This window comes from Opisthocomus hoazin, chromosome 5 (assembly GCF_030867145.1).
Source record: "Opisthocomus hoazin isolate bOpiHoa1 chromosome 5, bOpiHoa1.hap1, whole genome shotgun sequence".
Classification (NCBI taxonomy): Eukaryota; Metazoa; Chordata; class Aves; order Opisthocomiformes; family Opisthocomidae; genus Opisthocomus; species Opisthocomus hoazin.
Genome location: NC_134418.1, coordinates 58201899 through 58459408, shown reverse-complemented (window position 1 = coordinate 58459408; position 257510 = coordinate 58201899). Strand labels below are relative to the sequence as shown.

At 51.7% G+C, this 257510-nt stretch overlaps 1 protein-coding gene across 4 annotated transcripts; it reads right to left on the bottom strand.

Annotated features, from left to right (window-relative positions):
* Positions 1-58105: 58105 nt before the first annotated feature.
* Positions 58106-176309, bottom strand: LOC104337252 (radial spoke head protein 4 homolog A-like). Of its 4 annotated transcripts, XM_075421420.1 has the most exons (10): positions 176220-176309; positions 174358-174544; positions 170303-170491; positions 168815-168942; positions 167988-168105; positions 63685-63913; positions 61301-62053; positions 59977-60130; positions 59032-59149; positions 58106-58388 (listed from the first exon to the last, which is right to left on the bottom strand). In XM_075421420.1, the coding sequence occupies exons 6-10, from the start codon at positions 63892-63894 to the stop codon at positions 58151-58153; spliced, it is 1473 nt and encodes a 490-aa protein (XP_075277535.1). In that variant the 5' UTR covers positions 63895-63913; positions 167988-168105; positions 168815-168942; positions 170303-170491; positions 174358-174544; positions 176220-176309; the 3' UTR covers positions 58106-58150. The 4 variants fall into 4 exon arrangements, with proteins under 4 accessions (XP_075277535.1, XP_075277534.1, XP_075277536.1 ...); XM_075421419.1 differs by lacking the exon at positions 176220-176309 and having other exon boundaries at positions 174358-174884; XM_075421421.1 differs by lacking the exons at positions 63685-63913; positions 174358-174544.
* Between the last annotated feature and the right edge of the window lie 81201 nt (positions 176310-257510).

Below are 257510 nucleotides of genomic sequence, written 5' to 3'. Positions count from 1 at the left end.
ATCCAGAGTATATAACGGCCACCAATGATTACAATACTCAAATAACTGTTTCCGAGTTAAAGGGTCCCCCCCCAGTTCTTTCCAGTGCTTTAAAATACATCTCAAAGGCGTGCCCCTTGGGATGGGTCTTTTACTCGGAAAGGTGCCCATCCTTCAAATGACCAGTGGTAGTGATTGTGCACTATATCACAAACACTAATCAGAGGGACCCCAACCCTTGTTGGAGCTCCCTTTTGGGATCCCAGCCCCCTGCTGAGATCCTGGAGACTTCAACCCCCTGTTGAAGACCTCCCCCTTGGGCCCCGCTCCACCGGCTTTCACCGAGCAGAGACTTTCCACAAAGGTACCTTTTAGCCCAACTCTACGAGGTTTTCACCACGATTTACGAGCAGGCGTATATTACACTTAAAGAATGCCTTAATTAAACTCCAGGGGACTTACTTGGAATCCTTCGGTCCGGGGATCAGAGGTTCTCCTCGAGAATCCCTCGATGCCGGCTGGAGGTCCCGTGATCCCGCGGATCCGTCGGTTTTCACAAGCAGAGTCCCATCTGGGTCGCCAGAAACTGTCACCGAAAATCCGGGAATAGACCTTGTAACACCAATGTAGTGTTAAAAGGCAGGCATTCTTTATTGCGACGTCGGATGCACGGGGGATAATTCCGCCGAACGTGCATACCCCATACCCTTTCCGTGCAGTTTATATAGATCAAAATATACATATTCATCTGATTACATAAGCCCTTTCTTTCATAGTCAAATCAGTCCATTTTCATACACTCCTCCCACCCGCACTTGCGCAGTGCCTCCTAGTGGTGGTCGTCGGGGGTCCTAAGATGAAGGCTTATCCTCTTCATCACAGTTTCTGCGCAAACTCAGTCCTCTTCTGGCTCTTGTCCCTGCGGCACGGGTCATCTTGACCAGTTCTAGGCACCTGCTGGTTTTAATTAAAACTAACTTCTTTGGGGAGAGCTGTATGACTTTTTGCTTCAATTAATTCACACAATAGATAGGTACCACAAATACACCTGCAATCATTTGGTAACGCTATTTCTATTAAAAATCCCTCTTTACCATTATTGTTTAACATTAATGATTACCTAGGGACTAAACCCTCTGTTCCCAGACCTAATGTCCAGATGGGTAGGGCTGTACAAGGGACATAGCAGCATTGTTCGTGCTTTATGATTAACTAATTCCATCACCGTGGTTACATTGGGACCCCCCGTCACTCCCGAAATGCAAATGGACTCTGACCTTTTGAACTCTGATGGCATTAAAGTACACTGTGCACCAGTGTCCACTAGAGCTTTATACTCTTGTGGATCTGACGTGCCAGGCCACCGAATCCACACCGTCCAATAAATGCGGTTGTCCCTTTCCTCCACCTGGCTGGAGGCAGGGCCCCTCTAATCCTCGTCAGAGAATTTGCTGCTCACCTGCTGTAAAAATGACTTGGAGGTCCCCTCCAGAGGATCGGAATCAAGGTCAAACTGTCTACCTGGTCTGGAGAGCTGGCTTCTGGAAACTGGAGCGGCATTTTTCCTAACAGAATCCCCTTTGGCGATTGTTTTACCTTGCAACTCACGTACTCGTGGCCTCTAGACTTGAGGTGGGTTTTCCATCCCACTTCCTCATGTCCTCTCCGTGGTCACGCAGGTAAAACCACAGGGTGCCCCGGGGTGTATAGCCTCTGTATTCCCTCTCCTGAGCAGAGAAACACTTGCCCCTAATAGCTGAGACACTGGCCCGTACAGGTGGGGAGTAGGACCTATTCCTGTCTAGTCGCTTGACCAGTTTCTCCACAGCTGAGACAAGGGAGGAAGAGAGACTTTCCTCATATTGCCGGAGTCTGACAGCCACCTCGTCCACTGTTGGTGCCTCTTTACCTTTCCAGTCTACTATTGCCAGTGAGTTGGCATATGAGGATGGTGCGCTCCGCACAAACTTCCTCCACATGGATTGTGAGCACTGGAGTTCATCTGGGTCTGTGGGTACCTGCTCATCGTCTGTGTCACAGTAAACCAGCTCCCACACAGCTAATTCCCTCAAGTACTGAATACCTCTTTCCATATTGGTCCACTTGCCAGGATAGCATACAAAATCGTCACTGAAGGGGTACCTCTCCCTCACGCCTGACAGAAGTCTCCTCCAGAGGCTGAGGATTTGTTCCTTTTTCCCAATGGCCTTGTCAATGCCCCCATCCCTGGCCAGGGATCCCAGCTGCTTGGCTTCCTTGCCCTCTAATTCTAAGCTGCTGGCCCCGTTATCCCAGCACCGCAGCAGCCAGGTGGCAATGTGCTCGCCAGGGTGGCGGCTGAAATCTTTCCGCATGTCCCGCAGCTCGCCCAGGGACAGGGACCGGGTGATGATCTCTATCTCCCGCGATGACCCTGGCTCATCGTCATCCCTCCCGGAGCGATCTGCTCTCTTTGCGTCTTTAGTTTTACAGGGGCGACTGCTACCGGCACAGGTTGGTCATTGGGCTCAGTCACTGTGCCTGTGGCTGGAGCTGGGGCTGGAGCAGCTGCCGTGCCCGCTGGGGAAATCGAGGCAGACCCTGCAGCTGTGGCTGCAGCAGCCGTGGTGCCGGTCGGGGGGGCTGGGACTGCCTGCTGGGCTGGAGGGGCTGCAGGGCTGGCTGGGGGGGCAGCGCCAGCCGCAGCGCCTGCCGCTTCGTTTCCCCCCTTTTCCCCCTTAAGGCACTGAACAGTGTTGAACAGGGCTCGGTAGGCGTGGGCCAGACCCCAGCATGTTGCTGTGATCTGTGTCTCTCTGGAGTTCCCAGGGTGGCAGCACACTTTTTGCAGATACTTTACTAGTTTGTCCGGATCCTGTACTTCCTCAGGGGTGAGTTTAAAAAACACCGGAGGTGCCCACTGCCCTAGGTACTTGCCCATGCTGTCCCACACACCCAGCCACTCACAGCTATCCAGCCCCGGGGCAGGTCACTGCACCATGTTCTTAACGACTTGCTTAACCCTAAACAAAAACCAAAACCCATTCAGGAGGCAGAACAAAAGGAGAGTGCTGCCCTGAGCATCCCACGGGTACTCGAAATTATCAAAAGCCGTTAGGACTGGCCTGAAGGAGAGAGGGGGAGCGAAAGAGTGGGGGAAGGTATCCCCTTCGGTTTTCCCCACAGACTGGGTTTGATTATTCACAAATTCTAAGACATAGGATCCGAGGTACGGAAATGACTGCAGAGCCGCATGCAAATACAAGCCTAATTTCATGCACATTGATGTTATCATGCCATAAGTCGATATTGTACAGTACAGCAAAATTACCATCCTGATCTTTTTCCCAGCGATGATGAACAGCACGGCATTGAATACATACTGCAAATAAGGATTCAAAAACCACAGCCATCTGATCAAAGACAGAAACATTTTTACCGGCGACTATTTAACACAGAAAAATGCGTATAACAAAATATAACAAAACGTAATTAAACAGTTTTAACACCCGCTGCTCAGCCCTGCCGTTATGTGTGCCCCACGTCTGGGCGCAAAATTAAATGTCTTGGTTTTGGCTGCCGCCGGCAACAAAAGGGCCACGCGGCCGCCCCTCCCCCCGCCGGCGTGCGGAGGAGAATGGAAAGAAAGAGGCAGAAACTGGTGGGTCGGGATAAGGGCAGTTTAACAGAACAGCAAACAGAGGGAAACAGCAACAACAACGATACAAATAAGGAGAAAACACAACAACGAACCGTACGACTCAGACAGCCACTCTCCCGAAAAGCACTGGCGCCGCGCCCCCCCAAGCCGCGAGAGAGTTCCCGCCGCGCCACCCCCCCCACCGGAACCCAGCGTGACGTCACATGGTATGGAATACCGGGCTCTGTTTGGCCAGGTGGGGTCAGCCCCCACCCCCCGGCTGTGACCCTTCCTGGAGTCCGGTGAAAATTAACCCTGTCCTGGCCAAACCCAGGACAGTCAGAAATACAGTCATACAGTTCTCTACCCTACTTTAATGAGAGTATCTTGCATAAACCTCGGGTGGTAATGGTGTCATTTTTCTTTTCTTTCATAAAGAGCTAGCACCACCTGCTGTAATTTAGCCCACCTCCCCCTGCTGAAAGGCCAAGACAAAGCCAAAAAAAAAGAAATCATTCTCTAGCATCTTAACACGCCCATATTCCCAGCACAGGATCGGACTAAGTGTCAGGCCCAGCTCAAGGGAAAGACAAAGACATGCAGGAGGAGGAGAACCTGGCCCTGACGGTAGGACCTGTCTGATCTGGGATTGTTGTGGAACCCACAGCCTCAGCACATTACCGCTTCCCTTTTCACTGGGGCTTCCGGTACAGAAATGACAAATGCTGTTCTCTTAGTCATCACTTGCTCCAGCCACCAAGTCACAGATCCTAGGAAAGCTACAGAGATAAGGAGGCACCAAGAGAGCAACAAGACCGGAGCAAAACACCCTGAAGGACATGACATACGTGATCCTGGAACTGAGTTTGCGCAGAAACAAGTGTCAATCAGCGAACAGCCTGATGAAGAGGATGGCCCTTCATCTTGGGACCCCCGAAGACCACCCAAAGATGCTAACAGACATGCGTGAAAGATATTTACATATGCTAATTAGTTCCTAGAAATAGAATGAATATTTACATGTGTGATTGTATTTAACCTGAAGCAACAGGGTGTCTGGTGCGCACGTTTGGAGGAGAAATGCCCCGTGTGCCCGGCGCCGCAATAAAGAATACCTGCTTAACAGTATACATTGTACTGTTAGGTTTTTTCCTACCGGATCTTCGAATCATGGGGGAACCTGCTTTGGCAGGGTGGTTGGAGCAGATGATCCCCAGAGGGCCCTTCCAACCCCTACCACTCTCTCACTCTGAAAACAGAAACCTGTGCTCTTTGGCAGTAAAGGACCAAGTCGTTTCTCCAGTGCTCTCGCCTCACTGTTGTTGACCACATTGGTGTGGAGAATGCCTGCGCGTTTGCTCAACAAACTTTTGGTCCTAAAGCCGGAACACGCTTTGGGGAGCGGAAACTTGTGAAATACACTGCTACAGAAATGTAAAGTACAAGAGCAGCTCCACCGTTTCTCACAGCGTGGAACTGGTGTCCCCCAGCACAGCTGACGTGGAACAGCTACTGCAGGCTGTTCCTCAAGCCATGCCTTACTCTTGCCCAAAGCAGGCAGGTGCCTAGCACAGCACATAAGGAGACTGCTACTAAAGCAAGAAGCGCAGGCTTTCTTCCCCACTGAGCCAGAGCCCTGACAGCAGGGGAACTCCCAAGCCACTCTAAACGGTACAGCGCCCACGCTCAGCTCTCACTGGCACTTGCTGGCATCCTTCCTCTTCCTCCTCGGAAGGAAAGGACAATTCCCAGCAGCACTGCTGAGAAGCAAAGCTACCAGGTACTGCCTGGGCTGAACTGTGCTCTTGCTCCAGGCAGAGATCTTCTGCCTCCGAGGCTTTTCCTGCAGACAGCAGAGGTAGAAAACAATGTCAACCAGAAGCAGTCGGTGATTGCACTACGTCCACCCTTCTCCCTCAGCAACGAGGTAGGTTCGGAAGCCAGTTGTCCTCGGAAGGTTTTCTCGCAATGTATTTTCTTGAACATACCATCGCCTCTACTCCTGTCCCCTTGTACCAAGCTTCTGTAGACCTCCGCAATTTTCTAAGTCTCGGCCATGACCCCACCCCTCACAGACCATACTTACTGGCCCCCTGGCTTCCCTTCCAGAAAGGTCTCCCGGGAGGCTCTGCTACTCTTCACACAGCTTCAACCACAGCTGCAGCATTCAGTGGCCACATCTACCCCAGCCACCCTCCCTGCCTGGACAACGGCTGCAGCACACTCGAGGCAAAGGGCAGAGCCCAGCTCTGCACCACCAGCGCTTTGCCGGGACACAGCAGAGCACACACAGCCCCAGCACCTCCTCAGACAATCTTGCGCACAATCCGCTCCGATTCTGGGAGCACGCAGCGGCGGGTGCCGTCTCCTCCTGGCTGTCACGCACACGGGGAAAGCGCGGACCCCTCCAAGGGCGATCCAAAGCTCTTTCCCCACCAGGAGACTAAAAGACCTCGCAGCAGCACTTGACGGAGGGCTGGGGAAAAGCAGGCCGCCTTGCCTCACGCCCTCGAGGGCCTTCTTCCTCTCTCTGCGTCGCTCCAGTCAACGCAGCACGCAGCAGCACATGCAACCGTCACAAATGCATTTGCCAGGTGGCACAAGGGGGCTGCGGATGCAGCTCGGTCCGCACAAGGCTCGGCTGAATCCACTTCTTCTTCTTCCCCCTCAAAAAGACTCTTTAAACACAAAAGCACTTGCACCCACAGCCCCCGAGAGCCGCTCGTAGGGGCTAGGGACACCCCAGCCCCCCTTAACCCTCTCCCTCCCCAACACGACCTGGGCAGCCTGCTGGGGCGGGACGGAACACAGGGAGCCCCAACGTTCCTTCCTGGACACGTCCCAGAGTCCTTTGCACCCAACGGCCACCACAGAACATGGCGCAGCCACCACTGCGGCTCCCACCCTGCGGCCCCCGCGCCCCTCCTGTGCCCCGGATCCTGCACACTTTTGTGCTCCCCAAAACCTGCTACCCGCCAGGTAGGCACCCACCCCAATCCCTGCAGTTCGCGCACGCTCTCGGGGCCAAGAGCGGAGTTGACTGCCGGCCGTTGTTCCCACCTCTCCTGCAGCCTCAGCCAACTTCTGCCAACTGCCCGCGCAGCAGCAGCCCTTCCCTGCAGCCTGGCCACCCCTGCTCTGGAGGGCTCCCCCGGCATGGGGGACACCCCGGGACGCCCAGCCACCACCACCAGGTACGGCAGCCCTGTCTGCTCGGGCACCCTGACACCTTCGCCACCTCCACCATCCCCAGACCCCGGCCACCTTCAGCACACCCAGACCCCAGGCACTCCCACCACCCCCATCCCCACCGCACTCTTCGTACGGGGCTTCAGCAAGACCGGGCGAGCGTCCCTGCCCTCGCCTGCCTGATGCGCGCCCAGGAAATCCCATTTCCAGACAATTTCACAAGCACTTGGGGCCATCTCTCCCGTTTCACCTCCCAGCAGGGACTCTCTTCCCCAATTCCCAACCCTGTCCCACCAGCACAGCAGCTCACCCCGCGAGGACCGCCCCGGCCACCACCTCCCCACGTGCCTGGCGCAGAGCCGGGGGATGTCCGCGATGGGGGATGGCTCGGCGGGTGCCCATGGAGGGTCCCCCAGGCCCACCGACACTTGCTCTCGCCCACACAGGGCTGCAGATGGATCCGTCTGGCTGCTGCTTCAACCCCCGCCTCTTCCACACGGAGTGGGCCAGCACCCACCTGCCTCCACCGCCCACCCCCACGCTCGCCCACCGCATCGCTTCTCTGCCGGCTGCTGCCTTGTGGGGCCCCAGGGGCTGTGGGATCCCCCCGGCCTGGCCAGCCCCTGGGACCCCGCAGGGCCAACCACCACACCTCGCGCCCTCCAGAAATCAGAGGACACCGGTGGCCCCAGCTCCCCCGGCGCTGCGGACATGCAGCCCCAGCTACCAGCATGTCCAGGGGAAGCCTGTGCAGATGCACACCTCTGGCGTGGCCACCCTTGTGGGGGCAACCCCAGAAACCCACATCTGCCCAGGCAGCGACGTCCCCCCCAGCCCCTCTCCTGCCCCCTGCTCCGTTGGGGACATGCCCAGTGACCTCTCAGTGTCTCTGGAAGAGGCCCTCAGGATCTTTGACTGCTCCCTGGACACTGAGCGGCTGAGCCAGGATGGTCCCGACAGCGGCCCCATGCCCGCGGACCCCACTGACACCGGCGCTGCCGTCCCCCCCTGCCCCTTGACCTCACTTGTGCTGCCCCAGGAGCTGCTCACCCCCGACTACACCGTCCCCGAGATCGCCTACGCCATCCTGGGCCTCGACCAGTTCGTCATGGGGCTGCAGCCCCACGAGCCCTGGGGGGATGCGGCCATGGATCTGCCCCCATCCCAGCCTGCCATGGCACAGCAGCGGGGCAGGAAGCGGGGGAGCAGCCCCTCGACAGAGCCACCCAGCAAGTGTCGGGCACTGGCAGGGAGCACAGGCTTGCCGGGGGGAGATTAGACCCACTGCAGGAATGGGGGGGGGAAGTGGGGAGGGAGGGGGAAGGAGGAGGGGGAGTGTGTGGGGGGGTGGGGTTAGAATAGCTTCATAGCACATTTTCTCTTGTTTATTTTTCCCATTAAAAGTTCTTTCTCCAGAACGGCTCCGTGCCTCTGTGGGAGGGCGAGGGAGCACAGGGGGCACCAGGAAACGGCACCAGAGAGGTGCAAAAGGTGCTGAGCCCCAGACTGGAGCCGGTGAGCCCCAGAGGGCACCAAGACCACCCGAGGGCCCATGAACATCCAGCGGGGCAGGCAGTGCTGGGGGGTCTCCCCTGTCCCCTTCCCCAGCGGAAGCAGCCCTTTGGCGGGGCAGCCAGCACGCACGCATCCTCGCGGGACTCACGGGCACGGCCCCAAGCACAAAGCAGCACGCAGCCCCTGGCACAAGGACAGACCCTGGGGGCTGGTGGGGGGACGGACAAACACGACAACAAGGGCTCCAACGCCTTCGTCTTCAACACAACCACTGTCCCCTCTGGCTGGGACCGGGCTCCGTGCAAAGCCCTTCAAAGCCTCAGAACAACCAAGCCCTTCCTCGGCTCCCACCGCGCTCAGCTCCGGAGCCCGGCTTTGCAAAACAACCCCAAATCACACCAGCATGCCAAGGGATTTCTAATGGAAACACCAGTAGTAATGCATTCCTGAAAGGACCTGTGCTTTGGTGCAAAAGACAGATCCTTAGATGGGTTAGCTGTCTGCCAGACATTTGGGGGCTCGGTCTGACTTTGATCTTGAGATTTTGCCGTTTAGCAGGCCAGCACAACTGTGTGATCAACTAAATGCACTCCACAACAAAACGTGCAGAATTAACTGACCTGTGTTTTCGGCTTTGTCAGAAATACAGTCATACATACAGTTCTCTACCCTACTTTAATGAGAGTATCTTGCATAAACCTCGGGTGGTAATGGTGTCATTTTTCTTTTCTTTCATAAAGAGCTAGCACCACCTGCTGTAATTTAGCCCACCTCCCCCTGCTGAAAGGCCAAGACAAAGCCAAAAAAAAAGAAATCATTCTCTAGCATCTTAACACACCCATATTCCCAGCACAGGATCGGACTAAGTGTCAGGCCCAGCTCAAGGGAAAGACAAAGACATGCAGGAGGAGGAGAACCTGGCCCTGACGGTAGGACCTGTCTGATCTGGGATTGTTGTGGAACCCACAGCCTCAGCACATTACCGCTTCCCTTTTCACTGGGGCTTCCGGTACAGAAATGACAAATGCTGTTCTCTTAGTCATCACTTGCTCCAGCCACCAAGTCACAGATCCTAGGAAAGCTACAGAGATAAGGAGGCACCAAGAGAGCAACAAGACCGGAGCAAAACACCCTGAAGGACATGATATACGTGATCCTGGAACTGAGTTTGCGCAGAAACAAGTGTCAATCAGCGAACAGCCTGATGAAGAGGATGGCCCTTCATCTTGGGACCCCCGAAGACCACCCAAAGATGCTAACAGACATGCGTGAAAGATATTTACATATGCTAATTAGTTCCTAGAAATAGAATGAATATTTACATGTGTGATTGTATTTAACCTGAAGCAACAGGGTGTCTGGTGCGCACGTTTGGAGGAGAAATGCCCCGTGTGCCCGGCGCCGCAATAAAGAATACCTGCTTAACAGTATACATTGTACTGTTAGGTTTTTTCCTACCGGATCTTCGAATCATGGGGGAACCTGCTTTGGCAGGGTGGTTGGAGCAGATGATCCCCAGAGGGCCCTTCCAACCCCTACCACTCTCTCACTCTGAAAACAGAAACCTGTGCTCTTTGGCAGTAAAGGACCAAGTCGTTTCTCCAGTGCTCTCGCCTCACTGTTGTTGACCACATTGGTGTGGAGAATGCCTGCGCGTTTGCTCAACAAACTTTTGGTCCTAAAGCCGGAACACGCTTTGGGGAGCAGAAACTTGTGAAATACACTGCTACAGAAATGTAAAGTACAAGAGCAGCTCCACCGTTTCTCACAGCGTGGAACTGGTGTCCCCCAGCACAGCTGACGTGGAACAGCTACTGCAGGCTGTTCCTCAAGCCATGCCTTACTCTTGCCCAAAGCAGGCAGGTGCCTAGCACAGCACATAAGGAGACTGCTACTAAAGCAAGAAGCGCAGGCTTTCTTCCCCACTGAGCCAGAGCCCTGACAGCAGGGGAACTCCCAAGCCACTCTGAACGGTACAGCGCCCACGCTCAGCTCTCACTGGCACTTGCTGGCATCCTTCCTCTTCCTCCTCGGAAGGAAAGGACAATTCCCAGCAGCACTGCTGAGAAGCAAAGCTACCAGGTACTGCCTGGGCTGAACTGTGCTCTTGCTCCAGGCAGAGATCTTCTGCCTCCGAGGCTTTTCCTGCAGACAGCAGAGGTAGAAAACAATGTCAACCAGAAGCAGTCGGTGATTGCACTACGTCCACCCTTCTCCCTCAGCAACGAGGTAGGTTCGGAAGCCAGTTGTCCTCGGAAGGTTTTCTCGCAATGTATTTTCTTGAACATACCATCGCCTCTACTCCTGTCCCCTTGTACCAAGCTTCTGTAGACCTCCGCAATTTTCTAAGTCTCGGCCATGACCCCACCCCTCACAGACCATACTTACTGGCCCCCTGGCTTCCCTTCCAGAAAGGTCTCCCGGGAGGCTCTGCTACTCTTCACACAGCTTCAACCACAGCTGCAGCATTCAGTGGCCACATCTACCCCAGCCACCCTCCCTGCCTGGACAACGGCTGCAGCACACTCGAGGCAAAGGGCAGAGCCCAGCTCTGCACCACCAGCGCTTTGCCGGGACACAGCAGAGCACACACAGCCCCAGCACCTCCTCAGACAATCTTGCGCACAATCCGCTCCGATTCTGGGAGCACGCAGCGGCGGGTGCCGTCTCCTCCTGGCTGTCACGCACACGGGGAAAGCGCGGACCCCTCCAAGGGCGATCCAAAGCTCTTTCCCCACCAGGAGACTAAAAGACCTCGCAGCAGCACTTGACGGAGGGCTGGGGAAAAGCAGGCCGCCTTGCCTCACGCCCTCGAGGGCCTTCTTCCTCTCTCTGCGTCGCTCCAGTCAACGCAGCACGCAGCAGCACATGCAACCGTCACAAATGCATTTGCCAGGTGGCACAAGGGGGCTGCGGATGCAGCTCGGTCCGCACAAGGCTCGGCTGAATCCACTTCTTCTTCTTCCCCCTCAAAAAGACTCTTTAAACACAAAAGCACTTGCACCCACAGCCCCCGAGAGCCGCTCGTAGGGGCTAGGGACACCCCAGCCCCCCTTAACCCTCTCCCTCCCCAACACGACCTGGGCAGCCTGCTGGGGCGGGACGGAACACAGGGAGCCCCAACGTTCCTTCCTGGACACGTCCCAGAGTCCTTTGCACCCAACGGCCACCACAGAACATGGCGCAGCCACCACTGCGGCTCCCACCCTGCGGCCCCCGCGCCCCTCCTGTGCCCCGGATCCTGCACACTTCTGTGCTCCCCAAAACCTGCTACCCCCCAGGTAGGCACCCACCCCAATCCCTGCAGTTCGCGCACGCTCTCGGGGCCAAGAGCGGAGTTGACTGCCGGCCATTGCTCCCACCTCTCCTGCAGCCTCAGCCAACTTCTGCCAACTGCCCGCGCAGCAGCAGCCCTTCCCTGCAGCCTGGCCACCCCTGCTCTGGAGGGCTCCCCCGGCATGGGGGACACCCCGGGACGCCCAGCCACCACCACCAGGTACGGCAGCCCTGTCTGCTCGGGCACCCTGACACCTTCGCCACCTCCACCATCCCCAGACCCCGGCCACCTTCAGCACACCCAGACCCCAGGCACTCCCACCACCCCCATCCCCACCGCACTCTTCGTACGGGGCTTCACTTCAGCAAGACCGGGCGAGCGTCCCTGCCCTCGCCTGCCTGATGCGCGCCCAGGAAATCCCATTTCCAGACAATTTCACAAGCACTTGGGGCCATCTCTCCCGTTTCACCTCCCAGCAGGGACTCTCTTCCCCAATTCCCAACCCTGTCCCACCAGCACAGCAGCTCACCCCGCGAGGACCGCCCCGGCCACCACCTCCCCACGTGCCTGGCGCAGAGCCGGGGGATGTCCGCGATGGGGGATGGCTCGGCGGGTGCCCATGGAGGGTCCCCCAGGCCCACCGACACTTGCTCTCGCCCACACAGGGCTGCAGATGGATCCGTCTGGCTGCTGCTTCAACCCCCGCCTCTTCCACACGGAGTGGGCCAGCACCCACCTGCCTCCACCGCCCACCCCCACGCTCGCCCACCGCATCGCTTCTCTGCCGGCTGCTGCCTTGTGGGGCCCCAGGGGCTGTGGGATCCCCCCGGCCTGGCCAGCCCCTGGGACCCCGCAGGGCCAACCACCACACCTCGCGCCCTCCAGAAATCAGAGGACACCGGTGGCCCCAGCTCCCCCGGCGCTGCGGACATCCAGCCCCAGCTACCAGCATGTCCAGGGGAAGCCTGTGCAGATGCACACCTCTGGCGTGGCCACCCTTGTGGGGGCAACCCCAGAAACCCACATCTGCCCAGGCAGCGACGTCCCCCCCAGCCCCTCTCCTGCCCCCTGCTCCGTTGGGGACATGCCCAGTGACCTCTCAGTGTCTCTGGAAGAGGCCCTCAGGATCTTTGACTGCTCCCTGGACACTGAGCGGCTGAGCCAGGATGGTCCCGACAGCGGCCCCATGCCCGCGGACCCCACTGACACCGGCGCTGCCGTCCCCCGCTGCCCCTTGACCTCACTTGCGCTGCCCCAGGAGCTGCTCACCCCCGACTACACCGTCCCCGAGATCGCCTACGCCATCCTGGGCCTCGACCAGTTCGTCATGGGGCTGCAGCCCCACGAGCCCTGGGGGGATGCGGCCATGGATCTGCCCCCATCCCAGCCTGCCATGGCACAGCAGCGGGGCAGGAAGCGGGGGAGCAGCCCCTCGACAGAGCCACCCAGCAAGTGTCGGGCACTGGCAGGGAGCACAGGCTTGCCGGGGGGAGATTAGACCCACTGCAGGAATGGGGGGGGGAAGTGGGGGGGGAGGGGGAAGGAGGAGGGGGAGTGTGTAGGGGGGGGGGTTTAGAATAGCTTCATAGCACATTTTCTCTTGTTTATTTTTCCCATTAAAAGTTCTTTCTCCAGAACGGCTCCGTGCCTCTGTGGGAGGGCGAGGGAGCACAGGGGGCACCAGGAAACGGCACCAGAGAGGTGCAAAAGGTGCTGAGCCCCAGACTGGAGCCGGTGAGCCCCAGAGGGCACCAAGACCACCCGAGGGCCCATGAACATCCAGCGGGGCAGGCAGTGCCGGGGGGGACTCCCCTGTCCCCTTCCCCAGCGGAAGCAGCCCTTTGGCGGGGCAGCCAGCACGCACGCATCCTCGCGGGACTCACGGGCACGGCCCCAAGCACAAAGCAGCACGCAGCCCCTGGCACAAGGACAGACCCTGGGGGTCGGTGGGGGGACGGACAAACACGACAACAAGGGCTTCAACGCCTTCGTCTTCAACACAACCACTGTCCCCTCTGGCTGGGACCGGGCTCCGTGCAAAGCCCTTCAAAGCCTCAGAACAACCAAGCCCTTCCTCGGCTCCCACCGCGCTCAGCTCCGGAGCCCGGCTTTGCAAAACAACCCCAAATCACACCAGCATGCCAAGGGATTTCTAATGGAAACACCAGTAGTAATGCATTCCTGAAAGGACCTGTGCTTTGGTGCAAAAGACAGATCCTTAGATGGGTTAGCTGTCTGCCAGACATTTGGGGGCTCGGTCTGACTTTGATCTTGAGATTTTGCCGTTTAGCAGGCCAGCACAACTGTGTGATCAACTAAATGCACTCCACAACAAAACGTGCAGAATTAACTGACCTGTGTTTTCGGCTTTGTCAGAAATACAGTCATACATACAGTTCTCTACCCTACTTTAATGAGAGTATCTTGCATAAACCTTGGGTGGTAATGGTGTCATTTTTCTTTTCTTTCATAAAGAGCTAGCACCACCTGCTGTAATTTAGCCCACCTCCCCCTGCTGAAAGGCCAAGACAAAGCCAAAAAAAAAGAAATCATTCTCTAGCATCTTAACACGCCCATATTCCCAGCACAGGATCGGACTAAGTGTCAGGCCCAGCTCAAGGGAAAGACAAAGACATGCAGGAGGAGGAGAACCTGGCCCTGACGGTAGGACCTGTCTGATCTGGGATTGTTGTGGAACCCACAGCCTCAGCACATTACCGCTTCCCTTTTCACTGGGGCTTCCGGTACAGAAATGACAAATGCTGTTCTCTTAGTCATCACTTGCTCCAGCCACCAAGTCACAGATCCTAGGAAAGCTACAGAGATAAGGAGGCACCAAGAGAGCAACAAGACCGGAGCAAAACACCCTGAAGGACATGACATACGTGATCCTGGAACTGAGTTTGCGCAGAAACAAGTGTCAATCAGCGAACAGCCTGATGAAGAGGATGGCCCTTCATCTTGGGACCCCCGAAGACCACCCAAAGATGCTAACAGACATGCGTGAAAGATATTTACATATGCTAATTAGTTCCTAGAAATAGAATGAATATTTACATGTGTGATTGTATTTAACCTGAAGCAACAGGGTGTCTGGTGCGCACGTTTGGAGGAGAAATGCCCCGTGTGCCCGGCGCCGCAATAAAGAATACCTGCTTAACAGTATACATTGTACTGTTAGGTTTTTTCCTACCGGATCTTCGAATCATGGGGGAACCTGCTTTGGCAGGGTGGTTGGAGCAGATGATCCCCAGAGGGCCCTTCCAACCCCTACCACTCTCTCACTCTGAAAACAGAAACCTGTGCTCTTTGGCAGTAAAGGACCAAGTCGTTTCTCCAGTGCTCTCGCCTCACTGTTGTTGACCACATTGGTGTGGAGAATGCCTGCGCGTTTGCTCAACAAACTTTTGGTCCTAAAGCCGGAACACGCTTTGGGGAGCAGAAACTTGTGAAATACACTGCTACAGAAATGTAAAGTACAAGAGCAGCTCCACCGTTTCTCACAGCGTGGAACTGGTGTCCCCCAGCACAGCTGACGTGGAACAGCTACTGCAGGCTGTTCCTCAAGCCATGCCTTACTCTTGCCCAAAGCAGGCAGGTGCCTAGCACAGCACATAAGGAGACTGCTACTAAAGCAAGAAGCGCAGGCTTTCTTCCCCACTGAGCCAGAGCCCTGACAGCAGGGGAACTCCCAAGCCACTCTGAACGGTACAGCGCCCACGCTCAGCTCTCACTGGCACTTGCTGGCATCCTTCCTCTTCCTCCTCGGAAGGAAAGGACAATTCCCAGCAGCACTGCTGAGAAGCAAAGCTACCAGGTACTGCCTGGGCTGAACTGTGCTCTTGCTCCAGGCAGAGATCTTCTGCCTCCGAGGCTTTTCCTGCAGACAGCAGAGGTAGAAAACAATGTCAACCAGAAGCAGTCGGTGATTGCACTACGTCCACCCTTCTCCCTCAGCAACGAGGTAGGTTCGGAAGCCAGTTGTCCTCGGAAGGTTTTCTCGCAATGTATTTTCTTGAACATACCATCACCTCTACTCCTGTCCCCTTGTACCAAGCTTCTGTAGACCTCCGCAATTTTCTAAGTCTCGGCCATGACCCCACCCCTCACAGACCATACTTACTGGCCCCCTGGCTTCCCTTCCAGAAAGGTCTCCCGGGAGGCTCTGCTACTCTTCACACAGCTTCAACCACAGCTGCAGCATTCAGTGGCCACATCTACCCCAGCCACCCTCCCTGCCTGGACAACGGCTGCAGCACACTCGAGGCAAAGGGCAGAGCCCAGCTCTGCACCACCAGCGCTTTGCCGGGACACAGCAGAGCACACACAGCCCCAGCACCTCCTCAGACAATCTTGCGCACAATCCGCTCCGATTCTGGGAGCACGCAGCGGCGGGTGCCGTCTCCTCCTGGCTGTCACGCACACGGGGAAAGCGCGGACCCCTCCAAGGGCGATCCAAAGCTCTTTCCCCACCAGGAGACTAAAAGACCTCGCAGCAGCACTTGACGGAGGGCTGGGGAAAAGCAGGCCGCCTTGCCTCACGCCCTCGAGGGCCTTCTTCCTCTCTCTGCGTCGCTCCAGTCAACGCAGCACGCAGCAGCACATGCAACCGTCACAAATGCATTTGCCAGGTGGCACAAGGGGGCTGCGGATGCAGCTCGGTCCGCACAAGGCTCGGCTGAATCCACTTCTTCTTCTTCCCCCTCAAAAAGACTCTTTAAACACAAAAGCACTTGCACCCACAGCCCCCGAGAGCCGCTCGTAGGGGCTAGGGACACCCCAGCCCCCCTTAACCCTCTCCCTCCCCAACACGACCTGGGCAGCCTGCTGGGGCGGGACGGAACACAGGGAGCCCCAACGTTCCTTCCTGGACACGTCCCAGAGTCCTTTGCACCCAACGGCCACCACAGAACATGGCGCAGCCACCACTGCGGCTCCCACCCTGCGGCCCCCGCACCCCTCCTGTGCCCCGGATCCTGCACACTTTTGTGCTCCCCAAAACCTGCTACCCCCCAGGTAGGCACCCACCCCAATCCCTGCAGTTCGCGCACGCTCTCGGGGCCAAGAGCGGAGCTGACTGCCGGCCGTTGCTCCCACCTCTCCTGCAGCCTCAGCCAACTTCTGCCAACTGCCCGCGCAGCAGCAGCCCTTCCCTGCAGCCTGGCCACCCCTGCTCTGGAGGGCTCCCCCGGCATGGGGGACACCCCGGGACGCCCAGCCACCACCACCAGGTACGGCAGCCCTGTCTGCTCGGGCACCCTGACACCTTCGCCACCTCCACCATCCCCAGACCCCGGCCACCTTCAGCACACCCAGACCCCAGGCACTCCCACCACCCCCATCCCCACCGCACTCTTCGTACGGGGCTTCAGCAAGACCGGGCGAGCGTCCCTGCCCTCGCCTGCCTGATGCGCGCCCAGGAAATCCCATTTCCAGACAATTTCACAAGCACTTGGGGCCATCTCTCCCGTTTCACCTCCCAGCAGGGACTCTCTTCCCCAATTCCCAACCCTGTCCCACCAGCACAGCAGCTCACCCTGCGAGGACCGCCCCGGCCACCACCTCCCCACGTGCCTGGCGCAGAGCCGGGGGATGTCCGCGATGGGGGATGGCTCGGCGGGTGCCCATGGAGGGTCCCCCAGGCCCACCGACACTTGCTCTCGCCCACACAGGGCTGCAGATGGATCCGTCTGGCTGCTGCTTCAACCCCCGCCTCTTCCACACGGAGTGGGCCAGCACCCACCTGCCTCCACCGCCCACCCCCACGCTCGCCCACCGCATCGCTTCTCTGCCGGCTGCTGCCTTGTGGGGCCCCAGGGGCTGTGGGATCCCCCCGGCCTGGCCAGCCCCTGGGACCCCGCAGGGCCAACCACCACACCTCGCGCCCTCCAGAAATCAGAGGACACCGGTGGCCCCAGCTCCCCCGGCGCTGCGGACATCCAGCCCCAGCTACCAGCATGTCCAGGGGAAGCCTGTGCAGATGCACACCTCTGGCGTGGCCACCCTTGTGGGGGCAACCCCAGAAACCCACATCTGCCCAGGCAGCGACGTCCCCCCCAGCCCCTCTCCTGCCCCCTGCTCCGTTGGGGACATGCCCAGTGACCTCTCAGTGTCTCTGGAAGAGGCCCTCAGGATCTTTGACTGCTCCCTGGACACTGAGCGGCTGAGCCAGGATGGTCCCGACAGCGGCCCCATGCCCGCGGACCCCACTGACACCGGCGCTGCCGTCCCCCCCTGCCCCTTGACCTCACTTGCGCTGCCCCAGGAGCTGCTCACCCCCGACTACACCGTCCCCGAGATCGCCTACGCCATCCTGGGCCTCGACCAGTTCGTCATGGGGCTGCAGCCCCACGAGCCCTGGGGGGATGCGGCCATGGATCTGCCCCCATCCCAGCCTGCCATGGCACAGCAGCGGGGCAGGAAGCGGGGGAGCAGCCCCTCGACAGAGCCACCCAGCAAGTGTCGGGCACTGGCAGGGAGCACAGGCTTGCCGGGGGGAGATTAGACCCACTGCAGGAATGGGGGGGGGAAGTGGGGAGGGAGGGGGAAGGAGGAGGGGGAGTGTGTGGGGGGGTGGGGTTAGAATAGCTTCATAGCACATTTTCTCTTGTTTATTTTTCCCATTAAAAGTTCTTTCTCCAGAACGGCTCCGTGCCTCTGTGGGAGGGCGAGGGAGCACAGGGGGCACCAGGAAACGGCACCAGAGAGGTGCAAAAGGTGCTGAGCCCCAGACTGGAGCCGGTGAGCCCCAGAGGGCACCAAGACCACCCGAGGGCCCATGAACATCCAGCGGGGCAGGCAGTGCTGGGGGGTCTCCCCTGTCCCCTTCCCCAGCGGAAGCAGCCCTTTGGCGGGGCAGCCAGCACGCACGCATCCTCGCGGGACTCACGGGCACGGCCCCAAGCACAAAGCAGCACGCAGCCCCTGGCACAAGGACAGACCCTGGGGGCTGGTGGGGGGACGGACAAACACGACAACAAGGGCTCCAACGCCTTCGTCTTCAACACAACCACTGTCCCCTCTGGCTGGGACCGGGCTCCGTGCAAAGCCCTTCAAAGCCTCAGAACAACCAAGCCCTTCCTCGGCTCCCACCGCGCTCAGCTCCGGAGCCCGGCTTTGCAAAACAACCCCAAATCACACCAGCATGCCAAGGGATTTCTAATGGAAACACCAGTAGTAATGCATTCCTGAAAGGACCTGTGCTTTGGTGCAAAAGACAGATCCTTAGATGGGTTAGCTGTCTGCCAGACATTTGGGGGCTCGGTCTGACTTTGATCTTGAGATTTTGCCGTTTAGCAGGCCAGCACAACTGTGTGATCAACTAAATGCACTCCACAACAAAACGTGCAGAATTAACTGACCTGTGTTTTCGGCTTTGTCAGAAATACAGTCATACATACAGTTCTCTACCCTACTTTATTGAGAGTATCTTGCATAAACCTCGGGTGGTAATGGTGTCATTTTTCTTTTCTTTCATAAAGAGCTAGCACCACCTGCTGTAATTTAGCCCACCTCCCCCTGCTGAAAGGCCAAGACAAAGCCAAAAAAAAAGAAATCATTCTCTAGCATCTTAACACGCCCATATTCCCAGCACAGGATCGGACTAAGTGTCAGGCCCAGCTCAAGGGAAAGACAAAGACATGCAGGAGGAGGAGAACCTGGCCCTGACGGTAGGACCTGTCTGATCTGGGATTGTTGTGGAACCCACAGCCTCAGCACATTACCGCTTCCCTTTTCACTGGGGCTTCCGGTACAGAAATGACAAATGCTGTTCTCTTAGTCATCACTTGCTCCAGCCACCAAGTCACAGATCCTAGGAAAGCTACAGAGATAAGGAGGCACCAAGAGAGCAACAAGACCGGAGCAAAACACCCTGAAGGACATGACATACGTGATCCTGGAACTGAGTTTGCGCAGAAACAAGTGTCAATCAGCGAACAGCCTGATGAAGAGGATGGCCCTTCATCTTGGGACCCCCGAAGACCACCCAAAGATGCTAACAGACATGCGTGAAAGATATTTACATATGCTAATTAGTTCCTAGAAATAGAATGAATATTTACATGTGTGATTGTATTTAACCTGAAGCAACAGGGTGTCTGGTGCGCACGTTTGGAGGAGAAATGCCCCGTGTGCCCGGCGCCGCAATAAAGAATACCTGCTTAACAGTATACATTGTACTGTTAGGTTTTTTCCTACCGGATCTTCGAATCATGGGGGAACCTGCTTTGGCAGGGTGGTTGGAGCAGATGATCCCCAGAGGGCCCTTCCAACCCCTACCACTCTCTCACTCTGAAAACAGAAACCTGTGCTCTTTGGCAGTAAAGGACCAAGTCGTTTCTCCAGTGCTCTCGCCTCACTGTTGTTGACCACATTGGTGTGGAGAATGCCTGCGCGTTTGCTCAACAAACTTTTGGTCCTAAAGCCGGAACACGCTTTGGGGAGCGGAAACTTGTGAAATACACTGCTACAGAAATGTAAAGTACAAGAGCAGCTCCACCGTTTCTCACAGCGTGGAACTGGTGTCCCCCAGCACAGCTGACGTGGAACAGCTACTGCAGGCTGTTCCTCAAGCCATGCCTTACTCTTGCCCAAAGCAGGCAGGTGCCTAGCACAGCACATAAGGAGACTGCTACTAAAGCAAGAAGCGCAGGCTTTCTTCCCCACTGAGCCAGAGCCCTGACAGCAGGGGAACTCCCAAGCCACTCTGAACGGTACAGCGCCCACGCTCAGCTCTCACTGGCACTTGCTGGCATCCTTCCTCTTCCTCCTCGGAAGGAAAGGACAATTCCCAGCAGCACTGCTGAGAAGCAAAGCTACCAGGTACTGCCTGGGCTGAACTGTGCTCTTGCTCCAGGCAGAGATCTTCTGCCTCCGAGGCTTTTCCTGCAGACAGCAGAGGTAGAAAACAATGTCAACCAGAAGCAGTCGGTGATTGCACTACGTCCACCCTTCTCCCTCAGCAACGAGGTAGGTTCGGAAGCCAGTTGTCCTCGGAAGGTTTTCTCGCAATGTATTTTCTTGAACATACCATCACCTCTACTCCTGTCCCCTTGTACCAAGCTTCTGTAGACCTCCGCAATTTTCTAAGTCTCGGCCATGACCCCACCCCTCACAGACCATACTTACTGGCCCCCTGGCTTCCCTTCCAGAAAGGTCTCCCGGGAGGCTCTGCTACTCTTCACACAGCTTCAACCACAGCTGCAGCATTCAGTGGCCACATCTACCCCAGCCACCCTCCCTGCCTGGACAACGGCTGCAGCACACTCGAGGCAAAGGGCAGAGCCCAGCTCTGCACCACCAGCGCTTTGCCGGGACACAGCAGAGCACACACAGCCCCAGCACCTCCTCAGACAATCTTGCGCACAATCCGCTCCGATTCTGGGAGCACGCAGCGGCGGGTGCCGTCTCCTCCTGGCTGTCACGCACACGGGGAAAGCGCGGACCCCTCCAAGGGCGATCCAAAGCTGTTTCCCCACCAGGAGACTAAAAGACCTCGCAGCAGCACTTGACGGAGGGCTGGGGAAAAGCAGGCCGCCTTGCCTCACGCCCTCGAGGGCCTTCTTCCTCTCTCTGCGTCGCTCCAGTCAACGCAGCACGCAGCAGCACATGCAGCCGTCACAAATGCATTTGCCAGGTGGCACAAGGGGGCTGCGGATGCAGCTCGGTCCGCACAAGGCTCGGCTGAATCCACTTCTTCTTCTTCCCCCTCAAAAAGACTCTTTAAACACAAAAGCACTTGCACCCACAGCCCCCGAGAGCCGCTCGTAGGGGCTAGGGACACCCCAGCCCCCCTTAACCCTCTCCCTCCCCAACACGACCTGGGCAGCCTGCTGGGGCGGGACGGAACACAGGGAGCCCCAACGTTCCTTCCTGGACACGTCCCAGAGTCCTTTGCACCCAACGGCCACCACAGAACATGGCGCAGCCACCACTGCGGCTCCCACCCTGCGGCCCCCGCGCCCCTCCTGTGCCCCGGATCCTGCACACTTTTGTGCTCCCCAAAACCTGCTACCCCCCAGGTAGGCACCCACCCCAGTCCCTGCAGTTCGCGCACGCTCTCGGGGCCAAGAGCGGAGCTGACTGCCGGCCATTGCTCCCACCTCTCCTGCAGCCTCAGCCAACTTCTGCCAACTGCCCGCGCAGCAGCAGCCCTTCCCTGCAGCCTGGCCACCCCTGCTCTGGAGGGCTCCCCCGGCATGGGGGACACCCCGGGACGCCCAGCCACCACCACCAGGTACGGCAGCCCTGTCTGCTCGGGCACCCTGACACCTTCGCCACCTCCACCATCCCCAGACCCCGGCCACCTTCAGCACACCCAGACCCCAGGCACTCCCACCACCCCCATCCCCACCGCACTCTTCGTACGGGGCTTCAGAAAGACCGGGCGAGCGTCCCTGCCCTCGCCTGCCTGATGTGCGCCCAGGAAATCCCATTTCCAGACAATTTCACAAGCACTTGGGGCCATCTCTCCCGTTTCACCTCCCAGCAGGGACTCTCTTCCCCAATTCCCAACCCTGTCCCACCAGCACAGCAGCTCACCCCGCGAGGACCGCCCCGGCCACCACCTCCCCACGTGCCTGGCGCAGAGCCGGGGGATGTCCGCGATGGGGGATGGCTCGGCGGGTGCCCATGGAGGGTCCCCCAGGCCCACCGACACTTGCTCTCGCCCACACAGGGCTGCAGATGGATCCGTCTGGCTGCTGCTTCAACCCCCGCCTCTTCCACACGGAGTGGGCCAGCACCCACCTGCCTCCACCGCCCACCCCCACGCTCGCCCACCGCATCGCTTCTCTGCCGGCTGCTGCCTTGTGGGGCCCCAGGGGCTGTGGGATCCCCCCGGCCTGGCCAGCCCCTGGGACCCCGCAGGGCCAACCACCACACCTCGCGCCCTCCAGAAATCAGAGGACACCGGTGGCCCCAGCTCCCCCGGCGCTGCGGACAGCCAGCCCCAGCTACCAGCATGTCCAGGGGAAGCCTGTGCAGATGCACACCTCTGGCGTGGCCACCCTTGTGGGGGCAACCCCAGAAACCCACATCTGCCCAGGCAGCGACGTCCCCCCCAGCCCCTCTCCTGCCCCCTGCTCCGTTGGGGACATGCCCAGTGACCTCTCAGTGTCTCTGGAAGAGGCCCTCAGGATCTTTGACTGCTCCCTGGACACTGAGCGGCTGAGCCAGGATGGTCCCGACAGCGGCCCCATGCCCGCGGACCCCACTGACACCGGCGCTGCCGTCCCCCCCTGCCCCTTGACCTCACTTGTGCTGCCCCAGGAGCTGCTCACCCCCGACTACACCGTCCCCGAGATCGCCTACGCCATCCTGGGCCTCGACCAGTTCGTCATGGGGCTGCAGCCCCACGAGCCCTGGGGGGATGCGGCCATGGATCTGCCCCCATCCCAGCCTGCCATGGCACAGCAGCGGGGCAGGAAGCGGGGGAGCAGCCCCTCGACAGAGCCACCCAGCAAGTGTCGGGCACTGGCAGGGAGCACAGGCTTGCCGGGGGGAGATTAGACCCACTGCAGGAATGGGGGGGGGAAGTGGGGAGGGAGGGGGAAGGAGGAGGGGGAGTGTGTGGGGGGGTGGGGTTAGAATAGCTTCATAGCACATTTTCTCTTGTTTATTTTTCCCATTAAAAGTTCTTTCTCCAGAACGGCTCCGTGCCTCTGTGGGAGGGCGAGGGAGCACAGGGGGCACCAGGAAACGGCACCAGAGAGGTGCAAAAGGTGCTGAGCCCCAGACTGGAGCCGGTGAGCCCCAGAGGGCACCAAGACCACCCGAGGGCCCATGAACATCCAGCGGGGCAGGCAGTGCTGGGGGGTCTCCCCTGTCCCCTTCCCCAGCGGAAGCAGCCCTTTGGCGGGGCAGCCAGCACGCACGCATCCTCGCGGGACTCACGGGCACGGCCCCAAGCACAAAGCAGCACGCAGCCCCTGGCACAAGGACAGACCCTGGGGGCTGGTGGGGGGACGGACAAACACGACAACAAGGGCTCCAACGCCTTCGTCTTCAACACAACCACTGTCCCCTCTGGCTGGGACCGGGCTCCGTGCAAAGCCCTTCAAAGCCTCAGAACAACCAAGCCCTTCCTCGGCTCCCACCGCGCTCAGCTCCGGAGCCCGGCTTTGCAAAACAACCCCAAATCACACCAACATGCCAAGGGATTTCTAATGGAAACACCAGTAGTAATGCATTCCTGAAAGGACCTGTGCTTTGGTGCAAAAGACAGATCCTTAGATGGGTTAGCTGTCTGCCAGACATTTGGGGGCTCGGTCTGACTTTGATCTTGAGATTTTGCCGTTTAGCAGGCCAGCACAACTGTGTGATCAACTAAATGCACTCCACAACAAAACGTGCAGAATTAACTGACCTGTGTTTTCGGCTTTGTCAGAAATACAGTCATACATACAGTTCTCTACCCTACTTTATTGAGAGTATCTTGCATAAACCTCGGGTGGTAATGGTGTCATTTTTCTTTTCTTTCATAAAGAGCTAGCACCACCTGCTGTAATTTAGCCCACCTCCCCCTGCTGAAAGGCCAAGACAAAGCCAAAAAAAAAGAAATCATTCTCTAGCATCTTAACACGCCCATATTCCCAGCACAGGATCGGACTAAGTGTCAGGCCCAGCTCAAGGGAAAGACAAAGACATGCAGGAGGAGGAGAACCTGGCCCTGACGGTAGGACCTGTCTGATCTGGGATTGTTGTGGAACCCACAGCCTCAGCACATTACCGCTTCCCTTTTCACTGGGGCTTCCGGTACAGAAATGACAAATGCTGTTCTCTTAGTCATCACTTGCTCCAGCCACCAAGTCACAGATCCTAGGAAAGCTACAGAGATAAGGAGGCACCAAGAGAGCAACAAGACCGGAGCAAAACACCCTGAAGGACATGATATACGTGATCCTGGAACTGAGTTTGCGCAGAAACAAGTGTCAATCAGCGAACAGCCTGATGAAGAGGATGGCCCTTCATCTTGGGACCCCCGAAGACCACCCAAAGATGCTAACAGACATGCGTGAAAGATATTTACATATGCTAATTAGTTCCTAGAAATAGAATGAATATTTACATGTGTGATTGTATTTAACCTGAAGCAACAGGGTGTCTGGTGCGCACGTTTGGAGGAGAAATGCCCCGTGTGCCCGGCGCCGCAATAAAGAATACCTGCTTAACAGTATACATTGTACTGTTAGGTTTTTTCCTACCGGATCTTCGAATCATGGGGGAACCTGCTTTGGCAGGGTGGTTGGAGCAGATGATCCCCAGAGGGCCCTTCCAACCCCTACCACTCTCTCACTCTGAAAACAGAAACCTGTGCTCTTTGGCAGTAAAGGACCAAGTCATTTCTCCAGTGCTCTCGCCTCACTGTTGTTGACCACATTGGTGTGGAGAATGCCTGCGCGTTTGCTCAACAAACTTTTGGTCCTAAAGCCGGAACACGCTTTGGGGAGCAGAAACTTGTGAAATACACTGCTACAGAAATGTAAAGTACAAGAGCAGCTCCACCGTTTCTCACAGCGTGGAACTGGTGTCCCCCAGCACAGCTGACGTGGAACAGCTACTGCAGGCTGTTCCTCAAGCCATGCCTTACTCTTGCCCAAAGCAGGCAGGTGCCTAGCACAGCACATAAGGAGACTGCTACTAAAGCAAGAAGCGCAGGCTTTCTTCCCCACTGAGCCAGAGCCCTGACAGCAGGGGAACTCCCAAGCCACTCTGAACGGTACAGCGCCCACGCTCAGCTCTCACTGGCACTTGCTGGCATCCTTCCTCTTCCTCCTCGGAAGGAAAGGACAATTCCCAGCAGCACTGCTGAGAAGCAAAGCTACCAGGTACTGCCTGGGCTGAACTGTGCTCTTGCTCCAGGCAGAGATCTTCTGCCTCCGAGGCTTTTCCTGCAGACAGCAGAGGTAGAAAACAATGTCAACCAGAAGCAGTCGGTGATTGCACTACGTCCACCCTTCTCCCTCAGCAACGAGGTAGGTTCGGAAGCCAGTTGTCCTCGGAAGGTTTTCTCGCAATGTATTTTCTTGAACATACCATCACCTCTACTCCTGTCCCCTTGTACCAAGCTTCTGTAGACCTCCGCAATTTTCTAAGTCTCGGCCATGACCCCACCCCTCACAGACCATACTTACTGGCCCCCTGGCTTCCCTTCCAGAAAGGTCTCCCGGGAGGCTCTGCTACTCTTCACACAGCTTCAACCACAGCTGCAGCATTCAGTGGCCACATCTACCCCAGCCACCCTCCCTGCCTGGACAACGGCTGCAGCACACTCGAGGCAAAGGGCAGAGCCCAGCTCTGCACCACCAGCGCTTTGCCGGGACACAGCAGAGCACACACAGCCCCAGCACCTCCTCAGACAATCTTGCGCACAATCCGCTCCGATTCTGGGAGCACGCAGCGGCGGGTGCCGTCTCCTCCTGGCTGTCACGCACACGGGGAAAGCGCGGACCCCTCCAAGGGCGATCCAAAGCTCTTTCCCCACCAGGAGACTAAAAGACCTCGCAGCAGCACTTGACGGAGGGCTGGGGAAAAGCAGGCCGCCTTGCCTCACGCCCTCGAGGGCCTTCTTCCTCTCTCTGCGTCGCTCCAGTCAACGCAGCACGCAGCAGCACATGCAACCGTCACAAATGCATTTGCCAGGTGGCACAAGGGGGCTGCGGATGCAGCTCGGTCCGCACAAGGCTCGGCTGAATCCACTTCTTCTTCTTCCCCCTCAAAAAGACTCTTTAAACACAAAAGCACTTGCACCCACAGCCCCCGAGAGCCGCTCGTAGGGGCTAGGGACACCCCAGCCCCCCTTAACCCTCTCCCTCCCCAACACGACCTGGGCAGCCTGCTGGGGCGGGACGGAACACAGGGAGCCCCAACGTTCCTTCCTGGACACGTCCCAGAGTCCTTTGCACCCAACGGCCACCACAGAACATGGCGCAGCCACCACTGCGGCTCCCACCCTGCGGCCCCCGCGCCCCTCCTGTGCCCCGGATCCTGCACACTTTTGTGCTCCCCAAAACCTGCTACCCCCCAGGTAGGCACCCACCCCAATCCCTGCAGTTCGCGCACGCTCTCGGGGCCAAGAGCGGAGCTGACTGCCGGCCGTTGCTCCCACCTCTCCTGCAGCCTCAGCCAACTTCTGCCAACTGCCCGCGCAGCAGCAGCCCTTCCCTGCAGCCTGGCCACCCCTGCTCTGGAGGGCTCCCCCGGCATGGGGGACACCCCGGGACGCCCAGCCACCACCACCAGGTACGGCAGCCCTGTCTGCTCGGGCACCCTGACACCTTCGCCACCTCCACCATCCCCAGACCCCGGCCACCTTCAGCACACCCAGACCCCAGGCACTCCCACCACCCCCATCCCCACCGCACTCTTCGTATGGGGCTTCAGCAAGACCGGGCGAGCGTCCCTGCCCTCGCCTGCCTGATGCGCGCCCAGGAAATCCCATTTCCAGACAATTTCACAAGCACTTGGGGCCATCTCTCCCGTTTCACCTCCCAGCAGGGACTCTCTTCCCCAATTCCCAACCCTGTCCCACCAGCACAGCAGCTCACCCCGCGAGGACCGCCCCGGCCACCACCTCCCCACGTGCCTGGCGCAGAGCCGGGGGATGTCCGCGATGGGGGATGGCTCGGCGGGTGCCCATGGAGGGTCCCCCAGGCCCACCGACACTTGCTCTCGCCCACACAGGGCTGCAGATGGATCCGTCTGGCTGCTGCTTCAACCCCCGCCTCTTCCACACGGAGTGGGCCAGCACCCACCTGCCTCCACCGCCCACCCCCACGCTCGCCCACCGCATCGCTTCTCTGCCGGCTGCTGCCTTGTGGGGCCCCAGGGGCTGTGGGATCCCCCCGGCCTGGCCAGCCCCTGGGACCCCGCAGGGCCAACCACCACACCTCGCGCCCTCCAGAAATCAGAGGACACCGGTGGCCCCAGCTCCCCCGGCGCTGCGGACATCCAGCCCCAGCTACCAGCATGTCCAGGGGAAGCCTGTGCAGATGCACACCTCTGGCGTGGCCACCCTTGTGGGGGCAACCCCAGAAACCCACATCTGCCCAGGCAGCGACGTCCCCCCCAGCCCCTCTCCTGCCCCCTGCTCCATTGGGGACATGCCCAGTGACCTCTCAGTGTCTCTGGAAGAGGCCCTCAGGATCTTTGACTGCTCCCTGGACACTGAGCGGCTGAGCCAGGATGGTCCCGACAGCGGCCCCATGCCCGCGGACCCCACTGACACCGGCGCTGCCGTCCCCCCCTGCCCCTTGACCTCACTTGTGCTGCCCCAGGAGCTGCTCACCCCCGACTACACCGTCCCCGAGATCGCCTACGCCATCCTGGGCCTCGACCAGTTCGTCATGGGGCTGCAGCCCCACGAGCCCTGGGGGGATGCGGCCATGGATCTGCCCCCATCCCAGCCTGCCATGGCACAGCAGCGGGGCAGGAAGCGGGGGAGCAGCCCCTCGACAGAGCCACCCAGCAAGTGTCGGGCACTGGCAGGGAGCACAGGCTTGCCGGGGGGAGATTAGACCCACTGCAGGAATGGGGGGGGGAAGTGGGGAGGGAGGGGGAAGGAGGAGGGGGAGTGTGTGGGGGGGTGGGGTTAGAATAGCTTCATAGCACATTTTCTCTTGTTTATTTTTCCCATTAAAAGTTCTTTCTCCAGAACGGCTCCGTGCCTCTGTGGGAGGGCGAGGGAGCACAGGGGGCACCAGGAAACGGCACCAGAGAGGTGCAAAAGGTGCTGAGCCCCAGACTGGAGCCGGTGAGCCCCAGAGGGCACCAAGACCACCCGAGGGCCCATGAACATCCAGCGGGGCAGGCAGTGCTGGGGGGTCTCCCCTGTCCCCTTCCCCAGCGGAAGCAGCCCTTTGGCGGGGCAGCCAGCACGCACGCATCCTCGCGGGACTCACGGGCACGGCCCCAAGCACAAAGCAGCACGCAGCCCCTGGCACAAGGACAGACCCTGGGGGCTGGTGGGGGGACGGACAAACACGACAACAAGGGCTCCAACGCCTTCGTCTTCAACACAACCACTGTCCCCTCTGGCTGGGACCGGGCTCCGTGCAAAGCCCTTCAAAGCCTCAGAACAACGAAGCCCTTCCTCGGCTCCCACCGCGCTCAGCTCCGGAGCCCGGCTTTGCAAAACAACCCCAAATCACACCAGCATGCCAAGGGATTTCTAATGGAAACACCAGTAGTAATGCATTCCTGAAAGGACCTGTGCTTTGGTGCAAAAGACAGATCCTTAGATGGGTTAGCTGTCTGCCAGACATTTGGGGGCTCGGTCTGACTTTGATCTTGAGATTTTGCCGTTTAGCAGGCCAGCACAACTGTGTGATCAACTAAATGCACTCCACAACAAAACGTGCAGAATTAACTGACCTGTGTTTTCGGCTTTGTCAGAAATACAGTCATACATACAGTTCTCTACCCTACTTTATTGAGAGTATCTTGCATAAACCTCGGGTGGTAATGGTGTCATTTTTCTTTTCTTTCATAAAGAGCTAGCACCACCTGCTGTAATTTAGCCCACCTCCCCCTGCTGAAAGGCCAAGACAAAGCCAAAAAAAAAGAAATCATTCTCTAGCATCTTAACACACCCATATTCCCAGCACAGGATCGGACTAAGTGTCAGGCCCAGCTCAAGGGAAAGACAAAGACATGCAGGAGGAGGAGAACCTGGCCCTGACGGTAGGACCTGTCTGATCTGGGATTGTTGTGGAACCCACAGCCTCAGCACATTATCGCTTCCCTTTTCACTGGGGCTTCCGGTACAGAAATGACAAATGCTGTTCTCTTAGTCATCACTTGCTCCAGCCACCAAGTCACAGATCCTAGGAAAGCTACAGAGATAAGGAGGCACCAAGAGAGCAACAAGACCGGAGCAAAACACCCTGAAGGACATGACATACGTGATCCTGGAACTGAGTTTGCGCAGAAACAAGTGTCAATCAGCGAACAGCCTGATGAAGAGGATGGCCCTTCATCTTGGGACCCCCGAAGACCACCCAAAGATGCTAACAGACATGCGTGAAAGATATTTACATATGCTAATTAGTTCCTAGAAATAGAATGAATATTTACATGTGTGATTGTATTTAACCTGAAGCAACAGGGTGTCTGGTGCGCACGTTTGGAGGAGAAATGCCCCGTGTGCCCGGCGCCGCAATAAAGAATACCTGCTTAACAGTATACATTGTACTGTTAGGTTTTTTCCTACCGGATCTTCGAATCATGGGGGAACCTGCTTTGGCAGGGTGGTTGGAGCAGATGATCCCCAGAGGGCCCTTCCAACCCCTACCACTCTCTCACTCTGAAAACAGAAACCTGTGCTCTTTGGCAGTAAAGGACCAAGTCGTTTCTCCAGTGCTCTCGCCTCACTGTTGTTGACCACATTGGTGTGGAGAATGCCTGCGCGTTTGCTCAACAAACTTTTGGTCCTAAAGCCGGAACACGCTTTGGGGAGCGGAAACTTGTGAAATACACTGCTACAGAAATGTAAAGTACAAGAGCAGCTCCACCGTTTCTCACAGCGTGGAACTGGTGTCCCCCAGCACAGCTGACGTGGAACAGCTACTGCAGGCTGTTCCTCAAGCCATGCCTTACTCTTGCCCAAAGCAGGCAGGTGCCTAGCACAGCACATAAGGAGACTGCTACTAAAGCAAGAAGCGCAGGCTTTCTTCCCCACTGAGCCAGAGCCCTGACAGCAGGGGAACTCCCAAGCCACTCTGAACGGTACAGCGCCCACGCTCAGCTCTCACTGGCACTTGCTGGCATCCTTCCTCTTCCTCCTCGGAAGGAAAGGACAATTCCCAGCAGCACTGCTGAGAAGCAAAGCTACCAGGTACTGCCTGGGCTGAACTGTGCTCTTGCTCCAGGCAGAGATCTTCTGCCTCCGAGGCTTTTCCTGCAGACAGCAGAGGTAGAAAACAATGTCAACCAGAAGCAGTCGGTGATTGCACTACGTCCACCCTTCTCCCTCAGCAACGAGGTAGGTTCGGAAGCCAGTTGTCCTCGGAAGGTTTTCTCGCAATGTATTTTCTTGAACATACCATCACCTCTACTCCTGTCCCCTTGTACCAAGCTTCTGTAGACCTCCGCAATTTTCTAAGTCTCGGCCATGACCCCACCCCTCACAGACCATACTTACTGGCCCCCTGGCTTCCCTTCCAGAAAGGTCTCCCGGGAGGCTCTGCTACTCTTCACACAGCTTCAACCACAGCTGCAGCATTCAGTGGCCACATCTACCCCAGCCACCCTCCCTGCCTGGACAACGGCTGCAGCACACTCGAGGCAAAGGGCAGAGCCCAGCTCTGCACCACCAGCGCTTTGCCGGGACACAGCAGAGCACACACAGCCCCAGCACCTCCTCAGACAATCTTGCGCACAATCCGCTCCGATTCTGGGAGCACGCAGCGGCGGGTGCCGTCTCCTCCTGGCTGTCACGCACACGGGGAAAGCGCGGACCCCTCCAAGGGCGATCCAAAGCTCTTTCCCCACCAGGAGACTAAAAGACCTCGCAGCAGCACTTGACGGAGGGCTGGGGAAAAGCAGGCCGCCTTGCCTCACGCCCTCGAGGGCCTTCTTCCTCTCTCTGCGTCGCTCCAGTCAACGCAGCACGCAGCAGCACATGCAACCGTCACAAATGCATTTGCCAGGTGGCACAAGGGGGCTGCGGATGCAGCTCGGTCCGCACAAGGCTCGGCTGAATCCACTTCTTCTTCTTCCCCCTCAAAAAGACTCTTTAAACACAAAAGCACTTGCACCCACAGCCCCCGAGAGCCGCTCGTAGGGGCTAGGGACACCCCAGCCCCCCTTAACCCTCTCCCTCCCCAACACGACCTGGGCAGCCTGCTGGGGCGGGACGGAACACAGGGAGCCCCAACGTTCCTTCCTGGACACGTCCCAGAGTCCTTTGCACCCAACGGCCACCACAGAACATGGCGCAGCCACCACTGCGGCTCCCACCCTGCGGCCCCCGCGCCCCTCCTGTGCCCCGGATCCTGCACACTTTTGTGCTCCCCAAAACCTGCTACCCCCCAGGCAGGCACCCACCCCAATCCCTGCAGTTCGCGCACGCTCTCGGGGCCAAGAGCGGAGCTGACTGCCGGCCGTTGCTCCCACCTCTCCTGCAGCCTCAGCCAACTTCTGCCAACTGCCCGCGCAGCAGCAGCCCTTCCCTGCAGCCTGGCCACCCCTGCTCTGGAGGGCTCCCCCGGCATGGGGGACACCCCGGGACGCCCAGCCACCACCACCAGGTACGGCAGCCCTGTCTGCTCGGGCACCCTGACACCTTCGCCACCTCCACCATCCCCAGACCCCGGCCACCTTCAGCACACCCAGACCCAAGGCACTCCCACCACCCCCATCCCCACCGCACTCTTCGTACGGGGCTTCAGCAAGACCGGGCGAGCGTCCCTGCCCTCGCCTGCCTGATGCGCGCCCAGGAAATCCCATTTCCAGACAATTTCACAACACTTGGGGCCATCTCTCCCGTTTCACCTCCCAGCAGGGACTCTCTTCCCCAATTCCCAACCCTGTCCCACCAGCACAGCAGCTCACCCCGCGAGGACCGCCCCGGCCACCACCTCCCCACGTGCCTGGCGCAGAGCCGGGGGATGTCCGCGATGGGGGATGGCTCGGCGGGTGCCCATGGAGGGTCCCCCAGGCCCACCGACACTTGCTCTCGCCCACACAGGGCTGCAGATGGATCCGTCTGGCTGCTGCTTCAACCCCCGCCTCTTCCACACGGAGTGGGCCAGCACCCACCTGCCTCCACCGCCCACCCCCACGCTCGCCCACCGCATCGCTTCTCTGCCGGCTGCTGCCTTGTGGGGCCCCAGGGGCTGTGGGATCCCCCCGGCCTGGCCAGCCCCTGGGACCCCGCAGGGCCAACCACCACACCTCGCGCCCTCCAGAAATCAGAGGACACCGGTGGCCCCAGCTCCCCCGGCGCTGCGGACAGCCAGCCCCAGCTACCAGCATGTCCAGGGGAAGCCTGTGCAGATGCACACCTCTGGCGTGGCCACCCTTGTGGGGGCAACCCCAGAAACCCACATCTGCCCAGGCAGCGACGTCCCCCCCAGCCCCTCTCCTGCCCCCTGCTCCGTTGGGGACATGCCCAGTGACCTCTCAGTGTCTCTGGAAGAGGCCCTCAGGATCTTTGATTGCTCCCTGGACACTGAGCGGCTGAGCCAGGATGGTCCCGACAGCGGCCCCATGCCCGCGGACCCCACTGACACCGGCGCTGCCGTCCCCCCCTGCCCCTTGACCTCACTTGCGCTGCCCCAGGAGCTGCTCACCCCCGACTACACCGTCCCCGAGATCGCCTACGCCATCCTGGGCCTCGACCAGTTCGTCATGGGGCTGCAGCCCCACGAGCCCTGGGGGGATGCGGCCATGGATCTGCCCCCATCCCAGCCTGCCATGGCACAGCAGCGGGGCAGGAAGCGGGGGAGCAGCCCCTCGACAGAGCCACCCAGCAAGTGTCGGGCACTGGCAGGGAGCACAGGCTTGCCGGGGGGAGATTAGACCCACTGCAGGAATGGGGGGGGGAAGTGGGGGGGGAGGGGGAAGGAGGAGGGGGAGTGTGTATGGGGGGGGGTTAGAATAGCTTCATAGCACATTTTCTCTTGTTTATTTTTCCCATTAAAAGTTCTTTCTCCAGAACGGCTCCGTGCCTCTGTGGGAGGGCGAGGGAGCACAGGGGGCACCGGGAAACGGCACCGGAGAGGTGCAAAAGGTGCTGAGCCCCAGACTGGAGCCGGTGAGCCCCAGAGGGCACCAAGACCACCCGAGGGCCCATGAACATCCAGCGGGGCAGGCAGTGCCGGGGGGGACTCCCCTGTCCCCTTCCCCAGCGGAAGCAGCCCTTTGGCGGGGCAGCCAGCACGCACGCATCCTCGCGGGACTCACGGGCACGGCCCCAAGCACAAAGCAGCACGCAGCCCCTGGCACAAGGACAGACCCTGGGGGCCGGTGGGGGGACGGACAAACACGACAACAAGGGCTCCAACGCCTTCGTCTTCAACACAACCACTGTCCTCTCTGGCTGGGACCGGGCTCTGTGCAAAGCCCTTCAAAGCCTCAGAACAACCAAGCCCTTCCTCGGCTCCCACCGCGCTCAGCTCCGGAGCCCGGCTTTGCAAAACAACCCCAAATCACACCAGCATGCCAAGGGATTTCTAATGGAAACACCAGTAGTAATGCATTCCTGAAAGGACCTGTGCTTTGGTGCAAAAGACAGATCCTTAGATGGGTTAGCTGTCTGCCAGACATTTGGAGGCTCGGTCTGACTTTGATCTTGAGATTTTGCCGTTTAGCAGGCCAGCACAACTGTGTGATCAACTAAATGCACTCCACAACAAAACGTGCAGAATTAACTGACCTGTGTTTTCGGCTTTGTCAGAAATACAGTCATACATACAGTTCTCTACCCTACTTTAATGAGAGTATCTTGCATAAACCTCGGGTGGTAATGGTGTCATTTTTCTTTTCTTTCATAAAGAGCTAGCACCACCTGCTGTAATTTAGCCCACCTCCCCCTGCTGAAAGGCCAAGACAAAGCCAAAAAAAAAGAAATCATTCTCTAGCATCTTAACACGCCCATATTCCCAGCACAGGATCGGACTAAGTGTCAGGCCCAGCTCAAGGGAAAGACAAAGACATGCAGGAGGAGGAGAACCTGGCCCTGACGGTAGGACCTGTCTGATCTGGGATTGTTGTGGAACCCACAGCCTCAGCACATTACCGCTTCCCTTTTCACTGGGGCTTCCGGTACAGAAATGACAAATGTTGTTCTCTTAGTCATCACTTGCTCCAGCCACCAAGTCACAGATCCTAGGAAATACCTCATCATTCTACAATAACTACATGGCTCCAAGAGATATTAACAGTTCCGGTGAGGTGTTAACTACTCTTGACTACTTCGTTGTTTATCCAGCCTGGCCCATCAATAGGGCTTGCCCTAGAGCTTCCAGGGGGAGAAAACCAGCTGAGGTAACCACACCCTGAGGAGTACTGAAATCAACTCCATCAAAAAGGCAATGCAGGAATTCTCATTTGTCACTAGAGAAATTTTATTTCCAAACACACTCTTCGAATTCATAAATTCATTAGATGCGTCTAAAAATCAAGTTGTAGAATCTTGCCTAGTGTAATACAAAGTTTCCTTACAATTTCACGCAAAGGCAAGAACCCCAGTGATGCAACCAACTGCAGCCTTCTCACTTCCTCCCAGCCTCACCACTTCTTTCTGTCCTCCCCAAGGAAATTAGACAGCCATAAATTCTAGTGTGCAATAAAGTCTTACCAAGAAGACATTTTAAAACTGGAACAGTACCTTGATTGACATGTTCACTTCAACCATACTTCATGTATTTTAGAGAGTAAAATCTGCAACAACTTCATCAACACTTCCTATGTTTACGCTAAGTATTACTTTGTGGTCAAGAACTTTAACCAGAGTTGCATTCACAACAGCTGTAATCCAATAAACCATATAGCAAAAGCAAAACTAAGGGAAACAAGGCTTCTAGGCAGCATCAGAAACCTGCACGGGGATCCTCCTTATTACCTTTATGGGTAGTTATGCAGGAGCAGGTTCCATCTCCCTTTTCAGCAGGAGTTACACTGTATGTCTCTGCCTCTAATGCCTTCCCAGTTACAGTTCCAGTTGCCAAAACGGGAAAGAGCTGAAAAGAAGACACGTATTTTAAACCCTCACTGGTACAAAGGCTAAGAGCCAGTTATATTTATTAAAGCCAAATTTATTTAAGCAAGCAAAGCAGGCAAGAATAGCGCTGGGCGACCGGGGAGTCTCTTGCTCTACCAACGGCGCGCACCGCCCAGTCCCCTTCCCCAGTTTATAGATGGTCTGCTAATAGATATTCATACAGAAAGTTCTGGACTTTGCCATAGGTTCTCCTTGTTCCTAATACATATTCATAGGGAAGGTTCCAGACGGTCTACGTAGCCCATCCTGGTAGATTTCCGCGGCTGCACGTACTTGTTGCTAGGGGTCGTCCTGCTCCCTCCGGCAGTCACTAGGACAAAGGTCGCAGCCCCCCTCTCCGCGCCACGGACCAGCCTCCCCCCCCCCCCACCTGGCCATTCCAGCCCAGCACAAAGCAGGGAGGCCGCGGCACCCCGCCGAGCAAACTAGTCCAAAACTTTCCCGCCCCGAGGTTCTATGATTTCACAACATTGCATAACAGCGATAAAGCTAACCCACAAGGAAAGGGAGGGGGCTCTTTTTCCATCTGCCAGTTTGAGAACAAACTTTATATGTATACATTTATTACAATTCCCCCCTTCTAATTTTTACCATTTTGTTCCTCAAACCGAGCAACAGTCTCTTGGGCTAAAGAGAGAATTAGAGTTTCTCCTTTCGTGTTGCCTTACTGTTTGCCCTGACAGCGATCAGCGTGCTTAATTCAGCTCCTCCGAAGCCAGCCAAGGGTAATAACCCCTCAGTGTGACAGGCGTAATGCACCACCATCCACTGGATGTGTTACAGCAGCTTCATCATTCTGGTGACATGAAATGAAATGGAAATAAATTACAAGGGAAGAACCTTCACTTGCAAGTATAGTTAAACATCCAGATACCCAAGGCTACTTTCCTGTACTGACTGTAACATTCAATTCTATCGATTTTATTTCTTCGAAGAGAGGTAGTTGCTTTCTTTGAATAAATAACATTCTCAGGAAAACCTAAGATTCAGCTCAGATTCAACTTTAAGAACTATGTCTACTGAACAGATATTTTGTTACTTATAAAGACACAGCACTTTTGCACTGTTCTCAAGAAATTCTTTGTAATGTTGAAAGAATCCTTCCACCAAATACACATAATTCGGGGTTGGTTCTATTCAGGATATATATGTATTCCCTGGTTCTGTACCCATATGGGCCCCACTGGACCTTTAGGTATTTATCTATACCGTCCCCTGGTATCCAACTAGGGGCTATAGCCTCACAACCCCAATAACTACAGTAATATTGGTTAGGGGAGTTGCAGTACCCCTTTCCAGGATTTGAACTAGGGCACATATAAAATCCCATATATTCCCAGCATCGGGGCCTCGGGACCAGCTGAGATAGAAAGCTTGGCCCCCCACCCCACCCCCCCCCGATGTTATCTGAGTTGCGATAATATCATTAAGGGGCAGCATATCCAAAGTATTAATACCCATTTCAGGAGAACTGGTGGGTTGATGGTAACCATTTCAGAGTGGTGGTAGCTATTCTCGGGTAGTTTAGTTTGGGAGGTTTGGGTTCGAGTGTATTGTGCCATCCCGGACCTAGATTTAGGGGGCTTTCTCGCAATTGTATTGAAGGTCTTAGTTCCCCACGATTTCCTTACGTCTCTGCCTCCTTTGCCTACTCTGTTGCTTGGAGCAGCAAGGTGTTCCATCTTCTCGGCAGCAGTCGTAGTCTTCAGGGGTTCTCCCTTCTCTCCTTTTGCGAGTTTTATATGCCTCCCAATTTTTATTCTCTATTTCCGGGGCTAAACACACCAGGTGTTTTAATTGTTTTTGGCACGCCACACTAATTATTTCAGGATTGGCTTCCCTATGCTCATTAAAGTGCACACAACCAGGCTCTGGATTTATGCCCTTTGTGTATACTTCCCACCACTCTTTAGACTTCCAGACAATTTGTCCGGTTTTTATCACAAACATCTGGGGTGAAATCTCCCTCTTTACAATGAACCCACCAATTGTCCTTACACCTTATTATTATTACTATAACCATTATAACAGAGACATGAACGGATTGAAATGAAACAAGTTGCAGAAGTTTGGAAGAGGCCCTTTTGGAGACAGCCTTCTATCATGGAAGCTCATGACTTTACATTTAAAACAAACAAAAGGGTAACATATACAACCAGAAATTGGGCAGAATGCAGTCCCATTCATTAAGTCCTTTGCATGATAACTTTACTCATCAGTCCTCCTCCGGAAGGTGACCTTCAGGTTGTCAGGGTTTCCTATTGCCTCCCAACGAGATTCTTGAACAGGTCCTTTTATTCTGGTAGCGTGAGTCCAACCTCGTTTGGCCATTCGAACCGCAGTATCTGTGGTAAGTAATAAAAGAAAGGGTCCCTCCCAATGAGGGATCAGAGAGGATTCTTTCCAGGTTTTAATCAACACTTTGTCTCCGGGCTTGACCCTGTGTATTGCTATATCAAGGGGTGGTCTTTGTACTACCAATCCTTTCTTTACTAGCTCTCGCCTCCGCTTCATCAATTCTATAATATATTCTTGTAACACCCTTTCTTCAACTTTGGGGTGTTTGGCTGGTATTTCTAGGTCATAGGGCATCCCATACAACATTTCAAAAGGGGAGATTCCTGTATCTGTCCGGGGTTGTGTTCTCAGATTTAATAAGGCCATCGGAAGGCATCTTACCCAGTTCATCTTAGTTTCAATCATCAGTTTAGTCAATTGTTTCTTAATTTCCCCGTTCATTCTTTCTACTTTTCCCAAACTTTGTGGGTGCCATGGGGTATGATATTCCCATCGCGTTCCCAGAGGATCCAAAGCTTCCCTAATAATCTTAGAGGTGAAGTGTGGTCCTCTGTCTGAATCTGTTACAGCTATATTCCCATACCTTGGTACAATGTTTTCTAATAATGTTTTTACCAACCTGCCTAGGTCCCCTCAAGGCCTTCAAAGTTTGCCTTATTAAGGTTTCATGTACCAGATTCTTTCCTTATGTATTTATTAGTCCCCGTTCTTCCCAGATCTTCCCAAAAGTATGGACCACTCCATACGCGTATCTGGAATCAGTGAATATAGACCCCACCTTTCCCTTTAGTAGCTGTAACGCCCTTAGGACCGCAAATAACTCGCATGCCTGGGCTGACCAGGTCGTATCCAAAGGGCCAGATTCTTTCACCTCTGAAGTGTTCCCATCTATTATGGCATATCCTGATTTTTGTTTCCTGTTTACTACTCTCGATGATCCATCTACAAATAATTTCTCTCTGCTGGGCAATTCCTCTTCCTCTAAATCTTCCCGTATTTTGCTCTGGGATTCTATAAATCGGACACAGTTGTGCGTCAGTTTTTCACTTGGTTCCCCATATAAAAATTGGGCTGGATTTTGTAGACTAGTTGTTTCAATTTCTAGTTTGGGAGAGTGTATTAATATATCCTCATACTTTAATAGTCTAGCATCAGTAATCCACTTTCCTGCTTTTTGCTGTAATACCCCCCTTATTTTATGAGGTGTATATACCTTTAATTCCCCCCCTAGGGTAACTTTCCCAGCTTCCTCAAACAGAAGGGCTGTAGCCACTATGGCCTGTAAGCAGGTTGGCCAGCCTCTACTAACAGGGTCCAACAACTTTGAAAAATAACCTACGGGGTTTTTTTTCCTATCTGCCCATTTTTGGGTTAGAACCCCATATGCCGTTCCCTCTTCTGTATTTATGAATAGATAAAAAGGTTTCTTGGTATCAGGCAAACTTAGCACCGGGGCATTCACTAAACCTGCTTTTAAATCTTCAAAACCGTTCTCATCTGTTTGGCTCCCTTTTATTAATCCTTCTCTAACTAATTTTTGATATAGGAATTTTACCTTTTTGCTATAGTTTTCAATCCATTGTCTGCAATAACCAAGCAACCCCAACAATTGCCTTACTTGTCTTTTACTCTTAGGTGCCTGAAGTGACAAGATGCCTTTTACTCGCTCGGGATCTAGTTTCTTAGTCCCCTTACTTAGCCAGTGTCCCAGGTATTTCACCTCCTCTTCAGTGAACTGTAATTTGGACTTAGATACTTTTAGTCCCTTTAGACTTAAAAAATTCAGTAGTTTTATACTTTCCTCCCTTACAGCTTTTTGGCTTTCCCTCGCTAATAATAGGTCGTCTCCAGGGCCTGCCCAAACAAGTTTGGCGACTCTGTAAATCCTTGCGGGAGCACAGTCCACCTTAACTGCTGCTTCCGATGAGTCCCATTCAAAAGCAAAGTACTTTCTGCACTCCTCCTTCAGAGGACAAGCCCAAAAAGCATCTTTTAAATCTATAACACTGTACCACTTCAGTTCTGGAGAGAGCTGGCTCAACAAAGTATACGGATTGGCTACCACTGGCAATCTAGTAAGTGTTCTCTTATTTACCTCCCTTAAATCCTGCACTAGACGATAGGAGCCATCCGGCTTCTTAATGGGTAGTATAGGGGTGTTGTGGAGTGACATGCAAAGTTCCAATAGTCCTTGCTTTAATAGTCTTTCAATTACCGGTTGTAACCCCTTTTTACCCTCCTGGGACACTGGATACTGTTTTACCCTTATGGGGATCTCGGGGTTCATGATAGTAATTTCAAAAGGAGTAATATAAAACTAGTTTCCCGACTGACTCAGGGGTGTACCACACTTCAGGGTTGATACTTGCCTCGTCTTCCGCAGTGAGAGTGTACAACTTAACTGCTATTTCCTTGGCTCTTACTTCTAAGTTAATTCCTAGCTCAATCATTAGGTCTCTTCCTAACACATTATAATCTGCTTCAGGTACTATTAAAAAGGATCCTATGCTGAATCGAGAAGGGGTTTCTATTTCTACCTTTTTTATTGTTGGGACCTCAAAGGGTTCCCCTTTTGCTCCTATTACTTGCAATTTCTCCGGGGAAGGAGAACATCCCCGGGGCACTATTTGGACTGTAGATCTTTCGGCCCCAGAGTCCACAAGGAACTCTGCTTCTTGGCGCTGAGGACCCAATTTCAACTTTATCAAGGGCTCTGTTTTCCTACGAGTCCCCAGCAAATAAGAGCCCCTGACCCCCCTAATCTTCCTGAAACATTTGCTCATCTCTTATGCGTTTTCTGCAACTCCTTTTCATGTGCCCTTTTCTCCGACAATAAAAACATTCAACCTGTCTCATGTCCCTCAAATCACCTTGGTCCCCCGGGGACTTTTCCCTAGGCCTTGAAACACCCGCTCCCCCTGTACGGGTTGGAGCCACCTTTTATCCTTCTCGGACTGCTGCCACCAAAATCCTTGCCTGTTTCTTTTGAGTCTCCTCCTCCCTTCGCACATACACCTTCTGAGCTTCCCTCAATAACAACAATATGCCCAAAATTGCCTGCAGTTCTTCCCAGGTATACACATTAGGACCCAGGAACTGATCCAGCCTCTCAGACACTCCCTGGGGGTAACTCAGGGGAACTGATACAAACCCCATCCCTGGCTGCGGACCTCCCATCGCCATCTCCCTTAAGGGATATAATCCTTCCTGAATGATTGGGGAAGGAGGAGGAGAGGCATGATCTGGCACCGGGGCAGAAGGAGGGGACGAAGAGGGAGGAGTGGGATCCGGGGACGGTGCGGGAGGAATATAAGGAGGAGGAGAAAGGGGGAGCTCTTCGGGACTTTTAGTCTTTTTCTTGGAATTCTTTTCTCTCAAAGTAAAAACATGAATCGTAGTGTCTGATCTGATCCACAAACTAGCATATTCGCTCTCCTCTAAGCTAAAAGGTTCTTTGGAATTCACATATATGTTCAGAGCTTGACAAATCCAATCTTCAAAGGAACCAAAAACGGGCCAATATAGGTGGTCCCTTCTTATTTGTTTCCCACCCCATACCTGCATACAATAATATATCATCTTTTCTTTACTCTTTCCTCGCCTAGACAGCCAATCTCCCCAGTGGGCAATCATTAACCCTAAGGGACTGTCTGGCGGTATACCGGGTAGCCCTATCCTTCCTCCTCGGCGAGCTAGCCCAATACTTCATCATCTTTTCTTTAGACTTAATTTTTCTTCCTCAGCGAGCTATCCCAATCATCAGCTCTAGAGGGCATCCTGGGGAGTATTCCTCCCCCTCCCCATGGGTCCAGAGGGCTTGCTTTTCCCCTGTCCCATCTTCCGAGGTGCCTCCGTACCAATCGCACCTCGGGAAACCCACCCCGACCGAACAGAAACCTTTAATAATACTCACGCGTCCTGGAGTCTTCGTTCGGCTCTTCGTGCACAGAAATTACGGGGTACTGCAGTTTCTTCTTGCCTGCTTCCTTAATTTAGGGTTCGGAGGTACAGGTGTTGGAAGAGGGAATCATCCACCCAGGGGCCATCCGAAGATGGGATGGGGCGCCTCCCCAGAGTTTGGATTCCCGAACCAAGTTAACCTGTATCCGAGTCATGGCACCAAATTGTTACAAAGGCTAAGAGCCAGTTATATTTATTAAAGCCAAATTTATTTAAGCAAGCAAAGCAGGCAAGAATAGCGCTGGGCAACCGGGGAGTCTCTTGCTCTACCAACGGCGCGCACCGCCCAGTCCCCTTCCCCAGTTTATAGATGGTCTGCTAATAGATATTCATACAGAAAGTTCTGGACTTTGCCATAGGTTCTCCCTGTCCCTAATACATATTCATAGGGAAGGTTCCAGACGGTCTACGTAGCCCATCCTGGTAGATTTCCGCGGCTGCACGTACTTGTTGCTAGGGGTCGTCCTGCTCCCTCCGGCAGTCACTAGGACAAAGGTCGCAGCCCCCCTCTCCGCGCCACGGACCAGCCTCCCCCCCCCCACCTGGCCATTCCAGCCCAGCACAAAGCAGGGAGGCCGCGGCACCCCGCCGAGCAAACTAGTCCAAAACTTTCCCGCCCCGAGGTTCTATGATTTCACAACATTGCATAACAGCGATAAAGCTAACCCACAAGGAAAGGGAGGGGGCTCTTTTTCCATCTGCCAGTTTGAGAACAAACTTTATATGTATACATTTATTACACTCACCATGGCTCTGTTACCGCCACGTCCTCCTACAGATTCTTGCTCCTCACAGCTGCCCCCTGTCACTCCACTGTGACACATTCTAGGGCCCATTTCTAATCCTATCGAAACACACCTTTGTTTCTACAAGATGTGAGATTCTGGGAAACGCTTGCAGACAAAAGTACCAAAGCGACCTATTTCCAAACTCTCTCCCTCTTTTCCATTCTTCATTAGCATTTAGAGATGACATTGCCTTCCACTTGACAGCACAGAAACTGGAAGAGTTCCAGTCCCGTGCTGCAAAATTTTGAGGTGTGCCTTCCTGTATCACCATGCCAGGAAAAATTCATCACGACTAGCTGCTCCGAGCTTGCCCTTTGGAGCTGAAAGTCAATAGCACCATGTCAGTGCAATACATGCACCAGTGGAGTGCAAGGTGGCAAAAGCATCCTGGTGTTAAACGCCCAGTACCAGCGCTGTCAGCTAAACACTCGTCTGCTAAAAAAGAGCCATGAAATCAGTGATCTGGAGGTCTGAAACAAATAGCCAGCAACAACTCCTCCACACTTCTAGGAGGACTTCTATAGCTAGGACTTCTGGAACAGTTTCGTCACTGCAAACATGCAATCAGTTGTGTTTGGACGCAAATCTTTTCCTGTATTATCATCACCCCTCCCTCCTCTCTCCCTACACACTTTGGACTTGTAAGCTGGTCACTGCCTCTTTCTGCTGGAAAACACAAAGCCAGCCCTTGCCTGGCAAAAGTCTCAAAACAAGAGTTCGCAATTCATAACATGAGAACCTTCTCCATGCTTTCCTCACACTACATGGCTTTTTTATACATTAGCAATCAGCTCTGTGCGGCACAGCCATAACGTACAGCACGTGCGAAGACTTCATGATTACACGGAAAATAAAATCTTCAGGGTAGTGACAAAACTCACCCGCCGGTCCTCCCCCCCCCACCCCTTCCGCCCCAGCAGTCACAGCCCCCTGGATCACCCCACCCCGCCCCGCCCTCTGAAAAACAGAACCCCCGGCCCCCAGCCCCGGAACTGCGGCCCTGCCCGCACCCCCCCGCCCCGGCCACCTGCCGCTCCTGCCGCGCCGCGGCTCCTCCTTCCCCTCGGCCACGAACGGCCCCGGCAGCTCCCACCGCCTCACGGCCTCGCGCGCCCGCTCCCCCGCCCCGCCGGCACTGCGCCTGCGCCGCCCCGCGCGCGCCCTGCGCGGCGGGAAACGGAGCCCGGCGCCGCGCGCCCGCCCGCAGCGCGTGACGGCGACGGCCCCGAGCGTCGGGGGGGGGCGGGGGGGGGCGCGGCCGCCTCTCTCCGGCAGCGCGCGGCGAGGCGGCGGCTCCGCCGCTCCCCGGCCCGGCCCGGCCCTGCCGCCGGCCTGGGGCAGCTCCGCTTTCTGCAGCGGCGGCTCCCGCCGTCCCTCTTTCTCTCAGGCCGCCCTTCCTGCTCTCCTGGGCACCGCACGACCGGGCCTGGGCCCTGGATGCCGCTCCCCGGGGGCCGGGGCCTCGCCGGGCCTGACCCTGCCTCTGTCAGGACAGCTGCCTGCTGCGGGGCCCGGGCTCCCTGCCTCGGGGGCCGGCCGTTGAGCCGGGGCGGGCCTGAGCCCGGTTGCAGGCCCGGAGCCCACCGAAGCCGCTCGTGCGCTGCCCTCCTCGGCTGGGCAGGGAGAGAAGAGACGGCAACAGCCCCTGGGCCGAGATGAGGGGGGAGAGAGCCCTCACCCCATACCCCCACGTGCAGCACAGGCTGCACCTGGGGAAATTCGTTTATTACCAGTGAAATCCGACCGGGGTGAGGAGAAAGGAAACCAAAATGTCAATGCACCTTCCCTGCACCCCTGCCTTCCTCCTGGGCTCAAGTTTGCCCCTGATCTTTCTTTGCCTCCTCCCCCTGAGCTGTGCAGGGGGCCAGGGAGTGGGGGCTTCGGCCAGTTCATTGCACCTTGGCTCTGCCGCTCCTTCTTCCTCGCCTGCCTCAGCATGGGGTCCCTCCCAGGGGAGACAGTCCTCCGCCAGCTGCCCCGGTGTGGGTCCCTGCAGGAAGGGGCTGCTCCAGCATGGGGGGCCACCAGCCCTGCCAGCAAAGCTGCTCCAGCGTGGACTCTTCTCTCTCCACGGGCCCACAGGTCCTGCCAGCAGCCTGCTCCAGCGCGGGCTCTCCACGGGGTCACAGCCTGCTTTAGACATCCGCCTGCTCCAGCGTGGGGTCCTCCATGGGCTGCAGGTGGAGATCTGCTCCATCTCGGACCTTCATGGGCTGCAGCCTGCCTCACCACGGTCTTCTCCACGAGCTGCAGGCGAGTCTGTGAAAGGCTGAGAGAGTTGGGGCTGTTCAGTCTGGAGAAGAGAAGGCTGCGGGGAGGCCTTGGAGCAGCTGCCAGTACCCGAAGGGGCCTACAAGAAAGCTGCAGGGGGACTTTTTACAAGGGCATGGAGTGATAGGACAAGGGGTAATGGCTTTAAACTAAGAGAGGGTAGATTCACAGTAGATATTAGGAAGAAATTCTTTACTCTGAGGACGGTGAGGCCCTGGCACAGGTTGCCCAGGGGAGCTGTGGCTACCCCCTCCCTGGCAGTGTTCAAGGCCAGGCTGGATGGAGCTCTGAGCAACCTGGTCTAGTGGAAGGTGTCCCTGGCCATGGCAGGGGGGTTGGAACTAGGTGAGCTTTAAGGTCCCAGCCCAAAGCATTCCATGACTCTGAGATTATCCACAGTCCTCATCAGCTTTCCCGAATTTTCTTTCCCCTGTGTGCCCCAGTCAGTTGCAGGGCTCACGGAACTGTGGGAGCCTTTTCTCATCGCTTCTCTGTTAACAGCTCTCGCCAGTACTGCCCACCTTGATCCCAGGGAGCAGTTTCATTCCGTCCTTGGGTGAAGTCACTCCCGCAGAAATCACTTGACTCCAGTGACAAAGTCTCAGTGGTCAGGCATGCGGTGTAGCTGCTCTAGCCTGCTCTAGCACGGTGTCACTGCCTCCTTCACGAATGCATCTGTTCCGGTGTGGGGTCTTCCACAGGCTGCAGGTAGATATCTGCTCCATCGTGGACCTCCATGGGCTGCAAGGGTACAGCCTCTCTCGCCATGGTCTTCATCATGGGCTGCAGGGAAAAATCTCTGCTCCAGCACCTGGAGGACCTCCTCCCCCTCCTTTTTGCACTGACCTTGGTGTCTGCAGAGTTTTTTTTCTCACACAGTCTTGATCTTCTCTTTTAACTGCTCCTTCCCGGCAGTTTTGTCTCCTTCACCCTGGGTTAGCAATGCTGTTCTCAGTGCAAATGCAAACCAGAGCCCCTGACAAGGCATTGGGAAGAAATGGAAGTCTATCCCAGACAAAACCAGTACACAGGGGCCGGAATCACAAGGTGTGAGCACGGAAGACGAGAAGCTGTCAGTCAGAAAGCTGACTGGGAGTGGTGAAGGAGTGAAATCATGTGTCAGGCTGCCTGGGACAAGGGGATTGAGCCCTTGTTTGCCCTGGTTGGTTGTTTTCTTTCCTCCTGAGCTCGTAGAACCCAGCTGACTTTGCTCACTGCCTTGTCCTGTGAATGGGAGAGCTCTGGCTGCGATGGGCAGGGGAAAGATGCCCTCTCATGAGACTTCAGGCAATAAATAGGGGATGCCCACGGAGCAATGCGGAAAGCACGAAACACGGAGCTGCTGTGAAAATGCTGAGGTTAGGGAACAACGATGGAGTTCTGGGGACACCCCGGCGGCCAGTGCTTCCCCACAAAAGCGCCGGCCAAAAAGCACCGGCAGAGCCACCAGGCCTCCCCCCACGTCCCCACCTCGGGACGGCTCTTGGCCCCGCCCCTCCGCCGGGCCCCGCCCACTGTCCATTGGGGTCCCACTGCTGGCAGTTGCAGCCAGCAGCCCCCCGAGCCAGCAGCACCCAGCTCTGCGGCCACGCAGCAGCGCGCAGGAGGCAGCCTCTGGCCCAGCAGCGCTGCCCCGGCACCGGCACCAGCACCCCGCTGCCCGTCCTCGCTCTCGCCGCCTGCCTCGCGTCCTCGCTGCCCGCCGAGGGCCCTCCTGGCCCAGGCAGGATGGGCCAGGCCAGCTGCTGCTGCGGCTCCAGGTGGGCTCTCCCTGGGGCTCGGGGACACGCGGCCACGGCCGCCACCCGCACCAGCACCCGCCTTGCTCATGCCCGCCGCTCTCTGCTCTGCTCTGCTCTGCAGGGAGGCTCTCAGCGACGTCGAGGCTGTGCTGAGCACGGACGTGCGGCTGAGCCGGGGCCGCAGGAGGAGCGAGAGGCGCCTTCTCCTCCTCCCGCAGGAACTGCCCGTCGCCAAGCTGCAGAAAGAGCCTCTGAGCGCGGCTGCCTTTCCCCCAGCCCTGGCCCCGCCACCAGCCCAGGGACAGCTGGGCACCAGCCCCACGCCCCGACACCTTGCTGCTGGAGGCACCAGTGCCCGGCCCAAGGGCAGGCGGGGGACACACCAGCCACACACCAGCCCACCTCCAGCTCCCGGCCTGCCTCTCCTCTCTGCAGGTGGGGCACCACCCTGTGCCCACAGCTCCACCTGGCCCTGCACCAGCTCTGGGTGCTGAGCGGCGGGAAGGAGGCGCCGGCCGAGGGACACCAGGACGCTGACAAAGAGGAAGGCAATGATGAGGATGGGGCCTCCATCATCCGCGCCTGGCCCTCCGGCTCCTGTGTTGCCACTTTCGAGTGAGTCAGAGAATCCTGAAGGTTGGAAAAGACCTCTAAGACCATCAAGCCCAAATGTCAACCCAACACCACCATGCCTGCTAAACCGTGTCCCCAAGGGCCACATCTACACATTTTTGAACACCTCCAGGGATGGTGACTCCACCACCTCCCCGGGCAGCCTGTTCCAATGCCTGACCACTCTTGCAGTAAGGAAGTTGGTCGTGGTGCCATGTGGCATGGCGGGGCAGGAGAGGTTCCCAAGCATGGCCACGCCATCCTGGCAATGACCTCTGCCCTGCGTTGCAGAGTCTGGGCAGGGAGCGGGCAGCAAGGCGGCGGGGAGGGCTGGGTGCACTGCCACCTCCTGCATGTCCTGCTCACCTGTTGGTCCCCAGAAGGGAAGGGCAAAAGACGCTGCTCTGGCAGGATAGAGGGAGCCAGGCCTGGGGCTGTGCCTCTGTCCTGCCCCACGGGGCTTCGTCCTGCCCCTGTAATCCTTCCCCACGGGGCAGGGCTCTGCAAGCGCCCACTCCTCACCACGGGCTGGAGAGTCAGCAGAGCCTGACGCTCCTTCTCCTCTCTTTCTGCAGCTCCTGGGCGCTGAAGGAGCTCTGGCTGCGCACACTGCTGGGGTAAGACGGGGCCATGCTCCAGGCACAGTCAGATGGGGGAACATAGCTCCCCAGATGGGGAGAGGTGCGCCCGTGCCTGCGGGCAGCTCTTGGGCAAAGCTGCCCCACAAGAGAGAAGAGGCAGCGTGGGGCTCAGACAGCTCTTTCCCTGTCCCTTCCTGGGCCACAGGACACCCGAAGGACCAGACAGAGCTCGAGTGACCCGTCTGCTGTCGATCAAGCTCCTGCAGAAGGAGCTGAGCCGCCGCCACGCCGTGAGTGTCTCTGTGGTCTGGGCTCTGTCCCCAAGCACTGCTCCTGCAGCCGAGCAGCAGCGGCATTGCTGCTCACCTTCTTGCCCTCCTTCTCTCTTGCCCAGTGGAGAACACTCAGCGCCAGGAATGTGGAGAGGATGCTGAAGGGCCAGGCAGAGGTGAGAAGAGCTGCCTTTCCCCCTCCTCTGGCTCTGCGGAGTGGGGTGAGCTTGTGCAGGAGGCAGGGAGGGAGGGAGGGAGAGAGGGTCCCACGGTGCCACTCGGGGAGCGGAGAGGGTGGAGGACTCACCAGGAATGCCGACAAGTCCTCGCTGGCAGAGCTGGGAGGAAGCCTGCCTCGCAGGGCAGAGAGCTTGGGAGGGCAGAGGATCCCAGCTCTGCCGTGCTGGGGCTGCTGGTGCCGGCTGGCAGCTTGCCGGTGGCCCTTTCTGCTGTGGGGCTGCTCTCTAAGCGCAGCCTGGTTCTTGCAGGCTGATCCCAAGCAAGGGCCTCCAACGGCCCCGTCTAGCAGCAGAGGGGGGCTCTGCCGCTCATCAGGTGAGTTTTGGAAGAAAGGCAATGTCCTGCAGCGACTGGAGCCATGCTCACTTGTCCCCTGAGTGTCACCATGCAGGTGTGGCACCCGAAGGGAGGACGTCACCTGGATGAGCGAGGATCCATGCTGGGTAGCGGCCGCTGGACGTGGTTCTGCAGGGACACGGAGCCTCCGCTGCTGCCCACAGCTCGGTGAAGGGCAGGGTGAGGGCTGGCACAGGCCGTCCCGCTGGCACAACGGCTCTCAGGAGCCTCTGAGCCAGAGCCTCTGAGCCAGAGCCGTGCTTCCAGCTGCCGGCTCCCTGCCCGTCCTGCCGCCCCGCTCAGCACCGCGCTGCAGCCAGGCCAGGCCAGGGCAGGCCAGGGCAGGGCAGGCCGCGGGAGCGCTGGCCTGGCCGTCTCCATTGACGGGCTCTTGCTCCCTTTTCCTTTGCAGCACGAGGCAGCAGCAGCAGCAGCAGCAGCAGGAGGAGGGGGCTGCCCTGGCCCTTTGCTCTGTGGTGCAGCCCGGCCGCTGCGCGGCTGCCAGGGCAGGGGGGCTCCGGCTGCAGCAGGGCCCTCTTTGGGCAGCCCCTGGCAGCCCTCTCCACGGAGGACAGCACGCTGCCCCAGCCCATCCAGGTAAGGCAGCCCGCACACGGGGTCCACAGCCCTCCCTGCGCCTGCTCCGCAGAGCTGCTGGGCGGCCCCAGGGCTGCGCGGATGGGACATTGGGCTCTTCACCCACGGCTCACGCTTCTGGTCCCAGCCCCTTGGTGAAAAGACGGAGCCCAGCCTGGGGCAGAGCTCTGGCCCCGGCCGACGCTGTTGGAAGGCAGCTCCTCAGCCAAGTCACTGTCCTGCTGCGTCTCTTGCAGGACCTGCTGGCTGTCCTGCAGCAGCAAGGACCAACGACGGAGGGGGTATTCCGTCTTGCTGCCAGCGCGACAGCCTCCCAGGAGCTGAGGGAGGCCCTTGACTGCGGTGCGGACATCAGCCTGGGAAGCCAGCCCGCGCTGCTGCTGGCCGTCGTCTTGAAGGTGAACCCTCCTGATGTGCAGCTGTAAGAGCTCCTGGCTGGCCTGCAGCCTTCCAAGGCTCACCTGCAGCCCTTGGCATTGCAGGACTTCCTGCGAAGCATCCCCGGCAAGCTCCTCATGAGCCACCTGTATGAGGACTGGATGCAAGCCATGGGGAGGACAAGCGAGCAGGCCAAGGTGGAAGAACTGAAAGCGTAAGTGCGGCCAGTAGCCTGCGTGTTGAGCGGGGACTGGGAGAGGCCCAGGACTTGCCTGAAAGGGGACAGGCTCCTCCCAAAGCTGTGGGCTGGGGTCAGATTTCCGGTGAAAGGGCACGGACAGGTAACCTTCCCTTGCGTGGCCTTGGTGGAAAGCGGGAGCTGGCAAGCAATGCCGGGCTTCCCTCCTTGAAAGCTGCACAACACAGCCGCTGGCTCCCACCTGCCTTGGGCAAGCTTTGGGGACGGCTGTGGGCAATGGCTGCTTTATTAACGTTGTGTTGCTCTTCCCTCAGGGTGGCCAACAAGTTGCCTGCAGCCAACCTGCTCCTCCTCAAGCGGCTCCTCTCGCTGCTGCAGCGTATCGGCCAGAATGTCTCCACCAGCAGAATGACCTCCAGCAACCTGGCCATCTGCCTTGGGCCAAACCTCTTGAGCCCAGCCAACGAGGACCTGCTCCCGCTCGAGGCGGTGCTGGAGGTGACAGCGAAGGTATGCTGTATTGACCAGCCGGCTGCAGGCTTCCCACACCATCAGACCTTGGCTCTTCAGAGGTCCCGGGCAGCCCCTTCTCTCCACCAGATGCTGGTGGGGTGGCTGCCTGGAAGAGCAGCCCGACTCCACCAGCCTTCTGCACTGAGGCGAGGCTCAGCAGTGCCAAAGGCTGCCTGACGCCTTCGCAGGCACCTGGGTTGAGAGTAAGGCTTTGATGTCTGCAGGTGAACGTGCTGGTGGCGTTTCTGATTGAAAACTGCCATGCCATCTTTGGGGAGGAGATGGCTGGCCTGTCGTGTCCATCGGCCGAGGAGTCGCCAGCCCCCATGGACAGACGCACAGGTAGGAGGAGGAACTGAGCGTTCCCACAGACTGGGGCCCGGGGTACCAGCAACCTCAACGTCCAGAAGACAACCGGTGCAGGGCTTTGGGTGGGTTTTGCTTTAGGTGTATTTTCCTTGCAAGAAGTCCCTTTGCTGCATCTGCTTTTCCTTTCTAGAAGTGCATTTGAAAGAGCAAAGTGGCCCTGCATGTGGTGCAGACGAGGAGCAGCAGGCAAAAGCCTTTGAGGATGCACCCCTCTCCCTGCTGGATGTCCTCCAAGAAGCTGAGGTGGACATGGCGGTGGAGGCCAAAATGGCAGAGGTATGTTGGCTCCACAAGCACTAGGACAAGGTGTCTTGGGGAGGAGGGTTGTTTCCGATGAGGCCAAGTAGCTGCTGTGCCTGCTCCTGGCAGCCGATTTCTGTTGCGTCCAAACGTGAACCCCTCACCACCATGCCTGCTAGAACCTGTCCTGACGTGAATGATACATTGTAAGGAAAAGTGGAACAAACTACCCAGGAAATACCCCCCCCCAAAAAAAGACAGAGGGGAGCAGCTGTCCATTTGAGAGGGCTTTTGCTCACATCCTGCTTCATCACAGCTTCATCAAGCCTGTTTTGGGGTGGGTGCCCTGTGCAAAACGGGGATGATGCAAACCGGCATCTTCTCGGCAGAGCCAAGGTGGCAATTTGGCAATCAGATGCTTCCTACTCCCGGCCGTCTCTCGGCACCTGTTCACTCGCAATTTTCTGGTTTAGGCACCTCGAGCTTTGCCTCCAACCGCCCCTGAGAGCGCAGCTGGCTCCCTGCTCCGCCTGGACCAACAGAGGAGCCTGTCAGAGGAAAGAAGGTAAAACCAGCTCGCTTTGGTTAAAATCAGAACTGACTCCAGCGTGTCCTGGCTTTACCTGTCTCATCCCACTGTGGCATTCAAAGATGTGCAGGCTCTCCTCAGGACACCGAAAAGCAAAGACAGCAAAAGAGAAAAGAGGCCTAGGGAGAGGAGAGGGAAAGCCAAACAGAAAGAAAAAGGAGGAAGAGAGAAAACACTTTTGAGGATAGAAAACAGAAAAAACGCAGGAAGTTCCGGCAGGTCAGGAAGCCCAGGTGGGTACCAGGCACTGCTGCCCAGGTTTCCCAGCTCCCAGCACTGCTCTGAGTCAGTGCAAGTCGGTGGCAAGGGACGGCGAGGGATGGTGCTGCGCAGGGTGTGTAAAGAACTCCACGGCAGCTGCCCAGGTGCTCCCCATCGAGCCCTGCTGCGTGGCACAGGGGCACTGGGCATCTCTGCCTGCGCCCAGTGCTCGAAGGGCATCACCCATGGGGATCAGGCACCAGAGCCACCCCGCAGTCAGTGCCAGCAACAGCTGTGTGTTCTGGGCCTCCAACAATTCCTTGGCAAGTGTGTTCCCCAAAGAGAGGGGAACCCAGTCCTGCCTGCTGCTGCCTCTGTGGGTTTATCAGTGCTTTCTGGCTCTGTCATTGTAGGTGCCGTTTTCCTGTTTCTCGCTGAACCTGTGTGACTCCTGGGCTGCCCGCAGTCAACGTTTGCAATAAAATGATCCTTTCTCTCTTCTGACTGTGTCTGCTGAACCATGTTCTGGGTGGGGAGATGTTGTTGTTTGGTGATGACTGGTAGAGGAGGAGTTTGGGATGGTCCCTTGTGCCAGCATCCTGGGGGTCAGCGGGCATCGGGGCTGAGTTCAGGGCCTTTGGGAGTCAAAGCGCAGCACAGTCCCGCAGGAGGTGGAGTCCGGACATCCCCTCTGTGTAGGAAACCGTGTCACCTGAGACAGAACAGCACTCTCTCATGACCCTGAAGGATCAGCGCATCTTTTCCCTCCCTTTGCCGTTCTCAGGAGATAAGCTGTTTTCACACATCCGGCTGCAAAAGATCCTGGAAAACAGCAACCGTGAACTGTCATTCGCAAAGCCACCAATCCAAAGCTGATTGCTCTAGTAACTATTGTACTAGTATAGAAGGTATTCACTTGAGCAATAAAATGATTCTGATCGAGCACAAGATTGGGGTTCGTGAAGTCATTCACCACAAATGGCGCCCGAACGTGGGTTTTTGAACATGAAGATATTCGAACATAAAGATATGTGGATATAAAGATATTTGGATACGAAGATATTTGGAGTTGGAGATTATTACCAGTGGTGAACCACAGCTGGGACCAAGAGGAGAGACATATGCACGCATGCGCACACACAAGAGGAGACATCACCCTTCGCTGGAACGATTGAGGTGAGCAGCCGCAGATTTATAAGATGGGACAGTGAGCTACAAGGGAGCAAAACCTCCATCAAGAGATTTTACAGACAATTTTGAAAGAACAAGGGTCTGCAGTACCATTTACAAAGTTGGTTAAATTGTTAGTTTAGATAAGAGGCTATTGCTCGTGGTACCCTTCTCAGTTTCATATGATAGCTTGTTGTGGGCAAAGCTGGGGGGGGAATTGCAGATGAAAAAAGACTTGCGGTTTGAAGTCCCTGACGAAATCATTATTACTTGGAAAACAGTGTATTCAGGTTTAAATGCTCTAAAACCTGCAGAAACTGTCTTACAAGCATCAGCTGCCCCTCCTCCGTTCTCACAAAAGCAGGAACAGACGGAGCTGCAGTCTTTTGAAACATTTAGTCCTGCGTAGGATGAAACCCCTAACTCAACACAGGGAATGCGGGGGGTAGATCCGCTAGAATCTGACGACCCTTTTGATCCCAGAGAAATCGACACCGAGGATGGGCCTGATTTATACCCGCCGCTAACTCCGGTGAAGGTTACGGCAACCCCCGCCCCCTCAGCAGATGATATTTTACAGGCACAATGACAAAAATCAATATCGCGTATGTCACTTATTAACCCCCCCCCTTTTGCTCCTAAAACGCTCCCTTCTGCTCCTACACCCCCCTCTTTGGCTCCTACACAGCCTCTGACTCGTACGGGACCACTGAATGTTGTCAGACGGTCGAACGTATTATTAGATAAATGTAGGATTGATGCGCTCTGCAAAGGAGATGTTTCCATCCTTCAAGCTATGCCTGTAGTATATAAGCCTAACCAAGCCCCAGAGTATGCTTATTTACCATACGAGGTTATTAAAGAAGTTCAGAAATCCATACAAGAATATGGTCTCCAGGCTTCGTTACTATGAACCTTATACAGGCTATAGGAGAATCTTAACTCATGACCCCTTCTGACTGGCAATCAGTACTTAGCAAGCAAAAAAAACCTGCTATTGTGAGACAAATTGAACAAGAGGAAGCCGCTGAGATCTTGCTATTTCAGCTTGCAACCAAAAAAGGACAACAGGGTCCCTCTACAGCAGTCGGTGTACCCGACCTGAGATCAAAGCAGGGTGAATTCCAGCCTAAAACCGCGCAGTCCCTCCGACATAGCACAGCCTGCAGCGCCAGCAGTCACCACACCAGATGGGTCAGCGAACCTTACACCTGCTGGGGCACACGGCCCCCCGCGTGCCACGCCTTCCTGCCGAGCCAGTGGGCTCCCCTCGATCGGCAATCAGCGGCGCGGCCTGGCCCCCCCTTCCCTGCCCCTGACGCGGCCCGGAAACAGCGCGGCAAGAACCGTTTTCCTTATGTTCAAGCCCTTGGTTGGAAAAAGTGTGTACAATTCACTTACTGCAGTAGAATTCCTTGTGGACAAACAGCTGGCATTAGGTCACCTGGTACCATCTACTAGTCCATAGAACACCCCTAGATTTGTCATTCCAAAAAAAGTCTGGTAAATCTGCCCCGAGGCATGATGAATAGCCCTATGATTTGTCAGATAGTTGTGGATGCAGCACTAAAAGAAGTGCGGCAATCTTTCAATCAGATCTACTTATATCATTATATGGATGATGTCCTCCTTGCTGCTGAAACACAACATGTGCTGCTCACTGCTTTCGTTAAATTAGAATCGTCATTAAAGATCTTCGGTTACAGACAGCCCCAGAAAAGGTGCAGACAGAGCAGCCCTGGAAGTATCTGGGATGCTGAGCGAGCTGGCGGATGTCATTGCTGAGCCACCCTCCATCATCTTTGAGAGGTCCTGGAGGACAGGAGAAGTGCCCGAGGACTGGAGAAAGGCCAATGTCACTCCAATCTTCAAAAAGGGCAAGAAGGAGGACCCAGGGAACTACAGGCCAGTCAGCCTCATCTCCATCCCGGGAAAGGTGATGGAGCAGCTTATCCTGGAGCTCATTATCAAGCAAGCGGAGGAAAAGGTTATCAGGAGTAGTCAGCATGGATTCACCAAGGGGAAATCATGCCTGACCAATCTGATAGCTTTCTATGATGGCATGACTGGCTGGGTAGATGAGGGGAGAGCCGTGGATGTTGTCCCCGTGGATGTTGTCTACCTCGACTTCAGCAAGGCTTTTGACACGGTCTCCCATAACATCCTCCTAGGGAAGCTCAGGAAGTGTGGGCTGGATGAGTGGTCAGTGAGATGGAATGAGAACTGGCTGAAAGGCAGAACTCAGAGGGTTGTCATCAGCGGCGCTGAGTCTAGTTGGAGGCCGGTAACTAGTGGTGTCCCCCAGGGGTCAGTACTGGGCCCAGTCTTGTTTAACTTCTTCATCAATGACCTGGATGAAGAGTTAGAATGTACCCTCCGCAAGTTTGCTGACGACACCAAACTGGGAGGAGTGGTGGATACACCAGAAGGCTGTGCTGCCATTCAGCGTGACCTGGACAGGCTGGAGAGTTGGGCAGAGAGGAACCTGATGAGGTTCAACAAGGGCAAGTGCAGGGTCCTGCACCTGGGGAGTAACAACCTCATGCATCAGTACAGGCTTGGGGCGGACCTGCTGGAGAGCAGCTCTGCGGAGAGGGACCTGGGTGTCCTGGTGGACGACAGGTTGACCATGAGCCAGCAGTGTGCCCTGGCTGCCAAGAAAGCTAATGGGATCCTGGGGTGCATTAGGAGGAGTGTGGCCAGTAGGTCGAGGGAGGTTCTCCTTCCCCTCTACACTGCCCTAGTAGAGTACTCTGTCCAGTTCTGGGCTCCCCACTTCAAGAAAGATGAGGAGCTGCTGGAAAGTCCAGCGGAGGGCTACGAGGATGGTGAGAGGACAGCAGCATCTCTCCTATGAGTAGAGGCTGAGGGAGCTGGGCTTGTTCAGCCTGGAGAAGGCTGAGAGGGGACCTAATAAATGTTTATAAAGATCTCAAGGGTGGGTGTCAGGAGGATGGGGCCAGTCTCTTTTCAGTGGTGCCCAGCGACAGAACAAGGGGCAATGGGCACAAATTGAAGCATAGGAAGTTCCGTCTGAACCTGAGGAAGAACTTCTTTACTTTGAGGGTGACGGAGCACTGGAACAGGCTGCCCAGGGAGGTTGTGGAGTCTCCTTCTCTGGAGATATTCAAGACCCGCCTGGACGAGGTCCTGTGCAGCCTGCTGTAGGTGACCCTGCTTCGGCAGGGGGGTTGGACTAGATGACCCACAGAGGTCCCTTCCAACCCCTACCATTCTGTGATTCTGCAAAACTTTTTACTTCACGAGTGTTCCCACAACCGTCGTGTATTGTTGACCAGGTCACCACTCTTCATGATCTACAAAAATTATTAGGAACAATTAATTGGGTGCGACCCCTTTTAGGCATCACAACTGAAGAGTTGTCCCCTCTATTTACCTTGTTGAAAGGGGACTCAGATTTGTCATCTTCCAGGAGATTGACACCACAAGTGAAAACTGTCTTGCGGAAAGATTTGGATAAAATCGCAACTTCCTTTGCCTCCAGAATCAATGTCAAGTGACCAGTAGATTTGTATAAAATTTATGCTTTTTTCCAGCCTTCTGCTCTTTTAGGTCGGTGGTGTGCTAACGAGCAGGAGTTGAAGACTCTGGAATGGATCTTTCTGTCTCATATGCCCATGAAAACATTAACCACAAAGGTAGACATGATAGTGTCCTTAACAGCACAAGGTTGGAATCGTTGTCAGCAATTGATAGGACGCGATCCTGATACTATTTACCTGCCGCTGGCTAAAGATGGCTTTGTGGTATTAAACAGGGAATCCTTATCGCTGCAAGCCGCTCTAGCTGATTATTGAAATGACGTACGCTATACCCTTCCACATCATAAGCTGTTACATTCCCTCTCTCGAATTCTGTCGCAGCCAAAGAACCGCTGTTTTCCTGTTCCTGTTAAAGGAGCACGAACAGTGTTTCTGGACGCATCAGGGAAAACACACAAAGCTGTGGTTGTGTGGAAACAAACAGATTCGTCACGTTGGCAATCATCTATTGTAATCGTTGAAGGATCCACACAAGTTGTTGCACTATCAGAGGCCTTGCACGCCTTTGAATTGCTTTCGAATGAAGCACTCAGTGCTGTCACAGATTCTGCAGATGTTGTGGGTATTGTTCAACGCATTGAAGATGCAATGATAAAAGAGGTCAATAACAAACAACTTTTTTCCTTGCTATTGAAATGAGCTACACTACTTAAAAATCGTGTACATGTATATTTCATAATGCATCTACGGTCACACACTACTCTACCAGGACCAATAACTGAAGGAAATGCTGTAGCAGACCAATTGACAATGGCAGCAGTACTGCCGCGCAGTTTTGAGCAAGCCCGATTATCTGACAACTTCTTTCATCAAAATGCCTCTTCCTTGCGTAAACAATTTGCTTTGTCTCGAGGGCAAGCCGCAGAAATTGTTTGCGTGTGCCCTGGTTGTCAATGTGTTACACCCATATCATCATATACAAGAGTGAACCCCCGTGGTTTACCAGCTAATGAGTTGTGGCAAAGTGATGTTACACATGTATCAACATGTGCTCGACTGCATTATGTACATGTTAGTGTGGATACTTTCTCAGGATTTCTGGTAGCCACTGCACGTACGGGAGAAAAGGCACGCGATGCGAAACACCACTGGCTAAGATGTTTTGCCACTATGGGCGTTCCAAAAACAATGAAAACTGATAATGGTCCAGCTATGTTTCGCAGACAATTTCTGTCTTCCTACAGGACCGGGGTACACAACATGTTACACGTATACTGCATTCTCCCACTGGACACAAGCCATTGTTGAACGTGTCCATGGGACCCTCAAAGCTATGGTAAATAAACAAAAAAGGGGGAATCCTATGGGCAGTGTTACCCCACAGGAACAGTTAGACAAAGCATTATATGTACTTCACTTTTTAAATCGTTCTGATCATCAATTATTTACAACAGCAGCTGACCACCAATTCGGGATGGTCCCTCCGTTTGTGGCTCGACCAAAAGTATGGTATAAAGAATTTGGGGAATCGCAATGGACAGGTCCTGCGGAACTAATAACGTGGGGAAGGGGGTACGTGTGTGCCACCGGAGTTTGAACTTCTCCCGAGGACGCTTCCTATTGGCCCGTGCAGACCATGCGCCACGGCGGAGCGTACCACTCTCCAAGCGCTGACGGGGGGAACGGGGGTGGCAGGGAAAGTGTAGCGAGGGGCAGGTGGCTGAGGCGTGCCGCGACCCCTCCCCGCCTGTCGAGAGCCCTGCGATGGTCGGCCGCTCTTCTCGGAGGAGTCGGCTTTGCGGTGGCGCCTCCCGCGGCAGCAGCGCGGCGCCGGCGGCGGGGAGGGCGGCTGCCAAGGGCAGCCGGCAGAGAGCAAAAAAGGCATCATCCCTGCACGGGTCAACTAATTCATGACTTATTTATTAAAAGTAGTATTCACGCTTAGATTTTTTTCTAAACAAAAATGTTCCCCCCGCTCCCCCGCCTTTTAGTCATCCTCCTCCTCTTCATCGTCCTCAGCAACGTCTTCCTCCTCTTCCTCGGCGGCAGCTGAGGCTTCTTCCCTGGCAGCCTGGAAGGCCAGCTCCTCTGCCAGAGTGGGGTCTCTCGTCTCGGTGATTTCGGGCCCGCTGGGGTACTCCGCTTGCGCTGGCGGCGGCAGGGCGGGAGTGTGGTTCTCTGGGCTGTATTTGTGACCCCAGCCAAAGTAAATGTTACCAAATTTCCTAAGAAAGAAAAGTGAAAGATCACACATTCTCCCCCTGACAAAACATCGGTGGATTCCTTACTCCGCTGTGCAAAAATTCCCTGTGGTGCAGATATCCTGCAACAGAAGTATTTAAAAGATGGCACCGTTTATTAGTATATCTTCCACTGAAAGGTCTCCAAATGCTAAAATGGTGAAGGCTGTGCTCTGTCACTGCACTACATTGCAATATGACTCCAACTTCACTCCGGTAACTTAGCGCCGCTTCTGACACCAGCTCCAGTGCCCATTTAAAAGCACGCAGCGGTAATGACTGTACCATGTGCAGTGGACACGAATGAACACTCGAACCACAGGATGTAGCTATTTTTGAAAAAAAGTACCACAGACTCAAGAATACAGGTTTTAAATCAAGGGCCGTGCCCAAATACTAACTGGACATTTACAGCCATCAACTTTATACTAGCCTTTCCAATGATTATTCATTTCCAGTCTTAAACACATATTTACTGTTGCTGTGCACGTTTAGGTGGCCCTCTCCATCAGTTTCCAGAAAAGTTAGAATTAGTGAATTAATAATAAAACAACCTTGACTTCATTAGAAAGGTATCTGTGTTTAGCATATACAGTCTGTGTTGTAACCACATCATCTAGAGACTCACTTGCCAGATGCAAAGGCGTATGCTCCGGGCCATCGGTTAGACTGGAGGACTGCGACAGCGTACTGCGGGATCAGGTTTGTAGAAGGCTGAGCTGTCCAAGCAGGGATGTTTTGAATTCCTGGAGGCAGCCAAACACACACAATCTATGAATAAATTGACTTAAGAGCCTCTACAAAATATTTAAGACTGAGCTACAAGACTTTCACAGAATTCCAGCAATGGCTGTATTAAGTTGCATGTTAGAAGAGCCTGAATTCGGAAACAATAAATGCAGGCACTGTGTTCAGACAGGTGGTTTGGATGTATGGGTAGGTATCACAGGAATGCCAATAGAGCCACGTACAGAAAAGATCATGCTCCTGAAATTCAGTAGTACTCACCGCTGTTTCCTTTGTCAAGGACTGTTTATGACTTACAGATAAATTATATAGTGATGTTTCACCTTGATCAAAGAATGGAGAGTAGGAAAATACTATTGATGTAATCTAACATTCAGGTTCCCGTATTCCCATGATTTGCTGCAGTAATATGCTACAGGATCTAAATTCTTACTTGTACATCTGTGTGTGTGTGTAAGTATATATATTTATTTATCTATGTGTGCACATGCACCTTTTTTTTTGTCCAAAACGATGATTGAAAAAGAACAACATATTTCATGTAGTGAGTTGTCCTGAACTTGCAGTAGCCTGACAAGTCTGCAGTAATTTTCCTCTTTATTCTCAACAAGATTGTTAACTAGTAAACCCAATTATTTCAGTTTTAATGTCAATACTCTTAACCATTTTGTTTTTGATCAGTTTCATGAAAGAATGTGCTGACCCTACAGGGGCAAATGATATTGCTCCATGAAGTGTCAGAGTCCTACAACTTCAAATGTTACTACCTACATGCCAACATTCCTAGTGGCTCTCTATCAAAAACTTCATATTCCATGAAGAATACCTTCATCTTCAGAGACTGGAGTGAGAAGAGGAGGTCCTGTTTCTTGCTGTAGTTCATCTGGCTTCTCTGCTTTTTCCTCCTCTTCTTCTTCTTCTTCTTCTTCTTCTTCTTCTTCCTCTGATTTTTGAAAAGGATTAAGCCAAACACAGCGACCCTATAATTGATATGGAAAAATAACAAATACATGTAACAAACACTGACAGAGTGCAAGCCAATGAAAACAACTGGCTCAGGCACACGCACACACAGTTAGGGGATGGGTGGGGGAAAGAGAAAAGAAAAATATTTATTCTGTAACTGGTATATTGTTGTCAGCATATTGTATCCTCTTGGCAGAGTGTTCCCTATATCCGTCATTCCTCCCTCATCCCTGCTTACTATTTCACAATAACCTTACACCTCTGTCATCAGCTTTTTGTTATTTCATAGTGTTCAGTTCCTTGACAGTTCAGTTTGTAACCTTGCTAGATTACCATTGTAAGAGGCTACCACTTATGGACTCTGCCCCTTCCTTTTAAAGTCTGCCTTGTTATTTAGCTACCAGTTAGAGGAACATAACAAAATGTTCTTAAGATTCTAGTGCATACAGATTTTACTTTTACAACTGTTGTTTTGCTGGTAATAATTTTAAACCTTATTTCCTACCATTTGCTGTTATTTTACATGAGCATTCTTGAATTGGTAGACTGGCCAGCAAGTCATCCAGCAATGACCATCAAATTAGTAATACCTCTTTCCACCACTAGCCTGATGCCACAAATATTTTATGCCACAATTTTACTTACAATATTTTGGTTTTGAGCTTTTTCGTTTTCATGTTTCACGGAAGAAAGTAAGCAACAAAAAATAAAGCAGAAGAAAGCATCAAATAAGTTCTCTTTAGCATACAATCATAAGCTATCTGCATTTTAGCATCCTACCAAAGAAAAGAGAATTTAAAACATTTCTTGTCAGCTAAGGACTTAAAAAAATAAAACCTAATACAGAAGATCACCAGAAATTATTGTTATCTATCATGGCCTAACTCCATACTGTTATCTACAGATAGGTTTTCACCTCAAGAACACACCACTGAAAAAAGTACTAAATCTAGAAGGTTCCTAAATATATATATATATATATATATATATATAAATATGTGCAGCAAATTTATGTATTATATACTATATCAAACATATTTTCTGTAGAAAAATATTCAGTCCAAAACTGTTCCTGGAGAATAGTTCAAATGTGCGGGTGGGGAGTGTCACTTACATTCTGAAACCCTACAAGTACTACAGTGTGAATGGTATCCGAGGAGCTTGTGAGCTATGCCAGAACATACCTGCCTTAGAATACTCTGTCCATGGTGTACCCACGCGGAGAGAGAATCCACCATTTCAGCCACAGAAAGAGGCTGAAAATCGGGGTTTTCTTCATATGTATCTCTTCCTCCTTCTGCCTCCTCCTCTTCGTCTCCTTCTTCCTCTGCAAACTGGTAAAATCCAATGGGAGAGATGTGGGTTCCCGCTGAGATGCGAGCTATCTGCGCACGCAGGTAATTGGCCTCATTTCCAGGGAACGGAGGAAAGCTCACAACAGGAGCATCCAGCCTACCAGTGAAGAACTTCTTGATTTTCCTGGCACAGACAATCTGGGCTGGTGTCACTGGAGGCAACTTCACCCAGGGTTTGCCTGGTTCATTACAGACAAAGTAGACATATTTATTAGCCCCAGTCCCATTTTCTTCTTTTGGGATGACAGGTGGGGGCTTATAGGTGGACTTTGGTGGTTCATCTTCTTCTTTCTCCTCATCTTTGTCTTCGACCTCACCCATCCCTTTCCCTCCTTCCTCAGTACCTTCTTCCTCTTCTACTTCTGCGTCCTCTTCCCCCTCACGGTACTGTACTTCAGCTATAATATAGTTCATCTCTAGGCCCAAAATTTTGCCCCAGAAGCGACAGGTCTGGATTGGCTGAACACTAATAAGTTTTTTAAGGGCAAGGAATATGTGAAAGGATTCATCTTTGCTCAAGCCAATTCCAGCCTGTTCAAAATAAAAGGCTGTTTCCATCACATTAGGTAGAGGGGTCTCTCCCTGTGAAAGAAGACCTGGAGTTAGAGCTGAAGAACAGTATATTAATCTGTTTGAAAAATTAAACATGTTATCCACTGAATGTTATACTTCACTTTCCTGTAGTCCACTTGTTCTCTCAAAGTGTTTTGCACACATTGATTCACTACATCTTCCACTACCATTTACAGAAATTAAAAATGCCATTTTAAGGGTACAAAAGACAACACAGATGAACTGCAGCATTTAGAATACAGGATTTAAAAATTCAAACTCACTTTAATTGCTGAAAAATAAGGAAAGTCAGAATTCTTGCACAGGATCTCCAAAGGACTTCAGTGCTAGGGCATGTCAGCTATGTAAGAGACCTTGATGGTTGCAAACCATGTAAATGTGCTTCCTTGTATTTGTGGTAGATGCATTTGGGGAAAATATAATACATATCTTATGTGCTTAGACACCAGACCAGCAGTATTTGTCTGGAATTCATGTTTTTCTTTTGAACACCTTGGCATAAAGCTCCCTGAATTTCTTAAAATACTGGCCCCTGCTCTTACTAAAGTCCATAATAAGACTGCAGGTGGCTTCAGTGGAAGCAGAACTAGGCCAATACTGAAGATTTCATTAAATATTTCCATTCTCTATCATCCTTCTCTCATTTCACGGGGGTAGGTGATTATACCACACAGACAAAGATACTCGAAGTACACAGCAGGGTAGGGAATACGGAAGAAGTAGTGCTAATTTCATATGGAATCTCTTTGGCCCTTCCAGGTTTATTCTATCAAAGCAAGATAGACAGGAGTACGAAAAATGCAAAATTCCTTTCTGAAATACCCTACTTTTTTCCATTTTTACCACGGTATACTGTTACTGTAAAATAAGTAATAGGATATGGAAAAGATGAAAGACTATGTCTTCTGTTGTTATTATTTGTATTCTGCAATGGCAGTTCACTTGAATATATACTGGTAACTTCATATGAAAATCAGCATCTTGTTCATTAGTTTCCCTTGGTTATTATAAGAATTCTATTTTTGTTGGATACAAATGCTTCTGCGTATAAGCAACAGAATACTGAAAAAAATCCCCTGTTTTAGTAAGTGGCTTTTCAATTCTAGTAGTTCTTCATTATATTTTTTTTCAGTTGGAGAAGGACAGTCTGGAACCACAGCTGGAGCTGGAAGGATCACAAAATTTGCCATTGTCTAATTTACAGTAGCAGCTGTGCACAATATTCTGGAACTGGTGTCCAGAATTGTGGTCACTTTAGGTAAAGAAATGTCACTTTTAGCTAAAGAAAAAAAATTTGGATGCAATATTCCACGTTGAACTGGCATGTGGGAGATACTGTAACCTTTACTTTCTGTTCATCATCTCTAGAACATCTATGATTTTAAAGGCTCAGGATATCAGATTTACTACAGGAAAAAATCCCAACCAAGTAACCAGATGGGTTTTCTTCTTCACAGCTAGACATGGGACCAAGTCGACTATGAAGAGCATACCTGGTACTGTGGCCGCAATTATTTTTAACGTCATGAGAGGCAATACTACACAAATCACAATTCCTCCCTTCCTCCTTTCCCTTCCTGCCATCCTCCCATCCATTCCCTGGTATATACAACATCTGTTTTTCTCTGGTAGTAACTCACTGTCTCTTCTTCCAGTTCTTCATCTCCTCCATCTGCCTTGAGGAACAAAGATTTACGCTTTTCTGCAGCTTCAAATGTTGGAAGAATCTCATGTTGATCTCGAAGAGTGTCCATTTTTTTCTGAAACTGAGCCCACTTGACATCCTTGCTGATATTCTCAATTATGTCTACTGCATTTGTGGGCTGCTCATCCAGGATCTTTGTTAGCATACTAGCAAGATGATCATATCTGTCATATAAATGTAAATATTATTGGCCTACTATACAAAAGTCTTAGAATATTATGTTTTTAATATCAAAAGTAGAAACTAATCACCTGTAGCTTTAGAGGAACCTCAGAGCTAGTTAGAAGAAAGGGGATCATGCAGCATTACGGGAAATTAGACTTGAAACTTGTGGATAGTTAGGGCTTGGCGGTCGGAAGATGTCGCGCTGTACGGAAAGGTACGGCCCCCCTCCTCTCCTGATAGCCAATAGCGTTTAGCCCATGACGTAAGCAGACGGAAGTGACGCTGTAAACCTAAGCTATATAATACTGTGCTACTTATCAATAAACGCCATTTGCTGTCCACCACGTTGGTGTCTGCGAGCTGATGGCCCGAGCGGCCGGGGGGTAGGTCGCCGTGCCGTTCCTGAACCAGGTCGCCACGCCTATGAAGGCAACAAGTGGTGCCGAAACCCGGGAAAGACTCGCCTCGAATCGGGTGAACGGCGGCCGGAGCGGCAGGACCAGCCCGGCCGGGAGGATGCTCCCGGACCAACAAGGAGGATGGAAGCCCTTGTGAAGGTCGTATCGCAATTACATAAGCAGTGGGGTATTGATTGTAAGCCCAAAGATTTTACGCTCGCAGTTGCGAGGCTTTTGCAAATTGGGGTCATTGACCAGCCAGTGGATATTCTCCACCCTGAAGTGTGGGATAAGTGTACTAAAGCGTTAGCCGAGGAGACGATGTCCTCGGGTTGTGGGAAAAACCTTAAGTCGTGGGGGAAAGTCGTACAGGCCCTGCAGAAAGCTATACAAGAACAGGAGACCTGGAAGGCGGCAAAGAACTGTTTATTAGCTACCCCAAAATTGGGAATCGGGGCAGCCACACAGACTTTGCATCCTCCAGACGAGAACGGTTCTGCTGAGCCTAAAAATCAGCAAGAGGGCGACACGTCCCCTCAACTCCCGAACCTCGACCCGCTTACAGAGGGAGAGAAACAAGCCAAATCCTTCTGGGGCGGGTTAGCCGAGGAGGCTAGGGGCGCCGCGAAAGAAACAGAGTCTGAGGAAGTCTGGCCCACACCACCGCCCTATGCGCCCCAAGATGGCGCCGAGCACAAAGGAGAAGGGCGGGGCGAAAATTCCTTTCGCGATAACAGGGAGGAAGCGCTAAAGTTGTCAAGCGCACACAAACGGGAGGCGGAGGAGAACAGGGGGGAGAGGGGCGGTGGGAGCGCCCAAGAAGGGGAAAGGGGGGCGAGCGGGGGGCAGAGAGCCAATCAGAGCGTGCATTTCAAAAGATGCGCCTGTGGGGTGGACACCCCGCCGAGCAGAGGGCGGGGCGGGTCCGGGGGGGAGGAGCAAAAGACAAAGCATTATATGTACTTCACTTTTTAAATCGTTCTGATCATCAATTATTTACAACAGCAGCTGACCACCAATTCGGGATGGTCCCTCCGTTTGTGGCTCGACCAAAAGTATGGTATAAAGAATTTGGGGAATCGCAATGGACAGGTCCTGTGGAACTAATAACGTGGGGAAGGGGGTATGTGTGTGTTCTTTCAACAGGCCCTCTATGGCTACCAGCAAAATATATGAAACCATATCATGAGGTGGAAGAACACCACACAGAATCCGATGCCAGATATGACCACACTCACTCTCAAGGAGCAACCTCTGACGTGGAAGCGGAAGAGATCCACTGCGGATGATCCTATTACCTGGGGAAAACTGAACAAATTACAGCAAACACAAGTACTATGATGGCTGCAGTGGGTGCACCACCCACTCCGATTAATACATTTCTTGCATATTTGGCAATTGTCTCCCACAACAGCTCTTTGTATAACGAAGCAATCTTGGAGGGCACGGTGCACGTGATTTTAGAACTGAGTTTGCGCAGAAGCAAAGGTCAACTAGCAAACACCCTGAGCAAAAGTATAAACCTTCATCTGAGGGCTCCTGACAACTGTCAGTAGACATGTACAAAGGATATTAATATATATAAAAAAAAGGGGGGGGGGAAACGATAAGCACTTCTCAGAAATGTACTGATTATGTATGTTAACATGGCATAAATATCTAGTAGTAGTGTCTTTTCGGTACGCACATTTGGGTGGAACTATCCCCTGTGCGTCCAGTACTGCAGTAAAGAATGCCTGCTTTCTAGAACTCCAAAGTTAAGTTTTAGAGAGTGAATTATTTTCCGCTTTCCGGTAAGCACCCCAGATGGGACCTTGCTCCTGAACCTCAACGATCCGAGGGACCGCAGGACCTCCGGCCGGCACCGAGGTATTCTTGGGGAGAACCTCTGATCCCTAGACTGAGAAGTTCTGAGCAAGAACCATCAATAAGGTAAAGGCATTCTTCCAGTGCTCTTTCTTGTTCCCTGCCCGTTAGTTGTAGTGAAAGCTTCACAGCATTGGGCTGTATCCCTGGGGAGAAAGGAAAGTGCCCTTCCTAAAACGGAATTGAAAAGAAAGTACTCTTCCTGAAACCGAGCCTCAGGAATTTGTCTGTTAAATGTTGAATATTATTGCAAGTCTTGTCTATTTGCAATATTTGGATTTATGTTGAAAACTTGGCGTGCTTGTGCGTGTGCAGTCGCGACTATGCTTGTGTGGTTTTATGTGTTTGTTGTCACAGTCTTTGTATTTGTGTGATCTGATGGATTTATTTGGTTTCTGTGATCAAACGGATTTGTCTGGACTAAGTAACTGCTTTTGAGTCTTCCGGTTTGGTGAGTTCTGCAGGTATTGATTATTTCTGGTTTTTGACTTTGGACTGTTGCATTTGGACTCTGATTTATCGGGACTTCAGAAGCATTTGATGCAACAGGGAATAGATGTGGTGATGTTTGCAGATTTATGCTTTCATGTACATTGGTTTTAGCCTAAATAGTTAATGAGTCATGCTTCTAGATGCATTGATCTTTACCTAGGTGATTAATATAGATAGCCAATACTAAATGTTATGGATGTTTGTATGTGTGATGAGTATAGCTATAAACCAAGTGCAAATTTACTGAGCTCGTATCATTGATCCACCATTATTTCGACCCCTAACATGGGGCAATGCATCCCCTCCGATTGGCAAGAATGATATGTTGTGGTCAGGCAGTGCTTGGATCCCACCATCCAACACAGAAAGAAAATTGAATGCAAGTAAGTCAATCTATACCCATATGTGAGGTAACAGATTTGCTGTCAATATGTATCATTCTCAGGCTAATTTGATCTTTCTTCACGCCCAGCAGGTTATGGTGTGCACTTCACATCTATATGTCTTTTATTAGCATTTGGGTTCTTATGTCTGTTTTTAGTATTGTAGTTTATGTGGGCCTCTGAGAAAGTCGTAGAAAGCAGAAGGCCGAATTATGTCAGCTCTTATCATCAACAGTGTCTGGCTAAACAAAAAAGGGGCAGATGTGGGAAACCGTGTCACCTGAGACAGAACAGCACTCTCTCATGACCCTGAAGGATCAGCGCATCTTTTTCCTCCCTTTGCCGTTCTCAGGAGATAAGCTGTTTTCACACATCCAGCTGCAAAAGATCCTGGAGAACAGCAACCGTGAACTGGCATCCACAAAGCCACCAATCCAGAGCTGATTGCTCTAGTAACTATTGTACTAGTATAGAAGGTATTCACTTGAGCAATAAAATGATTCTGATCGAGCACAAGACTGGAGTCCGTGTCGTCAATCTCCTCATTGAGCAGCCTCTGGCTGCTACCCACCCGGGGCTCGTGGTAGCACAGACACACGGGGTGCAAGTTTCAGTGTGAGGGAGAGGCACTGGAACGCCCATGGGGACCTGACAACCTCCTGCTGCTGCAGCTTGGGGAGCTCCCTACATGCAGATCCCAGCCAGGCCGGGGGCCGCTGCAGAAGCAAATCTCTCTGCGACCCTCTTGCCACCTGCGTGTGGGAGAAGAGGGCGTGACGACAGGGATCGTGAGAAATGCTAGCGCAGTAACTCTCTTTTGGTGATGTGAATTCCAGCTGGTGCCTACTGCGGGACCTCACTGCCCGTGTGGATGCTGAGGCCAAAGGAGGTGCCACAGGTCAGTGACTGTTGTGGGACGGCAAAGCCCCGCAGAGGACCACTGCTGACGGTGGTTGGGTGAATCGCCGAGTCATCCGTCTCCAAGCTGTGACCCAAAGAAGCAGCAGCAGCAGGAGCTTCTGCTGTGCTTTACTAGAGCCACTGGCCCTGTGTCGCGTTAATTTGGCAGAAAATAAACCCCCTTGCTCTCTAATGCTCTTCACCGGAGTGAGAGGCTAGGTGCGGCTAGGTTTAAATTCTGAGTGATATCCAATTTGCCACTACCAGCCCAGTCGCGTTTAATATGTATATTAAACTACCACGATTCTGGATACACTAATAGCAGTCTGCACCTTCAGTCCAGTCGTGCTCATGAACTAGCACGGCTGCATTTGGTCGCGTTCAGTGAGAAACTGTGACAACTGGCTACTTAAACAGTGCAGTTTTATTTGTGCAACAGATATATAGGTTTTTTGAATTGCCGGTGATAGTGACTGTCTGCAAGAAAGCACGTGCAAATGTAAAACGCGTGAAAAGATCATAAATAATACAGCCTGGCTATAAACATTAGGGAGAGAAAAGCGCTTAGTTTAAGTCTCACCCAAGGCGTCCCAAGGGGGGGAGAAGCAAGGCTCAGCCCGTCCGCCAATCCTGGTTGTCGGAGGCAGTCTGAGGTGGAGTTTCCCTTGACTTGCTCACGGTGTTATCTTCTTTTCCTCCGAAGATCTTCTTCTCCGAAAATCCCCCATTTCCCTGGCTATTTTTATAGCCTTTCTACCTTTAAGGTGGAGTTTGAGTGACTGTAGTCATACATACCTTTTATCATGATTGGTGTAAAATTCTCTCGCTTCACGTTTAAAGGTATAGTTTACGAAACATCGAGAGCGCAGACTCGAAGAGGGGTGGTCGCACCTCGGAGGCGGGTAGCCTTCAGGATGGAGGTGTGTTTTGGTATTAAAATGATATTAAAACGAGCAAAGTTCACGAGAGGATAGCATTTTGGCAAGGTTTCGAAAACCTGTTGGCTCAGAGGGCCAGATGAGCTGCTTATCAGTTCTAGAGAACCATTTCTTCCCGCTTTATCATCACGGAGCAGGGCCACGGAGTCTCCACTCCGTTCCGTCCTCTATGGTACATTGCAGGGAGTTGCTGTATGAGTGGATTCCTTGCATGCCTGCTGCAGCTGTGTCCCATCCTCAGAGCTCCTTTTGATTTCATGCTTTTCCTCAATGGGTGAACACTGCTACGTTTTTCATATAAACCTTAATTTTTAGATGTAAAACCTTAATTTTACTAATAATTCCACACCCTGGAAAGGCCAAAGGGCAGCTCTGGGACTCCAGCGGAGAGCCTTTCCCTTTCAGGTGCTGCTGGAGCAGTCTGCGGGCGAGCTGGAGTCTGTGTGGTAAGAGCCCTCTCCTGGCCTGCAGCTCATCTGGTGGGGTGGTGGGAGGCAGCCTGCTGCTGTTTGCGCTCCCATGCATAGCGCCCAGGGCTCATGACTTTCCCTCTGGCTTCGCCTTTTGCTAAAGCTGGCTGTGAAGGGAAGCACTCCCAAAGCAGGGAAAGAAAAGCAGGCTGGAGCACCTGTGTCTCGGGTCATCTCCGAGCTTGGAGGCTCTGGGAAGGGGCTGAGCAGCTCCCTGACAAGATCTGCTTTCCCGGCGCCTGCAGGAACTTGCTTGCTCTGCTGGACGAGCAAGCCCAGGTGGTGAAAGAGCTGAGGAAGGAGGTGGCACACCTGGCCGTGGAGATGAGCCACGTGAAGAAACTGATCCTGCGCTTTGGGAAAGAGGGCTGGGATGGGCAGGACCCCGCACAGGGTGCCAAGTTTAACTGGGCCACGCCTGGCAGCGGATGACTGCCCCAGTCCTTCTCGCGGTGCGCTGGGGACTCCGATAGTTCCGGCCTGGTCCCAGAGAGCGGTGAGACAGGAGTGCCCTCCCACGAGCAAGGTGCGCCCAGACCCACGGCCGCACTGTGGCTGTGGACACAAGCGCTCTTGCCGAGCCCTCGCTCTTCTCATCAGAAGGCTTTGAGCCTGGCAGCTGTTTGGACCAGGCTTGTCTTGCGCTTGCTGACACGGGCTCCTTGCCAGCACTCCGTGGTCACACTGAACAGCCTGCTGACACGGTGGTCTCCCGAGTTCACTCGTGACTTTCCCAGGAACTTCAGCACATGAGAATGGCAATGTCTGCGATGCCTTTGGAAGAGAGCGTCCGGATGTCTGCCTGGGTTCTGAAAAGTGCAGGTATGGATGCGGGCAGGCAGGTCTCGTTGTGCTCCTGCTTAGCACTGCCCAAAGGAGGCCGTGCTGCAGACCCTGCTCTGCGAGGGAGGGGGAGGTGAGACGAAATGCCAGTGCCCAACAGACCGCCTGTGGCAGAGCGGCTCTCCTGGGCTCACCCCAGTCCTGCCCTTGGGCCCCCCACAGGTGCCCCTGGCATGGCCCTGCCAGCACTGCTGTGCTCTCCCTCTCCACTGAGCTTTGCTTTGCTCTCCACACAGTGGGGCCTCAGCTTGGGCCCCCTGCCCTTCCCACGGGGGGTTGCAGTCTCCCAAGCGCCTGCAGACCTTCTCTCTGTGCGGCTGCGAGAGCGATGCTGCCAGTGGGCATGGGGATCCCCTCCTTTGGCCGGGGCACCTCTGAAGGAGTGGGGCCGGGCGCGGGACTGGCTGGCAGCCTTTGAAATGCCCTCCAAGCCTGGGGCCTCTGACAGTCAGCTGCTCTCTTCTCCCTTCAGGGGACACCATCGACCTGCAGCCATCGCCCAGGAGTTATGCAGGGCTCTGCAGCGTGTTCTGGTTCCTCCGTGATCTGAACCGTCTCGATACTTTTGTGCAGGTGTGGTAGCAGAAATCATCAGCGCTGCTTTTGTTCCTGCTGGTAAGGTGGAGGGCAAGCCCCAGGGTGTTTCCCCTCAGGACAAAGGTGTTGCTGATGCCCAGAAAGAAGAGAAAAGAAATTAAAAACTAGGAAAGCAAAGCGAGGCAAAGCAAAGTATAGCTAAAGGAAAGAAAAAGGAATGGAAAAAAGCAAAGAGAAGCAAAGGAAATAAGGCAAGAAAAGGAAAACAACACAAGAGGAAAAGAAATGAATAATAAGAAAAGCAAAGCGAAGCCAAGGAAAGCAATGCAAAGAATAAAATGCCAAACAAAGAAAGCAAAGAAGAGAAAAGGAAGGAAAAACAGGGAAAGCAATGCGAGGTAAAGCAGCCCTTCGTCACGTGTACTTGCTCATACTCTTGCCCATTCTTGGGAAACACAGGGTTTCCATGCGGCAGGCGTTTCTACATGCTTCTCAGGTTCTACACGACACCAGGGAACTAAGTCCTGTTAGGGAAATTCCCTTCCCCAACTCTGGTCTCGGTCAGGCTTTACAGCAGGAAAGTCTACCACCTTGCTTAATGCCTATTAGCTCACATTGTACCCTGCAAAGTAACGAGCTAGGGGAACTGCCCTGGAGACTTTGCTGTTGAGAGGCAGCAAGGTGGAAGCAGGCAGTTCTGAACACACCCAGGCAGGAGGAGGGCTGCTGCACTCGGGCAGCTGTTCCCACCCAGTCACTTTGCAGACAAGGGCAGCTCCACGTCAAAACTGCCCTTCTCACGGGCTGGAGGAGAAAAAGGGGATGCATTTGCTCTCCATCATCACGCAATTCGCATCACTCAACATTGTATTCTTCCCACTGACTACAGCCTTTGGTGCCTTTTCATGAACTAACGGCCCTAAAAGCTGCTCTGACCAATCTACCATCTCACCGGCAGTTTTGAGCATGCATCCCAGGGCGATGGGCAGGAGAAACGGACAAACTCATGGGTTGAGATAAAGACACATTAATATGACAACAATGGAAACACTAATACCAATACTACTGCCAATAATAATGAATATGCAAAACAAACAATATACAATACCATTTTCTCACTGCCCAATGACTGATTCGCAGTCAGTTCCTGAGCAGCAACAGCAGAACCCGTGGGTTTCCCCGAGCTCACAAATTTCACCGATTTCGCCAAACTCACAAAATCCACATAGCTTGCCAAACTCTGGGAAAATGACCAACCTGCCGGAAAAGTTCGAACCCCCACAAGAGAGAGACAACAGAATTTGAAAAAAAACTGGATCCCTGCCCCCTGCAAAACCTGCCTTTACCACCTGAGCATGACACCTTTGGTACAGACTCTTTCCATTGGCCAGCTTGATTTCGCTGTCTGGCTCTGCTCCCTCCCAGCTCTGGCACACCTGCTCATCAGCAGAACATGGGAGGCTGGAGAAAGTCCTTGATTTCTTAGGAACAACTAAAACCACCACTCTTATCAACACTCTTCTCATACGCAACCCAAAACACAGCAGCTGCGGGGAGGAACACAAGCTCTAGCCCAGCCGAAACCAGGACGTCATCTTTGGGTTCCTGTCCAAATGGCGCAGATGCATTTCCTATGCTCTTTCGTAGCAAAAACACGAGTAAGCACTTGTTTACTCTGAGGATGGCGCAGCACTCCAACAGCCTGCTCAGACGCGTTGTGCAGTGCCCTTCTCCGGAGATCTTCAAAACCCGCCTGGACGCGGTCCTCTGCAGCCTGCTCTGGGGGAACCTGCTTTGGCAGGGTGGTTGGAGCAGATGATCCCCAGAGGGCCCTTCCAACCCCTACCACTCTCTCACTCTGAAAACAGAAACCTGTGCTCTTTGGCAGTAAAGGACCAAGTCGTTTCTCCAGTGCTCTCGCCTCACTGTTGTTGACCACATTGGTGTGGAGAATGCCTGCGCGTTTGCTCAACAAACTTTTGGTCCTAAAGCCGGAACACGCTTTGGCGAGCGGAAACTTGTGAAATACACTGCTACAGAAATGTAAAGTACAAGAGCAGCTCCACCGTTTCTCACAGCGTGGAACTGGTGTCCCCCAGCACAGCTGACGTGGAACAGCTACTGCAGGCTGTTCCTCAAGCCATGCCTTACTCTTGCCCAAAGCAGGCAGGTGCCTAGCACAGCACATAAGGAGACTGCTACTAAAGCAAGAAGCGCAGGCTTTCTTCCCCACTGAGCCAGAGCCCTGACAGCAGGGGAACTCCCAAGCCACTCTGAACGGTACAGCGCCCACGCTCAGCTCTCACTGGCACTTGCTGGCATCCTTCCTCTTCCTCCTCGGAAGGAAAGGACAATTCCCAGCAGCACTGCTGAGAAGCAAAGCTACCAGGTACTGCCTGGGCTGAACTGTGCTCTTGCTCCAGGCAGAGATCTTCTGCCTCCGAGGCTTTTCCTGCAGACAGCAGAGGTAGAAAACAATGTCAACCAGAAGCAGTCGGTGATTGCACTACGTCCACCCTTCTCCCTCAGCAACGAGGTAGGTTCGGAAGCCAGTTGTCCTCGGAAGGTTTTCTCGCAATGTATTTTCTTGAACATACCATCGCCTCTACTCCTGTCCCCTTGTACCAAGCTTCTGTAGACCTCCGCAATTTTCTAAGTCTCGGCCATGACCCCACCCCTCACAGACCATACTTACTGGCCCCCTGGCTTCCCTTCCAGAAAGGTCTCCCGGGAGGCTCTGCTACTCTTCACACAGCTTCAACCACAGCTGCAGCATTCAGTGGCCACATCTACCCCAGCCACCCTCCCTGCCTGGACAACGGCTGCAGCACACTCGAGGCAAAGGGCAGAGCCCAGCTCTGCACCACCAGCGCTTTGCCGGGACACAGCAGAGCACACACAGCCCCAGCACCTCCTCAGACAATCTTGCGCACAATCCGCTCCGATTCTGGGAGCACGCAGCGGCGGGTGCCGTCTCCTCCTGGCTGTCACGCACACGGGGAAAGCGCGGACCCCTCCAAGGGCGATCCAAAGCTCTTTCCCCACCAGGAGACTAAAAGACCTCGCAGCAGCACTTGACGGAGGGCTGGGGAAAAGCAGGCCGCCTTGCCTCACGCCCTCGAGGGCCTTCTTCCTCTCTCTGCGTCGCTCCAGTCAACGCAGCACGCAGCAGCACATGCAACCGTCACAAATGCATTTGCCAGGTGGCACAAGGGGGCTGCGGATGCAGCTCGGTCCGCACAAGGCTCGGCTGAATCCACTTCTTCTTCTTCCCCCTCAAAAAGACTCTTTAAACACAAAAGCACTTGCACCCACAGCCCCCGAGAGCCGCTCGTAGGGGCTAGGGACACCCCAGCCCCCCTTAACCCTCTCCCTCCCCAACACGACCTGGGCAGCCTGCTGGGGCGGGACGGAACACAGGGAGCCCCAACGTTCCTTCCTGGACACGTCCCAGAGTCCTTTGCACCCAACGGCCACCACAGAACATGGCGCAGCCACCACTGCGGCTCCCACCCTGCGGCCCCCGCACCCCTCCTGTGCCCCGGATCCTGCACACTTTTGTGCTCCCCAAAACCTGCTACCCCCCAGGTAGGCACCCACCCCAATCCCTGCAGTTCGCGCACGCTCTCGGGGCCAAGAGCGGAGCTGACTGCCGGCCATTGCTCCCACCTCTCCTGCAGCCTCAGCCAACTTCTGCCAACTGCCCGCGCAGCAGCAGCCCTTCCCTGCAGCCTGGCCACCCCTGCTCTGGAGGGCTCCCCCGGCATGGGGGACACCCCGGGACGCCCAGCCACCACCACCAGGTACGGCAGCCCTGTCTGCTCGGGCACCCTGACACCTTCGCCACCTCCACCATCCCCAGACCCCGGCCACCTTCAGCACACCCAGACCCCAGGCACTCCCACCACCCCCATCCCCACCGCACTCTTCGTACGGGGCTTCAGCAAGACCGGGCGAGCGTCCCTGCCCTCGCCTGCCTGATGCGCGCCCAGGAAATCCCATTTCCAGACAATTTCACAAGCACTTGGGGCCATCTCTCCCGTTTCACCTCCCAGCAGGGACTCTCTTCCCCAATTCCCAACCCTGTCCCACCAGCACAGCAGCTCACCCCGCGAGGACCGCCCCGGCCACCACCTCCCCACGTGCCTGGCGCAGAGCCGGGGGATGTCCGCGATGGGGGATGGCTCGGCGGGTGCCCATGGAGGGTCCCCCAGGCCCACCGACACTTGCTCTCGCCCACACAGGGCTGCAGATGGATCCGTCTGGCTGCTGCTTCTACCCCCGCCTCTTCCACACGGAGTGGGCCAGCACCCACCTGCCTCCACCGCCCACCCCCACGCTCGCCCACCGCATCGCTTCTCTGCCGGCTGCTGCCTTGTGGGGCCCCAGGGGCTGTGGGATCCCCCCGGCCTGGCCAGCCCCTGGGACCCCGCAGGGCCAACCACCACACCTCGCGCCCTCCAGAAATCAGAGGACACCGGTGGCCCCAGCTCCCCCGGCGCTGCGGACATCCAGCCCCAGCTACCAGCATGTCCAGGGGAAGCCTGTGCAGATGCACACCTCTGGCGTGGCCACCCTTGTGGGGGCAACCCCAGAAACCCACATCTGCCCAGGCAGCGACGTCCCCCCCAGCCCCTCTCCTGCCCCCTGCTCCGTTGGGGACATGCCCAGTGACCTCTCAGTGTCTCTGGAAGAGGCCCTCAGGATCTTTGACTGCTCCCTGGACACTGAGCGGCTGAGCCAGGATGGTCCCGACAGCGGCCCCATGCCCGCGGACCCCACTGACACCGGCGCTGCCGTCCCCCCCTGCCCCTTGACCTCACTTGCGCTGCCCCAGGAGCTGCTCACCCCCGACTACACCGTCCCCGAGATCGCCTACGCCATCCTGGGCCTCGACCAGTTCGTCATGGGGCTGCAGCCCCACGAGCCCTGGGGGGATGCGGCCATGGATCTGCCCCCATCCCAGCCTGCCATGGCACAGCAGCGGGGCAGGAAGCGGGGGAGCAGCCCCTCGACAGAGCCACCCAGCAAGTGCCGGGCACTGGCAGGGAGCACAGGCTTGCCGGGGGGAGATTAGACCCACTGCAGGAATGGGGGGGGGAAGTGGGGGGGGAGGGGGAAGGAGGAGGGGGAGTGTGTAGGGGGGGGGGGTTTAGAATAGCTTCATAGCACATTTTCTCTTGTTTATTTTTCTCATTAAAAGTTCTTTCTCCAGAACGGCTCCGTGCCTCTGTGGGAGGGCGAGGGAGCACAGGGGGCACCAGGAAACGGCACCAGAGAGGTGCAAAAGGTGCTGAGCCTGAGACTGGAGCCGGTGAGCCCCAGAGGGCACCAAGACCACCCGAGGGCCCATGAACATCCAGCGGGGCAGGCAGTGCCGGGGGTACTCCCCTGTCCCCTTCCCCAGCGGAAGCAGCCCTTTGGCGGGGCAGCCAGCACGCACGCATCCTCGCGGGACTCACGGGCACGGCCCCAAGCACAAAGCAGCACGCAGCCCCTGGCACAAGGACAGACCCTGGGGGTCGGTGGGGGGACGGACAAACACGACAACAAGGGCTCCAACGCCTTCGTCTTCAACACAACCACTGTCCCCTCTGGCTGGGACCGGGTTCCGTGCAAAGCCCTTCAAAGCCTCAGAACAACCAAGCCCTTCCTCGGCTCCCACCGCGCTCAGCTCCGGAGCCCGGCTTTGCAAAACAACCCCAAATCACACCAGCATGCCAAGGGATTTCTAATGGAAACACCAGTAGTAATGCATTCCTGAAAGGACCTGTGCTTTGGTGCAAAAGACAGATCCTTAGATGGGTTAGCTGTCTGCCAGACATTTGGAGGCTCGGTCTGACTTTGATCTTGAGATTTTGCCGTTTAGCAGGCCAGCACAACTGTGTGACCAACTAAATGCACTCCACAACAAAACGTGCAGAATTAACTGACCTGTGTTTTCGGCTTTGTCAGAAATACAGTCATACATACAGTTCTCTACCCTACTTTAATGAGAGTATCTTGCATAAACCTCGGGTGGTAATGGTGTCATTTTTCTTTTCTTTCATAAAGAGCTAGCACCACCTGCTGTAATTTAGCCCACCTCCCCCTGCTGAAAGGCCAAGATAAAGCCAAAAAAAAAGAAATCATTCTCTAGCATCTTAACACGCCCATATTCCCAGCACAGGATCGGACTAAGTGTCAGGCCCAGCTCAAGGGAAAGACAAAGACATGCAGGAGGAGGAGAACCTGGCCCTGACGGTAGGACCTGTCTGATCTGGGATTGTTGTGGAACCCACAGCCTCAGCACATTACCGCTTCCCTTTTCACTGGGGCTTCCGGTACAGAAATGACAAACGCTGTTCTCTTAGTCATCACTTGCTCCAGCCACCAAGTCACAGATCCTAGGAAAGCTACAGAGATAAGGAGGCACCAAGAGAGCAACAAGACCGGAGCAAAACACCCTGAAGGACATGATATACGTGATCCTGGAACTGAGTTTGCGCAGAAACAAGTGTCAATCAGCGAACAGCCTGATGAAGAGGATGGCCCTTCATCTTGGGACCCCCGAAGACCACCCAAAGATGCTAACAGACATGCGTGAAAGATATTTACATATGCTAATTAGTTCCTAGAAATAGAATGAATATTTACATGTGTGATTGTATTTAACCTGAAGCAACAGGGTGTCTGGTGCGCACGTTTGGAGGAGAAATGCCCCGTGTGCCCGGCGCCGCAATAAAGAATACCTGCTTAACAGTATACATTGTACTGTTAGGTTTTTTCCTACCGGATCTTCGAATCATGGGGGAACCTGCTTTGGCAGGGTGGTTGGAGCAGATGATCCCCAGAGGGCCCTTCCAACCCCTACCACTCTCTCACTCTGAAAACAGAAACCTGTGCTCTTTGGCAGTAAAGGACCAAGTCGTTTCTCCAGTGCTCTCGCCTCACTGTTGTTGACCACATTGGTGTGGAGAATGCCTGCGCGTTTGCTCAACAAACTTTTGGTCCTAAAGCCGGAACACGCTTTGGGGAGCGGAAACTTGTGAAATACACTGCTACAGAAATGTAAAGTACAAGAGCAGCTCCACCGTTTCTCACAGCGTGGAACTGGTGTCCCCCAGCACAGCTGACGTGGAACAGCTACTGCAGGCTGTTCCTCAAGCCATGCCTTACTCTTGCCCAAAGCAGGCAGGTGCCTAGCACAGCACATAAGGAGACTGCTACTAAAGCAAGAAGCGCAGGCTTTCTTCCCCACTGAGCCAGAGCCCTGACAGCAGGGGAACTCCCAAGCCACTCTGAACGGTACAGCGCCCACGCTCAGCTCTCACTGGCACTTGCTGGCATCCTTCCTCTTCCTCCTCGGAAGGAAAGGACAATTCCCAGCAGCACTGCTGAGAAGCAAAGCTACCAGGTACTGCCTGGGCTGAACTGTGCTCTTGCTCCAGGCAGAGATCTTCTGCCTCCGAGGCTTTTCCTGCAGACAGCAGAGGTAGAAAACAATGTCAACCAGAAGCAGTCGGTGATTGCACTACGTCCACCCTTCTCCCTCAGCAACGAGGTAGGTTCGGAAGCCAGTTGTCCTCGGAAGGTTTTCTCGCAATGTATTTTCTTGAACATACCATCGCCTCTACTCCTGTCCCCTTGTACCAAGCTTCTGTAGACCTCCGCAATTTTCTAAGTCTCGGCCATGACCCCACCCCTCACAGACCATACTTACTGGCCCCCTGGCTTCCCTTCCAGAAAGGTCTCCCGGGAGGCTCTGCTACTCTTCACACAGCTTCAACCACAGCTGCAGCATTCAGTGGCCACATCTACCCCAGCCACCCTCCCTGCCTGGACAACGGCTGCAGCACACTCGAGGCAAAGGGCAGAGCCCAGCTCTGCACCACCAGCGCTTTGCCGGGACACAGCAGAGCACACACAGCCCCAGCACCTCCTCAGACAATCTTGCGCACAATCCGCTCCGATTCTGGGAGCACGCAGCGGCGGGTGCCGTCTCCTCCTGGCTGTCACGCACACGGGGAAAGCGCGGACCCCTCCAAGGGCGATCCAAAGCTCTTTCCCCACCAGGAGACTAAAAGACCTCGCAGCAGCACTTGACGGAGGGCTGGGGAAAAGCAGGCCGCCTTGCCTCACGCCCTCGAGGGCCTTCTTCCTCTCTCTGCGTCGCTCCAGTCAACGCAGCACGCAGCAGCACATGCAACCGTCACAAATGCATTTGCCAGGTGGCACAAGGGGGCTGCGGATGCAGCTCGGTCCGCACAAGGCTCGGCTGAATCCACTTCTTCTTCTTCCCCCTCAAAAAGACTCTTTAAACACAAAAGCACTTGCACCCACAGCCCCCGAGAGCCGCTCGTAGGGGCTAGGGACACCCCAGCCCCCCTTAACCCTCTCCCGCCCCAACACGACCTGGGCAGCCTGCTGGGGCGGGACGGAACACAGGGAGCCCCAACGTTCCTTCCTGGACACGTCCCAGAGTCCTTTGCACCCAACGGCCACCACAGAACATGGCGCAGCCACCACTGCGGCTCCCACCCTGCGGCCCCCGCGCCCCTCCTGTGCCCCGGATCCTGCACACTTCTGTGCTCCCCAAAACCTGCTACCCCCCAGGTAGGCACCCACCCCAATCCCTGCAGTTCGCGCACGCTCTCGGGGCCAAGAGCGGAGCTGACTGCCGGCCATTGCTCCCACCTCTCCTGCAGCCTCAGCCAACTTCTGCCAACTGCCCGCGCAGCAGCAGCCCTTCCCTGCAGCCTGGCCACCCCTGCTCTGGAGGGCTCCCCCGGCATGGGGGACACCCCGGGACGCCCAGCCACCACCACCAGGTACGGCAGCCCTGTCTGCTCGGGCACCCTGACACCTTCGCCACCTCCACCATCCCCAGACCCCGGCCACCTTCAGCACACCCAGACCCCAGGCACTCCCACCACCCCCATCCCCACCGCACTCTTCGTACGGGGCTTCAGCAAGACCGGGCGAGCGTCCCTGCCCTCGCCTGCCTGATGCGCGCCCAGGAAATCCCATTTCCAGACAATTTCACAAGCACTTGGGGCCATCTCTCCCGTTTCACCTCCCAGCAGGGACTCTCTTCCCCAATTCCCAACCCTGTCCCACCAGCACAGCAGCTCACCCCGCGAGGACCGCCCCGGCCACCACCTCCCCACGTGCCTGGCGCAGAGCCGGGGGATGTCCGCGATGGGGGATGGCTCGGCGGGTGCCCATGGAGGGTCCCCCAGGCCCACCGACACTTGCTCTCGCCCACACAGGGCTGCAGATGGATCCGTCTGGCTGCTGCTTCAACCCCCGCCTCTTCCACACGGAGTGGGCCAGCACCCACCTGCCTCCACCGCCCACCCCCACGCTCGCCCACCGCATCGCTTCTCTGCCGGCTGCTGCCTTGTGGGGCCCCAGGGGCTGTGGGATCCCCCCGGCCTGGCCAGCCCCTGGGACCCCGCAGGGCCAACCACCACACCTCGCGCCCTCCAGAAATCAGAGGACACCGGTGGCCCCAGCTCCCCCGGCGCTGCGGACATCCAGCCCCAGCTACCAGCATGTCCAGGGGAAGCCTGTGCAGATGCACACCTCTGGCGTGGCCACCCTTGTGGGGGCAACCCCAGAAACCCACATCTGCCCAGGCAGCGACGTCCCCCCCAGCCCCTCTCCTGCCCCCTGCTCCATTGGGGACATGCCCAGTGACCTCTCAGTGTCTCTGGAAGAGGCCCTCAGGATCTTTGATTGCTCCCTGGACACTGAGCGGCTGAGCCAGGATGGTCCCGACAGCGGCCCCATGCCCGCGGACCCCACTGACACCGGCGCTGCCGTCCCCCCCTGCCCCTTGACCTCACTTGCGCTGCCCCAGGAGCTGCTCACCCCCGACTACACCGTCCCCGAGATCGCCTACGCCATCCTGGGCCTCGACCAGTTCGTCATGGGGCTGCAGCCCCACGAGCCCTGGGGGGATGCGGCCATGGATCTGCCCCCATCCCAGCCTGCCATGGCACAGCAGCGGGGCAGGAAGCGGGGGAGCAGCCCCTCGACAGAGCCACCCAGCAAGTGTCGGGCACTGGCAGGGAGCACAGGCTTGCCGGGGGGAGATTAGACCCACTGCAGGAATGGGGGGGGGAAGTGGGGGGGGAGGGGGAAGGAGGAGGGGGAGTGTGTAGGGGGGGGGGGTTTAGAATAGCTTCATAGCACATTTTCTCTTGTTTATTTTTCTCATTAAAAGTTCTTTCTCCAGAACGGCTCCGTGCCTCTGTGGGAGGGCGAGGGAGCACAGGGGGCACCAGGAAACGGCACCAGAGAGGTGCAAAAGGTGCTGAGCCTGAGACTGGAGCCGGTGAGCCCCAGAGGGCACCAAGACCACCCGAGGGCCCATGAACATCCAGCGGGGCAGGCAGTGCCGGGGGTACTCCCCTGTCCCCTTCCCCAGCGGAAGCAGCCCTTTGGCGGGGCAGCCAGCACGCACGCATCCTCGCGGGACTCACGGGCACGGCCCCAAGCACAAAGCAGCACGCAGCCCCTGGCACAAGGACAGACCCTGGGGGTCGGTGGGGGGACGGACAAACACGACAACAAGGGCTCCAACGCCTTCGTCTTCAACACAACCACTGTCCCCTCTGGCTGGGACCGGGTTCCGTGCAAAGCCCTTCAAAGCCTCAGAACAACCAAGCCCTTCCTCGGCTCCCACCGCGCTCAGCTCCGGAGCCCGGCTTTGCAAAACAACCCCAAATCACACCAGCATGCCAAGGGATTTCTAATGGAAACACCAGTAGTAATGCATTCCTGAAAGGACCTGTGCTTTGGTGCAAAAGACAGATCCTTAGATGGGTTAGCTGTCTGCCAGACATTTGGGGGCTCGGTCTGACTTTGATCTTGAGATTTTGCCGTTTAGCAGGCCAGCACAACTGTGTGATCAACTAAATGCACTCCACAACAAAACGTGCAGAATTAACTGACCTGTGTTTTCGGCTTTGTCAGAAATACAGTCATACAGTTCTCTACCCTACTTTATTGAGAGTATCTTGCATAAACCTCGGGTGGTAATGGTGTCATTTTTCTTTTCTTTCATAAAGAGCTAGCACCACCTGCTGTAATTTAGCCCACCTCCCCCTGCTGAAAGGCCAAGACAAAGCCAAAAAAAAAGAAATCATTCTCTAGCATCTTAACACGCCCATATTCCCAGCACAGGATCGGACTAAGTGTCAGGCCCAGCTCAAGGGAAAGACAAAGACATGCAGGAGGAGGAGAACCTGGCCCTGACGGTAGGACCTGTCTGATCTGGGATTGTTGTGGAACCCACAGCCTCAGCACATTACCGCTTCCCTTTTCACTGGGGCTTCCGGTACAGAAATGACAAACGCTGTTCTCTTAGTCATCACTTGCTCCAGCCACCAAGTCACAGATCCTAGGAAAGCTACAGAGATAAGGAGGCACCAAGAGAGCAACAAGACCGGAGCAAAACACCCTGAAGGACATGATATACGTGATCCTGGAACTGAGTTTGCGCAGAAACAAGTGTCAATCAGCGAACAGCCTGATGAAGAGGATGGCCCTTCATCTTGGGACCCCCGAAGACCACCCAAAGATGCTAACAGACATGCGTGAAAGATATTTACATATGCTAATTAGTTCCTAGAAATAGAATGAATATTTACATGTGTGATTGTATTTAACCTGAAGCAACAGGGTGTCTGGTGCGCACGTTTGGAGGAGAAATGCCCCGTGTGCCCGGCGCCGCAATAAAGAATACCTGCTTAACAGTATACATTGTACTGTTAGGTTTTTTCCTACCGGATCTTCGAATCATGGGGGAACCTGCTTTGGCAGGGTGGTTGGAGCAGATGATCCCCAGAGGGCCCTTCCAACCCCTACCACTCTCTCACTCTGAAAACAGAAACCTGTGCTCTTTGGCAGTAAAGGACCAAGTCGTTTCTCCAGTGCTCTCGCCTCACTGTTGTTGACCACATTGGTGTGGAGAATGCCTGCGCGTTTGCTCAACAAACTTTTGGTCCTAAAGCCGGAACACGCTTTGGGGAGCGGAAACTTGTGAAATACACTGCTACAGAAATGTAAAGTACAAGAGCAGCTCCACCGTTTCTCACAGCGTGGAACTGGTGTCCCCCAGCACAGCTGACGTGGAACAGCTACTGCAGGCTGTTCCTCAAGCCATGCCTTACTCTTGCCCAAAGCAGGCAGGTGCCTAGCACAGCACATAAGGAGACTGCTACTAAAGCAAGAAGCGCAGGCTTTCTTCCCCACTGAGCCAGAGCCCTGACAGCAGGGGAACTCCCAAGCCACTCTGAACGGTACAGCGCCCACGCTCAGCTCTCACTGGCACTTGCTGGCATCCTTCCTCTTCCTCCTCGGAAGGAAAGGACAATTCCCAGCAGCACTGCTGAGAAGCAAAGCTACCAGGTACTGCCTGGGCTGAACTGTGCTCTTGCTCCAGGCAGAGATCTTCTGCCTCCGAGGCTTTTCCTGCAGACAGCAGAGGTAGAAAACAATGTCAACCAGAAGCAGTCGGTGATTGCACTACGTCCACCCTTCTCCCTCAGCAACGAGGTAGGTTCGGAAGCCAGTTGTCCTCGGAAGGTTTTCTCGCAATGTATTTTCTTGAACATACCATCGCCTCTACTCCTGTCCCCTTGTACCAAGCTTCTGTAGACCTCCGCAATTTTCTAAGTCTCGGCCATGACCCCACCCCTCACAGACCATACTTACTGGCCCCCTGGCTTCCCTTCCAGAAAGGTCTCCCGGGAGGCTCTGCTACTCTTCACACAGCTTCAACCACAGCTGCAGCATTCAGTGGCCACATCTACCCCAGCCACCCTCCCTGCCTGGACAACGGCTGCAGCACACTCGAGGCAAAGGGCAGAGCCCAGCTCTGCACCACCAGCGCTTTGCCGGGACACAGCAGAGCACACACAGCCCCAGCACCTCCTCAGACAATCTTGCGCACAATCCGCTCCGATTCTGGGAGCACGCAGCGGCGGGTGCCGTCTCCTCCTGGCTGTCACGCACACGGGGAAAGCGCGGACCCCTCCAAGGGCGATCCAAAGCTCTTTCCCCACCAGGAGACTAAAAGACCTCGCAGCAGCACTTGACGGAGGGCTGGGGAAAAGCAGGCCGCCTTGCCTCACGCCCTCGAGGGCCTTCTTCCTCTCTCTGCGTCGCTCCAGTCAACGCAGCACGCAGCAGCACATGCAACCGTCACAAATGCATTTGCCAGGTGGCACAAGGGGGCTGCGGATGCAGCTCGGTCCGCACAAGGCTCGGCTGAATCCACTTCTTCTTCTTCCCCCTCAAAAAGACTCTTTAAACACAAAAGCACTTGCACCCACAGCCCCCGAGAGCCGCTCGTAGGGGCTAGGGACACCCCAGCCCCCCTTAACCCTCTCCCGCCCCAACACGACCTGGGCAGCCTGCTGGGGCGGGACGGAACACAGGGAGCCCCAACGTTCCTTCCTGGACACGTCCCAGAGTCCTTTGCACCCAACGGCCACCACAGAACATGGCGCAGCCACCACTGCGGCTCCCACCCTGCGGCCCCCGCACCCCTCCTGTGCCCCGGATCCTGCACACTTTTGTGCTCCCCAAAACCTGCTACCCCCCAGGTAGGCACCCACCCCAATCCCTGCAGTTCGCGCACGCTCTCGGGGCCAAGAGCGGAGCTGACTGCCGGCCATTGCTCCCACCTCTCCTGCAGCCTCAGCCAACTTCTGCCAACTGCCCGCGCAGCAGCAGCCCTTCCCTGCAGCCTGGCCACCCCTGCTCTGGAGGGCTCCCCCGGCATGGGGGACACCCCGGGACGCCCAGCCACCACCACCAGGTACGGCAGCCCTGTCTGCTCGGGCACCCTGACACCTTCGCCACCTCCACCATCCCCAGACCCCGGCCACCTTCAGCACACCCAGACCCCAGGCACTCCCACCACCCCCATCCCCACCGCACTCTTCGTACGGGGCTTCAGCAAGACCGGGCGAGCGTCCCTGCCCTCGCCTGCCTGATGCGCGCCCAGGAAATCCCATTTCCAGACAATTTCACAAGCACTTGGGGCCATCTCTCCCGTTTCACCTCCCAGCAGGGACTCTCTTCCCCAATTCCCAACCCTGTCCCACCAGCACAGCAGCTCACCCCGCGAGGACCGCCCCGGCCACCACCTCCCCACGTGCCTGGCGCAGAGCCGGGGGATGTCCGCGATGGGGGATGGCTCGGCGGGTGCCCATGGAGGGTCCCCCAGGCCCACCGACACTTGCTCTCGCCCACACAGGGCTGCAGATGGATCCGTCTGGCTGCTGCTTCAACCCCCGCCTCTTCCACACGGAGTGGGCCAGCACCCACCTGCCTCCACCGCCCACCCCCACGCTCGCCCACCGCATCGCTTCTCTGCCGGCTGCTGCCTTGTGGGGCCCCAGGGGCTGTGGGATCCCCCCGGCCTGGCCAGCCCCTGGGACCCCGCAGGGCCAACCACCACACCTCGCGCCCTCCAGAAATCAGAGGACACCGGTGGCCCCAGCTCCCCCGGCGCTGCGGACATCCAGCCCCAGCTACCAGCATGTCCAGGGGAAGCCTGTGCAGATGCACACCTCTGGCGTGGCCACCCTTGTGGGGGCAACCCCAGAAACCCACATCTGCCCAGGCAGCGACGTCCCCCCCAGCCCCTCTCCTGCCCCCTGCTCCGTTGGGGACATGCCCAGTGACCTCTCAGTGTCTCTGGAAGAGGCCCTCAGGATCTTTGACTGCTCCCTGGACACTGAGCGGCTGAGCCAGGATGGTCCCGACAGCGGCCCCATGCCCGCGGACCCCACTGACACTGGCGCTGCCGTCCCCCCCTGCCCCTTGACCTCACTTGCGCTGCCCCAGGAGCTGCTCACCCCCGACTACACCGTCCCCGAGATCGCCTACGCCATCCTGGGCCTCGACCAGTTCGTCATGGGGCTGCAGCCCCACGAGCCCTGGGGGGATGCGGCCATGGATCTGCCCCCATCCCAGCCTGCCATGGCACAGCAGCGGGGCAGGAAGCGGGGGAGCAGCCCCTCGACAGAGCCACCCAGCAAGTGCCGGGCACTGGCAGGGAGCACAGGCTTGCCGGGGGGAGATTAGACCCACTGCAGGAATGGGGGGGGGAAGTGGGGGGGGAGGGGGAAGGAGGAGGGGGAGTGTGTAGGGGGGGGGGGTTTAGAATAGCTTCATAGCACATTTTCTCTTGTTTATTTTTCCCATTAAAAGTTCTTTCTCCAGAACGGCTCCGTGCCTCTGTGGGAGGGCGAGGGAGCACAGGGGGCACCAGGAAACGGCACCAGAGAGGTGCAAAAGGTGCTGAGCCTGAGACTGGAGCCGGTGAGCCCCAGAGGGCACCAAGACCACCCGAGGGCCCATGAACATCCAGCGGGGCAGGCAGTGCCGGGGGTACTCCCCTGTCCCCTTCCCCAGCGGAAGCAGCCCTTTGGCGGGGCAGCCAGCACGCACGCATCCTCGCGGGACTCACGGGCACGGCCCCAAGCACAAAGCAGCACGCAGCCCCTGGCACAAGGACAGACCCTGGGGGTCGGTGGGGGGACGGACAAACACGACAACAAGGGCTCCAACGCCTTCGTCTTCAACACAACCACTGTCCCCTCTGGCTGGGACCGGGTTCCGTGCAAAGCCCTTCAAAGCCTCAGAACAACCAAGCCCTTCCTCGGCTCCCACCGCGCTCAGCTCCGGAGCCCGGCTTTGCAAAACAACCCCAAATCACACCAGCATGCCAAGGGATTTCTAATGGAAACACCAGTAGTAATGCATTCCTGAAAGGACCTGTGCTTTGGTGCAAAAGACAGATCCTTAGATGGGTTAGCTGTCTGCCAGACATTTGGAGGCTCGGTCTGACTTTGATCTTGAGATTTTGCCGTTTAGCAGGCCAGCACAACTGTGTGATCAACTAAATGCACTCCACAACAAAACGTGCAGAATTAACTGACCTGTGTTTTCGGCTTTGTCAGAAATACAGTCATACATACAGTTCTCTACCCTACTTTAATGAGAGTATCTTGCATAAACCTCGGGTGGTAATGGTGTCATTTTTCTTTTCTTTCATAAAGAGCTAGCACCACCTGCTGTAATTTAGCCCACCTCCCCCTGCTGAAAGGCCAAGATAAAGCCAAAAAAAAAGAAATCATTCTCTAGCATCTTAACACGCCCATATTCCCAGCACAGGATCGGACTAAGTGTCAGGCCCAGCTCAAGGGAAAGACAAAGACATGCAGGAGGAGGAGAACCTGGCCCTGACGGTAGGACCTGTCTGATCTGGGATTGTTGTGGAACCCACAGCCTCAGCACATTACCGCTTCCCTTTTCACTGGGGCTTCCGGTACAGAAATGACAAATGCTGTTCTCTTAGTCATCACTTGCTCCAGCCACCAAGTCACAGATCCTAGGAAAGCTACAGAGATAAGGAGGCACCAAGAGAGCAACAAGACCGGAGCAAAACACCCTGAAGGACATGATATACGTGATCCTGGAACTGAGTTTGCGCAGAAACAAGTGTCAATCAGCGAACAGCCTGATGAAGAGGATGGCCCTTCATCTTGGGACCCCCGAAGACCACCCAAAGATGCTAACAGACATGCGTGAAAGATATTTACATATGCTAATTAGTTCCTAGAAATAGAATGAATATTTACATGTGTGATTGTATTTAACCTGAAGCAACAGGGTGTCTGGTGCGCACGTTTGGAGGAGAAATGCCCCGTGTGCCCGGCGCTGCAATAAAGAATACCTGCTTAACAGTATACATTGTACTGTTAGGTTTTTTCCTACCGGATCTTCGAATCATGGGGGAACCTGCTTTGGCAGGGTGGTTGGAGCAGATGATCCCCAGAGGGCCCTTCCAACCCCTACCACTCTCTCACTCTGAAAACAGAAACCTGTGCTCTTTGGCAGTAAAGGACCAAGTCATTTCTCCAGTGCTCTCGCCTCACTGTTGTTGACCACATTGGTGTGGAGAATGCCTGCGCGTTTGCTCAACAAACTTTTGGTCCTAAAGCCGGAACACGCTTTGGGGAGCGGAAACTTGTGAAATACACTGCTACAGAAATGTAAAGTACAAGAGCAGCTCCACCGTTTCTCACAGCGTGGAACTGGTGTCCCCCAGCACAGCTGACGTGGAACAGCTACTGCAGGCTGTTCCTCAAGCCATGCCTTACTCTTGCCCAAAGCAGGCAGGTGCCTAGCACAGCACATAAGGAGACTGCTACTAAAGCAAGAAGCGCAGGCTTTCTTCCCCACTGAGCCAGAGCCCTGACAGCAGGGGAACTCCCAAGCCACTCTGAACGGTACAGCGCCCACGCTCAGCTCTCACTGGCACTTGCTGGCATCCTTCCTCTTCCTCCTCGGAAGGAAAGGACAATTCCCAGCAGCACTGCTGAGAAGCAAAGCTACCAGGTACTGCCTGGGCTGAACTGTGCTCTTGCTCCAGGCAGAGATCTTCTGCCTCCGAGGCTTTTCCTGCAGACAGCAGAGGTAGAAAACAATGTCAACCAGAAGCAGTCGGTGATTGCACTACGTCCACCCTTCTCCCTCAGCAACGAGGTAGGTTCGGAAGCCAGTTGTCCTCGGAAGGTTTTCTCGCAATGTATTTTCTTGAACATACCATCACCTCTACTCCTGTCCCCTTGTACCAAGCTTCTGTAGACCTCCGCAATTTTCTAAGTCTCGGCCATGACCCCACCCCTCACAGACCATACTTACTGGCCCCCTGGCTTCCCTTCCAGAAAGGTCTCCCGGGAGGCTCTGCTACTCTTCACACAGCTTCAACCACAGCTGCAGCATTCAGTGGCCACATCTACCCCAGCCACCCTCCCTGCCTGGACAACGGCTGCAGCACACTCGAGGCAAAGGGCAGAGCCCAGCTCTGCACCACCAGCGCTTTGCCGGGACACAGCAGAGCACACACAGCCCCAGCACCTCCTCAGACAATCTTGCGCACAATCCGCTCCGATTCTGGGAGCACGCAGCGGCGGGTGCCGTCTCCTCCTGGCTGTCACGCACACGGGGAAAGCGCGGACCCCTCCAAGGGCGATCCAAAGCTCTTTCCCCACCAGGAGACTAAAAGACCTCGCAGCAGCACTTGACGGAGGGCTGGGGAAAAGCAGGCCGCCTTGCCTCACGCCCTCGAGGGCCTTCTTCCTCTCTCTGCGTCGCTCCAGTCAACGCAGCACGCAGCAGCACATGCAACCGTCACAAATGCATTTGCCAGGTGGCACAAGGGGGCTGCGGATGCAGCTCGGTCCGCACAAGGCTCGGCTGAATCCACTTCTTCTTCTTCCCCCTCAAAAAGACTCTTTAAACACAAAAGCACTTGCACCCACAGCCCCCGAGAGCCGCTCGTAGGGGCTAGGGACACCCCAGCCCCCCTTAACCCTCTCCCTCCCCAACACGACCTGGGCAGCCTGCTGGGGCGGGACGGAACACAGGGAGCCCCAACGTTCCTTCCTGGACACGTCCCAGAGTCCTTTGCACCCAACGGCCACCACAGAACATGGCGCAGCCACCACTGCGGCTCCCACCCTGCGGCCCCCGCACCCCTCCTGTGCCCCGGATCCTGCACACTTTTGTGCTCCCCAAAACCTGCTACCCCCCAGGTAGGCACCCACCCCAATCCCTGCAGTTCGCGCACGCTCTCGGGGCCAAGAGCGGAGCTGACTGCCGGCCGTTGCTCCCACCTCTCCTGCAGCCTCAGCCAACTTCTGCCAACTGCCCGCGCAGCAGCAGCCCTTCCCTGCAGCCTGGCCACCCCTGCTCTGGAGGGCTCCCCCGGCATGGGGGACACCCCGGGACGCCCAGCCACCACCACCAGGTACGGCAGCCCTGTCTGCTCGGGCACCCTGACACCTTCGCCACCTCCACCATCCCCAGACCCCGGCCACCTTCAGCACACCCAGACCCCAGGCACTCCCACCACCCCCATCCCCACCGCACTCTTCGTACGGGGCTTCAGCAAGACCGGGCGAGCGTCCCTGCCCTCGCCTGCCTGATGCGCGCCCAGGAAATCCCATTTCCAGACAATTTCACAAGCACTTGGGGCCATCTCTCCCGTTTCACCTCCCAGCAGGGACTCTCTTCCCCAATTCCCAACCCTGTCCCACCAGCACAGCAGCTCACCCCGCGAGGACCGCCCCGGCCACCACCTCCCCACGTGCCTGGCGCAGAGCCGGGGGATGTCCGCGATGGGGGATGGCTCGGCGGGTGCCCATGGAGGGTCCCCCAGGCCCACCGACACTTGCTCTCGCCCACACAGGGCTGCAGATGGATCCGTCTGGCTGCTGCTTCTACCCCCGCCTCTTCCACACGGAGTGGGCCAGCACCCACCTGCCTCCACCGCCCACCCCCACGCTCGCCCACCGCATCGCTTCTCTGCCGGCTGCTGCCTTGTGGGGCCCCAGGGGCTGTGGGATCCCCCCGGCCTGGCCAGCCCCTGGGACCCCGCAGGGCCAACCACCACACCTCGCGCCCTCCAGAAATCAGAGGACACCGGTGGCCCCAGCTCCCCCGGCGCTGCGGACATCCAGCCCCAGCTACCAGCATGTCCAGGGGAAGCCTGTGCAGATGCACACCTCTGGCGTGGCCACCCTTGTGGGGGCAACCCCAGAAACCCACATCTGCCCAGGCAGCGACGTCCCCCCCAGCCCCTCTCCTGCCCCCTGCTCCGTTGGGGACATGCCCAGTGACCTCTCAGTGTCTCTGGAAGAGGCCCTCAGGATCTTTGACTGCTCCCTGGACACTGAGCGGCTGAGCCAGGATGGTCCCGACAGCGGCCCCATGCCCGCGGACCCCACTGACACCGGCGCTGCCGTCCCCCCCTGCCCCTTGACCTCACTTGCGCTGCCCCAGGAGCTGCTCACCCCCGACTACACCGTCCCCGAGATCGCCTACGCCATCCTGGGCCTCGACCAGTTCGTCATGGGGCTGCAGCCCCACGAGCCCTGGGGGGATGCGGCCATGGATCTGCCCCCATCCCAGCCTGCCATGGCACAGCAGCGGGGCAGGAAGCGGGGGAGCAGCCCCTCGACAGAGCCACCCAGCAAGTGTCGGGCACTGGCAGGGAGCACAGGCTTGCCGGGGGGAGATTAGACCCACTGCAGGAATGGGGGGGGGAAGTGGGGGGGGAGGGGGAAGGAGGAGGGGGAGTGTGTAGGGGGTGGGGTTTAGAATAGCTTCATAGCACATTTTCTCTTGTTTATTTTTCCCATTAAAAGTTCTTTCTCCAGAACGGCTCCGTGCCTCTGTGGGAGGGCGAGAGAGCACAGGGGGCACCAGGAAACGGCACCAGAGAGGTGCAAAAGGTGCTGAGCCCGAGACTGGAGCCGGTGAGCCCCAGAGGGCACCAAGACCACCCGAGGGCCCATGAACATCCAGCGGGGCAGGCAGTGCCGGAGGGGACTCCCCTGTCCCCTTCCCCAGCGGAAGCAGCCCTTTGGCGGGGCAGCCAGCACGCACGCATCCTCGCGGGACTCACGGGCACGGCCCCAAGCACAAAGCAGCACGCAGCCCTGGCACAAGGACAGACCCTGGGGGTCGGTGGGGGGACGGACAAACACAACAACAAGGGCTCCAACGCCTTCGTCTTCAACACAACCACTGTCCCCTCTGGCTGGGACCGGGCTCCGTGCAAAGCCCTTCAAAGCCTCAGAACAACCAAGCCCTTCCTCGGCTCCCACCGCGCTCAGCTCCGGAGCCCGGCTTTGCAAAACAACCCCAAATCACACCAACATGCCAAGGGATTTCTAATGGAAACACCAGTAGTAATGCATTCCTGAAAGGACCTGTGCTTTGGTGCAAAAGACAGATCCTTAGATGGGTTAGCTGTCTGCCAGACATTTGGGGGCTCGGTCTGACTTTGATCTTGAGATTTTGCCGTTTAGCAGGCCAGCACAACTGTGTGATCAACTAAATGCACTCCACAACAAAACGTGCAGAATTAACTGACCTGTGTTTTCGGCTTTGTCAGAAATACAGTCATACATACAGTTCTCTACCCTACTTTAATGAGAGTATCTTGCATAAACCTCGGGTGGTAATGGTGTCATTTTTCTTTTCTTTCATAAAGAGCTAGCACCACCTGCTGTAATTTAGCCCACCTCCCCCTGCTGAAAGGCCAAGACAAAGCCAAAAAAAAAGAAATCATTCTCTAGCATCTTAACACGCCCATATTCCCAGCACAGGATCGGACTAAGTGTCAGGCCCAGCTCAAGGGAAAGACAAAGACATGCAGGAGGAGGAGAACCTGGCCCTGACGGTAGGACCTGTCTGATCTGGGATTGTTGTGGAACCCACAGCCTCAGCACATTACCGCTTCCCTTTTCACTGGGGCTTCCGGTACAGAAATGACAAATGCTGTTCTCTTAGTCATCACTTGCTCCAGCCACCAAGTCACAGATCCTAGGAAAGCTACAGAGATAAGGAGGCACCAAGAGAGCAACAAGACCGGAGCAAAACACCCTGAAGGACATGATATACGTGATCCTGGAACTGAGTTTGCGCAGAAACAAGTGTCAATCAGCGAACAGCCTGATGAAGAGGATGGCCCTTCATCTTGGGACCCCCGAAGACCACCCAAAGATGCTAACAGACATGCGTGAAAGATATTTACATATGCTAATTAGTTCCTAGAAATAGAATGAATATTTACATGTGTGATTGTATTTAACCTGAAGCAACAGGGTGTCTGGTGCGCACGTTTGGAGGAGAAATGCCCCGTGTGCCCGGCGCTGCAATAAAGAATACCTGCTTAACAGTATACATTGTACTGTTAGGTTTTTTCCTACCGGATCTTCGAATCATGGGGGAACCTGCTTTGGCAGGGTGGTTGGAGCAGATGATCCCCAGAGGGCCCTTCCAACCCCTACCACTCTCTCACTCTGAAAACAGAAACCTGTGCTCTTTGGCAGTAAAGGACCAAGTCGTTTCTCCAGTGCTCTCGCCTCACTGTTGTTGACCACATTGGTGTGGAGAATGCCTGCGCGTTTGCTCAACAAACTTTTGGTCCTAAAGCCGGAACACGCTTTGGGGAGCGGAAACTTGTGAAATACACTGCTACAGAAATGTAAAGTACAAGAGCAGCTCCACCGTTTCTCACAGCGTGGAACTGGTGTCCCCCAGCACAGCTGACGTGGAACAGCTACTGCAGGCTGTTCCTCAAGCCATGCCTTACTCTTGCCCAAAGCAGGCAGGTGCCTAGCACAGCACATAAGGAGACTGCTACTAAAGCAAGAAGCGCAGGCTTTCTTCCCCACTGAGCCAGAGCCCTGACAGCAGGGGAACTCCCAAGCCACTCTGAACGGTACAGCGCCCACGCTCAGCTCTCACTGGCACTTGCTGGCATCCTTCCTCTTCCTCCTCGGAAGGAAAGGACAATTCCCAGCAGCACTGCTGAGAAGCAAAGCTACCAGGTACTGCCTGGGCTGAACTGTGCTCTTGCTCCAGGCAGAGATCTTCTGCCTCCGAGGCTTTTCCTGCAGACAGCAGAGGTAGAAAACAATGTCAACCAGAAGCAGTCGGTGATTGCACTACGTCCACCCTTCTCCCTCAGCAACGAGGTAGGTTCGGAAGCCAGTTGTCCTCGGAAGGTTTTCTCGCAATGTATTTTCTTGAACATACCATCGCCTCTACTCCTGTCCCCTTGTACCAAGCTTCTGTAGACCTCCGCAATTTTCTAAGTCTCGGCCATGACCCCACCCCTCACAGACCATACTTACTGGCCCCCTGGCTTCCCTTCCAGAAAGGTCTCCCGGGAGGCTCTGCTACTCTTCACACAGCTTCAACCACAGCTGCAGCATTCAGTGGCCACATCTACCCCAGCCACCCTCCCTGCCTGGACAACGGCTGCAGCACACTCGAGGCAAAGGGCAGAGCCCAGCTCTGCACCACCAGCGCTTTGCCGGGACACAGCAGAGCACACACAGCCCCAGCACCTCCTCAGACAATCTTGCGCACAATCCGCTCCGATTCTGGGAGCACGCAGCGGCGGGTGCCGTCTCCTCCTGGCTGTCACGCACACGGGGAAAGCGCGGACCCCTCCAAGGGCGATCCAAAGCTCTTTCCCCACCAGGAGACTAAAAGACCTCGCAGCAGCACTTGACGGAGGGCTGGGGAAAAGCAGGCCGCCTTGCCTCACGCCCTCGAGGGCCTTCTTCCTCTCTCTGCGTCGCTCCAGTCAACGCAGCACGCAGCAGCACATGCAACCGTCACAAATGCATTTGCCAGGTGGCACAAGGGGGCTGCGGATGCAGCTCGGTCCGCACAAGGCTCGGCTGAATCCACTTCTTCTTCTTCCCCCTCAAAAAGACTCTTTAAACACAAAAGCACTTGCACCCACAGCCCCCGAGAGCCGCTCGTAGGGGCTAGGGACACCCCAGCCCCCCTTAACCCTCTCCCTCCCCAACACGACCTGGGCAGCCTGCTGGGGCGGGACGGAACACAGGGAGCCCCAACGTTCCTTCCTGGACACGTCCCAGAGTCCTTTGCACCCAACGGCCACCACAGAACATGGCGCAGCCACCACTGCGGCTCCCACCCTGCGGCCCCCGCACCCCTCCTGTGCCCCGGATCCTGCACACTTTTGTGCTCCCCAAAACCTGCTACCCCCCAGGTAGGCACCCACCCCAATCCCTGCAGTTCGCGCACGCTCTCGGGGCCAAGAGCGGAGCTGACTGCCGGCCGTTGCTCCCACCTCTCCTGCAGCCTCAGCCAACTTCTGCCAACTGCCCGCGCAGCAGCAGCCCTTCCCTGCAGCCTGGCCACCCCTGCTCTGGAGGGCTCCCCCGGCATGGGGGACACCCCGGGACGCCCAGCCACCACCACCAGGTACGGCAGCCCTGTCTGCTCGGGCACCCTGACACCTTCGCCACCTCCACCATCCCCAGACCCCGGCCACCTTCAGCACACCCAGACCCCAGGCACTCCCACCACCCCCATCCCCACCGCACTCTTCGTACGGGGCTTCAGCAAGACCGGGCGAGCGTCCCTGCCCTCGCCTGCCTGATGCGCGCCCAGGAAATCCCATTTCCAGACAATTTCACAAGCACTTGGGGCCATCTCTCCCGTTTCACCTCCCAGCAGGGACTCTCTTCCCCAATTCCCAACCCTGTCCCACCAGCACAGCAGCTCACCCCGCGAGGACCGCCCCGGCCACCACCTCCCCACGTGCCTGGCGCAGAGCCGGGGGATGTCCGCGATGGGGGATGGCTCGGCGGGTGCCCATGGAGGGTCCCCCAGGCCCACCGACACTTGCTCTCGCCCACACAGGGCTGCAGATGGATCCGTCTGGCTGCTGCTTCAACCCCCGCCTCTTCCACACGGAGTGGGCCAGCACCCACCTGCCTCCACCGCCCACCCCCACGCTCGCCCACCGCATCGCTTCTCTGCCGGCTGCTGCCTTGTGGGGCCCCAGGGGCTGTGGGATCCCCCCGGCCTGGCCAGCCCCTGGGACCCCGCAGGGCCAACCACCACACCTCGCGCCCTCCAGAAATCAGAGGACACCGGTGGCCCCAGCTCCCCCGGCGCTGCGGACATCCAGCCCCAGCTACCAGCATGTCCAGGGGAAGCCTGTGCAGATGCACACCTCTGGCGTGGCCACCCTTGTGGGGGCAACCCCAGAAACCCACATCTGCCCAGGCAGCGACGTCCCCCCCAGCCCCTCTCCTGCCCCCTGCTCCGTTGGGGACATGCCCAGTGACCTCTCAGTGTCTCTGGAAGAGGCCCTCAGGATCTTTGACTGCTCCCTGGACACTGAGCGGCTGAGCCAGGATGGTCCCGACAGCGGCCCCATGCCCGCGGACCCCACTGACACCGGCGCTGCCGTCCCCCCCTGCCCCTTGACCTCACTTGCGCTGCCCCAGGAGCTGCTCACCCCCGACTACACCGTCCCCGAGATCGCCTACGCCATCCTGGGCCTCGACCAGTTCGTCATGGGGCTGCAGCCCCACGAGCCCTGGGGGGATGCGGCCATGGATCTGTCCCCGTCCCAGCCTGCCATGGCACAGCAGCGGGGCAGGAAGCGGGGGAGCAGCCCCTCGACAGAGCCACCCAGCAAGTGTCGGGCACTGGCAGGGAGCACAGGCTTGCCGGGGGGAGATTAGACCCACTGCAGGAATGGGGGGGGGAAGTGGGGGGGGAGGGGGAAGGAGGAGGGGGAGTGTGTAGGGGGGGGGGGGGGTTAGAATAGCTTCATAGCACATTTTCTCTTGTTTATTTTTCCCATTAAAAGTTCTTTCTCCAGAACGGCTCCGTGCCTCTGTGGGAGGGCGAGAGAGCACAGGGGGCACCAGGAAACGGCACCAGAGAGGTGCAAAAGGTGCTGAGCCCGAGACTGGAGCCGGTGAGCCCCAGAGGGCACCAAGACCACCCGAGGGCCCATGAACATCCAGCGGGGCAGGCAGTGCCGGAGGGGACTCCCCTGTCCCCTTCCCCAGCGGAAGCAGCCCTTTGGCGGGGCAGCCAGCACGCACGCATCCTCGCGGGACTCACGGGCACGGCCCCAAGCACAAAGCAGCACGCAGCCCCTGGCACAAGGACAGACCCTGGGGGCTGGTGGGGGGACGGACAAACACGACAACAAGGGCTCCAACGCCTTCGTCTTCAACACAACCACTGTCCCCTCTGGCTGGGACCGGGCTCCGTGCAAAGCCCTTCAAAGCCTCAGAACAACCAAGCCCTTCCTCGGCTCCCACCGCGCTCAGCTCCGGAGCCCGGCTTTGCAAAACAACCCCAAATCACACCAGCATGCCAAGGGATTTCTAATGGAAACACCAGTAGTAATGCATTCCTGAAAGGACCTGTGCTTTGGTGCAAAAGACAGATCCTTAGATGGGTTAGCTGTCTGCCAGACATTTGGGGGCTCGGTCTGACTTTGATCTTGAGATTTTGCCGTTTAGCAGGCCAGCACAACTGTGTGATCAACTAAATGCACTCCACAACAAAACGTGCAGAATTAACTGACCTGTGTTTTCGGCTTTGTCAGAAATACAGTCATACAGTTCTCTACCCTACTTTATTGAGAGTATCTTGCATAAACCTCGGGTGGTAATGGTGTCATTTTTCTTTTCTTTCATAAAGAGCTAGCACCACCTGCTGTAATTTAGCCCACCTCCCCCTGCTGAAAGGCCAAGACAAAGCCAAAAAAAAAGAAATCATTCTCTAGCATCTTAACACGCCCATATTCCCAGCACAGGATCGGACTAAGTGTCAGGCCCAGCTCAAGGGAAAGACAAAGACATGCAGGAGGAGGAGAACCTGGCCCTGACGGTAGGACCTGTCTGATCTGGGATTGTTGTGGAACCCACAGCCTCAGCACATTACCGCTTCCCTTTTCACTGGGGCTTCCGGTACAGAAATGACAAACGCTGTTCTCTTAGTCATCACTTGCTCCAGCCACCAAGTCACAGATCCTAGGAAAGCTACAGAGATAAGGAGGCACCAAGAGAGCAACAAGACCGGAGCAAAACACCCTGAAGGACATGATATACGTGATCCTGGAACTGAGTTTGCGCAGAAACAAGTGTCAATCAGCGAACAGCCTGATGAAGAGGATGGCCCTTCATCTTGGGACCCCCGAAGACCACCCAAAGATGCTAACAGACATGCGTGAAAGATATTTACATATGCTAATTAGTTCCTAGAAATAGAATGAATATTTACATGTGTGATTGTATTTAACCTGAAGCAACAGGGTGTCTGGTGCGCACGTTTGGAGGAGAAATGCCCCGTGTGCCCGGCGCCGCAATAAAGAATACCTGCTTAACAGTATACATTGTACTGTTAGGTTTTTTCCTACCGGATCTTCGAATCATGGGGGAACCTGCTTTGGCAGGGTGGTTGGAGCAGATGATCCCCAGAGGGCCCTTCCAACCCCTACCACTCTCTCACTCTGAAAACAGAAACCTGTGCTCTTTGGCAGTAAAGGACCAAGTCGTTTCTCCAGTGCTCTCGCCTCACTGTTGTTGACCACATTGGTGTGGAGAATGCCTGCGCGTTTGCTCAACAAACTTTTGGTCCTAAAGCCGGAACACGCTTTGGGGAGCGGAAACTTGTGAAATACACTGCTACAGAAATGTAAAGTACAAGAGCAGCTCCACCGTTTCTCACAGCGTGGAACTGGTGTCCCCCAGCACAGCTGACGTGGAACAGCTACTGCAGGCTGTTCCTCAAGCCATGCCTTACTCTTGCCCAAAGCAGGCAGGTGCCTAGCACAGCACATAAGGAGACTGCTACTAAAGCAAGAAGCGCAGGCTTTCTTCCCCACTGAGCCAGAGCCCTGACAGCAGGGGAACTCCCAAGCCACTCTGAACGGTACAGCGCCCACGCTCAGCTCTCACTGGCACTTGCTGGCATCCTTCCTCTTCCTCCTCGGAAGGAAAGGACAATTCCCAGCAGCACTGCTGAGAAGCAAAGCTACCAGGTACTGCCTGGGCTGAACTGTGCTCTTGCTCCAGGCAGAGATCTTCTGCCTCCGAGGCTTTTCCTGCAGACAGCAGAGGTAGAAAACAATGTCAACCAGAAGCAGTCGGTGATTGCACTACGTCCACCCTTCTCCCTCAGCAACGAGGTAGGTTCGGAAGCCAGTTGTCCTCGGAAGGTTTTCTCGCAATGTATTTTCTTGAACATACCATCGCCTCTACTCCTGTCCCCTTGTACCAAGCTTCTGTAGACCTCCGCAATTTTCTAAGTCTCGGCCATGACCCCACCCCTCACAGACCATACTTACTGGCCCCCTGGCTTCCCTTCCAGAAAGGTCTCCCGGGAGGCTCTGCTACTCTTCACACAGCTTCAACCACAGCTGCAGCATTCAGTGGCCACATCTACCCCAGCCACCCTCCCTGCCTGGACAACGGCTGCAGCACACTCGAGGCAAAGGGCAGAGCCCAGCTCTGCACCACCAGCGCTTTGCCGGGACACAGCAGAGCACACACAGCCCCAGCACCTCCTCAGACAATCTTGCGCACAATCCGCTCCGATTCTGGGAGCACGCAGCGGCGGGTGCCGTCTCCTCCTGGCTGTCACGCACACGGGGAAAGCGCGGACCCCTCCAAGGGCGATCCAAAGCTCTTTCCCCACCAGGAGACTAAAAGACCTCGCAGCAGCACTTGACGGAGGGCTGGGGAAAAGCAGGCCGCCTTGCCTCACGCCCTCGAGGGCCTTCTTCCTCTCTCTGCGTCGCTCCAGTCAACGCAGCACGCAGCAGCACATGCAACCGTCACAAATGCATTTGCCAGGTGGCACAAGGGGGCTGCGGATGCAGCTCGGTCCGCACAAGGCTCGGCTGAATCCACTTCTTCTTCTTCCCCCTCAAAAAGACTCTTTAAACACAAAAGCACTTGCACCCACAGCCCCCGAGAGCCGCTCGTAGGGGCTAGGGACACCCCAGCCCCCCTTAACCCTCTCCCTCCCCAACACGACCTGGGCAGCCTGCTGGGGCGGGACGGAACACAGGGAGCCCCAACGTTCCTTCCTGGACACGTCCCAGAGTCCTTTGCACCCAACGGCCACCACAGAACATGGCGCAGCCACCACTGCGGCTCCCACCCTGCGGCCCCCGCACCCCTCCTGTGCCCCGGATCCTGCACACTTTTGTGCTCCCCAAAACCTGCTACCCCCCAGGTAGGCACCCACCCCAATCCCTGCAGTTCGCGCACGCTCTCGGGGCCAAGAGCGGAGCTGACTGCCGGCCATTGCTCCCACCTCTCCTGCAGCCTCAGCCAACTTCTGCCAACTGCCCGCGCAGCAGCAGCCCTTCCCTGCAGCCTGGCCACCCCTGCTCTGGAGGGCTCCCCCGGCATGGGGGACACCCCGGGACGCCCAGCCACCACCACCAGGTACGGCAGCCCTGTCTGCTCGGGCACCCTGACACCTTCGCCACCTCCACCATCCCCAGACCCCGGCCACCTTCAGCACACCCAGACCCCAGGCACTCCCACCACCCCCATCCCCACCGCACTCTTCGTACGGGGCTTCACTTCAGCAAGACCGGGCGAGCGTCCCTGCCCTCGCCTGCCTGATGCGCGCCCAGGAAATCCCATTTCCAGACAATTTCACAAGCACTTGGGGCCATCTCTCCCATTTCACCTCCCAGCAGGGACTCTCTTCCCCAATTCCCAACCCTGTCCCACCAGCACAGCAGCTCACCCCGCGAGGACCGCCCCGGCCACCACCTCCCCACGTGCCTGGCGCAGAGCCGGGGGATGTCCGCGATGGGGGATGGCTCGGCGGGTGCCCATGGAGGGTCCCCCAGGCCCACCGACACTTGCTCTCGCCCACACAGGGCTGCAGATGGATCCGTCTGGCTGCTGCTTCAACCCCCGCCTCTTCCACACGGAGTGGGCCAGCACCCACCTGCCTCCACCGCCCACCCCCACGCTCGCCCACCGCATTGCTTCTCTGCTGGCTGCTGCCTTGTGGGGCCCCAGGGGCTGTGGGATCCCCCCGGCCTGGCCGGCCCCTGGGACCCCGCAGGGCCAACCACCACACCTCGCGCCCTCCAGAAATCAGAGGACACCGGTGGCCCCAGCTCCCCCGGCGCTGCGGACAGCCAGCCCCAGCTACCAGCATGTCCAGGGGAAGCCTGTGCAGATGCACACCTCTGGCGTGGCCACCCTTGTGGGGGCAACCCCAGAAACCCACATCTGCCCAGGCAGCGACGTCCCCCCCAGCCCCTCTCCTGCCCCCTGCTCCGTTGGGGACATGCCCAGTGACCTCTCAGTGTCTCTGGAAGAGGCCCTCAGGATCTTTGACTGCTCCCTGGACACTGAGCGGCTGAGCCAGGATGGTCCCGACAGCGGCCCCATGCCCGCGGACCCCACTGACACCGGCGCTGCCGTCCCCCCCTGCCCCTTGACCTCACTTGCGCTGCCCCAGGAGCTGCTCACCCCCGACTACACCGTCCCCGAGATCGCCTACGCCATCCTGGGCCTCGACCAGTTCGTCATGGGGCTGCAGCCCCACGAGCCCTGGGGGGATGCGGCCATGGATCTGCCCCCATCCCAGCCTGCCATGGCACAGCAGCGGGGCAGGAAGCGGGGGAGCAGCCCCTCGACAGAGCCACCCAGCAAGTGTCGGGCACTGGCAGGGAGCACAGGCTTGCCGGGGGGAGATTAGACCCACTGCAGGAATGGGGGGGGGAAGTGGGGGGGGGAGGGGGAAGGAGGAGGGGGAGTGTGTAGGGGGGGGGTTTAGAATAGCTTCATAGCACATTTTCTCTTGTTTATTTTTCCCATTAAAAGTTCTTTCTCCAGAACGGCTCCGTGCCTCTGTGGGAGGGCGAGGGAGCACAGGGGGCACCAGGAAACGGCACCAGAGAGGTGCAAAAGGTGCTGAGCCCGAGACTGGAGCCGGTGAGCCCCAGAGGGCACCAAGACCACCCGAGGGCCCATGAACATCCAGCGGGGCAGGCAGTGCCGGGGGGGACTCCCCTGTCCCCTTCCCCAGCGGAAGCAGCCCTTTGGCGGGGCAGCCAGCACGCACGCATCCTCGCGGGACTCACGGGCACGGCCCCAAGCACAAAGCAGCACGCAGCCCCTGGCACAAGGACAGACCCTGGGGGCCGGTGGGGGGACGGACAAACACGACAACAAGGGCTCCAACGCCTTCGTCTTCAACACAACCACTGTCCCCTCTGGCTGGGACCGGGCTCCGTGCAAAGCCCTTCAAAGCCTCAGAACAACCAAGCCCTTCCTCGGCTCCCACCGCGCTCAGCTCCGGAGCCCGGCTTTGCAAAACAACCCCAAATCACACCAGCATGCCAAGGGATTTCTAATGGAAACACCAGTAGTAATGCATTCCTGAAAGGACCTGTGCTTTGGTGCAAAAGACAGATCCTTAGATGGGTTAGCTGTCTGCCAGACATTTGGGGGCTCGGTCTGACTTTGATCTTGAGATTTTGCCGTTTAGCAGGCCAGCACAACTGTGTGATCAACTAAATGCACTCCACAACAAAACGTGCAGAATTAACTGACCTGTGTTTTCGGCTTTGTCAGAAATACAGTCATACATACAGTTCTCTACCCTACTTTATTGAGAGTATCTTGCATAAACCTCGGGTGGTAATGGTGTCATTTTTCTTTTCTTTCATAAAGAGCTAGCACCACCTGCTGTAATTTAGCCCACCTCCCCCTGCTGAAAGGCCAAGACAAAGCCAAAAAAAAAGAAATCATTCTCTAGCATCTTAACACGCCCATATTCCCAGCACAGGATCGGACTAAGTGTCAGGCCCAGCTCAAGGGAAAGACAAAGACATGCAGGAGGAGGAGAACCTGGCCCTGACGGTAGGACCTGTCTGATCTGGGATTGTTGTGGAACCCACAGCCTCAGCACATTACCGCTTCCCTTTTCACTGGGGCTTCCGGTACAGAAATGACAAACGCTGTTCTCTTAGTCATCACTTGCTCCAGCCACCAAGTCACAGATCCTAGGAAAGCTACAGAGATAAGGAGGCACCAAGAGAGCAACAAGACCGGAGCAAAACACCCTGAAGGACATGATATACGTGATCCTGGAACTGAGTTTGCGCAGAAACAAGTGTCAATCAGCGAACAGCCTGATGAAGAGGATGGCCCTTCATCTTGGGACCCCCGAAGACCACCCAAAGATGCTAACAGACATGCGTGAAAGATATTTACATATGCTAATTAGTTCCTAGAAATAGAATGAATATTTACATGTGTGATTGTATTTAACCTGAAGCAACAGGGTGTCTGGTGCGCACGTTTGGAGGAGAAATGCCCCGTGTGCCCGGCGCCGCAATAAAGAATACCTGCTTAACAGTATACATTGTACTGTTAGGTTTTTTCCTACCGGATCTTCGAATCATGGGGGAACCTGCTTTGGCAGGGTGGTTGGAGCAGATGATCCCCAGAGGGCCCTTCCAACCCCTACCACTCTCTCACTCTGAAAACAGAAACCTGTGCTCTTTGGCAGTAAAGGACCAAGTCGTTTCTCCAGTGCTCTCGCCTCACTGTTGTTGACCACATTGGTGTGGAGAATGCCTGCGCGTTTGCTCAACAAACTTTTGGTCCTAAAGCCGGAACACGCTTTGGGGAGCGGAAACTTGTGAAATACACTGCTACAGAAATGTAAAGTACAAGAGCAGCTCCACCGTTTCTCACAGCGTGGAACTGGTGTCCCCCAGCACAGCTGACGTGGAACAGCTACTGCAGGCTGTTCCTCAAGCCATGCCTTACTCTTGCCCAAAGCAGGCAGGTGCCTAGCACAGCACATAAGGAGACTGCTACTAAAGCAAGAAGCGCAGGCTTTCTTCCCCACTGAGCCAGAGCCCTGACAGCAGGGGAACTCCCAAGCCACTCTGAACGGTACAGCGCCCACGCTCAGCTCTCACTGGCACTTGCTGGCATCCTTCCTCTTCCTCCTCGGAAGGAAAGGACAATTCCCAGCAGCACTGCTGAGAAGCAAAGCTACCAGGTACTGCCTGGGCTGAACTGTGCTCTTGCTCCAGGCAGAGATCTTCTGCCTCCGAGGCTTTTCCTGCAGACAGCAGAGGTAGAAAACAATGTCAACCAGAAGCAGTCGGTGATTGCACTACGTCCACCCTTCTCCCTCAGCAACGAGGTAGGTTCGGAAGCCAGTTGTCCTCGGAAGGTTTTCTCGCAATGTATTTTCTTGAACATACCATCACCTCTACTCCTGTCCCCTTGTACCAAGCTTCTGTAGACCTCCGCAATTTTCTAAGTCTCGGCCATGACCTCACCCCTCACAGACCATACTTACTGGCCCCCTGGCTTCCCTTCCAGAAAGGTCTCCCGGGAGGCTCTGCTACTCTTCACACAGCTTCAACCACAGCTGCAGCATTCAGTGGCCACATCTACCCCAGCCACCCTCCCTGCCTGGACAACGGCTGCAGCACACTCGAGGCAAAGGGCAGAGCCCAGCTCTGCACCACCAGCGCTTTGCCGGGACACAGCAGAGCACACACAGCCCCAGCACCTCCTCAGACAATCTTGCGCACAATCCGCTCCGATTCTGGGAGCACGCAGCGGCGGGTGCCGTCTCCTCCTGGCTGTCACGCACACGGGGAAAGCGCGGACCCCTCCAAGGGCGATCCAAAGCTCTTTCCCCACCAGGAGACTAAAAGACCTCGCAGCAGCACTTGACGGAGGGCTGGGGAAAAGCAGGCCGCCTTGCCTCACGCCCTCGAGGGCCTTCTTCCTCTCTCTGCGTCGCTCCAGTCAACGCAGCACGCAGCAGCACATGCAACCGTCACAAATGCATTTGCCAGGTGGCACAAGGGGGCTGCGGATGCAGCTCGGTCCGCACAAGGCTCGGCTGAATCCACTTCTTCTTCTTCCCCCTCAAAAAGACTCTTTAAACACAAAAGCACTTGCACCCACAGCCCCCGAGAGCCGCTCGTAGGGGCTAGGGACACCCCAGCCCCCCTTAACCCTCTCCCTCCCCAACACGACCTGGGCAGCCTGCTGGGGCGGGACGGAACACAGGGAGCCCCAACGTTCCTTCCTGGACACGTCCCAGAGTCCTTTGCACCCAACGGCCACCACAGAACATGGCGCAGCCACCACTGCGGCTCCCACCCTGCGGCCCCCGCGCCCCTCCTGTGCCCCGGATCCTGCACACTTTTGTGCTCCCCAAAACCTGCTACCCGCCAGGTAGGCACCCACCCCAATCCCTGCAGTTCGCGCACGCTCTCGGGGCCAAGAGCGGAGCTGACTGCCGGCCATTGCTCCCACCTCTCCTGCAGCCTCAGCCAACTTCTGCCAACTGCCCGCGCAGCAGCAGCCCTTCCCTGCAGCCTGGCCACCCCTGCTCTGGAGGGCTCCCCCGGCATGGGGGACACCCCGGGACGCCCAGCCACCACCACCAGGTACGGCAGCCCTGTCTGCTCGGGCACCCTGACACCTTCGCCACCTCCACCATCCCCAGACCCCGGGCACCTTCAGCACACCCAGACCCCAGGCACTCCCACCACCCCCATCCCCACCGCACTCTTCGTACGGGGCTTCAGCAAGACCGGGCCAGCGTCCCTGCCCTCGCCTGCCTGATGCGCGCCCAGGAAATCCCATTTCCAGACAATTTCACAAGCACTTGGGGCCATCTCTCCCGTTTCACCTCCCAGCAGGGACTCTCTTCCCCAATTCCCAACCCTGTCCCACCAGCACAGCAGCTCACCCCGCGAGGACCGCCCCGGCCACCACCTCCCCACGTGCCTGGCGCAGAGCCGGGGGATGTCCGCGATGGGGGATGGCTCGGCGGGTGCCCATGGAGGGTCCCCCAGGCCCACCGACACTTGCTCTCGCCCACACAGGGCTGCAGATGGATCCGTCTGGCTGCTGCTTCAACCCCCGCCTCTTCCACACGGAGTGGGCCAGCACCCACCTGCCTCCACCGCCCACCCCCACGCTCGCCCACCGCATCGCTTCTCTGCCGGCTGCTGCCTTGTGGGGCCCCAGGGGCTGTGGGATCCCCCCGGCCTGGCCAGCCCCTGGGACCCCGCAGGGCCAACCACCACACCTCGCGCCCTCCAGAAATCAGAGGACACCGGTGGCCCCAGCTCCCCCGGCGCTGCGGACATCCAGCCCCAGCTACCAGCATGTCCAGGGGAAGCCTGTGCAGATGCACACCTCTGGCGTGGCCACCCTTGTGGGGGCAACCCCAGAAACCCACATCTGCCCAGGCAGCGACGTCCCCCCCAGCCCCTCTCCTGCCCCCTGCTCCGTTGGGGACATGCCCAGTGACCTCTCAGTGTCTCTGGAAGAGGCCCTCAGGATCTTTGACTGCTCCCTGGACACTGAGCGGCTGAGCCAGGATGGTCCCGACAGCGGCCCCATGCCCGCGGACCCCACTGACACCGGCGCTGCCGTCCCCCCCTGCCCCTTGACCTCACTTGCGCTGCCCCAGGAGCTGCTCACCCCCGACTACACCGTCCCTGAGATCGCCTACGCCATCCTGGGCCTCGACCAGTTCGTCATGGGGCTGCAGCCCCACGAGCCCTGGGGGGATGCGGCCATGGATCTGCCCCCATCCCAGCCTGCCATGGCACAGCAGCGGGGCAGGAAGCGGGGGAGCAGCCCCTCGACAGAGCCACCCAGCAAGTGTCGGGCACTGGCAGGGAGCACAGGCTTGCCGGGGGGAGATTAGACCCACTGCAGGAATGGGGGGGGGAAGTGGGGGGGGAGGGGGAAGGAGGAGGGGGAGTGTGTGTGTGGGGGGGGGTTAGAATAGCTTCATAGCACATTTTCTCTTGTTTATTTTTCTCATTAAAAGTTCTTTCTCCAGAACGGCTCCGTGCCTCTGTGGGAGGGCGAGGGAGCACAGGGGGCACCAGGAAACGGCACCAGAGAGGTGCAAAAGGTGCTGAGCCCGAGACTGGAGCCGGTGAGCCCCAGAGGGCACCAAGACCACCCGAGGGCCCATGAACATCCAGCGGGGCAGGCAGTGCCGGGGGTACTCCCCTGTCCCCTTCCCCAGCGGAAGCAGCCCTTTGGCGGGGCAGCCAGCACGCACGCATCCTCGCGGGACTCACGGGCACGGCCCCAAGCACAAAGCAGCACGCAGCCCCTGGCACAAGGACAGACCCTGGGGGTCAGTGGGGGGACGGACAAACACGACAACAAGGGCTCCAACGCCTTCGTCTTCAACACAACCACTGTCCCCTCTGGCTGGGACCGGGCTCCGTGCAAAGCCCTTCAAAGCCTCAGAACAACCAAGCCCTTCCTCGGCTCCCACCGCGCTCAGCTCCGGAGCCCGGCTTTGCAAAACAACCCCAAATCACACCAACATGCCAAGGGATTTCTAATGGAAACACCAGTAGTAATGCATTCCTGAAAGGACCTGTGCTTTGGTGCAAAAGACAGATCCTTAGATGGGTTAGCTGTCTGCCAGACATTTGGGGGCTCGGTCTGACTTTGATCTTGAGATTTTGCCGTTTAGCAGGCCAGCACAACTGTGTGATCAACTAAATGCACTCCACAACAAAACGTGCAGAATTAACTGACCTGTGTTTTCGGCTTTGTCAGAAATACAGTCATACATACAGTTCTCTACCCTACTTTATTGAGAGTATCTTGCATAAACCTCGGGTGGTAATGGTGTCATTTTTCTTTTCTTTCATAAAGAGCTAGCACCACCTGCTGTAATTTAGCCCACCTCCCCCTGCTGAAAGGCCAAGACAAAGCCAAAAAAAAAGAAATCATTCTCTAGCATCTTAACACGCCCATATTCCCAGCACAGGATCGGACTAAGTGTCAGGCCCAGCTCAAGGGAAAGACAAAGACATGCAGGAGGAGGAGAACCTGGCCCTGACGGTAGGACCTGTCTGATCTGGGATTGTTGTGGAACCCACAGCCTCAGCACATTACCGCTTCCCTTTTCACTGGGGCTTCCGGTACAGAAATGACAAATGCTGTTCTCTTAGTCATCACTTGCTCCAGCCACCAAGTCACAGATCCTAGGAAAGCTACAGAGATAAGGAGGCACCAAGAGAGCAACAAGACCGGAGCAAAACACCCTGAAGGACATGATATACGTGATCCTGGAACTGAGTTTGCGCAGAAACAAGTGTCAATCAGCGAACAGCCTGATGAAGAGGATGGCCCTTCATCTTGGGACCCCCGAAGACCACCCAAAGATGCTAACAGACATGCGTGAAAGATATTTACATATGCTAATTAGTTCCTAGAAATAGAATGAATATTTACATGTGTGATTGTATTTAACCTGAAGCAACAGGGTGTCTGGTGCGCACGTTTGGAGGAGAAATGCCCCGTGTGCCCGGCGCCGCAATAAAGAATACCTGCTTAACAGTATACATTGTACTGTTAGGTTTTTTCCTACCGGATCTTCGAATCATGGGGGAACCTGCTTTGGCAGGGTGGTTGGAGCAGATGATCCCCAGAGGGCCCTTCCAACCCCTACCACTCTCTCACTCTGAAAACAGAAACCTGTGCTCTTTGGCAGTAAAGGACCAAGTCGTTTCTCCAGTGCTCTCGCCTCACTGTTGTTGACCACATTGGTGTGGAGAATGCCTGCGCGTTTGCTCAACAAACTTTTGGTCCTAAAGCCGGAACACGCTTTGGGGAGCGGAAACTTGTGAAATACACTGCTACAGAAATGTAAAGTACAAGAGCAGCTCCACCGTTTCTCACAGCGTGGAACTGGTGTCCCCCAGCACAGCTGACGTGGAACAGCTACTGCAGGCTGTTCCTCAAGCCATGCCTTACTCTTGCCCAAAGCAGGCAGGTGCCTAGCACAGCACATAAGGAGACTGCTACTAAAGCAAGAAGCGCAGGCTTTCTTCCCCACTGAGCCAGAGCCCTGACAGCAGGGGAACTCCCAAGCCACTCTGAACGGTACAGCGCCCACGCTCAGCTCTCACTGGCACTTGCTGGCATCCTTCCTCTTCCTCCTCGGAAGGAAAGGACAATTCCCAGCAGCACTGCTGAGAAGCAAAGCTACCAGGTACTGCCTGGGCTGAACTGTGCTCTTGCTCCAGGCAGAGATCTTCTGCCTCCGAGGCTTTTCCTGCAGACAGCAGAGGTAGAAAACAATGTCAACCAGAAGCAGTCGGTGATTGCACTACGTCCACCCTTCTCCCTCAGCAACGAGGTAGGTTCGGAAGCCAGTTGTCCTCGGAAGGTTTTCTCGCAATGTATTTTCTTGAACATACCATCGCCTCTACTCCTGTCCCCTTGTACCAAGCTTCTGTAGACCTCCGCAATTTTCTAAGTCTCGGCCATGACCCCACCCCTCACAGACCATACTTACTGGCCCCCTGGCTTCCCTTCCAGAAAGGTCTCCCGGGAGGCTCTGCTACTCTTCACACAGCTTCAACCACAGCTGCAGCATTCAGTGGCCACATCTACCCCAGCCACCCTCCCTGCCTGGACAACGGCTGCAGCACACTCGAGGCAAAGGGCAGAGCCCAGCTCTGCACCACCAGCGCTTTGCCGGGACACAGCAGAGCACACACAGCCCCAGCACCTCCTCAGACAATCTTGCGCACAATCCGCTCCGATTCTGGGAGCACGCAGCGGCGGGTGCCGTCTCCTCCTGGCTGTCACGCACACGGGGAAAGCGCGGACCCCTCCAAGGGCGATCCAAAGCTCTTTCCCCACCAGGAGACTAAAAGACCTCGCAGCAGCACTTGACGGAGGGCTGGGGAAAAGCAGGCCGCCTTGCCTCACGCCCTCGAGGGCCTTCTTCCTCTCTCTGCGTCGCTCCAGTCAACGCAGCACGCAGCAGCACATGCAACCGTCACAAATGCATTTGCCAGGTGGCACAAGGGGGCTGCGGATGCAGCTCGGTCCGCACAAGGCTCGGCTGAATCCACTTCTTCTTCTTCCCCCTCAAAAAGACTCTTTAAACACAAAAGCACTTGCACCCACAGCCCCCGAGAGCCGCTCGTAGGGGCTAGGGACACCCCAGCCCCCCTTAACCCTCTCCCTCCCCAACACGACCTGGGCAGCCTGCTGGGGCGGGACGGAACACAGGGAGCCCCAACGTTCCTTCCTGGACACGTCCCAGAGTCCTTTGCACCCAACGGCCACCACAGAACATGGCGCAGCCACCACTGCGGCTCCCACCCTGCGGCCCCCGCGCCCCTCCTGTGCCCCGGATCCTGCACACTTTTGTGCTCCCCAAAACCTGCTACCCGCCAGGTAGGCACCCACCCCAATCCCTGCAGTTCGCGCACGCTCTCGGGGCCAAGAGCGGAGCTGACTGCCGGCCGTTGCTCCCACCTCTCCTGCAGCCTCAGCCAACTTCTGCCAACTGCCCGCGCAGCAGCAGCCCTTCCCTGCAGCCTGGCCACCCCTGCTCTGGAGGGCTCCCCCGGCATGGGGGACACCCCGGGACGCCCAGCCACCACCACCAGGTACGGCAGCCCTGTCTGCTCGGGCACCCTGACACCTTCGCCACCTCCACCATCCCCAGACCCCGGGCACCTTCAGCACACCCAGACCCCAGGCACTCCCACCACCCCCATCCCCACCGCACTCTTCGTACGGGGCTTCAGCAAGACCGGGCCAGCGTCCCTGCCCTCGCCTGCCTGATGCGCGCCCAGGAAATCCCATTTCCAGACAATTTCACAAGCACTTGGGGCCATCTCTCCCGTTTCACCTCCCAGCAGGGACTCTCTTCCCCAATTCCCAACCCTGTCTCACCAGCACAGCAGCTCACCCCGCGAGGACCGCCCCGGCCACCACCTCCCCACGTGCCTGGCGCAGAGCCGGGGGATGTCCGCGATGGGGGATGGCTCGGCGGGTGCCCATGGAGGGTCCCCCAGGCCCACCGACACTTGCTCTCGCCCACACAGGGCTGCAGATGGATCCGTCTGGCTGCTGCTTCAACCCCCGCCTCTTCCACACGGAGTGGGCCAGCACCCACCTGCCTCCACCGCCCACCCCCACGCTCGCCCACCGCATCGCTTCTCTGCCGGCTGCTGCCTTGTGGGGCCCCAGGGGCTGTGGGATCCCCCCGGCCTGGCCAGCCCCTGGGACCCCGCAGGGCCAACCACCACACCTCGCGCCCTCCAGAAATCAGAGGACACCGGTGGCCCCAGCTCCCCCGGCGCTGCGGACATCCAGCCCCAGCTACCAGCATGTCCAGGGGAAGCCTGTGCAGATGCACACCTCTGGCGTGGCCACCCTTGTGGGGGCAACCCCAGAAACCCACATCTGCCCAGGCAGCGACGTCCCCCCCAGCCCCTCTCCTGCCCCCTGCTCCGTTGGGGACATGCCCAGTGACCTCTCAGTGTCTCTGGAAGAGGCCCTCAGGATCTTTGACTGCTCCCTGGACACTGAGCGGCTGAGCCAGGATGGTCCCGACAGCGGCCCCATGCCCGCGGACCCCACTGACACCGGCGCTGCCGTCCCCCCCTGCCCCTTGACCTCACTTGCGCTGCCCCAGGAGCTGCTCACCCCCGACTACACCGTCCCCGAGATCGCCTACGCCATCCTGGGCCTCGACCAGTTCGTCATGGGGCTGCAGCCCCACGAGCCCTGGGGGGATGCGGCCATGGATCTGCCCCCATCCCAGCCTGCCATGGCACAGCAGCGGGGCAGGAAGCGGGGGAGCAGCCCCTCGACAGAGCCACCCAGCAAGTGCCGGGCACTGGCAGGGAGCACAGGCTTGCCGGGGGGAGATTAGACCCACTGCAGGAATGGGGGGGGGAAGTGGGGGGGGAGGGGGAAGGAGGAGGGGGAGTGTGTAGGGGGGGGGGGTTTAGAATAGCTTCATAGCACATTTTCTCTTGTTTATTTTTCTCATTAAAAGTTCTTTCTCCAGAACGGCTCCGTGCCTCTGTGGGAGGGCGAGGGAGCACAGGGGGCACCAGGAAACGGCACCAGAGAGGTGCAAAAGGTGCTGAGCCTGAGACTGGAGCCGGTGAGCCCCAGAGGGCACCAAGACCACCCGAGGGCCCATGAACATCCAGCGGGGCAGGCAGTGCCGGGGGTACTCCCCTGTCCCCTTCCCCAGCGGAAGCAGCCCTTTGGCGGGGCAGCCAGCACGCACGCATCCTCGCGGGACTCACGGGCACGGCCCCAAGCACAAAGCAGCACGCAGCCCCTGGCACAAGGACAGACCCTGGGGGTCGGTGGGGGGACGGACAAACACGACAACAAGGGCTCCAACGCCTTCGTCTTCAACACAACCACTGTCCCCTCTGGCTGGGACCGGGTTCCGTGCAAAGCCCTTCAAAGCCTCAGAACAACCAAGCCCTTCCTCGGCTCCCACCGCGCTCAGCTCCGGAGCCCGGCTTTGCAAAACAACCCCAAATCACACCAGCATGCCAAGGGATTTCTAATGGAAACACCAGTAGTAATGCATTCCTGAAAGGACCTGTGCTTTGGTGCAAAAGACAGATCCTTAGATGGGTTAGCTGTCTGCCAGACATTTGGAGGCTCGGTCTGACTTTGATCTTGAGATTTTGCCGTTTAGCAGGCCAGCACAACTGTGTGACCAACTAAATGCACTCCACAACAAAACGTGCAGAATTAACTGACCTGTGTTTTCGGCTTTGTCAGAAATACAGTCATACATACAGTTCTCTACCCTACTTTATTGAGAGTATCTTGCATAAACCTCGGGTGGTAATGGTGTCATTTTTCTTTTCTTTCATAAAGAGCTAGCACCACCTGCTGTAATTTAGCCCACCTCCCCCTGCTGAAAGGCCAAGACAAAGCCAAAAAAAAAGAAATCATTCTCTAGCATCTTAACACGCCCATATTCCCAGCACAGGATCGGACTAAGTGTCAGGCCCAGCTCAAGGGAAAGACAAAGACATGCAGGAGGAGGAGAACCTGGCCCTGACGGTAGGACCTGTCTGATCTGGGATTGTTGTGGAACCCACAGCCTCAGCACATTACCGCTTCCCTTTTCACTGGGGCTTCCGGTACAGAAATGACAAATGCTGTTCTCTTAGTCATCACTTGCTCCAGCCACCAAGTCACAGATCCTAGGAAAGCTACAGAGATAAGGAGGCACCAAGAGAGCAACAAGACCGGAGCAAAACACCCTGAAGGACATGATATACGTGATCCTGGAACTGAGTTTGCGCAGAAACAAGTGTCAATCAGCGAACAGCCTGATGAAGAGGATGGCCCTTCATCTTGGGACCCCCGAAGACCACCCAAAGATGCTAACAGACATGCGTGAAAGATATTTACATATGCTAATTAGTTCCTAGAAATAGAATGAATATTTACATGTGTGATTGTATTTAACCTGAAGCAACAGGGTGTCTGGTGCGCACGTTTGGAGGAGAAATGCCCCGTGTGCCCGGCGCCGCAATAAAGAATACCTGCTTAACAGTATACATTGTACTGTTAGGTTTTTTCCTACCGGATCTTCGAATCATGGGGGAACCTGCTTTGGCAGGGTGGTTGGAGCAGATGATCCCCAGAGGGCCCTTCCAACCCCTACCACTCTCTCACTCTGAAAACAGAAACCTGTGCTCTTTGGCAGTAAAGGACCAAGTCGTTTCTCCAGTGCTCTCGCCTCACTGTTGTTGACCACATTGGTGTGGAGAATGCCTGCGCGTTTGCTCAACAAACTTTTGGTCCTAAAGCCGGAACACGCTTTGGGGAGCGGAAACTTGTGAAATACACTGCTACAGAAATGTAAAGTACAAGAGCAGCTCCACCGTTTCTCACAGCGTGGAACTGGTGTCCCCCAGCACAGCTGACGTGGAACAGCTACTGCAGGCTGTTCCTCAAGCCATGCCTTACTCTTGCCCAAAGCAGGCAGGTGCCTAGCACAGCACATAAGGAGACTGCTACTAAAGCAAGAAGCGCAGGCTTTCTTCCCCACTGAGCCAGAGCCCTGACAGCAGGGGAACTCCCAAGCCACTCTGAACGGTACAGCGCCCACGCTCAGCTCTCACTGGCACTTGCTGGCATCCTTCCTCTTCCTCCTCGGAAGGAAAGGACAATTCCCAGCAGCACTGCTGAGAAGCAAAGCTACCAGGTACTGCCTGGGCTGAACTGTGCTCTTGCTCCAGGCAGAGATCTTCTGCCTCCGAGGCTTTTCCTGCAGACAGCAGAGGTAGAAAACAATGTCAACCAGAAGCAGTCGGTGATTGCACTACGTCCACCCTTCTCCCTCAGCAACGAGGTAGGTTCGGAAGCCAGTTGTCCTCGGAAGGTTTTCTCGCAATGTATTTTCTTGAACATACCATCGCCTCTACTCCTGTCCCCTTGTACCAAGCTTCTGTAGACCTCCGCAATTTTCTAAGTCTCGGCCATGACCCCACCCCTCACAGACCATACTTACTGGCCCCCTGGCTTCCCTTCCAGAAAGGTCTCCCGGGAGGCTCTGCTACTCTTCACACAGCTTCAACCACAGCTGCAGCATTCAGTGGCCACATCTACCCCAGCCACCCTCCCTGCCTGGACAACGGCTGCAGCACACTCGAGGCAAAGGGCAGAGCCCAGCTCTGCACCACCAGCGCTTTGCCGGGACACAGCAGAGCACACACAGCCCCAGCACCTCCTCAGACAATCTTGCGCACAATCCGCTCCGATTCTGGGAGCACGCAGCGGCGGGTGCCGTCTCCTCCTGGCTGTCACGCACACGGGGAAAGCGCGGACCCCTCCAAGGGCGATCCAAAGCTCTTTCCCCACCAGGAGACTAAAAGACCTCGCAGCAGCACTTGACGGAGGGCTGGGGAAAAGCAGGCCGCCTTGCCTCACGCCCTCGAGGGCCTTCTTCCTCTCTCTGCGTCGCTCCAGTCAACGCAGCACGCAGCAGCACATGCAACCGTCACAAATGCATTTGCCAGGTGGCACAAGGGGGCTGCGGATGCAGCTCGGTCCGCACAAGGCTCGGCTGAATCCACTTCTTCTTCTTCCCCCTCAAAAAGACTCTTTAAACACAAAAGCACTTGCACCCACAGCCCCCGAGAGCCGCTCGTAGGGGCTAGGGACACCCCAGCCCCCCTTAACCCTCTCCCTCCCCAACACGACCTGGGCAGCCTGCTGGGGCGGGACGGAACACAGGGAGCCCCAACGTTCCTTCCTGGACACGTCCCAGAGTCCTTTGCACCCAACGGCCACCACAGAACATGGCGCAGCCACCACTGCGGCTCCCACCCTGCGGCCCCCGCGCCCCTCCTGTGCCCCGGATCCTGCACACTTTTGTGCTCCCCAAAACCTGCTACCCCCCAGGTAGGCACCCACCCCAATCCCTGCAGTTCGCGCACGCTCTCGGGGCCAAGAGCGGAGTTGACTGCCGGCCATTGCTCCCACCTCTCCTGCAGCCTCAGCCAACTTCTGCCAACTGCCCGCGCAGCAGCAGCCCTTCCCTGCAGCCTGGCCACCCCTGCTCTGGAGGGCTCCCCCGGCATGGGGGACACCCCGGGACGCCCAGCCACCACCACCAGGTACAGCAGCCCTGTCTGCTCGGGCACCCTGACACCTTCGCCACCTCCACCATCCCCAGACCCCGGGCACCTTCAGCACACCCAGACCCCAGGCACTCCCACCACCCCCATCCCCACCGCACTCTTCGTACGGGGCTTCAGCAAGACCGGGCGAGCGTCCCTGCCCTCGCCTGCCTGATGCGCGCCCAGGAAATCCCATTTCCAGACAATTTCACAAGCACTTGGGGCCATCTCTCCCGTTTCACCTCCCAGCAGGGACTCTCTTCCCCAATTCCCAACCCTGTCCCACCAGCACAGCAGCTCACCCCGCGAGGACCGCCCCGGCCACCACCTCCCCACGTGCCTGGCGCAGAGCCGGGGGATGTCCGCGATGGGGGATGGCTCGGCGGGTGCCCATGGAGGGTCCCCCAGGCCCACCGACACTTGCTCTCGCCCACACAGGGCTGCAGATGGATCCGTCTGGCTGCTGCTTCAACCCCCGCCTCTTCCACACGGAGTGGGCCAGCACCCACCTGCCTCCACCGCCCACCCCCACGCTCGCCCACCGCATCGCTTCTCTGCCGGCTGCTGCCTTGTGGGGCCCCAGGGGCTGTGGGATCCCCCCGGCCTGGCCAGCCCCTGGGACCCCGCAGGGCCAACCACCACACCTCGCGCCCTCCAGAAATCAGAGGACACCGGTGGCCCCAGCTCCCCCGGCGCTGCGGACATCCAGCCCCAGCTACCAGCATGTCCAGGGGAAGCCTGTGCAGATGCACACCTCTGGCGTGGCCACCCTTGTGGGGGCAACCCCAGAAACCCACATCTGCCCAGGCAGCGACGTCCCCCCCAGCCCCTCTCCTGCCCCCTGCTCTGTTGGGGACATGCCCAGTGACCTCTCAGTGTCTCTGGAAGAGGCCCTCAGGATCTTTGACTGCTCCCTGGACACTGAGCGGCTGAGCCAGGATGGTCCCGACAGCGGCCCCATGCCCGCGGACCCCACTGACACCGGCGCTGCCGTCCCCCCCTGCCCCTTGACCTCACTTGCGCTGCCCCAGGAGCTGCTCACCCCCGACTACACCGTCCCCGAGATCGCCTACGCCATCCTGGGCCTCGACCAGTTCGTCATGGGGCTGCAGCCCCACGAGCCCTGGGGGGATGCGGCCATGGATCTGCCCCCATCCCAGCCTGCCATGGCACAGCAGCGGGGCAGGAAGCGGGGGAGCAGCCCCTCGACAGAGCCACCCAGCAAGTGTCGGGCACTGGCAGGGAGCACAGGCTTGCCGGGGGGAGATTAGACCCACTGCAGGAATGGGGGGGGGAAGTGGGGGGGGAGGGGGAAGGAGGAGGGGGAGTGTGTAGGGGGGGGGGGGGGTTAGAATAGCTTCATAGCACATTTTCTCTTGTTTATTTTTCCCATTAAAAGTTCTTTCTCCAGAACGGCTCCGTGCCTCTGTGGGAGGGCGAGGGAGCACAGGGGGCACCAGGAAACGGCACCAGAGAGGTGCAAAAGGTGCTGAGCCCGAGACTGGAGCCGGTGAGCCCCAGAGGGCACCAAGACCACCCGAGGGCCCATGAACATCCAGCGGGGCAGGCAGTGCTGGGGGGTCTCCCCTGTCCCCTTCCCCAGCGGAAGCAGCCCTTTGGCGGGGCAGCCAGCACGCACGCATCCTCGCGGGACTCACGGGCACGGCCCCAAGCACAAAGCAGCACGCAGCCCCTGGCACAAGGACAGACCCTGGGGGCCGGTGGGGGGACGGACAAACACGACAACAAGGGCTCCAACGCCTTCGTCTTCAACACAACCACTGTCCCCTCTGGCTGGGACCGGGCTCCGTGCAAAGCCCTTCAAAGCCTCAGAACAACCAAGCCCTTCCTCGGCTCCCACCGCGCTCAGCTCCGGAGCCCGGCTTTGCAAAACAACCCCAAATCACACCAGCATGCCAAGGGATTTCTAATGGAAACACCAGTAGTAATGCATTCCTGAAAGGACCTGTGCTTTGGTGCAAAAGACAGATCCTTAGATGGGTTAGCTGTCTGCCAGACATTTGGGGGCTCGGTCTGACTTTGATCTTGAGATTTTGCCGTTTAGCAGGCCAGCACAACTGTGTGATCAACTAAATGCACTCCACAACAAAACGTGCAGAATTAACTGACCTGTGTTTTCGGCTTTGTCAGAAATACAGTCATACATACAGTTCTCTACCCTACTTTATTGAGAGTATCTTGCATAAACCTCGGGTGGTAATGGTGTCATTTTTCTTTTCTTTCATAAAGAGCTAGCACCACCTGCTGTAATTTAGCCCACCTCCCCCTGCTGAAAGGCCAAGACAAAGCCAAAAAAAAAGAAATCATTCTCTAGCATCTTAACACGCCCATATTCCCAGCACAGGATCGGACTAAGTGTCAGGCCCAGCTCAAGGGAAAGACAAAGACATGCAGGAGGAGGAGAACCTGGCCCTGACGGTAGGACCTGTCTGATCTGGGATTGTTGTGGAACCCACAGCCTCAGCACATTACCGCTTCCCTTTTCACTGGGGCTTCCGGTACAGAAATGACAAATGCTGTTCTCTTAGTCATCACTTGCTCCAGCCACCAAGTCACAGATCCTAGGAAAGCTACAGAGATAAGGAGGCACCAAGAGAGCAACAAGACCGGAGCAAAACACCCTGAAGGACATGATATACGTGATCCTGGAACTGAGTTTGCGCAGAAACAAGTGTCAATCAGCGAACAGCCTGATGAAGAGGATGGCCCTTCATCTTGGGACCCCCGAAGACCACCCAAAGATGCTAACAGACATGCGTGAAAGATATTTACATATGCTAATTAGTTCCTAGAAATAGAATGAATATTTACATGTGTGATTGTATTTAACCTGAAGCAACAGGGTGTCTGGTGCGCACGTTTGGAGGAGAAATGCCCCGTGTGCCCGGCGCCGCAATAAAGAATACCTGCTTAACAGTATACATTGTACTGTTAGGTTTTTTCCTACCGGATCTTCGAATCATGGGGGAACCTGCTTTGGCAGGGTGGTTGGAGCAGATGATCCCCAGAGGGCCCTTCCAACCCCTACCACTCTCTCACTCTGAAAACAGAAACCTGTGCTCTTTGGCAGTAAAGGACCAAGTCGTTTCTCCAGTGCTCTCGCCTCACTGTTGTTGACCACATTGGTGTGGAGAATGCCTGCGCGTTTGCTCAACAAACTTTTGGTCCTAAAGCCGGAACACGCTTTGGGGAGCGGAAACTTGTGAAATACACTGCTACAGAAATGTAAAGTACAAGAGCAGCTCCACCGTTTCTCACAGCGTGGAACTGGTGTCCCCCAGCACAGCTGACGTGGAACAGCTACTGCAGGCTGTTCCTCAAGCCATGCCTTACTCTTGCCCAAAGCAGGCAGGTGCCTAGCACAGCACATAAGGAGACTGCTACTAAAGCAAGAAGCGCAGGCTTTCTTCCCCACTGAGCCAGAGCCCTGACAGCAGGGGAACTCCCAAGCCACTCTGAACGGTACAGCGCCCACGCTCAGCTCTCACTGGCACTTGCTGGCATCCTTCCTCTTCCTCCTCGGAAGGAAAGGACAATTCCCAGCAGCACTGCTGAGAAGCAAAGCTACCAGGTACTGCCTGGGCTGAACTGTGCTCTTGCTCCAGGCAGAGATCTTCTGCCTCCGAGGCTTTTCCTGCAGACAGCAGAGGTAGAAAACAATGTCAACCAGAAGCAGTCGGTGATTGCACTACGTCCACCCTTCTCCCTCAGCAACGAGGTAGGTTCGGAAGCCAGTTGTCCTCGGAAGGTTTTCTCGCAATGTATTTTCTTGAACATACCATCGCCTCTACTCCTGTCCCCTTGTACCAAGCTTCTGTAGACCTCCGCAATTTTCTAAGTCTCGGCCATGACCCCACCCCTCACAGACCATACTTACTGGCCCCCTGGCTTCCCTTCCAGAAAGGTCTCCCGGGAGGCTCTGCTACTCTTCACACAGCTTCAACCACAGCTGCAGCATTCAGTGGCCACATCTACCCCAGCCACCCTCCCTGCCTGGACAACGGCTGCAGCACACTCGAGGCAAAGGGCAGAGCCCAGCTCTGCACCACCAGCGCTTTGCCGGGACACAGCAGAGCACACACAGCCCCAGCACCTCCTCAGACAATCTTGCGCACAATCCGCTCCGATTCTGGGAGCACGCAGCGGCGGGTGCCGTCTCCTCCTGGCTGTCACGCACACGGGGAAAGCGCGGACCCCTCCAAGGGCGATCCAAAGCTCTTTCCCCACCAGGAGACTAAAAGACCTCGCAGCAGCACTTGACGGAGGGCTGGGGAAAAGCAGGCCGCCTTGCCTCACGCCCTCGAGGGCCTTCTTCCTCTCTCTGCGTCGCTCCAGTCAACGCAGCACGCAGCAGCACATGCAACCGTCACAAATGCATTTGCCAGGTGGCACAAGGGGGCTGCGGATGCAGCTCGGTCCGCACAAGGCTCGGCTGAATCCACTTCTTCTTCTTCCCCCTCAAAAAGACTCTTTAAACACAAAAGCACTTGCACCCACAGCCCCCGAGAGCCGCTCGTAGGGGCTAGGGACACCCCAGCCCCCCTTAACCCTCTCCCTCCCCAACACGACCTGGGCAGCCTGCTGGGGCGGGACGGAACACAGGGAGCCCCAACGTTCCTTCCTGGACACGTCCCAGAGTCCTTTGCACCCAACGGCCACCACAGAACATGGCGCAGCCACCACTGCGGCTCCCACCCTGCGGCCCCCGCGCCCCTCCTGTGCCCCGGATCCTGCACACTTTTGTGCTCCCCAAAACCTGCTACCCCCCAGGTAGGCACCCACCCCAATCCCTGCAGTTCGCGCACGCTCTCGGGGCCAAGAGCGGAGTTGACTGCCGGCCATTGCTCCCACCTCTCCTGCAGCCTCAGCCAACTTCTGCCAACTGCCCGCGCAGCAGCAGCCCTTCCCTGCAGCCTGGCCACCCCTGCTCTGGAGGGCTCCCCCGGCATGGGGGACACCCCGGGACGCCCAGCCACCACCACCAGGTACAGCAGCCCTGTCTGCTCGGGCACCCTGACACCTTCGCCACCTCCACCATCCCCAGACCCCGGGCACCTTCAGCACACCCAGACCCCAGGCACTCCCACCACCCCCATCCCCACCGCACTCTTCGTACGGGGCTTCAGCAAGACCGGGCGAGCGTCCCTGCCCTCGCCTGCCTGATGCGCGCCCAGGAAATCCCATTTCCAGACAATTTCACAAGCACTTGGGGCCATCTCTCCCGTTTCACCTCCCAGCAGGGACTCTCTTCCCCAATTCCCAACCCTGTCCCACCAGCACAGCAGCTCACCCCGCGAGGACCGCCCCGGCCACCACCTCCCCACGTGCCTGGCGCAGAGCCGGGGGATGTCCGCGATGGGGGATGGCTCGGCGGGTGCCCATGGAGGGTCCCCCAGGCCCACCGACACTTGCTCTCGCCCACACAGGGCTGCAGATGGATCCGTCTGGCTGCTGCTTCAACCCCCGCCTCTTCCACACGGAGTGGGCCAGCACCCACCTGCCTCCACCGCCCACCCCCACGCTCGCCCACCGCATCGCTTCTCTGCCGGCTGCTGCCTTGTGGGGCCCCAGGGGCTGTGGGATCCCCCCGGCCTGGCCAGCCCCTGGGACCCCGCAGGGCCAACCACCACACCTCGCGCCCTCCAGAAATCAGAGGACACCGGTGGCCCCAGCTCCCCCGGCGCTGCGGACATCCAGCCCCAGCTACCAGCATGTCCAGGGGAAGCCTGTGCAGATGCACACCTCTGGCGTGGCCACCCTTGTGGGGGCAACCCCAGAAACCCACATCTGCCCAGGCAGCGACGTCCCCCCCAGCCCCTCTCCTGCCCCCTGCTCTGTTGGGGACATGCCCAGTGACCTCTCAGTGTCTCTGGAAGAGGCCCTCAGGATCTTTGACTGCTCCCTGGACACTGAGCGGCTGAGCCAGGATGGTCCCGACAGCGGCCCCATGCCCGCGGACCCCACTGACACCGGCGCTGCCGTCCCCCCCTGCCCCTTGACCTCACTTGCGCTGCCCCAGGAGCTGCTCACCCCCGACTACACCGTCCCCGAGATCGCCTACGCCATCCTGGGCCTCGACCAGTTCGTCATGGGGCTGCAGCCCCACGAGCCCTGGGGGGATGCGGCCATGGATCTGCCCCCATCCCAGCCTGCCATGGCACAGCAGCGGGGCAGGAAGCGGGGGAGCAGCCCCTCGACAGAGCCACCCAGCAAGTGTCGGGCACTGGCAGGGAGCACAGGCTTGCCGGGGGGAGATTAGACCCACTGCAGGAATGGGGGGGGGAAGTGGGGGGGGAGGGGGAAGGAGGAGGGGGAGTGTGTAGAGGGGGGGGGGTTAGAATAGCTTCATAGCACATTTTCTCTTGTTTATTTTTCCCATTAAAAGTTCTTTCTCCAGAACGGCTCCGTGCCTCTGTGGGAGGGCGAGGGAGCACAGGGGGCACCAGGAAACGGCACCAGAGAGGTGCAAAAGGTGCTGAGCCCCAGACTGGAGCCGGTGAGCCCCAGAGGGCACCAAGACCACCCGAGGGCCCATGAACATCCAGCGGGGCAGGCAGTGCTGGGGGGTCTCCCCTGTCCCCTTCCCCAGCGGAAGCAGCCCTTTGGCGGGGCAGCCAGCACGCACGCATCCTCGCGGGACTCACGGGCACGGCCCCAAGCACAAAGCAGCACGCAGCCCCTGGCACAAGGACAGACCCTGGGGGTCGGTGGGGGGACGGACAAACACGACAACAAGGGCTCCAACGCCTTCGTCTTCAACACAACCACTGTCCCCTCTGGCTGGGACCGGGCTCCGTGCAAAGCCCTTCAAAGCCTCAGAACAACCAAGCCCTTCCTCGGCTCCCACCGCGCTCAGCTCCGGAGCCCGGCTTTGCAAAACAACCCCAAATCACACCAGCATGCCAAGGGATTTCTAATGGAAACACCAGTAGTAATGCATTCCTGAAAGGACCTGTGCTTTGGTGCAAAAGACAGATCCTTAGATGGGTTAGCTGTCTGCCAGACATTTGGGGGCTCGGTCTGACTTTGATCTTGAGATTTTGCCGTTTAGCAGGCCAGCACAACTGTGTGATCAACTAAATGCACTCCACAACAAAACGTGCAGAATTAACTGACCTGTGTTTTCGGCTTTGTCAGAAATACAGTCATACATACAGTTCTCTATCCTACTTTAATGAGAGTATCTTGCATAAACCTCGGGTGGTAATGGTGTCATTTTTCTTTTCTTTCATAAAGAGCTAGCACCACCTGCTGTAATTTAGCCCACCTCCCCCTGCTGAAAGGCCAAGACAAAGCCAAAAAAAAAGAAATCATTCTCTAGCATCTTAACACGCCCATATTCCCAGCACAGGATCGGACTAAGTGTCAGGCCCAGCTCAAGGGAAAGACAAAGACATGCAGGAGGAGGAGAACCTGGCCCTGACGGTAGGACCTGTCTGATCTGGGATTGTTGTGGAACCCACAGCCTCAGCACATTACCGCTTCCCTTTTCACTGGGGCTTCCGGTACAGAAATGACAAACGCTGTTCTCTTAGTCATCACTTGCTCCAGCCACCAAGTCACAGATCCTAGGAAAGCTACAGAGATAAGGAGGCACCAAGAGAGCAACAAGACCGGAGCAAAACACCCTGAAGGACATGACATACGTGATCCTGGAACTGAGTTTGCGCAGAAACAAGTGTCAATCAGCGAACAGCCTGATGAAGAGGATGGCCCTTCATCTTGGGACCCCCGAAGACCACCCAAAGATGCTAACAGACATGCGTGAAAGATATTTACATATGCTAATTAGTTCCTAGAAATAGAATGAATATTTACATGTGTGATTGTATTTAACCTGAAGCAACAGGGTGTCTGGTGCGCACGTTTGGAGGAGAAATGCCCCGTGTGCCCGGCGCCGCAATAAAGAATACCTGCTTAACAGTATACATTGTACTGTTAGGTTTTTTCCTACCGGATCTTCGAATCATGGGGGAACCTGCTTTGGCAGGGTGGTTGGAGCAGATGATCCCCAGAGGGCCCTTCCAACCCCTACCACTCTCTCACTCTGAAAACAGAAACCTGTGCTCTTTGGCAGTAAAGGACCAAGTCGTTTCTCCAGTGCTCTCGCCTCACTGTTGTTGACCACATTGGTGTGGAGAATGCCTGCGCGTTTGCTCAACAAACTTTTGGTCCTAAAGCCGGAACACGCTTTGGGGAGCGGAAACTTGTGAAATACACTGCTACAGAAATGTAAAGTACAAGAGCAGCTCCACCGTTTCTCACAGCGTGGAACTGGTGTCCCCCAGCACAGCTGACGTGGAACAGCTACTGCAGGCTGTTCCTCAAGCCATGCCTTACTCTTGCCCAAAGCAGGCAGGTGCCTAGCACAGCACATAAGGAGACTGCTACTAAAGCAAGAAGCGCAGGCTTTCTTCCCCACTGAGCCAGAGCCCTGACAGCAGGGGAACTCCCAAGCCACTCTGAACGGTACAGCGCCCACGCTCAGCTCTCACTGGCACTTGCTGGCATCCTTCCTCTTCCTCCTCGGAAGGAAAGGACAATTCCCAGCAGCACTGCTGAGAAGCAAAGCTACCAGGTACTGCCTGGGCTGAACTGTGCTCTTGCTCCAGGCAGAGATCTTCTGCCTCCGAGGCTTTTCCTGCAGACAGCAGAGGTAGAAAACAATGTCAACCAGAAGCAGTCGGTGATTGCACTACGTCCACCCTTCTCCCTCAGCAACGAGGTAGGTTCGGAAGCCAGTTGTCCTCGGAAGGTTTTCTCGCAATGTATTTTCTTGAACATACCATCGCCTCTACTCCTGTCCCCTTGTACCAAGCTTCTGTAGACCTCCGCAATTTTCTAAGTCTCGGCCATGACCCCACCCCTCACAGACCATACTTACTGGCCCCCTGGCTTCCCTTCCAGAAAGGTCTCCCGGGAGGCTCTGCTACTCTTCACACAGCTTCAACCACAGCTGCAGCATTCAGTGGCCACATCTACCCCAGCCACCCTCCCTGCCTGGACAACGGCTGCAGCACACTCGAGGCAAAGGGCAGAGCCCAGCTCTGCACCACCAGCGCTTTGCCGGGACACAGCAGAGCACACACAGCCCCAGCACCTCCTCAGACAATCTTGCGCACAATCCGCTCCGATTCTGGGAGCACGCAGCGGCGGGTGCCGTCTCCTCCTGGCTGTCACGCACACGGGGAAAGCGCGGACCCCTCCAAGGGCGATCCAAAGCTCTTTCCCCACCAGGAGACTAAAAGACCTCGCAGCAGCACTTGACGGAGGGCTGGGGAAAAGCAGGCCGCCTTGCCTCACGCCCTCGAGGGCCTTCTTCCTCTCTCTGCGTCGCTCCAGTCAACGCAGCACGCAGCAGCACATGCAACCGTCACAAATGCATTTGCCAGGTGGCACAAGGGGGCTGCGGATGCAGCTCGGTCCGCACAAGGCTCGGCTGAATCCACTTCTTCTTCTTCCCCCTCAAAAAGACTCTTTAAACACAAAAGCACTTGCACCCACAGCCCCCGAGAGCCGCTCGTAGGGGCTAGGGACACCCCAGCCCCCCTTAACCCTCTCCCTCCCCAACACGACCTGGGCAGCCTGCTGGGGCGGGACGGAACACAGGGAGCCCCAACGTTCCTTCCTGGACACGTCCCAGAGTCCTTTGCACCCAACGGCCACCACAGAACATGGCGCAGCCACCACTGCGGCTCCCACCCTGCGGCCCCCGCGCCCCTCCTGTGCCCCGGATCCTGCACACTTTTGTGCTCCCCAAAACCTGCTACCCCCCAGGTAGGCACCCACCCCAATCCCTGCAGTTCGCGCACGCTCTCGGGGCCAAGAGCGGAGCTGACTGCCGGCCATTGCTCCCACCTCTCCTGCAGCCTCAGCCAACTTCTGCCAACTGCCCGCGCAGCAGCAGCCCTTCCCTGCAGCCTGGCCACCCCTGCTCTGGAGGGCTCCCCCGGCATGGGGGACACCCCGGGACGCCCAGCCACCACCACCAGGTACGGCAGCCCTGTCTGCTCGGGCACCCTGACACCTTCGCCACCTCCACCATCCCCAGACCCCGGGCACCTTCAGCACACCCAGACCCCAGGCACTCCCACCACCCCCATCCCCACCGCACTCTTCGTACGGGGCTTCAGCAAGACCGGGCGAGCGTCCCTGCCCTCGCCTGCCTGATGCGCGCCCAGGAAATCCCATTTCCAGACAATTTCACAAGCACTTGGGGCCATCTCTCCCGTTTCACCTCCCAGCAGGGACTCTCTTCCCCAATTCCCAACCCTGTCCCACCAGCACAGCAGCTCACCCCGCGAGGACCGCCCCGGCCACCACCTCCCCACGTGCCTGGCGCAGAGCCGGGGGATGTCCGCGATGGGGGATGGCTCGGCAGGTGCCCATGGAGGGTCCCCCAGGCCCACCGACACTTGCTCTCGCCCACACAGGGCTGCAGATGGATCCGTCTGGCTGCTGCTTCAACCCCCGCCTCTTCCACACGGAGTGGGCCAGCACCCACCTGCCTCCACCGCCCACCCCCACGCTCGCCCACCGCATCGCTTCTCTGCCGGCTGCTGCCTTGTGGGGCCCCAGGGGCTGTGGGATCCCCCCGGCCTGGCCAGCCCCTGGGACCCCGCAGGGCCAACCACCACACCTCGCGCCCTCCAGAAATCAGAGGACACCGGTGGCCCCAGCTCCCCCGGCGCTGCGGACATCCAGCCCCAGCTACCAGCATGTCCAGGGGAAGCCTGTGCAGATGCACACCTCTGGCGTGGCCACCCTTGTGGGGGCAACCCCAGAAACCCACATCTGCCCAGGCAGCGACGTCCCCCCCAGCCCCTCTCCTGCCCCCTGCTCCGTTGGGGACATGCCCAGTGACCTCTCAGTGTCTCTGGAAGAGGCCCTCAGGATCTTTGACTGCTCCCTGGACACTGAGCGGCTGAGCCAGGATGGTCCCGACAGCGGCCCCATGCCCGCGGACCCCACTGACACCGGCGCTGCCGTCCCCCCCTGCCCCTTGACCTCACTTGCGCTGCCCCAGGAGCTGCTCACCCCCGACTACACCGTCCCCGAGATCGCCTACGCCATCCTGGGCCTCGACCAGTTCGTCATGGGGCTGCAGCCCCACGAGCCCTGGGGGGATGCGGCCATGGATCTGCCCCCATCCCAGCCTGCCATGGCACAGCAGCGGGGCAGGAAGCGGGGGAGCAGCCCCTCGACAGAGCCACCCAGCAAGTGTCGGGCACTGGCAGGGAGCACAGGCTTGCCGGGGGGAGATTAGACCCACTGCAGGAATGGGGGGGGGAAGTGGGGGGGGAGGGGGAAGGAGGAGGGGGAGTGTGTAGGGGGGGGGGGGGGTTAGAATAGCTTCATAGCACATTTTCTCTTGTTTATTTTTCCCATTAAAAGTTCTTTCTCCAGAACGGCTCCGTGCCTCTGTGGGAGGGCGAGGGAGCACAGGGGGCACCAGGAAACGGCACCAGAGAGGTGCAAAAGGTGCTGAGCCCCAGACTGGAGCCGGTGAGCCCCAGAGGGCACCAAGACCACCCGAGGGCCCATGAACATCCAGCGGGGCAGGCAGTGCCGGGGGGGACTCCCCTGTCCCCTTCCCCAGCGGAAGCAGCCCTTTGGCGGGGCAGCCAGCACGCACGCATCCTCGCGGGACTCACGGGCACGGCCCCAAGCACAAAGCAGCACGCAGCCCCTGGCACAAGGACAGACCCTGGGGGCCGGTGGGGGGACGGACAAACACGACAACAAGGGCTCCAACGCCTTCGTCTTCAACACAACCACTGTCCCCTCTGGCTGGGACCGGGTTCCGTGCAAAGCCCTTCAAAGCCTCAGAACAACCAAGCCCTTCCTCGGCTCCCACCGCGCTCAGCTCCGGAGCCCGGCTTTGCAAAACAACCCCAAATCACACCAGCATGCCAAGGGATTTCTAATGGAAACACCAGTAGTAATGCATTCCTGAAAGGACCTGTGCTTTGGTGCAAAAGACAGATCCTTAGATGGGTTAGCTGTCTGCCAGACATTTGGGGGCTCGGTCTGACTTTGATCTTGAGATTTTGCCGTTTAGCAGGCCAGCACAACTGTGTGATCAACTAAATGCACTCCACAACAAAACGTGCAGAATTAACTGACCTGTGTTTTCGGCTTTGTCAGAAATACAGTCATACATACAGTTCTCTATCCTACTTTATTGAGAGTATCTTGCATAAACCTCGGGTGGTAATGGTGTCATTTTTCTTTTCTTTCATAAAGAGCTAGCACCACCTGCTGTAATTTAGCCCACCTCCCCCTGCTGAAAGGCCAAGACAAAGCCAAAAAAAAAGAAATCATTCTCTAGCATCTTAACACGCCCATATTCCCAGCACAGGATCGGACTAAGTGTCAGGCCCAGCTCAAGGGAAAGACAAAGACATGCAGGAGGAGGAGAACCTGGCCCTGACGGTAGGACCTGTCTGATCTGGGATTGTTGTGGAACCCACAGCCTCAGCACATTACCGCTTCCCTTTTCACTGGGGCTTCCGGTACAGAAATGACAAATGCTGTTCTCTTAGTCATCACTTGCTCCAGCCACCAAGTCACAGATCCTAGGAAAGCTACAGAGATAAGGAGGCACCAAGAGAGCAACAAGACCGGAGCAAAACACCCTGAAGGACATGATATACGTGATCCTGGAACTGAGTTTGCGCAGAAACAAGTGTCAATCAGCGAACAGCCTGATGAAGAGGATGGCCCTTCATCTTGGGACCCCCGAAGACCACCCAAAGATGCTAACAGACATGCGTGAAAGATATTTACATATGCTAATTAGTTCCTAGAAATAGAATGAATATTTACATGTGTGATTGTATTTAACCTGAAGCAACAGGGTGTCTGGTGCGCACGTTTGGAGGAGAAATGCCCCGTGTGCCCGGCGCCGCAATAAAGAATACCTGCTTAACAGTATACATTGTACTGTTAGGTTTTTTCCTACCGGATCTTCGAATCATGGGGGAACCTGCTTTGGCAGGGTGGTTGGAGCAGATGATCCCCAGAGGGCCCTTCCAACCCCTACCACTCTCTCACTCTGAAAACAGAAACCTGTGCTCTTTGGCAGTAAAGGACCAAGTCGTTTCTCCAGTGCTCTCGCCTCACTGTTGTTGACCACATTGGTGTGGAGAATGCCTGCGCGTTTGCTCAACAAACTTTTGGTCCTAAAGCCGGAACACGCTTTGGGGAGCGGAAACTTGTGAAATACACTGCTACAGAAATGTAAAGTACAAGAGCAGCTCCACCGTTTCTCACAGCGTGGAACTGGTGTCCCCCAGCACAGCTGACGTGGAACAGCTACTGCAGGCTGTTCCTCAAGCCATGCCTTACTCTTGCCCAAAGCAGGCAGGTGCCTAGCACAGCACATAAGGAGACTGCTACTAAAGCAAGAAGCGCAGGCTTTCTTCCCCACTGAGCCAGAGCCCTGACAGCAGGGGAACTCCCAAGCCACTCTAAACGGTACAGCGCCCACGCTCAGCTCTCACTGGCACTTGCTGGCATCCTTCCTCTTCCTCCTCGGAAGGAAAGGACAATTCCCAGCAGCACTGCTGAGAAGCAAAGCTACCAGGTACTGCCTGGGCTGAACTGTGCTCTTGCTCCAGGCAGAGATCTTCTGCCTCCGAGGCTTTTCCTGCAGACAGCAGAGGTAGAAAACAATGTCAACCAGAAGCAGTCGGTGACTGCACTACGTCCACCCTTCTCCCTCAGCAACGAGGTAGGTTCGGAAGCCAGTTGTCCTCGGAAGGTTTTCTCGCAATGTATTTTCTTGAACATACCATCACCTCTACTCCTGTCCCCTTGTACCAAGCTTCTGTAGACCTCCGCAATTTTCTAAGTCTCGGCCATGACCCCACCCCTCACAGACCATACTTACTGGCCCCCTGGCTTCCCTTCCAGAAAGGTCTCCCGGGAGGCTCTGCTACTCTTCACACAGCTTCAACCACAGCTGCAGCATTCAGTGGCCACATCTACCCCAGCCACCCTCCCTGCCTGGACAATGGCTGCAGCACACTCGAGGCAAAGGGCAGAGCCCAGCTCTGCACCACCAGCGCTTTGCCGGGACACAGCAGAGCACACACAGCCCCAGCACCTCCTCAGACAATCTTGCGCACAATCCGCTCCGATTCTGGGAGCACGCAGCGGCGGGTGCCGTCTCCTCCTGGCTGTCACGCACACGGGGAAAGCGCGGACCCCTCCAAGGGCGATCCAAAGCTCTTTCCCCACCAGGAGACTAAAAGACCTCGCAGCAGCACTTGACGGAGGGCTGGGGAAAAGCAGGCCGCCTTGCCTCACGCCCTCGAGGGCCTTCTTCCTCTCTCTGCGTCGCTCCAGTCAACGCAGCACGCAGCAGCACATGCAACCGTCACAAATGCATTTGCCAGGTGGCACAAGGGGGCTGCGGATGCAGCTCGGTCCGCACAAGGCTCGGCTGAATCCACTTCTTCTTCTTCCCCCTCAAAAAGACTCTTTAAACACAAAAGCACTTGCACCCACAGCCCCCGAGAGCCGCTCGTAGGGGCTAGGGACACCCCAGCCCCCCTTAACCCTCTCCCTCCCCAACACGACCTGGGCAGCCTGCTGGGGCGGGACGGAACACAGGGAGCCCCAACGTTCCTTCCTGGACACGTCCCAGAGTCCTTTGCACCCAACGGCCACCACAGAACATGGCGCAGCCACCACTGCGGCTCCCACCCTGCGGCCCCCGCGCCCCTCCTGTGCCCCGGATCCTGCACACTTTTGTGCTCCCCAAAACCTGCTACCCCCCAGGTAGGCACCCACCCCAATCCCTGCAGTTCGCGCACGCTCTCGGGGCCAAGAGCGGAGCTGACTGCCGGCCATTGCTCCCACCTCTCCTGCAGCCTCAGCCAACTTCTGCCAACTGCCCGCGCAGCAGCAGCCCTTCCCTGCAGCCTGGCCACCCCTGCTCTGGAGGGCTCCCCCGGCATGGGGGACACCCCGGGACGCCCAGCCACCACCACCAGGTACGGCAGCCCTGTCTGCTCGGGCACCCTGACACCTTCGCCACCTCCACCATCCCCAGACCCCGGCCACCTTCAGCACACCCAGACCCCAGGCACTCCCACCACCCCCATCCCCACCGCACTCTTCGTACGGGGCTTCACTTCAGCAAGACCGGGCGAGCGTCCCTGCCCTCGCCTGCCTGATGCGCGCCCAGGAAATCCCATTTCCAGACAATTTCACAAGCACTTGGGGCCATCTCTCCCGTTTCACCTCCCAGCAGGGACTCTCTTCCCCAATTCCCAACCCTGTCCCACCAGCACAGCAGCTCACCCCGCGAGGACCGCCCCGGCCACCACCTCCCCACGTGCCTGGCGCAGAGCCGGGGGATGTCCGCGATGGGGGATGGCTCGGCGGGTGCCCATGGAGGGTCCCCCAGGCCCACCGACACTTGCTCTCGCCCACACAGGGCTGCAGATGGATCCGTCTGGCTGCTGCTTCAACCCCCGCCTCTTCCACACGGAGTGGGCCAGCACCCACCTGCCTCCACCGCCCACCCCCACGCTCGCCCACCGCATCGCTTCTCTGCCGGCTGCTGCCTTGTGGGGCCCCAGGGGCTGTGGGATCCCCCCGGCCTGGCCAGCCCCTGGGACCCCGCAGGGCCAACCACCACACCTCGCGCCCTCCAGAAATCAGAGGACACCGGTGGCCCCAGCTCCCCCGGCGCTGCGGACATCCAGCCCCAGCTACCAGCATGTCCAGGGGAAGCCTGTGCAGATGCACACCTCTGGCGTGGCCACCCTTGTGGGGGCAACCCCAGAAACCCACATCTGCCCAGGCAGCGACGTCCCCCCCAGCCCCTCTCCTGCCCCCTGCTCCGTTGGGGACATGCCCAGTGACCTCTCAGTGTCTCTGGAAGAGGCCCTCAGGATCTTTGACTGCTCCCTGGACACTGAGCGGCTGAGCCAGGATGGTCCCGACAGCGGCCCCATGCCCGCGGACCCCACTGACACCGGCGCTGCCGTCCCCCCCTGCCCCTTGACCTCACTTGCGCTGCCCCAGGAGCTGCTCACCCCCGACTACACCGTCCCCGAGATCGCCTACGCCATCCTGGGCCTCGACCAGTTCGTCATGGGGCTGCAGCCCCACGAGCCCTGGGGGGATGCGGCCATGGATCTGCCCCCATCCCAGCCTGCCATGGCACAGCAGCGGGGCAGGAAGCGGGGGAGCAGCCCCTCGACAGAGCCACCCAGCAAGTGCCGGGCACTGGCAGGGAGCACAGGCTTGCCGGGGGGAGATTAGACCCACTGCAGGAATGGGGGGGGGAAGTGGGGGGGGAGGGGGAAGGAGGAGTGGGAGTGTGTATGGGGGGGGGTTAGAATAGCTTCATAGCACATTTTCTCTTGTTTATTTTTCCCATTAAAAGTTCTTTCTCCAGAACGGCTCCGTGCCTCTGTGGGAGGGCGAGGGAGCACAGGGGGCACCAGGAAACGGCACCAGAGAGGTGCAAAAGGTGCTGAGCCCGAGACTGGAGCCGGTGAGCCCCAGAGGGCACCAAGACCACCCGAGGGCCCATGAACATCCAGCGGGGCAGGCAGTGCCGGGGGGGACTCCCCTGTCCCCTTCCCCAGCGGAAGCAGCCCTTTGGCGGGGCAGCCAGCACGCACGCATCCTCGCGGGACTCACGGGCACGGCCCCAAGCACAAAGCAGCACGCAGCCCCTGGCACAAGGACAGACCCTGGGCGTCGGTGGGGGGACGGACAAACACGACAACAAGGGCTCCAACGCCTTCGTCTTCAACACAACCACTGTCCCCTCTGGCTGGGACCGGGCTCCGTGCAAAGCCCTTCAAAGCCTCAGAACAACCAAGCCCTTCCTCGGCTCCCACCGCGCTCAGCTCCGGAGCCCGGCTTTGCAAAACAACCCCAAATCACACCAGCATGCCAAGGGATTTCTAATGGAAACACCAGTAGTAATGCATTCCTGAAAGGACCTGTGCTTTGGTGCAAAAGACAGATCCTTAGATGGGTTAGCTGTCTGCCAGACATTTGGGGGCTCGGTCTGACTTTGATCTTGAGATTTTGCCGTTTAGCAGGCCAGCACAACTGTGTGATCAACTAAATGCACTCCACAACAAAACGTGCAGAATTAACTGACCTGTGTTTTCGGCTTTGTCAGAAATACAGTCATACATACAGTTCTCTACCCTACTTTATTGAGAGTATCTTGCATAAACCTCGGGTGGTAATGGTGTCATTTTTCTTTTCTTTCATAAAGAGCTAGCACCACCTGCTGTAATTTAGCCCACCTCCCCCTGCTGAAAGGCCAAGACAAAGCCAAAAAAAAAGAAATCATTCTCTAGCATCTTAACACGCCCATATTCCCAGCACAGGATCGGACTAAGTGTCAGGCCCAGCTCAAGGGAAAGACAAAGACATGCAGGAGGAGGAGAACCTGGCCCTGACGGTAGGACCTGTCTGATCTGGGATTGTTGTGGAACCCACAGCCTCAGCACATTACCGCTTCCCTTTTCACTGGGGCTTCCGGTACAGAAATGACAAACGCTGTTCTCTTAGTCATCACTTGCTCCAGCCACCAAGTCACAGATCCTAGGAAAGCTACAGAGATAAGGAGGCACCAAGAGAGCAACAAGACCGGAGCAAAACACCCTGAAGGACATGATATACGTGATCCTGGAACTGAGTTTGCGCAGAAACAAGTGTCAATCAGCGAACAGCCTGATGAAGAGGATGGCCCTTCATCTTGGGACCCCCGAAGACCACCCAAAGATGCTAACAGACATGCGTGAAAGATATTTACATATGCTAATTAGTTCCTAGAAATAGAATGAATATTTACATGTGTGATTGTATTTAACCTGAAGCAACAGGGTGTCTGGTGCGCACGTTTGGAGGAGAAATGCCCCGTGTGCCCGGCGCCGCAATAAAGAATACCTGCTTAACAGTATACATTGTACTGTTAGGTTTTTTCCTACCGGATCTTCGAATCATGGGGGAACCTGCTTTGGCAGGGTGGTTGGAGCAGATGATCCCCAGAGGGCCCTTCCAACCCCTACCACTCTCTCACTCTGAAAACAGAAACCTGTGCTCTTTGGCAGTAAAGGACCAAGTCGTTTCTCCAGTGCTCTCGCCTCACTGTTGTTGACCACATTGGTGTGGAGAATGCCTGCGCGTTTGCTCAACAAACTTTTGGTCCTAAAGCCGGAACACGCTTTGGGGAGCGGAAACTTGTGAAATACACTGCTACAGAAATGTAAAGTACAAGAGCAGCTCCACCGTTTCTCACAGCGTGGAACTGGTGTCCCCCAGCACAGCTGACGTGGAACAGCTACTGCAGGCTGTTCCTCAAGCCATGCCTTACTCTTGCCCAAAGCAGGCAGGTGCCTAGCACAGCACATAAGGAGACTGCTACTAAAGCAAGAAGCGCAGGCTTTCTTCCCCACTGAGCCAGAGCCCTGACAGCAGGGGAACTCCCAAGCCACTCTGAACGGTACAGCGCCCACGCTCAGCTCTCACTGGCACTTGCTGGCATCCTTCCTCTTCCTCCTCGGAAGGAAAGGACAATTCCCAGCAGCACTGCTGAGAAGCAAAGCTACCAGGTACTGCCTGGGCTGAACTGTGCTCTTGCTCCAGGCAGAGATCTTCTGCCTCCGAGGCTTTTCCTGCAGACAGCAGAGGTAGAAAACAATGTCAACCAGAAGCAGTCGGTGATTGCACTACGTCCACCCTTCTCCCTCAGCAACGAGGTAGGTTCGGAAGCCAGTTGTCCTCGGAAGGTTTTCTCGCAATGTATTTTCTTGAACATACCATCGCCTCTACTCCTGTCCCCTTGTACCAAGCTTCTGTAGACCTCCGCAATTTTCTAAGTCTCGGCCATGACCTCACCCCTCACAGACCATACTTACTGGCCCCCTGGCTTCCCTTCCAGAAAGGTCTCCCGGGAGGCTCTGCTACTCTTCACACAGCTTCAACCACAGCTGCAGCATTCAGTGGCCACATCTACCCCAGCCACCCTCCCTGCCTGGACAACGGCTGCAGCACACTCGAGGCAAAGGGCAGAGCCCAGCTCTGCACCACCAGCGCTTTGCCGGGACACAGCAGAGCACACACAGCCCCAGCACCTCCTCAGACAATCTTGCGCACAATCCGCTCCGATTCTGGGAGCACGCAGCGGCGGGTGCCGTCTCCTCCTGGCTGTCACGCACACGGGGAAAGCGCGGACCCCTCCAAGGGCGATCCAAAGCTCTTTCCCCACCAGGAGACTAAAAGACCTCGCAGCAGCACTTGACGGAGGGCTGGGGAAAAGCAGGCCGCCTTGCCTCACGCCCTCGAGGGCCTTCTTCCTCTCTCTGCGTCGCTCCAGTCAACGCAGCACGCAGCAGCACATGCAACCGTCACAAATGCATTTGCCAGGTGGCACAAGGGGGCTGCGGATGCAGCTCGGTCCGCACAAGGCTCGGCTGAATCCACTTCTTCTTCTTCCCCCTCAAAAAGACTCTTTAAACACAAAAGCACTTGCACCCACAGCCCCCGAGAGCCGCTCGTAGGGGCTAGGGACACCCCAGCCCCCTTTAACCCTCTCCCTCCCCAACACGACCTGGGCAGCCTGCTGGGGCGGGACGGAACACAGGGAGCCCCAACGTTCCTTCCTGGACACGTCCCAGAGTCCTTTGCACCCAACGGCCACCACAGAACATGGCGCAGCCACCACTGCGGCTCCCACCCTGCGGCCCCCGCGCCCCTCCTGTGCCCCGGATCCTGCACACTTTTGTGCTCCCCAAAACCTGCTACCCCCCAGGTAGGCACCCACCCCAATCCCTGCAGTTCGCGCACGCTCTCGGGGCCAAGAGCGGAGTTGACTGCCGGCCATTGCTCCCACCTCTCCTGCAGCCTCAGCCAACTTCTGCCAACTGCCCGCGCAGCAGCAGCCCTTCCCTGCAGCCTGGCCACCCCTGCTCTGGAGGGCTCCCCCGGCATGGGGGACACCCCGGGACGCCCAGCCACCACCACCAGGTACAGCAGCCCTGTCTGCTCGGGCACCCTGACACCTTCGCCACCTCCACCATCCCCAGACCCCGGGCACCTTCAGCACACCCAGACCCCAGGCACTCCCACCACCCCCATCCCCACCGCACTCTTCGTACGGAGCTTCAGCAAGACCGGGCGAGCGTCCCTGCCCTCGCCTGCCTGATGCGCGCCCAGGAAATCCCATTTCCAGACAATTTCACAAGCACTTGGGGCCATCTCTCCCGTTTCACCTCCCAGCAGGGACTCTCTTCCCCAATTCCCAACCCTGTCCCACCAGCACAGCAGCTCACCCCGCGAGGACCGCCCCGGCCACCACCTCCCCACGTGCCTGGCGCAGAGCCGGGGGATGTCCGCGATGGGGGATGGCTCGGCGGGTGCCCATGGAGGGTCCCCCAGGCCCACCGACACTTGCTCTCGCCCACACAGGGCTGCAGATGGATCCGTCTGGCTGCTGCTTCAACCCCCGCCTCTTCCACACGGAGTGGGCCAGCACCCACCTGCCTCCACCGCCCACCCCCACGCTCGCCCACCGCATCGCTTCTCTGCCGGCTGCTGCCTTGTGGGGCCCCAGGGGCTGTGGGATCCCCCCGGCCTGGCCAGCCCCTGGGACCCCGCAGGGCCAACCACCACACCTCGCGCCCTCCAGAAATCAGAGGACACCGGTGGCCCCAGCTCCCCCGGCGCTGCGGACATCCAGCCCCAGCTACCAGCATGTCCAGGGGAAGCCTGTGCAGATGCACACCTCTGGCGTGGCCACCCTTGTGGGGGCAACCCCAGAAACCCACATCTGCCCAGGCAGCGACGTCCCCCCCAGCCCCTCTCCTGCCCCCTGCTCTGTTGGGGACATGCCCAGTGACCTCTCAGTGTCTCTGGAAGAGGCCCTCAGGATCTTTGACTGCTCCCTGGACACTGAGCGGCTGAGCCAGGATGGTCCCGACAGCGGCCCCATGCCCGCGGACCCCACTGACACCGGCGCTGCCGTCCCCCCCTGCCCCTTGACCTCACTTGCGCTGCCCCAGGAGCTGCTCACCCCCGACTACACCGTCCCCGAGATCGCCTACGCCATCCTGGGCCTCGACCAGTTCGTCATGGGGCTGCAGCCCCACGAGCCCTGGGGGGATGCGGCCATGGATCTGCCCCCATCCCAGCCTGCCATGGCACAGCAGCGGGGCAGGAAGCGGGGGAGCAGCCCCTCGACAGAGCCACCCAGCAAGTGTCGGGCACTGGCAGGGAGCACAGGCTTGCCGGGGGGAGATTAGACCCACTGCAGGAATGGGGGGGGGAAGTGGGGGGGGAGGGGGAAGGAGGAGGGGGAGTGTGTAGGGGGGGGGGGGGTTAGAATAGCTTCATAGCACATTTTCTCTTGTTTATTTTTCTCATTAAAAGTTCTTTCTCCAGAACGGCTCCGTGCCTCTGTGGGAGGGCGAGGGAGCACAGGGGGCACCAGGAAACGGCACCAGAGAGGTGCAAAAGGTGCTGAGCCCGAGACTGGAGCCGGTGAGCCCCAGAGGGCACCAAGACCACCCGAGGGCCCATGAACATCCAGCGGGGCAGGCAGTGCCGGGGGTACTCCCCTGTCCCCTTCCCCAGCGGAAGCAGCCCTTTGGCGGGGCAGCCAGCACGCACGCATCCTCGCGGGACTCACGGGCACGGCCCCAAGCACAAAGCAGCACGCAGCCCCTGGCACAAGGACAGACCCTGGGGGTCAGTGGGGGGACGGACAAACACGACAACAAGGGCTCCAACGCCTTCGTCTTCAACACAACCACTGTCCCCTCTGGCTGGGACCGGGCTCCGTGCAAAGCCCTTCAAAGCCTCAGAACAACCAAGCCCTTCCTCGGCTCCCACCGCGCTCAGCTCCGGAGCCCGGCTTTGCAAAACAACCCCAAATCACACCAGCATGCCAAGGGATTTCTAATGGAAACACCAGTAGTAATGCATTCCTGAAAGGACCTGTGCTTTGGTGCAAAAGACAGATCCTTAGATGGGTTAGCTGTCTGCCAGACATTTGGGGGCTCGGTCTGACTTTGATCTTGAGATTTTGCCGTTTAGCAGGCCAGCACAACTGTGTGATCAACTAAATGCACTCCACAACAAAACGTGCAGAATTAACTGACCTGTGTTTTCGGCTTTGTCAGAAATACAGTCATACATACAGTTCTCTATCCTACTTTAATGAGAGTATCTTGCATAAACCTCGGGTGGTAATGGTGTCATTTTTCTTTTCTTTCATAAAGAGCTAGCACCACCTGCTGTAATTTAGCCCACCTCCCCCTGCTGAAAGGCCAAGACAAAGCCAAAAAAAAAGAAATCATTCTCTAGCATCTTAACACGCCCATATTCCCAGCACAGGATCGGACTAAGTGTCAGGCCCAGCTCAAGGGAAAGACAAAGACATGCAGGAGGAGGAGAACCTGGCCCTGACGGTAGGACCTGTCTGATCTGGGATTGTTGTGGAACCCACAGCCTCAGCACATTACCGCTTCCCTTTTCACTGGGGCTTCCGGTACAGAAATGACAAACGCTGTTCTCTTAGTCATCACTTGCTCCAGCCACCAAGTCACAGATCCTAGGAAAGCTACAGAGATAAGGAGGCACCAAGAGAGCAACAAGACCGGAGCAAAACACCCTGAAGGACATGATATACGTGATCCTGGAACTGAGTTTGCGCAGAAACAAGTGTCAATCAGCGAACAGCCTGATGAAGAGGATGGCCCTTCATCTTGGGACCCCCGAAGACCACCCAAAGATGCTAACAGACATGCGTGAAAGATATTTACATATGCTAATTAGTTCCTAGAAATAGAATGAATATTTACATGTGTGATTGTATTTAACCTGAAGCAACAGGGTGTCTGGTGCGCACGTTTGGAGGAGAAATGCCCCGTGTGCCCGGCGCCGCAATAAAGAATACCTGCTTAACAGTATACATTGTACTGTTAGGTTTTTTCCTACCGGATCTTCGAATCATGGGGGAACCTGCTTTGGCAGGGTGGTTGGAGCAGATGATCCCCAGAGGGCCCTTCCAACCCCTACCACTCTCTCACTCTGAAAACAGAAACCTGTGCTCTTTGGCAGTAAAGGACCAAGTCGTTTCTCCAGTGCTCTCGCCTCACTGTTGTTGACCACATTGGTGTGGAGAATGCCTGCGCGTTTGCTCAACAAACTTTTGGTCCTAAAGCCGGAACACGCTTTGGGGAGCGGAAACTTGTGAAATACACTGCTACAGAAATGTAAAGTACAAGAGCAGCTCCACCGTTTCTCACAGCGTGGAACTGGTGTCCCCCAGCACAGCTGACGTGGAACAGCTACTGCAGGCTGTTCCTCAAGCCATGCCTTACTCTTGCCCAAAGCAGGCAGGTGCCTAGCACAGCACATAAGGAGACTGCTACTAAAGCAAGAAGCGCAGGCTTTCTTCCCCACTGAGCCAGAGCCCTGACAGCAGGGGAACTCCCAAGCCACTCTGAACGGTACAGCGCCCACGCTCAGCTCTCACTGGCACTTGCTGGCATCCTTCCTCTTCCTCCTCGGAAGGAAAGGACAATTCCCAGCAGCACTGCCGAGAAGCAAAGCTACCAGATACTGCCTGGGCTGAACTGTGCTCTTGCTCCAGGCAGAGATCTTCTGCCTCCGAGGCTTTTCCTGCAGACAGCAGAGGTAGAAAACAATGTCAACCAGAAGCAGTCGGTGATTGCACTACGTCCACCCTTCTCCCTCAGCAACGAGGTAGGTTCGGAAGCCAGTTGTCCTCGGAAGGTTTTCTCGCAATGTATTTTCTTGAACATACCATCGCCTCTACTCCTGTCCCCTTGTACCAAGCTTCTGTAGACCTCCGCAATTTTCTAAGTCTCGGCCATGACCCCACCCCTCACAGACCATACTTACTGGCCCCCTGGCTTCCCTTCCAGAAAGGTCTCCCGGGAGGCTCTGCTACTCTTCACACAGCTTCAACCACAGCTGCAGCATTCAGTGGCCACATCTACCCCAGCCACCCTCCCTGCCTGGACAACGGCTGCAGCACACTCGAGGCAAAGGGCAGAGCCCAGCTCTGCACCACCAGCGCTTTGCCGGGACACAGCAGAGCACACACAGCCCCAGCACCTCCTCAGACAATCTTGCGCACAATCCGCTCCGATTCTGGGAGCACGCAGCGGCGGGTGCCGTCTCCTCCTGGCTGTCACGCACACGGGGAAAGCGCGGACCCCTCCAAGGGCGATCCAAAGCTCTTTCCCCACCAGGAGACTAAAAGACCTCGCAGCAGCACTTGACGGAGGGCTGGGGAAAAGCAGGCCGCCTTGCCTCACGCCCTCGAGGGCCTTCTTCCTCTCTCTGCGTCGCTCCAGTCAACGCAGCACGCAGCAGCACATGCAACCGTCACAAATGCATTTGCCAGGTGGCACAAGGGGGCTGCGGATGCAGCTCGGTCCGCACAAGGCTCGGCTGAATCCACTTCTTCTTCTTCCCCCTCAAAAAGACTCTTTAAACACAAAAGCACTTGCACCCACAGCCCCCGAGAGCCGCTCGTAGGGGCTAGGGACACCCCAGCCCCCCTTAACCCTCTCCCTCCCCAACACGACCTGGGCAGCCTGCTGGGGCGGGACGGAACACAGGGAGCCCCAACGTTCCTTCCTGGACACGTCCCAGAGTCCTTTGCACCCAACGGCCACCACAGAACATGGCGCAGCCACCACTGCGGCTCCCACCCTGCGGCCCCCGCGCCCCTCCTGTGCCCCGGATCCTGCACACTTTTGTGCTCCCCAAAACCTGCTACCCCCCAGGTAGGCACCCACCCCAATCCCTGCAGTTCGCGCACGCTCTCGGGGCCAAGAGCGGAGCTGACTGCCGGCCATTGCTCCCACCTCTCCTGCAGCCTCAGCCAACTTCTGCCAACTGCCCGCGCAGCAGCAGCCCTTCCCTGCAGCCTGGCCACCCCTGCTCTGGAGGGCTCCCCCGGCATGGGGGACACCCCGGGACGCCCAGCCACCACCACCAGGTACGGCAGCCCTGTCTGCTCGGGCACCCTGACACCTTCGCCACCTCCACCATCCCCAGACCCCGGGCACCTTCAGCACACCCAGACCCCAGGCACTCCCACCACCCCCATCCCCACCGCACTCTTCGTACGGGGCTTCAGCAAGACCGGGCGAGCGTCCCTGCCCTCGCCTGCCTGATGCGCGCCCAGGAAATCCCATTTCCAGACAATTTCACAAGCACTTGGGGCCATCTCTCCCGTTTCACCTCCCAGCAGGGACTCTCTTCCCCAATTCCCAACCCTGTCCCACCAGCACAGCAGCTCACCCCGCGAGGACCGCCCCGGCCACCACCTCCCCACGTGCCTGGCGCAGAGCCGGGGGATGTCCGCGATGGGGGATGGCTCGGCGGGTGCCCATGGAGGGTCCCCCAGGCCCACCGACACTTGCTCTCGCCCACACAGGGCTGCAGATGGATCCGTCTGGCTGCTGCTTCAACCCCCGCCTCTTCCACACGGAGTGGGCCAGCACCCACCTGCCTCCACCGCCCACCCCCACGCTCGCCCACCGCATCGCTTCTCTGCCGGCTGCTGCCTTGTGGGGCCCCAGGGGCTGTGGGATCCCCCCGGCCTGGCCAGCCCCTGGGACCCCGCAGGGCCAACCACCACACCTCGCGCCCTCCAGAAATCAGAGGACACCGGTGGCCCCAGCTCCCCCGGCGCTGCGGACATCCAGCCCCAGCTACCAGCATGTCCAGGGGAAGCCTGTGCAGATGCACACCTCTGGCGTGGCCACCCTTGTGGGGGCAACCCCAGAAACCCACATCTGCCCAGGCAGCGACGTCCCCCCCAGCCCCTCTCCTGCCCCCTGCTCCGTTGGGGACATGCCCAGTGACCTCTCAGTGTCTCTGGAAGAGGCCCTCAGGATCTTTGACTGCTCCCTGGACACTGAGCGGCTGAGCCAGGATGGTCCCGACAGCGGCCCCATGCCCGCGGACCCCACTGACACCGGCGCTGCCGTCCCCCGCTGCCCCTTGACCTCACTTGCGCTGCCCCAGGAGCTGCTCACCCCCGACTACACCGTCCCCGAGATCGCCTACGCCATCCTGGGCCTCGACCAGTTCGTCATGGGGCTGCAGCCCCACGAGCCCTGGGGGGATGCGGCCATGGATCTGCCCCCATCCCAGCCTGCCATGGCACAGCAGCGGGGCAGGAAGCGGGGGAGCAGCCCCTCGACAGAGCCACCCAGCAAGTGTCGGGCACTGGCAGGGAGCACAGGCTTGCCGGGGGGAGATTAGACCCACTGCAGGAATGGGGGGGGGAAGTGGGGGGGGAGGGGGAAGGAGGAGGGGGAGTGTGTAGGGGGGGGGGTTTAGAATAGCTTCATAGCACATTTTCTCTTGTTTATTTTTCCCATTAAAAGTTCTTTCTCCAGAACGGCTCCGTGCCTCTGTGGGAGGGCGAGGGAGCACAGGGGGCACCAGGAAACGGCACCAGAGAGGTGCAAAAGGTGCTGAGCCCCAGACTGGAGCCGGTGAGCCCCAGAGGGCACCAAGACCACCCGAGGGCCCATGAACATCCAGCGGGGCAGGCAGTGCCGGGGGGGACTCCCCTGTCCCCTTCCCCAGCGGAAGCAGCCCTTTGGCGGGGCAGCCAGCACGCACGCATCCTCGCGGGACTCACGGGCACGGCCCCAAGCACAAAGCAGCACGCAGCCCCTGGCACAAGGACAGACCCTGGGGGTCGGTGGGGGGACGGACAAACACGACAACAAGGGCTTCAACGCCTTCGTCTTCAACACAACCACTGTCCCCTCTGGCTGGGACCGGGCTCCGTGCAAAGCCCTTCAAAGCCTCAGAACAACCAAGCCCTTCCTCGGCTCCCACCGCGCTCAGCTCCGGAGCCCGGCTTTGCAAAACAACCCCAAATCACACCAGCATGCCAAGGGATTTCTAATGGAAACACCAGTAGTAATGCATTCCTGAAAGGACCTGTGCTTTGGTGCAAAAGACAGATCCTTAGATGGGTTAGCTGTCTGCCAGACATTTGGGGGCTCGGTCTGACTTTGATCTTGAGATTTTGCCGTTTAGCAGGCCAGCACAACTGTGTGATCAACTAAATGCACTCCACAACAAAACGTGCAGAATTAACTGACCTGTGTTTTCGGCTTTGTCAGAAATACAGTCATACATACAGTTCTCTACCCTACTTTAATGAGAGTATCTTGCATAAACCTTGGGTGGTAATGGTGTCATTTTTCTTTTCTTTCATAAAGAGCTAGCACCACCTGCTGTAATTTAGCCCACCTCCCCCTGCTGAAAGGCCAAGACAAAGCCAAAAAAAAAGAAATCATTCTCTAGCATCTTAACACGCCCATATTCCCAGCACAGGATCGGACTAAGTGTCAGGCCCAGCTCAAGGGAAAGACAAAGACATGCAGGAGGAGGAGAACCTGGCCCTGACGGTAGGACCTGTCTGATCTGGGATTGTTGTGGAACCCACAGCCTCAGCACATTACCGCTTCCCTTTTCACTGGGGCTTCCGGTACAGAAATGACAAATGCTGTTCTCTTAGTCATCACTTGCTCCAGCCACCAAGTCACAGATCCTAGGAAAGCTACAGAGATAAGGAGGCACCAAGAGAGCAACAAGACCGGAGCAAAACACCCTGAAGGACATGACATACGTGATCCTGGAACTGAGTTTGCGCAGAAACAAGTGTCAATCAGCGAACAGCCTGATGAAGAGGATGGCCCTTCATCTTGGGACCCCCGAAGACCACCCAAAGATGCTAACAGACATGCGTGAAAGATATTTACATATGCTAATTAGTTCCTAGAAATAGAATGAATATTTACATGTGTGATTGTATTTAACCTGAAGCAACAGGGTGTCTGGTGCGCACGTTTGGAGGAGAAATGCCCCGTGTGCCCGGCGCCGCAATAAAGAATACCTGCTTAACAGTATACATTGTACTGTTAGGTTTTTTCCTACCGGATCTTCGAATCATGGGGGAACCTGCTTTGGCAGGGTGGTTGGAGCAGATGATCCCCAGAGGGCCCTTCCAACCCCTACCACTCTCTCACTCTGAAAACAGAAACCTGTGCTCTTTGGCAGTAAAGGACCAAGTCGTTTCTCCAGTGCTCTCGCCTCACTGTTGTTGACCACATTGGTGTGGAGAATGCCTGCGCGTTTGCTCAACAAACTTTTGGTCCTAAAGCCGGAACACGCTTTGGCGAGCGGAAACTTGTGAAATACACTGCTACAGAAATGTAAAGTACAAGAGCAGCTCCACCGTTTCTCACAGCGTGGAACTGGTGTCCCCCAGCACAGCTGACGTGGAACAGCTACTGCAGGCTGTTCCTCAAGCCATGCCTTACTCTTGCCCAAAGCAGGCAGGTGCCTAGCACAGCACATAAGGAGACTGCTACTAAAGCAAGAAGCGCAGGCTTTCTTCCCCACTGAGCCAGAGCCCTGACAGCAGGGGAACTCCCAAGCCACTCTGAACGGTACAGCGCCCACGCTCAGCTCTCACTGGCACTTGCTGGCATCCTTCCTCTTCCTCCTCGGAAGGAAAGGACAATTCCCAGCAGCACTGCTGAGAAGCAAAGCTACCAGGTACTGCCTGGGCTGAACTGTGCTCTTGCTCCAGGCAGAGATCTTCTGCCTCCGAGGCTTTTCCTGCAGACAGCAGAGGTAGAAAACAATGTCAACCAGAAGCAGTCGGTGATTGCACTACGTCCACCCTTCTCCCTCAGCAACGAGGTAGGTTCGGAAGCCAGTTGTCCTCGGAAGGTTTTCTCGCAATGTATTTTCTTGAACATACCATCGCCTCTACTCCTGTCCCCTTGTACCAAGCTTCTGTAGACCTCCGCAATTTTCTAAGTCTCGGCCATGACCCCACCCCTCACAGACCATACTTACTGGCCCCCTGGCTTCCCTTCCAGAAAGGTCTCCCGGGAGGCTCTGCTACTCTTCACACAGCTTCAACCACAGCTGCAGCATTCAGTGGCCACATCTACCCCAGCCACCCTCCCTGCCTGGACAACGGCTGCAGCACACTCGAGGCAAAGGGCAGAGCCCAGCTCTGCACCACCAGCGCTTTGCCGGGACACAGCAGAGCACACACAGCCCCAGCACCTCCTCAGACAATCTTGCGCACAATCCGCTCCGATTCTGGGAGCACGCAGCGGCGGGTGCCGTCTCCTCCTGGCTGTCACGCACACGGGGAAAGCGCGGACCCCTCCAAGGGCGATCCAAAGCTCTTTCCCCACCAGGAGACTAAAAGACCTCGCAGCAGCACTTGACGGAGGGCTGGGGAAAAGCAGGCCGCCTTGCCTCACGCCCTCGAGGGCCTTCTTCCTCTCTCTGCGTCGCTCCAGTCAACGCAGCACGCAGCAGCACATGCAACCGTCACAAATGCATTTGCCAGGTGGCACAAGGGGGCTGCGGATGCAGCTCGGTCCGCACAAGGCTCGGCTGAATCCACTTCTTCTTCTTCCCCCTCAAAAAGACTCTTTAAACACAAAAGCACTTGCACCCACAGCCCCCGAGAGCCGCTCGTAGGGGCTAGGGACACCCCAGCCCCCCTTAACCCTCTCCCTCCCCAACACGACCTGGGCAGCCTGCTGGGGCGGGACGGAACACAGGGAGCCCCAACGTTCCTTCCTGGACACGTCCCAGAGTCCTTTGCACCCAACGGCCACCACAGAACATGGCGCAGCCACCACTGCGGCTCCCACCCTGCGGCCCCCGCGCCCCTCCTGTGCCCCGGATCCTGCACACTTTTGTGCTCCCCAAAACCTGCTACCCCCCAGGTAGGCACCCACCCCAATCCCTGCAGTTCGCGCACGCTCTCGGGGCCAAGAGCGGAGCTGACTGCCGGCCATTGCTCCCACCTCTCCTGCAGCCTCAGCCAACTTCTGCCAACTGCCCGCGCAGCAGCAGCCCTTCCCTGCAGCCTGGCCACCCCTGCTCTGGAGGGCTCCCCCGGCATGGGGGACACCCCGGGACGCCCAGCCACCACCACCAGGTACGGCAGCCCTGTCTGCTCGGGCACCCTGACACCTTCGCCACCTCCACCATCCCCAGACCCCGGGCACCTTCAGCACACCCAGACCCCAGGCACTCCCACCACCCCCATCCCCACCGCACTCTTCGTACGGGGCTTCAGCAAGACCGGGCGAGCGTCCCTGCCCTCGCCTGCCTGATGCGCGCCCAGGAAATCCCATTTCCAGACAATTTCACAAGCACTTGGGGCCATCTCTCCCGTTTCACCTCCCAGCAGGGACTCTCTTCCCCAATTCCCAACCCTGTCCCACCAGCACAGCAGCTCACCCCGCGAGGACCGCCCCGGCCACCACCTCCCCACGTGCCTGGCGCAGAGCCGGGGGATGTCCGCGATGGGGGATGGCTCGGCAGGTGCCCATGGAGGGTCCCCCAGGCCCACCGACACTTGCTCTCGCCCACACAGGGCTGCAGATGGATCCGTCTGGCTGCTGCTTCAACCCCCGCCTCTTCCACACGGAGTGGGCCAGCACCCACCTGCCTCCACCGCCCACCCCCACGCTCGCCCACCGCATCGCTTCTCTGCCGGCTGCTGCCTTGTGGGGCCCCAGGGGCTGTGGGATCCCCCCGGCCTGGCCAGCCCCTGGGACCCCGCAGGGCCAACCACCACACCTCGCGCCCTCCAGAAATCAGAGGACACCGGTGGCCCCAGCTCCCCCGGCGCTGCGGACATCCAGCCCCAGCTACCAGCATGTCCAGGGGAAGCCTGTGCAGATGCACACCTCTGGCGTGGCCACCCTTGTGGGGGCAACCCCAGAAACCCACATCTGCCCAGGCAGCGACGTCCCCCCCAGCCCCTCTCCTGCCCCCTGCTCCGTTGGGGACATGCCCAGTGACCTCTCAGTGTCTCTGGAAGAGGCCCTCAGGATCTTTGATTGCTCCCTGGACACTGAGCGGCTGAGCCAGGATGGTCCCGACAGCGGCCCCATGCCCGCGGACCCCACTGACACCGGCGCTGCCGTCCCCCCCTGCCCCTTGACCTCACTTGCGCTGCCCCAGGAGCTGCTCACCCCCGACTACACCGTCCCCGAGATCGCCTACGCCATCCTGGGCCTCGACCAGTTCGTCATGGGGCTGCAGCCCCACGAGCCCTGGGGGGATGCGGCCATGGATCTGCCCCCATCCCAGCCTGCCATGGCACAGCAGCGGGGCAGGAAGCGGGGGAGCAGCCCCTCGACAGAGCCACCCAGCAAGTGTCGGGCACTGGCAGGGAGCACAGGCTTGCCGGGGGGAGATTAGACCCACTGCAGGAATGGGGGGGGGAAGTGGGGGGGGAGGGGGAAGGAGGAGGGGGAGTGTGTGTGTGGGGGGGGGTTAGAATAGCTTCATAGCACATTTTCTCTTGTTTATTTTTCCCATTAAAAGTTCTTTCTCCAGAACGGCTCCGTGCCTCTGTGGGAGGGCGAGGGAGCACAGGGGGCACCAGGAAACGGCACCAGAGAGGTGCAAAAGGTGCTGAGCCCGAGACTGGAGCCGGTGAGCCCCAGAGGGCACCAAGACCACCCGAGGGCCCATGAACATCCAGCGGGGCAGGCAGTGCCGGGGGGGACTCCCCTGTCCCCTTCCCCAGCGGAAGCAGCCCTTTGGCGGGGCAGCCAGCACGCACGCATCCTCGCGGGACTCACGGGCACGGCCCCAAGCACAAAGCAGCACGCAGCCCCTGGCACAAGGACAGACCCTGGGCGTCGGTGGGGGGACGGACAAACACGACAACAAGGGCTCCAACGCCTTCGTCTTCAACACAACCACTGTCCCCTCTGGCTGGGACCGGGCTCCGTGCAAAGCCCTTCAAAGCCTCAGAACAACCAAGCCCTTCCTCGGCTCCCACCGCGCTCAGCTCCGGAGCCCGGCTTTGCAAAACAACCCCAAATCACACCAGCATGCCAAGGGATTTCTAATGGAAACACCAGTAGTAATGCATTCCTGAAAGGACCTGTGCTTTGGTGCAAAAGACAGATCCTTAGATGGGTTAGCTGTCTGCCAGACATTTGGGGGCTCGGTCTGACTTTGATCTTGAGATTTTGCCGTTTAGCAGGCCAGCACAACTGTGTGATCAACTAAATGCACTCCACAACAAAACGTGCAGAATTAACTGACCTGTGTTTTCGGCTTTGTCAGAAATACAGTCATACATACAGTTCTCTACCCTACTTTAATGAGAGTATCTTGCATAAACCTCGGGTGGTAATGGTGTCATTTTTCTTTTCTTTCATAAAGAGCTAGGACCACCTGCTGTAATTTAGCCCACCTCCCCCTGCTGAAAGGCCAAGACAAAGCCAAAAAAAAAGAAATCATTCTCTAGCATCTTAACACGCCCATATTCCCAGCACAGGATCGGACTAAGTGTCAGGCCCAGCTCAAGGGAAAGACAAAGACATGCAGGAGGAGGAGAACCTGGCCCTGACGGTAGGACCTGTCTGATCTGGGATTGTTGTGGAACCCACAGCCTCAGCACATTACCGCTTCCCTTTTCACTGGGGCTTCCGGTACAGAAATGACAAATGCTGTTCTCTTAGTCATCACTTGCTCCAGCCACCAAGTCACAGATCCTAGGAAAGCTACAGAGATAAGGAGGCACCAAGAGAGCAACAAGACCGGAGCAAAACACCCTGAAGGACATGACATACGTGATCCTGGAACTGAGTTTGCGCAGAAACAAGTGTCAATCAGCGAACAGCCTGATGAAGAGGATGGCCCTTCATCTTGGGACCCCCGAAGACCACCCAAAGATGCTAACAGACATGCGTGAAAGATATTTACATATGCTAATTAGTTCCTAGAAATAGAATGAATATTTACATGTGTGATTGTATTTAACCTGAAGCAACAGGGTGTCTGGTGCGCACGTTTGGAGGAGAAATGCCCCGTGTGCCCGGCGCCGCAATAAAGAATACCTGCTTAACAGTATACATTGTACTGTTAGGTTTTTTCCTACCGGATCTTCGAATCATGGGGGAACCTGCTTTGGCAGGGTGGTTGGAGCAGATGATCCCCAGAGGGCCCTTCCAACCCCTACCACTCTCTCACTCTGAAAACAGAAACCTGTGCTCTTTGGCAGTAAAGGACCAAGTCGTTTCTCCAGTGCTCTCGCCTCACTGTTGTTGACCACATTGGTGTGGAGAATGCCTGCGCGTTTGCTCAACAAACTTTTGGTCCTAAAGCCGGAACACGCTTTGGCGAGCGGAAACTTGTGAAATACACTGCTACAGAAATGTAAAGTACAAGAGCAGCTCCACCGTTTCTCACAGCGTGGAACTGGTGTCCCCCAGCACAGCTGACGTGGAACAGCTACTGCAGGCTGTTCCTCAAGCCATGCCTTACTCTTGCCCAAAGCAGGCAGGTGCCTAGCACAGCACATAAGGAGACTGCTACTAAAGCAAGAAGCGCAGGCTTTCTTCCCCACTGAGCCAGAGCCCTGACAGCAGGGGAACTCCCAAGCCACTCTGAACGGTACAGCGCCCACGCTCAGCTCTCACTGGCACTTGCTGGCATCCTTCCTCTTCCTCCTCGGAAGGAAAGGACAATTCCCAGCAGCACTGCTGAGAAGCAAAGCTACCAGGTACTGCCTGGGCTGAACTGTGCTCTTGCTCCAGGCAGAGATCTTCTGCCTCCGAGGCTTTTCCTGCAGACAGCAGAGGTAGAAAACAATGTCAACCAGAAGCAGTCGGTGATTGCACTACGTCCACCCTTCTCCCTCAGCAACGAGGTAGGTTCGGAAGCCAGTTGTCCTCGGAAGGTTTTCTCGCAATGTATTTTCTTGAACATACCATCGCCTCTACTCCTGTCCCCTTGTACCAAGCTTCTGTAGACCTCCGCAATTTTCTAAGTCTCGGCCATGACCCCACCCCTCACAGACCATACTTACTGGCCCCCTGGCTTCCCTTCCAGAAAGGTCTCCCGGGAGGCTCTGCTACTCTTCACACAGCTTCAACCACAGCTGCAGCATTCAGTGGCCACATCTACCCCAGCCACCCTCCCTGCCTGGACAACGGCTGCAGCACACTCGAGGCAAAGGGCAGAGCCCAGCTCTGCACCACCAGCGCTTTGCCGGGACACAGCAGAGCACACACAGCCCCAGCACCTCCTCAGACAATCTTGCGCACAATCCGCTCCGATTCTGGGAGCACGCAGCGGCGGGTGCCGTCTCCTCCTGGCTGTCACGCACACGGGGAAAGCGCGGACCCCTCCAAGGGCGATCCAAAGCTCTTTCCCCACCAGGAGACTAAAAGACCTCGCAGCAGCACTTGACGGAGGGCTGGGGAAAAGCAGGCCGCCTTGCCTCACGCCCTCGAGGGCCTTCTTCCTCTCTCTGCGTCGCTCCAGTCAACGCAGCACGCAGCAGCACATGCAACCGTCACAAATGCATTTGCCAGGTGGCACAAGGGGGCTGCGGATGCAGCTCGGTCCGCACAAGGCTCGGCTGAATCCACTTCTTCTTCTTCCCCCTCAAAAAGACTCTTTAAACACAAAAGCACTTGCACCCACAGCCCCCGAGAGCCGCTCGTAGGGGCTAGGGACACCCCAGCCCCCCTTAACCCTCTCCCTCCCCAACACGACCTGGGCAGCCTGCTGGGGCGGGACGGAACACAGGGAGCCCCAACGTTCCTTCCTGGACACGTCCCAGAGTCCTTTGCACCCAACGGCCACCACAGAACATGGCGCAGCCACCACTGCGGCTCCCACCCTGCGGCCCCCGCGCCCCTCCTGTGCCCCGGATCCTGCACACTTTTGTGCTCCCCAAAACCTGCTACCCCCCAGGTAGGCACCCACCCCAATCCCTGCAGTTCGCGCACGCTCTCGGGGCCAAGAGCGGAGCTGACTGCCGGCCATTGCTCCCACCTCTCCTGCAGCCTCAGCCAACTTCTGCCAACTGCCCGCGCAGCAGCAGCCCTTCCCTGCAGCCTGGCCACCCCTGCTCTGGAGGGCTCCCCCGGCATGGGGGACACCCCGGGACGCCCAGCCACCACCACCAGGTACGGCAGCCCTGTCTGCTCGGGCACCCTGACACCTTCGCCACCTCCACCATCCCCAGACCCCGGGCACCTTCAGCACACCCAGACCCCAGGCACTCCCACCACCCCCATCCCCACCGCACTCTTCGTACGGGGCTTCAGCAAGACCGGGCGAGCGTCCCTGCCCTCGCCTGCCTGATGCGCGCCCAGGAAATCCCATTTCCAGACAATTTCACAAGCACTTGGGGCCATCTCTCCCGTTTCACCTCCCAGCAGGGACTCTCTTCCCCAATTCCCAACCCTGTCCCACCAGCACAGCAGCTCACCCCGCGAGGACCGCCCCGGCCACCACCTCCCCACGTGCCTGGCGCAGAGCCGGGGGATGTCCGCGATGGGGGATGGCTCGGCAGGTGCCCATGGAGGGTCCCCCAGGCCCACCGACACTTGCTCTCGCCCACACAGGGCTGCAGATGGATCCGTCTGGCTGCTGCTTCAACCCCCGCCTCTTCCACACGGAGTGGGCCAGCACCCACCTGCCTCCACCGCCCACCCCCACGCTCGCCCACCGCATCGCTTCTCTGCCGGCTGCTGCCTTGTGGGGCCCCAGGGGCTGTGGGATCCCCCCGGCCTGGCCAGCCCCTGGGACCCCGCAGGGCCAACCACCACACCTCGCGCCCTCCAGAAATCAGAGGACACCGGTGGCCCCAGCTCCCCCGGTGCTGCGGACATCCAGCCCCAGCTACCAGCATGTCCAGGGGAAGCCTGTGCAGATGCACACCTCTGGCGTGGCCACCCTTGTGGGGGCAACCCCAGAAACCCACATCTGCCCAGGCAGCGACGTCCCCCCCAGCCCCTCTCCTGCCCCCTGCTCCGTTGGGGACATGCCCAGTGACCTCTCAGTGTCTCTGGAAGAGGCCCTCAGGATCTTTGATTGCTCCCTGGACACTGAGCGGCTGAGCCAGGATGGTCCCGACAGCGGCCCCATGCCCGCGGACCCCACTGACACCGGCGCTGCCGTCCCCTCCTGCCCCTTGACCTCACTTGCGCTGCCCCAGGAGCTGCTCACCCCCGACTACACCGTCCCCGAGATCGCCTACGCCATCCTGGGCCTCGACCAGTTCGTCATGGGGCTGCAGCCCCACGAGCCCTGGGGGGATGCGGCCATGGATCTGCCCCCATCCCAGCCTGCCATGGCACAGCAGCGGGGCAGGAAGCGGGGGAGCAGCCCCTCGACAGAGCCACCCAGCAAGTGTCGGGCACTGGCAGGGAGCACAGGCTTGCCGGGGGGAGATTAGACCCACTGCAGGAATGGGGGGGGGAAGTGGGGGGGGAGGGGGAAGGAGGAGGGGGAGTGTGTATGGGGGGGGGTTAGAATAGCTTCATAGCACATTTTCTCTTGTTTATTTTTCCCATTAAAAGTTCTTTCTCCAGAACGGCTCCGTGCCTCTGTGGGAGGGCGAGGGAGCACAGGGGGCACCGGGAAACGGCACCGGAGAGGTGCAAAAGGTGCTGAGCCCCAGACTGGAGCCGGTGAGCCCCAGAGGGCACCAAGACCACCCGAGGGCCCATGAACATCCAGCGGGGCAGGCAGTGCCGGGGGGGACTCCCCTGTCCCCTTCCCCAGCGGAAGCAGCCCTTTGGCGGGGCAGCCAGCACGCACGCATCCTCGCGGGACTCACGGGCACGGCCCCAAGCACAAAGCAGCACGCAGCCCCTGGCACAAGGACAGACCCTGGGGGTCGGTGGGGGGACGGACAAACACGACAACAAGGGCTCCAACGCCTTCGTCTTCAACACAACCACTGTCCCCTCTGGCTGGGACCGGGCTCCGTGCAAAGCCCTTCAAAGCCTCAGAACAACCAAGCCCTTCCTCGGCTCCCACCGCGCTCAGCTCCGGAGCCCGGCTTTGCAAAACAACCCCAAATCACACCAACATGCCAAGGGATTTCTAATGGAAACACCAGTAGTAATGCATTCCTGAAAGGACCTGTGCTTTGGTGCAAAAGACAGATCCTTAGATGGGTTAGCTGTCTGCCAGACATTTGGGGGCTCGGTCTGACTTTGATCTTGAGATTTTGCCGTTTAGCAGGCCAGCACAACTGTGTGATCAACTAAATGCACTCCACAACAAAACGTGCAGAATTAACCGACCTGTGTTTTCGGCTTTGTCAGAAATACAGTCATACATACAGTTCTCTATCCTACTTTATTGAGAGTATCTTGCATAAACCTCGGGTGGTAATGGTGTCATTTTTCTTTTCTTTCATAAAGAGCTAGCACCACCTGCTGTAATTTAGCCCACCTCCCCCTGCTGAAAGGCCAAGACAAAGCCAAAAAAAAAGAAATCATTCTCTAGCATCTTAACACGCCCATATTCCCAGCACAGGATCGGACTAAGTGTCAGGCCCAGCTCAAGGGAAAGACAAAGACATGCAGGAGGAGGAGAACCTGGCCCTGACGGTAGGACCTGTCTGATCTGGGATTGTTGTGGAACCCACAGCCTCAGCACATTACCGCTTCCCTTTTCACTGGGGCTTCCAGTACAGAAATGACAAATGCTGTTCTCTTAGTCATCACTTGCTCCAGCCACCAAGTCACAGATCCTAGGAAAGCTACAGAGATAAGGAGGCACCAAGAGAGCAACAAGACCGGAGCAAAACACCCTGAAGGACATGATATACGTGATCCTGGAACTGAGTTTGCGCAGAAACAAGTGTCAATCAGCGAACAGCCTGATGAAGAGGATGGCCCTTCATCTTGGGACCCCCGAAGACCACCCAAAGATGCTAACAGACATGCGTGATATTTACATATGCTAATTAGTTCCTAGAAATAGAATGAATATTTACATGTGTGATTGTATTTAACCTGAAGCAACAGGGTGTCTGGTGCGCACGTTTGGAGGAGAAATGCCCCGTGTGCCTGGCGCCGCAATAAAGAATACCTGCTTAACAGTATACATTGTACTGTTAGGTTTTTTCCTACCGGATCTTCGAATCATGGGGGAACCTGCTTTGGCAGGGTGGTTGGAGCAGATGATCCCCAGAGGGCCCTTCCAACCCCTACCACTCTCTCACTCTGAAAACAGAAACCTGTGCTCTTTGGCAGTAAAGGACCAAGTCGTTTCTCCAGTGCTCTCGCCTCACTGTTGTTGACCACATTGGTGTGGAGAATGCCTGCGCGTTTGCTCAACAAACTTTTGGTCCTAAAGCCGGAACACGCTTTGGGGAGCAGAAACTTGTGAAATACACTGCTACAGAAATGTAAAGTACAAGAGCAGCTCCACCGTTTCTCACAGCGTGGAACTGGTGTCCCCCAGCACAGCTGACGTGGAACAGCTACTGCAGGCTGTTCCTCAAGCCATGCCTTACTCTTGCCCAAAGCAGGCAGGTGCCTAGCACAGCACATAAGGAGACTGCTACTAAAGCAAGAAGCGCAGGCTTTCTTCCCCACTGAGCCAGAGCCCTGACAGCAGGGGAACTCCCAAGCCACTCTGAACGGTACAGCGCCCACGCTCAGCTCTCACTGGCACTTGCTGGCATCCTTCCTCTTCCTCCTCGGAAGGAAAGGACAATTCCCAGCAGCACTGCTGAGAAGCAAAGCCACCAGGTACTGCCTGGGCTGAACTGTGCTCTTGCTCCAGGCAGAGATCTTCTGCCTCCGAGGCTTTTCCTGCAGACAGCAGAGGTAGAAAACAATGTCAACCAGAAGCAGTCGGTGATTGCACTACGTCCACCCTTCTCCCTCAGCAACGAGGTAGGTTCGGAAGCCAGTTGTCCTCGGAAGGTTTTCTCGCAATGTATTTTCTTGAACATACCATCGCCTCTACTCCTGTCCCCTTGTACCAAGCTTCTGTAGACCTCCGCAATTTTCTAAGTCTCGGCCATGACCCCACCCCTCACAGACCATACTTACTGGCCCCCTGGCTTCCCTTCCAGAAAGGTCTCCCGGGAGGCTCTGCTACTCTTCACACAGCTTCAACCACAGCTGCAGCATTCAGTGGCCACATCTACCCCAGCCACCCTCCCTGCCTGGACAACGGCTGCAGCACACTCGAGGCAAAGGGCAGAGCCCAGCTCTGCACCACCAGCGCTTTGCCGGGACACAGCAGAGCACACACAGCCCCAGCACCTCCTCAGACAATCTTGCGCACAATCCGCTCCGATTCTGGGAGCACGCAGCGGCGGGTGCCGTCTCCTCCTGGCTGTCACGCACACGGGGAAAGCGCGGACCCCTCCAAGGGCGATCCAAAGCTCTTTCCCCACCAGGAGACTAAAAGACCTCGCAGCAGCACTTGACGGAGGGCTGGGGAAAAGCAGGCCGCCTTGCCTCACGCCCTCGAGGGCCTTCTTCCTCTCTCTGCGTCGCTCCAGTCAACGCAGCACGCAGCAGCACATGCAACCGTCACAAATGCATTTGCCAGGTGGCACAAGGGGGCTGCGGATGCAGCTCGGTCCGCACAAGGCTCGGCTGAATCCACTTCTTCTTCTTCCCCCTCAAAAAGACTCTTTAAACACAAAAGCACTTGCACCCACAGCCCCCGAGAGCCGCTCGTAGGGGCTAGGGACACCCCAGCCCCCCTTAACCCTCTCCCTCCCCAACACGACCTGGGCAGCCTGCTGGGGCGGGACGGAACACAGGGAGCCCCAACGTTCCTTCCTGGACACGTCCCAGAGTCCTTTGCACCCAACGGCCACCACAGAACATGGCGCAGCCACCACTGCGGCTCCCACCCTGCGGCCCCCGCGCCCCTCCTGTGCCCCGGATCCTGCACACTTTTGTGCTCCCCAAAACCTGCTACCCCCCAGGTAGGCACCCACCCCAATCCCTGCAGTTCGCGCACGCTCTCGGGGCCAAGAGCGGAGTTGACTGCCGGCCGTTGCTCCCACCTCTCCTGCAGCCTCAGCCAACTTCTGCCAACTGCCCGCGCAGCAGCAGCCCTTCCCTGCAGCCTGGCCACCCCTGCTCTGGAGGGCTCCCCCGGCATGGGGGACACCCCGGGACGCCCAGCCACCACCACCAGGTACGGCAGCCCTGTCTGCTCGGGCACCCTGACACCTTCGCCACCTCCACCATCCCCAGACCCCGGGCACCTTCAGCACACCCAGACCCAAGGCACTCCCACCACCCCCATCCCCACCGCACTCTTCGTACGGGGCTTCAGCAAGACCGGGCGAGCGTCCCTGCCCTCGCCTGCCTGATGCGCGCCCAGGAAATCCCATTTCCAGACAATTTCACAAGCACTTGGGGCCATCTCTCCCGTTTCACCTCCCAGCAGGGACTCTCTTCCCCAATTCCCAACCCTGTCCCACCAGCACAGCAGCTCACCCCGCGAGGACCGCCCCGGCCACCACCTCCCCACGTGCCTGGCGCAGAGCCGGGGGATGTCCGCGATGGGGGATGGCTCGGCGGGTGCCCATGGAGGGTCCCCCAGGCCCACCGACACTTGCTCTCGCCCACACAGGGCTGCAGATGGATCCGTCTGGCTGCTGCTTCAACCCCCGCCTCTTCCACACGGAGTGGGCCAGCACCCACCTGCCTCCACCGCCCACCCCCACGCTCGCCCACCGCATCGCTTCTCTGCCGGCTGCTGCCTTGTGGGGCCCCAGGGGCTGTGGGATCCCCCCGGCCTGGCCAGCCCCTGGGACCCCGCAGGGCCAACCACCACACCTCGCGCCCTCCAGAAATCAGAGGACACCGGTGGCCCCAGCTCCCCCGGTGCTGCGGACATCCAGCCCCAGCTACCAGCATGTCCAGGGGAAGCCTGTGCAGATGCACACCTCTGGCGTGGCCACCCTTGTGGGGGCAACCCCAGAAACCCACATCTGCCCAGGCAGCGACGTCCCCCCCAGCCCCTCTCCTGCCCCCTGCTCCGTTGGGGACATGCCCAGTGACCTCTCAGTGTCTCTGGAAGAGGCCCTCAGGATCTTTGATTGCTCCCTGGACACTGAGCGGCTGAGCCAGGATGGTCCCGACAGCGGCCCCATGCCCGCGGACCCCACTGACACCGGCGCTGCCGTCCCCTCCTGCCCCTTGACCTCGCTTGCGCTGCCCCAGGAGCTGCTCACCCCCGACTACACCGTCCCCGAGATCGCCTACGCCATCCTGGGCCTCGACCAGTTCGTCATGGGGCTGCAGCCCCACGAGCCCTGGGGGGATGCGGCCATGGATCTGCCCCCATCCCAGCCTGCCATGGCACAGCAGCGGGGCAGGAAGCGGGGGAGCAGCCCCTCGACAGAGCCACCCAGCAAGTGTCGGGCACTGGCAGGGAGCACAGGCTTGCCGGGGGGAGATTAGACCCACTGCAGGAATGGGGGGGGGAAGTGGGGGGGGAGGGGGAAGGAGGAGGGGGAGTGTGTATGGGGGGGGGTTAGAATAGCTTCATAGCACATTTTCTCTTGTTTATTTTTCCCATTAAAAGTTCTTTCTCCAGAACGGCTCCGTGCCTCTGTGGGAGGGCGAGGGAGCACAGGGGGCACCGGGAAACGGCACCGGAGAGGTGCAAAAGGTGCTGAGCCCCAGACTGGAGCCGGTGAGCCCCAGAGGGCACCAAGACCACCCGAGGGCCCATGAACATCCAGCGGGGCAGGCAGTGCCGGGGGGGACTCCCCTGTCCCCTTCCCCAGCGGAAGCAGCCCTTTGGCGGGGCAGCCAGCACGCACGCATCCTCGCGGGACTCACGGGCACGGCCCCAAGCACAAAGCAGCATGCAGCCCCTGGCACAAGGACAGACCCTGGGGGTCGGTGGGGGGACGGACAAACACGACAACAAGGGCTCCAACGCCTTCGTCTTCAACACAACCACTGTCCCCTCTGGCTGGGACCGGGCTCCGTGCAAAGCCCTTCAAAGCCTCAGAACAACCAAGCCCTTCCTCGGCTCCCACCGCGCTCAGCTCCGGAGCCCGGCTTTGCAAAACAACCCCAAATCACACCAACATGCCAAGGGATTTCTAATGGAAACACCAGTAGTAATGCATTCCTGAAAGGACCTGTGCTTTGGTGCAAAAGACAGATCCTTAGATGGGTTAGCTGTCTGCCAGACATTTGGGGGCTCGGTCTGACTTTGATCTTGAGATTTTGCCGTTTAGCAGGCCAGCACAACTGTGTGATCAACTAAATGCACTCCACAACAAAACGTGCAGAATTAACCGACCTGTGTTTTCGGCTTTGTCAGAAATACAGTCATACATACAGTTCTCTATCCTACTTTATTGAGAGTATCTTGCATAAACCTCGGGTGGTAATGGTGTCATTTTTCTTTTCTTTCATAAAGAGCTAGCACCACCTGCTGTAATTTAGCCCACCTCCCCCTGCTGAAAGGCCAAGACAAAGCCAAAAAAAAAGAAATCATTCTCTAGCATCTTAACACGCCCATATTCCCAGCACAGGATCGGACTAAGTGTCAGGCCCAGCTCAAGGGAAAGACAAAGACATGCAGGAGGAGGAGAACCTGGCCCTGACGGTAGGACCTGTCTGATCTGGGATTGTTGTGGAACCCACAGCCTCAGCACATTACCGCTTCCCTTTTCACTGGGGCTTCCAGTACAGAAATGACAAATGCTGTTCTCTTAGTCATCACTTGCTCCAGCCACCAAGTCACAGATCCTAGGAAAGCTACAGAGATAAGGAGGCACCAAGAGAGCAACAAGACCGGAGCAAAACACCCTGAAGGACATGATATACGTGATCCTGGAACTGAGTTTGCGCAGAAACAAGTGTCAATCAGCGAACAGCCTGATGAAGAGGATGGCCCTTCATCTTGGGACCCCCGAAGACCACCCAAAGATGCTAACAGACATGCGTGATATTTACATATGCTAATTAGTTCCTAGAAATAGAATGAATATTTACATGTGTGATTGTATTTAACCTGAAGCAACAGGGTGTCTGGTGCGCACGTTTGGAGGAGAAATGCCCCGTGTGCCCGGCGCCGCAATAAAGAATACCTGCTTAACAGTATACATTGTACTGTTAGGTTTTTTCCTACCGGATCTTCGAATCATGGGGGAACCTGCTTTGGCAGGGTGGTTGGAGCAGATGATCCCCAGAGGGCCCTTCCAACCCCTACCACTCTCTCACTCTGAAAACAGAAACCTGTGCTCTTTGGCAGTAAAGGACCAAGTCGTTTCTCCAGTGCTCTCGCCTCACTGTTGTTGACCACATTGGTGTGGAGAATGCCTGCGCGTTTGCTCAACAAACTTTTGGTCCTAAAGCCGGAACACGCTTTGGGGAGCAGAAACTTGTGAAATACACTGCTACAGAAATGTAAAGTACAAGAGCAGCTCCACCGTTTCTCACAGCGTGGAACTGGTGTCCCCCAGCACAGCTGACGTGGAACAGCTACTGCAGGCTGTTCCTCAAGCCATGCCTTACTCTTGCCCAAAGCAGGCAGGTGCCTAGCACAGCACATAAGGAGACTGCTACTAAAGCAAGAAGCGCAGGCTTTCTTCCCCACTGAGCCAGAGCCCTGACAGCAGGGGAACTCCCAAGCCACTCTGAACGGTACAGCGCCCACGCTCAGCTCTCACTGGCACTTGCTGGCATCCTTCCTCTTCCTCCTCGGAAGGAAAGGACAATTCCCAGCAGCACTGCTGAGAAGCAAAGCCACCAGGTACTGCCTGGGCTGAACTGTGCTCTTGCTCCAGGCAGAGATCTTCTGCCTCCGAGGCTTTTCCTGCAGACAGCAGAGGTAGAAAACAATGTCAACCAGAAGCAGTCGGTGATTGCACTACGTCCACCCTTCTCCCTCAGCAACGAGGTAGGTTCGGAAGCCAGTTGTCCTCGGAAGGTTTTCTCGCAATGTATTTTCTTGAACATACCATCGCCTCTACTCCTGTCCCCTTGTACCAAGCTTCTGTAGACCTCCGCAATTTTCTAAGTCTCGGCCATGACCCCACCCCTCACAGACCATACTTACTGGCCCCCTGGCTTCCCTTCCAGAAAGGTCTCCCGGGAGGCTCTGCTACTCTTCACACAGCTTCAACCACAGCTGCAGCATTCAGTGGCCACATCTACCCCAGCCACCCTCCCTGCCTGGACAACGGCTGCAGCACACTCGAGGCAAAGGGCAGAGCCCAGCTCTGCACCACCAGCGCTTTGCCGGGACACAGCAGAGCACACACAGCCCCAGCACCTCCTCAGACAATCTTGCGCACAATCCGCTCCGATTCTGGGAGCACGCAGCGGCGGGTGCCGTCTCCTCCTGGCTGTCACGCACACGGGGAAAGCGCGGACCCCTCCAAGGGCGATCCAAAGCTCTTTCCCCACCAGGAGACTAAAAGACCTCGCAGCAGCACTTGACGGAGGGCTGGGGAAAAGCAGGCCGCCTTGCCTCACGCCCTCGAGGGCCTTCTTCCTCTCTCTGCGTCGCTCCAGTCAACGCAGCACGCAGCAGCACATGCAACCGTCACAAATGCATTTGCCAGGTGGCACAAGGGGGCTGCGGATGCAGCTCGGTCCGCACAAGGCTCGGCTGAATCCACTTCTTCTTCTTCCCCCTCAAAAAGACTCTTTAAACACAAAAGCACTTGCACCCACAGCCCCCGAGAGCCGCTCGTAGGGGCTAGGGACACCCCAGCCCCCCTTAACCCTCTCCCTCCCCAACACGACCTGGGCAGCCTGCTGGGGCGGGACGGAACACAGGGAGCCCCAACGTTCCTTCCTGGACACGTCCCAGAGTCCTTTGCACCCAACGGCCACCACAGAACATGGCGCAGCCACCACTGCGGCTCCCACCCTGCGGCCCCCGCACCCCTCCTGTGCCCCGGATCCTGCACACTTTTGTGCTCCCCAAAACCTGCTACCCCCCAGGTAGGCACCCACCCCAATCCCTGCAGTTCGCGCACGCTCTCGGGGCCAAGAGCGGAGCTGACTGCCGGCCATTGCTCCCACCTCTCCTGCAGCCTCAGCCAACTTCTGCCAACTGCCCGCGCAGCAGCAGCCCTTCCCTGCAGCCTGGCCACCCCTGCTCTGGAGGGCTCCCCCGGCATGGGGGACACCCCGGGACGCCCAGCCACCACCACCAGGTACGGCAGCCCTGTCTGCTCGGGCACCCTGACACCTTCGCCACCTCCACCATCCCCAGACCCCGGGCACCTTCAGCACACCCAGACCCCAGGCACTCCCACCACCCCCATCCCCACCGCACTCTTCGTACGGGGCTTCAGCAAGACCGGGCGAGCGTCCCTGCCCTCGCCTGCCTGATGCGCGCCCAGGAAATCCCATTTCCAGACAATTTCACAAGCACTTGGGGCCATCTCTCCCGTTTCACCTCCCAGCAGGGACTCTCTTCCCCAATTCCCAACCCTGTCCCACCAGCACAGCAGCTCACCCCGCGAGGACCGCCCCGGCCACCACCTCCCCACGTGCCTGGCGCAGAGCCGGGGGATGTCCGCGATGGGGGATGGCTCGGCGGGTGCCCATGGAGGGTCCCCCAGGCCCACCGACACTTGCTCTCGCCCACACAGGGCTGCAGATGGATCCGTCTGGCTGCTGCTTCAACCCCCGCCTCTTCCACACGGAGTGGGCCAGCACCCACCTGCCTCCACCGCCCACCCCCACGCTCGCCCACCGCATCGCTTCTCTGCCGGCTGCTGCCTTGTGGGGCCCCAGGGGCTGTGGGATCCCCCCGGCCTGGCCAGCCCCTGGGACCCCGCAGGGCCAACCACCACACCTCGCGCCCTCCAGAAATCAGAGGACACCGGTGGCCCCAGCTCCCCCGGCGCTGCGGACATCCAGCCCCAGCTACCAGCATGTCCAGGGGAAGCCTGTGCAGATGCACACCTCTGGCGTGGCCACCCTTGTGGGGGCAACCCCAGAAACCCACATCTGCCCAGGCAGCGACGTCCCCCCCAGCCCCTCTCCTGCCCCCTGCTCCGTTGGGGACATGCCCAGTGACCTCTCAGTGTCTCTGGAAGAGGCCCTCAGGATCTTTGATTGCTCCCTGGACACTGAGCGGCTGAGCCAGGATGGTCCCGACAGCGGCCCCATGCCCGCGGACCCCACTGACACCAGCGCTGCCGTCCCCCCCTGCCCCTTGACCTCACTTGCGCTGCCCCAGGAGCTGCTCACCCCCGACTACACCGTCCCCGAGATCGCCTACGCCATCCTGGGCCTCGACCAGTTCGTCATGGGGCTGCAGCCCCACGAGCCCTGGGGGGATACGGCCATGGATCTGCCCCCGTCCCAGCCTGCCATGGCACAGCAGCGGGGCAGGAAGCGGGGCAGCAGCCCCTCGACAGAGCCACCCAGCAAGTGTCGGGCACTGGCAGGGAGCACAGGCTTGCCGGGGGGAGATTAGACCCACTGCAGGAATGGGGGGGGGAAGTGGGGAGGGAGGGGGAAGGAGGAGGGGGAGTGTGTGGGGGGGTGGGGTTAGAATAGCTTCATAGCACATTTTCTCTTGTTTATTTTTCCCATTAAAAGTTCTTTCTCCAGAACGGCTCCGTGCCTCTGTGGGAGGGCGAGGGAGCACAGGGGGCACCAGGAAACGGCACCAGAGAGGTGCAAAAGGTGCTGAGCCCGAGACTGGAGCCGGTGAGCCCCAGAGGGCACCAAGACCACCCGAGGGCCCATAAACATCCAGTGGGGCAGGCAGTGCCGGGGGGGACTCCCCTGTCCCCTTCCCCAGCGGAAGCAGCCCTTTGGCGGGGCAGCCAGCACGCACGCATCCTCGCGGGACTCACGGGCACGGCCCCAAGCACAAAGCAGCACGCAGCCCCTGGCACAAGGACAGACCCTGGGGGCTGGTGGGGGGACGGACAAACACGACAACAAGGGCTCCAACGCCTTCGTCTTCAACACAACCACTGTCCCCTCTGGCTGGGACCGGGCTCCGTGCAAAGCCCTTCAAAGCCTCAGAACAACCAAGCCCTTCCTCGGCTCCCACCGCGCTCAGCTCCGGAGCCCGGCTTTGCAAAACAACCCCAAATCACACCAGCATGCCAAGGGATTTCTAATGGAAACACCAGTAGTAATGCATTCCTGAAAGGACCTGTGCTTTGGTGCAAAAGACAGATCCTTAGATGGGTTAGCTGTCTGCCAGACATTTGGGGGCTCGGTCTGACTTTGATCTTGAGATTTTGCCGTTTAGCAGGCCAGCACAACTGTGTGATCAACTAAATGCACTCCACAACAAAACGTGCAGAATTAACTGACCTGTGTTTTCGGCTTTGTCAGAAATACAGTCATACATACAGTTCTCTACCCTACTTTATTGAGAGTATCTTGCATAAACCTCGGGTGGTAATGGTGTCATTTTTCTTTTCTTTCATAAAGAGCTAGCACCACCTGCTGTAATTTAGCCCACCTCCCCCTGCTGAAAGGCCAAGACAAAGCCAAAAAAAAAGAAATCATTCTCTAGCATCTTAACACGCCCATATTCCCAGCACAGGATCGGACTAAGTGTCAGGCCCAGCTCAAGGGAAAGACAAAGACATGCAGGAGGAGGAGAACCTGGCCCTGACGGTAGGACCTGTCTGATCTGGGATTGTTGTGGAACCCACAGCCTCAGCACATTACTGCTTCCCTTTTCACTGGGGCTTCCGGTACAGAAATGACAAATGCTGTTCTCTTAGTCATCACTTGCTCCAGCCACCAAGTCACAGATCCTAGGAAAGCTACAGAGATAAGGAGGCACCAAGAGAGCAACAAGACCGGAGCAAAACACCCTGAAGGACATGATATACGTGATCCTGGAACTGAGTTTGCGCAGAAACAAGTGTCAATCAGCGAACAGCCTGATGAAGAGGATGGCCCTTCATCTTGGGACCCCCGAAGACCACCCAAAGATGCTAACAGACATGCGTGAAAGATATTTACATATGCTAATTAGTTCCTAGAAATAGAATGAATATTTACATGTGTGATTGTATTTAACCTGAAGCAACAGGGTGTCTGGTGCGCACGTTTGGAGGAGAAATGCCCCGTGTGCCCGGCGCCGCAATAAAGAATACCTGCTTAACAGTATACATTGTACTGTTAGGTTTTTTCCTACCGGATCTTCGAATCATGGGGGAACCTGCTTTGGCAGGGTGGTTGGAGCAGATGATCCCCAGAGGGCCCTTCCAACCCCTACCACTCTCTCACTCTGAAAACAGAAACCTGTGCTCTTTGGCAGTAAAGGACCAAGTCGTTTCTCCAGTGCTCTCGCCTCACTGTTGTTGACCACATTGGTGTGGAGAATGCCTGCGCGTTTGCTCAACAAACTTTTGGTCCTAAAGCCGGAACACGCTTTGGGGAGCGGAAACTTGTGAAATACACTGCTACAGAAATGTAAAGTACAAGAGCAGCTCCACCGTTTCTCACAGCGTGGAACTGGTGTCCCCCAGCACAGCTGACGTGGAACAGCTACTGCAGGCTGTTCCTCAAGCCATGCCTTACTCTTGCCCAAAGCAGGCAGGTGCCTAGCACAGCACATAAGGAGACTGCTACTAAAGCAAGAAGCGCAGGCTTTCTTCCCCACTGAGCCAGAGCCCTGACAGCAGGGGAACTCCCAAGCCACTCTGAACGGTACAGCGCCCACGCTCAGCTCTCACTGGCACTTGCTGGCATCCTTCCTCTTCCTCCTCGGAAGGAAAGGACAATTCCCAGCAGCACTGCTGAGAAGCAAAGCTACCAGGTACTGCCTGGGCTGAACTGTGCTCTTGCTCCAGGCAGAGATCTTCTGCCTCCGAGGCTTTTCCTGCAGACAGCAGAGGTAGAAAACAATGTCAACCAGAAGCAGTCGGTGATTGCACTACGTCCACCCTTCTCCCTCAGCAACGAGGTAGGTTCGGAAGCCAGTTGTCCTCGGAAGGTTTTCTCGCAATGTATTTTCTTGAACATACCATCACCTCTACTCCTGTCCCCTTGTACCAAGCTTCTGTAGACCTCCGCAATTTTCTAAGTCTCGGCCATGACCCCACCCCTCACAGACCATACTTACTGGCCCCCTGGCTTCCCTTCCAGAAAGGTCTCCCGGGAGGCTCTGCTACTCTTCACACAGCTTCAACCACAGCTGCAGCATTCAGTGGCCACATCTACCCCAGCCACCCTCCCTGCCTGGACAACGGCTGCAGCACACTCGAGGCAAAGGGCAGAGCCCAGCTCTGCACCACCAGCGCTTTGCCGGGACACAGCAGAGCACACACAGCCCCAGCACCTCCTCAGACAATCTTGCGCACAATCCGCTCCGATTCTGGGAGCACGCAGCGGCGGGTGCCGTCTCCTCCTGGCTGTCACGCACACGGGGAAAGCGCGGACCCCTCCAAGGGCGATCCAAAGCTCTTTCCCCACCAGGAGACTAAAAGACCTCGCAGCAGCACTTGACGGAGGGCTGGGGAAAAGCAGGCCGCCTTGCCTCACGCCCTCGAGGGCCTTCTTCCTCTCTCTGCGTCGCTCCAGTCAACGCAGCACGCAGCAGCACATGCAACCGTCACAAATGCATTTGCCAGGTGGCACAAGGGGGCTGCGGATGCAGCTCGGTCCGCACAAGGCTCGGCTGAATCCACTTCTTCTTCTTCCCCCTCAAAAAGACTCTTTAAACACAAAACCACTTGCACCCACAGCCCCCGAGAGCCGCTCGTAGGGGCTAGGGACACCCCAGCCCCCCTTAACCCTCTCCCTCCCCAACACGACCTGGGCAGCCTGCTGGGGCGGGACGGAACACAGGGAGCCCCAACGTTCCTTCCTGGACACGTCCCAGAGTCCTTTGCACCCAACGGCCACCACAGAACATGGCGCAGCCACCACTGCGGCTCCCACCCTGCGGCCCCCGCGCCCCTCCTGTGCCCCGGATCCTGCACACTTTTGTGCTCCCCAAAACCTGCTACCCCCCAGGTAGGCACCCACCCCAATCCCTGCAGTTCGCGCACGCTCTCGGGGCCAAGAGCGGAGTTGACTGCCGGCCATTGCTCCCACCTCTCCTGCAGCCTCAGCCAACTTCTGCCAACTGCCCGCGCAGCAGCAGCCCTTCCCTGCAGCCTGGCCACCCCTGCTCTGGAGGGCTCCCCCGGCATGGGGGACACCCCGGGACGCCCAGCCACCACCACCAGGTACGGCAGCCCTGTCTGCTCGGGCACCCTGACACCTTCGCCACCTCCACCATCCCCAGACCCCGGGCACCTTAAGCACACCCAGACCCAAGGCACTCCCACCACCCCCATCCCCACCACACTCTTCGTACGGGGCTTCAGCAAGACCGGGCGAGCGTCCCTGCCCTCGCCTGCCTGATGCGCGCCCAGGAAATCCCATTTCCAGACAATTTCACAAGCACTTGGGGCCATCTCTCCCGTTTCACCTCCCAGCAGGGACTCTCTTCCCCAATTCCCAACCCTGTCCCACCAGCACAGCAGCTCACCCCGCGAGGACCGCCCCGGCCACCACCTCCCCACGTGCCTGGCGCAGAGCCGGGGGATGTCCGCGATGGGGGATGGCTCGGCGGGTGCCCATGGAGGGTCCCCCAGGCCCACCGACACTTGCTCTCGCCCACACAGGGCTGCAGATGGATCCGTCTGGCTGCTGCTTCAACCCCCGCCTCTTCCACACGGAGTGGGCCAGCACCCACCTGCCTCCACCGCCCACCCCCACGCTCGCCCACCGCATCGCTTCTCTGCCGGCTGCTGCCTTGTGGGGCCCCAGGGGCTGTGGGATCCCCCCGGCCTGGCCAGCCCCTGGGACCCCGCAGGGCCAACCACCACACCTCGCGCCCTCCAGAAATCAGAGGACACCGGTGGCCCCAGCTCCCCCGGCGCTGCGGACATCCAGCCCCAGCTACCAGCATGTCCAGGGGAAGCCTGTGCAGATGCACACCTCTGGCGTGGCCACCCTTGTGGGGGCAACCCCAGAAACCCACATCTGCCCAGGCAGCGACGTCCCCCCCAGCCCCTCTCCTGCCCCCTGCTCCGTTGGGGACATGCCCAGTGACCTCTCAGTGTCTCTGGAAGAGGCCCTCAGGATCTTTGATTGCTCCCTGGACACTGAGCGGCTGAGCCAGGATGGTCCCGACAGCGGCCCCATGCCCGCGGACCCCACTGACACCGGCGCTGCCGTCCCCCCCTGCCCCTTGACCTCACTTGCGCTGCCCCAGGAGCTGCTCACCCCCGACTACACCGTCCCCGAGATCGCCTACGCCATCCTGGGCCTCGACCAGTTCGTCATGGGGCTGCAGCCCCACGAGCCCTGGGGGGATGCGGCCATGGATCTGCCCCCATCCCAGCCTGCCATGGCACAGCAGCGGGGCAGGAAGCGGGGGAGCAGCCCCTCGACAGAGCCACCCAGCAAGTGTCGGGCACTGGCAGGGAGCACAGGCTTGCCGGGGGGAGATTAGACCCACTGCAGGAATGGGGGGGGGAAGTGGGGGGGGAGGGGGAAGGAGGAGGGGGAGTGTGTAGGGGGGGGGGGGGTTAGAATAGCTTCATAGCACATTTTCTCTTGTTTATTTTTCCCATTAAAAGTTCTTTCTCCAGAACGGCTCCGTGCCTCTGTGGGAGGGCGAGGGAGCACAGGGGGCACCAGGAAACGGCACCAGAGAGGTGCAAAAGGTGCTGAGCCCCAGACTGGAGCCGGTGAGCCCCAGAGGGCACCAAGACCACCCGAGGGCCCATGAACATCCAGCGAGGCAGGCAGTGCCGGGGGGGACTCCCCTGTCCCCTTCCCCAGCGGAAGCAGCCCTTTGGCGGGGCAGCCAGCACGCACGCATCCTCGCGGGACTCACGGGCACGGCCCCAAGCACAAAGCAGCACGCAGCCCCTGGCACAAGGACAGACCCTGGGGGCCGGTGGGGGGACGGACAAACACGACAACAAGGGCTCCAACGCCTTCGTCTTCAACACAACCACTGTCCCCTCTGGCTGGGACCGGGCTCCGTGCAAAGCCCTTCAAAGCCTCAGAACAACCAAGCCCTTCCTCGGCTCCCACCGCGCTCAGCTCCGGAGCCCGGCTTTGCAAAACAACCCCAAATCACACCAACATGCCAAGGGATTTCTAATGGAAACATCAGTAGTAATGCATTCCTGAAAGGACCTGTGCTTTGGTGCAAAAGACAGATCCTTAGATGGGTTAGCTGTCTGCCAGACATTTGGGGGCTCGGTCTGACTTTGATCTTGAGATTTTGCCGTTTAGCAGGCCAGCACAACTGTGTGATCAACTAAATGCACTCCACAACAAAACGTGCAGAATTAACTGACCTGTGTTTTCGGCTTTGTCAGAAATACAGTCATACAGTTCTCTACCCTACTTTAATGAGAGTATCTTGCATAAACCTCGGGTGGTAATGGTGTCATTTTTCTTTTCTTTCATAAAGAGCTAGCACCACCTGCTGTAATTTAGCCCACCTCCCCCTGCTGAAAGGCCAAGACAAAGCCAAAAAAAAAGAAATCATTCTCTAGCATCTTAACACGCCCATATTCCCAGCACAGGATCGGACTAAGTGTCAGGCCCAGCTCAAGGGAAAGACAAAGACATGCAGGAGGAGGAGAACCTGGCCCTGACGGTAGGACCTGTCTGATCTGGGATTGTTGTGGAACCCACAGCCTCAGCACATTACCGCTTCCCTTTTCACTGGGGCTTCCGGTACAGAAATGACAAATGTTGTTCTCTTAGTCATCACTTGCTCCAGCCACCAAGTCACAGATCCTAGGAAATACCTCATCATTCTACAATAACTACATGGCTCCAAGAGATATTAACAGTTCCGGTGAGGTGTTAACTACTCTTGACTACTTCGTTGTTTATCCAGCCTGGCCCATCAATAGGGCTTGCCCTAGAGCTTCCAGGGGGAGAAAACCAGCTGAGGTAACCACACCCTGAGGAGTACTGAAATCAACTCCATCAAAAAGGCAATGCAGGAATTCTCATTTGTCACTAGAGAAATTTTATTTCCAAACACACTCTTCGAATTCATAAATTCATTAGATGCGTCTAAAAATCAAGTTGTAGAATCTTGCCTAGTGTAATACAAAGTTTCCTTACAATTTCACGCAAAGGCAAGAACCCCAGTGATGCAACCAACTGCAGCCTTCTCACTTCCTCCCAGCCTCACCACTTCTTTCTGTCCTCCCCAAGGAAATTAGACAGCCATAAATTCTAGTGTGCAATAAAGTCTTACCAAGAAGACATTTTAAAACTGGAACAGTACCTTGATTGACATGTTCACTTCAACCATACTTCATGTATTTTAGAGAGTAAAATCTGCAACAACTTCATCAACACTTCCTATGTTTACGCTAAGTATTACTTTGTGGTCAAGAACTTTAACCAGAGTTGCATTCACAACAGCTGTAATCCAATAAACCATATAGCAAAAGCAAAACTAAGGGAAACAAGGCTTCTAGGCAGCATCAGAAACCTGCACGGGGATCCTCCTTATTACCTTTATGGGTAGTTATGCAGGAGCAGGTTCCATCTCCCTTTTCAGCAGGAGTTACACTGTATGTCTCTGCCTCTAATGCCTTCCCAGTTACAGTTCCAGTTGCCAAAACGGGAAAGAGCTGAAAAGAAGACACGTATTTTAAACCCTCACTGGTACAAAGGCTAAGAGCCAGTTATATTTATTAAAGCCAAATTTATTTAAGCAAGCAAAGCAGGCAAGAATAGCGCTGGGCGACCGGGGAGTCTCTTGCTCTACCAACGGCGCGCACCGCCCAGTCCCCTTCCCCAGTTTATAGATGGTCTGCTAATAGATATTCATACAGAAAGTTCTGGACTTTGCCATAGGTTCTCCTTGTTCCTAATACATATTCATAGGGAAGGTTCCAGACGGTCTACGTAGCCCATCCTGGTAGATTTCCGCGGCTGCACGTACTTGTTGCTAGGGGTCGTCCTGCTCCCTCCGGCAGTCACTAGGACAAAGGTCGCAGCCCCCCTCTCCGCGCCACGGACCAGCCTCCCCCCCCCCCCACCTGGCCATTCCAGCCCAGCACAAAGCAGGGAGGCCGCGGCACCCCGCCGAGCAAACTAGTCCAAAACTTTCCCGCCCCGAGGTTCTATGATTTCACAACATTGCATAACAGCGATAAAGCTAACCCACAAGGAAAGGGAGGGGGCTCTTTTTCCATCTGCCAGTTTGAGAACAAACTTTATATGTATACATTTATTACAATTCCCCCCTTCTAATTTTTACCATTTTGTTCCTCAAACCGAGCAACAGTCTCTTGGGCTAAAGAGAGAATTAGAGTTTCTCCTTTCGTGTTGCCTTACTGTTTGCCCTGACAGCGATCAGCGTGCTTAATTCAGCTCCTCCGAAGCCAGCCAAGGGTAATAACCCCTCAGTGTGACAGGCGTAATGCACCACCATCCACTGGATGTGTTACAGCAGCTTCATCATTCTGGTGACATGAAATGAAATGGAAATAAATTACAAGGGAAGAACCTTCACTTGCAAGTATAGTTAAACATCCAGATACCCAAGGCTACTTTCCTGTACTGACTGTAACATTCAATTCTATCGATTTTATTTCTTCGAAGAGAGGTAGTTGCTTTCTTTGAATAAATAACATTCTCAGGAAAACCTAAGATTCAGCTCAGATTCAACTTTAAGAACTATGTCTACTGAACAGATATTTTGTTACTTATAAAGACACAGCACTTTTGCACTGTTCTCAAGAAATTCTTTGTAATGTTGAAAGAATCCTTCCACCAAATACACATAATTCGGGGTTGGTTCTATTCAGGATATATATGTATTCCCTGGTTCTGTACCCATATGGGCCCCACTGGACCTTTAGGTATTTATCTATACCGTCCCCTGGTATCCAACTAGGGGCTATAGCCTCACAACCCCAATAACTACAGTAATATTGGTTAGGGGAGTTGCAGTACCCCTTTCCAGGATTTGAACTAGGGCACATATAAAATCCCATATATTCCCAGCATCGGGGCCTCGGGACCAGCTGAGATAGAAAGCTTGGCCCCCCACCCCACCCCCCCCCGATGTTATCTGAGTTGCGATAATATCATTAAGGGGCAGCATATCCAAAGTATTAATACCCATTTCAGGAGAACTGGTGGGTTGATGGTAACCATTTCAGAGTGGTGGTAGCTATTCTCGGGTAGTTTAGTTTGGGAGGTTTGGGTTCGAGTGTATTGTGCCATCCCGGACCTAGATTTAGGGGGCTTTCTCGCAATTGTATTGAAGGTCTTAGTTCCCCACGATTTCCTTACGTCTCTGCCTCCTTTGCCTACTCTGTTGCTTGGAGCAGCAAGGTGTTCCATCTTCTCGGCAGCAGTCGTAGTCTTCAGGGGTTCTCCCTTCTCTCCTTTTGCGAGTTTTATATGCCTCCCAATTTTTATTCTCTATTTCCGGGGCTAAACACACCAGGTGTTTTAATTGTTTTTGGCACGCCACACTAATTATTTCAGGATTGGCTTCCCTATGCTCATTAAAGTGCACACAACCAGGCTCTGGATTTATGCCCTTTGTGTATACTTCCCACCACTCTTTAGACTTCCAGACAATTTGTCCGGTTTTTATCACAAACATCTGGGGTGAAATCTCCCTCTTTACAATGAACCCACCAATTGTCCTTACACCTTATTATTATTACTATAACCATTATAACAGAGACATGAACGGATTGAAATGAAACAAGTTGCAGAAGTTTGGAAGAGGCCCTTTTGGAGACAGCCTTCTATCATGGAAGCTCATGACTTTACATTTAAAACAAACAAAAGGGTAACATATACAACCAGAAATTGGGCAGAATGCAGTCCCATTCATTAAGTCCTTTGCATGATAACTTTACTCATCAGTCCTCCTCCGGAAGGTGACCTTCAGGTTGTCAGGGTTTCCTATTGCCTCCCAACGAGATTCTTGAACAGGTCCTTTTATTCTGGTAGCGTGAGTCCAACCTCGTTTGGCCATTCGAACCGCAGTATCTGTGGTAAGTAATAAAAGAAAGGGTCCCTCCCAATGAGGGATCAGAGAGGATTCTTTCCAGGTTTTAATCAACACTTTGTCTCCGGGCTTGACCCTGTGTATTGCTATATCAAGGGGTGGTCTTTGTACTACCAATCCTTTCTTTACTAGCTCTCGCCTCCGCTTCATCAATTCTATAATATATTCTTGTAACACCCTTTCTTCAACTTTGGGGTGTTTGGCTGGTATTTCTAGGTCATAGGGCATCCCATACAACATTTCAAAAGGGGAGATTCCTGTATCTGTCCGGGGTTGTGTTCTCAGATTTAATAAGGCCATCGGAAGGCATCTTACCCAGTTCATCTTAGTTTCAATCATCAGTTTAGTCAATTGTTTCTTAATTTCCCCGTTCATTCTTTCTACTTTTCCCAAACTTCGTGGGTGCCATGGGGTATGATATTCCCATCGCGTTCCCAGAGGATCCAAAGCTTCCCTAATAATCTTAGAGGTGAAGTGTGGTCCTCTGTCTGAATCTGTTACAGCTATATTCCCATACCTTGGTACAATGTTTTCTAATAATGTTTTTACCAACCTGCCTAGGTCCCCTCAAGGCCTTCAAAGTTTGCCTTATTAAGGTTTCATGTACCAGATTCTTTCCTTATGTATTTATTAGTCCCCGTTCTTCCCAGATCTTCCCAAAAGTATGGACCACTCCATACGCGTATCTGGAATCAGTGAATATAGACCCCACCTTTCCCTTTAGTAGCTGTAACGCCCTTAGGACCGCAAATAACTCGCATGCCTGGGCTGACCAGGTCGTATCCAAAGGGCCAGATTCTTTCACCTCTGAAGTGTTCCCATCTATTATGGCATATCCTGATTTTTGTTTCCTGTTTACTACTCTCGATGATCCATCTACAAATAATTTCTCTCTGCTGGGCAATTCCTCTTCCTCTAAATCTTCCCGTATTTTGCTCTGGGATTCTATAAATCGGACACAGTTGTGCGTCAGTTTTTCACTTGGTTCCCCATATAAAAATTGGGCTGGATTTTGTAGACTAGTTGTTTCAATTTCTAGTTTGGGAGAGTGTATTAATATATCCTCATACTTTAATAGTCTAGCATCAGTAATCCACTTTCCTGCTTTTTGCTGTAATACCCCCCTTATTTTATGAGGTGTATATACCTTTAATTCCCCCCCTAGGGTAACTTTCCCAGCTTCCTCAAACAGAAGGGCTGTAGCCACTATGGCCTGTAAGCAGGTTGGCCAGCCTCTACTAACAGGGTCCAACAACTTTGAAAAATAACCTACGGGGTTTTTTTTCCTATCTGCCCATTTTTGGGTTAGAACCCCATATGCCGTTCCCTCTTCTGTATTTATGAATAGATAAAAAGGTTTCTTGGTATCAGGCAAACTTAGCACCGGGGCATTCACTAAACCTGCTTTTAAATCTTCAAAACAGTTCTCATCTGTTTGGCTCCCTTTTATTAATCCTTCTCTAACTAATTTTTGATATAGGAATTTTACCTTTTTGCTATAGTTTTCAATCCATTGTCTGCAATAACCAAGCAACCCCAACAATTGCCTTACTTGTCTTTTACTCTTAGGTGCCTGAAGTGACAAGATGCCTTTTACTCGCTCGGGATCTAGTTTCTTAGTCCCCTTACTTAGCCAGTGTCCCAGGTATTTCACCTCCTCTTCAGTGAACTGTAATTTGGACTTAGATACTTTTAGTCCCTTTAGACTTAAAAAATTCAGTAGTTTTATACTTTCCTCCCTTACAGCTTTTTGGCTTTCCCTCGCTAATAATAGGTCGTCTCCAGGGCCTGCCCAAACAAGTTTGGCGACTCTGTAAATCCTTGCGGGAGCACAGTCCACCTTAACTGCTGCTTCCGATGAGTCCCATTCAAAAGCAAAGTACTTTCTGCACTCCTCCTTCAGAGGACAAGCCCAAAAAGCATCTTTTAAATCTATAACACTGTACCACTTCAGTTCTGGAGAGAGCTGGCTCAACAAAGTATACGGATTGGCTACCACTGGCAATCTAGTAAGTGTTCTCTTATTTACCTCCCTTAAATCCTGCACTAGACGATAGGAGCCATCCGGCTTCTTAATGGGTAGTATAGGGGTGTTGTGGAGTGACATGCAAAGTTCCAATAGTCCTTGCTTTAATAGTCTTTCAATTACCGGTTGTAACCCCTTTTTACCCTCCTGGGACACTGGATACTGTTTTACCCTTATGGGGATCTCGGGGTTCATGATAGTAATTTCAAAAGGAGTAATATAAAACTAGTTTCCCGACTGACTCAGGGGTGTACCACACTTCAGGGTTGATACTTGCCTCGTCTTCCGCAGTGAGAGTGTACAACTTAACTGCTATTTCCTTGGCTCTTACTTCTAAGTTAATTCCTAGCTCAATCATTAGGTCTCTTCCTAACACATTATAATCTGCTTCAGGTACTATTAAAAAGGATCCTATGCTGAATCGAGAAGGGGTTTCTATTTCTACCTTTTTTATTGTTGGGACCTCAAAGGGTTCCCCTTTTGCTCCTATTACTTGCAATTTCTCCGGGGAAGGAGAACATCCCCGGGGCACTATTTGGACTGTAGATCTTTCGGCCCCAGAGTCCACAAGGAACTCTGCTTCTTGGCGCTGGGGACCCAATTTCAACTTTATCAAGGGCTCTGTTTTCCTACGAGTCCCCAGCAAATAAGAGCCCCTGACCCCCCTAATCTTCCTGAAACATTTGCTCATCTCTTATGCGTTTTCTGCAACTCCTTTTCATGTGCCCTTTTCTCCGACAATAAAAACATTCAACCTGTCTCATGTCCCTCAAATCACCTTGGTCCCCCGGGGACTTTTCCCTAGGCCTTGAAACACCCGCTCCCCCTGTACGGGTTGGAGCCACCTTTTATCCTTCTCGGACTGCTGCCACCAAAATCCTTGCCTGTTTCTTTTGAGTCTCCTCCTCCCTTCGCACATACACCTTCTGAGCTTCCCTCAATAACAACAATATGCCCAAAATTGCCTGCAGTTCTTCCCAGGTATACACATTAGGACCCAGGAACTGATCCAGCCTCTCAGACACTCCCTGGGGGTAACTCAGGGGAACTGATACAAACCCCATCCCTGGCTGCGGACCTCCCATCGCCATCTCCCTTAAGGGATATAATCCTTCCTGAATGATTGGGGAAGGAGGAGGAGAGGCATGATCTGGCACCGGGGCAGAAGGAGGGGACGAAGAGGGAGGAGTGGGATCCGGGGACGGTGCGGGAGGAATATAAGGAGGAGGAGAAAGGGGGAGTTCTTCGGGACTTTTAGTCTTTTTCTTAGAATTCTTTTCTCTCAAAGTAAAAACATGAATCGTAGTGTCTGATCTGATCCACAAACTAGCATATTCGCTCTCCTCTAAGCTAAAAGGTTCTTTGGAATTCACATATATGTTCAGAGCTTGACAAATCCAATCTTCAAAGGAACCAAAAACGGGCCAATATAGGTGGTCCCTTCTTATTTGTTTCCCACCCCATACCTGCATACAATAATATATCATCTTTTCTTTACTCTTTCCTCGCCTAGACAGCCAATCTCCCCAGTGGGCAATCATTAACCCTAAGGGACTGTCTGGCGGTATACCGGGTAGCCCTATCCTTCCTCCTCGGCGAGCTAGCCCAATACTTCATCATCTTTTCTTTAGACTTAATTTTTCTTCCTCAGCGAGCTATCCCAATCATCAGCTCTAGAGGGCATCCTGGGGAGTATTCCTCCCCCTCCCCATGGGTCCAGAGGGCTTGCTTTTCCCCTGTCCCATCTTCCGAGGTGCCTCCGTACCAATCGCACCTCGGGAAACCCACCCCGACCGAACAGAAACCTTTAATAATACTCACGCGTCCTGGAGTCTTCGTTCGGCTCTTCGTGCACAGAAATTACGGGGTACTGCAGTTTCTTCTTGCCTGCTTCCTTAATTTAGGGTTCGGAGGTACAGGTGTTGGAAGAGGGAATCATCCACCCAGGGGCCATCCGAAGATGGGATGGGGCGCCTCCCCAGAGTTTGGATTCCCGAACCAAGTTAACCTGTATCCGAGTCATGGCACCAAATTGTTACAAAGGCTAAGAGCCAGTTATATTTATTAAAGCCAAATTTATTTAAGCAAGCAAAGCAGGCAAGAATAGCGCTGGGCAACCGGGGAGTCTCTTGCTCTACCAACGGCGCGCACCGCCCAGTCCCCTTCCCCAGTTTATAGATGGTCTGCTAATAGATATTCATACAGAAAGTTCTGGACTTTGCCATAGGTTCTCCCTGTCCCTAATACATATTCATAGGGAAGGTTCCAGACGGTCTACGTAGCCCATCCTGGTAGATTTCCGCGGCTGCACGTACTTGTTGCTAGGGGTCGTCCTGCTCCCTCCGGCAGTCACTAGGACAAAGGTCGCAGCCCCCCTCTCCGCGCCACGGACCAGCCTCCCCCCCACCACCTGGCCATTCCAGCCCAGCACAAAGCAGGGAGGCCGCGGCACCCCGCCGAGCAAACTAGTCCAAAACTTTCCCGCCCCGAGGTTCTATGATTTCACAACATTGCATAACAGCGATAAAGCTAACCCACAAGGAAAGGGAGGGGGCTCTTTTTCCATCTGCCAGTTTGAGAACAAACTTTATATGTATACATTTATTACACTCACCATGGCTCTGTTACCGCCACGTCCTCCTACAGATTCTTGCTCCTCACAGCTGCCCCCTGTCACTCCACTGTGACACATTCTAGGGCCCATTTCTAATCCTATCGAAACACACCTTTGTTTCTACAAGATGTGAGATTCTGGGAAACGCTTGCAGACAAAAGTACCAAAGCGACCTATTTCCAAACTCTCTCCCTCTTTTCCATTCTTCATTAGCATTTAGAGATGACATTGCCTTCCACTTGACAGCACAGAAACTGGAAGAGTTCCAGTCCCGTGCTGCAAAATTTTGAGGTGTGCCTTCCTGTATCACCATGCCAGGAAAAATTCATCACGACTAGCTGCTCCGAGCTTGCCCTTTGGAGCTGAAAGTCAATAGCACCATGTCAGTGCAATACATGCACCAGTGGAGTGCAAGGTGGCAAAAGCATCCTGGTGTTAAACGCCCAGTACCAGCGCTGTCAGCTAAACACTCGTCTGCTAAAAAAGAGCCATGAAATCAGTGATCTGGAGGTCTGAAACAAATAGCCAGCAACAACTCCTCCACACTTCTAGGAGGACTTCTATAGCTAGGACTTCTGGAACAGTTTCGTCACTGCAAACATGCAATCAGTTGTGTTTGGACGCAAATCTTTTCCTGTATTATCATCACCCCTCCCTCCTCTCTCCCTACACACTTTGGACTTGTAAGCTGGTCACTGCCTCTTTCTGCTGGAAAACACAAAGCCAGCCCTTGCCTGGCAAAAGTCTCAAAACAAGAGTTCGCAATTCATAACATGAGAACCTTCTCCATGCTTTCCTCACACTACATGGCTTTTTTATACATTAGCAATCAGCTCTGTGCGGCACAGCCATAACGTACAGCACGTGCGAAGACTTCATGATTACACGGAAAATAAAATCTTCAGGGTAGTGACAAAACTCACCCGCCGGTCCTCCCCCCCCCACCCCTTCCGCCCCAGCAGTCACAGCCCCCTGGATCACCCCACCCCGCCCCGCCCTCTGAAAAACAGAACCCCCGGCCCCCAGCCCCGGAACTGCGGCCCTGCCCGCACCCCCCCGCCCCGGCCACCTGCCGCTCCTGCCGCGCCGCGGCTCCTCCTTCCCCTCGGCCACGAACGGCCCCGGCAGCTCCCACCGCCTCACGGCCTCGCGCGCCCGCTCCCCCGCCCCGCCGGCACTGCGCCTGCGCCGCCCCGCGCGCGCCCTGCGCGGCGGGAAACGGAGCCCGGCGCCGCGCGCCCGCCCGCAGCGCGTGACGGCGACGGCCCCGAGCGTCGGGGGGGGGCGGGGGGGGGCGCGGCCGCCTCTCTCCGGCAGCGCGCGGCGAGGCGGCGGCTCCGCCGCTCCCCGGCCCGGCCCGGCCCTGCCGCCGGCCTGGGGCAGCTCCGCTTTCTGCAGCGGCGGCTCCCGCCGTCCCTCTTTCTCTCAGGCCGCCCTTCCTGCTCTCCTGGGCACCGCACGACCGGGCCTGGGCCCTGGATGCCGCTCCCCGGGGGCCGGGGCCTCGCCGGGCCTGACCCTGCCTCTGTCAGGACAGCTGCCTGCTGCGGGGCCCGGGCTCCCTGCCTCGGGGGCCGGCCGTTGAGCCGGGGCGGGCCTGAGCCCGGTTGCAGGCCCGGAGCCCACCGAAGCCGCTCGTGCGCTGCCCTCCTCGGCTGGGCAGGGAGAGAAGAGACGGCAACAGCCCCTGGGCCGAGATGAGGGGGGAGAGAGCCCTCACCCCATACCCCCACGTGCAGCACAGGCTGCACCTGGGGAAATTCGTTTATTACCAGTGAAATCCGACCGGGGTGAGGAGAAAGGAAACCAAAATGTCAATGCACCTTCCCTGCACCCCTGCCTTCCTCCTGGGCTCAAGTTTGCCCCTGATCTTTCTTTGCCTCCTCCCCCTGAGCTGTGCAGGGGGCCAGGGAGTGGGGGCTTCGGCCAGTTCATTGCACCTTGGCTCTGCCGCTCCTTCTTCCTCGCCTGCCTCAGCATGGGGTCCCTCCCAGGGGAGACAGTCCTCCGCCAGCTGCCCCGGTGTGGGTCCCTGCAGGAAGGGGCTGCTCCAGCATGGGGGGCCACCAGCCCTGCCAGCAAAGCTGCTCCAGCGTGGACTCTTCTCTCTCCACGGGCCCACAGGTCCTGCCAGCAGCCTGCTCCAGCGCGGGCTCTCCACGGGGTCACAGCCTGCTTTAGACATCCGCCTGCTCCAGCGTGGGGTCCTCCATGGGCTGCAGGTGGAGATCTGCTCCATCTCGGACCTTCATGGGCTGCAGCCTGCCTCACCACGGTCTTCTCCACGAGCTGCAGGCGAGTCTGTGAAAGGCTGAGAGAGTTGGGGCTGTTCAGTCTGGAGAAGAGAAGGCTGCGGGGAGGCCTTGGAGCAGCTGCCAGTACCCGAAGGGGCCTACAAGAAAGCTGCAGGGGGACTTTTTACAAGGGCATGGAGTGATAGGACAAGGGGTAATGGCTTTAAACTAAGAGAGGGTAGATTCACAGTAGATATTAGGAAGAAATTCTTTACTCTGAGGACGGTGAGGCCCTGGCACAGGTTGCCCAGGGGAGCTGTGGCTACCCCCTCCCTGGCAGTGTTCAAGGCCAGGCTGGATGGAGCTCTGAGCAACCTGGTCTAGTGGAAGGTGTCCCTGGCCATGGCAGGGGGGTTGGAACTAGGTGAGCTTTAAGGTCCCAGCCCAAAGCATTCCATGACTCTGAGATTATCCACAGTCCTCATCAGCTTTCCCGAATTTTCTTTCCCCTGTGTGCCCCAGTCAGTTGCAGGGCTCACGGAACTGTGGGAGCCTTTTCTCATCGCTTCTCTGTTAACAGCTCTCGCCAGTACTGCCCACCTTGATCCCAGGGAGCAGTTTCATTCCGTCCTTGGGTGAAGTCACTCCCGCAGAAATCACTTGACTCCAGTGACAAAGTCTCAGTGGTCAGGCATGCGGTGTAGCTGCTCTAGCCTGCTCTAGCACGGTGTCACTGCCTCCTTCACGAATGCATCTGTTCCGGTGTGGGGTCTTCCACAGGCTGCAGGTAGATATCTGCTCCATCGTGGACCTCCATGGGCTGCAAGGGTACAGCCTCTCTCGCCATGGTCTTCATCATGGGCTGCAGGGAAAAATCTCTGCTCCAGCACCTGGAGGACCTCCTCCCCCTCCTTTTTGCACTGACCTTGGTGTCTGCAGAGTTTTTTTTCTCACACAGTCTTGATCTTCTCTTTTAACTGCTCCTTCCCGGCAGTTTTGTCTCCTTCACCCTGGGTTAGCAATGCTGTTCTCAGTGCAAATGCAAACCAGAGCCCCTGACAAGGCATTGGGAAGAAATGGAAGTCTATCCCAGACAAAACCAGTACACAGGGGCCGGAATCACAAGGTGTGAGCACGGAAGACGAGAAGCTGTCAGTCAGAAAGCTGACTGGGAGTGGTGAAGGAGTGAAATCATGTGTCAGGCTGCCTGGGACAAGGGGATTGAGCCCTTGTTTGCCCTGGTTGGTTGTTTTCTTTCCTCCTGAGCTCGTAGAACCCAGCTGACTTTGCTCACTGCCTTGTCCTGTGAATGGGAGAGCTCTGGCTGCGATGGGCAGGGGAAAGATGCCCTCTCATGAGACTTCAGGCAATAAATAGGGGATGCCCACGGAGCAATGCGGAAAGCACGAAACACGGAGCTGCTGTGAAAATGCTGAGGTTAGGGAACAACGATGGAGTTCTGGGGACACCCCGGCGGCCAGTGCTTCCCCACAAAAGCGCCGGCCAAAAAGCACCGGCAGAGCCACCAGGCCTCCCCCCACGTCCCCACCTCGGGACGGCTCTTGGCCCCGCCCCTCCGCCGGGCCCCGCCCACTGTCCATTGGGGTCCCACTGCTGGCAGTTGCAGCCAGCAGCCCCCCGAGCCAGCAGCACCCAGCTCTGCGGCCACGCAGCAGCGCGCAGGAGGCAGCCTCTGGCCCAGCAGCGCTGCCCCGGCACCGGCACCAGCACCCCGCTGCCCGTCCTCGCTCTCGCCGCCTGCCTCGCGTCCTCGCTGCCCGCCGAGGGCCCTCCTGGCCCAGGCAGGATGGGCCAGGCCAGCTGCTGCTGCGGCTCCAGGTGGGCTCTCCCTGGGGCTCGGGGACACGCGGCCACGGCCGCCACCCGCACCAGCACCCGCCTTGCTCATGCCCGCCGCTCTCTGCTCTGCTCTGCTCTGCAGGGAGGCTCTCAGCGACGTCGAGGCTGTGCTGAGCACGGACGTGCGGCTGAGCCGGGGCCGCAGGAGGAGCGAGAGGCGCCTTCTCCTCCTCCCGCAGGAACTGCCCGTCGCCAAGCTGCAGAAAGAGCCTCTGAGCGCGGCTGCCTTTCCCCCAGCCCTGGCCCCGCCACCAGCCCAGGGACAGCTGGGCACCAGCCCCACGCCCCGACACCTTGCTGCTGGAGGCACCAGTGCCCGGCCCAAGGGCAGGCGGGGGACACACCAGCCACACACCAGCCCACCTCCAGCTCCCGGCCTGCCTCTCCTCTCTGCAGGTGGGGCACCACCCTGTGCCCACAGCTCCACCTGGCCCTGCACCAGCTCTGGGTGCTGAGCGGCGGGAAGGAGGCGCCGGCCGAGGGACACCAGGACGCTGACAAAGAGGAAGGCAATGATGAGGATGGGGCCTCCATCATCCGCGCCTGGCCCTCCGGCTCCTGTGTTGCCACTTTCGAGTGAGTCAGAGAATCCTGAAGGTTGGAAAAGACCTCTAAGACCATCAAGCCCAAATGTCAACCCAACACCACCATGCCTGCTAAACCGTGTCCCCAAGGGCCACATCTACACATTTTTGAACACCTCCAGGGATGGTGACTCCACCACCTCCCCGGGCAGCCTGTTCCAATGCCTGACCACTCTTGCAGTAAGGAAGTTGGTCGTGGTGCCATGTGGCATGGCGGGGCAGGAGAGGTTCCCAAGCATGGCCACGCCATCCTGGCAATGACCTCTGCCCTGCGTTGCAGAGTCTGGGCAGGGAGCGGGCAGCAAGGCGGCGGGGAGGGCTGGGTGCACTGCCACCTCCTGCATGTCCTGCTCACCTGTTGGTCCCCAGAAGGGAAGGGCAAAAGACGCTGCTCTGGCAGGATAGAGGGAGCCAGGCCTGGGGCTGTGCCTCTGTCCTGCCCCACGGGGCTTCGTCCTGCCCCTGTAATCCTTCCCCACGGGGCAGGGCTCTGCAAGCGCCCACTCCTCACCACGGGCTGGAGAGTCAGCAGAGCCTGACGCTCCTTCTCCTCTCTTTCTGCAGCTCCTGGGCGCTGAAGGAGCTCTGGCTGCGCACACTGCTGGGGTAAGACGGGGCCATGCTCCAGGCACAGTCAGATGGGGGAACATAGCTCCCCAGATGGGGAGAGGTGCGCCCGTGCCTGCGGGCAGCTCTTGGGCAAAGCTGCCCCACAAGAGAGAAGAGGCAGCGTGGGGCTCAGACAGCTCTTTCCCTGTCCCTTCCTGGGCCACAGGACACCCGAAGGACCAGACAGAGCTCGAGTGACCCGTCTGCTGTCGATCAAGCTCCTGCAGAAGGAGCTGAGCCGCCGCCACGCCGTGAGTGTCTCTGTGGTCTGGGCTCTGTCCCCAAGCACTGCTCCTGCAGCCGAGCAGCAGCGGCATTGCTGCTCACCTTCTTGCCCTCCTTCTCTCTTGCCCAGTGGAGAACACTCAGCGCCAGGAATGTGGAGAGGATGCTGAAGGGCCAGGCAGAGGTGAGAAGAGCTGCCTTTCCCCCTCCTCTGGCTCTGCGGAGTGGGGTGAGCTTGTGCAGGAGGCAGGGAGGGAGGGAGGGAGAGAGGGTCCCACGGTGCCACTCGGGGAGCGGAGAGGGTGGAGGACTCACCAGGAATGCCGACAAGTCCTCGCTGGCAGAGCTGGGAGGAAGCCTGCCTCGCAGGGCAGAGAGCTTGGGAGGGCAGAGGATCCCAGCTCTGCCGTGCTGGGGCTGCTGGTGCCGGCTGGCAGCTTGCCGGTGGCCCTTTCTGCTGTGGGGCTGCTCTCTAAGCGCAGCCTGGTTCTTGCAGGCTGATCCCAAGCAAGGGCCTCCAACGGCCCCGTCTAGCAGCAGAGGGGGGCTCTGCCGCTCATCAGGTGAGTTTTGGAAGAAAGGCAATGTCCTGCAGCGACTGGAGCCATGCTCACTTGTCCCCTGAGTGTCACCATGCAGGTGTGGCACCCGAAGGGAGGACGTCACCTGGATGAGCGAGGATCCATGCTGGGTAGCGGCCGCTGGACGTGGTTCTGCAGGGACACGGAGCCTCCGCTGCTGCCCACAGCTCGGTGAAGGGCAGGGTGAGGGCTGGCACAGGCCGTCCCGCTGGCACAACGGCTCTCAGGAGCCTCTGAGCCAGAGCCTCTGAGCCAGAGCCGTGCTTCCAGCTGCCGGCTCCCTGCCCGTCCTGCCGCCCCGCTCAGCACCGCGCTGCAGCCAGGCCAGGCCAGGGCAGGCCAGGGCAGGGCAGGCCGCGGGAGCGCTGGCCTGGCCGTCTCCATTGACGGGCTCTTGCTCCCTTTTCCTTTGCAGCACGAGGCAGCAGCAGCAGCAGCAGCAGCAGGAGGAGGGGGCTGCCCTGGCCCTTTGCTCTGTGGTGCAGCCCGGCCGCTGCGCGGCTGCCAGGGCAGGGGGGCTCCGGCTGCAGCAGGGCCCTCTTTGGGCAGCCCCTGGCAGCCCTCTCCACGGAGGACAGCACGCTGCCCCAGCCCATCCAGGTAAGGCAGCCCGCACACGGGGTCCACAGCCCTCCCTGCGCCTGCTCCGCAGAGCTGCTGGGCGGCCCCAGGGCTGCGCGGATGGGACATTGGGCTCTTCACCCACGGCTCACGCTTCTGGTCCCAGCCCCTTGGTGAAAAGACGGAGCCCAGCCTGGGGCAGAGCTCTGGCCCCGGCCGACGCTGTTGGAAGGCAGCTCCTCAGCCAAGTCACTGTCCTGCTGCGTCTCTTGCAGGACCTGCTGGCTGTCCTGCAGCAGCAAGGACCAACGACGGAGGGGGTATTCCGTCTTGCTGCCAGCGCGACAGCCTCCCAGGAGCTGAGGGAGGCCCTTGACTGCGGTGCGGACATCAGCCTGGGAAGCCAGCCCGCGCTGCTGCTGGCCGTCGTCTTGAAGGTGAACCCTCCTGATGTGCAGCTGTAAGAGCTCCTGGCTGGCCTGCAGCCTTCCAAGGCTCACCTGCAGCCCTTGGCATTGCAGGACTTCCTGCGAAGCATCCCCGGCAAGCTCCTCATGAGCCACCTGTATGAGGACTGGATGCAAGCCATGGGGAGGACAAGCGAGCAGGCCAAGGTGGAAGAACTGAAAGCGTAAGTGCGGCCAGCAGCCTGCGTGTTGAGCGGGGACTGGGAGAGGCCCAGGACTTGCCTGAAAGGGGACAGGCTCCTCCCAAAGCTGTGGGCTGGGGTCAGATTTCCGGTGAAAGGGCACGGACAGGTAACCTTCCCTTGCGTGGCCTTGGTGGAAAGCGGGAGCTGGCAAGCAATGCCGGGCTTCCCTCCTTGAAAGCTGCACAACACAGCCGCTGGCTCCCACCTGCCTTGGGCAAGCTTTGGGGACGGCTGTGGGCAATGGCTGCTTTATTAACGTTGTGTTGCTCTTCCCTCAGGGTGGCCAACAAGTTGCCTGCAGCCAACCTGCTCCTCCTCAAGCGGCTCCTCTCGCTGCTGCAGCGTATCGGCCAGAATGTCTCCACCAGCAGAATGACCTCCAGCAACCTGGCCATCTGCCTTGGGCCAAACCTCTTGAGCCCAGCCAACGAGGACCTGCTCCCGCTCGAGGCGGTGCTGGAGGTGACAGCGAAGGTATGCTGTATTGACCAGCCGGCTGCAGGCTTCCCACACCATCAGACCTTGGCTCTTCAGAGGTCCCGGGCAGCCCCTTCTCTCCACCAGATGCTGGTGGGGTGGCTGCCTGGAAGAGCAGCCCGACTCCACCAGCCTTCTGCACTGAGGCGAGGCTCAGCAGTGCCAAAGGCTGCCTGACGCCTTCGCAGGCACCTGGGTTGAGAGTAAGGCTTTGATGTCTGCAGGTGAACGTGCTGGTGGCGTTTCTGATTGAAAACTGCCATGCCATCTTTGGGGAGGAGATGGCTGGCCTGTCGTGTCCATCGGCCGAGGAGTCGCCAGCCCCCATGGACAGACGCACAGGTAGGAGGAGGAACTGAGCGTTCCCACAGACTGGGGCCCGGGGTACCAGCAACCTCAACGTCCAGAAGACAACCGGTGCAGGGCTTTGGGTGGGTTTTGCTTTAGGTGTATTTTCCTTGCAAGAAGTCCCTTTGCTGCATCTGCTTTTCCTTTCTAGAAGTGCATTTGAAAGAGCAAAGTGGCCCTGCATGTGGTGCAGACGAGGAGCAGCAGGCAAAAGCCTTTGAGGATGCACCCCTCTCCCTGCTGGATGTCCTCCAAGAAGCTGAGGTGGACATGGCGGTGGAGGCCAAAATGGCAGAGGTATGTTGGCTCCACAAGCACTAGGACAAGGTGTCTTGGGGAGGAGGGTTGTTTCCGATGAGGCCAAGTAGCTGCTGTGCCTGCTCCTGGCAGCCGATTTCTGTTGCGTCCAAACGTGAAGCCCTCACCACCATGCCTGCTAGAACCTGTCCTGACGTGAATGATACATTGTAAGGAAAAGTGGAACAAACTACCCAGGAAATACCCCCCCCCAAAAAAGACAGAGGGGAGCAGCTGTCCATTTGAGAGGGCTTTTGCTCACATCCTGCTTCATCACAGCTTCATCAAGCCTGTTTTGGGGTGGGTGCCCTGTGCAAAACGGGGATGATGCAAACCGGCATCTTCTCGGCAGAGCCAAGGTGGCAATTTGGCAATCAGATGCTTCCTACTCCCGGCCGTCTCTCGGCACCTGTTCACTCCCAATTTTCTGGTTTAGGCACCTCGAGCTTTGCCTCCAACCGCCCCTGAGAGCGCAGCTGGCTCCCTGCTCCGCCTGGACCAACAGAGGAGCCTGTCAGAGGAAAGAAGGTAAAACCAGCTCGCTTTGGTTAAAATCAGAACTGACTCCAGCGTGTCCTGGCTTTACCTGTCTCATCCCACTGTGGCATTCAAAGGTGTGCAGGCTCTCCTCAGGACACCGAAAAGCAAAGACAGCAAAAGAGAAAAGAGGCCTAGGGAGAGGAGAGGGAAAGCCAAACAGAAAGAAAAAGGAGGAAGAGAGAAAACACTTTTGAGGATAGAAAACAGAAAAAACGCAGGAAGTTCCGGCAGGTCAGGAAGCCCAGGTGGGTACCAGGCACTGCTGCCCAGGTTTCCCAGCTCCCAGCACTGCTCTGAGTCAGTGCAAGTCGGTGGCAAGGGACGGCGAGGGATGGTGCTGCGCAAGGTGTGTAAAGAACTCCACGGCAGCTGCCCAGGTGCTCCCCATCGAGCCCTGCTGCGTGGCACAGGGGCACTGGGCATCTCTGCCTGCGCCCAGTGCTCGAAGGGCATCACCCATGGGGATCAGGCACCAGAGCCACCCCGCAGTCAGTGCCAGCAACAGCTGTGTGTTCTGGGCCTCCAACAATTCCTTGGCAAGTGTGTTCCCCAAAGAGAGGGGAACCCAGTCCTGCCTGCTGCTGCCTCTGTGGGTTTATCAGTGCTTTCTGGCTCTGTCATTGTAGGTGCCGTTTTCCTGTTTCTCGCTGAACCTGTGTGACTCCTGGGCTGCCCGCAGTCAACGTTTGCAATAAAATGATCCTTTCTCTCTTCTGACTGTGTCTGCTGAACCATGTTCTGGGTGGGGAGATGTTGTTTGGTGACGACTGGTAGGGGAGGAAGTTTGGGATGGTCCCTTGTGCCAGCATCCTGGGGGTCAGCGGGCATCGGGGCTGAGTTCAGGGCCTTTGGGAGTCAAAGCGCAGCACAGTCCCACAGGAGGTGGAGGCCAGACGGCCCCTCTGGAGCTCTGACTCTTCACTACACCCCTGTTTGGACTGTGGCCAGGTAGAGGAGTACAAAAGCCCTTGATGCTGTGCCAGCACTGCTCAGCAAGAACTAGCGCATCCCTGGTTTTTGGTTTAGCCTGGAGAAATGCCAGGTGCCCACGAAAGCAACTCTCTCACTCGCCCTCCTCAGCTGGACAGGGGAGAGGAAATCTGAGAAGAGGCTCGTGGGTTGGAATAAGGACAGGGGGAGATCATTCATCTATTTCTAACACGGACAAAGCAGACTGAACTTGGAGAGAAGAAAAAGTTTAATTTATCACCAATGAAATCAGAGAAGAATAATGAGAAATAACAGTAAATCTTAAAACTCCTTCCCCCTCCCCTTCTTCTTCCTGGTCTTAACTGGACTCCTGTTTTTCTACCTCATCACCCCCCTGAGCGGTGCAGGGGGATTTGGAATGGGGGATGCAGTCAGTTCATCACACAATGTCTGTGCTGCACCTTCCTCCTCACGGGGAAGGACTCTTCACATTCTTCCCCTGCTCCAGCATGAGGTCTCTCTCACGACAGACAGTTCTCTACAACCTTTTCCAAAGTGGGATCTTCCCACAGGCTGCAGTTCTTCACAAACTGCCCAAGCGTGGGTCCCTTCTATGGGATGCAGTCCTTCAGCAGCAGGCTGCTCCATAGTGGGCTCCCCACGGGGTCACAGCCTCCTTCGGGCACCCACCTGCTCTGGAGTCGGGTCCTGTCCATGACCTGCAGTCCTTCAGGAATAGACTGCTCCAGTGTGGCTCTCCTATGGGTTCACAAGTCTGGCCAGCAAACCTGATCTGGTGTGGGCTTCTTTCTCTCCGTGGCTCCGCAGCTCCTGGCAGGAGCCTGCTCCAGCGTGGGCTTCGCATGGGGTTACTGTCTCCTTCAGGCATACATCTGGTCTGGCACGGGGCATTCCACGGGCTGCCGGTAGGTGTCTGCTCCATTGTGGACCTCCATGGGCTGAAAGGGGACAGCCTGCCTCACCATGGTCTTCATCATGGGCTGCAGGGGAAAATCTCTGCTCCAGCACCTGGAGCATCTCCTCCCTCTCCTTTTTGCACTGACCTTGGTGTCTGCAGAGGTGTTTCTCTCACATAGTCTCACTCCCCTCTCTCAACCGCTCCTTCCCAGCAGTTTTTTCCACTTCTTAAATACGTTATCACAGAGGTGCAACCACCACTGCTGAATGGCTTGGCCTTGGCCAGCAGCGGGTCTGTCTAAGAGCTGTCTGGCACTGGCTCTATTAAACATGGGAGAAGGTTTTCGCAGCTTCTCACAGAAGCCACCCCTATAGCCCCCCCCAGTACCAAAACCTTGCCATGCAAACCCACAACACTCCTTCTAGCTCCTTCCAGCAGTTTTTTTCCCTTCACCCTGGGTTAGCAATGCTGTTCTCAGTGCAGATGCAAATCAGAGCCCCAGGGAAGGCACTGGGAAGAAATGAAAGTCTAGCCCAGACAATACCAGTAAACAGGGGTGGGAATCACAAGGTGGGAGTTAGGATGGCGAGAAGTGTTCAGTCAGAAAGCTCAGGAATGGAGTGGTGAAGGAGTGAAGTCACGTCTCAGACTGCCCTGGACAAGGGGATTGAGCCCTCGTCTGCTGTGGTTGGTTGTTTTCTTTCCTCCTGAGCTCGTAGAATCCAGTTGACTTTACACACTAGCTTGTCCTGTAGATGGGAGTCATCTGGCTGGGCTGGGCAGACGTGAGATGCTCTCTCATGTGACTTCAGGCAATAAATATGGGATGCCCACTGACCAACGCAGAATGCACAAAATGGAGCTTTTCTTAAGAAGCTGCAGTTAAGGAATGAAGGAGGCCTCCTGGGGAAATTCTGTCTCTGGATTCTGCTGCCAAGGTTCTTCCTCTTTCTCTCTGTCTGCTGGTCTGTGCAAGACCAGCCTTCAGCCTTCCCAGGCTCTGGAAGATGTGGGTGAAACCCTAGAGCAAAGTAGAGGCTACCTTACTGCATGAGGATCCGGTAGGGTCAGGATAAAGAGGAGGCGCTTAGAGAGTGCTGTTGAGAGCAGAAGAGTGGATCTTCAAAAGCTTAATTTTGATTTAAAAAGAAATATAACATTCATTAGTCTTAATCTCATTTCATGTAGTAGAATGTTCAGTTTGATCTTTTGTATTGTAGTTGTGATATATCATGCTGTTACTAGAAGGTGCAGTGTTTTTTGTTTTAGGAGGAGATAAATATTGTAAAATCTGACGATCTCTTTAAAAAAGTGTATTCACAGATCCATGGATAAAAAATATATAAATTAAGTTATAATCAAAATGTTCTCATAGAAAACAGGTTTGTCATGTATTTCTATTCCTTTTAAGGAGACAGGTGGCCATAATTTGGGTAATTATGTTTTTTGCAACAGTATTCAAGCCCTGAAATGTGAAGGGAAAATGTCACTTTACAGAGGAAGAACCTGCTAACTTCTGTTAATTTATTTACTTGAGATTTGTTTTACAGAAATATAGTAGTCTAGTGCTGTATGCTGTTATAGTCCCATCAGATATTATGTGCCAAAGTGCCATCTGCTTGAACAGATATTTGAACTTATGTTAATATCCAGGGCCCTCATCAGGTGTGTATAGTTTGCTCACATGAATTGTCTCCTTAGCTGCTCATAATTAAGTCAATGAAGAACTTCTACTGATTGAATAAAGTTGAACACATACCTAGTATTTAACAAGAGGGTTATAAAACAAATACATAGAGCAGCTGTTTCATTTTTTTTTTAAAAAAGAGGCATTTAAGGAATTGTATCTTGGCAAGTATCTACACCTGGCCCAAGGGTGATTGTCAAGTGTTCTCTGAGAATTCAACAGGGAAAATAATACTGTCTTAGTATATCCATGTGAAGAAATTTGTGTTGTACAAATCTCAACAAATTCTCTATTAAGGCTGTAAAATTGTGTTAAATAAAGTAGTGCAACTGTAAAAGATACTTCCCTATTATTGATGGATCAATTAATGTAACTTTTAAAGATGCAGTTAGTTTTGAATATTTATTAGAAGTAACCAAAAAAAATCCTCAGATGGGGCATTCCAAATTTCTTTCAAGTTCCAAGAGAGTAAGCACCAGCAGTATGATAGAGGAATCTGACCCATCCTGAAACAGCAGCAAACACAAGTGTTTCCACGTTCTTTAGTAGGCAGAGCATTTATATGAAGAAATAAGAAGTTCCTGTATTGTGTTTCTACGATTCCCGCAAGTAACATAACATCATAAAAATATTAATTCTGCTGGGTTTCAACTTGTAGAGGGTTTTTTTATTCACTCACTGGTTTTTAAAAGGAATGTGTGCAAGTTCATTATTTTGCAGATGTATTTGCAGAACTCACACCGTGACTGCAGAGGGCGGTAAAGTCCTTGCAAATTACTTGTGAATTTATTTTTATTTGATATCCATATTTCATATTTGGAGGGAAAACTTGATTTATTAATTCACTTCTATAAAAATTGTATGAAATTAAGTTATCTTTCTACCTGTGGTGTTCTGTGAAGCAACTGCTCAAGAAAGGGTAACTGCTTTATCTCTCAGTCTTGTTCAGCAAAGAGAAAACTAGGGGCACTTATACCTTTTAATAATGTTTCTCTTTGCAGTTGTATAAGTCAGGACACATGTAAAATCCATAATCGCTGAAGGCAAAGAGTACCTCGCTGCAGAAGGATATTTCAGCAAGGTGCTGTGATGATCTCTTGTTGATATAGAAAGGCAGGAAATGGATATATACAATATTGCTGCAGAATCTTACTCTGATGAACACTTTCAGTAGCATGGGTTAATTAGCTGAACAGTAACTAAAGTATTAATGTCTTCTCTTTCCAGAGGACATACGTTACTGGTTTGTATTGTCTCTGCTGTGTTTTTTAAACTGAACTCTTGCCTGTTGCTGATTTCCAAGTGGAGATCCAAAGATGATATAAAACGTTGAATGTGGAACTGCACATCTGTTGCATCTCTATACACTTTCACTGGTGGATTTTGAACATGTTTGCACTGGGAAGGGAATAACAGGCATTCCGAACACAACTTCCCATTTCAATTGGTAACCTTCTGTGTTCTGCTGATTTCTGTGAAAAAACCTACTGAACTGGAAAGCCCAGATTCAGGTCCCAGGTGTATCTTCCTGGAAGAACACCACGCCACCAGGCAAATAAGTAGTACCTGCAACAGCTGAGGTGAAGCTGCTTTTTACCATGTAGCAGGCAAGGCAACTTTACCCGAATTCCAGCCTGTGCACTAGGAATCAGGTGCTATTACTTGCTATGTGAAGCTTGTTCTGGCAAGCGGTTGCTAGGTGTGCTGTCAGCTCCTTTAAGTGGAAGGCATAATTAGTAGGTTCTTGTTAGATTTGGTATGGCATAGGTTTCAAACTGCATAGCATGGTGAAGACTAAAGTGTCTGAGCATATGAAGATGGTCTTTAGCTTTTTATTTATGCTATATTTATGGATTAAATACCGATGGTCCCTCTGACTGCTTCTAAATTATTTCAAGAGCAAATGTATTTTAAAAGTGCAGGTTCTGTCTTGTTACCTTGGTTGATTCTCATGTAAAATTTATTAACTACATAACTACTTCTAGATTTCTTTTTCTGTTCAGAAGCTATTGATATTTGTTTCTCCTGCAGTTTCAAAAACGCCACATGAAATTTTTATGCCTACTTAAATGTACAGCAAGTGGTTTTAATTTTGTAAGAGTTTTCTCTTTTATTCTTTTTTTAACCCGAAGGTGATCAAAATGTATTTCTGTATCACTTTCAGAATATAGTTCTCCATTTGAATGAAATTCTTCTTTTTATGTCCCTTGTAATAACAATTTTCTGGTAAAAATCTAAATATTTGCTTCTATATATGAAAGCAAATATTGTTCTGTGAATCTTAGATGTTTGTTGTGCAGAGAGGAAAGATGCTCATACAAGATCTCCTTAAAATACAGCAGTGACTTGTTTTTGTTAGTTACAGGGTTATCATTGAGTAATTACTGCTGGTATGCCTCTTTCTTTTTCCATAGGGCTTGATTCTTTTCTCTTCTTTGGGTTATGTGCTGAAGTCAGACTGTGTTGCTCGGGTGATCATAGATGTTAGATTAGCACTGACAGTATGAGATGCTTTTCTATGAGGCAGTATTATTGGAAAGCTGAGAGACTGTCATCCTTCTGCAGGGGGCTGATAGGAAATGCATGCACTGCTTTGAAGAGATCTAGTGCTGGCTTTTGCTCTTATTGAAGTCCTTATTGAAGGAGTTTTGCTACTGACTTCTGTGAAAGTAACAGTAGGTCCTTTGTCATTTGATCATCATTTTTTGACATAAACCTGAATATGTGCTGGGAGACAGATTTTAGTCCTGACTTGTAGGGGAGAGTTGCTGTGGTTAGGGCTAAGCATGAGTTTGCATCCTGAGGTGTGAATTCTGTATTTTACATCCTCTGAGTTCACAGAATCACTGTGAGTTACAGGATAATATTCAGCAGACATGTAATTATAACTGTACAGTGGCAGTGGCATTGATGTGGACCAGCAAAACTTCAAGAGGGTAAAAAACTTTCTCTCGCTTGGTAATGTGAGTGCTGAACCTATGCTGTAAACAGAGGTTTTGTTCAAACTATCTTTTTACAGTGACATGGTGAGGATTTTTTTCAGAAGTGCATAAAATTCTGCTTTCAAATACAAGAATGTAGTGTCTCTGTGATTATGATTTCTATTACTGAAAGTGATGGTTTTTCTCTATTTCTGGACACTGTGTGACTGACTAAAAATTGCAATGGACACCATGATTAGTACTTTCTGTGTGCTGTATCCGTAATTTATTACAATTTTCATTGATGTTGGTATATCATTTCTTACCTGTCAGTACCACCAGACTATGGTGTTTTTTGTCTGACATTTGTGAGGAGAAAGCTTAGTTTTCTGGCAAAGATGATGTAGTAGTTGTGCGTCTTTTAAAAACAGCCTAGGTATTTTGTGCTGGTGCTCAGAAAAGTCCATTTCCTACAAGTGTATGAGATTACAATGTAGATCTTGCTAGGGTGAGATGAAAAGCAGTGGGGATCCTTGACAGCACGTCTCAGCTGTGATACGGAGTTCAAGTGGGCCTGTTTTTGATCTACGTAGGGCCAGCTCTGCTTCTGTTATGTGTTTTTGTCGACTGTTATGCAGAGAAATCTGAATGTCTGTGTGGGATAGTGCCTTCTATTTAAAGGATCTAACTACACATAATTGCGCGTTTCTGTACTACTCTATTTCACTGAACCTGTTTCAGTGGTTCGTGTTGGAGATGATCAAATTTGTTCCTCGGAGCTGTATAGATCCTGATGGCTGTAGCTTTGCAACAGTGGAAAAATGGGCTGCTGGAGTTCAGGATCTCCAGCTGCTGCAATAATATTAGCAGGTGGCAGCAGTGTGGTGGCATTAGCTTCAAACACCCTCCTCTGCTGTGGCTTATCGCAGGCTTCTGAGACCTTCATAGGCTTGTTTCTCCTCGCTGTGCATCTAAAGTTCTCATTTAGGAGGTAGGGATAGGGGGTGAAAGGCAGGGGAGGCTTTGTTCAGTGTAGAAATTCTTGGGGAGTTTGTGAATAGTTTATTAAGTGACAGTTAAAATAGAGCAACGATTTATTGTCATTAGCAAAATGGAGGGTGGCTTCTCACTTTGCAGATCTGTAAACTTTACAATATTTCTGAAAGTGGTAAAACAAACTTTTATATTTATTAGATACTGCATTCAATTTACAATGATTGTGTAATGGTTTTATTCTTACAAGAAGCTGAGCAAGTGCAGTTGCTTCAAGAGGATCATAAATTACACTCAATTCCTATGTTGCTTTTCCCTAGCTATGTGTGTTAGAGCACTTCTCACTGTAGAGAGAATGGATCTGATCATTTTTTCCCCTGCTGTGCAAAACACTCTGGTCTGCAGCTGCAGTGTAAAACGGTATAATGATTCAGCAGTATTTTACAAAACCATACAAAACATGAGGAAATGGACAACCAGGGCTGACACCTTGCCCTTTCAAACAACTAGGAGAAGGACTATCTGAGCATATTCTTTGCTATTTATCATATACTTAGAAAATAAATATTCAAAAATCAAAACCATTCAGAAGTGTAAATAGCATTGTTTTCATTAGGGACTCTGGAAATGGCTAGGAGGTTTTGTGGAACTTGGGGACACATGGAAGAAGTTTCAGTATTTCACTAGTATTAGTCACATATGTAAGTTTACACTTAAATTGTTTACAGGAGTAGCTTGCTGTGTTAGACTCCATAAATAAGAAATTCTTGTAAAAAATCCGTCTTTATATTGCAGGCCTGTCAGAAAAGCCATGCTACTGAATATCACTTTCGAAAAATAAAACTCTTCAGGCCATGTTTTTTTAGCAAAGTCCAAGCAATTGGTCCTATATTATGATATTTTGACTTTGTGATGTGCAATAATTTACTTGTTTGAGGACAGCAGTATGCTCAGAAAGAGTATGTTTAACTTGTATCTACTGAGTTCATAATGCAATTGTGTTCTTCATTTGAAATAATACTTGGAATAATGGGGAAACAAGCCTAGGAAGTTCACTTCGTGATGATTTTCAATAAAAAGAAATCCACCTCTGTGATTGTTATTTCATGAAATAACAATTAGATCAACCATTCTATCTGGAAATAATTTCTATAATTTCAAATAATCTTTCATTGTAAATTAGATGTCTATGTTCGGTCTCCATTGTTGCAGATAACTTTGTCCTATTTTCTTTCTCCAGAGATGTAGAACTTCCTGTAAACAACATTTTTCTAGGAACAAACATGTTCAGTTGAAAGTGATTTTTTTTTTTCTTTTTTGTTTTCCTCTATTATTTTGGATAGGGCTTCTGTTTTCACTCAGTCACTTAGTCTCCACATCTTTTTTCTATCTGTGAAGATCATGATGAAAACAAGGCGAAAAATTGCATCGTCAATCAAAAGAATATATCTAGGTGAACGGGAGTACCTATGAAGTGTGTCCTAGATCTATTTCCCTGTATTTTGTATTGGTAAATTTGCAATGTCACTAGGCTTTTGGGACAACAATTTCCATCCTGTTTTACATATAAATAAATTTTCCATAGAAAATATATTATGAATTTAGGTAGTGGAATACATTCTATTAGTCTGTGTTTTTTCTTGCAAAGTATTTATATAACCATTGTAAACAACATTTTGCTCACTTGTATTTGAAACTTTCTTCCGTCTTCTGCATTTTGCTGATGAAAATTTCTTCTTCAGTTGTCAATGTTAGTGCTCAGATCATCCATATTAAACCATAAATTTATTGGTATTACTTTGTAAAAATATGAAAAAATATTGTGTCAACAGAAGAAACTGTAAGAGCATCTTAAAACACACCCTTAAGTATGTAAAACTTAGGGGCTATAACATTTTACTTCCAGCTGTCTGGGGTGAGATTGAGAAGCCTTTGACACTTAGAGTTAGTATACATACGGTAAAATGTTTGGAAGTTAAAAAGACAGGACAATCCATGCATTGAGCATGTATTGCTTAGCTGAATGATGTGGAAATTCTGTCATGATGTGCTAGAAATTATGCATCTCTCGGGCTTAAGTCACCCTTCTCAGAACTGAAAGAGGTCATGATTATCTATTTCAGACTCCCCATTTATAGATCTTCTGGTGAAGGAGGAAGCATCTTCCCCCCCTCTCTTTTCCTTCACTGTCCAAAGAAATAAGTAGGACTTGTTTTCTAAAGAACAGTTGCTAGGAGCATAGACCCTTTGTACCAGCCTAGGCAGAGCTCAGGAGTGGAGAGACCTGAATTCAACTCCCTTCAGGAGAAGACTTAAATTATATTCCCCGCATCTTGAATAAGGGAACTGGGTCTGTCTGAGGGGACTTGGGCACACTGCAAAATTTTACTATCCTTTCTCTAGCTTAATATTCAAACGTGTTTTTGTCATATTTTATAAAGCAAAACCATGGTATTGGAGCACAGTCATGAGTGACTGTTTAAGAGATTCCAGCACAATAAAATAAGGTGAAAACAATTAGAGCTAATACTTCATAGCCAACAGTATTTTCCAGGATGTAATAATAACTGCAAGAAGAAAAGATGGGGAGCAAGAAGTCCCAGTGTTTAAATGATTCTAAGTAGAGCTTGAGACTTTAAAGAATCTAGGTCAAAATACCATCTGTTAATTGTGTAGTGGTTTGTTTCCTGAAACGACCATGATTTTATTCAGAGGCCCAAATTCCATTGTGGAGTTAGTGAAATTCCCTGTCCCTCAGTGTGACAGTTATGGATCAAACTGCTGTCTGTTAGGAATCTGTATGATGGGTTTTTCAGTAATGATATTCCACAAAAGGACAAACTAAGTTTATGCATTAAAAAAAAATCTTTACTTTTTGCATAGATATAAATAAGTGTGAAGTAAGAAGGATAATGCTTGAAGTTCTAAAGAACAAAAAAAATCACCTGACCCTCTTACTTACAAGGTAATTTACAGATTGAAAATGAGCCACAACAGGAAAAATTTCAGCAGGTTTAATATGTCCACCTGTGGTGCATTTCCACTCTCCTTGACAATTCATGGTAATGGTATTTTATGCTGAGATTTAATAAATACTACTTAGTGTTATGAAGTACTGCTTTAACGACTGCTTCGAAACAAACATCAACAACTTGAGTGAATAGGTTTAGTTAGTTTGTTATTGGTATTCAAAAGCATATCGTGACTGTGGAATGCTGAGCTAACTAACAGGTTTAATCATGTACCATTTGACTTTTGATTTTCTTCCCCTGAGCCTGAAGACACATCTTGTTTATATTGTTCTTTCTATGGAGATTAAAATAGCATCCAGTTGGCTTCATTACCAGGTCTGTGAATGCTGTACCTGTTAGAAGAGAGACACTTCCTTAGCCTGGGATCTTAGAGTAGCTCTGAGTCAAAAGATCTTTTAATACATAATCCAGAGTTTGAACTTTATTTGGATGGCGTATAGACCTTGTCTTGGTCTGTGTATTATGATTAATTCAACAGTTCGTGCCATGGATTCTTAATCTTTCACTCTGCGTATTTATTCGATAATTATGTGATCAGAAAGTTCACTTAGAATAAATAAGCCCAGTAATAAAACTACTGGATTATTGTAAGATTGCTCTCAAAATAATCAAGTCCAATTTTAAATCATATAGTTTGTTACCTTTCTCTTAATTTGCTTAATACTAAAGTACAACAAAAATGGAGGACAAAAAAAGGTTTCTAAATAGAAGTATCAATCCTTTGAGTTTTAAACCTCTTAACCTTACAACTCTTACAGGATTTCAGTCTATATTATGCGAACACAGAAATCCAGATATAATAGGAATCAAGAAACAGTAATAGTTAATCTTGTCAACTACCTAAATAATGTAGTTGTTTGAGTTACTTCCATGAAAAGGTGTAGATTCTGAAATTCTGGATCTCTTCCAGAAGTTGTAATTCTTCCCTAAGCCTTATCTGTTACCTCTTTTAGTTGTGGTAGTAGTTTTTGTTTAGTGTGGGTTGGTTTGTTTTTTTTGGAAACCTCACTGTGGATGTAGGAGTATCTTACATATGCAGCTGATATACTGTTCATTTCCTGTAAGCACGTGCTATAAATTAATTCACCTAACATCTATCTTCTATTACAGCTCTCTCCCGAACGTGGAACTTGCTCGTCAGTGACTTTGACAGTTCAAAACTTAGGGTCTGTGAGCTCTGAATAAATTAACACATTCACCTGGAGTGGGTGGGGAGAGGAATGAAAGATTATTGATGAATTTCCTGCTGGGGAGAACTTAGTTACTGAGTTATTGATTCTCTCCTCTCTGTTCCCCCCACCCCACAAGAAGTGCAATAAGGTCACAAGTTAGCTTTTGTCCTGGTTTGAGATTTTTAATGTTTTGGTCCAGTGTTAACAGAAAAACCATTCTGATAGCTTGACAGATTTCATTCGAGTTTAGTTATACAGAATTTACTGCCTGAGTTATGGGACAAAGAGATGAACACTATTTAGCAAAAAAACATTATAAATGTGTGACTTTTGGAAGGTGTTGTCTTGAAGTGAACCCCAGTTGTAATTGTAAAGAATTTTTATTTTTTATTTTGGACGGTGAGATGAAGAGAGATAGACATAATACTGACTTTCTAAATGGATACAATTGTAATTATAAGGCTGTTCTCAAATGGTTTTAATCAGAACAGTTCTATTTCAATGCATGAAACTGCATGCTTTTGCTAGTTGAAAATCTGTCTTGTGGTGTCAGTCTCAATATTTCTTGATGTTCTCTTGCTATCTTCTTCCCTTCCAACTTTTTCTACATTTCTTCATTCCAAAGTGAAGGAACATAAGTGTTTTGAGATGAGCATAGAAGACTAAAAGGTCAAGCTGATGGACATTTTACTAATGAACAAGTTGATTAACTTTCAGGAAAGGCAAACAAATTTAGTTAATAATATGCCAGAAGACAGCAAAAACACCATGCCTAAAATTCAACATTTAAACCCAGTCATTTCACTTGTGGAGGTACCACTCCTGAAAGAGGTTGGAGTTGCAGTAACTGTAGTTGTGTTCCTAAAATGGATTTCGTGAATCAGAGCTTTCTGGACAAACAACAACTGCAAGACGGAAAGCTGAGATTTTCCTGGAAGGCTTCTGAGATCTAGCCCAAAAAGATGTACAGTCATTTAACAGCTAAAGTCATGGTAAGTTCAAAAAAATATGAAAGAAAAGATCTGATCTGACTCTATCATTTCAGGTTCACACTCTTTTGATTTCAGTTGGCTAGATTCCTTCCGGCTCTAAGATTCAAAGGAAGGGCGATGTATACAGGAGGCAAAATTTGTAGAAAACGTTTCTCTGGTTAGGTGCAATGGACTTTTGGGATTGTGAGTTTCATCTACTAATGCATTCATTTCCATAAACATGCAGTAAAGTGAAGTAATAGGATGTAGAAGCAGTCATTGCTCAGTGGTGGGAGAATATATCTTATCTCTTGTCAGAAATAATAAAGGGTCCACCATGCCTGGTTAATATTATTCAGGTACTAAAATCTTTTAAATCAGTAGACACACAAGAGTTAAAAATCAAAGAGAAACATCAGTTTTCTTAGTTATTTCATGTGTTTCATCTGAAATGTGTGAACTTTGCTGTTCAAACAGTACCTCAACCTCTCTTTAAATGCCACAACAGCTTTTTTCTGTTTTTTCATATATCCTAATGTAAACAACAGCTAAAAACTTTCCTCCTGCCTCATTTAATTATGTTTAAGTAATCAATCTTAATTAACTGCAGGAGACATCATGCTATTCTTATATTTTTAACAGATCTGTTCATATAATTCTGTGAATATATTTCGGAATGAAGGGAATCTGCTGTGATTTACCAGTTTCCTGGGAGAAGACTTGGGGCACACATCATTCTAATTAAGCATTGTTGGTTTAGACCTCTGACACTTGTGAGGAAGCTAAATAAGTCGTTCATTAGTTTCTATTTATCAAATGCTTGTGCTGATGGAGCTTTTTCATTTAATCTGTAAGAGGAGCCTTTTAAGTTCTTTCTCGAAAGATTTTTTTTCTGCTAATATATTTGGGGGATAGAATGAAAAGTACTTTAACAAACGGATAGTAAATAAATCATATGACTTCCAAAATTCAAACACCACAAATCAGCTTGTCTGAAATATTGAATTTTCTGCTAATATACTCAACCATAAATATAACAGGGATTAGTTACATGAGAGAATGTTTGACTTGTTAAGGATTGCTTAGCAGCCTTTATTTTATTTTTTTGTATACTGTTTTAATTGGGTCTGGATTTTTAGCCAATTAGAATTTTTGCCTGTGCTGTTCACCCATGACTTCATTGTATTCACTGTTTTGTGTTTCTCTAACACTGGACACTGCCGATTTGCTTTATGTAAAAGAGTTGTATCCAGGGTAGCAAATCTTACACGGAAGATTTGAATCCCTAAACATGATGAAGCACTGTAGACAATTAGCTCTGGGTTTAAAAACATGGGCTGATTCTATCATGGCTGAAATAGTTTTGTAGCATGAAAACAAATTTAAACCTAGATGAATGTTGTAAGCTGTATCCTCCACCAACTCGTAAAGAACGTACACCAGTGGCAGCATTTGCTCACTAGCTGATTGCATGTCACAAATGTTGATGCTATAAAAGCCTCAGCAGAGGACAGTTCAACCAACCTCCTAGAAAGCGTAGAAAAGATTCCTCATATGACAGTTACATATTTATGGCATATATTCTATATGTCATCTGATAAGACAGGTAAGAAACAAAATAAGGAGACAAAGATCTGGGAGTGATGGTGTTTGTAATTGAAGAATTCACTATTCAAATATTTTTTTGTTGTTTTGCAGCAAGCTGAACTGTAAAAGTTAGTAACATTTCTTTTGAAATGTACTTCTGAACTTCGTCTAGAGAGGAGTTAGGAAAACTCTGCAGCTCTTGGGGAGCTAGAAGAACGAACATTATTTCTTAGATGGCTCTGTGTGCTAAGTCAAGGGCTCTTTCCCTTCTGTCACTAGGTAATTGTGTCTTGCGATTACAGGTGTATTTGCTTTATTTTTTGATGCTAATGTGCAAGCAAATGGGAACACTAGCCAGCGTCTTACTTGTAGAGGGCAGGAATTCATCGTTGCAAGAGCTGCTGTGGTGACTGGCATCTGTGTTAGTGTAGGGTGTTTTCTTGCGTCGCACTTGTGTGATTATGGCAGGAACAGTTATGTTAACAGAATGTGGCTTTGAACATAAATATTCTAATAAACTCAGCTTCTGTTGTAGAAGAGATTTTAGATTTGAAATATATAATTTCTCTCACCTCTCTGAATATTTTGAACGAAATTACTTTATTCTTGGGAGTGGAACTTCATCACAACTGTAGCAAGAATTGACTCATAGGTTAGATGGTCAATGTTTCAAGTGTCTTCAATTGTTCAGAGGTACTGTAGGCTAATGTAAAGAATAGATTGTTACCTATCTGTTAGGCACAAATTTCCATTCATTGACAAGTTAAACTTCCAAAATTAGATGCATTTAAAAATATCTTTTATTTTATAGAAACAAGATGAATTAGAACTCCTACTGAACTGGATCAAAGATTAAAAAAGCTAATATTGCTGCATGTAGTTCCACTGGCTCCAGTGACTGTTTTTTCGGGAGGGACTCAGGCCGGGAAAGAAGAGGAGTACGACTTCCACTCCTCACTTCTTAGGTTGTAAAAAAGAGGGTAGGTCTTGTGCTGGGATTTCACAGGTGAAGTAATTGTATTTTTGTTGTCAAATCCGAGAATTTTAGTCTTCCTGCTGAGGGTGTGATACCAACATTCCCAGACAGTGTCCAAGCATCTCCACTGACTCTTTTTTAAGGGAAAGAATCAAGACTTTGCTTTCAAGTTTTAGAACTTTTTTGCCTTTTAAAACTCACAATCTAAGCATGAAATCTTACTCATGGCAATCATCCAGGAGATCGTAAAACTGAGTCATTGACTTCCAACAGTGGGAACTATTTTGGATCAGTAGAACTATTTTGATATGCAATTAAGCACTTACCTGCACAGTTATACTAATGCAAACCTGCTTAGATGTATTCAAAGAGTGATGTGGTAATGCTATTTAGGGTCATGATAGTATAAGCAGTTTAACTAAAAGGGGGACATTAATGGGGAAAAGCAAAGTACCACAGTATTTGGAGGCCTCTTAGGTCCTTATATTCATATGCTAATATTAATGTTGACCATCTGGAAGGGGCAACTGGACTGAACACTACTGTCTTCTAACTGTTTTTTCCCATACCATATGAATTCACTTAAATGAATAAACAAAAAGACAAACTGTGATACTGCTTTAGACAAACGGGCCAAGCAGTAGTATAGGTTTACTAGTAAAAAATATTTCTGAGAATAGAAAAGCTTGCATAAATATCAGGCAAGAGCTGCACTGATTTCCTGTAGGAGTGCATTCTTGTCCATGCAGAACAGCTGTTGCCTGAAGCTTTCCAGTTTCCTTGGTACGACAAGATATTTTGTTTTCTGTTAAAAGCCATGAATCGCTGTGGCTATTGGGTATGTATATGGCTGGTTATCATCATTACAATTTCGGCTATGATCTTCAGACAAATGTATCCTAAACATGATATGAGCCACTTGGCACAGGAAACAGGTGGATTCCCTGTCATTAAGTGTTCAAGGCATATGGGATAGCAGTGATAGGTAGTAGCTTTCACCATTTCCAGCTTCTGGAAGGACTTGGTATGAATAGCACACTTGAGAGTATGGAGTATCCAAACGGCCTTGCTAAAGCCAAAGTACCTATATATCAGCTCCAAGGTTTCTAGGTGCTCAGAGCTGATGGTAAATTGTTTAGGCAATCATTCTTTAAAGCAGACATTAAGCCAGACATACTGTAGGTAGTAATTATCATACTGAGCTGCTTTTAAATAAAACTAATTCTGTGCAATTTGTGAAGAACAGAGTTTTTTGTTGATATTGATATGCTTGGATCTGACATAGTTGTTATGAGTATTTCATCTTAATTAGAACATCATTCATTCTTATTATTTTTCCGAATTAAAAATGGAAGTAATTTTTAGATCATTTTGGGCCTGTTTTATTTGTTAGTTTTTACTCAAGTTAGCAGACCTCACTTCTAAAGGATCTGCTTGCTTTCTTAAAAACAAAATTCCAAGAAAACCAAACAAAAAGAAAACCCCAGAACACTCTTGTTTTTTCCTCCTTGAAGAAAAGCAGGGTTAAAAAAAAAAATAAATTCCCTTCTTATAATTTCTTCACCTCAGTCTTGGAAAACACATTCTAGTCCTTCATTCAGAGATGAGGAATGACACGGTGCCTTTGAAATGCCACCACGCTCTTTCTAAATGGTGAAAATATAGAAAATTCTGGAGTGTGGCTGTGCTGTGTTAATACACTTCTTTCCTGGTCTTGAAAAGGCAGTGCTCTTGGTTAAACCTAACTATGTTACAGAAAAAAGAGTTGAGTTAAAGTTTAACTGCCAAATAAGGTGTTCAGTCTGCTGTATGAGTAATTGTCATTTACACGCAGTGCTTAATTTAGAAGTGTTCATTGATCTCCTTGAGTGAAGAGATGATTGCTGTTTCAGTTTGTGTAGAAGTTTCAGGTTATAGAAAAGGTTACTCTAGTTTGCCAGAAGCAAATGTTCAAATAGGTCACCTAACAGAGGCAGCCATTCAATGTTTTATTGTCAGGAATAAGTAAATGCTGCAAAATCTGAATCAACTTCAAACTTCAGTGAAACTGAAATTTAGGATTTCATTTCAGTTCTGTTAAAAGATGTATATTAGCCACAAAATCCAAGTCTCAAATTATGTTCTAAACTCTCTCAAAAGGAAGGATTACTCTAATGAAGCTGAAATTTTACTATTAGAATGCTTTTTGGTTTTGAAATATAGAATTGAGTTTAATGCGCAGAAGTTCTGGGCTTATAGTGTTTTGGTTTTGCTTTTTTAGAAAAGATTAAATTTCCTTTTCCTTCTGACTCTTCCTTTTTCTAGATGTAAGCTTTTATGCAGGTGTTTTTGTAGCTCTGCTTTGCTTGTGGTACTAATCCTTTTGCATAGACTTGGCAGTCAAGTCTTGCTATGTTCATCACACTGAGTTTTTCTCAGCATCAGCTAAACATAATCACTCCCCTGAGCAGAGATGGAAATTGAACTTGCCTCCAGCACACTTCAACTCAGTAAATACTGGTGTGGTAGGAGTGAGAAAATGAAAAAGGCTGCAAAACCCTCTGCACGTAATCCCTTAATCCAACATTAAGGATCCTGAGTTTGTCTGTACAAATATTGAGTACTGTCCAAGAACATAAAAGCAGCAGTTCAGCATTAAAAGAGATATGAGCACTGTTCTTCCTGGGGAGAGTATTGGGAAACAGAATATTTTTCTTCCATAAAAAGTAGAGGTGTGGGTGGCTGGATGGTGTTTATTTGTACCTTTATGATACAAAAATTTATTTGATGATTCTATCCCAGTCTTCCTTTCTTTGGCCTACAGCTGTCCACCGGTTAGAGAAGATCTGCCTTCTAACATGTACAATTGGTTTGAGTTTGATCTGATAATTTCCTTTTTCTTAAACTTGTTGATTATAGTCTCTCAGCATAATTCAGAGCTTTAATTCTGCATGGAAGCTCAGGCTGAGAGGAGAGAAGAGGGACAAGGAGAGAAATTTTGTTGAGGTTGAAAGATCAGCTTCTAGGCAGATATTTCATGTTTTTATCCTAATGTAGAAGTGTCCTGGCTGTGGCTGGGGTAGCATTAATTTTCTTCCTAGCGGCTGGTGTAGTGCTGTATTTTGGATTTAGGATGAGAATAATGTTGATAACGCACTGATGTTTGCCTTGTTGCTAAGCAGTCAAGGACTTTTCAGCTTCTCATACTGGCCTGCCAACGAGGACGTGGGGGGTGTACAATAAGATGGGAGGGGACACAGCCATGACAGCTGACCCAGACTGGCCAAAGGGATATTCCATAGCATATGACATCATGCTCAGCATCTAAACTTGGGGGAAGCTGGCTGAGGGCGCACTGTGGCTCGGAGACTTTCTGGGCATCATTCAGCGGGTGGTGAGCAATTGTATTGTGTATCATTTGTTTTGTGTATTCTTTTATCAACGCTATTATTATTATGCCCTTTCTTTTCTGTTCTGTTAAACTGTCTTTATCTCAACCCATGAGTTCACTTTTTTTTTCCAATTCTGTCCCCAGTCCCAATGGGGGGGGAAGGCGGGGGGGGGGAGTGGGCAGTGAGCAAATGGCTATGTGGTGTTTAGCTGCCTGCTGGGTTAAACCATGACAAAACTCAACTTCCCTGCTCTGCTTATGTTAGAAGAAATCATGAAAAAACTTGAATGCTTGTTAGGTAAAATTATGAAACAAAAACAAAGCCACTACATGGATTCAGTAAGCCAACCAAGTAACTCTGGAATGACTGAGACCCCACTTAATTTCATAACTGAACATTCATGTAACTGAGGATCCTATGGAAGTAGCTTTTGTCAGCCATATGATGATCCTAAAATAAAGTTCAATTTTACACGCATCTGTCCAGACATTAGACTGGAGTGATTCTGCTGAATAAAGTTTAGCCACTGGAGAGATGCGAGTATGAACGTGGTGTAAGAAAGCAGAGAACTGGCTACATGCCAGTGATTTTACTATTTTTCCTCTTACATCAGTGTACTTACAGTGGAGGGCAGTTCTATACCCTGAGAGTGGTCTAGGAATGCAAGATATGCTTCCTTTGGAAAGTTAACCTATGTATATAGCTGGGCATGTATCTTGTAATTCTTTTTGGGGGGGATGTAACATACAAATCTTTTTCCAGATACTTCAGAGGAGCTGCTTTTCTCCCATTCTCTCAAATACTGGAGAAAATTTGTCCATGTATTTCCATTTCTTTCTTGAAGGTAGATTTGAATTTCATTTAAGGGTCTTTGAGCAATAGATTCCTTTCATTCAGGAATGAGGATTTTGGCCATGCATCAAGTTAATTCATATTCTAACCTGCAGGTTACATGAAGTTAGGATGAAATGTACTTTTCCAGAGTTTTTCTGTGGTTTTTATGCGTGTCTGAAAAGTAGGCTGAAGTTTAAACCTGTCCTGTAGTCTGTTGTATTTGAAGATACTTACCTTTTATTTTACTTCTAAAATATCAAGCTCTGTCTATGCCTATGAATTTTGGCAACGAGTTTAATAAAATACCATTATAGTCAACTCTGGCATAGCTAAGAACAGATTCTGATTCTAAATTGGTGTAGAATATAAGAACGTTGACAGAAGATCTGTGTAGAAGAAAACATCCTCTTCATATTAATTAAAAAGAATAAATTTTGTTTATGTTCTTTTTTCTTCCAAGCTTACCCCAGTTGAGACCTCATGGAGGACTTCAGTGGAGGGGAAAAAATGCAGTTGTTGGTTGGGCTTGGTATAAGGTACATTTTGGACTGCTTTATGCAGTTCTCTGCATGTACAAGACAGTCACACTGAGAAATGACACTAGCAGCATTTGGTGTCTGCTGTGATATTTCTCACCTTTAGTTTAAATTCTTTCTATGAAACTTCAATTCTGAGACTTTTTTTTTAGGTTTGTTCTGGTATTATGGATCCTGATGTCCTTCATGAAGAGAATGGATTTGTTAGAAAGCTGACTGAAAGAAACCAATTCTTAAAATTTCCTGAGAGTCAGTAATGTAACTTTTCAGGTTCCTAATTCTTTTGCTTACTTGTATGTTTTCAAGGTTTTTGATAATGTAAACATCTTGATTTTTTTTTTTTTTAATGCTGAAATCTTGCTTTGTGTCCATTATATTGTCATCTTCTTAGTTTAGGGAAATTGTTGTAGCAATGGATTTTTCCACAGCTCATATATACCCCAAACTACACTAGCAGGCTTTTAGTGGTGGTGGGTCATGGTGACTCTTTAATTGAACAGCTCATCAGCTTCTCATCCTTCTGGCTGCTTTCCTTGAATACGAGAGCTATACTATTTAATGCTTCTCATAGGGCAGTGCAGTGTGTAATTTCTAATAGCACAGAAAAGCCATGAACATTTATTGATGGGCAACAATTTTAAAAACGTAGTTTGCAGCCAAATGAATGATTAGTGCTTATAGCAAGAAAGCCAAGAGCATTAGAAACTCCATCTCAGGAGTGACAGATAGATAACTGTTCAAGACTTTAAGGAAGGCTTTGCATCTATAAGGTCTAGATATATGTACAGTTTTGGTTGTGGAGCAAAGTTCAGATCTGCTAAATGCTCTGGTCTTAATCTAATACAATACTCTGTCCATGGCATCATTTGCCTTGATATATAGTCTCACCCCACATGCACTTCAAGCTGTCCAAACCTATATGTATTTCAGTAAGTGTGGCTCTGAGCCTGAGCCAATAGCCCTTGTTTAGGAGTATACTGCCTATGGTTAAAAGCTGCCCCTCACACAGCTGTGTATATTACAGTTGGCTGCATGTAAGCAGAACTACCTGGAGACCAGATAGAATGTCAGCTTGTGAGAGATCAGTTAGACACCCCCTCACTCACTTAAATTTAAGGATAAATATAATTCCACTGAAGCAGCATATTGCGATTGGTGCATAATGTACCACCGTAGTACAGGTTTTGAGTGTTTCACTGGATTGGTCATAAAGAACACTGGACCCACCAGGGTCATTCTCCAGTGACTGTCTCATCTTGTTTGCCTGGGTTTTACTCTGCCCTTCCTTCCCTTTTGTAAATAAATCAGCTGCCCTTTTTGCAGAAAGTGGTTATTCATCAGAAGGACAGGCGGGGTAAAAATTTTATCAATTCTTGGTTGCTAGTCTACCTATCCAAATAAAGCCCTGTATTTCCTGTTTCCAGCAATCTTACTCAATCCTAGATCATTGTTTTTGTTGTTTGTTATGTTGTGATGGAAATGCTGTAGGGAAATTGTACTTGCTATACATTATGCACTATATGTTATACTTCATTTTTTCCTACAGAGCGGGGAAGATAGATCTCGCCTTACTTCTCTTGAGTTGCATAAAATGTCTGTGAGGTTTACTTAGCACAGAATAGCCAGTTAGTTGGAGAATTTGAAACATGAAGAAAAAAACCCCCAACCCTTGATAAGTAATGAGCCAATCATTGAAGTTTTTTTTTCTCTCTCTCTTTTTTTTTTTTTTTTCTCCCCCTCCTTAAAAGTACTCTGAAAAGGAATGATTTGTTTTCTAGTATGAGTCTGTCCGAAGAGACCTGATGGGTTTTGGTAGTTTGCAGGCACAGAATAAAATGGGAATTTACTGAGAGGCAATAAAGGTACTAAATTATTTTTCTCGGTGGAGTGGTAAAATGCCAAATAATGCTAATGTGCTTTCATCTGCAGTCAGCTTTCAGGTTCTGTACTTGCTGGATCAGCTTGTGTAAAGATGGCAGGACGTTTGACCAAATCTGCAAATTTAGATATGCAATTTATCAAAAAAGCATGTACAAACGCCACAGGTCTTTTTTGTCTGTAGACTAGAGTATTTTTAATTTGTTAGTATTTTGTATTACTCCCACTTATACATATACCTGAGTAAAAATCTGTATTCCATTGCTTGCTACCTTTACATAGCCGTGTGATTTTTGGACTCCACAGAAGGCAAAAAGTGTTACTAGATTGTGTTAGTGGTGTAAGGTCACCTAGAAACACGGTAGTGTTGCAAGATACAGTTAATGCTGGTGATTATGTACTAGCTGCTTTCTCATCCCTTCTATTAATGAATTCCTGTCCAGTGATAGTGTTAAGTGTATGGCTCTCAATGAGAGCTTCAAGTGGTTCTTGTAGCTGTGGTGAGTCTTTAAAATAAGTAAGCTGGAAACCATAATATAAAAGACCCTGTGAGAAGGGGTCTTGGACTAAGCCTGTAAGAAAAAAAGCTATGAATACCTGATGCCTATCAAGGACTTAGGAAAACTGTTTTATTGCTGTTTCTTGGCTTTCTAGAGATATCTCTGTGGAGTCTGTACCAAGATGTTATGAAAGTTTTGTAAGCCTAGATCCAGACTCATGAAATGTTAGTAATTTTTTACTGCATGTTGTCTTGGTGGAAGTCCCTTGGGTACAGATGGACAGGAGAGCAGAACACTCTTTTCCAGCAGCTGAAATGACACAGGAAACTGAGTTATTAGGAGCAGGCAGGTATGTAACATATTTTGAAAAATCAATATACTGATTTATCTTTCTGTGCTCTCCTCAACACATTGAAAGTATGCAAGATCAGCATCGCCAACTTCAGATTGTATTACGCTTTGAAGCATGAACACAAATTAATAAACAAATTTGGCCTCTGATTTTTCCACTCTAGTTTTACTTTGTGTTAGACATGAAATTTGCACCATCTATTTATCAGACTTACCAGGATTTGAAGTAAATAAAAGCAAAATATATTCCTCAGAAAGATGCCTCCTAACCCAGAGACAGCTGCTTGACTCTTGACATGTCAAAGCAGAGTGCACCTACTTTGCTGCTCAGGTTTTTTAGCATATTTCATTTCCATGTTTGAGTGACTACCTAACATACCTCAAATTTAATAAATATGCAAAGAAACTGAAGTGTTTGAAAACTAGCAGTTAGGCTTTCCCCTTGTATTTTCAAGCCCCAATTCAGCCTGATCACTGTGGCAATCATATTATGCCAGATACTTTGTTGGAAATTTGTGTTGGTTGCTCCAGACGGACCGAACAATGTGAATGTTTTATGTAGGTCTTTGCCAGTGATTAATTAGTAATGTTAGTACTGAATTATTTTTCAGTTACAGTTTTTGTGCCTTTGTATAATCTCTTTCTCGCTAGGTTAGTGAGAACTGATAAAATTCTAAATGTTTATGTATGCTCACACACTAAAACAGGTGCCTTTTAGCAGGCAAAAATTGGAGCTGACTTCGATTTGATTTTACTGACAGGTAAGGTATTTTAAGGTGAGATACAAGGAGTTAGTTTTAAGTGCAGTAAGATCATAAAATATAACTAATTACCACAGATCTTGCTTTTCTCTCTGCCTGGAAGAGGGGGAGGTATCTTCAGAATTTAACATTTCCAGAAAATGTACATCTTGCTGAGATTTTGGGAAGGAGTAATTACTAGGAGTAGAAACAACCAGAGCTTGTAGTTGCTTCTGTTTCCCAGAATCTAGCTACTAGAAAGCTCAGAAATCTGATAAAAATTATGAAACAAACTAATGAGGTTCTATTGGTGGTACTAGGTAAGACTTTATTCCATGGCATACAGACATAGCTTTATTTTGATAGTGTTTTATAACCCTTCTGCTCTGTTCTGCTTTCTGACACTTCTTAATCTGTGAATATATTTAATTCGTAAAGCTTTCAAGAGTATTTTTTGGAAAAATCTACTGCGAATACTTTTGACGTGATAAACGTTCACTGTATTATCAAGAGACTATATTTTTTATGCTTTTGGGTGTAATTATTTTAACAGGGTGCCTATTGTGGTTTTTCTTTCCTTTCTGCTCTGTTTATTTTGGCATCTTTTTATACCTTGAAATGAAGACGTTATTGCTACTTAAATGCACAAAGATTTTTTAAGCTTGAAGTTGGAAAGTGTACAAAAATGGTCTCTCCATGACTTTCGAGTCTTCTATCAACAGATCCTTAGTCAGCTGCAGAGTTTTCCACACTCTACATTTTTTTCAGATCTGTAGAGCCCAATTCCCAACTATGCTCCCTCTGCTAGGCTGAGTGCCCCAAACTTCCCTGCTCTGTACATGGCAATGTTTTGCTCAACATAATTGCAGCTGGCGTGCTGCTAATAGATCTGGGGGCTGTTAGCCACAGGCACTCAAATATAGCCCTGCGTCTGAAGTATATAAGAAAACAAGCCTGTCAGTCCCAATGAGGTTTGGATAACCACACAATTGTGTTTAATTTGCTTCCCATTAACACATAGACTGGATTCACCCAGCCGTAGATCAGGGTGCAGGAGAAGCCATGAAAAGGGATGAAGCTCCCTGGCGTTCGGAAGCATCTCAGTGTTGTGGAGTGAAGTCATGGCTCTGGGGCCCTCTTTACTGACTAAGCAGGCACTACAGTCACCACACTGCATGTTGATGTGGTTTTGCAGCAGATTAGAGTTGCTAAATGGGGAGCTGGAAAATATAGCAAGAGGAAGACCTGGTGTGTTTGTGTTATCAAGGCACTTAGCAACTCTGAAGTAAGCTATTTGCATTTAATTATTCCTTTGTTTTGTACCAAAATGTGCCCTTGAATAGTATCTTCAAAGGTACAATAATGCTCCGTCCCTTATTCCTTATCTTTCTTTCCATTTTTTCAATTAAAAAGAGATAATTTGGAAAATAAATACTATAAAAGTAGCAGGCTAATGATCTATTATGTATATGAAAAGCAGCAACAGTATAAAAAAGATACAGGAAAATATCTTCAATGGATCTTTATTAGTAGATCAAGAGGAAAACCAGGAAATGATAACCCGTATACACAAACCAGCTTCATCTTGCAACAGAAGCTGAGTTAGCTTATTTCGAAAGCATCACATTTGAAGATGAAAGTCTTATGTTTCAGGTAGTTCTGTTGTTGTATGTCCACTGGGATGAAGAAAAGGTGTTTTGAATGAGTTAGGATAAAATCATATCAGAGTCACTTGCACAGCTGAGGATGCTGACTTGGAAGAGAGAGAGAGGAGGGAGAGCAAGGAAGTGCCTGAAAGTGACAGGCTGCATTAGGGCCTTGTGTAAACTGTATTTTAAAAGGATGGAGAAGGTGAGGGGTATGGAGCTGGTGATGAAAGGCTGGAGGAAGAACAGATGAATTAGTTTAAAAAGTTCAAACCCTTGTGCGTGATGATATAAACCAACCTGTAGAACAGAAGTATGCATGCTCTTTCTGTATGTTGAGGTTACTGGATAACTGTGTGCTATTGAACTTGAGTTTTCTCTGAAGCATCAGACACAGAACTAATCCACTAATATAATTCCCTATGACAAGTGATAAAGCATGTATGCATTAAAAAAGTTATGAAAATAGACTGTATTTTGTATGATGTGAACATATGGTAATCTTAAAATGGTCTTACTGAATAAGCCTGCCCTGTAAATTAGTGATTACATCGTGTCTTGATTGACTATAAATAGAGCAATAAATGAAGTTGTTGTTGAGTAAATGAAGCTCCTTATTGAAGTCATCAAAGTCCAACAGCTGCAGAAACTCTTTATGTTATGACACAAATCTTGCATGTCATTGCTGAGGCTGGAAATCGCTACAGAAGAGAAGAATCTTTCTGTTTAGGCGGGTCATTTAATCAAGGAAGATCACACAGTGAATACTTCCATACTTCATGACAAGAACATGTGCTAGTGGGTTAATTATTGTAATATCACAGACACCCAGACAAAGAAGCTAGCAGTTCAAAGAATATGTAAAAAAAACCTAATACAAAAATATTATCTCTGGAAAGCCTCTTTCTTCATTATGAGATTTGACAGGCTTTGACATCAGAATATCAGCTATGGAGCATAAAGTTTATAGTACTGGAAAAACTTGACTGGTGTCAACAAGGTGTCAGCAGACAAATCCCCATGAAGCGTCATGTTCTGAAAAGGAGAGCTTGTCTTTGGATGAATAGCTTGGGGGTGTTCTGGTTCTCCTTTCATACTCATTGGTGTACCAAGTTTTCTTTGTTCCTTCTGTGCTTGTGTGCAGACAGGTTCCAGTGAAATAAGAATTAAGCAGAACTCCTTTTGACTAGCAGCAGCATAACTAAGTCTCATAATTAGCAATATTTTGGATAATTAGCTTTGACCAAGATAGAGAATTCTGTGATTGCATTTGGAAGAGCGCTAGCTAGTAGAATCCTTTTAAATCAAACTCTGGGTGCGTAAATACTTTGTAATCCTTTGGGAAATAATCATGAGAAGGTTTTAAAGGGGATTTTATGAACATACTTCAGTTAAGAAATGATTCAGAAATTGTTCTTGCCTGTCTGAGTGGTATATCCTCTTGTTGTCTGTCATCAAATAATTTGGGTTTGATTGCAGAAACACTTGTTGGAATCATAATTCAGTTAGTGGACTACTTATGTTCTTAGAGTTAAGGCTGATCATAAATAATTGCAGGATCAGGACTAGCATTATGCATTCTTTACAACAGAACCATATTGTTGTTTGTCTATCTACAGTTTTTCACAGCAAGGCTCTAATAGTTATTTTCTGTGTTTGCACTGGAATGCATATAAGACTCGGTATTCTATGTATTTCTGTATTATGCATATTACTATATATAAAATAATAAAAATGCTTCTTGTCCATTTATATGTTAAGAATGATAGGAACACTTTTCTCTCCCTGATATATTTATTTTCTCCCAGCACTTGTGATGTAGGAGCATGCTTATATGACAGACAAGGAGCTGAGGGAATGAAACACTGAAGCTCAGATTCTCATTGTCTTTTAAATATCTATCTTCCACTAATTTTGATTACTTAACTAATTTTATGTATCTGGATACAGGAAGACTGTGACTGAAGCAGGAGTTGTACCATGATCTCCTGAGTCCAAAAGGCACACTTTAGTATTTGGATGGCTATTCCTCCAAACAGCTGCAACAATCTTATTTCTGCAACACTTATTTAAAGTGTTCATTTCCTGAATAAAATAACCTGTTCCATTGAAGGCTGTCATTTCCAAACTTGCACATATATGAATGCAGAATTTTAGAAATCTCAAAGGATAACTACTTCATGGTTTTTATATACAGTGTCTGTTGCTTCTTTTCCTACAATGTTTGCTTTATGGCCTCTTTTATGATAGGGTCACCTGCCTAATGGATGAAGGGAAGGTGGTGGATGTAGTTTTTCTGGATTTTAGTAATGCTTTTGATACTGTCCCTTGAAGTGTCCTTCCGGACAAGTTGCCCAACTGTGGGATGAGTGGGTTTGTGTTGTGTTGTCTGAAGAACTGGCAGAAGGTCAGAGCTCAAAGGGTTGTAGTGAATGGGGCTACATCTGGCTGGTGACTGGTTACCAGTGTTGTTCCTCAGGGTTCAATTCCAGGGCTATTTCTGTTCAATATATTTATCAACTATGCAGATGCAGGAGCTGAATGCACCATTAGTAAGTTTGCTGATGATACCAAACTGCGAGGTGCTGTTGGCTATCCTGAGGGACAGGAAGCCTTGCAGAGGGATGTAGATAGATTGGAGTATTGGGCTCTGATTAATGGGATGAAATTTAGCAAGACCAAATGCCAGATTCTGCATCCAGGACAGAGTAACGCCAGGCACAACTATAAATTGGGCAAGGAGTGGCTGGAAAGCAGCCCTGCAGAAAGCGATCTGTGGGTGCTGGTTGGCAGCAGGATCAACACGAGCCAGCAGCGTGCCCTGGCAGCCAAGAGGGAAAACCTCATCTTGGGTGCATCAGACACAGCATAACCAGGGGGTCAAAAGTGGTGGTTATCCTGTGGGTACTTCTGGGCAGTTCTGGGCCCCATGATTTAAGAAGGGTGTGAAGGTCCTTGAATGTGTCCAGAGGAGGGCAACAAAGCTGGTGAAAGAACTGGGAGGCATGTCCTGTGAGGAGCTGCTGAGGACTTTGGATTTGTCTGGTTTGGAGAACAGAAGGCTGAGGGGTGACCTCATTGCTCGCTACAGCTTCCTGAGGAGGGGACATGGAGAGGGAGGTACTGAGCTCTTCTCCCTGCGATCCAGTGATAGGACACGTGGGAACGGTTCAAAGCTGTGCCGGGGAGATTTAGACTGAACATTAGGAAGCATTTCTTTACCGAGAGGGTGGTCAGACATGGAACAGGCTTCCTAGCGAGGTGGTTGATGCCCCATGCCTATGACAATGCCCTTAATAACATGCTTTAACTTTTTGGTCAGCCAGTTGGACTAGATGATCATTTTAAGTCCATTCCAACTGAAATAGTCTATTCTACTCTATTTCTTGAAATTATTTATTTTACAATAATGTACAGGGAATTTAAATATATATTCCCTATAATAATGATGTATGGCAATCTTTCTTAGTACAATTAGGGAACACAAAGTAAGATTGAGTCTCTTTCTTAGGTCATTAATTTCTCATATGCAACCCAAAACTAAGAGTGCTTTAAACAGATTGCACCAAGCCATGTAGTACTAAAAAAAGACCTGATGTTTGTGTTACACAGCAGGTAAATCCTGTGCTTTTCTGTTCACAGATGGTAAATACAACATTGTTATTTGGAAACTGGCTGAGCAGCTATTGAGTCTGGCCAGCTAGTGAGTCTGGGCAGGTGTTGTATTACAGGTCCAAAAGAGTAATGCATTGAATCTTAACATTATTTTAAATTAATTATTCTTTTTTGTGACAGCCATTCTATTTGGAAGTGAAAAGTAATGGTCGTCTTCCAGTACTCCTTTCTTACTCTCTCTGACTCTGCCATAACACATTGTATCAACCGTATTAGCCCGTGAGTTTTAGAAAACTGAAATTGTGCTCCCCATACCATTCTGATTCTCCAGCAAGGGGTGCAGAAGACAATAAAACCAGTAACAACATCTAATGAAACAGTCCCCTAAGGAAAAAGAAGTGTCTTTTAACCTTCTTTCAGAGTTACCTTTGGCTGGTAATTCTGCACTTTTTCTTTCAGCCCTAAACTGAGCCCTAGCTGGAACCACAGACTAGGGACTCCAGTTCATTTACAGAGCCAGTAATTCACAGAGGAAAACTCTGAGGCCCCAGTTTTCTTTGACAGCAATTTTCCAGCAACCTTTTAAATCTAGCTCAGTGCTTTCTCTTTTTCTTTATTTGTAACTAACCCTGAGGGGCTGATCAGTAAGCCAGGAGACCCCAGCCAGAGGCTTAGTGTTTCTTACAGGAGTATTCTTCAAGCAGTCCTTACTTGCACCTCGCAGCCCCTTTTTAGTCCTTTTAGAGCCCTGCTCCAGCTATGGTGCTGCACTTCCTCTGAACTATAAAATCTGATCATTTCCCTGAACCTAGCCAGGAATCCCACTCCATCTAGATACTTGATATTCTTCAAAGGAGAATAACTTCTGCAGCCTCTAAAATTTGATCTTGGCTTAAAACTTTGTAAGAGGTAGGAAGGAGAGATGCTTACAAAAATGCACTGTTAATAAGAGGTCTGCAGATCCCATGGTTGCCTGAGAGAATTGGATACTGGAATAAGCTGCAAGAGAAGGAGGAATTGCTGTATGATACTGACTTATTTTTGACAATACACATATATGAGGGTGGCTTTTAAATTCTTGTGGGTTCTCCATGAATGTCTATATTAGCACTGGTAAACTACACCTTGAAGCATGTTTAGAACTAGATTCTGAAAGAACAGAGGCAGATTCTTCCTCTGTTAGGTAAAGGTCATTCAGGCATTCAGGACTTTGAGGGTGTGACAAGACTGAGGGGAAGAAGATGGGATTCTTTAATGTAATACAGGCAGACCATATGAAGCTATTTTTTGACAAAGATCAGCTTCTGTATGGAATGATTTCTATTTGTCTCAGCTTTCTTTAGTCCTCTGAAGCATTTCACTTTTACATTTGAATTTTAGGTTTTAAATATTGCAGTGAATCCTAGGTAAAATCTGAAGTGACTTGCTTGAAGTCTGAAGCAGTAGAAGTAGTTTAAATCTGAGACTTGGGTCCCACCTAGCCAATGGGGTCACTTCTCTTTCTCAAGTTCATGTTAGCTTCTGGGTACATCGCATCCTGTCTTGATATACAGTCCACTAAATTATTGAAAACTAAAGCTAAGTGCTTATTAGATAATGACCAGAATCTTCTAAGGCTTCTGGTTTTTCTTTTGTTTTGGTCTGATCTGAATGAGATAATCTGGTTTGTATTCACTTCATATGTCGTTAGTCTCTCCTAACCTTTGGTAGATGCAAGTTCTTTGTGAACAGTATACAGAAGCTGATGAGTAGGCTGCAGGACATTAAGCAAGCAAAAGAAGAATTAATCTTTTTCTCCCACCTCCCTTTCACCCCTTGATGCTTTGTTAGTAAGATAAGCGGATAGGCTGGTTCCCACAAGCCCTGCTTCCTTTGAATTAAACCATTTCTCTCCCTTGCCTTTGTGCAGTAGGCTGAGTGTTCCATTTCGAATTCTGTTGCTAAAGATCATGTGTATTATCTTACAGATAAAGCCTGGTACCTGGCTTTAGAGTGGAAGACTTGCGGCTGCTTCAGCACTTAAAGTGTTGTCAGCTCATTATATGCGCCTCACAAATTGCTAGGATGAAAATATTGGTTTGAAAACCAGCCATGATAGGAAGCAGCAATTGAAGACGCATAGTCAGAGTCCAGCTGAAAACTATAGGAGAAACTTTTAAATCCCAATTTAGGTAATTCGTTTTTTCTTCTCTGGCCAACACACTGGAAATGATAAAACCAAATTTATACAAAGTGTTGTCAGTTGGTTGCCAGAGTGGAAAAAATACCTGGCAGATGATAGCTCCATTGCGGTGGTCTCAGCCTACGTTTCAGGGAATGGATACTTGGTGTCAACATGTGTAAAGCTCAGTAAGGGGAAAAAAGCTCAAATGCATCAGCTTCTGTAGGGCTGACATGTTCATGTTCCTCAAAAACTTCCCAAATGGTTATGAGAAATGATTCTGAAGCATGGCGGGCTGCTGCTGCACATTAGCTATATAACAGTGTTGTAAATGCTGATGGGTATGTTGTGTGACCACATTTGAGTAAAGAAGGTATATTTTTTTTCTGTCTATAGTTTATGCTTCATAGAAAGGCTGACAGAAAAAGCAGGCAGCAATTTAACCCTGTGAAGTAGTGTTTAAAGGTAAAGAACACTTCTTTTCTGCATTGCAGAATAATATTTCGTATGAAATGTTGCAAGACAATTTACTAACCCCAGTCCCAATCTATGTTAATAAATTTACTTGCTACAGACTTTGTTGATGTAGTGTAAACTAACTTCCCACATTGAAGTGTAGCAATAAATATTGACTGAATTAAATTATGGACACATTAATGTAGTGAAAAGGAACTTCTAGTCAGAAGCTATAAGATCTGTGAACTGAACTGATGATTGGAACACTCATTCTGTCAATGACATGTTCTAGCAGCTTGGCCTATGTTTGTTTCCATGTATTCAGTAGCAGTAAATATCTCAAGGGAGTTAATGTGAAGGAATATCTGGTGTATTTTGTTATAATCTTATATCAGAGACATTGGTTGTGTTTGGGCTAATTGAAAATTACTTGGGTGGAAGGTATTGTCTTTTGTGAGTTTTGTTCTAACAGAAAAGTCATAACACCAGTTTTACATATAAAATCATCATGAACGTTGCTCTGGAGAAGAAAGTGGACAGAAGACTCCAGTGCAATTTACGTTCTGTGTGAACTTTAGTTTGAAGAACCAAACAGCATGGTACTGCAATTTGACCTGGTGCTTAAGGGCTGGAATCCTTCATTTTTTGGGAAAGGAGAAGATACTTGAAAGTATTAGTGTAACAGGTAGCCTCGAGGCACTAGTGTAATAGTACACCAACGCTCACTCAAAAAAAAAGAGCAAAAAATCCTCAGCACAGGAATAGGGTAATAGAATAAAAAGGGAATCTTCACTTAGCTGCCCAGGGAAGTCAAAAGCATGATGTATAATGTTAGGTTTCATGGTTTGTGGTGGCAGCTGAAGTTTGCTTTTTTGTCTTTTCTTTCTCTTGAGCTCTACTGAGCGTGTTTCTGTGTGTGATGAGCTAATTATCCATTTCAGCTGGTTATAATTACATGCAGTACAAAATTTAGTTGTAACAAATTTCTACACCACTCATTTTTATAGTGAGGCCTAATCATGACTGTCATCCCCTAAAGATGTCTTTGAAATATGATACTGGTAATTAACACTGGAAAATAAGCAGCAGTCTTAACAGGAGACTGGGGAGTAATTTTTATTTCTGTAGTGTTTATAGATGAGAGTAGTAGTATCAGTACTGATAATAGGTTGAAAAATTGCTGGAATGGGAGAGTAAAGTAAGATAACAGAGGAAAAGGCAAAGTGGAAGCAATAATCCAGATCAAAGAGATTATCAAATGATTAATGGAATACAGTGCTGAAAACCGAGCCTGGTTTTGTAGAATGCCTGGGGATTCAGTAATTCAATTAGCAGTACCACAGTAATTAAAACTTTGGGCAAACTATGAAGTTCTACCATCCAAAAGATCCAGCTGTGTAATACGGCAACTAAAATTCTGGCAATTATGATCATACAGGGAGTCTTGCTGCCATATGTGAAGTTGGCAAAGTAATAGTTTTCCCAGGTGAAGCCTTGAAGCCCTTTATGAACGTGAGAGCAAGAGGAATTTCTTTGAGCTATGTAATGAGCATTTGCAAACTTATCAATCAGATGAGTGCACGTATGAATACTGAAACAAAAAATATTATTTTGGTCTAGACCTGTTCCTCCTATAACTAGGTTTTTCAACCACATGAACCAGTCTCCTAACTTCTTCTCAAATGCAGTTGTAGCGTATAAGAATCACATGTCAAAAAGGTAGACAAACTGTAACTAGTCATCTAGCAAAACCCTTGCCGACTGAATTTGTGTGATGTTAATTATGCTGCTGTGTAGAGGGAACTGCTCAGTCTCAGCAGCAACAAGATATGGTTGAAGTTACCTTGTAATAAGCTGCTATTTAAATACCTAAGATTCAGCAGTTAAAGTTTATATCAACATAGAGATAATGCAGATTCATCATTTTGATTTGGAGTTGAAATCTGATTTTCTGCCTTTCACATATACAGATTAGTTCCTGGGTTTTTATTCTAGTCTTACCCAGTTTCTGCTTATCTTCTTCAGCTAAACAGTTCTGTGCCTTGTGTGATACACATTTAAAATAATTTTGCTTATTATCTATGAATAGACTTTTTCCTAATATACTCTTAGTAATGTGAAACAGTCATGAACTGATTTATGAACAGGTAAGTTAGATGACGATTGGTTTGTTGGAGAAAAAAAAAAGAACTGATAATTCATAGAAATCTGATCTGTTCTCACAGAAGAGAATTGACAGTAATAACATCCATTTTTCCGCCCTTCTGTGTCGTTCTGGAACTGCAAAGATAACAGGTTAGCAATAAGTCGCTTTGTTATTGCTGTAATGTAATGCTGACAGTTCAAGGTTGGACACTTATAAAAGATAGGTGATTTAGAAGAATATAAAATTAAAATGAGAGAAATGCTGAAATTTCTCACATCTAAGCACTCCATGGTATGAATTTTGCTGGAGTTCTGAACACAGGCTTAACATTGATCTAAATTCAAACTGCTATTAGTGTTTACTTTAAAGAGGAAAAACCCCATATCCTTAAATAAACGGACCAGCATGGCACTAGGTACAAGCACATTGATTCTAACAGGCTATTTTTCTCTGCTGGTTTGTCTTTCTGTATTTATTTGTCCATTCTTCCTATTTTATTTGGGAAGAAAAACCTTTAGCACGTATATTCTCCTAGCATTAAAACTTGAGAGTGCACTTCCAATTATTACTCTTGAACTGTCTTGAAGAAAGCAAGGAAAATGTGCAGGTTTTTACCTAACTTTATTTTTTTTTTTTGTTATTGTCAGTGTTAGAAGACCCTGAACTGTGACCCATTTCTCTTTCCTTTTATTTTTTTGTTAAGATTTTTGGGAATGCTTTAATAATTTCTTTCTCATTTTCTGCTGTCTCAAGAAAGGTTACATTTCCTTTCCTTCTCATGGTTGCTGAGACTGTGGGCATAAATCATTTCCTCTGAGGCAGCTTGAGTGACATTGTGTCTAGGAGAGATTTCACACGTGTCTATCAAGGTGCTTTTCATTTTTGCAGGCTGAAGAGAGAGCTGAAAGCTTGACCGTATATTAGAAACAGCCTAGTTCTATTGTGCATTAAAAACAACTGTCTATTCCAACTCAAGATGTAATGGAGTGCTTGAATACAAATTTTTCTGGGAAGAGGGGAAAAAAGACAAAAAGGTTGTTGCTAAATGAAGTATTACATCTTATGGCATATAAGTGGATATTTTGTAATGAGTGTAATCTTCATTTAAACAACAGTGTGATCTTTGATTATGCATATATCTTCAAAATGTGAGTGACTGATGTAACATGCTGTGCTTGCATCTGTAAACTATTGAATAATAGCTCCATGATAGCAGATGCTGATTTATAGCCTCAATGACATGTCAGACTTTAATATCAATATGACTGCTAAATTGCTGCTAACTTACTGGACAACAAAGGATTGATCATATTGCAGATTCACAAAATATCGAAGGAGTGTTTTCTTGCAGCACTCTGTTCTGGTTTCGGCTGCAGCCAGCAACAAAAGCACCACGTGGCCGCCCCTCCCCCCTCCGGGGCGCGGAGGAGAATGGAAAGAAACAGGCAGAAACTTGTGAGTCGGGATAAGGGCAGTTTAAAGAACAGCAAACAGAGGGAACAGCAACAACAACGATACGGAAAAGGGGAATATACAAAACAAACCTGCAGAACATAGAATCATAGAATCATAGAAAGTTTTGGGTTGGAAGGGACCCCTAGAGGTCATCTAGTCCAACCCCCCCGCAGCGAGCAGGGACACCGCTAACTAGATCAGGTTGCTCAGAGCCCTGTCCAACCTGGTCTTGAATGTTTCCAGGGATGGGGCCTCCACTGCCTCTCTGGGCAACCCGTTCCAGTGTTTCACAACCCTCATTAGGTGGTGAATTTCTTCCTTATATCCAGCCTAAACCTACCCTGTTTTAGTTTAAAACCATTACCCCTCGTCCTGTCACTGCTGTCTCTACTAAAAAGATTGTCCCCGTCTTTCCCATAGGCTCCCTTTAAGTACAGAAAGGCTGCAATCAGGTCTCACCGCAGCCTTCTCTTCTCCAGGCTGAACAAACCCAACTCTCTCAGCCTGTCCTCATAGGAGAGGTGCTCCAGCCCTCGGATCATTTTTGTAGCCCTCCTTTGGACCCGCTCCAACAGTTCCACGCCCTTCTTGTGCTGAGGGCTCCAGAGCTGAGCACAGTACTCCAGGTGAGGTCTCACCAGAGCAGAGTAGAGGGGCAGAATCACCTCTCTCGACCTGCTGGCCATGCTTCTCTTGATGCAGCCCAGGACACGGGTGGCCCTCTGGGCTGCCAGCGCACATTGCCGGCTCATATCCAGCCTTTTGTCTATCAGTACCCCGAAGTCCCTCTCAGCAGGGCTGCTCTCGATCCTTTCATCCCCCAGCCTGTATTGTTAGGGGGGATTACCCCGACCCAGGTGTAGGACCTTGCACTTGGCCGTGTTGAACCTCATGAGGTTCACACAGGCCCACCTCTCCAGCTTGTCCAGGTCCCTCTGGATGGCAGCCCGTCCTTCTGGTGTCTCGACCGTACCACTCAGCTTGGTGTCATCTGCAAACTTTCTGAGGGTGCACTCAATCCCACTCTCCATGTTGCCGACAAAGATATTAAACAGCGTTGGTCACAGTACTGACCCCTGAGGAATGCTACTCATCACTGGTCTCCACTTGGGCATTGAGCTGTTGATCTCAACTCTTTGAGTGCGAACATCCAGGCAATGCCTTATGCAGTGAGTTGTCCATCCATCAAATCCATGGCTCTCCGATTTAGAGACAAAAATGTCATGTGGGACAATGTCAAAAGCTTTGCACAAGTCCAGGTAGATGATGTTTTTCTAGCAACAAGATGAGATTTTGTTAAAGGAAGATGGTCTCCATTTTAATGAGGTTGAAGTATGGTTTTGTCACAATGGGCACTTAGTGGGAAGGATTGGAGACCATCTGGCTATGGAGGTGATGTATTTCCAGCTGAACAGAGACAAAGGTGAACCTTCCACCAGGGACTGCTTTTGAGGGAAGCAAGTAGTTCTTGAACAGAGTATTTTTAGACAGTATGCTGCTTTTCAGGTGTTCTACATTGATGAATAGGAGTGATATCTCTCATATTTTTGAAATTTGGAAGAGTAAATGGAGTGAGGACCTAATGGAGATTAGATGTTTGCCTTGGAAACTGTTTTTTCGCTTAACTGTTAAAATGTTTTGAGGGCACAAGAGCAGAAGCTGGATCCCAGTTTAGCAATTTCCTGTGATTTGTGAATACCTGTGTAAGAATACTACTGATACTACTCATTTCCCAGATGTGGGATACGTCTATCCTAAACCTGCCTTATTTACTTGATATCATGCCTGTGGTTCTCTTCATCTTCAGTATCCTGTAAACGTTATGGCAAGTCTTAGATTTATGTGTCACCAGTTCAGACTTTCACTGTAGATGAATGAACACTGAGGCAATTTCAAGCCTATGCAAGTCTGTAGCTTTGACAGCTATGAAATTCCAAACAAATACTTTTTTTAATACTTCTGTTCCTTCTTCATTTTTATCTAAATTCAATCAATGTTGAGAATGATCTGCTCCTTATGGAGAGAACTGTGAGAGCAGCAAGCACATTATCAGGAAACTTCCTGCATGGATTACATGCATGACTAGTTTAATGTCTGCTATTTTCAGATAGACAGGAATGAATTTTGTGAAATCCCAAAAGCTAAAATGAAGACCCAAAATACTGGTTAATCAAAAAGAATAATAATGTTGCCATTATAGTTCTATTTTTCATTTTGTTCTAATAAATGCTTCTTTGGAGCAAGGGATGCAGAGGAGATTGTAAGTGAGAAGGTAGGGGGTACCACACTTCATCCAGGTCTATTTTACTCTGTGAGGTGATATCTCCGGAAGAAAAGTGTAAGCAGAAGGTATTTAATGACAGACTCAAACTTCAGGGCTGAACATCACCTGCTGTTTAATAGTAGGATAAATGTATTTCTTACTTTGCAGATTTGGAGAGAGTACCTTTACTAATACTGGTTTGTCCCAGTGGAATAATTTCAGGTGGGGAAATAACTATTTAGAACCGTGTGAGTTTGTTTTTTGGCTCACAGAAATAAATCAAAATTTATGCAAAATTTTGAATGCATTTGTACATTTGTTCTCTTCCAGTTAGAGGCAGATTTAATTCTTTCGTATGGCTTCAAAGGGAAGATAAGCCTCTGAAAAAGGTCTGCTGAAATGCTTTACACCTAATTTCTCATCTTCTGTGATTCTGAGGGTAACTCTTTCTTCAGACGTGGTTATTGTTATTTTTTTGTTGTACTCTGAATGAGATGGGAAGCCAACGAATTCTAGACAACCTAGTTCCTGCTTCAGTCAGTCAGGTGATCTCATTTTAGGTGTGACAAAATGAGTAAGGATAACAAGTATGGATGTGTGAAAGGCAAAGCTAGTTTCTTTTAGTACTTTTAATAATCATAAAATAAATGGAGAAGGGTGTATGTATATCTCATTTTTCAATTCCGAGTGTCTTGCATTGCACATTACTTCACCAACCATCTGTGAGTGGGAGGCAGTATACAGATGCTCTGTTACAGAATTTTCCTGTGAGGTGAATTACGGCTCAGGCAGACAGCATAACCTCCCTGTTCATCCCTTTCATCTAGCCTTTACCTGTTTTTATTACTACACACCGCTGTAAAACAGGTGTCAGAAGGTGGACTCTTAGATGACAAATCGTGAGTTTTCACTAGCTAAGCCAAGAGAAAAACCTTGACTTCTTCTTCTAATGTTGAATTTGTGTAAACATGGATGGGGTAGGATATTTTTTTTGTGAAACTTTACATCCAACCCTGTGTTGAAGAAATTTGTGGTGTGACACCATTCTGGAAATGCAGTTGCTTCCGTTCTCCATGCAGAAAAACGGCCTCTGGAGAGCTCCGCTTTCTCTGAGGCTGATCTGGTAACAATGTTCTGATACTGTAACATGTACCCAATGAATGCCATGACTGAGGTTCCTAAGCACTAGAATATGTAGAGAAATTATTATTTTTTTTAAATCAGGTCACAGTCTTCAGGTATGAAATGAAAAAATGTTAATAATAAAGACATTTTATTTCTAAAAGGAAATTTGCTTTCACTAATTTTGCAACTTTTGATTTTTGTGACACCTGTTGTAACTCTTATCATAAATTTTTTAGATGAACCAAAAATCAGATGATGTTACAGCAAAATATGCTGTACTTAGCAAAATAATATGGGAAAAGTCTGTAAATGACTTGTTTTGGCATTTTAATATTAAAAATGAAGTAGAGATCAGCACAATGTAGCAAAGTATTTCTTGTTAGAAGAATTACATTTTGGGGGATAGAATTCACCCCTGACTTCTGAAAACTAGCACTTAACACTTACATAGTGGACCAGGAAGCTCATTACTTGTTATGCACTATGAAGAGTTTTCAGTGTATTCTTTTTCTTAACCTGTTTTTCAGGAAAAGATCTCATGGCTTGTGTGTCTGCATCCCCTGGCATTATTTGTCTAATGTGTGAAATATTTTAAAGTACTATGCCTGTAGCAACTCTAAAAATCTACTTTTGCTTGAATAAATACCTATCTTTGATATCCTTTTCATTGCAACTTCTTCACAACCTCACTTGTCTGTAGAAATACAAACCCCTGCTGGCTTTCCATCATAAAGTTGACGGTTAGGCTACAAATATCTTTATAATACTGTCTGGCTATACTTTGTTGGTTATCCTCTATTCTAGATTTCATAAACACCTCAAACAAGACCATGTAAAACTGCACTAATATGTCCACACACAGTCCAGGATTTACCATAATTAGACAATGTTACAGAATCAGAAGCTTTTAAGGACTGTTCAGTATTCCTTTTTCAGGAGTATTCTAATACAATTCTGCCTGAAAATGCCTGAATTTATCACCAATCTATCTGTGAGCTAAATTCTATAGAGTGAATTTTAGCTGCATAACTTACGCAAAGGTCAGATGATAGGTAGATTTGTGGAGGCGGAAGAAATTTAAGGTAATACCGGTCACTGCTTTCAAAGAGTAGACTATCAGTCAGCAGACTTTGCATATGTCTGCATTAGAAAGAAGTTTATAGAGACACATTACTGGCAGATCTGACATTCATGCTTTGTTTTTAAGGGGTGTGGGGGCTACTTTGGAGTGGGTTTAATCTAGTTGCGTTGATGAAATGTCTGCTAGTCTTTGGAGGGTGTCCTTGGGTTAATCTCCTCTGGAAGGTAAAACTAAGACCTTTTGGAGGTGTGATCCAAAGTGTTGGCTGGTAGGAGTGGAAACAAATCTTTTTGTCATCCAGAAGTGCACTTCCAGTTCAAGTAAAACCACTTATGTAGCATGTACCTCTCATCAGTTCAAGCATCTGTGAGTAAAAACTTACTACAGTAGTGCAAGATGCAAGTGTTCTGGGTATTGTGGTGGTAGAGAAGAATAAGGGAGAGCAGGGAACCTAACAGCAGCTCCATAGCAGCAGGAATCTTCAGTCCCTGAATAACAATAATCACCATTCATAGCATCAAGTCTGTCTAATGGCCTTCAGTGAAGGTATCAAATCTCAGTTGTCTCTGGAGAAGAAAGACTGTACTCCAACAGAAGGAAAAGTAGTGGTTTATAATTCAAACAAGAGATTAATAAGAAAGGGACTTCATGAATAGGCTCTGGTCTTTACTGGAGTTATTGGGATGAATAAAGTAGAATTCATTAGGTTTTGTCTTCAGAAGACTGCTAGGACATCTTGTACAACAGAGTACTTCCTGTCTTCACATTTAAAACACTTTGTAGGGGTCAGCCACGGAGTGCTCTAGCATTTTTTCATTCTAGGAGAGTCTACTTTAAATTATTTTACTGCATGCGAAATACATGCACAGAGGCAGATAAATTCTGGATGGATCATCTGACACGTGGCAAGTTTTTATCTCATGATAACTTGCTCATCTTCCTTAGTACTTAGATTAGCCTAGCAGGGTATAATTTTATACAGTTTAAAGTTGAATTACTAATTATGCTATAAATGTTAATTACAGATTAAAAAAGAGCCTGTAAACTAATTGACTAGTTTTAAAATATTTTCATGGAATTCACTTAGAATTCAAACACCATGAAGCAAGATAACACCAGTCTTTTAAAACAAGTGAAACAACAAACCCATGAAAGTATTTCTGATCAGAAAGTCCATTCAAGGGCATTCCTCTCAAAGCTTATCTTAAATCTGCTGTGCCCAACTAGAAAGAAAAAGCACACAACAAAACAAACAAATGTGTCAAGTTCCATGTTGTGGGAGAAATCGATGTTAAGAGGCAAACACAGACATGAAGAGAAGTAACCGTTGATATATTATCACACTTTTTTTTTTCTTTTTTTTTGGAGTGTAACAATTGTGTGCTATGTGACTTCTGGTTATTGAACTTGCTGTTGTAGGGCATTATATACTTCAGAATTAATCAAGCCCCTTAGGAATTAGATTTGTATTGGTTGTGCTTCTGCCCTGCTGTTTATTTTCAAGCTAGTCCTCTCCATATTGGTATTTTCAATATTTCAGAAAAACAGCCTTATCTGATTTTCAGACAATGTGGGTATTTCCTCCTTTCTTCTGCAGCTGTGTATAGATTTCCCTAAGACAGGAACAGGGCTATTGAGCTTTTTCCCAGCAGATTGTGCTTAGCTGTGTTGTTTAAATACGTATCTCAACAATTTTATATCTGAAGCTTAAGAGGTGGGACAAAATAGATTTTGCTGTATCTTTGCATAACAGTTTTGCCAATTATTTTTGACAAAGGTGGCTATGATGTGTTTGCCTGCTACATGGTGCCAAATACCTTACATGTGACAGTGGAAAAATCAGAGGTAAAAATAGAAATATTTCAAGCCCCTAATTCAGCGATAATATATACATGTGTGTATGACACCTGTAAACTATGGCCTGCTAATATATCCAGACACATCTGCCAGTACAGCCAAAACAGTTCTATTTGATCATCTGTTTAATTTCTAGTTAAACATGTACTGGATGTCTGTATTATGGAATTCTCTTCCAAACATGCCAGCAGTTGACGGAGTATTTTGCAACAAGGCTGAGGCAGATGGGGAAAGAAGGGTCTTGCACTGATCGGAGGTGTAGGGGAATGCTCAGAGAAAAGGGTGCGTATCATGGAACAGCTGGTGGAAGCTAGGTCTTGTCCCCAGTTCTGCTGCAGTCACTGAAACAGGAAGAGGGAGAACTGACATAAAGAAACTTTGCATAACTGTTTAACTGTCTCTATTTCCAGTTCAAAGTCTGGAAATAGAGACAGTTAAAAAGTTGTTGTTATTTTAACAATACTTTAATATTGTTCAAAGTGAAAAGGCTAAAATCAATCTTACTATAAAGCAGTACAGACCTTCTAAATTAAGAAGGTGATTAGTCATATATACCAGAAAAGGCTCTGACCAAAGCAGTCTCTGTTCTTAAGTGTTCTTTATATGAATGTGGATAGAAGGTGAAGTCAAGTTAGGGCTGACAGGACTGGGTTTACGAATAGCCCTCACCAGGGAGCCTCCCCCAGCGCAGGAGGGTAGTTAACAGAGTTCCATCACTTGCTACAGCAGTTCCAGAGGAAAAACTGCGATATTAAGCTCAATTCCTGTTGTGGCAATGTTTTGATATTTATGCTCCTTGGGTGGTGTACCAAGAGGTAAAATGACTTGTAGGTATGATAGGTGTGAAACTTCCTTCCCGTGACAGTGCCCTATATTTGTTGTGACTGGTTTTTGTTGGTCGTCGGAATGATAGGAGTCACTCTAATCAGAACTGATGAAAATGTTAATTATTAAAAGATAATTCACTGGAAGACCTTCAGAGCATAGCTTTTTGCCAGTTTTGATATTCCAGACTAAAAAAATCAATTGCTTAAATTAGTAATTTTATAATATTAGCTATCAAAGAACTGATAGAAGTCCACAGATTAAAACATTTAATGACTTAAGTGTACAGAGAGCAGAAGTAAAGCAAACTAAACTGGGATGTCAATTTAAGTGATATTATCTAACCCCTTCTTTTTGTGTCAGATGATATCTACATGGTTTTCATTTAGGCCATACACTATGAGTCGTGAATCGTGGAGCACTTGTGAGTATATCATTAGGAGGAAATAGTCTACTACTTTGCATAATGTTGACTATTTGAGACATGAAAGCCTGGAGGGGGTAAGCACCCTGCTAAAGCACATGCAGCATCAAGGCAAGGTTGTTACAATTCTAGATCTATTATCCAGCTTAAAAGAGTAGGAAAATTGGAAAAAAAGCATAGAGAAAGTACTGAGGAGAGTACTGCTGCTGTACCACTGCATACTCATATGTTGACAAACTATGGTCTCTAGCTATCTCAAATTCCAAATGGCATTACAACAGTACAACAGGTCAGTTCCTCTGAAATGGAGGAAATTAACAGTTTCGACTTGTGTACAAAATCCAAGGCTGCCTTAGAATTTTTCTGGATCTGAATGTAACTTCTGCTGGGGATGATGAATCAGCCTAAAATTATTGGGAGAATTTTCATACATGTGTGATGTAGGTGTCTTAGATATTTGTAACTAAAATAACTGCATATAACAATATTCTTAAAGCACGTTTATGAAAAAAAATCTCCTAGTAAGCAGCAGGAAACCAGTTGTTCACAGGCTTTCTTTGACACATATAGCTCAGTGGGAAAGACTTCGCTGGCAATGGTTTTTATGCAATTTAGAAAAGCATTTATACAAACACTCAAGATTGCTAAAACAAAAAGCCAAGGGAAGATTCTGGTCTGCTTTTACTTCTGCAAAAAGAAGTTTGGGGTCTATTTTCATAATTGCTACTCCTATTACAAAATAAATGTCTGAGAAATATTAAATATATCACGTAAACACTCTTAAATTGGATCAGGTACCTTGTACTCCACTCCCCTCTAACACAAAGACAGCATGTACTGTCCTGAAAGGGATTGTACTTGCTAATAGACCTAAGCAAGCAAGAAGTATTAGGCAAGATGTAGTCTCAACCTTAATTTCAGAAAGTCTGAACATGTTTTTAATACAGAAGGTATACATAGTTAAGCATCTACAGTGCTTTTCATGGAAGAATCCCAACAATTTTTTTGTTTAGAAGTTTGTGTAGAAGTTATAAATTTGCATTATTTATTTAATTATTTTAATATTTCAGTATTGTCCTTTCTAAGGACAAGAAAAAGCTATGCTCCAAGGTGGCCGTATCTTTATATTGCTATAATAGAATTGAGCCCAAATATGACAGTCTCTGACAAGGACGTCAGAGTTCAATTGTTTAAATTGTTTTCCTTTGAAGAATATATTGGAAAAGTTGGTTTTGATCAGACGTTTTGTCGCACTTCCAGCTCTGATGATGAGAAACTGGCAAATATATTGATCATATATGCTAGATTTTTTTTCTGTTGATATCTTTAACCTTTCCTTGCTCTACTGATGAAAAGAGGAGAAGTGAACAGCGTGTTAAAAGCATCACTCAGAGGAGAACTTTTTAATATTGCAGCATGCAGACAGGAACTAATCTCATTAATCATATATACTACTATAGGGCATCTCACTCCAGGTGCGCCTTTCTTTTCAATTAATTATTTTTGCTATATTCAATTATTTCATGCCAGTAGCTTTTCTGTAGTCCATAGGGAAGAGGGTTGTCTGGTTTTTCTTTCTGTAATTACCCTTTATTCCCTTGTCTGAAACACTTGAGGTAGCAACTGGAGAAAACATGAAATAATTATGTTAGTGGTGTTTCTGTACATGCAGATTTTGTGACAATCTTCTAGCCCTTGTTCTGTGCTATGATGAGTCTAAAGGCAGGATTCATTTTTTACTTCATTTTGACTTAAATATTTTGAGATTTGCTTCTTTTAACAGCCTCACAGAAGTTCTGATTTCTTCATCATTTTAATGATAAAGCTTTGCAACTAAATTCTGTCTTTATAATGCCATGCTTGGAAGACAGTATATCCTGGAGAATCTTTTGTCAAGCTAGTGTTTGTTCCGTCTTTTATGTTGTCACTTGCCTGGGCATTCTGGAACAAGAGCAAGAACTTGCTCCATGGGCCTGCCACATGCAACTGACAGCCCTCTGGAAAACACTAGTTTTCAATTGTTCATTTTTACCAATCAGCTGTAGCCATCTGACAAGCCCCGCACTGCGTCTCTCAAGGCCTTTTAAAACCTTCTGTCTCGCTGTGAAAGCATTTGAGTTTCTGTCAATGAAAAATGTATTTTCCCAGGTAACTGACCTTAACATTATGGAAATGTTTGATTCTCATGGATATGCTTTATAATATTTTCTTCTGTGCATTAAGCAGGAGACATCTAAAGTAATTTCTTTGCTGTTTTTCTTTCTGAGAAACTTTTTCCAGACAAAATACTGAACAGCTGTCTTTGCTATAAATATCTGTATTCATGCGGAACAGTAAAGTACCAATATCAACTCCTTGAGCATGCGTTAGTCTGCAGTGTAACTCTCTCAGGTTATAGGAGGTAAGGAAACTTCATGGTTCTCTAGGGATTGTGATCCAGAAACTAAGCTGTGAAGCAGAGAAGAAAAATATAGGCAGAATGTGCTATGACATGTAACAGACCAACTATAGTTGTTACTGAAATTTTGTAAAGAAACATGTAGCCAGTGAGTCAGAGAATGACACTGACAGCAGCAGTAGCTACTCATTCAATGAATTACATTATCAGTATTCTTTTCTTCTCTGTAATCTTTTTCACTGATTAGTATATAAAAGCCTGCCAAACCAAACATGATGAAAGTGACCTCTGAAGTAGGAAGCCATATTTAAATAAAGTACAAGAAATATGCAGAAAAGACACTTTTAATAATTTAATTATGCAGGAAAAAAAGTGGGCGCAACTGACTGAGTACAGCAAACACCAGATTTAGGTATATGTCCTGGGTTTGGCCAGGACAGGGTTAATTTTCACCGGAATCCAGGAAGGGGCACAGCCGGGCTGGCTGACCCCACCTGGCCAAACAGAGCCGGGTGTTCCATACCTGTGACGTCACGCTGGGTTCCTGTGGGGGGGGCAGCGGAGCGGGGGGAACTCACTCGTGGCTCGGGAGCACGGGCGCCGGTTCAGTCCGGGAGGGCGGCTCTCTGGGTCGTGCGGTTTGTGTTGTGTTTTCTCCTCATCTGTATTGTTGTTTTTCCTGTTCCCTTTGTTTGCTGTTCTGTTAAACTGCCCTTATCCCGACCCACCAGTTTCTGCCTGTTTCTTTCCATTCTCCTCCGCACCCTGGCGGGGGGAGGGGTGGCCGCGTGGCGTTTTTGTTGCTGGCTGCAGCCAAACCAGAACAGTATAAAAGGTTATTTTTTCTGTCCCTCGTATCTCAAAGATGTGCTTTTTACCAGGAGAAAAGTTGAGGGGAAGACAATCTTTGGAATTTAATGGAAGCATAGTATGTAACTGTGAGAATATTCAGACAGCAGCTATCCCAGGCTGACTGCTAGGAACATTGACTTGGGGATTGTGATTTGAGCTTTGACAACAGTGCTAACTAAGCTGTCTTAACCCAGCATCTGCTGTTCCATGGCTTTTGTTCTTGCCTCTGTTTTGTCACCCACTTGTTAAAGGAACTAATCTTTCTGCAATGATTCAACCTTTTCTTTGGGGAAAAAAAACCTGCTCAAAAAAAATGTTCTTTTTTTTTTTTCCCAGTCCAATCGGTTCTCTAGTACTGCTTATTTGGAAAACACCGACAGAAATACCTCCACCAGCAGAAGGGCTATCTAGAGCGAGAAGCCACTTTTTTTGCCGATAGTAGTAGCTCAAGGGCAGGTCAAGCATTTAGTGTGAACGACACAAGTTACTTCTTGGTTGGGATTTGAGACATTCAGGTTTTTTTAAGGTTAGACATTGGAAATATAATCTATTTTTTCTTACACTTTAGTATTTCCTCACTGCACAGTGAAACAGGTTGAACATAGAGACCGGCTAATCGTGACCATGTAACCATAGTAGTATAATTACAACAGTAAATTAATTACTTTAATTCAGAGTTAAAATCTACAAGAAAATAATCAAAAAGTTGTCATTCCTTGATTTGAACAAGGATTTACAGGCTGAAGCCTTACTTGCAAATTTCTGTCAGTATAGGCTGCGTGTCAGTCACTGTCACATGTCAGAGTCTAAGTTTACTATGGTCTTGACGAGGTGGCTTGTAGAGTCCAGCATGTAGCAAACTTGGTTAAGTCTCTGTGAGGGAAATAATTGTAATCATTTGTAAATAATGTAAACTTTTGTAGCAAATTGGTTTGTTCTTTGTATAAAATACCCTCTTCCCTAAAAACCCGGACTTTGAAAAAAGTGTGTCCAGAGACATATGAAACTAAAGATGACACCTTAAAAAAAAGGAATGTTGCAGGCTTACTTCTATTTATTAGCATTGGTGAGTTTAAAGTCCTCATTTATATGGATAATCCTCACTGGCCTGAGGAACTGCATTGACATCAATTTATCCTTGTTAATTGCAGCTGCTTGTAAGACTGTCTTGGCCCTTAGGGGCATCCTTAAGGCTATATTAACATGTTTTTACAATTGAGTTTAGATGTCACCTAGGCTCAGCGATGACAGTATAATATAAAGAAAAAATACAAGGAAAAAAAAAAGAATTGCTTTTACAGATTGCAAAGAAACAAATCTCTATAACACAGTAGAATATTATTTTTCTACATAATTATGTTCAATGGACTTAACTTCAGGTTTATTTCTTATTAGAACATGCCTTTAATTTTATGACAATCAATACACAGTAAACTAAATTCATTCAGCGATGCATTAACTCAGATTATATTGTTGATTAAGTCTTGTCTCAAGAGTGTTTCATGGATTTTGTGTTTCCTCACTGAAGAAGTTTGTTTACGCTCTCCAGCAATGAGAACTAACTTCTTTTCCTCAGCATAAGCTATTTAGTTACAGTTTAATTAATATTTTTGTATGAGTTTAGAAAACAGGACTTGAAGGTAGAATAGGCTACACATCTACTGGCTGGTTAAGGTCTGCAATTCACTATTAGAGGTAATATATTGAGGAAGATGCTCTTCAGACAGGTTTAAACCAAAAAAGATATACCAGCTAGGAAGAGGCTATTTGTAAGATTATTTACATGTTAGTTATGAAGAGTCTTTGGGCTGTGGGAGACAATACATCATCATTAGTGGTCTACTGACCACCATTTTAACATTTTCATCAGTGACTTTGAGATCGAGTGCACCCTCAGCAAGTTTACAGATAACACTGAGCTGAGTGGTGCAGATGACATGCCAGAAGGATGAGATGCCATCCAGAGGGACCTGGAAAAGCTTGAGAAGTGGGCCTGTGTGAACCTCATGAGGTTCAATAAGGCCAAGTGCAAGGTCCCACACGTGGATTGGGGCAAACCCCGCTATCAGTTCAGACTGGGGGATGAAGGGATTAAGAGCAGCTCTGCCAAGAAGGACCTGGGGGTACTGGTGGATGAAAAGCTGGACATGAGCCACCAATGTGCACTCGCAGCCCAGAAGACCAATCGTATTCTGGGCTGCATCAAAAAAACCTAGCCAGCAGGTCGAGGGAGGTGATTCTGCCCCTCTACTCCACTCTGGTGAGACCCCATCTGGAGTCCTGCATCCCACTCTGGGGCCCTCAGCACAGGAAAGACATGGACCTGTTGGAGTGGGTCCAGAGAGCTTGATTATCTTAAACTTTTTCCCCTGCTCACTTTATTGCAAGGGCTTCCTTACTTTGAGTTCTGATAAGGGCTCCACTTTTGTGTGATTTCTTCCTATATTTTTCTTATTTACTATTTATGTAAAAGTTGGTCCTCTCTCCAGTTTCTCCCAAGTGGGGCAAGCTCCTGTCATAACTTTTCCTTTTCTCTTGTAAGTGAAATCCTGGCTTCACATGAAATGTTGGCTTCATATTTAAGAAAATGCTCTTACTTATATTCTGTTTCACAAAAGAGAGGCTAAGCTCTTTCTAACACTTCTGGAGGAGGAGACTTTCAAGTGCTTTATATGGTTGTGGTCACAGAGGTTGTCCACTGATGCTTCATAGATAACAAATGGGCCTGCTCCTAGTGCCAACATGAGATTAGATAGGTCATTTATGGGCAGTCACAAAGTCTTGGTTGATTATACATTTCCTGAACATCTGAAGGAGAGGCATTTGCTGAATGGTCATGCTTGTGATTTTCTTAAACAGGAAAGAAAGCAAGCTTCAGCCCATCAGAAGGTGTACTGAAGCTGAATTATGAACTGCTTCTTCCTTCCAAACTGTTAATTCCTGCATGATTAAGTTATCAGAACGCCACCAACAATGAATTACAAGTTTATTGCAGCAAATGGTATGTGCCTGCAGACTTGCAGGATTTTTTTGCCAGCACTAGCATTGTGAAGCTCACCTTTGTATCTTGATAAGGACTAACATTACTCAGAATGTGTGTGGTGCACTCCCAGACTTCTGAAATTTAGTCATCATACAGGTGACTGGCAACTAGTCTAACTAGCAGCAGCAGTAAGCAGAAGGCTGGGAAAAGAAAAGATAATTCTGACTTTAGTCAGATATACATGAAAAGTACCCTTCTTTTTCTTGGGAGTTTATTTTCAGTAAGTGACTAAAGCAGAAAAAAGCCTTAATGTATTTATTGTGGAAATGCTTATAGAAATTGTATTATGACAGAGAAAAGCTCTGCTTTAGTATGGCACTTTCAGGTGCTCCAAAGTAAAAGCAGAATGTGAATCAAATCTTATGAAGTAAGAAGCAAGTCCTTTTCTCTAACTAATGAAGGAAGATATAATATACCGTAATTGTGATCAGACCAGTCACAGGGGGTGATAGGCAGTTATTTCAGGTAGGAGCAGTAGGCAAATGTAACTATTAATCAAGCTTTACATCTGAGTTTGATTGTATAGAAATAATATTCTACTCTAATGCTGATTAACAAAATTAGAATACACAAATCTGAATTTTTAATGAGCTCTTGCAGAAGGAAAATTTGTGATGAGACTGGGAGGCAGTGCATTCAGAGAGCCTAACAGAGCAAGAACAAATATCTTTATATATGTGTGTATAAATATACATATATATCCTTTTTATGAGATACAGCAGCATGAAGATGTTCACATGAGATGAAATGTGTTGTCTCTCTAGTCTCATACAGTTTTTTGGAAGCAGGTAGAGCCAGGTGTGGATGCCAAAAAGAAAAACAAATGCTTGTAGTTACACAAAAATGTGTAAGTAAAAAATTCCATAGCTTTAATGACTTTAATAGGCATTAAAGGTAATCATTTTATGTCCTGAAGAATAAAAACTTTATTAGTTCCAATAAGTACAGACCATGTTATTCTACATATGCATTTCATAACATTCAAAGCTTACATTTTACTTCATGGTTTTAATAACCATTCTGGCAAACTCTACAGTGCTAGCTTAGGCTTTAGCATTCCTGGCAGTTTTGCCTTGCTTGTGATGCCCATGTTTGGTCCACATTAAACAACTAAAAATAATCTTAAAAACCAGTTTTAGCTGTAAAAATCACTTAATCAAGAGTGATATCTCAGGCACAGACTTGTGCTTGTGTCACAACGAATGTAAGAGAAGAGTTTTATTCTGAAGCCAAACTGAGTGAAGTCAGCTCATAAGAACTTTTTCAAACCACAGAAATTGGATGTTTGAGAGGTTGATAGACTCCTGCCCTCACTCAGCCCTTACACAGTTCTCATTTCTTCCCAGCACTTTGCAAACATTGACAAAATGATCCTGACGAGTGTCTCCACACATGTACACACTTCCTGTAGCGCAATAGACAGGGTAATACTACATTTTTCACAGAAACACAGTAAGTTGTTTGCTGAAATTGTCCCTCAAGCTGAGAACTGAATAGATATCCCTTTGTGTCCTCCACAGTATCCTGGATGCTATGCAACCAGTAGGACTCAGCTCCTCGTTTTCTGTAAGTCAAGATATTTTGTTGTCCTTCAACATAGTTATAATTTCATGGAAGGTCTACTCTGTTGTGACTGCTGTTGTTGTTATGCATCCTGTTCTAGACAGCTGCTCCACATTCAGAGTCAAAACTGCCAAGATATTGCTCTCATATCAGCCTGACACCTTTTCCTACTGGCACAGCTATACTTCGATCTCCTTATGATTCTACTCATGTGTTTACTATTAGCAGTATGTCACATGCAAGACAGCTGATAGGAAAGATTTAGAGATGGTACGTGGTGGCAATGGCATAGACTTGTCTTAATGTCTAGGTAAAGTTTTTTTGAGGCAAGTCAGCAAGAATCAAGTGAAAAGATACATGGAGAATAGTCAGGGGAAGGCCTGTAAGCAAAAGGTGAGGAGATGGCATTGAATGGGGATTAATGAGTCCAGATTCCTTGGGAAAGGCTTGCACTGCAGAATAATAAAATGGATTTTCTGTTCGCTTTTGTTCTAGAGATAAATACTTCACTCTCTGAAGCACTGCACAAAATAAAACTGAACATATGTCAATACAATGCCATTTACTGCTTTGCAGAGATATGCTGATTTAGCTTTGAACCTGTTATCTAGTTCCTGGCAGAATTACAGTTGTGTGTTTTGCTATTTATAGTAAAGCCCCTGCCCAGTAGCCAGGATGGAACGTCACTACGCAGTTGTATCAACAAAAAAACCCTAGCGCGTTCAAGCTGATCTGAGAGTGTTCACTTGGCATTGCAGATTCTACCTGAAGGAATCTGAAGAACTTTTGTTTGAAGAAAACAAAAGAAAAATGGATGAGGTATGAAGGGAGCACAAAGATGTTCATGGAGTATAAGCAAATGATCAAGTATCTTGATGTCTAGCCTTTGTAGGCACCGTGACAGAGTGGAAATGGAAGGTGGTGTTCAAGGAAGATATTAAGACAAGTTTGGGGCATTATACAGGTGTAGAGCAGTGCAATGCAAAAAGGAAACAAGGAAGAAACCTTAAGACCCCTCTTGGAGGGGGAAAAAAAAGGGAAATCCTTTTCACAGCAAAGATTAGTTCTGATTTCATGATAAAAAGGTATACAACACACATTGTAAATGAGATAACTAAGGAGAGAGGCCAGTAGACAGACATTTGGATAAATGATAAGCTGAAACTGTTAGAAAAATTGATCTTTGGAACAGTGATATGAAGGAGTGTCTGATATCTGGGGAAAAAATGGAGTAAAACTCCAACAATATCAGAGATAGTACTTGAAATATGATAAATCAGTTTTGTAAAAGAATCATTATTACTATTGACTATGCCTCATATAAATCATACTAGTCAGCTGCTCTGTTTACATTTTTTAGGTAATGTCTTACAAGTGTTCTTAATATGACCAGAATAGCAAAAGGAACTTTATCAAATTAAACTTCCAAAATATGTTTCTGTTGGTCAGGGGCTTTGACAGAAAGCCAATGGAGAAAGAATCTTTTTCACTTTTGCTGGCTCAAGACCCACTTCAGATTTAAGCAGAAAAAATCCTCTTTGAATGTGGGGGAGAAAAAATGCTCAACACAAATTAATTTTTTTTATGTATTTAGGAATTCTTAGTGTTCAAATTTTTGTAGACTACCTAATGTTTGTTTTTCTATGATAGAATATTTTGATAATATGTTGCCATTTTTAAATTAATGCTTTGACAAATATTCTTTGTTTGTTCTAGTAGCTAAATGTTAGTTAAGCAAAGCTTATGGAAGAGTAAATAGACTCCTGTTAACAACCTGCTTGGAGGAAAAATAATCTCCTTTTGCAAACTGGACTCTATATTCATCCAGGCAAGCAGACAACTAAAATATCTTCATATAAATCTTAAAAAAAAAAAATTCTGTGTAAGCTACATTGCAGGTTTTGTAATAGCTAGAAGGGCTACTGATTCCCCCCCCGCCCATAATTTTGGAAAATGATTGCTTTTTTTTATTATTATTATAAGCAAACAATGAAATTTCTATTACAGAGAGGCAGCCAGCTGGTGCAAGTGGAAAACATTAACATTGGATCAGAAATTTTGACTTTCATTTTTCATTTCTCTTCCAAAACTGCTTCTGATGTTTTCTCAGTATTAGAATGTAGTCTGAGAATCTGTGGATTTTTCTAAGACCTCTCTAGAAATTCTTACATTCATGTATATTTGCTTATTTTATAAAGCGTATGTTGATTGATTTTCATGTGGAAAGAGATCTGAAGTCCTTTTGTTACGCGTACAACTAAGCACAAAGCTGTATATTGGCATGGGAAACTCTCCATGCTTGATATAGTGGACAGTTTCACTCTGTGATACGTAGCACTTTATTTTGAGTGTTTTCATTTAGTAATATTAAGTACACGTTAACGTATGACTTGGTAGTAGTGTCTGTGCCTCAGCAAGGAGGAATTTTCCTAGTTTCACTAAAGGAGCAAATACAGACATATTCTTGCAAGAGTAAGATTCCTTACCTGTACGATTTCTTTCCATTTATAACACATCTGGCTGAAGCCTTCTTGGAATCATTATCGTCACCTGTGAAGTGAGCTGGTCGCTTTGCAAGAGTGAATTGGCTTAGTAATTGAACGGTAGTTAGAATTGGCTTCTGTATCTGCTGGAGGCCTGACCTACTGTCTTCTTACAAATACATTCGCTGTGTCTTTATTTAATAGATCTTTCTATTCAAATTCAATTCCTGCTCTCCTTCACATATACACACCTTGAATTCTGTTGAAAAGAAGAAATTTCTTGTTGCACTTAATCACTTCTCTTGTGTCTTTTGGTTTACAATAAACAAAAAAGTGCTACTGACAAAAGCATTGAAGAGACAATATATTGTATTTGTTTCATTCTTTGACAATCTTAGTCTAATATCCTAAATAGGTTAAAATAGGTACAACTTATAGCAGTAATGGAAAACACTGGCTGGTGTTTTTATTGATGACCCTTAGATTGGTGAAGACTGATGGCCCTTAGAAATTTGCCTGAGAAAAACAGTTGCCTTCTGTACACAGCAGCCCTTCCTGTCTTCCCTAGACTGCTTCAGCTAGTTCAACTAGTCTTCCTTTTCCTCACCATCTCTCCTTCTCCTATGTCTATCTGGGCTTGAGAAGTGACACATAAATCCACTCAGAAATGTAAGGTTAACAAACTTCAAGAATATACTCCTCTTTCTCTCTTTGATACAAAAGATAGGCAATGAAACTTTACTATTTTCCCCACTTCAAATATTTAAGTTCCCACAGGAAGAAGTGGCATTCTTCTTGGTGTGGATTTAATGGAAGTTGCTGGACAAATGCCATTTTATAAGTATCTCAGGTACCATGTGAGCTTTCTGTCTATGGCTTTTTATGATACTCAGGTGCTAGTGTGGGGTAGTCTTCAGTAACGCAGATAGTAGAAGCTTCTTTAAAGAAGTGAGCAAGTGCTCACCATCATTGAGAACCAGATGAGACAATTTCTGGGATCTTCTGAATAAGCCTTTGGGCACCAAAGCTTTCTTTTGCTATTTAGCTTATCGGGAAGAGAAGTTCAGCCTCTTTTTATCTAGCAAGTCTCTGAAGAGAGGCACTCTACTGACTAGATCAAAAGCAAATGCTGCTAGCATAAATGTAAATACATACTGATGGGAAGGTACAGTTCAGCTTGAGTTCTTACTTGATGCATCTCTAACAGACATTGAGACACTATACAATTTTTTTGGAGGCAGTCAATGATCTTCCATTAAGTAATACCAAACAAAGTCACCAATCTTTTATTAGCACGGAAAACAAAAAGCAGTAAGGAAATGGAAGCAGTGGCTCAAGTATTGCCCTCGGTTAAGCCAGTAAAACTGGAAGGTGATTTTGGCTTGCTGTTTGCCCAAGCCAGATCTTCAGGGAAAACAGAGACCAAACATGTCTTTCTGTGTATCCAGTCAAAAATATAGACTACTAGACTACCCTCTGGACAAGGAAACTCTCATCTTCATTTTCAGAATGCAAATTATTTTATCAGATACATTTAAGCTGAAAGTCAAAATGTTTGTGACGTGAGTTCTTCCCCTGGCTACTAGAGTACTGTGTTATCACAGCACCCTCACTATCACGTGACTGGAATCGTGACATGGGTATTGTTACCTTTTTCTTCTAGAATCTTTATGGTATACTGTTTTACTTCACACTCTGTCTGATACAGTAGTACCTCTGCATTTCTCAGTGTGGCCCGACGGTTGATTTATTTTGAGTTTCTTTATCACAACAGAATGACGGTTCTGGACATTGATATTTCAGTTACTGCTTTGTACAGTAGTGCATCTTTACTGTAGCCTTTGTCTATGAATTAATGAGATTAGGGACTTGAGCAAAGCTTTCAGTTGCTGCAAGTTATGTTGAACTGATGGTAAGTTAAATATCTAAAAATAGAATTTTTCTAGCAGTGGTAATCACTGAAGAGTAGGACTCACTTTGAAGTTGTGCCTGATGCTGATTTCTGAATGATATTTTAGCAACTGTCAATGACAGCTTGAAATCTATCACAATAACAATTAAAGACATCTCAGTGAGTAAAACACTGTCAAATCTACTAACGTTTGGTTCACCTGTTGCAAAATAATGCAAACGGCTTGATGACATATCTAATCATCTATGACATTTGATTATAAAAAACCCGCATCACTGTGTACACAATTTATTTCTTAATTTGCAGAGGCATTATTCCCGACAGTTTAGAAAATAACTGATTAGGTAGGTATGCAATTTTTGGTAGGAATTAAGCCTGGAGATTTGTTAGAAACAGAAAGAAATAGTTGGTATAAATTTGCAAGACATCCCGACTTACATTGTATTCCACAAAAGTTCTTAAACATTTAAGGACAACAGACAGCTTCACTTCCCTCAAAAGAATCTCTAAAAAACCAGACTTCCCTGTCATGAGACTTTACACTGACTGTGCTGCAAAACTGAATGCACCACAAACTGTGGACACTTAAGACACTTCTCTAAGTTATTGCAATGTTTTTCTTCACTCATTCCTGTTGATTTTAGAGACTGTGCTATGGTTAGTGCTCTAGCAGAGGGTCATGCCCCAGAAAAGCAATGCATAGAATTATTTGTCCTCCATTCCTCTTTTCCTTTCTTTAACTTGATAGAGACAAGCAAACTTAAACACAGCGATTTATTGTTGGACAAAGAAACTAGATGAGTACGAATCTTTACAAATAGATGAGGAGAAAAGTAAAATTAAACAACAAGAATAAAACTGAAAGTTAGCTGTTCATTAATGAAGGAGAAAATAACTTATTTAAAACTTAATTTCTCTTTTTAGGAAAGCTTATTGTTGTAAAACCCTATGAATGACTATATAAATATGAGGTGTAATGAAACAGACCAGCTGCAAAAGCCAAGGAATATCTGTGCTTTCCTTGAAAGTGTCATATGACAGAGCAAAGAAATAACTGTCTTCTCCTGTGCGAACTTTACCTTGACTTGCAACCACATGTTTAATTCCAGATATCTCATGACTGGATCTAGAAAGTGATTCTAGAAGTAGGCAGGAAAACACTCAACAGTGTTAAGTTTAAAAAGAAATAACTTCTACCAGGGTTTTATATTTTATTTGAGGAGGGGATGAATACATATTGGAGTAGGATTAGTCTCTGAAAGGTCTTGTGTATGTGGAACAGAATCAGTTATAACTAAGGTTAATTTTGTTCAGTTCAAGAAAAGGCAACTTTTTGACTAACAGAAGGGATCTTCTGACATACAGATTCACTGGGCGTGGAAAATATCCAGAGGCAAATGTAGGAAACACTTGATTCTAATTTTTTAAAGGATGGTATGAAAAATATTGTAACAAAAGTTGTAAGGAACAACTTTTTTTTTCTAGCAAAGCTATCAGCTGGGAGATTTAGTGGCTCTTTAATTAATATATATTCATAAATCAATGACTCTTCATCATAATATTAATTCTGCTTCTTTTTTTTTTTGTTTTGATATAGTTTGTATGAAAAGTCCTTATTATCTTTTGGTTTGGTTTGTACCTTACACATCAAAAAAAGAAAAAATACTGAACCAACCCAACCAGGCTGGGTAGAACTATGTATAATAAGAGAATATTAAGGATTTATTGTTTTTCTGACTCATTATTACCTGATTCAGACACATTTCTGTGATAGAAAACCAGCAGAGGTCACCTGTCATGCAGATTGCTAGGGACCCTACCCATGTGTTCTTTCCCACTAAGTATGACAGTATTAATTTGGCAGATGAACAAATGAACAGCAGAGGGTGAACAATTAGCTGAGAAGATTAGTATACAGCACTCCACCTCATCTACAAGATTTTATATCCTTTTGCTCTATGAATCACCGTGTGCCAGATTTTTTGGTCTTTCATCCTGTATGGTTAAACCTACAGATGCCTGTGAAAGTGATGTACACTTCAGAAGAATTCTCTGAGTCCTGATGTTCCCTGTACTGCTTCTATCAAATGCTGTGGGAAAGTAACTTACTTGCTACCACAAAACTATTAACAAAACTTCTAATGGGTGCACTGAACTTTCTGGTTCAAAGCCTATAGAACTTTTGTATTCACAGGAGGTAGGCCATTTTAATTAAAAACATTAGTTTAGAGATTTAATATGTTGCACCAGCCCCTGAGGGGAAAGGTATCAACTTCTATAAATTGTTCTTAACTGTTGTCCCCAATTTACTGAGGTCAGAACATTTTGTTTGCAGTGGGAAGAAGGAACATGTTCTTCTGTTTGAGTACGTAGCCATTTGGTTGTGTTTCAGACCACCTAGCTGTGTGTCCAAATACCTAGACAGGCAGATGCATTTAACTAGTGGATGAGTTAAAGCTTTCTTAAAAACATGGAAAAGTCTAAGTTTCTGATTCCTTGGGGATTTTTTGTGCTTCTCTAAGCTGGTTTGTCATTTGATTCCTATGTTTTTTCATGTTCTTTTAGTTGCATTGTAGTAGTAAGGTGTTCTGCTACACAATATTCTTTAATGATGACTTCTTTGGCTTTTATTTAGTTGTGAAATGATTCCCTAGCCTAGACAGTGAACACTAGCAACCACAAGGGAACAGCTGAGACTGAAAAAGTGCTTTATCTGATGCTCATTAGAGAGAGAAGTATGTCCTAGACATACAGATGTTAACTAATAACTCTTGGTACATAAGGCAAGGGAGTGATTGCTGTACTTCTTGTCCTTGTAATGATGGTGTGCATGCATTTTATAAGATACCTGCCCAAGAATAATTTTCAGTGATATTTTTGTTAGAGAGCTTTTTTCTTTTGTGCCTGTGATTCATCCATGTCAGTACTTGAGCTGCTCATTATAACTGTTGAGTTTCCCTAAGTTTCACATTTAGATTAAGATAGCTTTCTGCCTTGTCTTGTGTGATATAATGGTTTCTATTACATGTACTCATAAGTTTCTAAGTTTTAAAGGTAGCATTGTTTGGTGAGCTGCTCAAACACCTTTAGGTACACACATAGGTATGGGATATCTTCTTTTACTCTTTTCTGTCTGTGGTCTTGTGAGACAAAGCTGGGATGAAATTTTGATTAAAATAAAACTAAAATGCAGATTAGGAATCTATTCTTGCACTGTATTTGGCAGGTTTATATCTGACAGAAATATCAATCTGTGAAGTTACTCATAAGCATTGTCTGGTCTAAGGAGTAGAACTGTTAAAACCTTATGAAAGCTATTTAAATTACTAGCTCTATAGTTTACCTTATAAAATTACTGTGAAATACAGAGGGACATGGCCAATTAAATAAATGTATGACATTCACAGAACTGAGTGGATAAAAGAGAAACATTTTTTCCATTTGTGGTGGGTTGATGTTGGCTGGATGCCCGGTGTACACAAAGCTGCTCTACCACTCCCCTCTTTAGCAGGATGGGGGGAGAAAATAAAATGGAAAAACACCTCAGGGGTCAAGATAAAGGCAGTTTAATAAAGCAAAATTAAAGGCCGGGCACAGAAGCAAAGGAAAACAAATATTTATTCTCTACTTCCCGTCAGCAAGCAATATCCAGCCACTTCACAGGAAGCAGGGCTTCAGTACATGTAGCAGTTGCTCTAGAAAACAAGTGTTGTAATACTGAATGCCCCCCCCAGCCCCTTAGATTTTATTGCTGAACACACATCATATAGTTTGGTCAGTTTGAGTCAGCTGCACTGATTGTGTCCCCTCCCAAGATCTTGACCACCCCCCAGCCTACTATGGAGGGGGGAATGTTGGAGAGACAGCCATGATGCTGTGCAAGCCCTGCTCAGCAGTAGCCAAAACACTGCTGTGTTACCAACACCAAGCACAGCACTATGAGGGCTGCTATGGGGCAAACTGACTCCATCTCAGCCAGACCCAACAAAATCTCCACCTCTTATTCCATACCATCTGCGTCATGCCCAGGTCCCACATAATTTAATACATATATAGATATCTCCTAACCATCCCATTGTATTTAATTCTTATTACTGACTTCCCTTCTTACCAACACTTACAACTTAAACTACATACTTCAACCATCTTTATACCCAACACACAGATTTATATATTCTCATTAACTACTATCCCCTCTCCTTTAACAGGTAGATATTACTCTCCAATTACATGGGCTTCCTCCACTCCTCCAGATGTTCATAAGAACTGGCTATGACTTGGGCCCCATATGTCAGGATGGGTGTTCAGGACTGGAGAATCAGTATGTTCGACTGCTGGGCACCAACATTGGCTTGGTTTAGGTCATTGTTGCACTTGTCTCATTCCCAGTGAAACTCATTCTTTGTTGATTCAGGCCACTCCTGCTACTTTACTTCATACAACTCCCTTCGTAGATTATTGCCCCACATGATAATGTCATCAGTGTATTGTAGATGTCCAGGGGCATCATCGTTTTCCAGTGCAGTTTGGATCAGTCCATGACAAACAGTAGAGTTGTGCTTCCACCCCTGGGGCAGTTGATTCCAGGTGTATTGGACACCATTCCGTGTGAAAGCAAACTGTGGCCTATAATTTGCTGCCAAAGAAATTGGAAAAAATGCATTGGCTATGTCAATTGTAGCTTACTACTTGGCTGCCTTTGACTCCAGTTCATATTGGAGCTCTAACATGTCTGGTACAGTAGCACCCAGTGGTGGTGTCACTTCAATCAGGCCACAATAGTCTACTGTTTATCTCCACCCTCTGTCAGAGTTTTGCACTGGCTATTTGGAATTACTAAAAGGTGAGTGAGTCTTTCTGATCACTCCTTGGTTCTGCTGTTGATGAATCAGCTCATGGATGGGTGTTAGGGAGTCTTAGTTTGTGTGATATTGCTGCCTGTGCACTGTCCTAGTAGCAATTGGCACCTGCTGTTCTTCAGCTCACAGCAAATCCCACAATAAAGGGATCTCTTCTGAGAGGCCAGGCAGGGTAGAGAGCTGTTTGATCTTCTTTGTGTTTGGCTACACCAAATGCCCACCAGTACCCTTTTGGCTCCTTGAAGTACCCTTTCCTGAGTTCATCTATGCCAAGGATAAAAGGGGCCTCTGGGCGGATCACAATGGGGTGCCTTTCCTACTTGTTCCATCAAGCTCGCCTCAGCCTTCAATGCAGATGATTCTTGGCAGCCCCCTGTCACTCCAGAGATCCAGCTGGGTTCTCTGCCCCTATATCCTGATGGCACCAATGTACACTGTGCACCAGTGTCTACCAAAGCCTTATACTTCTACGGGTCTGATGTGCCAGATTGTTGAATCCACACAGTCCCATACACCTGGTCATCGCTTTCCTCCTTCTGGCTAAAGGCAGGGACCCTCTATTCCTGTTTCTGGTTAGAGTATTCATTGTCTAACCCTTGCAGTGGCAGACCGGTATTCTCCTCGCTAGGATCAAGGGAGGTGATTTCAGTTCTTTTATGTCTGGGAGATCGTCGATTGCCTTGTGTCTCTGCAGCAACTAAGCTGATAGCCTTCTTGGGTGGCCCCTTCTTAGCAGCTGTCTTCCATCTCATTTTGCATACATGGGCTTCCAGCTTAAAGGAGGGTTCACCATTCCACTTTCTCATGGTCCTCCCCCTGGTCATGCAGGAAGAATGAGAGTGCACCATGTGGCATACCTCTGGGGCTCCCTTTCCCGCTGATTGGGACAGGAGAGGACCGATTTCTTGGGGCATCCCTGACACCCAAGATGCTGTCCCATAGGGATGAGGAGGTGCAGAGATTTTTGTCAAAGTTTTGGAGCCAGGAAGACACTCTCTCCACAGCTGGTGTATCCATATCCAGGCCATACATTGTGGATATGACACTAGGGCACTTTGAATCACTTTCCTCCACACGGCCTGTGTGCACAGGACATCCTCTGGATCTTTGGAGATGTCTTCGTTGTCTAGCTCACTGTAGATGACTCCTAGCACTAATTCTTTCAGGTACTGGATGCCTTCATCTACAGTAGTCCACTTTCCTGGGGAGTTTACAAGATCTTCTTTGAATGGGTATCTTGCTCTTGCACTTCAGAGGAGCCACCTCCAGAGACTGCAAATTGCTGCCTCTTTTCCAAGTCCTCTCTCAATTCCCCAGTTTCTAGCAAGGGATCCCGGATGTTGGGCTTGCTTACCTTGCAGTGGCTGACTGTTGGCCTCATTATCCCTGCATCGGAACAGCCAGGGAGCAACCGGCTCTCCTGGCTGATGGCTGTGATCTTTCAACTGTCTCAAAGTTCTGATGAGGTCAGGGATCAGGCAGTTTCTGCTTTCTGTCTGAATTCTCTTGAATTTCTTTGAAGGACTGGCTTCCTGGTCAAACCTTTCCTCTTCTTCCTCCTCCTTTTCTAATAGATTATATGGACCTGTTGTTTTCCTTGTCCACTGTTTCTTTTTCACTACTCGGCCGACTACTGTAGTTGTTGTTTTTTCGGTCCCTGCCTTAGCTACAGTCCTCAGAGTACTGAACTGTGGCTCAACAGGCACAGGCCAGGCCCCATTACAGTGCTAGAAGCTGCTGGTTTTCACCGCGGTAGGCAAGACATCCTTCTATCAGGTGGCATGTCAGTTTGCCAGGGTTGTTTGCCTGTCAGGTGAAAAGCCCCAGTGAAGGGAGGTGATAACTGTCCTAAGAACCTGCCCAAGTCCTCCTGCACACCCTCAGGGACTGGCTGTCTCGGGGCACATTTGAGTATCGCCTTATCCAAAAGTTGTCTTCTCTTACACTAGGACAACACCAGATTCCACAAACGCCATAATATGCATAAGTGTTAATCAGTAGCATTAAACAGTTCACGAAAGTGTGAACAAGGACCTTGGGAACATACATAGATATATATAACCTGTGTAATAAATCCCAGGTAGGTAGAGGGAGATGTATTCCTTCACCCTCTGCGCACGATAGCTGCCCCAGCACACCAAGGCCATCAACGCCAGAACAAAGCACGTAGCCATTGTTTGTACCAGCACATTCCGAAGTTCCCTCATCCACCCTAAATAATAGCTCAGATTTTATTGTTTAATACCTTGTTATGCAAAAATTCATGTGATTTTTGTTTTAGTCAATCCTCTTCCAGTTTTTCCTAGTGCAGGCTTCCCTGCACAGAGGCTTTCCAGATGCTCATAGCTTTCCTGTATGAAAGAGAAGGGTTCCTTTTAGAGTTTTTTCGATTCTCTCTCTACTAATGAACTTCACAGCTCTATGCTTCCATGTTGCATAGACAAAGTGCCTCTTGATGAATAATATCTTTTAATCAGGGGAAGCTTCAAGCCTGTAACGAGGTTAAGAAACTTAGTTTATGTCATCAGTTGAAATTTCAGTTGTCACACAAATTTCAGATTAATTTTTTTCTTTCGTTTTCTTGTTTGAGAAGGTCAGAAGTTTTATGGCAAAAAAAATTGGGAGAAAACCTTAATTTCTTCTGAACATTCAAATTTAAAAATTTTGAAAAGAAGTTTTGAAATGTGTAGAGCAGGTATTTATGTTAGTAAAATGTAATTTTTTTTTGGCTCAAAATTACTTTCATTTTAAAAATACTCAGATCTGACAAGAAATACTAAAAATGTTCAAAGGTGTCAAGCGAGATATCTTTTTGGCTAAATACCACTAAAATATTTTTGGGAAGGTAGGGATTTTCATCTTGCCAAGAGTTTTGATTGACCACTCGGCTCAGTCGTGGCTGGAATAAAAATCCCAAAGGTTTTTCAGTAGTATAGTACTTCTTCCCACCTACTTATATTTCTGTTCTGATCTCATACTTATTTGTTTGAAATAACAGGTTTCCCTACTGCTAAAATCACTGATTTTCCTAATGGCCCAAAAGTGCTGCCTTGAAAAAAATAATTCTATGTTTTAGAAGTTCATCTTTTCTTTCCTAGAAAAGCTAACAACATTAATCTTAACAGATAATCTGAGCACTGGGTTTCAGTGGGTACTTAATTGTTAAATCAATTTTCTTGGTGGCTCTAAAAAGATGTATTTTATTTTCATGTGGCTTTCATGGCTATCTGATAAGACAAATGGAAAAGAGTCTCACATCCTTCAGACAGGAGTACTTTTCCAGTTTTAAGCACTAAATGAACTGTTTCTCTTCATTCTTCACTGTGGTGCTAGTGACTTTATCACATGTAGTAAGTTTTGTTGTTTTTTTTCTTCCTCTGAAACTGAATGTTCCAGTTATCTGATGGTCATTCAGGCAAGCCGTTTTTTAGGTTTTAATACATGTTTAAAGAAAACCTCTCACTCAGCCCACTTTCTATTTAGATAATTTTGTAGAGGGACAATTGTGTGGATGAGAATAAAGAACGAATGGTTCCTCAAATCCATTTTCTGAGACACGCATCTGAAACCTGTTTCACAGAGTTTAAAGTAACTATGTTATGACTTTCCAGTCTGTAGCCAAGTCATTAAGGTAATAGCTTCCTTTCTGTGCGTTTGCCTCATATTTGCAGAGTATCTCTATGGGCAAAAAGAAGATTGATCTGAAGTGTTTTCTTTTCCATCTCTACTTCATAATGTCACAACTTATACTACTTCAGGATGTAAGATGGGCAGTGTCAAGCACCTTTGCAAAATGCTGAAGTACTTTACAAGCACCTTCCTTGACTTTGTCGTGAATTGGAGCTTCCTAGTACTTCAGGGAACAAAGCTCTTCTGTAGTGTGAAAATACCTTCCATGGTGTGAATTAAATGACTCGTATATGGAAGAGAGAGAGTGTGTGCTGGTTTAGACACTTTGTTTCAGCCTTAGTTTCTTAGATGTGGAGAGGCTAGTGAGTTCCAGATGTAATGGTGAGGATTTCTGTTGAAGTTCAACAGTAGTAAGTCCACATCACTCAAACCACTAAACTGCCCTCCTATGTCAGCTGTGGTATCAGGGGTACTTTAAAAACCTCTGTATCTTCTTAATAAAATCATTGACATCCTGAATTCAAAATGCTGTAGATCAATTGCAGAATAATGCTTAGTAATTTTTTCTAGAGTATGTAGAAAAGCAGACCTCTTGCTTGTCAATACATTCAACTTTTTGAATTATTTTGCCTAAGTGATTTTGCCTATTGCAAGTTCTTGCTTTTATGCAGCTAGGAAGCAAGGTTTGTGGTTTTGAAATATTAGGACTGTGGCTGTGTTGCTTCACAATCAAGATTTTCGTCTATGATACTAGCATTTATATGTACTGCAGGGTAAATATCAGATAGTTGTAGAACAAAAGGCACTTGAGAAAGATCATAAAACCTCTGTCAATAAGGTGATCAACTCCATTAGAAGCTAGTAGTGCCAAGGGACTTAGGCTGGATGAAACAATGACAAAATTGTGCTAGCAGAAGCGAAAGACTGCTGTGCACGCTGCTGCCTGTCTTGGTTGTGCTCTGTGTCCGCACATTAGAGTTTGATTCCACCCTTAATGCGCTTCATGCTTTTAAAATGTCACAAGGTCTTGAGAACAGACCCTGGCTGTTACACTTCCTATAATTCAAAGATTTCTTTATAGAGACTCACTGTTGCACATCAGGAAAACCCTTTCCTTTTACGTTCAGTAAAATAAATAATTTGAATCACCTAGCAGAAATACCTAAATTCTCATTAATGATTGTATGCTAGCAGTGCTTTCTTCTTTCATCTCTTTCAAAAAATCTTGTCATTTATAGCTCTAATTTTAACAAATTCTTGATTTCTTTGTAAATGGATGCCTTAGGAGCAAAACTAAGAAAAACAATGCTTTGTTTTCTTCTTTCTACCTACATGAATACAAATGAAATTCTATAAAGAAATATCTGAGTGGATTTTGCTCAGTTAGATCAGAGTGAATCCTGCATAATTTAATTAACTATGTTGCATGCAATTGAAAAGAACATGGTATTTGGTCCCAGATACTCTCTCACAGATCTTCTTGTGAATTCAATGTTAACCTTGCAAGGGGAAGAGTGGTATTGTACTTTTCCACTGAGAAAACCAGAAACATTTTGAAAGCCTTTTCTAATCAAGTTGCCTAGTATTATTAGCAAACCTGTTTTCTTCTGCCAGTCATTTCTTGTGTTACCGTTAAATTGTAAGCTCACTGAAGCAGCAGTTTTTGTTTTCTGTTGTGTGAGGTATGCAGCACAGTGGGTCTTGCCCCACAGCAAGGACTTTGGCAGTATTATATTACTAACGTATGAGAAATAAGTACAGTGTCTACATATTACGACAATAAAATAATAATTATTTGTTTTATCATATGACCATTTATGAGATGAGACATGTCAACACCCTATCGTGGTTTTCAGTGTCATGTTTACCCAATGCCATCTGCAAGTATGCAGTTTGATATATAAAAATAAGTATCTCTGTTAAGCATTTTTGGGGTTCTTACTGCTTTTTCCATATTAGAAGGATACAGACATGTTTGTGCTTTGATAGCATAAGGCCATAGAAGACCTGGAGGGGGGATTAAAAAAGAAAAAAAGCTTTATTGGCATTTGTAGGAAAGTAAGTTAAAAGAAATTACCTTTGGTCCTGATATATGCCTTTTTTTTTCCTATTTCCAGTAAAATCTTTTCTGGTGTGTTCATTGAGGAAAATGCTGAGCTTTTAAAAACATACATTTAATGATTTCTACAGCTTAGAGATTGACTGCTTTCTCTCAGAGTAAGCAAGATTAATACCCTTTTTTCCTACCCTTTTCTATCCCTTTTCCTCCTTTTTCTTCCGTTTTTTTGAAGGTCTTTGAAATAAAATAAATAATTAGATATTTCTTAGAGACTTATTTAAAAGCATTTATATGAATCATTTAAGGGCACAACGCACTTTGAGAGAAACATAATACAGATACATAACTACAATCATCAGATACTCTTTGCTGCTTTGAATATGTTAGTGTTATTTATTTATTTTCTTGGCACCAAAGCATCCTCTGCAATTCTCATATTTAAGATTATGAACAAACAGTTATCCCCTTCCCATCTACAGAGTTTGAGACAAGCCTTCTCTCAAAAGAGGAGGAAGAGCTGTAGACTAACCTTTCTCAGCTATAGTGACCTGACTGTAACACACTCTTCATATGGAAGTGACAGTAATGCAGTAGCATCACTTTCATGCTGCCTTACAGATACAGTCTACACGTAACAGACAACTAGAGGAGCAAGATAAAAGAGGCATAATTTACATATATGGGCAAAAACATGAAGCGATAGCTCTAATGTGATTTCATCTACTGGAGAAAGACAGGAAGCTTCAGATATTTGCAAGGGATTGAATTTCATCAGTTTCTTCTGCTGTAGCAGTGTGATTTTTGTGAAGCGCTCAGCCAAGCTGTGGAAGGAAAAGAGAACAAAGTACACTTTTGATTATTCATATCATGGTAAACTCTGACCCTGTGCATCAATAACTTTTGATAACAAGTTAATTACACATGCTAATTTCATTTGTGTACTGGGTTTTTAAAAGCATCCAGATGATGCTCAGCTGTTACAAGTGTCAGCTGCTCTCAAGATAGTTGTGCTGCTTGTTTGGGGATTGGCTGGCTCATAAGAGCTGATCCCAGCACAGCCAACAAAATTCCGTGTCTTCCTCTGATTAAATATCCCCCATCAAGAGATAGCAGATGAAGTTTCCTGTTATTTTGGGAAGAATCTATATCGCATGAAGAAAGAAGACAAAAGGCATTGTGCAAACTGGGAGAACAGCTTGAGAATCGATAGCACTACTACAGCTGAGAGTGCTCTAGGCAGCTAGAGTAGTGTGATTGCAGGGTCTGCCAGGGAGACACAAGTAGCTCCTGCTGAGGTTCAGCCATTGTGCAGAATCTGGCTCCTCACCTCATGGTGTAGCACTCTGCAGCACGACAGTGTGCAGGCTTCTCGTTCTGTGGCCCGAGTGCTATGTTAGAATTGCTACCTTTGGTGTTCCCCAACACCAGTGTATATCTCTCCAGGGGCAATGGTTTCCAAAATTTCAAATTCATGGCTGGCAGGCAAAAGATAGCTTCTTCTTCCAGTCTATTCTATTCCATTTTTCTCTGTCCTCATCTGCAGGACGGGTCTGTGGGCCTTGCTGAGTGAACAGCCCTGATGTGTACTCTGCCTCCTCAGCAAAGTTAATTTAGTGTTTGACCTTAATTCCTAGTAGTTCTGTCAGTAATGGGAAAGACAGAAGTAATGTTAACAGTGCTTTGTCAATTAAAACTTCAGGGCCTGTCCTAGTATATCCAGAAACATGTGGTGGCCTGTATGAGAGAAATTTAATTTTGTTTCTGTTTTCTGTTACCCCTAAAGCCAAGGGCCCCTGGGTATTTTGGCACATGATCTGCAAGCTTCTTTATCACCTTCTCAGAGCCCTCAAAAGAATTAAGGCCATTCTGCAATTATTAGTCCTTGAGCCAAATTTATTCAGTAGAACAGGAACATGCATTTTGGGATGAAGATCATATTATATTTGTTAGGAAAATAGTGACCTGATCCCTTCAAAGCTGTACATCTAAAAGATATGATTAGCATACTTCCCTCTATCATATCAGCCTCTGACACGTCCCTGTGGGTTTCTGTTGAAATACTCATCTACTAGTGGGAGGAAGGGAGGATTATTAGCATCTGACTATTTTGTTGTCCCAACATCTTGTTTCTGAACTCCTGTTGGGTGTTTACGGTATCACTTGAAAATTTATGCAAATTTTCTGAGCTCTGTGAATGGGCCCCAGAGCCACCAATTAGAGGCCAAGGTGCACTGGGAAATTGCATAGTTATCCGTGGATGGAACTCATAGATTTCATTCAAGGTCTTTCTCCTTCTCTGGAACTTGTGTGTGTATGCATGCATTACTTGTTGTATTTAAAAGAATTTCTGTGTAACACCCACCTTGGTATGTCACTGTGGCAGGCAAGGCAAATGGAATTGCTTGACAGAAAGCGATTAGAACTAGGACCTGTTGCACCTGCCTCATTCAGGTCGTTAGGTCTACATCAAGAGGAGGTGTAGAGCACTGTGTCAGAGCTTGCAGAGGTACAGCCATGCTGGAAAACCTGTCAGGTTGTATCACAGCTCCCTCATAGCCTCAGGGTCAGGCTTTTTTTTGAGTTGAAATAAGAAGAGGTTGCCCAAAGGTTTTGCATGGCAGAAAGATGTGAGGTGGGTAGGGTGAGGAGTTTTGCCATCTCCTGTGGAGCAGGCAGAGCCAAAATGTTCTAAAATACAAATGTAAATGTAATAGTTTAATAACAACATATGTTGTTGTGGACCATGGCTGCCCTTTCATTTGTTGGCTTTCATTGTATTGTCATTGTCAACTTAACCTTTCTATTCATGCCTATGGGCATACACTCTGAAAGTGAATAAATTCTAAATGGTATTTCTAGTAGCTCTTATATAGCCTCTAACAGTAGGGTAAGTGATACTTTAATGCTCGTAATTTTTGGAACGTGCTGATGCCAAGATTTTAAAAGGAAAACAACAAATAGATGAGCACATATTGTCAGATTATGTAGCAAATTGGTTAAATCCTCCTGACTTGACATGTGAGCCTACACCTTGTATAGAGCTGTAACAAGCAGACTTCCAGTTGGTCCCACTGTTGTATTGGGTCATCTGGGAGTGGGAGCTGGCCAGGTGTAGAGTCAGCCACATGTCTTCCTTGCATGCTGCTGTCTACAGAAACAGACATAACTTAATCATGTTAGCCTAGTGGGACAGACAGTCTTGCTACAGACACTTAATTAAGGATAATTTCCTGATCAGCCAGCCTGATACTTGGAAATACAAGACTCTGGTACTTCGACTGTTTGAAGATACCCTCAAACATATATTACAGAAATACACTAGAAGCTTTTTTTAGGCTGTTTGATACCTTTCTGTTTTCTCCAGTTGTTCACGCTATTTTATTTTTAAAAAGCATTTATTTAAAAATGTTTCCTGTACAGTAATATGCTTGCAGACCATTGTTTTTAAGCTGATTCAACAATTTAATGTTTGATGTTCATTGTGAGTGGTCTGTTGCGCAATATGGGCATGGAAACTTTTTTTTAATATGATCTTTCAGGCATATAATAATTTGTGCCAAAATTCAGAGTATTCTGTGGTTTGTGAGTTTAGCATTCAGACAAAAAATAATAGAACTCATAAGAGCTAGGACAATTATTTTTCCAGATTTGCAAAAATATTCGCAGAACTCTGACAAACTCTGTCTATCAGTCTAATTCACTCGCAACTCTGTTAAATCCAGACTCTGAAGCTGAACAGTTTTGTTAGATATTTGGCATGCTCAAATAAGGGTTTTTTTTCAGGAAATTGATTTCTTTTCAGCTGCTTTCTTTTCCACTTTTTTCAAGGATGAGACACAGTTCAACTAAAAAAATCACTCCACTTGATACTCTGCAATTAGTTTTTTAAAGTGTTTACTTAAACGCTATTGAAATACTGTTATTGTCAACCTTTTCTACTGGAAGAGACAATTACTTATCTTGGGTTACTGCATTTTAACTAATCTTTGGCTACTCTGAGTGACAGAGACATTGTTTTCCAAAGACAAAACACATTATGGTGGTTTTCTACTCAATCATTTTTTAGCCTTTCAGGGGTAAAGAGTCAGACTTCACATACATATACCTTAGCTGTTTCTTAATATTTTTTATATTTCTGTACAAGGCATAGAAGGTGCTAGCACAATTAGTTTGAGATATTGCAGAATAGGTCATTGACCTGCAAAACAAAACTTGCAAATTATGTCTGTTAAAAACACTTACCTGAACAGCTGTTTTTTAACTTGTATTTGCAGTTGCAGTGGGGATACTACTCTTGCTTCTTTGGGATGTAAAGCAGTTAAGTTTCGTCTTTCAACAATGTTATGCAGCTGTAAATGTCAGTGATACCTATCGTGAAACTCATCATGGGTATTTCCACCAGTTATCCATTTTCAGATGTGGTTTGATAAGCTGCCGTGATGACTGAGAAGTCAAATGCACAACATCCTCTGACTCTGATGATCTGTAGCTCCTTTGGTGAAAGCGTAATCTGTCTTTCTGTGATGCCTGATCAGTGCTTGTGAAATAATATGGGAAAACTATTGAGGAACCACAGGATTTGGCAGGGAAAAAAAGGAGGCTTATAAATACCTGCTGTGATGAGAAATATGTCTGGTTTATGTGATACAAGTTCACAATAATTAGATATAACTACACCCAAGGTTTTCCCTGATCATTCAAGTTTTTCAGACAAGGAGAAGCTATTTAGCTGAAAAAGGGAGATTGAGTGTTTCACATGTTCATTTGGCTTGTCATGTTCACCTGGAAACCAGACTGCTGCAGTGCTCTTTGTATGAGCCTTCTCGAGTTTAGGATGACCTGCACACAGTGAAAGAGGAAGTCTTTCACTTAAGAAGAAGTCTGGGAGATGGCATTATGTGAGAGAGATGTTTACTAAGCCGGTACAGAGCTCTATGTTGACATGTCTATGCTATATTTTGTACCTAAGCTCACCTGCTGCTAACTCCAAAGTGTCTTTATATCTCAATAGTTTCAGGAGGATTACATGCCTAACAATCCAAGACAAGTAGTTTTGGACCCAGGGACAAACTGTTTGACTTGCTGTCTCTTGCCTCTGCCAGTACTGGTCCTGCCGCCCCATACATATTAGCCGGTTAGGTGACAGCAATGGCATTGGTTAGTAGCCCTGAGGGTGCTGGCATGCAGGCCATAGGGAGCGAAGAGAAGATCCCTTCCTTTCTGCCTTGTTGGAGTCCCAAGCCCCAGGAGAACTTCTCCTTTACTCCAACAAAAACTCGAACCAAAACTCAAACAAAATGAATGAACACTGTGAACATGTTAGAACACACTTCTGAATACAAAGCTTCCTTTCCCTAGTGTAAAGCCCTGCTGAGTAGAGCTTCAGGCCAATGAAAAGCAGTGCTTTTGATCTCTGAGGTGTTGCTGGCTGCCTTAAGTTTTCCAGTTAACATCCAGGAGGTGGGTTTCAGTGCTCCGGACAGGAAAGAGCAGCTGGTTGGGCTGCTCTGTGAAGTCCTTTGACGCTGGAACCTTTCCTTGTCCTTGGCTTGTCAGACCTAATTTGGTAGAACTTCTGCCAATCTGAAGATGCTCTGTAGGAAGTTTTCCCTTGCATTCAGGAAGGAACTTGCCTGAAGTCTTGGTGTATGCTATCCACAGGCTTGATCTGTTGTTACTATTATTTGCATATGAATTTGTGGCAATGTTGTAGAAGAGCTGCTGAGTATTTAAAGTGTCAATAGATTTGTAGTGTTTGTTTGGTGAATTCCTATTGATTGAATGAGTAGTTTTCTTAATAATCCGAAGCATGTAAATCCAAGCAAGCTGGGGAACATGAATGTTCAAAGTGAGGGTGCTTTGGAAATACAATTCATGTGACTGATGCTGGTGTCCCTTTTTGTTTGCATCGCAAGTATCGCAGTGAAAAGCTTACTGCTGGAAAACTTGGAAACAGTGATTCCAGAGGCTATGTTACAGCGTGCTCATAACATGCAAGTCTGGTATTTGTAAATGTAACCATTTACTTCAAGAAATCTGATCCAGATGTAATCCAATATGCATGTTTCACTCATATATAAGAGAGGCAATCCAATTAGCCAATAACAGTACATCATGTGATATATGAACCCATCTGAAACAATTTGAATTTTAATACCCACAGCAACGACTCATGGACTGATAAAGAATTATCTGTGATTGCACTCAACAAATCATTTTGAATTATGAACACAGAACCACTTGAATCTGCTCATGAAAAGGCAGACTTAAATTGAACTGAATGCATTGTTTAACACAAGGAACTTGCACAACATTTGTAAAGAGTGGTGTATTCTAAGCAGTATCTCCTGTATCTTTTGTAGTAAAATGTGGAAGTATTCATTAACAAACAGCACATAGTAATCAGGATTCTAAATTTAAAGCTCATCTTGAACTAGAGGAGGTAGTATGGCAGGTTTAAACTTCTACCTGAACTGGGGCAACTTCAAAAGTCTTGACATAAATGCAACAGCAACAGGTGTTTATATAAATGCTGTAGTTCCTGGAAAGAACAGTCTGAAAGGTTTCGAAAATTATATATGTGAAACAGGAGATTCTTGTTTACTGCAGTGAAAGAAATTCACTGGGATTAAAGGAAAAACATCCACATCCAAAATGCCTGAATATTTTAACCTAGATTATAAACACAGCAAATTCTGAAACTTGCTGTTTTTCTCTCCTTTTGTATATTTGTTCCTTTTGTATGTTATCTTTGAAAATGTGTATTCGTATTGGTGAATGACCTTCCTCAACGGACACATTTAATTACCAGATGTAAACATGCTGCAAATAGCTCATGCCATGCAGTTCTGCCAATGCCTCCCAACCTTGACAAGAAGAAGACTTAAGTGGACTGTAAGAAAGGCAGTCAAGCGATTCCTGCCAACCAGCTACAGGCTGCAACCTACTGAATGCATCTTGTGCGAGTGCTCTGAGCTTGCTCGGAGTTCATTTTTCCTCTCAACATCATGCTTTCATATGGAAGACTTGAGAGAAATGTATTATAAATCTCTATTCGTGAAATGAGTTTTGAAGATCTGTGTTTGAATGTAGTCATGTTTAGCTTTTTTCACTCTGGAATTTTTTTTTAATTTTTTTTTAAAAGTTTAGCTGGTATCAAGGGAATGACAGAGAAAACTGATGTTGAACATAGTCTCTGGAGAGGTGAAAGTGAAACTTGTGGTATACCAAGGGAAGCTCATTGCAAAACGGCAGTTCAGGGAGCAACTAAGTATTTTCATTACATAAACATTTTATAGGCAGACTCCAGTAGGAGTGTGGGCTGAAGTAGTAGGAACTCATATATGAAAGGGACCACGTTTCAGAAGATCTCCAAGAGCAGAAGGTCTTTCCTGATGCTGTTGAATTGTAGCTGTTTTACAGTATTACTATGCTGTTCTCAGCACCAAGCTAACTCTGTATCTGTCTCTTTCACTCTAGTCAGCTCTTGGCAAAAGTAAAGAATGTGAATTAAAGGTTGCAGCCCAGATGTGAGACTGCTACAGCGCTGCACCAGCAATCACACAGAAGCAAGTGTGCTGCGTGCAGGCTATTACTTTAAGTAATCTTCTTGGCACAAACCGAGGATGACCTGATTTCGTCTACCTCCGGTGAGGGGTGTTAGGAGGTCTATACTGAATTTTATAGTGACCAGGACACTTACTGAAAATGTTTGTTCAGAAATAGTCATTGAAATGCAATCTGCTGTCAGTCACAGCTTTTGCTGTGCTACTTGTTTAACTGTGTAACCCTTCATCTTTTAGAGGCTGAGAGATGGATTTGCATCATGTATCATCGTAATGTTTTCTTAAAGCAATGCTGTAATTGATAACATAGATTTCTTCATTTGTTGTACAGGAATATCCTGTAACTTCAGAGGAGAACTACAGGAATGGTGAGGGTGTTTTTGACACTCCTACGCCACCAAAATATGGTAAGATTATCAGTGGATCGCTTGTCCAGGAAGTCATATTCTAAAACACTTAGTAAAGTGAAATTGTTTCACCAATTAAAGACACAGGTGTGAGGAAGCCACTTTTTCTTCCTGAATATTTGTCAACCAAGAATCATAAAACTTACATGAGGATGACGTTTTGTACACT

Excerpts from the sequence above, each read along its gene's own strand:
- LOC104337252 (XM_075421420.1), bottom strand. The coding sequence starts at position 63,894 with ATGCTAACAAAGATCCTGGATGAGCAGCCCACAAATGCAGTAGACATA. Across the intron at positions 60,131-61,300 it reads GACAGAGTATTCTAAGGCAG|GGTCGCTGTGTTTGGCTTAA; the intron begins GTATGTTCTGGC and ends TATCAATTATAG. Across the intron at positions 58,389-59,031 it reads TACGCCTTTGCATCTGGCAA|GAAATTTGGTAACATTTACT; the intron begins GTGAGTCTCTAG and ends TTTCTTTCTTAG.